Source organism: Manis pentadactyla, chromosome 12, assembly GCF_030020395.1.
Source record: "Manis pentadactyla isolate mManPen7 chromosome 12, mManPen7.hap1, whole genome shotgun sequence".
Taxonomy (NCBI): domain Eukaryota; kingdom Metazoa; phylum Chordata; class Mammalia; order Pholidota; family Manidae; genus Manis; species Manis pentadactyla.
The window spans coordinates 40338186-40626543 of NC_080030.1; the positions used below are offsets into that span (position 1 = coordinate 40338186).

The following is a 288358-nucleotide window of genomic DNA, read 5'->3' on the forward strand; positions in this document are numbered from 1 at the left end:
TACAATGGAGCATAGGTAGTCTCTTCAACAAATGGTGCTGGACGCAAAATCTACATGCAAAAAAAATGAATCTAGACATACACTTTCCACCCTTCACAAAGAGGAACTCAAAATGGAACATGGACCTAAATGTAAAACACAGAACTATCAAATTCCTAGAAGATAGCATAGGAGAAAATCTAGGTGACCTTGGGTATGGTGCTTTTTTAGATGTAACACCAAAGACATGATCATAAAAAAATAAAAAGCTGGACTTCATTAAAATTAAAAACTTCTACTACACAAAAACAATGTAAAGACATTACAAGATAAGTCAAAGACTAGAAGAAAGTATTGGCAGAACACTGTCATTCAAAATGTGGAAAGAAGTCTTAAAGCTCAACAGTAAGGAAACAAACCACCTGATTTTAAAAAAGGCCAAATACCTTAACAGACTCTCATCAAAGAAGATATATGCTCCCTTGTCATATGTCATCAGGGAAATGCAAATTAAAATAAAAATGTGGTACCGCTAAACACCTATTAGAATGGCCCAAATCCAGAACACTGGTAACGCCAAATGACTGAGGATGTGCAGCAGCAGGAACTCTCATGCTCTGCTGCTAGGAATGTGAAAAGGCACAGCTACTTTGGAAGACAGTTTAATGGTTTCTCAAAAAAAGTGAAATGTACTTTTACCATAGGGTCAGCAATCATTCTTCTTGGTATTTACCCAAAGGAGTTGAAAAGTTACGTTCACACAAAAATCTGCACACACAATTACTGAAACTTGGAAATAACCAAGAGACCTTCAGCAGGTGAATGGATAAACTGTGGTATATTCAGGTAGTGGAATATTATTAGTGCTAAAAATAAATGTGCTATAAAGTAAGGAAAAAACATGGAGGAAACTTTAATGCATATTACTAAGAGGAAGAAGGTGATCTAAGAAAGCTACTGTATGATTCCTACTATGTGACATTCTGGAAAAGGCAAAACTATGGAGATAAAAAGATCAGTGGTTGTCAAGGGTGGGGAGGAGGGTGGACAGAGATGAATAGGCAGAGCTCAGAGGATTTTTAGGACAACAAAAATACTACTTATGACATTATAATGATGGATATATGCCATTATACATTTGTCCATAAACAGAGTGTACAACACCAGGTGAAACTAGAGTAAACTATGGACTTTGTGTGATTATGACATGTACATGTAGGTTCATCCTTGGTAAAAAAAAAAAAAATACCACTCTGGTTGAGTGATGCTGATAATGGGGGAGATTATGCAAGTGTGCAGGCAGAGTATTTAAAAAACCAAAATCTTTAAAAAACAATCTGTATTTATTAACTTATGGCAATAAGTGGGATGATTAATCTGTATTTATTAACTTATGGCAATAAGTGGGATGATTATTACTAATATAAAACATTTTCTCACTAGCAAAATTCCAGGAAAACAGAAGTGTACATCTCTCAAGGTATTTAAAAGCAAAGTAAAAGTCCATTTGGAGTGTTCAAGGGGATCAGAACATTATTTCACTTTATCTTTTAGAAAGTGTTCAGTTTTGGGTGATGCAAGTTTAATGATGCTAGTTTGTTATCCAGGTCTTCTTTCCTATGAGATAGAGCTTCCTGTTTCATTTTCCAGGAGAGACACTTGGTAGTTATTATGATGAATAGGTTACTGTTTTGTTGCCTTCTCTTGGGGTTGATGTGGTAGGATTCTGACTTCTTCCTAGGCAGTTGTGTCCAGGCAGAAATCTCATGACCCCCTTTTTTGTCTTTTTTTTTTTTTGTACAGCTCAGGGGCAACAGAACTGGAACGAGGACGCTCATAGCTTTTTGGTATGTAATTGAAAGTTCTTCAAAACTTATTATTTCTTTTAGTGATCTTTAGGACCTGAAGTGTCTGTTCTCCAAATCTGTGAACCAAATTATAATAGCCTAGGTGTATTTATCTCTATGCTAGGATTAATGTTGAGGGAAGCTAATAGTAGTAGCCTGTTGTGTGACTACAGTATTTGGTTCTCTGGATTTCCTTGAAAATGGATTCTTGGAGTGATTAGTTTTCAGTGGGAGAGTTGTTTAGTAAAGGATATCATTTATGGAATTACCTTTTTTGATCCACTCCATGGACAGGAACATACCGTAACTGTCAAGGTACTACAAAACTAATTATGTGAAGAATCTATTATATAAGCAACTACATGTTTAGATGTCCAGATGTAAACTGAATGCTCTAGAAATGAGGCATTTATGATCTGAATTTACTAATGGTTAAAATGAAAAATTTATAATTAATAATAATAGAAGTAAACCAATCTTAAGATGTCCTTACTTTTAAAGTTCATCATTAATGATTGAGGCAAGACTGGAGTTGTTTGAATATGTATGTAATTCTTCTCATGATTCCTTTGATTTTTCAGTTTATAGAATGTTCTAAAATAATTATTATATGCCTTAGTTCCTGACTGGGATCTCTGTCTCTTGTTTGGTTTAAATCTTTTTCAGATGAAATACAATTCTAAACTTTCTTTAATGCAAGGATTTCATAGCAATCTATCAAGGGCACATTCTTTTGTGACTCTTATGTTTGTGACTGAAATTTTGGTAAATTTTCAGAAAATATTGGTATATTAGTTTAAGTGTTACTGTTGTCCGTGAGCCAAACCACAATGATAATACAAATAACTATCCTCCCTAATATGTATTTTCTACCACTTCCAATTATATTGCAACTGTCTGAAATATTATTCCTTATGACCCATTAGTCACCATCATCCTTTTTGTTGACCATTGCTCTGGCTGTCCAACCCACTGACAAAATAATTAGTTTTGGTGCATGTTTTAGCTGTTTGGATGTCTTCAAGTACATAATTTGCTATCGTTTCAATATGTGTATATTAAAGATATGTGGTTATTGATGAGGCAGATTATGTGACTCAATAAGACCCACACTGCCTTCTATGATAAAGAATGCTGCATTGGCCACAACATTTGATGTTTCATTGAAGAATTTTAAGTTATACTTCTCATACTCAAACTTTTCACTAATGGTTTATAAAACTGATCACCCTAAGGTACTGACAAAAATTGGTGGATTTTATCATCATCAAAAGTTGTCAGGTATTTTTTCTAGCAAAACACTTCTGATCCTCAGGTCAGAGGCCTCCCCATCATGCAAGATATCTAGGAAGAGCCTAGCTTGTTATCAGAAAAAGATGTGTTGTAAGGGAACCCTGCATTGGTTGAAATATTAGATTATGATCACTATGATCTCTTGTAATGCAAAAGTTTGATACTTCCTAAGGAAGCTGATACTCAGCTATGCCTCCAATAACCAAATTAGATGATCCGAGTCTTGTGAAGTATTACAGAATTTCTTGCTCTGAACAAAATCAGACCCAGAGCATAGTGGTGAAGAGAGCAGGCTCTGAACTCAGACACTCTAGGACTGAATCTTGTCTCTGATACTTACTAGCTATGTGACCTTGGGTGATGTTCCTTAACCTTTTTGTGCCTCAGCTTCCTCCCTTGTGGAATGGAGATGGTAACAGTACCCCGTAAAGCTGGTGCAAGGATTTAATGAGTTCATGTGAAGATAGCACTTAGAATAATATTTAGTATTTAGTTAGGAACTCAATAAATGTTAGTATGATGGTGATGAATGAATGGTACTGGCATTGGTTGAATTATATGTGCCTCTTGGAGATTTTTATAACATTTGCCACTAACCCCCAAATTTATGGCCTTTAAGAGTGGAATGAATGCATCTGGGAATGATTTCTTTGAATTCTTACCAACTTATTTCTTCAGCTATCGTGATGTGCTTACTGTCTTGGTTCCACTTGAAGCCAACATGAAAGCAGCTCAAACTCTTCACTGCTTTCTACTTATACCCACATTGTGGTGTGGTTCCTTCTCACACTGTTTCCTCCATTTTTTGGCCCCATCTCCCACCTTCTTCTCATTGTCTTGTGCAAGCATTTCTGCATACATCCAAACATTTCTGGATCTCAGATTTTAAAACAAAGGAGATTATTATGGTAGAAAAATATATTACTATGTTTTTCTAGCAAAGCTAAGTATTTACCTAGAGAAAGTCTTGAACCTGCTACCAGGACAGTAAAATGTCTCCGACCTGATGTAAGAGCACATTAAAAATTTTCATTTTTACCACTTTCATTAAGCAATAGTAAAGGACCTTTGTTCATAAAGCCACTCTGATAAATTGTAGGCATAGTCCTTCATCCAAGTGTGTGCAGTCAGAGCAAACCATTCATATTTAGTTCTCAGTCACATTTGCCTAAATTTCTGGCCCCATGATTATTTTGAGTCCTTACAGAATATTTTTTCACTTCTGAAAATTGTGATAAAGTACACATACCACCTGAGCCATTTTAAAGTATACAGTTCAGTGATACTCAATACACTCACATTGTTGTGTAACCATCACTGCCATCACATAAATCTTTTCATCTTGTGTATATGTAACACATTTTGCTTATCCATTTATCTGCTGATGGACCCAGGTTGCTTCTACTTTTTAGCTATTGTGAATACTGTTGCTGTGAGCATAGGTGCCCAGGTATCTCTTTGAAACCTGCTTTCAGTGCTTTTGGGTCTATACTCAGAGGCAGAATTGATGGATCATATGATAATTCTATTTTAATTTTTTAATTATTTTCCACAGCAGCTGTACCATTTTACATTCACCCTAAGAGTCATCACAGAATTCCTAAGTTCAGAATTCCTGTCTAATTATTTTGACATATTCCAATTGGGCAGTGAATATTGTAAAGTTTTATGTGAATACATTTTGAACACAGGTTATATTTTTCCTATTCATTTTTTCTTGCTGTGCCTATGAGAGTTATATTTTAAGATCTACCTAATGTTAATTTATGTTACCAGGTGATTCAGAGTGACAGTGGACTTTTTCCAGAACAGAAACATGTGGGCCAAGTCTCATACCTCTAATGGAAAAAGAACTTGGACTCCAAGGATTTATTGGTTTATTTTGAAATAAACTCTATGTTAAAATCCTGTGTGCTGGCAGCGAAGGAACGGATGACCACATATGTTTTCTTCTTAAAGGCTTGTAATATTTTTTTGCACAAAATATACCAAAGTGAACAGGAATAAGAACAACTGGATTACAAAGAGAGAACTGGCTAACTGAAGAAATACTTACACAGTGGTTAGTCTTTGAAATAGAATCTGCAAGCTTTTCAAATTGTGGAAAGGGCAGGATAACATTTGAGCTATTTTTTCTGGTCAATAATATTTGTGCTTACTTATATTTTGGCTCAAAGATATGGATGTAACTTTTTAAGAGACAGAATCTAATACCTAAATTGATAGGTATTAGCTGAAAATATCCAAATTTTTTGAGGTCATTTCCACAGATTAGTGGGGTACTTTCCCCAAAATATTTCTACATTTATTGCTTATGGACAGCGGGAGGACTAAGCTGACTCAGGGAGCAAAAAGTTTCTTTTTGCCAGACATTTTATTTTCCCTCCGTTTATTATACTCATTAGAAATATCAATGTCTTTCCTAATAAAATTTCCTTTCATATGAAGTATTCAAGAAAAGGACTACCTTGAGTAGTATCAGTTCACTTTACACAGGAAAAATTTGAACATAAAGACATTTAGAAAAGACTTCTGTTAATGGTTAGTGAGGCGCAAGGCCTCTGATCAGGCTGGGCAAGGCTACCTACCCTGTGCTAGCAAATTAACCCTGCAATCTTGGATTAATACAACGAACTTATTTCTTAGTCACCTTTGTAAGTCAGTGCTGGTGACACAAAAAGGGCGGGGCTCCTCTGCTCCACACAGTCCCTCGGAGGTGCAAGCTGGGGGAAGATGTGCTGCCCTGTGGCACCAACATTACAGCAGGTGGCTTCGGGGTTTGCCAGGACAGGAGGGTGGGTGTGGAGCACTCATGTTCTCCTCCAGACTGGAAGTGATGCACTTCACCTCCACTCAGCGTCCACTGGCCAGAACTAGTCACTGGCCTCTCCTAACGGCTGGGGGCTCGAGATCTTCCTGAGGGCCCAGGAAGGAAACAAAAACTAGATTTAGTGAGCACCAGTAATTCCTTCTTTGATGAAGGAATGGAAATTCTTGCATTAGGCATCCATATAAAATGACTTTCCTGTCTAAACCAGTCACATTTATGATTCCTTATGTTTTACTATGTAGATAAGTTATTTTAATCCTTTTAAATTTCACATATTTTAGTTGTTAATTTTACATAGGGATAGGTCAGACAAAGATGATTGGAAAGGAATTAGTGAAGGTATAGATATAATCAACAATGGAAAAAATGTCTGTGGAAGAACTGTCCCTCATATGTTTATGTATCTATAGACTTTATGTGTATTATTAATAGCATTTCATTATTTATTTATTTTCTACAGAACCATAACATGAAATTCAGTGTAACACCAAAGACAGTGAAGATTGATTGCAAAATCAATTAAGGGGATATCAAGTTAAGAATATGAAACTATACTTTAGAATAGTTTTAATAGATTATCTTTCATTTATTTTATATTACCTTTTTTTTGTTTTTTTTTGTTATATACCCATCTTTCCCTGAATCTTAATCTCATGTTTTTTTCCCCTTCTTATACCCTACATTTTCTCTTAAAATTCTTTTTCAGCTTATTGATGTATTTTATCAAGCAATATTTTCACATAGGGTACACGGGGAATAAACATTTCTGAAAATGTCTTTATTTTGCTCTCATGATTGTGTGTTTGGATAGAGGATTTTATATACAAATTAATTTTTATTCAGAACTTTGTAGGCATTGCTCCAATTTTCTTTCACATGTTATGTTGCATATGAGAAATCTGATGTCACTTTTATTCTTCTTTGTAGATAAAGCTGTTTCTGTGGTCTGTATGTGTTTAGAATTCTCTGCGTACCTTCTGAAATCTCACAAGACATAGGTAGGTTGGCGTCCTCTTAAACAGGTCAGTCCAGCACCTGGTGGCTCAGGCATCTTCCTTCCTCCCTCTGTCTGGGCTCTGCTGCCCGCTGTTGGGTTTCATTCTCTCTTCTCTCCACCAGGTAAGCGTGAGGGCCGCTACTGGCTCCCGGTTTACACTGCACTCCTGGTTCAGATCCCAGAAGGAAGGACGAGTCGCTTTCCCAATACTCAGGCAAAATCTCCTGAGTAGCCTGCCTTAGTCGTTTACTCTTTCCTAACCAGCCACTGTGGCAAGAGCCCATTTAGCTGGGGCCCCACTGCTACCGCCCTGGTCCAGGATGTTCTCGAATCTCTGGATTTCTGCGCTCGTCTCTCAACTGCTTTCTCAGTGTATGCGCTCCTCCCCTCAGTCTCTTCTCAGTGCTGGAGCCGGCTTGGGTGTCATGCTTGACAGTCAAATCCTACAATGCTTCTCTGCTTCATGACAAGGAAAAGTGAAGTCTTCAGTAATAGCTCCAAAGACCTCCTGCTTGATCTGGCCTCCCAAAGTCCCTGTGACCCCATCTCCTGGCACCCTCCCCCCACCACCCACCCAGCCTCGGCCGTGCTGGCCCCTCGCTGTGCACACTCTCAGCTCCAGCTCAGGTGTTTGTGTTCATCTCTCTACCAGGACAGGTATCCGCAGGGGTTTCCTCGCCTCTCCCAGGGTGTTATTCCAACATCAGCTATTTAGTGACACCATTCCTACCCACCCATTTGAACTTACAGTCCTCTATAATACTCTTCCCTATTTTGTTTGTCCCATGTATCTCCATCAAAGATACCATTTGTTTAACTGATTTACTGTGTTATTTGTTTGGCTAGAAACATTAATCCCATGAGGGCAGGAGATCCTATCTATTGTGTTCAATATTTTATCTTCAATCTCTAAATCTGGGCTTGGCTTCCTTTATAATTTTATGACCCAAGTGTATGTCACCAGACCCTAAGGTCTAGTTTTGCCTGTTATATTATTTTGTAGGTATAAAATCATATAGTCTCTATTCTTTTGTGCCTGGCTTCTTTCTCTCAATATTATGTGACTGGGTATACGTAGTTTTTCCCTTCTTATTGCTAAATAGTATTCCATTGCATGACTATACGATAATTTGTCCACTTTCCTGTTGGTGGACATTTGGGTTGTTTTCAACATTTTGATGATCCTCAAGGCAGCTGGAAACATTCTCACACATTTTCAGTGTGCATGTGCATGCATATCTGATGCTTGTATACTCAAAAGAGGAATTTTGGGGTTGTGGATTATGCATGTCATCAGCTTTAGCTGATATTGCCAGATTCCCAAGATGTTTGCCCTTATTTACACTCCCAACAGCAGTGTTTGAGAGTTTTCATTGGATCCGCAATTTTGCTGACCATTCGTATTGTCAGTCTTCTAAAATTTCACAGTTTTGGTGGGTATTTAATGGTGTTTCTTTGCAGATTTGCCTTGCATTTCCCTCATTGTTAATGAGGCTGAGTACCTTTTCAGATGTATTTTGGCTAATTGATATCCTCCTTTGTGAAATTAAGGCTATTATGTGCTATTAAGTCTTCTCTCCTTTTTCTCTTGGGTTTCCTGCCTGTTATTGACTTACAAAGAGTTCCTTATACACATTCTTCATAAACATATGATTTATAAAGAGTTCTTTATGTACATTCTGTTATGTAATCTTTTATAGGTTATATGTACTACACATATTCTTTCTCATTCATTTGCTTGCTTTTACAAACCCTAATGTTGTCTTTTGGTGAATAGAAATGATTAATTTTAGTGTGTTCCAACTTACCAAGCTTTTCCTTGATGGTTAGAGACAATGGGGAGGTGATACAAAGTATTTTCAATGAATGATATCAAGACAAGTGGTTATTAATGGAAAAAAAAAGGAAACGACATTAATTTAAACCATAATAAAAAATCAATTGCAAATAGATTGTAGATCTAATATGAAAGTCGAAACAAAATTCTAGAAGAAAAGGTAAGATAATATCCTTATGACCATAAGATAATAAAATTAACAGCAAATAAAAGCTCTAACCATTGTCATCTTTACAATCTCAAATCTTCTAATTAATGAACATGATAGATACTTCCATTTACTTAGATCTTCAACTTCTTTTGGTTGTGTTTTATAGATTTCTTCATAGAAGTATTACACATTTTTGTTAGATTCATTATGTATTTAGAATTCAATGATATTGCTATATATGTATATTCTTGAAAAATTGTATTTTCATTTGTTGGTGGTAGAAATGTTATTGATTTTCATATGTTGGCCCTTGTATCCAGCAACCCTTCTATGTCCACTTTTTAGATTTAATAATTCACGTGTATTTTTCCACATGTAAAATCATATCTGAAAATATTGACAGTCTTAATTTCTTATTTTTTACATCATTATAATTCTTATACTTCTTTTATGAGTGCTTCTGATACAATGTTGTTGAATGATAATAAGCATTTTGGTTTATTCCTAGGAATCAAAGGAAAAGGTTTCAACATTTCATGATGAAATACGTGATGGTGGAAACAAGGACCACCTTACTTATTGAGAATGGTGGAGGAAGGACCTCTTTGTTTTGCACTTGACAGGAACCTGGGGAGGGCTTGGCTTGGCAGTTTATCTCTGACCCACAGTCTCAGCTGTAGAGGTTGGGACAGGCGGATCTGCTTCCCTGATCACTTGTGCATCCGCGTATCTGGAGCCTGGGTGGCCCTGGACTTTTCTTTCTCCACATGGCTCCTCATTCTCCTGTGACTGTCCACATGGCTTGGCTTTTTATAGCATGGTCATCTCTGAGGAACCAGACTTTATAAATGTTCTCTGGCTTCCTCTCAAACAACTGTTCCTCTTTCAGATCAAAATTCTCTGAGTTTGAGTCCATGAGGTCATATAAACTGCAATCAAACATATCTATTTAATTTAAAATAATTTCTGATCTAAACATTGGACACAACCAAATTTCAGTATTTTGGAGTAAAGAAAAAATAGATGATGCCTTATTTTCTTTATGATGAGACACTTTTACTTCCGAGGTTAGGTGAAGTTATCTAGGGCTGTGGGAGGGTGTTGGCTGGTGCACATGTAAGTTGAATGTGAGGAGGTGCGTGTATAACACAGTGTACAGTTAAGGTGTGAGTGAGGAAGAGTGTACGAAATGAAGCTGGGGAGGTCATGGGAAGCTGGCTGGAAAAAAAAGTTCTTGGCTTTCCTTATTTTAAAAACAAGAATAAAACAACCCAAAGACAAATGGAAAACCTGACATGCATATAAAGGGGTGAAAACAAAACAAAACAAAAATGAGCACCTTTCAGGGAAAGGTAAACTGAAGTGGCTGGCCAATTGCAATCTACTCTGTAATTTTTGTGTTACTTCTTAGGACTTTAAGTGGTAAGATGATCTAAATAAAAAACGAAAGAGCAAATACTTGCTTTAGAAATAAACACAAAATATCCTTTTGTGAACTTTAGATTTCGTGGGTTATAATTCCTGCAGTTAAAAAAACACTCCATTGAAATCAAAAGAATGTTAAGTTACGGAGTCAGAATGATTCAGTCTTCAGTCTCAAGCTAAAACATGTACTTACATGTTTCTCCACTGGGTGTCTCTTTGAATACATGTTATGATTTCAGAGAAAGCTAAACTTTCCTGAGGAAAGAATTTACATGGATTGTGTCAACAAATGTATTAATTTTGGGGTATTTCAAAATGACTTTAACAGTTCTTCCTTACGGATATGTAGATGTGTCTTCACTACATCTCTCATTCTTGGTTTGGAAATTTGGAAGACATAACCCTAGAATTGTCAGCAGATGCAAAATTTTAGGTATTTGCAGCAGGGCTGTTGGTCAGCTGATATGGATACAACTTTGAATTCATTAGCCTTCCCAGTTAGGATTCCAACTAGGAGGTCAGCCCTGCATTATTTCTGACTTACAGCCTTGACCTGGATGTCCAATTCCAAAACAAGCTGTATTTGGCTCTCCAGTGTCTCTAGAAACAATATTCCTTGTTGATCAGATCCTTCAAATTTACTCAGTTGCAGCTGGTCCCTGATCCTACATATAGGTCTTTGGGTACAAGGTTCCAATTACTGTGAGCCACAAAAGGGCCCTCTGAACTGCCAAATTTGGTAAATAGATTACCCATTCTAACTTGTCCGAAAGTAGAGGTGCGTCAATATGAATCACCAGATATTTATGAGGTGCCTACCTGAATGCCTGGCCTTGAGGGTTTGCCAGAATTATTGGACTCATTCATTGTAGGAATGTAGTAAGATTTACTATTTGCAGAAAAATTAAGCATGCTGCTAAGGAGAGGTTGAAAAGGCAAAGATTTTTATAAGAGACATTACTGCTAATGTCTAAATTCCCTGAGCTTGGAGTTTGACAACCTGAATTCAAATTCTGAGTTTATAACTTGTTAGCTGTGTAATTAGTCTACTTGTTCTGTATCAGTTTCTTTATTTGTGAGAGTATTTGTAATATTTTACAGAGTTAATGCGAAGACTGCAGTTTGCAATATTTCTGCCAAATATCAGTATAAGAGAAGTTACCCTATTCCTTAAAAAATTTTTTTTCAGTTATTTTGAGAAATGCTTGACATACATCACTGTATAAGTTTAAGATGTACAGCGTGATGGCATTTTATTGAAGTATAGTTGATGTACTGTATTATATTAGATTCAGGTATACAAGATAGTGATTCAACATTTATATACATAATGAAAAGCCCACCAGGATGTCTAGTTACCATCTGTCACCATACATAGTTATTATAATATTATTGATTATATTCCCTAACAGGATGATTTGATTTACATATATTATGAAATGATAACCAAAATAGATTCATCTAACATCCATCTCCTCATATAGATACAATGAAAAAAAAATGAATAAAGGAAAAAAATTTTTCCTTGTTATAAGAATTGTTAGGATTTAGTCTTTTAACTTTACTATGTATCACACCGCAGTGTTAGCCATAATCATCACATTGTACATTACATGCCTGTACTTATAACTGAAAGTTTGTACTTTTGACCACTTTCCTCCAATTCCTCCCATCACCACACCCCTGCCTCTGATCAGCACAAATCTGATCTCGCTTTCTGGTTTTTTTTTTAAAGATTCCACATATAAGTGAAATTATACAGTGTTTGTCTTTCTCTGTGTGACGTATTTCACTTAGCATAATGTCTTCAAGGCCATCATCCATGTTGTCACAAATAGTGGGATTTCCTTATATTTTTACAGCTGAATAATATTCCATTGTACACAGGCATAGGCCACAACTTCTTTATCCATTCATCCATAGATGGACATTTAGGTTGTTTGCATGCCTTGGTTATTGTAAATAATACTGCAATAAACATGAGGGGGTACAGATATCTTTTCAAGTTAGTGTTTTTGTTTCCTTCAGATAAATACCCAGAAGTGGAATTCCTGGATCATATGGTAGTTCTATTTTTAAATTCTAAGGACTCCCCCATGCTGTTTTCCATAGTGGCTGTACCGATTTACAATCCCACTAACAGTGCACAAGGGTTCTCTTTTCTCCACATCCACGCAAGCATTTGCTCTCTCTTTTTGATGATGGCCATTCTAAAGGGCATGAGGTGATATTTTATTTCAGTTTTAAGCTCCATTTCCCTAAAGACTAGTGATGATGAACATCTTTTCATGTATCTGTTGGCTTTTTGTATATTCTTTGGAGAAATGTCTATTCAGGTCCTTTGACTATTTTTTAATTAGATTATTTGTTTTTTTTGCTACTGAGTTTTGTGAGTTCTTTATAGGTTTTATGTAATAACCTTTTATCATACATATGGCTTATAAGTACTTTTTCCTACTCTGTAGATTGTCTTTTCACTTTTTTGATGTTTTGTTTTGCGTATAAGCTTTTTAGTTTGATGTAGTCCCTCTTGTTTTTGATTTTGTGTCATATCCAAAAAACATTACCAGGACCCATGTCAAAGAGTTTTGTTCCCATGTTTTCTTCTAGGAGTTTCATGTTTTCAGGTCTTACATTTAAGTCTTTAATCAATTTCAAGTTAATTTTTATCAGAGTGTAAGATATGGATCTGTTTTATTCTTTTACATGTGACTATCCAATTATCCCAGCAACATTTACTGAAGACACAATTTTTTCTCCATTGAGTGTTCTTGGTTCACTTGTCAAATATTGGCTGATTTTATATGCATGGGTTTATTCTGGGCTATCAATTCTGTTCCTTTGGTCTGTCTGTTTTTATGCCAGTACCATACTGCTTTGATGAGAATAGTTTTATAGTATAGCTCAAAATCAGGAAGTTTGATACCTCCTGCTTTGTTCTTCTTTTTCACAAATTCTTTGGCTATTTGAGATCTTTTGTGGTTTCATACATCTTAGGAGTGTTTTTGATACTTTTTGGCTGTTGAAATACTGATAGTAATTACATTGGGCCCATAGATAACTTTTGGTTGTATTGACAATTTAATAATACTCTTCCAGTTCATGAACATGGGATATATTTCCATTTATTTGTGTCTTCTTCAATTTCTTTCATCAAAATTTTATAGTTTTCAGAATAGAAATCACATCCTTACTTAAATTTATATCTAATAATTTTAATCCTATTGCAAATGGAATTTATTTATTTATTTTGTGTAATTACTACAAGATTTTCCCTGTGGTTACCATGAAGCTTACATAAAATATCTTAAACTTGTAATACCCTATCTTAAATTGATAACAAGTCAACTTCAATGGGACTTATTTACTTTACACTTTTACATTCCAACCCCTCACATTTTAGGTTATCATTGTTACAAGTTACATATTTTTATATTGTATGCCTAACAACAGATTCTATTTGTGGTTATTTTTGTATGTTCATTTCTTAACGTTTAAATTAGAGTTGTGAGTCATGCACCACTATTACCATTTTGCAGAATCTAACTATGACAATTTACCATTGCCAGTGAGATTTATGCTACCTTTTTGTGTTTTTTGTAATTTTAATTAGTGCTTTTTACTTCTACTTAAAGGACTCCCTCTAACATTTCTTGTAAGGCTGGTCTGGTAATAATGAGCTCCCTTAGGTTTTATTTGTTCAAAGTATTCTTTATCCCTCCTTTGTTTCCCAAAGACAAGCTTTCTGGGTATAGAATTATTGATTGATAATTATTTTCTTTCATTATTTTGAATATGTCATCCCATTCTCTCCTGGCCTGAAAAGTTTCTGTTGAGAAATCTGCTTATAGTCTTATGGGGAGTTCCCTTGTATGTGACTTAACTTTTATCTTTCTGCTCTTAAAATTCTTTCTTTGTCTTTGACTTTTGACAATTTAATTTTTATGCACTTTGGTGTAGCCTTGTCTGGATTCAATCTATTTGGGATTCTTTTGGCCTCATGAATATGTTTGTCCATTTCTTTGCCCAGGTTTGGGAAGTTTTCAGCCATTATTATTTTAAATATACTTTTCCTTTCTCTTTCTCTTCTCTTTCTGGAATTCCCATAATACAAATGTTATTTCTTTTTACTGTTTCCAATAATTCCTATAGACTTTGATGAAAGTCTTTTTCAGTCTTTTTTCCTTTTTGCTCCTTCAACTGGTTAATTTCCAATGTCCTATTCTCCAAGTCTCTGAATCTTTGCTCTGCATGGTTGAGTTTACTTTTGAAACTCAGTATTGAATTCTTCAGTTCAGTTTTTGTATTTTTCAACTCTAGAATTGTTAGTTTATTTTTTTAATGGTTGCTATTTCTTTGTCAAACTTCTTGTTTTGTTCATGCATCATTTTCCTAATTTTGTTTAGTTGTCTGTGTTTTCTTTTAGTTCATTAAACTTCCTTAAGAGGATTACCCTGAATTTTTGCCCAACAGTTCATGGATCTCTATGTCTTTATTGTCTGTTTTTAGTGCTTTATTAGTTTCATGTGGTGGTGTCATATTTACCTGATTTTTCATGATCCTTGATTCTTTATGTTGATATCTGCCCACTTGACTAATGAGGCTCCTTCTCCAGACTTTACTGGTTTGCTTTGGAAGAGGTAATTCTTAACCAGTCAGCAAAATTTTGGCCTCTGGGTGTCTGCTAGTAGAGTCTGCATGGTTGGGGCCTAATATTCTGGTCCAATTTTGTGCAAGGCAACTGTTAGGACTCTGAGAACAGGGATGGGGGTAATGCCACTGGCTGAGAAAAGTTGGATAAGATCGTTATCTTAGTTCCTTTCCCAAGTGAGGCTACAGGATGGGCTCCACAGCTGCCTGAATTATCAGTCAGGCTTCCTAGATGGTAGGACTGGGTACTATATTCAGTTAGTTGAGGCTATGAATTAGCTTCCCTTTCTTATAAGGGCCACAGACCAGGGTCCAGGGTTTATATAGCTTGTTGTTTGGGGACCTGAATCAGGCCTGAGTGTGTACTGAATTCCCTAGTCAGGTGGGGCCACTGGTTTTGGGTTGCAGGTGGGGGAAGCCACTGGCTGTGCTCTCTGTTTAAGTGCTGTCATATGTAGGACTGTTGAAGGGGCTACGCAGCTTCCCATGTGCTCTGGTTAGGGTCCCTGGTCAGACAGGCTGAAGGCTATGCTCCTTGATGAGTGGGGCTACAAATTAGATTCCCTGCTTGGTTGCAGTGGGAGAAGCAGCTCTAAAACTAGTAAAGCTATTTGTTGTCTTAACTCAAGCTGACTTACATCCTAAGTTCTCCTGCCAAATAGGGCCACCTGTTCACTCTGCAATCTATTGGCTCTGTCTGCCCTTCTTTCAGCTTGAACACCACTGGGCCTCACAGCTTTCAAGTGTCTTTGTTGGGCCTTCTGTTCATATAGGGCTGGAAGATATTTTCCACAGTGGATGGGGCAATGTCCCAATCCCCTTGCCTGGGCAGGAGAGGTAGGGGTCATTCCAGGCTCTTCTCAATTTCCTAAACAAGCTCTCTGGTTGGTAGGTGCTGGGAGCTACCCACAGCCTTGACTATGAATGAATCCCCTTTCCTGTGGATAGCACGGGAATCCTCCAAGCCTGGTACTGGCTTGCTGTGGGAGTGATCAGATCTGCCTGTCTACCTCTTGGTTCTAGTGCTGGTGAGCCATACTGCTTCCAAGAGATGTCATCAGCCCTCTGGGCAGCCAGGGCTGGAAAGCGCACTCCACAGCAGGTGAGTCTGTGACTCAGCATCTTGCTGGGCATGGGTGAATGGGGCTCTAGAGCCCACAAAACTCCTTGTTTGAGGATCCATATCTAGCAGATCTGTACCCCATCAAGTTCCCAGGTCAGGATGTACCCCTGACTTATAAGCAGATGAGCAAAGATGCTGGCTGGGATTACTGCGTGGGTACTGCAGGTATAAGCTCTGTCTGCCAAGGCCCATGTGCTGGTTGTTATAAGCCCTCTGTTGCTTCCAGATTCCTATTGTCTGAGCCTCATGGGTTTCTCTGCAATCCCTATGATGTGAGATAAGTGTAAGGATTCCCACAAAATGACCCATAATGCTGGGGGAGGCTGTTTGTCCCCATGGCTCTCTTTTCCCATTGGAGGAACCAGAAGCCCCAGGAGATCCCTCAGCATGGTGCTGTGCTATCCCGATGGGCGGAGGGGGCAGTGCAGTCAATGCGTAGTCACCTCCCTTACCCTTCTAATGCACTGTATCTCAGACTCTGTGGTACAAGGGGTGCTTTAGCCCCACCCCTGTGCTCTAAGATTGTCTCAGTGTATCTTGTTCTTGGATAGATGTTAGTTGTTCAAGAGGGGAGTGAAGTCAGGAATGACCTGTCACCTCTGTGACATCATTTTCCCATGAAAGAGCTAACCAGACAAAAGAGCTAGTTTTGGCTCCAACTGCAGAGCAACAGGTGTAAAAAGCAGATGACTTTTATAATAGCTCTTTTTCTGGCTCCTTTCCAGCCAGCAATGGTCCCATGGCAGAGGCCACTGCCACACGGGGTGTAAATACTCACTTTGGTGAGAAGAGTGTTCAGTGGAGGCTCATTTGGCATTTGGCTACATTAACATGATTGGCTGCCTCACAGCAGTCTGCACTGGACCGGGTTTCATAGCAGGATACTCAGTAGCTTCTTCCATAGAGAGAAAATAAGATTATTATTCATGTGGAGAAGTTTGGGGATGCAAATTACAGAAAGGTAAGGGCCATCATTAGCCATTCTTGTCTGGCCCATCTTAGAGTACTGCCTGTGCTCCCACCCCTGCAGATTGGAGTAAAGTGAACTTAGGAATCACGTGTTGTTATGTAAAGGCTGCCGTTGTAGAGAGCCAGGGTGTGCTCATGGGACAGACTCTAGTGGACCTAACAACTGATACTTTCCCTGGGGGCTGCCAGTGCTTCCTGTGGCCCATAATAAGGCCGCTTCCCGACTTGATGAAACATCTTGGGGCTAGTACAAACCTATAAGGAATTTCCTTGGGTTTCAATCACAAACATCTTAGATCTAAGCACACAGGCAAATTGGAGCTTAGAACGACTGGCTCCTAGAACCTCCTTGGATCTGTCACACCCAGGAAAGGAGGCAGGCGACATGCAGGTTTAATCTTCATTGGTGCATAAGGCTACTGCTAGGGTGCATTTCTGTGTGTGTGTGTGTTTGGGGTGTGTGTGCATATGCTTTACAGCACCCCTACCCATATAAATAATTTGAATAGCCAACAGTCACTGTGCTAGTCCAATTCTGAAAGGCTAGTAGGAGCACTCACTACTGGGGCTGCCATCGTGGATTTAAGATCCAACCCCATAGAGATGAGTTCTATTGCTCTTTGTTATCCTGTTGACCTTACCTGCCACAGGGTGGGTGTGGGTGGTGCCCCCTTTGGTGACGCCAGAGAGATATCAGCAGGGCCCCACTGGCTTGCCCAAGCCCTGAGGGCATGCTGCAAGGTGGACATTCATTCGTCTTTGAAATTTTGGGTTCTGGAGGCTGCAGAAGAACCTGAGCCCCCTGCAGTTCAGAGATGCAAGGGAGCTCGATGCCTCCCCAGGCAGGGCTGGCCCATAGCCATTTCCATTTAGCACAGGTTCCTTCAGGAGGTAAAAGAGGCAGATTGTTCAAGATCTCTGGGGGTTTCCCACCTGCTTGTTGGGGTAAAAATGGTCCTTTTGGAGCAAGGATTAACATTATTGGCTGAAGAAAGGGTTTTCTCCACAGCATTAGATTTGTGGATTTTTATGTCTAAGCCTTAATTGTCAGGACTGACAGTTTCTGCGGGAATGCATGAAGGAAAAGTAAGGAGAGGCCTGCCAATCTCAGATGATGTATCACGGGATTTTAGCAGTGTTGAAAATAGTAATTTTAATAATCAGAGTTTCTGTTTAAAAAAAAGCTGCGGCTCTTGAAACCATCTGTCATTTCATCCTCAAAGTGTAGAGATGGCAGAAAAGATGTGCAGTGAAATGAGTAGAAAAGTGAACAATAAAAAAGAGAATAAAGAAAGAATGAGGATTTTTTAAAGCAGGTAGGAAACAGATTGGATTCAGAATGGCAACAGGGCTGAAGTGAAAAAGAAAACTGAAATAATTTGGATAAAGCCATATTTCTCTTTCACAGACTTTCTGGACAAAGTGAAAACCACAGGCCACCCCACTCTAAACATGGCTGTGCATGTGCCATGGGGAGGGCATCTTGCATTTTGCTTCCTTTCCTTCCGTCTCTGCCTTAAGAAGTCTCCTGCTGTTTGGCAAAACTAACAGACTATCTCATGTCCTTTGCTTTTACTAGGTAGAAAAAGATGAATTCTCTCTCCTGCTTCCCATGGCATTGTTATGATGGACTGTTATTTAAGAAAAGATGCTTGCTTACAGATTGTGCTCATTGCTAGTTAAGTGTGCACTTCATTGCTACAGTTACTACATGCTTTTTGATGACTGAGGTTTCTGCCTTTAGAATGAGCAGCGTTTTCTGTTTCCTCTTTAGCTCTAGTTTCTGGATATTTAAGAATAATGCACATTGTTTGCCTATGTTCATGGGCTTTCTGTAAGTCCACTTGTGGCTCTCAGAGTGCCTTGTCAAATGCTAGCATTGCAATTTTAGAGAATAAACATGCTATGAATTAATCTGTAGGTTTTTGAAATTTTAGAGCTCAAAGTTTAAAATGTTCACATGTTTTCACATAATGCTCTGTGAAAAAGAGAATAAACCCAGCCCACGGTTTCTTTCAATTGGAAAGTTATCTCTAAATCACAATAAGTTTTCTTCTTTTTAAAAACTTTAAAACAATAGACATGGTGCTTATTTTGCTGCATCATCCCCAAAATTGTAATGTCTATTGTGGAATAATCAAGATAGTTACTTTTGGATTCATTGAACCTATAGCCACCTTTAGTAAAATTTTCTTTTTAAAAAAGTTATTATCACCAACTGCCTTCTTTGAATCACTAGAGCATTTGTTGTGTATTGATATTCTTGGCTTATTTCTGGCTTTAAGTTGATTTAAGACCAGAGTCTATATTTCTGACTTAACTAATTTATCAAAGTTTCTAAAATAAATTTCTATAATGAATTTGAATTTTGTTTATGTCTAAAACAAAATGGAATGATTCTTCATTGGTGTCTTAGTCCATGTGGGCTGCTATTACAAAACACTGTAAACTGGGTAGCTTATCAACAATAGAAATGTGTTTCTCACAGTTCTGGAGGCTGGAAGTCCAAAATCATGGCTCCAGCATGGCTGGGTTCTGGTAAGAGCCCCCTCTTCTGGGTTGCAGACTGCTAACTTTTCTCCTGGTATCTTCACATGGTGGAAAGAGAGTGAGCAAGCTCTCTGCCTTTTCTTACCTAGGCACTAATGCCACTTATGAAGGTTCTGCCATCACGACCCAAAGGCCCCAGTTTCAACACCGTCACACTGGAGATTAGATTTCAACATGAATTTTGGGGGGGGGAACACATTCAGCCCATAAAAACCGCTTTAAAGGAAAATCTCTTCTTTGACATTAACTTTATTATTCATTTGGTAATGCAATATGTTTTCCACTTTTCAGTTACAGAGCTTGTCAGGAATGCATTTGATTTCATTTCACAAACTTAAAATATTATTAATGACCTCGTTGTTTGGCTAAGTCGTACACTGTGATATGTCAAGGAACTTTGAAGAAGATAATTGTCTCAGATATGACTGAGAAAACTATTCCCTTAAACTCTGAAGCAAAGTACCAAAGATGCCTCAAGAATAGTAAGTTAGGGAGTTTAATCAACCTTGAAGTATAAAAGCTATTTTATTTGATGAAACCTGTTATCACACTTGCTCAAGCCCTTTAGTTGCATGCTAATTCCATTAGGAAGGATAGTTTTCTATAACAAAGCTATTTCTAGGTAATTGCTTCCATTCCAGGTAATTGCTATCATTTACTGAGTGTGCACTGCGCCTTCCCTGTTTCACATATGATATTTCATTTAAATTTCACAAAAAATCCTATGAGTTTGCTATTATTTCTATTTAACAGATGAGGTGTTTGCTATTCAGGGAAATAAGTGATTTTCATAAATTTCCATATTTAACAAGTGGCAAAATGAAATCTGTTTGATCCTAACTTATGTATGTGCAGTAGTTTTAAAACACTGTTTTTTGGGTGTAACCATAAAATAATTTGGTGTACTCCCTTACACCTTAAATCATCACCTAGAATTTTTATCATATGTTTAAATAGTTGCAAAAGATGTAATTTCTGATATATTCTAAATCTTGATAGCAAAAATATTATATTTCTCTTTAAATATAATCTGTGCAATATAATACTTCAGATATTTGGTATGTCCCTTTTTTTTTTAAAGTAATTTTTGGAGTTGTAAATTTTACATTGTTCTGTTTTTTTCTCCCTGGAACTCGTATTTTCATTCCATTACTCCATACATTTTTATCCAATTTTTTTGTGCTGGAAAACTTTTTTTTGACAATTCTATCATATATTTCAGCAGAAAAACATAAATTGAAATTAATTAAAAAATTTTTGTGTGATTTAATTTTTTAAGCCATAAATATTTCATCTGGAGTGAGTTATCATTATAATTTTATTGGTATATAATTTAACAAACAGATTGAGTAGTTTATAAACTTTGACAAGTAATGATTAATACAAGAGATAGATATTTTTATTGAAAATGCATTGTTTAATGAGATAGATGAGGTTTTCCCTGTACTTATGTAACATATCCATGGATAAGTATTATTTATTGCTAGAATGAGAGGTTAATTTTATTTTAATCCTATTTTTAATAGGATTTTAATATTAATCCTATTATATTTTATGTATGTAAGCACTTAGAACTATTTTTCACATAAATAAGTAGATGGGAATGGAGCAGTTTTTGAACTCCTTCCAAATATACGCCAAATACAACATGATGACTATCACAACAATTACTTTTAATGATTCACAAACAATTAAGAAATAAAAAGGCTCTCTGCTTTGGGGAGAGTTTCAGTGACTTGTGGATATTTAAAAGTTTCTTGGTTGTCCTGAAAATAGGAGATTCAGAAAGCTGGCTGAGGGAAGGGATTCAGAATTCCACTGAAATCAAAGTTGTCTGAGGGTGTGATCTATTAATTTAAAACATTATTTTGACAACTCTTACCTAAACTCTTCACTGGCTTAGGTCCTGGGGCATGTAGAAGAGTGGGTCCACCTCGACCTTTATTCTCATTGTCCACGGCACCATGATACAACATTGTGGTCCCTGAGATGTTAATTAGGAGCAATGTCCTGTGGGAAATCTGGGGCGAGCCGGGATAGTGCTGTGGTGGTTAAGAGAGCAGACTCTGGCATATGTGTTTGAATTCAGAAATATCCATTTGCTAACTTCTTCCCCTAAATTACCTAGATTGCCTCATCTAAGACATGGGACTAATAATAGCAGATTATTCATAAGGTCGTTCTAATCATATGGCATGATACATGAAAATCATCAATTAGCTGGGCACATAGTAAACACTTAATAAATGCAATTTTTTAGCTTTTATGTTATTGTAGGGGATGTGCCAATTAGTTATCTGGAAATGTTAAACAGAGTCAGGAAAGGTTAAACAGTGATGTTTTATATTACATTTAAAGGGTATACGTAGTTGACCTTTAATAAATTCTTGCTTAAGGAGTGAATATATTTTATGACAACAAAGTATCTTTTTCAGTATTTATTGTAAGTTGGGCCCTGCTATGAGCATTAGAAAAGTATTTTCTCTTAAATTTTATCTGACTCTAAGGAGAAAATACTATTATTATCCCCATGGTACAGATGGGATTCCTCAGGCCCCAAAATATCAGTTACCCAGTCACAATTACCCTATAAATTTCCAGGCTGGGATTTAAATCCAGCCCAGACCAATCCAAAGCTTTGCTCTTAATTTCTACAAGTCCTACAAGCTTCTTTACTAAAAGAGCTACTTAATTCAAACTAGCTTTTACTTGCTACGTGTTCACTCAGTGGATATTAAAAATACTTTCTTATAAAGAGTATTTATCAGTACAATATTTAGCATTTTATCTGATCATTTTTATTTTATAAATACTGTAGACAATAAACACATATGGGTTACTCCAGCTCTCAGAGATAATTAGTATGCACATTTTGCTGTGAGTAACTTCAGATGTTTTACCCTAATGCAATAAATGATGCAGGATATGTAGGTATATAAACCTATATTTTTATGATAATGAATGGTATCACAGCATACATGCTTTTCCCCCTACTTTGTAATTAAGGCTATGTTGCAAAACTCTGCCTGTTTGGTTGTAGGACTTCAGCATAGCTGATGGCACACAGTAAAGACTTAGCAAGTGGCCATTTTGGCTGTCCTCATCGTCACCGCTGTCATCTTGACAAATTGCCCTGTAGCCGGCTGTAATAATCTGGCATTCTAACTACAGCAAATTACACTTAGCAACACACCTCCACTTAATATTTTCATGTGTGCCAATCTTGACAAAAATGAAATCATGTTGTTTTATGTTGCACTTGTTGCTAATGTGGTTAAACATTCATCATTTGTATTTGTATTTTAAAAAATTTTCATTCCCTTATTTCCATTCATTTGCTTATTATTGTTTCATTGATGTGTAAGAACTCTTTATATTTTGATTCTTATATATTAGCTATATATTGCAGATGTTTTCACCAGGGTGATTTGAATTTAGGTATTAGGGTATTTTTTTAAATAAATAAGTTAAAAAGTTAAGTAAGTAAATTATGTCTTTTATTGTGGTTTTTGTCTTTGATGTTTATAAATAAATATTTAATTCATATCTATATAATATGGTCTTTTTGATGTTAAAAAGAGGTATCCATTCTTTAAGATTTGGGAACCACTGATATACGAAATAAAGGAACATGGAGTATCAATCTCTATTTGTAGTGTCACTGGGAAGAAATTAAAAGGCTCTCTGCTTTGGGGAGAGTTTCAGTGGCTCGTGGATGTTTAACAAGTTTCTTGGTTGTCCTAAAAAAAAGATATTTTTTTCATTTTGTTTTCATTTGTTTTTCTTGAAACCTCAGAATGTCTTATTTTTCAGATAATCCAGTACAAAGTGCAGTACATCAAAAGGGGCTCATCTTCACATTAAAGTTGGAACTTCTGAGGCAGTTCATTTTTGAAATAGTTTAGTTACTACATCAGAATAATAGAAATGGATCAAATATTTCCACATCTTACATTGTATTGTTCACCATGAAGAGGAAAATATTTTCACTTTTCAAAGATACATGTTTATGTATAATATAATATTAATTACATAAATAATATTCTTGTCTTGCTGTAGACTGGGAAGTGTACTGACAAATGTGCAAAGGAAATTCTGTCTTATTTTATGACCTCAGTTTTAAACATTTGGCTTATTGTGTTCTGTATTAAAAGACCATTTAATGAATTGCTTTTATTCTCTTGTAGTTTTTGTTTCTACCGATTTGACATCATACATGGCTACTGATGGCAATGTTCTTGTAAGTACCCTTTGGAACAACCTAATCTTTAGATACTAGTCTTCAGTTTGATGAATGAATAAAAAATAGATAAGTTGATTTTAACTTTGGCTAGCCATTTATTATCCTCAATGTATTAACCACAATGGAATTAAATGATCCTTTTGCAAGATTTCAAGGGTTTCTTATGATCACCAGGCATTTGCTTAAGACTCTCCATTATTTACTTTTAAAAATTAAGACAAATTAAGAATGATTTTAATGTACTGTACATAAATTATCTCTGTGTTTAAGTTAACTGTGGTACAGTGCAACCTCAGAAAAATTCTGTTAACTATTTTGCTGAAACTGTGGTTTCAGCTGAAACATCAGGTTTCCTTTTAAAATAATTTTATAGACAGAAGTTTTCCTAAATTAGTCAGTTGAGCAAGTATATTATCTCTATTAGAGAAGGAAACTTATGCAGGGAAAATTAAGTAGTAAATTATATAATAATAAGTATACACAATTGATTGTATAATAACAGTAATAGAAGGGAATGTAGGGTAGTATGGGATTGTACTGTGTGCATTTTTTGGCAAATCTAATGACCTCATGATGGATGCATAGGGTAGTTTTTGGAGTAGAGTCAAAAGCAGAATTGATGGTGGGGTGTTGAGAGAATACAGCATAGACTTCCTACCAAATAGGAAACACGGACAATGGTTTCCTGATGCACATTGGAAAATGGGGATGTGAAGGCAGGTTGTAGAAATAGTGATGGAGACCCTGTGTGGACTAGACAGCTTGTGGAAGAGACACCTTACTAAAAAGCAGAGCAGCTGATTGATTCTCTGCTTGCTTTGCTGACAATTTCATATCCAGACATAGAGAAGGCAATGAGAGCATTTTAATTCTGGTGCTAATTCTAAATGAGAAAGAAAAGCATGCTAGTAATGAAACATGGTGGGAACTTTGGGGGGCAGGACTGCAGAAAACTAAAAATGAAGACACAAATTGTAGTTACATACCCTAGTAAATTGTCCATCTAAAACAGGCAGAAAAGGGAAGTGTGATCCCTTGGGTGGGTGTTTTCTGATATCAGAAATATGAATAATCACAGTGAAGATAAAGAAAAGGAACAACTAAGAGAATAAATGAGGCTGCAATGGGAGACTTTTGCTAGGATTAGATATTAGGGATATTATAGGATGTTAAAAGGAAAGTCTTATGGTCAAGGGCACAAGCAAATGGATATCACAGATCTGTAAGGGTAGAGTGAGGAAGACTAAAAGTTAATGCATCCAAAGTTTATGGAAACTTTTAAAAAGAAAAAATTTCATGTAATTTGTGTATGTGTTATTTGGAACAAAGAAATGAAAAAGAAGAGTTAGGATGCTTGGATCCTTGAGAAAGGTAATGCGGTGTTTAATTCTTATATTGCTTCGCCTTTTCCTCTGAAAGAATGTAGTCTTCCAATGGGGAGGAGTTTATCGTATATGTTTAAGAAGAAATGGACATTCAGATAATAAGACAGAACCTAAGCACTTGAACAGGTTCATTTATTTATTCATTGAAATATTCATTTAATGTTCACTGATTCCCTCTCTGGACTCTATCACAGAGTATCAGATAGAGTCAGGAAACTCTAGTACTTTGTACCTAGTATCATCTGCTAGGTAGGAACTGGAGACTTGATTGTAACTTGAAACAAGTTAAAATCACTACATCTTAAACAAAATGTTTCACCCTGGGTATTGAAACAAAGGTTGGTTGCAGGCGTGACTATCAAAAGACTGACTTATCAGCCACAACTCCTGTCTAGAGCCATCACCGCTCTAAGTAACCTGCCTTCCCCCAGACCTGGGCACAAGTGGGTTCTGTTCTCACTGAAGGGAACTGCGGCTATTTACAGGTATTGTTCATTTACTGAGCCACCCCCCAACACCTAGGCTCAATGGCCCAGCCCTCCTTGTGTGTCTTTCACCTGTTATTTTTATCTCACAGCCATCGGTACCTGGGCAGTACTGCTGAACATCTCTCGTATGCATTTTTCCCAGTTGCTTTTCAGCAGGTCCCCTACTTTATCTTTCCATTCAGAAAATTAGTTCAATGTTCTGCCGTCACTTGTTCTCTAAATGAAATGTCACACAGAAGACCTGTTTTTATGCCAGGTAGTTTCAGAGGGCTTGATACATCTGACCTAATCACAACCTGACTTACACTTCATTTCCATTAAACTAACATTTACTGAGTTATCTGGGCTGATCACTCTGCTTGGTGCTGGGGTACCAAGATGAGATTGCTGGGGGGGGGGGGACAGGCAATACTTTTAAGGCCCTTTTGGTGATCCTGACCTGATCGCTGTTGAAGTTGCTATGGTAAATGGTGCTAATAAAACTGCCAAAGAAACTAGATTCTAAGCATTTGAAATTTTTATTATATGTGGTAGAATAGCATTCTTCTCTTTTGCTAAGTCAAGCTGTTCTCTCATAGGTTGCTTTTCTTTCCTCTGAAGCATCCAGCAAAATTGTCAAAGGGAAAACTTCACACGGAACCAAAAGTATTGGCTCACCAAGTTCCGTTGGTTTTTACTTCCAAAAATATTTCTGCATCTACACAGACATAACCCTTATGCTTCCCTCTGCCCACTGGGCTCTCTGCCTCTGCACCTGTCCCTTCTCCAATCCACTTGCTGAACAACAGCCAGAGTGAATTTTTCTAAATGCAAATCTGCTGCCGCTGCTGCTTGCCCGTTGGCATCTGGTCAGTGGCTCCCCATTGACTTTATACTTTTAAACATAACTTACAAGGCCCTGTATGATGTGAACTGATTATGGTTTTCCGCCCACAGCCTGGGGTCAATGCCTATTGGGTTCTATCTGCTTCCCTGTATCAAACCCTCTTATGCTGAGGTCTTTATCTTCCAAGGTCTTTGTTTTTGTCAGTTCATGAGGTGCCTTCCTTCCCTGACCCCCGATTTCTGGGTAAATGCTATAATGATGGACACTGAAGCACTTTGGTACAGACCTCATTATCTTTGTTTGGTTCTCTGTCTCCTGTGTTTGGCTGGAAGCCATGTCGGAGCTTGCATGTCATTGAATCTCTGGTCCTTGGTGCTGAATAATCATATTATAGCCAATGGTTGAGTCAAGAGAGCCATCCTTTACCAAACTGTGGCCTGAACAGAAGAATTAGCATAATCACCTCCAGGATCTGGGACATAGCTTGTTGGGAAGTCCTCAACATAATGATTAGATTTGGCACAATCCTTAAACATCTCTTAGAATCCATTCACGTAGTGCTTGATATTCATAAGGCCTTCTGTACACCACACCATGGTGACTGCAAATTGTTGTACACAGAGTCAGTATTGGTTAGTTTTACTTTATGATTAGTTTCTCCCTAAAATAAACAAATAGATGTGTATAGAGATGAGGATATTTGAATCTTAAGGGCTTGCTTAAGAAAGTTCTCTGGTCTCAGATTTTAATAAGAATGTTTTAGCTAAGAAAGGAAAACAGCCTGAATTTAAAGATGACAAGCCTCGGAAGGAGTGTGACACATTGCCTCTTTTACTGTTGTACGTAATTCTTTTACCTAAAGCTTCTGAGATTTCTTATTTTCAGGAGTGGCTCCAGTGGGGAAGAAATGTTAGAATTATCTTACATCAAAATTTTGTTACAGTTCTCTCAAGAATTCTTTCATTAAATATTGCCTGAAAATAAAATGTCAAGTGAAAAACTTTCCAGAAATGAAAGTCTGTGCATAGAAATCATGGTTATTTTGCTCAGTTTTCAGGCTGATGAGAATCAGCTCACTGCATGTGGAGGACATTCCTTCATAAGAAAGCTCTGCATTCACTACTCACAGACCATGTACTGGCTGGTCGTTACACGTACTGTGTGCAGTGACCAGCCCAGACATAATTCAGGCCCCCTGGGAACCTGCCCTGCCCTTCACGCCTATGGTGTGTGTCTCAGGGATGAAGTAAGGAATATATTTTTCACATTTTTAAAAAAATTATTTTAAAAATTATTTTTATTTTTTTGAAGAACATTATGTTTACTAGGCTCTCCCCTACCCCAAGTCCCCCCCACAAACCCCATTATAGTCACTGTCCATCAGCATAGTAAAATGTTGTAGAATCACTACTTGTCTTCTCTGTGTTGCAAAGCCCTCCCCTTTCCCCCACACCCCACATTATACATGCTAATCATAATACCCCCTTTCTTCTTCCCCGCCCTTATCCCTCCCTACCCTCCCATTCTCCCCAGTCTCTTTCCTTTTGGTAACTGTTAGTCCATTCTTGGGTTCTGTGATTCTGCTGCTGTTTTGTTCCTTCAGTTTTTCTTTTGTTCTTATACTCCACAGATGAGTGAGATCATTTGGTATTTGTTTTTCTCTGCATGGATTATTTCACTGAGCATAATACCCTCTAGCTCCATCCATGTTGTTGCAAATGGTAGGATTTGTTTTCTTCTTATGGCTGAATAATATTCCATTGTGTATATGTACCACATCTTCTTTATCCATTCATCTACTGATGGACACTTAGGTTGCTTCCATTTCTTGGCTATTGTAAATAGTGCTGCAATAATCATAGGGGTGCATCTGTCTTTTTCAAACTGGAGTGCTGCATCCTTAGGGTAAATTCCTAGAAGTGGAATTCCTGGGTCAAATGGTAAGCCTATTTTTAGCATTTTGAGGAACCTCCATACTGCTTTCCACATGGTTGAACGAATTTACATTCCCATCAGCAGTGTAGGAGGGTTCCCCTTTCTCTGCAACCTTGCCATCATTTGTTGTTGTTTGTCTTTTGGATGGTGGCCATCCTTACTAGTGTGAGGTGATATCTCATTATGGTTTTAATTTGCATTTCTCTGATAACTAGCGATGTGGAGCATCTTTTCATGTGTCTGTTGGCCATCTGAATTTCTTCTTTGGAGAACTGTCTGTTCAGCTCCTCTGCCCATTTTTTAATTGAATTATTTGCTTTTTGTTTTTTGAAGAGCACGAGCTCTTTATATATTTTGGATGTCAAGCCTTTATCGGATCTGTCATTTACGAAAATATTCTCCCATACTGTAGGGCACCTTTTTGTTCTATTGATGGTGTCCTTTGCTATACAGAAGCTTTTCAGCTTGACATAGTCCCACTTGCTCATTTTTGCTTTTGTTTTCCTTGCCCAGGGAGATATGTTCATGAAGAAGCAGCTAATGTTCACATCCAAGAGATTTTTGCCTATGTTTTTTTCTAAGAGTTTTATGGTTTCATGACTTATATTCAGGTCTTTGATCCATTTTGAATTTACTTTTGTGTATGGGGTTAGACAGTGATCCAGTTTCATTCTCTTACATGTAGCTGTCCAGTTCTGCCAGCACCATCTGTTGAAGAGACTGTCATTTCCCCATTGTATGTCCATGGCTCCTTTATTGAATATTAATTGACCATATATGTTTGGGTTAATGTCTGGAGTCTCTAATCTGTTCCACTGGTCTGTGGCTCTGCTCTTGTGCCAGTACCAAATTGTCTTGATTACTATGGCTTTGTAGTAGAGCTTGAAGTTGGGGAGTGAGAGCCCCGCCACTTTATTCTTCTTTCTCAGGATTGTTTTGGCTATTCGGGGTCTTTGGTGTTTCCATATGAATTTTTGAACTATTTGTTCCAGTTCATCGAAGAATGTTGTTGGTAATTTGATAGGGATTGCATCAAATTTGTATATTGCTTTGGGCAGGATGGCCATTTTGATGATATTAATTCTTCCTAGCCAAGAGCATGGGATGAGTTTCCATTTGTTAGTGTCCTCTTTAACTTCTCTTAAGAGTGTCTTATAGTTTTCAGGGTGTAGGTCTTTCACTTCTTTGGTTAGGTTTATTCCTAGGTATTTTCTTCTTTTTGATACAATTGTGAATGGAATTGTTTTCCTGATTTCTCTTTCTATTGGCTCATTGTTAGTGTATAGGAAAGCTACAGATTTCTGTGTGTTAATTTTGTATCCTGAAATTTTGCTGATTCCATTATCAGTTCTAGTAGTTTTAGAGTGGAGTCTTTAGGGTTTTTTATGTACAGTATCATGTCATCTGCAAATAGTGACAGTTTAACTTCTCCTTTACCAATCTGGATTCCTTGCATTTCTTTGTTTTGTCTGATTGCCATGGCTAGGACCTCCATTACTATGTTAAATAACAGTGGGGAGAGTGGGCATCCCTGTCTTGTTCCCGATCTCAGAGGAAAAACTTTCAGCTTCTCGCTGTTAAGTATGATGTTGGCTGTAGGTTTATTGTATATGGCCTTTATTATGTCGAGGTACTTGCCCTCTATACCCATTTTGCTGAGAGTTTTTATCATGAATGGATGTTGAATTTTGTCCAATGCTTTTTCAGCATCTATGGAGATGATCATGTGGTTTTTGTCTTTTTTTTTGTTGATGTGGTGGATGATGTTGATGGATTTTCGAATGTTGTACCATCCTTGCATCCCTGGGATGAATCCCACTTGGTCATGGTGTATGATCCTTTTGATATATTTTTGAATTTGGTTTGCTAATATTTTATTGAGTATTTTTGCATCTACATTCATCAGGGATATTGGTCTGTAATTTTCTTTTTTGGTGGGGTCTTTGCCTGGTTTTGGTATTAGGGTGACGTTGGCTTCATAGAATGAGTTTGGGAGTATTCCCTCCTCTTCTATTTTTTGGAAAACTTTAAGGAGAATGGGTACTATGTCTTCTCTGTATGTCTGATAAAATTCCGAGGTAAATCCATCTGGCCCGGGGTTTTTTTTCTTGGGTAGTTTTTTGATTAGTGCTTCAATTTCTTTGCTGGTAATTGGTTTGTTTAGATTTTGTGTTTCTTCCTTGGTCAGTCTTGGAAGGTTGTATTTTTCTAGGAAGTTGTCCATTTCTTCTAGGTTTTCCAGCTTCTTAGCATATAGGTTTTCGTAGTAGTTTCTAATAATTCTTGGTATTTCGGTTGGGTCTGTCGTGATGTTTCCTTTCTCATTTCTGATTCTGTTGATGTGTGTTGATTCTCTTTTTCTCTTAATAAGTCTGGCTAGAGGCTTATCTACTTTGTTTATTTTCTCAAAGAACCAGCTCTTGGTTTCATTGATTTTCTATTGTTTTATTCTTCTCAATTTTGCTTATTTTTTCTCTGATCTTTATTATGTCCCTCCTTCTGCTGACTTTAGGCCTCATTTGTTCTTCTTTTTCCAATTTTGATAATTGTGATGTTAGACTATTCATTTGGGTTTGTTCTTCCTTCTTTAAATATGCCTGGATTGCTATATACTTTCCTCTTAAGACTGCTTTCACTGCGTCCCACAGAATTTGGGGCTTTGTGTTGTTGTTGTCATTTATTTCTATATATTGCTAGATCTCCATTTTCATTTGGTCATTGATCCATTGACTATTTAGAAGCGTGTTGTTAAGCCTCCATGTGTTTGTGAGCCTTTTTGCTTTCTTGGTACAATTTATTTCTAGTTTTATACCTTTGTGGATTGAAAAGTTGGTTGGAAGGATTTCAGTCTTTTGGAAATTACTGAGGCTCTTTTTGTGGCCTTGTATGTGGTCTATTCTGGAGAATGTTCCATGTGCACTTGAGAAGAATGTGTATCCTGTTGCTTTTGGGTGTAGAGTTCTATATATGTCTATTAGGTCCATCTGTTCTACTGTGTTGTTCAGTGCCTCTGTGTCCTTACTTATTTTCTGTCTCGTGGATCTGTCCTTTGGAGTGAATGGTGTGTTGAAGTCTCCTAAAATGAATGCATTACAGTCTATTTCCTCCTTTAGTTCTGTTAGTATTTGTTTCACATATGCTGGTGCTCTTGTGTTGGGTGCATATATACTTATAATGGTTATATCCTCTTGTTGGACTGAGCCCTTTATCATTATGTAATGTCCTTCTTTATCTCTTGCTACTTTCTTTATTTTGAAGTCTGCTTTGTCTGATACTAGTACTGCAACTCCTGCTTTTTTCTCCCTATTGTTTGCATGAAATATCTTTTTCCATCCTTTGACTTTTAGTCTGTGCATGTCTTTGGGTTTGAGGTGAGTCTCTTGTAAGCAGCATATAGATGGGTCTTGATTTTTCATCCATTCAGTGACTCTATGTCTTTTGATTGGTGCATTCAGCCATTTACATTTAGGGTGATTATCGATAGGTATGTACTTATTGCCATTTCAGGCTTTAGATTCGTGGTTACCAAAGGTTCCAGGTTACTTTCCTTACTATCTAAGAGTCTAACTTAACTCACTTAGTATGCTGTTACAAGCACAATCTAAAGGTTCTTTTCTATTTCTCCTCCTTTTTCTTCCTCCTTCATTCTTTATATATTAGGTATCAGATTCTATACTTTTTCTCTATCACTTGATTGATTTTGGGGATAGTCAATTTAATTTTGCATTTGACTCGCAATTAGCTGCTCCACCCTACCTGCCATGATTTTACTACCTCTGGTGACAGCTATCCAACCCTAGGAACACTTCCATCTATAGCAGTCCCTCCAAAATAGACTGCAGAGATGGTTTGTGGAAGGTAAACTCTCTCAGCTTTTGCTTATATGGAAATTGTTTAATCCCTCCTTCAAATTTAAATGATAATCTTGCTGGATAAAGTAATCTTGGTTCCAGGCCCTTCTGCTTTATGGCATTAAATACATCATGCCACTCCCTTCGAGCCTGTAAGGTTTCTGCTGAGAAGTGTGTTGTTAGTCTGATGGGCTTTCCTTTGTATGTGATCTTATTTGTGCCTCTGGCTGCTTTTAACAGTCTGTCCTTATCCTTGATCTTTCCCATTTTAATTACTATATGTCTTGGTGTTGTCTTCCTTGGGTCCCTTGTGTAGGGGGATCTGTGGATCTCCATGGCCTGAGAGACTATCTCCTTCCCCAGATTGGGGATGTTTTCAGCAACTACCTCCTCAAAGACACTTTCTATCCCTTTTTCTCTCTCTTCTTCTTCTGGTATCCCTATGATGTGAATATTGTTCCACTTGGATTGGTCGCACAGTTCTCTCAATATTCTTTCATTTTTAGAGATCCTTTTTTCTCTCTGTGCCTCAGCTTCTTTGTATTCCTCTTCTCTAGTTTCTATTTCATTTATTGTCTCCTCCACCATATCCAACCTGCTTTTAATACCCTCCATCGTGTTCTTTAACGATTGGATCTCTGACCTGAATTCATTCCTGAGTTCTTGGATGTCTTTCTGTACCTCTATTAGGATGTTGATTATTTTTATTTTGAACTCCCTTTCAGGAAGAGTCACGAGGTCCATATCATTTAAATCTTTCTCAGGAGTTGTATTAACAATTTTACTCTGGACAAGGTTCCTTTGGCGGTTCATGTTTGTATATGGCGCCCTCTAGTGTCCAGAAGCTCTGTTCTGGAGCTGCTCAGCCCCTGAAGCAATGCCGGGGTCGCAGGGGAGCGGTACTGGGGGTAGGAAAGAGCTGTTCCCTGCCTCCTGGCTGCTGTGCCTGTCTCCACTGCCTGAGCCAGTGGGCTGGGCACACAGGTATAAGTTTTTGTCCCAGAGCAGCCAGATATGGATCCCTGATTTTCCCAAGCAGCTGGAATCCCAGTCTCCCCAGGAACTCTGCCTGTATTAACTTTCCAACCCGGTTGTCATGCGAGTCTCATGAAAGCACCATGAAATGTAGGTTTGTGCTCCCAGAGCAGATCCCTGGAGCTAGGTATTCAGCAGGCCCAGGCCTTCCACTCCCTCCCTGCTCCATTTCTCTTCCTCCCGCCAGTGAGCTGGGGTGGGGGAGGGGCTTGGGTCCTGCGGAGCCACAGCTCTGGTACGTTACCCCGTTCACTGACGTCTGCTCTTTTCTCCAGGTGTGTGCAGTCTTATGCCATCCTATTTCCTGTTGTTCTCTCAGAATTAGTTGTGCCAATTAAATTTTCTAATTGTATCCAGTTTTAGGAGGAAGCCTCTGTCTCTCCTCTCATGCCATCTTTAATCCTCTCTATTTTTCACATTTTCGATCAAAGAAAAGGAGCTGAAGTTTTGACATCTTGTTTTATAGGCTGCTTCATCAATGTAGCTCTGTGTTGAACTGAGTCAAATCAAACTCAGATCAAACTCAGGAGGCTGTTTAAGATATTTACTTTCCCAAGGAGGACTTCAAGTGAAGGGCATGACAGCTGTTGGGTAACAGATTCCTGGGAGGGCTTGTTAGCTACTGCAGGAGCACTGTTCCTCCTCTCAGCCCTTCTCTGCCCCTGCCTTCCTGTTTCTGGGGTTCCAGATTCTTAGTATTTGGAGGATATGGTTAAAACAGGATGCTGGAGAAAGCAACTGTGGTTTTTGAGGAAATAGTATTTTAGATAGAGGTAGAAATTTGTTCAGAACAAGTCCATTTTACTGTCAAGGAAATATCAAATTTAATGTTGATTAATCCCAGGGGCTTTGAAATTGAAGTCATGACATGTGCAAGAACGTCAATTCTAACTTGAAATTTTGGCCAATCATTGAATCTATATAGAATTGTAGTCTCTCAACTACAGAGTTGATAAAAGAGATTTAATAACCTTTAAGAAGCAACGTGAACAGGGTAGTGATTGAGTAAATGTGTGGAATAGGGGAAAGGGCCTTTCTGAGGTTACTCACAAATTCTGGGTTGGACCACTGAGTGGATAGTATTACCACCATGTATGTCTCACACTGATATATACACAGAGGCACTGGCAACACATTGTGGGAATATAAAAGATGGAAGAAGCAGGATAACACAGAGTTAAACAATAGGTTCAGGAGTCCAGCTGTGCTGGCCGGAGTCCCAGACTTGGCTCTGCTACTCGTTATATATGATGTGGGGGGAGGCTACTTAACCACACCAAGATACAGTTTCTCATTGTGAAAAGGCAGGTAAAGATAACATCCACCATGAAGATCTTTGGGAGATAGTACAAATCAATTATTACAGTGACTACATATAAGCTGGCTGAATATGATTATTATAGGAGAAACCGAGAAGGCTTCATGGTGGAGGTGACACTTGACTTGGGTCTGAAAGGGTGAGTACTAACTAGATGATGGGAGAAGGTGATAAAGTAGACAAAAGTGTGGAGTTATAAAAGTGCCTGACATTTCTGCAGAAGAGAAAAAACTAAGGCGCCAGGACAGGAAATGGACAGATGTCTTGGAGGTATATTGATGCTATGACAGGAACGGACTAGTTTGTCATTTGTATTGTGATTTCAAGATGGAATATTATAAATGAAATGAATGGCTTCCATTCAGTAATGGTCCTGGAGTTCACACTTTGACACTTAGCTGCAAACATAGAGCAATGATAGACAAAGAGAGACATAGGAAAACCAAAAAATCAAAGGTAGGCTTTAAACCACAGTGATCATCTCTGTTGATCAGAAATGGAAAGCAACAAGCATGACTGAAACTGTGGGTCTAATGGGACCTAGTTTGTCTGCTGGCCCAGGTTAGAAAGGTAAGAAAATGTTCCATTAATTGTGAGGAGAGCACATTCACTTCTTGATGACAATGGTAAGAGGAGAATCCCCAACTTGTGAAAGGTGCTAAAGATGCAAGGAGAATCCAGTGCTGTGGAACCACTGCCTGGGGTTACACAATCAGCCACCTGATGGAGTAGGGAGGGAGGGGACAGGAACGCAGCCTCAATCAGGAGCCGAACCTAGTCCCCAGCTAGATCAGTGACTGGATATGCAAGAGTCCCCATGATTGCTTCAGGACATGACTGTAGGATTGATTCCACACCAGATGGAGTCAACCTACAAACTGGCAAAGAGGGATCCCATGGGCACAGTGGGGGAAAGGGCAGCAGAGAGAGAGAAAGGAAGAGAGAGGACATACACCCTTCCACTAAAAATTCTGCACACTTAAATTGCAAAACAGATTTTAAAACGATAAGAAATATACAGTATAGAATAAAAAATTTGAAGATAATTTTATTTCATATGAAAACAAATTTTAAAACTTAAGCACGAAGCTCAAAAAATCTTTTAAAATTTTTGAAAGGAAATCAGACACACACACAGAAGTATAAAGTATAAGTACGTTTTGAAAAAATTAGAAAAGAAAAAAATATATTCTTTTAAGAAGAAAACTCAATAAATGGCATAAACTCAACACTGGGCACTTTGAAAAGAGTAATAGTAAATTGAAAAGATTACAGGGAACACATACGGCACAGAGAGATAAACAGATTAAAAACTAAGAAAAAGGAACTAATATGTATCTAATATCCAAAGAAGAGAATGAGGAAAATTGCAGGAAGGCACTATTTGATTATATCTGCTAGTTTTCCATGCTTGAAAAAGTATACAAATTATCCAATCAAAAGTTCATTCTGATGATTGAGCAGTATAAATAAAAATAAGTCCATAAGTAGATACATTGTAATAAACCACAGAAAATTAAGAAGGATAAGTCTTAAAAAGAGTGTAAAGATCACATACAAAGAATGATAATCAGATTGGTAGCAGCAATCTCATCAATACAATAAATGCTAGAAGTGAAATGATCAAAATCTTCAAAGGACCAGGAGAAAGTAGTTTAATAGTTAAAGTATCATTTTATTTTGAGTGCAAAATAAAGACATTACAATTCACATAAAGACTAAGAAAATTTGCTACCTGTAAACCCTCATTAAAAGGACTGTTAAAGGAGGTACTCTAGTAAAAAGTGAATCCAATTGAGAGAGATACATGGTAAAGGGAAAAAGGTGATCACAGAAATTGATAAAATATGCCCCTAAATTTAATAGCCTATTGATGAATAATGATAATACCATTTTTAATGGAAACATAAAAACCTCGATTAAAATAACAAGAGAGAAGGCCTTCAAAAAAGAGTAAAAAAATGTCCTGAATTACATGCTATATTCATGAGGAACTTAGAAATACTGAACTGAGCATCAGAGGAATAATGTAAGGAAAGGGAAGAAAAGGAAAAATAAAATAAAAAATAAAAAAGATAAAAATTACAATAAATGTTAATAGATAAACTCACCTGTAAAAAGGTACATGCAGTCATATTATACTCAAAAAATAAAAATCTAGTTCTATGTTGCTTATAAAAGAAACAGCAAAAAGTATAAACAAAACCACACAAGAAAGCCACATAGATACACTGAAAAGGATAGAAATACCTACAAAGTTATAGCTCCAGCAACAAAACTTAGAGATATAAAATATTTGGAAAAGAACATTAGCAGCTTTGAAGTTTTCACAGCATGTTTATAAAATTTGTTTAGTAAGTCACAAATAAATGCTAACAAAATTCAAGAAACCCTATATAAAGATCATGTCTTCTGAAGAAGGAATGCATTTAGAACTCAAAAAAATTTGCAGAAAAGTTCTCATATGTTAGGAAAGTTACAAATACACTCTAGAATATCTCATTGGGTAGAAAGACATGATTTAGAATTGAAAAACAGGGAGGTATAGGTAGAATTTTCACCTACTGAAAAACCACATGTTAAGACCTTTCTGAAGCTGACTAGTTTGTGGGCTCTACTTCCTGTCTTCGGGTGTAAGATGTAGCTTCAACTCACCAAGGTTCTCAAGATTGTTTTCATTCTCTCATATAAACCAGTTTAGGTTTCAAATTCATATGTATCAAGTGAAACAAACTCCCTGTAATTTGTTCTCTATGATATGCAGTCTGTTTCTGGTCTGAGGAAACAGTTTGAGCAGTTATGTAGATTTTATAATAATTTGCCTTAGGAGAAGCCCTATCAGAGGAGGCTTGACTCAATGACTAAACTCCCCTCCCGGCCAGAGAAGGTCTGAGACAAGTCCTCTCTCCGTGTTGGTGTTGGGTGCTTACCCTATTTGGGGTATTGTCCTTCTGTTTAGAACTCTCGCTTTCTATCCAGCCTAGGCAAAGAATCTAGTGGCGACCAAGGATTGGTCTTGGACAAAATTGAGATGAAGCCTATAGTTTGATTTGGGGCTTTTCTTGAACCAGCCCTAAGATTGGACGGTGAAGCTGGAGAACCATCAGCCCCACTGACAGCTCATAGGGATGGGTGGACGGGATTCACTGGTTCCCTGTCAGGAGACATGGGTTGAGTTGTGCCCCTCTTCACAGATCCTACAGCTGTCCCCTTGTGACTTTCCTCTCTCTCATTCTTCTTAAAGCTGCTCTTTTTGTATGAACGAATGTGACTTCACGTAGTTCATCTGGGTCCAGAACCCTCTAGGAATGCCTCTGTCTACAACACCCTTTCCTTGCTATTCTCCTGGTTCTTAGCTTGTCTTCGGTGCTCCCTGGGGTCTCCTAGACTCTGTATTTTCTCAAATTTTCCCACTCTCTTCTTTGCCTTTAGTCCTGGATCTCAGGTGTTTTAGCTATCCAGGTAATATACATATTGGGCTAAAATATTTTGTTAATAGGTACTAATCAATTTAATGATCTCAGATAAGTGCATATAAAAAAGATACCGAAAACTACTGGAGGGGTTGGTGGGAATTTTAATCCAAGATACAGTTCATTGTGAGAGATATTTTATGAAGTAGAGTTGAACCAGGACCTTGTTGTGATAACGTGTCTAAATTTTAGTCACACATCATGATTATAGCATGTTTATTCTAACCTAAATTTAGGGAAATTATCTCCTCTGTTGTAACCTTTTATTCACAAGGATGATTAATTTCTTCAGGGGTAAAATATTCTATTCATAAAATAAAAAGTCAGTATGGGATTTCCAAGGAAACGTAATTTAAGTACTTTAACTTCATCACTGTTGATGAAATAACTAGTCCTACTAATCCTAGAAAGTTAGCATTTTTTATTAGATATGAAGTATTTGTTTATATCTGTAATCATAATATTATATAACATTATATTTGAGGTAATATTTTTTATTTTTCAGAGTACTTTCACTTACAATCTTGTTAAATATTTATGAGATAATCATAATATTATATAATGTATTATATTTAAGGTAATATTTTTTATTTTTCAGAGTTTCACTTACAATCTTGTTAAATATTTACGAGATCTAAAGGATTGGAATTATTATTTTACAAATGAGGAAGTGAGTTCCAAGTGGTAAACAGACTTTTCTCTGGGTAACACAGCTACTGATTTTAATAGCCATGAGTTGACTTCAGGTCTCTGGATTTGAAAATCCCACCCTACTTTCCCTATATCATATTCCTTTTTTGAATGTGTAGTAGAACCATATACAATAGCTATTAGATCAATGGTCAGATATATAAAATACTATCCAGATGCATGTAGATTAACATAATAGTTGTAATAAGATTGTAACCAACTTTTAGAACTGCTTTACAATTACGTAAGATTTTTTCAAATTCTCTACTAACAGAAAAGACTTGGTCATTTAACCCTGAGTAAATTCAGCTTAGACAAAGTGGAGAAAATATGAAATTTCTTAATCTAAAATGTCTCTCTCTACACACACCACGCCCACAGGGACATTTGAAAGCATTCATTTTTTGTTTTATATTTTTGGCTGTAGTCTGATTTCACATGCATTGTTCAAAATTTATTGTGAAAAATGTGTATTTTAGATATATTGTCTATGTTCTGAGTATTTGAAGAACTAGTATAAAATAGAAACTGGTCATTAATTTATCCTCCATAAAGCATGTGAAAAATATTCAGAGATATTTAAAGACAGAATAAATAATTTAAATCTGGCTGTAAACAAGAATTTCCTGGTGAGGAGGATTGATAGTAGCTTACATCTCACCAAAAGAGGTTGTAGAATTTCTTTTTCTGGGATTTTTAATTCATGTGGTTTAGGTGTTAACTCCCTGTGGTAGCAAGACCATGAATTTAATAGTCAGATGTGAACCTATCATATTGTGAGAGGACAATGACCGTCTTCCAGGTTTATTTAAATAATTGGTGTTATTTAGAACTTGCAGGATAAGCAGGGTGTATTTTTTTTTCTCTTGACAAAAATAAAAGGGGAAATACTTTATTATTTTTAAGAACTTCGGCAAACACTGTCCTGTCATAACTGAAGTCGTAGCGAGAAAGCTGCCTGTGGGTGGAAACAGGAAACATTAGTGAGAAAATGCCGTGTTACGCATTTTTTTCAGGTTCGGCTCAATGTATATTGATTCTAATTAGCACATTTTGTGCCTCAGCTAGTAGCTCCCCTTTAAGCTCTGCTTGGAGAGTTTTTTTTAGCTTCCATCCTGCTCATAAACACTGCCACCTCGTCCCTCCTTCTCTCTTTACAAATGTTACAACACAATCAGAAATTTCCTCTTTTCTTTCCTTCCTGCATTTTCAGCAGGTTCCCTTGCGTCAGAAGCCGAGAAAGAAAACTCAAGGTAATTAGATCTCTGTTGTTTCTTTATCCCCTATTTGTGTGCTGTGAGTGTGGTTTTTTTTCTCTCGGATGCCTTCTTCAGGATCACATTTTTGTCTGTTTCAATACTAACATTGGGAGGTGGATGGCAGATTAATTTTGGTTATTTTTGGATCGATTTTAAGAAATGACGGCATGCTGTTCATTTGGCTCAATCCCTCGTGGTATGTCAAGAGAGTTGAGAAAAGCTGGCGCTGAGTCAGAAGTAGCCGTGTTTTTAGGTGGACATTAACCCGTGTCCATCTATTGCATAACTAACTGCTATTATTGTTGAAAGGAGCTGCATTCCTGTGCTGATTGCCTGGCAGCCTCATGATTTTAATTTTTGCAACTTATTCTTGTTGATTATATTCTCAGACTAACACTTGCATATTAGTCTCACTGTCTCTTTGGTCACATTTTGTGCCTTCTAAGCGCCGAATGAATGTTTAAAAATAAAATAGATCAACTACTATTTTTTTTTGCACTTATTTTGCAGAAATCTTGATAAAAAATACAACTCCCAGGATGCAAACAAATCAGTTACCTTTCACCCCATCACAGAGATCAGGGGTGATCTTTCACCTACCTTTCTCTATAATTGTGCAGGCTTTTTCACGATGAGTCGGAGGAGGATATCCTGTAAGGACCTGGGACATGCTGACTGCCAAGGATGGCTCTATAAGAAGAAGGAAAAAGGAACTTTCCTAAGCAACAAATGGAAAAAGTTCTGGGTGGTGCTGAAGGGATCGTCGCTGTACTGGTACAGCAGTCAGATGGTGAGTCCGCTGTCTTCTTCCTGTTTCCAGCATCTTTGACAAAGGGTGGCTTAAAGATCATTGTGAAGCAGTTGATCTTGATGGGAAAGTTAATTTTTTATTTCTGGGCATAAAACAGAGGAAATAAACAAGATCGAGAAACCGTTTCTGGTCCAGTAGATATGCAGGGTATGCTACTGTATTTCACGGAGGAGAAACCATTCTGCTTGACTAATCTTTGGTTGGAGAGGGGCGTCCAAATTCACCCCCTTACAAAAGGAGGCTTTCAGGGTCTATTAACGTTACTATTCCATGCGGGAGTCTCATCATCATTTCAGGATTGACGTGGACAGCATTTGACCTGGGGATGTACCTTGTTAAGGTCTCTCCTGTAAAAGGGCCTCGGCTTGAAGACCTATTAGGTGTGCAAATTGATTCAGCCCATGAAAGCTGTTTCCGGTTTTCCTTCCTTATTATCTTTTCCTCTGACCTTCCTTATTAGGTGTGTTGATTTTGGAATCACTAATCTGTGTACCTGTGTCGTGTCTCCTGTTCCTCGGTATGTTCAGTGATGGCATTAAACCACTGATGCTTGGACAATGCTCAGTAAGAAAGTTGATTGATTTATCCTTTAATAGGAAGTATTTTATTTATCCTTTAATGGGAAGTACATTTTGTGGTCTGCTTCACAGGCTAGTTTTCTCTTGGGGAGTGCTGGAAATGAAGTTATTGCTAGAAGGTTTGCTGATCTTTCCTGGCTTGAAAACAGTTTGAAAACAAGGATGTTGTTGGATATTGAATGAGTAGGGATTTTTGCAATAAGAATTCTTTCCACTGACCCCTGAGTAGCCAAATGCTGATCTCAGGAGAGCTTGAGTTTCTCTTTGGGGTATAGTGAAGATCAGCAATGGGTGTCGTTTAATCAGTTAAGGGGAAATTGTTTAGGAAGTGCCCAAAAGCCAGAAAAATTCTTTTTGGGTAAAAATTTTAGGTGATAAACTTATATTCACTGGCCACTAATAAAAAATTTGTGCTACCCACATGCCCCTAGGCACCTGCCCTCTAAAGATTTGGTTAAACTGGAGCCGTGCCCAGTGCTCTGGAGTAAGCCTTCTCCCCTGTGCTCCCCCTCTTCCCAAAGCTTATTGCTTTGGTTTCACCCCATGCAGAACATGGCAAAAAATTCATTGAGTTCCCTAAAAATATATTTCCTCAAGTCTTTGGTGCATTTCATAACTTTATCACAGATTTGGAAGGTTCACAAAAATCCCCTTGCAGAGCATGCAGGCTTCACTGTCTCCTTTTTCTCTTTTCTTCTCCTCTCGTGGATACATTCATCTTCTTATTAGTATGGAAGCGTTTTGCCCAAATTAAGGCAACCTGGGCCAGGGGTCTCCCTTTCCATCCTAAGGGTTTTTTCCTAAACAAATACAACTTCCTTCTTAAGAGAAATTAAGGTAAATGTGAATTTCTCCTTCTTGTTTCATATTATTTTAGGCCCTTGTTTTGGATAGTTGTGGCAAGTGACAGTGTGCATCTTTTATAAAATGAGAGGACTTACTGATTTACCTTTTAATAGCTGCCCTGAAATTCCCAGAGGCTGCTGGCAGGATTGGGTGCTGACGGAGCACGGCACGTCTGTGGGGAGTGACAAAGCTCAGATATAAGAATGGCATGCATTTTCTCATTTAATCAGATTATTCAGCAAATATGTTCTGGGTGCTGTCTCTGTCTTCATAGGATGTAAGGGAGTACCCTCTGAACCACTTATCTACCGATTTGGCTTATTAGCTTCATCAGCTCATTTGGCTTAATTCTCTTAGAGGAGCAACAAATTACCTATTTTTGGCATTAGGAATCTCATGCTTCCACAGAGAGCAGCGGTGTTGACTGAGACTAGATTGGAAAGAGGAAAAGGAGAGCATCAGACACACTCAAGCACCCGTCTTCACTTGGTTTCATGCAAACGTATAAAGCAATATTCAGGGAGCAAATCACGTACTTGAATAGGGGTAGATCAGCAGCAGTGAATGGCAAGTAAGTTTACTGGTATCTGGCCGTGGAATTATCCTATTAAACTACTGGTGTAGAACTCAAGGACCCTTTCAACTCCCTTATTCTATGACTCTGTGTTATAGAAGAATTCTCTCTCCCTCTCTCCACACACACAGGCACACACACACACCCTGACATCTTAATTATAAGTTTGTTATGGGGAAAAGAGGCTACTGAGTGAATAGTTAATTAACAGTCATATTCCTGCTATCTGCATGAATGTCAACTGTGAAATAAGAGCCAAACACATCCCCTCAAGCTAAGAACATTTATTTGCTTTCTGCCACTCAAGGAATTCAGATTCAACAAAGTAGCTCCCAAGGCACCCAAGCCTAATGAGCAAAAAACTTCTTATTCTACCTTCCCAATTCCCTATTCTTTCTTATATGGCCTGATGCTGAAGGTAATGGAATCGGCTGCATCAGAGCAAGAGCCACCTCTTATTGGACGCCTACTATATGCCACGGACTATTCCAGGTACTTTTCCTCATGACCATATTTACTCCTCAAAACACCCCCGAGGTGGGAATTATCACTATGTTTTGAAAGTTGTGAAGGCTCTGAGAGTGTGTCCTCTGCCCCAAGTGGCATGAGTGGTAAGTAGGGGAAAACAGATCACCTAGTGACCCTTTGACTTCTCAGCCCAAGATTGTTGTCACATGCCAGCCTGACCCCATTTGGGGACCAGGATAAATTCCAAGATTAGATTGTCCTCCTTTCTGCCTTCAATAGGCTTCTGAGAGAGCAACTCTAGAAATGAAATGTAGGGTGTTTCTCATGTGAAAGTACCTGTGATCTCATGGGGTCCCCTTGCTTGCCTCTATTGCTCCCTGACATTACTTGAGAGGACCACATCACCCTCACCTCCCTCAACTGCATTTGTTACATTGCTGTTACCCAGTAATCGACGCATGGCTTAGCTTCTTTCATGACACTTTGCTGTTTCAAACAGCACTATCCAGAATTCCTTGAGAAACGTCAAGTCCAGAAACTCATCTGCCATACTTCACACCCTACATTATGTGCTCAGAATGTGATACAGCATACTTTGCCAAGTCTTACAAAACCATATTCAAGCTGAACAGCCATAAAAAGCCAGGCTATTTAAAATCCTGTATTTGAAATCTACAAAATTGTTTTCTTTGCCCCTAGGATAATGTACAAATTCATTTCCTGGCTGGAGAGAGTCTCCTGACTTGGATTTCTCTTACCTCCCCACCTTCCCACCTCCACCCAAACTTCAGCAGCAGGACTTTTTCAAATTCCTTGTTAACTTCATATATGCTGGCTTTCTTTTTAAGATTTTGCATATGCTGTTTCTCTGCTCAGAAAACTCTTTGTCTCCATGCCTAAAGCCTTTCTCCCACCCAATCACATGGACCTTAGTCCTCTTCATGAGTCAAATTTTAGTTTAGCACTTCTTCTAGGTGGTCTCACCTTATTCTCTGACCTCAATTAGGCTGCCTCTGTCTGCCTCCATAGCAGCCTGTATCTTCCTTATTATTTTTCTCCTCTTTCTCTTCTGTACATGTTTGTTAGACTTGCAGTTTCCCATAGTTGATAATAATCTCTGTAGGGTAGGACCACAGGTCTGTTATTAGCCCCTTGCACAGTGTCTGACACTTATAGCCACTCAGTTAATATTAGTTGATCTCATATGAGATTTAGGAATCATCAGCATTTATATAACCCACAGAAGTTTTGAAAAATGGGATGGTGAATAAGGATTGCTTTTGATGGAAAATAATTCTCCAGTAAAGAGATTTCCACTTCTATTTTTAAAAGTAGATACAGGAAAAGGTGCAATTTGAGATTTGCTTAAAGGGCTCCATGGTCCCAAAAAGGTCTCACACAGCTGCTCCCATATTTCTAACATCTTATTAGGAATGTATTTTATTAGATTCTTTCTAAGCATGGCCTCTGGATGAAAAATGGATCTATTGATCAAGATCACCAAGCTGGGGCAGGATGTTGAAAGGAGATGGAAGGTTTCCTGGGGAAATTCCCGCCCCTGGGGGACTTCTCCTGGATACCAGCACAGCTGGGGTCTCAGGGTTAGGTTTAGCATCTCTCTGGTGACTGAGAAGCAAAGTTCCAAGGTATTGTTTTCCTTCAGGCATGTTACAATGAAGTAGGGACAAGATAAGACCTTAAGATGTTACAATTTATTTGTTAAAACTATCTTACATTCTTTTCCCCCCTTTGGCTTTGATTTTTTTAATTTTTAAATTTTGATATCATTAATCTACAATTACATGAGGAACATTATGTTTACTAGACTCCCCCCTTCACTAAGTCCCCCCTACAATCCCCATTACAGTCACTGTCCATCAGCCTAGTAAGATGCTGTAGAATCACTACTTGCCTTCTCTGTGTTGCACAGCCCTCCCCGTGCTGCCCCCCCCCACATTATAGATGCCATTCATAAGGCCCCCTTTCTCCCCCACCCCACCCCACCATCCTTCCCTTTCCAACCATCCTCCCCAGTCCCTTTCCCTTTGGTAACTGTTAGTCCATTCTTGGGTTCTGTGATTCTGCTGCTGTTTTGTTCCTTCAGTTTTGCTTCATTGTTATACTTCACATATGAGTGAAATCATTTGGTACTTGTCTTTCTCTGCCTGGCTTATTTCACTGAGCATAATAACCTCCAGCTCCATCCATGTTGTTGCAAATGGTAGGATTTGATTTCTTCTTATGGCTGAATAATATTCCATTGTGTATATGTACCACATCTTCTTTATCCATTCATCCACTGATGGACACTTAGGTTGCTTCCAGTTCTTGGCTATTGTAAATAGTGCTGCGATAAACATAGGGGCGCATCTGTCTTTTTCAAACTGGGCTGCTGCATTCTTAGAGTAAATTCCTAGAAAAAACTATCTTATGTTTTTAATGTTTTAGATTTCCTCCTTTTTCTGGAACTTCTTCCTTTGTTTTTGAAGAATTCTTAATTAAAACTTTGCTTAATTCCTTGGGAAATAGATGGTGGATTTTATTTATGCTTAGACATCATAAAGTAAATGTATATTATATAACCCACTTAAAATTAGTGAGGTTCTGAAATGTTTCTATTCAGAGAACATTTACTCGTTTTCCTGGTGTATTTTCTTACATTGTCTAGGAGCATATGTGGACTATCAAAATACATCAAGGGAACATATACTTTATGTGGGCATACAACTTGGAGGAATTACCTAAACAATTCAGGCTTTAGTTACAAAGCACAGTCTAATATTAGTTACATTTACAGATTTTAAAAAATCTCTTTTTCATTGAGTCCAACATGAGAAATTTATCATCCATCCATCTACCCACCTACTTACCCATGTACATAGCCATTCACAAGTATTTACTGAGGACTTAAAAACATTTGGGCTAATCCTTGTAAATGCGATCATAGGATTAAAAAACCCAAGAGCTTCTGTTACGAGCTAGCTCACAGACTGGTGGAGGAGAAAAGACCTAAGTAAATGACATAATTAAAGAAAAATTGGTGAAAAAAAAAGTGGCTCTTAGATTGAGCAGTACAGGTGAATTCTGTAAATTCCAGGGGTAAGGGAAATATTTTGGGCCAAATGTGAGGGATTTGTGCCACAGTGACTTTTATCCTGGGAAGATTCTCTTTCCTTTCTACCTAGGAAGGTGTGTTTTTCCTTTTTTATCACTTTCCAAAGTTGCATGATTTCCCTGGTCAAAAAGGCCAGCCTTCTTTACTAGGTAATCATTGTTTTCACCAATAAAAAAATGTAACTCCTTTGGGTTGCAGTGAATACAGAAAGGCTTAGGGATATGATTCTCCTAAGATCAGCCTTCGGTAGGGGGTTTTTCTCAGGGATAGATGGGAGGGAGATGGGCATTTCAATCCTGGAACCGAAGTGAACAAAGGAATGCAAACACAAATGAGCCGTACCAGCCTCCTCTGTTGGCATTATATTGAGTTCTCATAATAACCTAGCAAAATAGATTTTTTTCTTCCTTTTTCTCAAGGGAGTTTACTAAGGGAATTTAAGTAATTTGCTCAATGTTGCAGGAGTAAATGGCAGAGCTGGGATTAAAAACAAGACCTACCAATCCAAAGGTTTGGTAGGTCTTCTCTTCTCTCTAGGCTGCATGATGTCTCCATTTAGAGGTGAGCCAGGGTCAGTAAAATGCCTGCATATTCTTGTACCTGAAGATGATCTAATTAAATTCACATATATTTGCATAACAATAAAATATTAACCTAACAGTTATGAATGGGGTGTATCAGAACATAAAAGAACTTCCCGTAGGTCAGTTAGGGGATGGGGACAAAATGCAGGCATTGAGACATGAACTTCTGGATGGGAGTGGCAACAGTAAAAATTGGTGACACACTACATAATCAGAAAGGCAAGGTATGTGAGTGCTTGGATATAGGACACATAACATTTGAGGCTAAAATAAGAATGATTCCAAGTTTTGGAACCTGAGAGACTGAGAAAATGATATGAAAATTGAGGGAGGAAGAATTTGTGGCTAGAAATGTGGAATTTCATTTAGATTCATTGTCATTTCTTTTTTTGGTTTATTTTAGTTTTGTAACTTCTTTGCATAAAATTACTAGAAACTTGCATTATTTCATAGTTTACTGTTACTAATGCTATTTGTGCTGGTTGCATTAAAAAGTCAAGGGAGCCGAGGGGTCCCTGCACCTTGTATAGAAAAGGGGAATCAACTAACTCCTTATTTCATAAAAATTTTTGGTAAACTGATGAGGTTTGTAGGTTAATGCCTGGTTGAATACCAAACATGCAGACTTTACAGTTCTTTTCAATCTGCCTGCCCAGATGTGACTGTTTCTCCTTTACTGTCTTTGTGGTTTCATGTGTCTGTGGACTCAAATAACCATGTCTGTGTCTTATGTCTTAGTTGCTTGTATACTTCATGTGAATTTCAGAGGATCTTAGATTAAGCAGAGATATTTCCTGGAGTCACCTTTGTGAGATTCACTAGAGCAAAGCTCTAACAGGTTTTTAGATTATGCAGAATTTACCTTTGTCCTAAATGATCCCGGAAAGCCAGAATTTCTCATTTAATGAGACACTATTCTAAAAATTTCAGTTATAGAGTACCTTTCTTTTAGCATAAGAAAACTAAGAATGAATTCCTAACCTTGGAAAGAGACATTTAAATCTTCTGTGCCTTTCATCAGTAATCACCCATTAGCATAGATTTTGGGAAAAAAATGTTTCAGTGAGCTCACCAAAGATTAATGGGAAAAAAAAATTCTGAGGAATTTAAGAATATGTCAGTCAGGGCTTATTAGAGTCTTTTTTTTTTTTTTACCTGTTGTAATGAAATCATCTGAAGGCCTATTCTTTACCTCTCTGGTTTAAATTGTGTCCCTAAGCTTAGAACGAGAATCAGAGTAGGTGCCAGTAGTTTTTGAGTGAATTATTTATTATATCACTTAATAATCATTTGGTTATATAGATCAACTAAAGCATTACTGAGCATCTGATGTTTCCAGAGTTCTACCAAAATGACATGCTTTATGAATTATGGTCTTTTCATTTATTTGAACTCCAACTGCATTGTTTTAGTGAAAAAACTTGGGTATCACAAACAAAATTCCAATATTTTAAAATGTTTCTTCAGAGAAGATAATTCAAATCAGTTGTGTGAAGTTGATGAAATCTTTGCAACATAGGTTCCTAGAAATTGTACTGGAAAGGAGGATGAGAAGGTGCAGTTATTGAGTGACCTACACAGTGCAAAATATGATGTTTCAGTAGTTGTACGTGAGCAGTTTATCTTAAGGCAACAACTGATAGGAGAAAGGAGTAAAAATAAGAGTTTAGGTACCACTTGAAAATTTGAACATAGGAATTATTGAGGACTTTTTGAATTCTATTACTTCCCTCATTATAACTTCAGGTATGTGGAAAATATCTTTAAAATGAATGTACAGTTTTATGATTTATTGTCTATGATGCAATCACCGTGTCCTAGCATTTATTTTCCTTGGTAAGTCCCAGAATGTATTTCTAAAATAATGGTTTCCCACCATAGGTTTATGATCAGGTCAGTCTGTGGTCAAGGCAGGCTGTTATTAATAACTTCTTGGTGCTAAATTCACATAATGTAGGAACAATTGCTTCTGCTGCCCGTATTGTTTTCCTTTTTCCAAACTTTTCAAAATCAACTGTGGAACACCAAGACCATATAAAATCCCTCGTTCCTTTCATCTTGTTCTCATGAGGCAGTGACATGCTTGGGCACTACTGATTTGGAAGCAGATTCCAGAGTTAATGATGTATGTTGGGCTATATCAGAGGACGGTCCGCTCAGCCAGGGCATGAAGCACCCTCCTTCTCCTCTGGTGGGCTGTGCAGAGGGCTCCTACCACTTCTCTTTATCTTTTCTGGTAGAATCCATCCTCTTGCTTCTTGGAAACTGAGATTTAATTATTTGAATGTTTTAAAATATTATGCAATAATATGTATTCATTTATAAAAAACTAGAAAATATTATTAAGCAAAATAAAAAGGCAAACAGAGGGAGGCAGACAGAAAGAAAGAAATGAATTAAGATCTTTTTTTTTTTTTTTTGAGAGGGCATCTCTCATATTTATTGATCAAATGGTTGTTAACAACAATAAAATTCTGTATAGGGGACTCAATGCACAATCATTAATCAACCCCAAGCCTAATTCTCAACAGTCTCCAATCTTCTGAAGCATAACAAACAAGTTCTTACATGGTGAACAAGTTCTTGCATAGTGAGTAAGTTCTTACATGGTGAACAGTACAAGGGCAGTCATCACAGAAACTTTCGGTTTTGCTCCTGCATTATGAACTATAAACAATCAGGTCAAATATGAATATTCGTTTGACTTTTATACTTGATTTATATGTGGATCCCACATTTCTCCCTTATTATTATTATTATTATTATTATTATTATTATTATTATTATTATTATTATTATTATTATTTTAAATAAAATGCTGAAGTGGTAGGTAGATGCAAGATAAAGGTGGAAAACGTAGTTTGGTGCTGTAAGAGGGCAAATGTAGATGATCAGGTGTGTGCCTGTAGACTAAGTATTAATCCAAGCTATACAAGGGCAACAAAACATCCACGGATGCAGAAGATTTCTCTCAAAACACGGGGGTGAGGTTCTAAGCCTCACCTCTGTTGATCCCCAATTTCTCACCTGATGGCCCCCCTGCAACTGTGCCTGTCTTAGGTTGTTCCTCCCTTGAGGAATCTTACCCGTCTCTGGCTAACCAGTCATCTTCCGGGGCCATACAGGGAAATGTAAAGTTGGCAAGTGAGAGAGAAGAAATATTGTTTGAAAAGGTTAGCTTTTTACTTCTTTGCATATTTATGCCCTGTGGCTTCTATGCCCAGCATTTGTCTTGAGGTGTCTTTACCACTTGGAGGAAAGAAATAAATGAATTAAGATCTTTTTTAATTAAATGAATCACGGTCCTACCACCTTGATGTGATCACTATAAATATTTTGGTGTATATGTTTCCAAACATTTTTTTCTGTTTTTCAAAAATAAAGTGATATTGTGCAAAATATTATAACTTGAGTTTCTCACTAAGCAATATTTTATCAACATATATCCATGTCAGTACATATATGTCCATATAATTTCTAATAACTGTATTGCAACTAGATATACTATAGTTTATTTATCAGTCCATAGAATTTAAAATCATAAATGTCTTTATTTATAATAATAAATAGCTAACCGGCTATAGAATACACAACCACACAAATGCCAACTTAAAAATGAAGTGATACAAATTTAACTTACGTGTATGTATAAATATATGTTTGTATAAATATTAATATATGTGTATAAATATGTGTATAAACACTGATATGTGTGTGTGTATATATATATACACACACATGTATGTATATAACATGTATGTGTATGTATATAACAATCATTCTTTTCAGTAGGTAGGTAGAAAAGTAGATTTTGCCAGCATTGTATAAGGAAGAAACATCACCTGAATTCTAGTCTTGTGCGTTTTTTTACAAAGTTGTATACTCCTAGGTCAGTGATGTAACTCTCTAAGCATCCATTTTCTTACAAGCACACTTTGACCAAGAACACTATCTGTATATAATTCAGACTGACTTTGAGATGATCAAATGCATCTCAAAAAAGCAAAAAAAAAAATCAAAGGAATATATACAAGGAAAGGCAATTTTACATGTGCATTTGATGAAACGTGTTTATATAATGGTGTGATTTTTAAGATGCAGAAGAATTGTACTAAGGATTTTCAGACACCAGAAATGGTTTCTGTTGGCAACCATGGCTTATCCTGTGCTGGAGATTCTAAAAATATACCTGCTGACCTTGTGTAAAGGATGATTTTAAGCCATAAAACAGGGGAGTGAACTACAAGCCCTGGGGGATTCTGTAGCACAGAGTGCCTAACCTGGAGGAAGAGTTTAGGTAATAACTTGATTTAGTGATGAGGACTGTGTACACTTTCCCAAGCAATAGAATGAGAAGTGGCCCTTGGGATGAGCCGAACTGTTGGTTAGATTTGAGGCTTTTCCTGAGAAGTCAATTTGAAGATTTATCTTCCCTCTGGAGCAAGCTCTTTTAAGGGCCAAGGGCCCAACTGCTTCTACAAACAAGCTAACTGATAAACTCATCTGTCATCATGCTGCTGTGTTTAGTCTCCCATAGAGTGTGTTTCAAGAACATTTCAAGGAGCAGCTATGCAGTGGATGCTTAAAAAAATATTCAGTGTTTTTTAAAGGAGTCAGAATTTAGCAGAACATATTTGAAACAATGTCTTCAACAAAGACACAAGGAAATGATGTGCTATAGTCTAGGTATCTCTGGGTTGAGAATCAGGAGTTAAGTTCAACCCTGATGCTGTAGTCACTTAACACCTAGGACAAACCGCCCAACCTCTCTGGGTCTTCGTCCTTATCTGTGAAACACAAACATGAAGATATGGTTCTTACCCGTGAAAGAGATGGTCTTTATTAAGAGTGCATTAACCACTATTTTCATACTTTGAATCTTGTGAAACTTACTGTGGCAAGTGATGTCCATCCTTTACTGAGAAGTAATGGTTTTCAGACAAGTATCTTTAAAAACAATTTTTTAATTTATTTTTTAACTCTTAAAAAATTGTGGAATACACACAACAGGAACATGTTAGCCATTTCTAAGGAGGCAGTTCAGAGGCACTGAGTACATTCACATTATCATGCAATGATTACCAGAACACGTCCCATCTTACAGCACTGAAACTCTGTAGTCATTAAACAATGATTTTAACTCTATTCCTCCTTTCCTATGACCATTCTATCTGTGGTTTAGAATTTTAGTATTCTAGACACCTAATACAAGTGGAATCATATTCATCCTTTTGTGACCAGCTTATTTCACGTGTATAATGTCCTCAAGGTTCATCCATGTTGTAGCTGTGTCAGAATCTCCTTTCTTTGTAAGGCTGAATAATATTCCACTGTATGTGTCTGCCACATATATTTGTCCATTCACATCTGTCGATGGACACTTAGGCTGTGTCCAACTTTTAGCTGTTGTGAATAATGAATGCTGCTATAAACATGACTATACAAATATCTTGTTGAGACTCTGCTTTCAGCTTTTTTTGGTGATGTACTCAGAAGTGGAATTGTTGGGTCATATGATAATTATCTTCTTAATTTTTTGGTGAACTGCCATACGGTTTTCTAAAGTGGCTGCCCCATTTTATATTCTCACCAACAGTACACAAGGGTTTTAATTTTTCCACATCCTCACCATCACAGGTTATTTTCCATTTTGTTTTGTTTTGTTTACTATAGCTATTCTAATGGGTGTGAAGCAGTATCTCATTGTGGATTTGATTTGCCTTTGCCTAATAATTATGGATATGGGGCATCTTTTCATGTGCGTTTTGGCCATTTGTATATCTTCTTTGCAGAAATGTCTGTTCTCATTTTTAAATTAGGCTCTTTTGTGGTGGTTGAGTAGCATTTTAATGGCCCTCATGAAACTCATGAAAACAGTTTGAAAAGATATGAAGTTCCTGAAGTATTGGAGGATTTAATATGCATTGTGTGAAGGTAAGATAAGGTGTTATACCGACTGATTTAAAAAGAACTAATCTTCTTTAAAATTTCTCTTTAATTTCTAATACTGCACCAGAGTGAATACACCAGATTTTTCATTTTCTTAAACGCTATTTACTTATTCTTCCCCACTCCTGCTCTAACCAGGGATGGTAGATGAAATGTATTGGATAGTAAGATATGTAATTTATTCTTCAATAGTCAGATTAATCACATTTCTTTCTATTCATTTAAAACTTTTCCTTCCTAGTTTGTGCTTCCCCCCCCCCCCCCCTTTATTTTATTTTATTTTTTACCATACTGCTGAAGAGACCTACCCTATGTAAGTAAGAATTATCTCTAGGGTTTTAAGGTTTCTGAAAGAACAGGAGGGAGATGAAATTGGGATCAGATCATGAACGGCCTTGGGTGCTAAGGATTTTATATTTCAAAGAACAATAATACAATATTCTTTCACATTTTGAGGTTTCCATCTTGTTTTGAAAATGGTATTTCAGAAGGTACTATCTTTGTATGTGAGACTACCAGGAAGTTTGCTGGTTACTTAATTTCATTAAAAATATTCCACAGGGAGAGAATGGAAGAATGTACGTAAAGCTAGGAGAGCTCAATATTAGGATGCTAGTCACTTCTTGGTCACCACTTAGATACATGCATACCTTGGAGATATTGCAGGTTTAATTCCAGACCACTGCAAAAAAGCAAATAATTCAATGAAGTGAGTGAAATTAATTTTTTGGTTTCCTGGTACATATAGTAATGTTTACACTATACTGTTGTCTATTATGTGTGCAATAGGATTCTTCTAAAAAACAATGTACATACCTTATTAAAAAGTAGTTTATTACTAAACAATGCTGACCATTATCTGAATTTTCAGCTAGTCATAATCTTTTTGCTGGTGGTGGGTCTTGCCTCCATGTTGATGGTCACTGACTGATCAGGGTGGTGGTTGCTGAAGGTTGGGATGGCTGTGGCAAATTCTTAAAATACGACAACCATGAAGTTTGCCACACTGATTGACTCTTCTTTTTGTGAATAATTTCTCTGCAGCATGTGATGCTGTTTAATAGCATATTACCCAGAGTAGAACTTTTTTCAAAACTGGAGGCAATCCTCTCCAACCCTGCTGCTGCTTTGTCAACTAAATGTATGTAATATTCTAAATTCTTGGTTGTCATTTCACCAGTGTTCACGGCAGGTTCACCAGGAGTAGATTCCATCTCCAGAAACCACTCTCTTTGCTCATCTGTAAGAAGCAGCTCCTCAAACATTCAAGTTTTATCATGGGGTTGTAGCAGTTCAGTCACATCTTCAGGCTCTTTTTCTAATTCTAGTCCTTTTTTGCTATTTCTACCATATCTGCAGAGACTTCCTCCAGGGAGGTCTTGAACCTTCAATTTGCAAAAAAAAAAAAAAAAAAAAATTACAATACCTGTGAAATGCAATAAAGCAAAGCCCAATAAAACAAGATCTGCCTGTGTGACTGGAGTTAGTCATATGCTTGAGTAAAATTTAGGAGGAAATAACAAAGAGAAATTATGATCCTGAGCAGTTGGGCCATTCATGAGTGGGAACCATGAGTAGGAACACTTTCTGTGTGAAGAATGGCATCTTCGTTTAGGTTTCCCAGAAGCGGACCCTGAGAAGAGGATTTGGGTGCAAGGAGGTTATTTGCGAAGTGGTACTGGAAATACTTAGAAAGGGAATAGGGAAGTGAGAACAGGTGGAAAGTTAGCTAATAAATCTCTCCTTAGCACACAAACTATGACCATAGGTAACTGAAGCTTACTTCTGCTGAGGAACTCTGAAAGCCTGTGGAAGACATGCACCTCAGAGTTTTCCTTTCAAAGGGCAGGGGAGCTGGGATATTTATACACCAAGTCCCACCAGTCATGACTTGAGGGCTCATCCTGGGAGCCTTGATTCTTGAGCACCTCTGTACAAGTAGAAAGTGGAATCTGATGCTAGAAAAGTCCTCCCACAAAGAGATGCAGTGCTATTGGTGGGAAGCCTGGCCAGGGTGCCCTGGGTGAGAAGGATGAGGGGATGTCACTGGGTCACCAGCAGCTCATGCTGCAAGGGGTCTGCTCCCTGCACAGCCGTATTCTTTCCTTCTTGCTGGAACCTCAGCATCCTCAGAACCATCAGGATTATCTCCATCAACACCTTCAGTCCATTTTTATAATTAATACCAGGAACATTTGAATCTGCAGGAAATGGGGCTTTCTGTTTACAGGTTAAAAACGTATACCAGGTTTTCTGTAGAATATCTATATCTGTGTATTTGTAAGAAGAAATTCTTGAATTAAAATCTCATTGTACCAATACCAGAATGATAGATAATCCCAAATGGAACACTATTTGATTAAAACATACCCTTGATAATGTATGGACATATAGCAAGCTTACTAGCAGTGTTCTCCAAATTTTTAAAAATATTTTTTTTACAACAATGAATTGGATGAGAAGAAATGAAGGAGGGCTGAGACAACAGAAGCAGCTATTCTGAGGGCTCAGCTGACAATGGACAGGATAAAACACTTCTTTTCTTTCACCTTTTTCTTTTGGGGTCATCCTTTCTCTTTTGCTTTCTTGTCATTCTTTTCATGGTTCTTATACCAATCCCTAGGAATTAGTGACAATACAATCTTAAATTGTTTTTAGCTTTAACAGTTTTGCAGTATTATGTACATCCACGGTATTTCTAGTTAGCCTGGAGACACTGGTTTTTGCCTGCTGTTTCACTGTGGGATGCTGACCTAGGGGGCTAAGTGCCTGGCTTAAGATCACATAGGACGTGGCTCGCATCAAGATATTCTGATTCCAAACTCAGGCTTCTTTGTTCTGTGCCATCCATGGACTGCTGTGTCCCTTTTCCTATTTTAGCTCCTGGTGGCCTGGTGGAGACTGAAGATTCTTGTCTCCTGTTTAGACTTATTTAACTAATGTCTGGATTCTTGTCTGAATCTGTCACTGTAGTAATACCTCCTAATGTCCCATTTTATAATGCCAATCTAGTTTGGGATCTGGGTCAAAAACCAGTCTGTTTTGTAAGTTCTGGCACTCAGATATGATTAGTTTTCCTCTTAAGGCTGAGACAGTAGTACCTCGATGGCCTATGCTTAGCTCTCAGCAAATGTTACCTTTTGCTAGGTTATTTCAAAATGGTTATATTTCTTAAAAGATTTCAGGCATTCTCACTGCCAGGTCTGCTTCTGATACCTAGTAGAAAAAGAAAAACAAAACAGAAAGTCTTCTTCTGGCTTCCCTTGCAGTGTTTGTCACAGCACTGTGAATAAGCTCAACTCTCCGCCTGCAAGCCCAGGTAGTACTTGCAGAATGTACTTCGCCTGGTGTCTAATCTTTATATTTTTTTGCTGAAATGAAGAAGTAGATGAGTTGCTTATTAGAACAAAGCAGTATTGTGGACTCTATCACATGGACAGAAGGAGGGAATTTTTGGATTCCTTGCAATTTTTTGTTGGAAAGAGTGGGGAAAAACTACTAAAACTATCTAAAAATAATAATAACAATATCTAAAAGTCCTTAGACTATATTCCATAACTCTGAATAGTCAAAATTCTGTGCTTTAAGACTTCTTGGGGTCATTAGTATTTGTGTGGGGATTACGACACCATTTTTATTTTCAGTTAGGTTCATTTGTTCTATTTGTTTTTAATGTTAGGAATGGCTTCATGTTTATTATGAATAATTTATTATGTTTATGTTTATTATGTTGTTGTTGTTTATTATGAATAACTTAGCTAATTCCAAAGTCAAAACTTTATAACAAGTTACAACCAGGTAAGTCTTGCTTTCATCCTGGTTACTCCACCCTCTTTCCTCCCTTCTTTTACGTTTGTTTTTATTTTTCTATTGTTTCTTTGTACAGATATGCAGGCAGTTATGCATATTGAGACATATCTCATCTTTCCTTACACAAAATTAGCATACTATATCTATTGGGCTGTACCTTCCTTTTTCTCTTACTGTGTGCTAAAGGTTGCTCGTGTATATGTCATTTTTGATAGTTATTCTTTGTATTTGGGTGGCACGGGTTATACAACAGTCCCTGATAATAGACACTTGAATTCTTTACCATCTTTTGTTACTGCAAATAATATTGCAATGCCCATGTCATTATACATACTTAGATTTAGGACAGTTCCTGGAAGAGGGATTTCTATGTCAAAGGGTAAATGTGTTTTTTTAGTTGCTGCCCAGTTTGCTTCCATTGGGTTCCATTTTGCATTATCCCCAGCAGTGCATGAGAATGACTGGTTCTCTGTAGAACTACAACTTTAACCATTTATCTTTTCTTTTCTTCCTTATTAGGTTACTTTTAGTTTGTCTTTTTGAGAAGATAATTCAGATTTCCCTAGGGATCACAAGTTTGTGTGTACCATTAGAATTTAGAAACAATTTTTCCAAGGTGACCTGAGAATGGGCACCCTGCTTAGAGCTTAGACTTTGCCTGTGCCCAGCACACTGGGGGTTTCAGGGCAGAACTGAGCAAACCGCAGATTTATTTGGAGAAATGGAGTTTTTCAGCTTCTCCTGATTCTGATATTCCGTGGGTAAACTCACTTAAAGTTACTTAAAGTAATTCCAGGAATGTTAAATCCATATTCATATATAAACACAAAAGCATATTACAAATAAACCTATATTTTGTTTTTTAAACTTTTTTTTCCTCAAATTAAAGATTCTGTTCATTTGAAAGCCTATAATTTATTTAATAATAGCTTTTTTGGGGAAATACAATGAAAATCATACAGATTCTCAGGTGCCTCTTGATTGCAGAATTATTGAAGTGTAAAAAAATTAGGTTTCTTAGAACTGAGGAAATACAGTTCCACTGAAAATAGAGAGATAATTATACTTTTTATTCTTAACCATGAATGCATAATAATTTCCTATATTATGCTTCATTTGTGTCTAGTTTGGTCTTCTTTGACCTACTTAACCTCTGGAATATATATATCACTCTATTTTTCTAGGTCTGCCCTCCTACCATTCTGACATATGCAGATACTTAAAAAGTAATTTTGTCTATTTTGTAATGAATGTGTAGTATGAAAAAGCCAGACAATGAACACTTATTTTTGCATTTAAATATTAAAATTTGATGCCCTACTTTAATTAATTTTTAAAAATATATTTGAGTGTGGCAAATTCTATATAAAATATTTTCCTCTTTAAATCCTGTAGTCCAAAATTGCAGCCACAGTTAAGCTTAAACTGTAGACAAGAAATATCAAACCAATTTTGTGTTAAAACTTTGAACAAATTCTATTGAGCCATTGATGGAATTATCATCAGTCCTCATATTTTGTCTTCCTCTATGTTTTCCTGATAGCCAAACAGAAGGAATCTCATTCATTGTTTTTTATTTCTCAAACTTCCTGCATCTCTGGTTTTAAAGCAGCCTTATTGAAATTCATCCTCTTCAAATTTATGATTCAATAATTTTTGGTATTAATTTACTGAGTGATGAAGCCATCATAATCAATTTTAAATCATTTCATATCAATATAATCCTTCACATGCATTTACAATGAATCTCCATTCTGCTTCCAGTTCCAAACAGTCTTCTACTTTCCATCTCTGTCAATTTGCCCTTTCTCTGTATTTCCTAAAAAGGACTTGTATAATAATCTGTGGTTTCTTGATCTAGCTTTCAGTTAGCGTAATGTTTTCAAGCTTCATCCCTGTGTTAGCATATGTCAATAGTTCACTAAACGGTATTTCATGGTATGAATACACCATAGTATCTATTTACCAGTTGATGGATACATAGATCATTTCTAGTTTTAGCTATTATGAATAATGCTACATAAATTTTTGCAAATCTTTGTGTGGGCATATGTTTTCATTTCTCTTGGGTAGATATCTCAGGTTGTGTAGCAATTATATGTTTATATTTTTTAAAAACTGACAAACTGCTTTAGCATGTCTTTTAGCACTTTTTTTTTATTGTCAGAGGAAAAAGACAATGTCCCTGCCATTCATTCATTCACAAAACTCATTTCTTTATTTCACGTGTATTAAGCGCCTTTATTGTCCCAATAGATACAACTATAAGCGACAAAATGATTTCCTTCAAGGTGCTCACAAGCTATTGGAAAAACAGAGAAGTAACCAGATAACTAAATATAGTAAGAGAGGTGTATAGGCGCAGCCCACCCCTGGTGCTGGGGCACAAAGAGGAGGACACCTCTTCCTGACTTGCAGTAGCAGTGGAAGGAACCGTTGTGGAGAAGGTCATCCCTAGGTTGATTCCTGGAGCTGCATCTAGAGGAGTGTGTATGGTAGGAAGGGCATGAGAAGCCTAGGAGCAGAGGGCAACCTGCCCTGCTCACAGTCAGAACCATTTACCCTGATCAACTTACTTTTTTTCATAGCTATTATTGCCTATGATGCTTTATTGTAATTTATGTGTTTATATGTTGAGCTATTGTCTCTTTCTCCTTGAATGTAGAGATATCTGTCTCGTTTGTCCACTAATATATGCCAAATATCTGAACACTGTACCTGACACAAAGGAGGTCCTGAATAAATGTTTGTTGAATAAATGATTGCATAACACTAACAGTTTTGATAAAAATGTGTATTTAATGCTGCCTAATAGTGTCACAATAGAAGAGGTTTCATGGAGATGAATAAAATCAGAGTTGCTGGGAAAAGTGGGTGGGTCAGCCTGTGGGGAGGAACACCTTTTAGGTTAGGAAACATCACACCACAAAATGAAAAAAGCATTGTCTTGCTTCAGATTTTCAGACTGGACTTGGTACGACAAGTTTGCATAATGGCCGGAGGATGGTGTGATATTTCTGGCAAGAGAAGATTTCATTACATTAGGATACAGAAGGGAACTTGCAGATACTGAAGCAGAACTTTGAAGTGGCTTTCCAGAAAGTTAAGGATTTGTGAAGAGGAAGGATACCATTTGACAAAGTTACCTTAGTTAATGTAACAAGGAACGAGGGATCTGGGGGGTAGGAGGAGAAAAAGGAGGAGGAGGAAGAGAAAACTGTCCTTCCCTTAGGATTTTCCCAATGTGATTGTCACTTCTGAGACATGTTTGCAAGTCGAATAAGCCAAGGCAATTTTTGACAGTTTTCTGTGATTTTGAATATGGCTTGAGTGTCTTCAGTACAATGAAAAAATGCATTTGCTCACAAAGGAAAGATTTACTGGGGAAAGATTAAAGTGTCTTCTAATCACATTTATTTGGGCTCTTAGTTGGAACAATTTCAGCAATTTCAGCTATACAGAAAAGAAATCCACCCAAATGAAGATTTACAGCTTATCTCATAAACATATTTATATTTTGGTTTTTGTTGAGTGACTTTTATATTGTTAGCACTTAAGATGGGCTTTTTGCAGTGAAAATAAATTGGGTAGAGACTATAATGCTATAAACTGGGTGTCAGTTCTAACTCAGCTTAATGGAAGTCATATTTTCTCTTGGTTTTAACTTTCTGCTTATATTTGGTTGAGTGAGGGGCATGGACATTGGAGGAGGTGCAATTAAGTGATTAAGCAGGGGTTGATCATGTAGGGCCCTTTGCACTCTTCTAAGGCACTTAGACTTTATTCAAGGGCAATTGGGAACCATGCAGGATTTTAAAGAAGTGATATAAAGAATGTTCATGGAGTAAACTGGGATTTGGACACTAAATTGGAGGACAGAATTAGCGAGAGGGAGAAGAGTTTAGGAGACCTCTGCATAATTCAGGGAAAAGTTAACAGTGATCTGAAGGAGTGGGAGTAGCAGGTGGATTGAAGAGGGGTGACAGAAGCAGTGATGATGCCAGCTGGTGGCACCACATGACTGCTGAGAAGGAGATTGGAGAGTCAAAGATGTCTCCCACATTTCCTTTCTTGACAACTGGAGAGAAAGCAGCAGCATTCACTGAAGTAGAGAACATGGTGGGGGGCAGAGGAGCAGGCATTTTATGGAGTAAGATGATGAGTTTGGCTTTGGATTTTTCAGTCTTGGGGAGTTTCTTCAGTTTGTGCTGTTCTAACAAAATACCTTAAACAGCAAATATTTATTCCTTACAGTTGTAGAGGTTGAGAAATCCAAGATCAAGATGCTGGCACATTCCATGTCTGGTGAGGGCCTTCCTCTGGTTAGCAGATGGCTGCTTTCTGGCTGTGTCTTTACACAAAGGAGTGGGGTAGGAGCTCTGGTGTCTTCCTTTTCTTCTAAGGGCACTAACTCCATCATGGGCTTCCCCCCCAGTGTCTTTATCTAAATCTAGCACTTTCCAAAGGCCTTACCTCCAAATACCATCACATTGGGTTTAGGACTTCACCATATGAATTTGGGGTGGGGGACACAAAAATTCAATCCATAATGGACAGGCTGTTTACTAACCATGTGAACAGGTACACGAGGTAGGTGGATCTCTGGGGCAGGAGCTCTAGGACCGATTCCGAGTTTGGACTATAAAGTTTGGGTTTGTGTGTGCACTGGTGATACATGCAGCTGTGAGAGTGTGTATGATCCCCTACAGAGAGTGCTGGACTGAGAAGAGAGTAGGTCTGTGGTCAGGAATCTGGGGAAGATTAGCATTCAAGAAACAGGCCTAAGGAGACCTCATCAAAGCAAGCAGGTAGAGGAGCAGGAACGTGTCATCAGAAAGGCAAGATGTGAGGCGGTTCCAGAGGAAGGGAGTGGGCTGTAGTACCAGGGGCCAGGAGTCAATTAAGGGAGGGTTCAGAAGGGCCAGGTGGACGTGACTGGGGCTCACGGTAATGGCAGTATCTTTGGAACAGTGAGCATAGAAGTGAATGAAGTAGAAACAAATGCTGAATATACATTATTATTGTCTTTCTAAAACAATTACAGAAACTCACATAAAAATTCCTTAGCCTAACATAGGTTTTTTTTTTAAATTGAGGTGAAATTCACATAAGATTATCCATTTTAAAGTAAGGAGTTCAGTGACATTAAATACACTCACAATGCTTGCAACGCCACCTCTGCCTAGTTCTGGAGCATTGCCACCACACAAGAAGAAAAACATACACCCATTAAGCAGGAGCTCCTTGTTCCCCACTATCCCCAAGCCCCTGACAATCATTAATCTGTGTTCTGTTTCTATGGATGTATCTATTTTGGATATTTCATATAAATGGAATCATCCACTGTTTGGAGTTTTGTCTGGCTTCTTTCACTTTATATAATGTTCTCAAGGTTCATCCATGGATGTATTCCATTGTATCAATATATCATACTTTTAAAAATCTGTTCCCCTATTGATAGGCATTTGGACTGTTTCCACCTTTTAGCTATTGTGAATATACTCTGTAAACATGTGTGTACATCTCTTCATTTAAAAACCTGTTTTTACTTCTTTTGGATATATATCTAGTTGTGGAACTACTGGAACCTAACATAGTTTTTCAAACCTATACCTTTGTTAGCATTAAAATGCTAATCAAGAATTTACAGGACACTTTGTGCATTATAGAAAAAGTTGGCCTGCACAGTCTATGTTCCTTAAGTACTTTACATTCTCTTTGAGATAAGATCGGTGAAACTGCTCTTGAGTCATTAAAGAGCCCATCAAGAAATAGATAAGTTGAATGGAAAAATATATAAATAATTTTTTAAAGAAGAAGTGCCCTTTGGAATTTAATTTTGAGTCTTATAAGAAGAAAGTATTTCACATCAAGATTGTAGATAAATTGACTCATGTACAGGAGTCAAGGTGGGACCGGCATAGGGTTAAATGTTTTGCAGTTTAATTTTTCTAAAGAAAAGAGTGGAGATGCACTCCAGTTGGTGATAAAGGAAAGAGACTGAATGATGAAGTGAACTAAGAGTGTACATAGTGCTAATTCAATAGCTTGCTGACTTTCAGAATTAAGATTTTCAAAATCAATTTTTCTCATTTCCCCAAAACCTCTGATTTATTTTTTTATTCATTCTGTTTAATCTTGTGGGTATATTTCTCCACTCAGGACACTAGTGTAGAGGGAAGAAGACACATTTTGTCTGTCACAAAGCAATCTAGCCACCTTGTGGTTCAGTTAAAGTTTATCTATAAAGTAAATATTAGCAAGCAATTAGAGAAGTGGGACAGTGATTACATTTCCTATAGGATTTTTGGTGTTTTAATCGTGGCATTCATGCTGTGTCCTCAAACAGTGCCATTTTCTTCTGTAGTCTTTCCTTTGTTGAAAGGAGAAGACTTAGGAGAGGAAACAATGTCTGTTAAGTGTTTTATTTACCTGGTGCATTGAAATCTTATAAGAACCACTAAGGGGTGAACCATAAGAACCTTGATTTGCTAACCCCAAAGTCAGGCCTCGGGCCACCAGGTATTAAAACATGAACTAGGTTCCATCTCGTGTGCTTGGGGCTTACTGGAGCAGTAGGATGCGGGTGGTGCTGAGGATGCCTAGTCACTCAGCAAGAAGCAGAGCTCTGATGGATCAGCTCTGGTGTTTCCCAGGAAGACAGGAAAGGGGCCGGGCAGGTCACATGAGTGCCTTATGCTGGCCATCCCTGAGCTGTCATGTCACTTCTAATGGAAAGATTCTGAATGACTTACCAGGAGAATATTAATTTCTCTTATAATGTGTGTATCTGGATAAATCCAATGCTGATTCAAGGAAGTATTTTTAATTCTCTTTCATTTCATTTATACTGTCTCTGTTCAGTGTGTATGATCTCAATAAACTAACTGCTAGGATTGATGCATTTATTCATATTTGTGGTATATATTTGTTTCAGGCAGAGAAAGCTGATGGGTTTGTCAATCTGCCTGATTTCACTGTGGAGAGAGCATCTGAATGCAAGAAGAAGCAGTAAGTTGTCTGTCATTTTCCACCAAACTCAGACAGGATAATATCCCTTTATAATGTTTCTTGAATTATGTGGCAGTTTGGAAGTTCACGAAGGTGACATTCAAATGTCTTAGGATCTTGAGCTTTATGGGTTATGCTCTAAATACCAACAGAAGCTTTTAACCTCTTGTGCTCTGGAATTTCATTTTGTGAAACACATGGATTTTAAAACCCCATGGAGCCTTCGCCCAGCATGTGTGTGACAGAATGAAAAACCAGCTCCATCCGGGATTGGCAGGGAGATCAGATGTCAAGATTTCATCCTCGGGAGGAGGATGACTAGTTACATAGGGCTCACCAGCGCTGCAGATCTGACAAGACCCGTTTCTTTTCCTTGGTTTTTATCAGTAGGCATTATCATGTAGGACCCTTGAGATGGAAATCTCTGAGACGTCTTAGACTTGGGGATTGCACACTGGTATAATTTAAATCCAAAAGATTTGAGAACCAACAGGAACCAAAAGAGTTACCAGCCCATGATCGTCATTTTACTGCAAAGGGAACAGCCCGGGGAGTCCGGACTTGCCTGGAACCTGCAGGAAAGCTGGGGGCGCTCTGCCCCATTTGTCCCGTGCCCAGTCAGGTGCTCTTCCCAGGATAGCATCTGGCTTCATTGTGCCTATGTGTCCTCTTTACCCTTTTCATATTTTTTCTCCTACCTTTGACATCTTTCTTGTTTATCAAAAAGGGCCTTTCCGCATTTCCCTCTTGACCTATGTTACTAGCAGCAGCAATTCACATGTTTTTCCTAAGGAAATGAACAGGGTGGGGTGGGCTTTAAGTCTTTGCCACTCTCAGTGTCACTGCTCATGTTCAATGATAGAAAAGCTTGTGTTGATGCTTGCGGTTTTGACCAAACTGGTTATTTACAAAAAAACAACCCTGGCCATACTGCAGGACTTCTGGTCTAAATGGTAAAGGGGAAACCCTTTATTGTTCATTATCTTCCATGTTTCATACTTTTACTTTAAACTAAAAATCGACTGCATATTTTTCCTGTACAAATCAAGGGTGGGTTAGAGAAGGTTTTTGATGTACTGTCACAGTTTGGAAGTTTTATATTTGATTATTTTCCTGTAAATCAAATTTTTGTATATATTTGAATTGGAATGGAAATTTTGCTTGAGGGTATTGATCTGCGTATTTGGAAGTAACCCCTATATCACTCTAAATTTTAATTTATTCTCTTTAGAGTAAAGCAGTTAGCAAATAAAAATAAAAGAATATGCCATATATTTAAAATAGAAACTATTGATCAGCTAGGACTCAGTCCTGTTCTGGGTGTCTTGACATGATAAATTAACCGTCTGTTCTCTACATGAAATAGAAATTAGACAATAGATATTTAAAGTAACTAAGTAATTTTTTCTATGTTTACAAGGAAAGCAGATGAACTTACCATACTTATATTTGACTGATTTATTCTCAAAATCATTGGCAACTACACTAATCTAATTTCTTATGTATTTCTGTTTTCCCCCCCTGAAGTGCTTTTAAGATCAGTCATCCACAGATCAAGGCCTTTTATTTTGCAGCTGAGAATATGCAGGAAATGAATGTGTAAGTAGAGAAAATTGCTAAATCCAGTCTTCATGGGAATAGATTGTTTTGGTCAGGTGTTTGATTGTTAAGCATATGTTCATTTCAATTATTTTATTCATTTCTGCTGCTTTAAAGACCTCTGTAGCTTCTTGCTTATAAGGTTTCTTGCTTTTGTCTCTAGTATTTGGAAGCATTTTGGGGAACACATATCAAATGGCTATTTTAGGAAGAAGTAGTAAGATTCTTCTGAAAGGACCATCAAATTGAGAAAGGAATAGACAGAAAGAAGTCACTGTAAGAGAATGTCAAAATGCGAATCAGTGTGACAGGGAGAGAGGCTTGAAAGTAGTCTATAATTGATCTCATAGCTTTGAGAATTCTACATGAAAAATATCTCTATGGCATTTCATATGTGCTGTGTGAATAACATGATGATTCATGTGTTTATCACCTGCCATGTTTTACCCTGAACATTTGGTAGAATGTTTTCACTCAAAGTACACCTGACATAAAATTGTATATTCCGAACTGCAGTTCCTGTTTGCTCTGTTTAAAATAAGTAGAATATATGCATGGAGAGCTACCTGCCCCACACCATCTCCTACTGGTTTAGATTGAAAAAAAATTTTTTAATTGAAGTATAGTTGATATACAATATTATATTAGTTTCAAGTATACAACATACTGATTCAACAATTATATACATTATTAAACTGTCACCCCAACTAGCATAGTTATTGTTTGTCAACATAGACAGACATAGGAAGATGTTACAGAGCTATTGGCTATGTTCTGACATGCTGTACTTTCATCCTTGTGACTAATTTATATTATGATTGAGATTTTGTGCCTCTTTATCCCCTTCACTTATTTCATCCACCCACCCCAACCCCTTCCCATGGTAACCACCAGTCATTTCTGAGTGTCTTTGAGTCTACTGCTGTTTTGTTCATTTTGCTTTGTTTTTGGATTCCATATATAAGTGAAATCATATGGTATTTGTCTCCCTACTGGTTTAAGGGTTTGATCACAATGGCCATTATTTGAAGGAGGTTGAGCTGTTTGAGATATTAAAGAGCATTCTTTTTAATTTAAGCCTCATTCTCAGAATTCTCAGTGTCTCTTATTACCTTCATGTAGCAAATTAAAAATACATCTGTGGAATAAATACAGATATAATTCCTCCACTCATAGAGTTTATGGTTTAATCTGTTTTTTCTTTATACATAATCACTTATTTATCTGTATGACTCTATATAATTTCTCTTTGCCCTCTTGTCCTAGAAACTTAAAGAGGAAGCTGCTTTTTACCAAGCATGTGTGAATCAGACTGCACACACACACACACACACACACACACACACACACACACGACCCTTCTGGATATCCTGTTGGCAGCTGGAATCACCACCCTGTGGTGATACCCCCACCAGCCCTTCAAATGAGGGTGGATGGCTCTTCACCACAGAAAGCTGGGAACCCCTGTGTTAGAATAACAAGGCAAGAAATTGACAGTTGAGTCTTCCAAACAAGTCTTTAATTTACTTGGGCAACCAGTGAAGTTGTTTCTATCCTTTTTCTGATTTTAGCTATCCTCCCATGGGTTTCTCAAGTGTCTGAGAAAAATAAGAGATTCACAAAAGGAGATTGTTAAAAATTGTACAGTCTAAGCTCTTTATTTCTCTTTTGATTTGCATTGGTAACTCTAAATCCTTTTTATTGGCCAGCCCTAGGTGTGTAAGTGGTGTGTGGAAGGCTTAATGTCTTGCCCAGAAGTCCCCAGAGCCCTGTGATAAAGAGGGTCAGTTCGGAGCTCAGCCATCAAATGGTCTTCAGCAGTCCTTTCTGGCTTTTATGGTGGTGAAACTGTGCTGCCCAACTCCCAGCCTCTACCCTAATAGCCACCTGCTGTACCTGGCTTCTCTTAAATAGTGTCTTGTATCTCCAGTTTCCTTCCTGTCTACATCCTTCCTACCCATCCCATGGCTGGTTCTTTAGAAGTAGTTCTGTTCTTGTGGGTAAGAGGAGAGTGAGACCAAGTTTACCAGAGAAATAATTTATTGCAACGTGTTTTGTTACTGAGTAGATTTCTCTACCCACAGAGATAAAGGACATTTTTAAACCAGCAAAAGTGTGAGACCCTTACAAAGTTATAAGAATCTGTTATATTTCAGACAGATTTGCTTTCCAAATAACACTTCAGAGTTATTTAGCTTCCTGCCCACTCACTTCTCCCTTTTTCATTTACATTTCCATTCCATTTATCTTCAGTTTCAATATTCTCTCTTTGCAGAGATCTAACACCAAGGAGAATTACATAAGTATTAGCTGTACACATGATATATACACTCAGTCCCAGTGGTGTTAAATCAAAGCCTTTCATAGTTAACAAAGCCAAGATCTCACTACCTATTTATAGAATTCTGTGAAGATCTGTTAATTTCACTTGAAATTACTGTAACATTTGTTTATCTTTCCAGCTTCCAAACAAGAAGTAAATTGAAATTTGAATGTAAGGTGTCCAGACCCCATGGTTTTGAATCTCTCAGTGACCTTTATGGTTGAAAATTGTCCATCTGACCACTCACAGGCAAATGGCCCATTTGGACTGGCCTGAGTCTGATATTTATAATATCGTTACTAAGTTTTATTATTCTGAGGATGATTTTTCTCATGGCCAACAATGCAGAATCTCTTTTGGACCTCTAAGTTAGCTTCTCCCTTTTCCCGTGAGATTATGCAGATGGTATTTAGAGATTTGTTCTGCAGTAGCACCTAATGAGCATCTTTTCTCACTGATGCGGCCTGTTTAAGCCAGTAGATCATGTACAGGTATTTCTTAGTGAGAGACAGAGATGCTAGGGAAGGAGAGACTGGTGTTTGGAAAGATGGGTTCTGTTTGAGAAGTTCGCCTTCTTGGGAAACTGCATTTTTGGGTGGTGACAGTTCTCTCAGGGACGATGAAGGGAAAGGTAAATAAGTTTAATAGAAATGCTGTGTTTTCTGCAGGGACCCTTAATTTGCAAGAATGGGGGTAAGTAATTAAGGGTAATAAGAGTTGGTTTCTAAACAAAGCCTGGTGGTTGCTGCTTTTCCCAGAAAGTGTTTGTGGGAAGACTGTTCTTGTTTTGTACATCAATTTCTTAACACCTGTGCTCCTCCAGCACACATCCACACCAAGTTAATATACAACAAACTCCCAGGAAACGTCTGTCATTTTCTTTTACGTAAATATGTCTTTTTGTACATCCATCTATTTAGCCACAGATAGAAATTTTTCTACTGCCTTGATTAAAAAAAAAAGTCCTAGCAAAGGAGCTACTGTAGGCCAGTGGGTTCTAGAAAGAAAACAGTCAAACAAGATTCTAAATAATCACCAGTTTGTCATAGCTGCTAGCTAATGGTGGCATTTAAAAGGACATGAATTTGGATAAGGGCTGAGAGGATTTTTTTTTATTATCAATACTCCTCCATTTTGCTATATTTTTGTATTTTCATGTCCTGGAGAGGAACTTAGAAATGCTTTTTATTGTTTTAGACATTCTCAATTCAAAAATACTTTTTGTCGTGACGTTTAAAAATTATCTATTTCACTTTTAGATGCTTTTTTGGGGGGGAGAGTCAGCTTATATAATTATGAAATCAGTTATACACTAAGAATTAGTTTATTGTAGTACTTAAAAAGCAAACCATTAAATTCATTGTGCTTTGCCTGATCAATTTTTAAAAATTAAATTTAAATGCTTCTTTTAGTAAATAATACATAAAATGTATGCTTGTAAGAAAAAAATCATACAATATTACAGTCAAAAGTAGGTAAAGCAAAGACCTTCCCATATGCCAACTTCATCTTCCAATTAAATTTCTCTCCCCTGGATTAGCTACTTGTAACAAAACGACATATATCATTCCTGATGCTTTTCTTTGCAGTTCATACATGTATAAAAATATATAGTTTTAAAGGTATATTGAATCATACTAAACACACTCCTTTGCACTTGCTTTTTCCACTAAACAGTATGTTAGGATTTCTCCAGGTCATTACAAGGAACCCCTCCACATCAGTCTTTTTTATTAGTATCATCATACAATAATATAGTACTGATGGAATCAGTACCGTATCTCATCCATTTTCCTATTAGTGGACGGTTACATTGTGTCATTGTTTTTTTTCTTTTTGCCATTGAAAGCCTTGTTGAACTAGCATTCTTCCACATTTATTTGTGTACATGAAGGTGTGTTTTTTTTTGTAGGATAGAGATTTATAATTGTGAAGATGGTAGATATTTAAATTTTAAGTAGTATCATCAAAATACCTGCTTACATTTGGCTGTATCAATTTTCAAGTTCAACTCAATGAGACTATTTCTTCTTTAAATTCTAGATATCAGTGAGGAGTTAAGTTTTTGCCAATCTAGTGGTGAAAATATTTTCTTGTGCTTGAATATGCATTTTCCAAAATGCCGTTGAGGCTGCGATCTTTTTTCCATACATTCATTAGTCATTTGTATTTTTTCTGTGATTTCCTGTTTCTTTGTTTTGTTTATTATTCTTTTGGGTGTTATGAATATTTGATTTGCTCTTATTTCATTTCTTTCTTGAAAATTAAACTTATTATCTATTTCCTGTTAAAAAAATAATAAATATAGCAAGACCATGTAAGTTGAAGGTTGAGTAAGGAATCCTAGTTTGTTGACAGTTGTAGACTTGGGGATTGTGCAACATTTATGGTGGGAGTGAGGTAAATATTTATGCAGTGTCTATGGTGGGAGTATAGCATGCTGAACAGTTCATGTGGCATTACAGGACTGAAGACATGAAAGGTGTAAGTGCATCAATGAATGCCTCCCATTATTACTGTTACTTTGTTGGCATTTGTTGACATATGCCACTATTGAATGCTCTTGTTTCTCAAAAACCAAAAGGTGAATACACATTACTGAATATATTTTTTAAAATACAGCAAACTAGAAAGAAGTGGGAACTAAATCACTTAGACTATCACTATCCCAAAATATTATTTTTCCTATAAATAGGTTATAGAGCTAGAAACACATGAAATAGAAGTATTGTGTGTCTTTTAAAAGTTTGTGTAATAAAATATATTCCTACTAAACCCAAGAAGGAGCTTGAATGGCCTGACGTCAGAAGCCAAGTTTGAGTTCTTTAAAGTTTGTCCAGTTCCATTTTTGTTATTGATGTTTAGTTGAAATTCATTGCTGAAAAATGGTACATTAATAGAAGATAGGTCAATTTTTACCTTACATAGAATTCTTCAAGGAATTAAAATTTGATCTAACACACAGAATAACTATTGAGCTATAGCCAAATCTTTTACTGATTGATATAAAAATCCTGGTTTAAAAGTGTATCATCTTTGTTTTTTTTTTGTGAAATAAAGTCACATTAAAAAAATTATAGAGAGCTTTAATAGTAAAATTACTGAATTAAATGATACAGGTTTTGATGGTTGCTGAAAATTTCAAATGCACAATTAGAAAAGACAGAGTTGTTCATATATTTGGCATATGTACTATAGTTACCCACATTAGCCAGCTGGGTAGTGGCCCAGCTCATATATTATCTGACAAAGAAGGCCCTGAGTGAGGAAAGTATTGTGAAACCAGAGATCTTAGGTTTCGATTCCACAAATTTATGCTGTTTCTAGAACTGTTTAGACTGACTATAGAATTATAACCTCATTTCTTTAGAAAGTCTGGCACAAGACCTTCCTCCAGGGTCTAGGGAGGAGGTGAATAGGTAGGGAACCAATCTCTTTGGTCAAACATTTACTTTCTTTTTGAATTTTAGGTGGTTAAACAAGCTTGGATTAGCTGTAATCCATCAAGAATCCACTACAAAGGATGAAGGTGTGTTCTATTTTAAAGATATGAAAATTTGGCAAAAACATTAGAGTAGGATGAAACACAATGTCAAGTTCTATGTATAGTCTTGTCCTAATGAAACATACTTTGGCATTTAAAATTATCTGAAAATATATAGAGGCAGACAAATTCCCACAGACTCAACCAGCATGGAATAGAGCTTCCCGTGCTAGCAAAGAATGCTTTTCACACTTCGCCCACACGTTGGCAGCTGCAGGCTTCACTGACATCTCAAACAATTGCCAATGCAAATGTTCTATCGCCCCACTTACTGAATTCTTACTCATAGATGTGATCTCATCATGATCTAGACAGATAACTTTCATCCCACTGTTTCCTCTCTGATATTTTAATATTTCCATCAGATGTGTGCTGAGACTGTCCTAAGTTTGCACTGGGAACTTGAATGTCAGGTTAGAACACAGGCCATATTTTTAGCTCAGCCTCTAGGTATCAGGGCTCAAAAGCTACAGGAACCTGATTCTTCATAATGATGCAACTACTCTTTAATATTGAGAAGAAGGAGACTTCAGTTCCCAGGGTCACAGAGCTGATACTATTTCTGAGATTCTCAGCTCACATAAAACTCAAGAACTAGAAGTAGGGAGTTACATCTTTGGATAATGAAACTCATAAAATCTTCAGTTCAGAAATGGAAAAGTGGCAACTTGACTTAAAACAAGAAGAATAATTCCATACTGTGAAATCAGTGTCCTAACTATCTCTTTGGTCCTTTTCTCCATATAATAAATACCCAATATATATTTGAAGTACATTTACAGATTGTGAGGAAAAAAGTAACTACAGGAAAACCCTCTTCTCCTGGTATGTAAGGCCTTCCATGCCATGGCTTCAGGCAAACTTTCAGCTTCATTTTCCACCAAATTCCTTCGGGGACTCCAATTACCTGGCTCAGCGTGCCTCTCGGGTTCATATTTCTCTTACTCCATGTACCTGATATTTCACTTATCCTGCCATTTTCAGCTCCTTATGATTCCTGTGATCAAAATTAGTCACTACTGATTTTGTGTTCCTTTAGTATATAGTATATATCACACCTTTTCTTAGGACACACATAATTTTCCCCTTCCTAGTCCTCTTCCTGTGTGCTGGGCACTCCTTGGGGGCAGACACCCTAACACGGCCATTGGTTTTTTTCCCTCTTATGTAATCCCCTGGTGCCAGGTGGCTCACCAGGTGAGTGCTCCCTGAACTGGATTGGAATTGCAATAGCCAAATGGGGAAAAACCTCGGCTCATGCATTACGGACAATGTGGTGACTGCAATGAAACATTACGCATTTCCATTTGTGTTACAGAGTGCTACAGTGAGAGTGACCAGGAAGATCCTGAAATAGCTGTGGAGACACCACCCCCTCCCTACCCTACAGAGACTCTGTCCCCTGTGGTATGTACTCATATAATTAGTCTGTTGGTCATTGATCAGATTGGGTAGGAAGTCCCTTGACTGATACATTTTTTAGAACAGGCTAAATTAAAGTACCTGCCACAGAACAACTGAAATTCTCAGGGTGCTGATTCTGAGCCTTCTCCATAGCAATCCATTGGTGTGACAAGCTCAGTGAATTTGTGTGTAATCCGCAGATGCATCATACTCTGAGGTTTCACAGTAATACAAAGGGCATCTAGGTGATCAATGCTTGCAAAGGCTTGTCTTATAATGTTTGTTTATATTCTACTTGTTTTCAGAAAGAATTGAAATTGCCTTGCCTTATAGGTGTATGTACTGTAACAATGTAAAAGGAATGTAAAGGGGATGAAGACAATAGCATGAAGAGAAAATTAAGAGTCAGAAAGATAGCAGGAAGGCATGGGTGGGGTTAGTGCATTAAATCTGCATATGGGATGATTCCATATATTCACTAGAGGGAAGTCCAAATGTGATCCTAAGTTTTGGAAGCATCCCTGTAAGTTTGGGTTGTTAATGATTTGGACTGTGGAGAGCTGCTTTACATTTGGATGTTCATTGGCATTATAATGATGGCCCCAAGCAAGGACCTTTGGGGAAGTTGATTTATGGTTTTTATATCTACCATACCAGGACTTATTGAGGTGCTTTAATTATATAACCATTCATTCCCTGAAATAACCCTGAAAGGTACAGGCATACCTGAGATATTGTGGGTTGGGTTCCAGACCACCACATAAAGCCGATACTGCAATAAGACAAGTCACATGAATTGTTTGGTTTCCAAGTGCACATAAAAGTTATGTTTACACTGTGCTGTTGTCTATTAAGTGTGCAATGGCATTAAGCCTAAAAAGATGATGTACACACCTCAATTATAAAGTCCTTTACTGCTAAAAAATGATAACCATCATCTGAGCTTTCAGGGAGTGACTGGTGGAGGTTCTTGCCTCGATGTTGATGGCTGTTCACGGATCAGGGTGGTGCTTGCTGAAGGTTGGGGTGACCGTAGCTTTTGCTTAAAATAAGACAACAGTGAAGTTTGCTGCTTTGAAAAACTCTCCCTTTCATGAACACTGTCTCTGCAGCATATGATGCTGTTTGACAGCATTTTACCTAAAATAGAAATTCTTTCAAAATTGGAGGCAATCCTCTCAAATCTTGCTGCTGCTTTATCAACTAAGTTTATCTCATATTCTAAATCTTTTGCTGTCATTTCAAGAGTTCTCACAGCATCTTCACCAGGGGTAAATTCATCTCCAGAAACCATTTTCTTTGCTCATCTGTAAGAAGCAACTTCTCATCTGTTCAACTTTTATGAGGTATAGCAATTCAGTCACATTTTTAGGCTCCTCTTCTAGTTTTAGTTCTCTTTCTATTTCTACCACACCTGCAATTACGTCCTCCACCAAGGTCTTGAACTCCTCAGAGTCATGCATTAGTTTTGGGTTGGAATTTATTTCTTCCAAATGCCTGTTAATGTTGATATTTTGACCTCATCCCATGAATCATAAATGTTTTTATTAGCATCTACAATGGTGAATACTTTACAGAATGTTTTCACTTTATTTGCCCAGATACATCAGAGGAATCACTATCTATGGCAGCTATAGCCTTACTAATATACTTCTTAAATAATAAGACTTGAAAGTCAAAATTTCCCCTTGGTCCATGGGCTGCAGAGTGGATACTGTGTTAGCAGGCATGAGAACAACATTCATCTTGTTCATCTCCATCAGAGCTCTTGGGTGACTAGATGTATTGTCAATGAGCAGTAAAATTTTGAAAGAAATCTTTTTTCTGAGCAGTAGGTCTCAAGACTGGGCTTCAAATATTCAGCAAAGCATGTTGTAAACAGATGTACTGTTATCCAGGCTTTGTTGTTGCATTTATAGAGCACAGGCAGAGTAGATTTAGTGTAATTCTTAAGGGTCCTAGGATTTTCAGAATGGTAAATAAGGATTGGCTTCAACTTGAAGTCCTCAGCTTCATTAGTCCCTAATAAGAGAGTCAGCCTATCCTCTGAAAAGCCAGGCATTAACTTCTCTCTAGCTATGCAGTTCCCACATGGCATCTTCTTCCAATAGAAGGCTGTTTTGTCTACATTGAAACTCTGTTGTTTAGTTTAGGCACCTTCATTAGTTATCTTATTAGCAGGATCTTCTAGACAACTTCCTATAGCTTTTACATCAGCATGTGCAGCTTCACCTTGTACGTTTATGTCATGGAGATGGCTTCTTTCCTTAAACCACATGAACCAACCTCTGCTAGCGTCACAGTTTTCATCCACAGCCGCCTCATCTCTCTCAGCCTCCATAGAATTGAAGAGAGTTAGAGCCTTGCTCTGGATTAGGCTGTGGCTTAAGGGAATGTTGTGGCTGGTTTGATTTTCTATCCAGACCATTAAAACTCTCTCCACATCTGCAGTAAGACTGTTTTGCTTTTTTAAAAAATCATCCTTGTGTAAACTGGAGTAGCACTTTGACTTTCTTTCAGGAACTTTTCCTTTACAGTCACAACTTGGCTAACTGTTTGGTGCAAAAGGCCTAGGTTTTGGCCTGTCTCAGCTCTGGACATGCCCCCCTCACTAGGCTTAATCATTTCTAGCTTTTGATTTAAAGTGACAGGTGTGACTCCTGCTTTCACTTGAACACTTAGAGGCCATTAACTGGCCTAATTTCAATATTGTTGTACCTCATGGAAGAAGGAGAGAGATGGGGGCATGGTCAGTCAGTGGAGTAGTCAGAGCAGCTACAACATTATTGATTAAGTTCACTGCCTCATGTTGGGTGCAGTTATTGGCACCCAAAACAATTGCAATACTAACATCAAAGATCATTGATCACAGGCCACCAAAATAAATATAATAATAATGAACAAGTTTGAAATATTGTGAGAATCACCAAAATGTCACAGAGAGAATGCTGCTGGAAAAATAGGGCCAATAGACTTGCTTGATGCAGGGTAAACCTTCAATTTGTAAAAAAAAAAAAAAAAAAAAGCCCCACCATATTGCAAAGTACAATAAACCGAGGTATGCCTGTAGTACTTTTAAATCTGCATTTTTCACTGATTACTAACGAGGTCAAGCATCTTTTCATGTTTATTGGTCTGCTAAGCATCTGCTGAGAGCTTTGTATGTTTTTGGCTCTCTTACAACTACTATTTCGAACTTACAAGGTTTCTTTATTTGTCATTAAGAGTGAGGCAAATCTCATCTCCGACTCCATGGCTTTTACTTTTTGAACCCTGTTAAATAGTTTCTTTTGTAGGCAGATGTTCATGATTTCAGTGTGTCAGATTCATCTGTCATTTCCATGTGGCTAGTGCCTTTGCTTCTGGTTTTAATGTTTTTTTCCTACCTAGGATAGTAATAGATATTACTATACTCATTTTATGGATAAGAAACAAAGGTTCAGCAAGGTGGAATGTCCTGGTCATACACCAGTAAGTAAATGGAGCATCTGCAATGGGGACCCCGGGTTATCTAGTTTTAGAGGATATGCTCTCGCCACTCAACCATGATACTTGTCCACCTATGGACCCAAATAACTACTGGTTCTGATAGGTTAAAGCAGCTCCTTCACTTCTGTTCTGGAAGAATTTTATACTTTGTGTGATAAAGTTTTCATACTTGTTTGCGTTTTGCTAGTTCCTGGATTTAAGGTGTTAAATTTCATTTGGATAATGAGCACTACTGTTTTTACCCACCATTAGTGGAGAATTACAGTCACTTTTCTCATTTACTTGGCCAGCAGCCAAGACCATAAATAAATATTTGTTGAATAAATATGCCTATTAAAATCTCTATTAAATAGGATTAGCCAAAATTAAGCAAGATATAAATAAAATTATACTTTGAATATGGTAAAATGTAGACCAATTTTTGAACTAGACTTACAACATATCCTGTCTTCATATATTCATAGTTTTAATGTAGTCTTTCTCCTTTTTAAAAATCAGTTTCTGAACTTAGAAAAGGCTAAATAGATGTGCCTTGTTGGTTTCATAGGAAGCACATATTTTTGTTTAGTTTCTCTCTGTGTCTGTGTTTCTCTGTCTCTCTGTCTCTCTCTCTTTGCCTCCCTATCTCTGTCTCTCCTAGTTTAATCTGTAACACAAGGATTTGATTGTTCCTTCCTCCTCTTCCTGAGCTTCTCTCTCCCTCCCACTGTCCCCCCCACCCATATACGTCTTTATTTATTTCAGTTCTATAATACTGTGATTTTCAATTTTATAATGGCAAACTACTCTCGCAGATCACTAAAATCATTGTCAGGAGTCTAGAACTCTGCTTAATGAAAGTGAATCAACCACATTGTCATCTTAGATGGAGGGTCATGGCCCAATTGCACTGTGCAGTGCATCACCTGATGCTCCATTAGAAGCTCAGGGGATGCTTGTTTCAAGACAAATCTGTGAAGGTCTACACATGAGACCTGTAAGTTAGGTCATTGCATTGTGGGGGCTTCTTTAGAATTTTCTGAGTTATCAATCAAATGCTATTTCTTAAGATTCCAAGTTGAACATTTTTGGGAGCTCAATAAAGCTAACTTTTTTCTCCTGAAGAAATATAATAGAAATAGATAAATGTTGAACAGTTAGATTTTATTTTTCTTAGCAACAGAATATGTTCCTCCTGCTCACATATTTCCCAGGCAGATTTTGTTTTTGTTTCCTCTTGTTTCTAAAAAACAGACAGGCAAGACATTTGCTTAAAATACATTTAGGCTTTTTATTTAAACAGATGAAATTCAAAAAATCATGGTAACTTTTCTCCAGAGCATGAATCAACTTACTGTTTTGGCTCAATGTGGCATAAGCTAGCTATGACTGAGCTCTGTAAGCCTAGGAGAGAAAAAAAAAATCTCCCCAAATTCTTACTTTCCAGAAAAATATCTTGGGTAGTGAACTCTTATTTTGGAATTATGACCTTAAAAGTATAAAATGCTACAATTCTGGAAAATTGTCTCAAAAATTTTTAAGTCTTGAATTAAAAATTTATTTCAGTGTCCAATAATTTTGATTGCTTTTAAACATAAGCTGCAAGATATCAGTACCAGACCAATTTGGAGTCTGCTTCTAATGGGCAGGACCACATTCTGGAAGAGAATAAAGAATACTTCAGGGTCTTTCCTGAGTGAACAAGAGGTCTCTGTTTCTTCTTCTTGAGAAGGCTCCACAGGGTGGGTAGTAGCAAGGATGTCAATTTATTCAAGAGAAATAAGAAATGGGGGTCTTTTTGACAGGCTTACTAAAAAAGCTCAAAATAGTTGGGACTCTGGATTTCACTTTGGAAGCTCTTTCATGGCAATCACTATCCAAGATTCCTTGAAACTCACAAAAAAGCGCAAAAGGAAACCATTCATATTTCAAACTCAAGAATTTTATGTTTCAAAGTGCCTTAAGAGCTTAAAGATCATTACAAATCTGTTACACACATTTTTTCCTTCAAGTTTAATTTTTAAAAAGCTTTGTCTGACACCTTGATCTATGCTTGTATGCGTATTCATTCATTTAGCAAATATTGAGAGCAACTGCTCTAAATACGTGAGACACAGAAGTAAACAAACAAGACAATGATTCATTTCTTCAGGCAGCCAAACTTCTGGTTGAGGGAGACAGATAATAAAACAATCAACATAATAAATACATCATCTGCTCTGTCAATAGAAGAAGCAGAGCAGGGCGAGTCAGGCTCCATCAGGAGGGCTGGAGGTCAGGTTGTGGTAGTGACTAGGGTAGCCAAGAGAGGCCTGAGTGAAAGCTGAGAGTTAAACAAAACTCTTGAAAGGCGGTGTGAGTTAGGCAGATTGGAGCTTTCCAATCAAAGGCAACAGCTGGCGTTAAGATTTCCTTGGTGCATGGATGGCAGCACGAGGTGACCAGTGCGGCTGGAGCAGAGAGAACCGAGAGGAGAGGAGCAGGTAATGAGGCTGGGTGGTGGTGGTGGCCATACCATGTGGGGCCTGCTTTGAGCTATTTAGGGAGCCTTTGGGAGTTTTGAGCACAGGAGGGATGTGATCAATTTCCATCTTAAAATGACCACTCAGGCTGCTGTGTGGGAGAGACCCTGGGAGGTAGAGAGTGGCATAGAAGCTAAGAAATCTTGGGAAGGGTGGGCAGTAATCTAGTGTGAAAGATGGTGGTGATGCAGACCAGGGCATAGCTGAGAAGTGGAATGGTCCGGTTGTGAGTGCAGTCGGAAGGTGGACCACCCAATAGGTGAGCCAGTTATGAGAGAAACTGTGAAGACAAATACGTGTAATCTCAACTCCAAACGGCGCATGCAGATTCTTGAAACACGATAGTCCTCATATACTGATGCTTTTCAGAAGGGCAGTTCCTTTTTACCCAAAGTATGAAAAAAAAAAAAACAGTTAAGGCAAACCAAAAAGATCAATAAGTAAAATACGCTGTAAACTGTATGTGACCCATTGGCCTGCAGCAGAGGAGGAAGTCAACCACGAAACACAGAAAAGGGTAAAATTGATTTTAGAAATGCAAATTTAATCTTAGGAGAATGAATCTTGGGTAGTTGTTTACTAAAGGTCATTTGATCTTTTCACATGTGGCTATATAAAATAATAGAAATCTGGCAAGTGAGATAGTTGGATGAAAAATTATCAGTTACTACAGACACCAGGAAAAAGTAGAAAGAAAAATCCACCTCATCAGATGCAAAAATTATCATAAACTCTATGGGTGAACATTGATTTTAAGACTTTTCTAAAATTAGCTTTTTACATCTTTGCCTCTAGTTTCTGTAGTTTAGCTTCTCAGCCTATGCCTCTGGTGGTCAATCACAGGGTATGGTGACATCCCACAGGGGATGGCTTACCTTTCATCCCCATTGCCTCTGCCTTCGCTGGGGCCTGCGTTAGCTCCTGCCCAGGTTACTGAAATTGCAGGCTACTTTTCTTCCTGCTTCCAATCTCTCTCTTTACTCTTAAAAACCACTTCCAATTTAGTCTCCCAAAAGTGCAGTCCTGATATTACTGTTTCACCTGTTCAGGACCTTTCAGTGAATCCTCATTGCTTATTAAATGGATTCTTGACTCCTTGGCTTGGTATTAAAGGCCCTTGGGTTTTCTTCAGGCTGTCATTATAGGCCGGTTGCGGATTCCTCCTCAGTCATCAGCCCAGTAAATGGCCTGGTATTTCCCAAAAGCTTTCCAGACTTCTCTGCTCTTGCTCATGTATTTATAAAGTTTCTCCACCTGCAGGAACCCTTGCTCCCACCCCAATTTTACCTTTGTAATATCTTTCAAGCCTGGTTCAAATGTGACTTCCTTCATTAAAACTTTCCTAGTCCTCTGAATCAGGATAGACCTGTCCTCTTCTGAACTTTCCATATTCCTATAGTACATTTGAGGGGGGCACCTTGGTCATGTTGTCATCTGCCTTGCATTGTAGATTTTGGTTTATCTGGCTTATTTCTCTAATTATTAAATTCTTAAAGTCAAATGCAGTGTCCAATATCTTTTTCTTTATCCACAACATTTATGACTGTGCCTAACACATATTTGAAACGAATAAATATTTGTTTAATGGACTTAACAATGAGCAAGTGGGTGAAGTTGGTGACTTCACATATTTGTTTGCCCATGTGAATTAGAGAGTTACTACTTGACAGTTTTCTAGTGCCTTCTCTTGGCTTTGAGAAGATAGATTTCATTTGATTCTCATAAAAATCCTGTATTTTATGAGGACTTGCTTTACTCTAGAGAAGTACATATAACTATCAGAAGTAACCTTTGTAAGCTTAGGTTTACCTTTTATTAGGAATATTCTTTTATGTGATCTCATTTGCTCCTCTTGATAAATTTGGGTCAGTTGGGCAAGCAGCTAATAATATTTTTGAGTATCAACTGTATGCTGGGTCCTATTGCAAATAAGGGGACTCTGAATTGAAATAGGTGGCATCTCTTCCCTGGAGCAGCTCAAGTTCTAAATTGACAAAGAGGCACAATAAATTTGCTATGCAAACCAATAGTCTCAAGTAGCGATAAATGCCATAAAGAAAAAATGGGGCTTGGGTAGGGAGTGGCTAGGGCTGAGGGCTGGGAGGATATTGCTTTGCTGACTGTCTGGGAAAAGCCTGTAGAGGGAGATAATTGAATTGAGACTGAAATGATGGAAAAGAGGCAGCCAGTGAAAAATCCACAGAGAGAGCCTTTCAGGCAGAAGGAACTAGGAATGTGTTCAAGGGATGGCAAGAAGCCAGTGTGGCTGGAAAAGAGAAGGGCACGTGGAAGGAGATGTAGGGTCCATGTAGGTCTTCTCAGCTACACTGAAGACTGTGGCTATTTTTCTACCTGTGATGGGCAGTTACTAGAAGTTTTTAAGCAGGAGAATATTGTGATCTGTTTTAAAAATACTCTACTGTTTGGAGGATGGACTAGGGTGGGGAAGGGGTGGGCAAGGATGGGAGCAAGAAGTCTGGGACTTGGAGGCAAAGTGGCTTCCTCAAGGTCACTTGCATTGGAGTGAGGAGTAGGTCCTCTGCCAGCAGTTTGCTCAAGGTCATGCAAAAGGTCACTGACAGACAGGAGAGTTTGCCGTACAAGGTCTTTGGGGTTTTAGAGTAACGCTTCCATCAGCATATGGTAGAAATACAAACACAACACCTCCTTGGGCTTAACAGCAATTGACTGGTTTGTTTTTTTATTAAGATGGCCAGTAAAAGGAAAGAAAAGCTGTGTACTCTTCTTTTTTCTCATTTGGTTCTATCATGTTTAGTCTTAAGTTATTCCTGTATTTTCTTTTTCTTTTTTTCATATACTTTGACTAATGTTGCTTAAGATTTATATGCTGACTCACTTCTTCCTAATTACAGGCTTTTGGTGGCCATTTTAAACTATTTTTCCCCATGTCAAACTTGTGTTTTGAAAGAAGCAAAAAGATTTGAGAGCTATCAGCATTCGAATTAAACTTTTCAATGAATAAAAACCTTACAGAGAAAATAGGAAAAAGCGATATTGATTTTTAATTTAATTATACACAGTCTCTTCATTAAAACTAAGATGTTTAAAATGTCCTGAATTTTATCAGTATAAAACAAAATATTTAAAGTCTAAATATTCTAAGATGAATGAAACATGTTTTTATTAATGTCTAATAAATAAAATAATAATTTTGTCTGAGATTATAACATTTTGTGGGATATTTGCATTACAAATAGTAACAGTCACTCCTACATCATGGAAATAGTATAAATCATCCATAGCAACTTTACAGAGAATTTCAGAATGAACCTCAATAAGGTACTAACTACTCTGTTATTTTTCCTTCACATGGCTGGTTCTCTGGGCCACTCTTTTTCAGCATTAACTTATCACCAACTATGTGTCAGGCATAGATGTTCTCAAGGAAGTCACAAAAAGTGAACAAGTCCATCAGCCCTACAGTATTAATTCACCAATAAAATATCTCACTTGGTATGATAGAAGTAAACTAGGTAAAGCTACCTCATCCTGAGGACCCTGGGAAGGCTTCCTGGAGGAGCTGGCCCTTGAACTGATGCTCAAAGGGCGGGTTTGTGTTAGCCAAGCAGGAGTGGGGTGGAGAGGAGATTCCTTCATTTGATTTGCAATGGGAAGTTGTAGCGAGTCTATTACGTGGATGGTTCATAGAACGAATTGAGTTAAATATTCCAGTTGACTTGTAGCTATTGGTAGCTACAGAATGGTGGAAATAATGAACCATGATTTGGTACCACAGTATCTATAAAACATGTTACCATATTGAGTTATCTGTAATGACACTCCAGGTTCACTTAATTTGTATTTTGTCAGTCTCTCTTTTAATGAAAACTCCCTCTGGCCTGATACACATCACCTTTTTCTCATCTTATTTTTCTTTTTTCTTTTTTTTTGTGCACTCTTTTTTCACCTTTTAAATATCAAATTTACACATGTTATATGGCGCTAGAATAGAGAAAATAGATTGAAGGTATTTGCACAGTGCTTGAATTGAACAGGAATACACTTTATGGGAATTTCTGCTGCTCATTTAACATCTTTCTTTAATCCCTTAAGCAGCGTTTTGAGGTTCAGAAAGTCTTGTGGAAAGTACAATAGCAACTGTGTGCATAGTCTTTCACCCAAACAGCCCTTTTGCTATAATTAAATTATAGTAGTTTCAGCAGGAGCAACAGGAAAAGTTTGTGCTTGGTCTCTTTTCAGGAAAGGAAGCTGAACCACTAAGGCCAGATTTCCCTAAAATAGCTCACAATAGGGGAACATGCCAGAACTGAGCCTGAATGGGTATTTTTGTTAATATTTATTTTTATATCCTGTTAATGAGTCCAATTTTACCTTTGAAATATCTTTCAAGCCTGGTTCAAATGTGACTTCCTTCACATTTGCACTCTTTTTTCTCCTTTTAGAAAAAGCCTTAGCATTTATTTGGAGTTTGGGTATGTGCATTACCTCCTCCAGATAGCTAGGATTTTATTTAATGAATTACCTCTTTGACCTCTTAGTCATTAAATGGTCTGAATGGTTTAAGGCATCTGGTTCCCCAGGTCACTGACACATTTCTAAATGGGAAGTTTTCATATCTGTGCAAATATTATTAAGAAGATGTATGTGGCGAGTTAGTATCTTAATTAGATATTTTAATGTCATGGTATGAAATAGCATATTTATTGATGACTTTGACAACCCATGTCTAGTCTGGAGCAAACAGAGCATGCTTTGGGTAAATACTGAATTTTTCCATCAGAATTTAGAGCTTTGAACCTGCAAAATTCTTGGGAACATGGTTTGGAACAAACTCAACTATTCTGAGTAAGTTGCAATGATTCTGAGATTTATGGAAAAGGATCCTAGTTGCTCTTTGTCTTCTCTCTCACTGTCCTCCCTACCACTTGGGAGTTTTGAGTGCTTAGAACTGACAAGGAGAATCCCATAGGATAACACAGAGAAACTGAACCATGAAATGCCTTCTCTGGCTTATCTGCCATTAAGATATAGAGTGACCCATAGAGCACTGATTTCTAGATTTTTGGATTTTTATTGACTAAAAATAAAAAAAATAGAAGGACAACATATAGTTGCCAAATCTTTATTTGCTATGTAGGACATTAAAAAAAAAACTCCCAAAAGACAAAAGCTAATACCTACCATCACCATTTTTCAAAGGAAAACATATATTTTACCATCAAAATGTAACAATGGTAATATTTCAGAATAAATGAAGTTCTTCCAAGAGAGGACAATTGTATTGATGTTTTCTCTATGGACTGGTGAAAACTTTGCCAAGGATTCTCGTCCACCCTTGGATGGTAGGTGAGGAGATGCTTTCAGATCTTACATCATGAACCTATTGCTCATAGTCTGTGGCACAGTTTTGGTTTCTTTTTAATGAATTAGGAGCCTGCAAGTGAATGCTTATCTTCCTTGGTGAAAATGCATTGACGTTTTAAAATTATCAAAGAGCAAATGAGTTGACTATTTCACTGAACTATGTAGTTATGAGCTGATGTGGGTCATGTGCTAAGGAATATGTGAAAGATATTTGAGCGTTTAAATGTATGTACTTTGCCTACTTTACTGGTCTCCACACAGTTAATATTGTTTCCTGTCTGGCTCTAGCTTTTGCTTTCTTTCTCTTAATCACTTTGTTCAAGAGTTTTTGCTCAATCAATGAGAATTCAGTGATAGTTGCAATATACTTTTTGCTCAGTGTATCCGTCAGTATTTCAAAGAATTCTCCAAAGGGGCTTTTAAGTTTCTGGAGAGCATTGAAGAGCAGCGTAATTCACTATATGGAGAATTTTCAGATCCTTAGAATAGTGAATTCAAAGTTATGTAATTGGTTTTGGAAAATGGCATATGGATATAAATGTATCACATATCTTTCTTTAGACTCTTACTATTGGCCACTTTTTGAAACACCGGTATCTTCATTGTAAATGGAAAGTGGAAAATGCTGGCTTAATCACAATTTATTTTATTCCTGTTTGGTTTTATTTGTGAAAAATAGGTTGCACAGCAGGCATCGTCATCTTTACCCAAAGCGAGAGAAACATCGTATTCTTTCTCTTCCCTGGAAAATACAATAAAGATACCCAGCGGTTTGTCTTCCTCATCTAAAGACAGACAGTCCTGGATTGACATAGTTAGCGGTTCATCTGCTGCAGCTGAAGACCAGGGACAGTCTATAACATTCGCCGTGCAGGTTCATTCACCTGCATCCTTGGAGGCAAACAGTTGCAAGGCCCTGGAAAACAGCGTGGCTGCCTCAGAAAGTGGATTCTTGAACTCTTATTCTAGCGACGACACTTGTTCATCGAGTAGCAAGCTAGACCATCTTACTGTCCCACACAAGTCTGCTGGGTCGAAGATGATGGACAGAGGTAAACCAAGGAACTGATTACTCTTCTTTGGGGGGATGAATATTTGTGCGTGGATGTGAAATGCTAGGGTTAATTTGTAAAAATAACATTTAAAGTCGTGAGTGGTGATTCAGTAGTCAAACACTCCAGTGGGGGAAGGCCCCGGAAGTGCTTTTGTAGAGGGGTTTGCATGTGGAATACTCCAGTTTCAAGGCCATTCATTATTTGGTCTAAGTGTCACTGATGAAATGGTTATGTCTATGAGACATGTGATCATAAATTATCCACCAGTTTGAGGAAAAGCTTGGCTCTTTTTTTGGTCCCATGTCTTATGCTCTGGAGTTTATGGTCATTAGATAAGGATTTCATAGACTGATGTTTATAACACCATCTCCATTGTTCCAAATAATTGTAGAGCAACTGCCTTCCCTGAGCTATGACCACAAATGACGTCTGGGTCTTAGCTGGTTGGTTCCTTAAGGTCCCTGTGTGGTTAAGAGGAAGACAATTTACATACACTTTGGAGGGCAGCACTAGACCTTTTAAACACAAAGGAAAGCACAGCTTAAGCTTTTGGAAAAAACAATTTAGGTCTTACCAAAGGAAAGAGCTAATGGAGTATAGAAATCAATAATGTGATCTTTCTGAATACTCCATGATAATTGGAGTTTTATTCATACTAATTTTCTTTTTATTACTAGTTTTCAATCATGTGTGTCTTTTCTGGTGGTCTGTGTCTTATTTATTCTGGTGTGAAATAAGCTCACCTGATGTAAGACACTGAACAATGAGAAAATGATGAGCAGGGTTTGTATGTTTTCAGTGGGCTGATGAGAGACAGTTGACTGGCTACATTGCCAAGATACCAGCCAGACAGCATGGTGGCATAAATGATTGTGCCCCTCTCCCCTACCCTAATCAGGAATTTTCATTAAGTTTTCTTATGTTTAGATGCACCCTGTTAATTCAGTATTTGGTATCAGAGAAATTTAGGCCAAGGATTACAACTGAAGATCTAGGGTATGTGAGTGTGTCCAGGATTTTAAAATATGCTGATTTGAATGCTCAGGCTGGGAGCTCATTCTCCAAGTCACACTCTTGTACCACTCCCTGTGGCCTTGACTGAAGATGGCTCACACAGTTGAGTTACCTGCCTGGCCCTCTGGTGGCATTTTCATTTGATACTTCTAATTTAGGCCAATGATCTATTTTACGTAAAAAAAAGTGGAGTGAGTAATTCATTGGCAAAATAACCTACTCCTAGAGGTGAATGAGGTGTGCTGGGCGGAGAAGGGAAAAACACCATTGAGGAATGTAGGGGCCCAGGTTGGAAGCTGGCCTCAGATTTGTCAGGTGCTGTCATGTAGGAGAAGTGTTGGGTTTAATGTGTATCTCCTTGTAAGTACAGAATTGGCACAAATTTTGAGGTGCAAGTAATAAGGAGGTAGTATTAAGTTCAGCAGAAGACTCTTTTAACATTGAGAATTGCTCAGTATTGAATGGGCTCCTTGGAAAGTGATGTGTTCCTTGAAACAGAGGTGGTTACTTATTCTGAGACAGCCATTTTCACTGGGTATTAATTGTACATTGCATGTTGATCACAAGTTTTGTTTTTACGAAGATATATTGAAGAAAGAATTTAAGTATCTTGACCTAAATATCTTTTTCACTCAATACTTAAAAGATCCTTCAAGATATAGGACTGGTAGAACTAAAGAAAATAATGAAAAGTGTCACATCTATTCTTTTCCCATTACAAACTCTTATTTTAATCATTGGGTTATAATAGAACTAAAAGGTTTCATTCATGCAAAGCCATGTACACCTACACACAGACACACACACACATAGAACTCCAAGGTGAGGATGATTTCAAAGGGAAAGTAGAGAATAAATTTCCATTTGCATTCTTTCCCAAGAGATAACCCTGAAGACTGAGTTTTCTCCAGCACAAATAACCTAAGAGTCAAGGAAAGGTGCCTGTAGTTCTTGCCCATGTCTAAATGTCACTCTGGAAACGAATGTGCTGTAGAGCTTGGCTGGGTACCAACAGCTCTTTTAATCTAACAAGGAAGAACATGGTATTTTTAAATTTTGAGTTATGTGCACAGGGACCAACAAACTCTGTATGCTTATTCAAACAGTGTGACATGAAGGTAGTCCTCTTCATAGAAAGGAAGAGAAAATAAAAGGATTTTGCTCTCACTGATTTGTTGGCAGTTGCCATATGTTACACAATTTTTGCTGATGATTTTCTCCTGCTGCTGGGGATTTGGTGAAATTCCCAGAAGAGTTAAACCACAGAAAGTCATTGCTATGGAAACAGCAACCCAGTCTTTGCTTGCGTTTGTGATGAGTGTTGAATAATCAGATTGCGTATTATGCTTTTTTTTTTTTACATATGTGTGATTGTATGTCGGAGAAGAAGGTAGCTATTCATTTTTGTGACTTTTAAAAGTTGTTTTTTAGCTGCCAATCAAAAAAAAAAAAAAAGGCCCTGAAATTCTTGTGTCTGAAATATTGTTCAGGGTGCTTTTATGACAGGGATTGAAGTTTCAACTTGTCTAAGATAGATGTTGGGATTTTAGCTTAAATCCCATTCTCAAAATGTGCTTGCTGGAGAAAGAGGCTTTTATCTTACAAAAGATCTTAAAGGTTAACAACTGAGTCCTGAAACAAGCAGACAGCATATATTATAGGCTTCTTTTTATTTAGACAATGAGAGAAATATTTTGCAGTTGGTGTGCAATTAAAATCATGGTTGCTAGAATTCTATACTGAATTTAACTACCCTTGTAGAAAATTTTCCCCTGGAGGGTAAGCTGTTTAAAAAAATGCAGGGTGTTCATTGCATCCTATTGGCTTTCTATATTGGGTGTTCCAGAGCTCCAGATTCTTCACTGAGTCTTTCCATGACACATAGCAGGAAGAGAGGTGATAGGGTTAATGGACTGCTCATGTCGGCTCAGTTTTACATTATACTGTTCTTTGTTTTGAGAGAGGTTATGTGGCCCACGCCTTATGCCTGTGTGATGATGACTTGTGTTTGTATGTTTGGGTTATATTTGTTTGTTATATTTGGGTTATGCTGACAATGTAGAGTTGATGTTACTTACGCTTACCCCGTGAATGGAGTGACTATACCCTGGATGCTGAAAAGCTGGATAACCACTAATACAATTAACACCCAATTTGTATAAGTAAATTGTCAAGTACAAGTACACCCAGAACTGATCTGGGAATCATAATCATGTTGACTAAAAAGCATTTTTAATGAAGAGACAAGCATATTAGAGTATGCAGGACATTTCAGAAAAGGATATAAATGAGCCAGATTGTACGATTTAACAAATATTCCTAAAATTTTTATACTATCTAAATGGAAATAGTACAGATTTACATTATTTTAGCTAGCTACTTCTAATATTGCTGCAGGAATTACATGGAATGTCTTTGTAGGAATCAAGAAAATAATACAAAGTTGAATACTTAACTCCATTCTATTTAGCATTATTTAAATTATTGTTTTTTCAGTACCTAATGTGTACTCTGCAACAGGAATATGATGATAAACAAGATATAATTTCTGGTCTAAAAAATGTTAACATCTAATGAGAGAATGTAATTAGGCAAAGGGGGATTTTTGTACTGTGAAGTAAATTTACAGGTGAAGGTTTTACAAAACAGTTTAAAGAGCTGGGGAAAGGAGTATTACGAATGGTCTGCTCTGTCAAATATGCTAGGTATACCTCTGCTCATGGACACAAAATTTCTGCTCAGAACACCAAATTCCTTCTGGACTGAAATTGAATCTGTCATCACAAGTCTTTGAAGTCAGTCATGTTTGACATCCCTTTTTTATTTTTTATTTTTTTAAATTTTGGTATCATTAATGTATAATTACTTGAACAACATTATGGTTACTAGACTCCCCCATCATCAAATCCCCCCCAACATACCCCATTACAGTCACTGTCTTATCAGCGTAGTAAGATGCTGTAGAATCATTACTTGTCTTCTCTGTATATACCGCCTTTCCCGTGTCCCCCCCACTCCCCTGCTACATTATGTGTGCTAATTGTAACACCCCTTTTTCCTCTTATTCCTCCCATCCCACCCCACCCCCATAGTCCCTTTCCCTTTGGTAACTGTTAGTCCATTCTTGGGTTCTGTGATTCTGGTCTGCTGCTGTTTTGTTCATTCAGTATTTTCTTTGTTCTTATACTCCACAGATGAGTGAAATAATTTGGTACTTGTCTTTCTCCACCTGGCTTATTTCATTGAGCATAATACCCTCTAGCTCCATCCATGTTGTTGCAAATGGCAGGGTTTGTTTTCCTCTTATAGCTGAATAATATTCCATTGTGCATATGTACCACATCTTCTTTATCCATTTATCTACTGATGGACACTTAGGTTGCTTCCATTTCTTGGCTATTGTAAATAGTGCTGCGATAAACATAGGGGTGCTTATGTCTTTTTGAGACTGGGCTCCTGTGTTCTTATGATAAATTCCTAGGAGTGGAATTCTTGGGTCAAATGGGATTTCTATTTTGAGTTTTTTGAGGAACCTCCATACTGCTTTCCACAATGGTTGAACTAATTTACATTCCCACCAACAGTGTAGGCGGTTTCCCCTTTCTCCACACCCTCGCCAACATTTGTAGTTGTTTGTCTTGGATGTTGGCCATCCTAATGGTGTGAGGTGATATCTCATTGTGGTTTTAATTTGCATTTTTCTGATGATTAGCAACTTTTCATGTGCTTGTTGGCCATCTGAATTTCTTCTTTGGAGAAGTGTCTGTTCAGCTCCTCTGCCCATTTTTTAATTGACTTATTTGCTTTTTGTTTGTTGAGGTGCGTGAGCTCTTTATATATGGATGTCAACCCCTTATTGGATATGTCATTTATGAATATGTTCTCCCATACTGTAGGATGTCTTTTTGTTGACGTCCCTTTTTAATGGCCTGAATGGTGGCTATATGGGTTTAGCCAAACTGTTTTTCAAAGTGTCAAACTGTCTTGCAGAGGGCTGCCCCATTTTGTGTTCTCATCTGCAGTGTATCAGAGTTCCTCTTGCTTCACATCTTTGCCAGCACTTGTCAGTGTTTTGGATTTTTGCTGTGCTAGTAGGTGCACAGTGGGGTCTCTCTGTTTTCATTTGGAATTCCCTAATGATATATAATGTTGAGCATCTTTTTGTATGCTTATTTATCTGTTTGTCCTATTTGATGAGGTGTCTGTTGAGATCTTCTGCCCATTTTTATTTGGACTTTGATTCTCATTGTTCTTTATGTATCTTGGATACAAGTCCTTTATCACATACTTGTTGCATATGTTTTCTCTCAGTCTGTGGTTTGTCTTTTCATTCTTTTAGTGGAGATTCTTATGCAAGTATCGTGGTCAGCATATACCTGCATTTCTCTAGGGGCGTCTATCTAGAGATGAAACTGCTGGCCATGATTTATGCCTAATTTTTCTGGATGATGACAATGTTTCCTAAACTGATTGCTCCACATCATGATTCTCTGGCCTGGGTGGTGCATCTCAAACCCCCACATCTTCACAAGATGGACTTTTATGTTTTTACAAACATGGCAGTCTTGATTGATCTTGATTATCAATTAGCATATTTTATACATTTATTTTCACTCTTTTATTCATTCTTCTTCGATGGTTTTTTGTATTTTTGATGGATTTGTTTGTATTTTCCAATGGATATGTTCTGGATACTCTTTCATTGTCCATTATATGTATTGCCAATATCTTCCCCACTTTTTGACTTCTCTTTTCATTCTTAAATGGTATATTTTAATGAATAAAAGTCAATTTTAATGTGATTAAATTTGTCAATCTTTCCTTTCCTTTTTTGTCTTCATTCAGCAATTCTTTCCAACATTGATATCATGAAGACAACTGCCATATTCTGTAAACTTTAATTCATTTGGAATGATTTTTAGTTGTGCCATGAATAAGCTACATCATCTATCTTATTCCACATGCATGTGTAATTTTCCTAGTATGGTTTATGTAAGATCCATCCTTCCACATGTCACATGAGTCCTCAGGCCATCTTGGTTGTAAATTCAGTACTGCTGCTGCTTAGATTTCTGTCCAGTGCTGGTCTGTTTCTCTGTTCCAGCTCATACCATTCTTTTAAAAAATGAATCTTAATATCTGATAGGACAAGTTTTCATACCTTGTTCTTTTTAAAGAGTATTTGGGACATTCTTGGCCGTTTTCACTTCCATATACATTTTAGAATCACCTAATTAAGTAATACACATGCACACACACACACACACACACACATACACACATGCAATCTTGTGTGGTTTTGGCATGAATTGCATTACATCTTTAGATTTAATCCAGGGAAAATAGAAATTGTTGCATTTTAAAATCTTCCAGTTTATGAAAATGATCTCTTTACCTTTCACTAATTTGTCTTTTTTACATTTCATTATAAAGCTTTATAATATATTATCTCCTTTATAGAAGTCTTGAAAATACTTTGTTAGACTTAGTTCTCCATATTATCTATTTTTAAACGTTTTCAAAAAGTATATTTTTCTTTTTTTCATTTTATAACTACCTATTGCTGGTGTAAGTAAATGCAAATGATTTTTTAAAATGCTTTTTTAAAATCTGACAAAATCACTAAGTTCTCATTTTATTTTAATAGCTTGTCTTCAAAATTTTTCTTATGTGCACAATTTGTCTCTGTGATTGATGATACTTTTGCTTTATCTTTTCCAATCATTGTGTCTCTAATTTTCTTGCCTCGGCTCAGTCCTGCAGTACAATGCTGATAGAAATGGTGGTTATGGACATGTTTGTGGTGTGCCTGATCTCAAAGGGCAAACCTTCAGTGTGTGTCCACTCACATGAACTGAGAAGCAGATACTTTATTATCACCTCTGTTTTATTAATTGAGAAACTGGGGCTTAATGTGGGTAAGTAAATTGCTTTAAGTATGAAAGTTTCACTTGGAATGCAGTTCTATTTGATTCTAGAGCCTGAATCTTAACAACTTGATTAAGAATAATTAAGAGTAAATAATCAGCAAGACCCAGGGTTGTGTGAAATGTAACCTGAGCCAAACCACATATAATCAGAAGAATTTTCCTTAGGTAATCATTATCTAATGCTTTTCTATAACTACTGGTGTAGCTGTAGAGGTCACCTAATGCTAGAAATAGAAGCATCTAAATATTATGATGACATCTCCGGGTGTGGGAGCATTATTTGTTCAACAGTATTTATCAAGTGCCTCTTATCTGACAAGCACTGTGCCATGTGCTAGGAAAACAAGCAAACAGAAGCAAAAATAAACACCCTATTAAAGCTTACTCCAAGAGGACAGAGACTGGTGGAAAAACAATGGAGATAACTCACGATTACATTATATACTCAGAGGTATGGGTGCCATAGTGTTTTTACAAGAGGCAGAGTAAGGGGTTAGAAGGGTTAGGCTGGGCTGAGGGAGGTATGGGGTTTGGATGTGTTATTTTTGTCATTCTCTCTGATTTGTTGACATTTGAGCAAAAAATGATGGAGGGGAGAGACTGAGCCAAACTAATATCTGAGGGGTTCTGCAGGGGGGCAGGCTGGATGCCCTGAAGCCCGAGCAGCAAGGCGGAGGGAGATGGAGGGCATGAGGCCAAGCAGTGAGGCGAGAGGCGGCCGGAGCCCAAGCAAGCAGAGAACCCAGTAAGTCCTCCGAGCTCCACTGTAAGGAGAGGGCAAACAGCTGGAAGGTTTGGCCTGAGGAGCGACGCTGTCTGACTTGTGTTTTAAAAGGCTTGCTGTGACTCCTTTATGGAGGACAGACCCTGGGGAGCGCTGACGAAAGCAGGTCGGCTGGCAAGTGGCTCTTGCCACAAGGGGTTCGGGTGAGAACGGAGACTGTGCCTCTTCCTCAGATGCTGGGGGATGACGCTCAGATGCTGTGAAGTAAGCAGTGGTTGTGAATCTGGAGTTCAGGGCAGGGCTTGGAGGTGTATAATGGGTTATCTTTGGCATACAGACTGTATTTGAAGGATGGGGCTTATTGACATAACCTAGAAGAGAGGGTACAGGGAAGGAAGAGGTCAGAGAGCAGAGCACAGGGGTACCCCAATATTTATAGGCTGCAAAGGAGACTTAGAATAAGAGGACTGTTAAGAAGGAAAACCAAAGGCGTGCTCTCTTGGGGTCTTGGAGAGGAAAGGAATCAAGTGTGTGAAAAAATCAAGTGCCCTGAAAAAGCCACGTAGGATAAGATTTAAATGTAGCCCATTGAATAATTAAGGTAACCATAATATGGAACTTGGCACAGTATGTCTATAATAAGTTTCTGGCATAGTTTGTGTTAAAATGAAAACCAAATCTATATCAACTTTATGACCATATTTACTGAGACATTATGTGTTATACCAGCCATGCAAATTAGGACTTAAACCACGTTAAGCAGCAATGAACAGATTTTCAAAGTCTGCAGTCAAGGGGACTGATGCTCTGACTAGCTGCAGTTTAAACCCTAACTTTTCAGCATGAAAATACCATGTGCCTATTGAAAAATTCTCTATGTATTTGAAGCTGGATTGTGAATGTCTTTTCATTTGTCACTAAACACAATTTGAAATTAGGTGCCTTGGAATCTTGAACACCTGTGCAGTAATCCAGCCCAGGGCCACACCTATTGCACTGGAAATACAAAAGACCCTCTTTGGCAGGACAGTTCAGCGTAAGAGCTCCCTTTCAGCTCTGCTTTCTCAAAATGCTCTCAGAGTCCTTTCACTATATTATGATAAGAGGCTTAGGATTGCTGATATTTAGTATTTTCCTTTATCACCCATGAATATACTTTTTTAACCCAAACTAAGTAACCATGCCATATAGCAGCACTGGAAATCTCCAATATTTAGTAGGTTTTCTTGTTTTTTGGGGGAAAAAAAGCTATATGCAGATAGGCTGACATAGCACCTTGAAAATAATTTTGTTTTATTATCAATAACTCTGTTTCTCATGACACATTATGACATTACCTGGTTCCTTTTAAAGAGATCTTTATCTGTTTTAAAATTTTATTTATGTTTTAATTGCAAAAGTAATGTAATATACCTGATGACATCTCAAACAATCTAGAAAGACATCAAGAAATAAAGGATTTACTTTACCACCATGTTTTCAATTTTACCATTTCCCTTTCACTGAAATTAATATTCATTTACTCCAGAAATATTTGTTCTCTTATTGTTTCACTGCCACTCTCCTAGGCACTGGGGGTACAGTGGCAAAAGAAAACAAACTTTTGGTCTTGGAGCATTCTGGATATTTACAGTTCGGAGTGTATTTTTTCTAAGTAGTGAAATGGATATATGCACAAGAATGCACATACACATACCATCAAAGTCTTTTTTTCAAACATAAATAGGATTATCCTACACATAGTTTTCTGAAAGCTTGTTTTCTTTTTTTACATAAATGTAGAGATGTGTCTATTTTTGATAACTATGTATTTTTCTATGCTATGAATATAATACTCCCTGTACAGCATTATTAATGATAATTATTGCAGCTGTGGGACATTTAGGTGATTTCCAATTTTTCATTATTATAAAGAGTGCTACGATAAGTGTTCCTGTATATATCATTTTATGTACATGCAACTTTTTTTTTGAGGTAGCTATGGTAAAGTAGAATTGCTAAGTCCAAGGGCAAGTACATTACAATGTTAAAATACACTGAAAACTTAAAAATAAAAATGTTGTATTGACATAGCCTCTCATCATGATTGTATTAGAGCGCTCCTATTTGCACTCAGTGCCAGACTAGAATTGTCTGTCCTTTTTATCGACCCAATAAACAAAAACAACATGCACCTGTGTGTGCATGTATATCATGTGTTCACATATATGCATACACACACATGCATATATACACACAATAAGACACATATAAACACTCATACACCTACATATTACATGTCTCTGTCTCTATTTTATTTTGTAGTACCTTATTACCAGTAAGACTGAACATCCTTCCCAATGTTTTGTCATTTGTTTATATCTCCTATACATTTCCTGTTCATTTGTGCATTAAAATTTTTTTGTTGGCTTTTAGAAGTTATTTATTTATTACGAATAGTCACACTTTATTAAGGATGTTATGAATGTTTACTCTGTGTATTACTTGTTCTAAAGAGCTGTTTACAATGCCTTTATATGGAAATTTAAATTTTTGTGTTGTCAAACCTGTCATCATTTTCTTTCTGGCTTTTGGGTTTTGTCTCCATCTCAGGAAGGCCATTCTTATCTCAGTCTATAATAATCCTCTACTATATTTTCTATTAGCACATTTATTGGATCAAAAACATAGCTCCTTCACTTATAAGTGTCTAACTTATTTATAAGTGAGCATTCATTGCTTGGTACCACTGAAGAGATTCTTTTCTCACTAACGTATGTTACCACCTTTATAGAATCAAAATTCCTATGTATACGTGGGCTTGTTTCTGCAATCTCTATATTCTTGCACTGATGTTTTGTTTACTTTGTCACTATAGTAGCTAGATTCTACCTTTATAACATGCCTTGTTATTCAGTAGAGGACTATTCTCCTTAGCATTATCTTCCAGGTAATCCTTTGAATTTGATTTTCAAATATAACTTAAAATACCACATTTCCTTTTGATGAAAATTTCCTTAGAAGTTTTAGATTAATTTGGTGAGAATTGCGGTCTTTAAAGCATTGTGTCATTCCTTCAAAGAGCCTGGTGTATTATCCATTCAGGCCTTTTTATGATTTTAAGAAAAATAGGCTTATTATGAGCCTAGCACATATCTGATTAAGTTTGATTAAGGCCATTTGTAGTTCTTACTTATGTGAACAGAATCCTTTTATTGCCTGACAGGAAGGATAGAAGCCTTTTTTCACATTTGTCTTATACTAGTCACCCTACTTTGTAGTTGGAAATTGTTTTAATTTTTTGTCTTGGATTTTCTAGATAAATAATCCTATTTTTAAGTAATAGCCATTTTAGTTTGTTCTAGTATTTGTGCATCTTTTCTTTTTCTTGTGTGATCAGAATTTGCCTGAAGTTTATTTGCTTTATTAATTACTCTTAAAAAAAAAGCAGTTAGCTTTATTGATTTCATTTTATTTTTTGTTATTCAGTTATTAAAATTCTGCTTTATCTTTACAAATTCTTTCATTTTATTTAGACTTATATTGTTTGACCTTTTTTTTTACCCCCTTTAGTTAATTGCCTTATTGATTTACTTTTCGTATCTTTTTTTCCTAGTAAACATGTGCAGGTTCTGAGTACCTCTTTGACTAGAATTTGCTGTTTGTGTAATGTAGTACTTTTTGTTAGTCATTATAAAGAGTAAATTTTAAGAGTAACTTAATTTTTAATTTCTTCTTTAACCAAATATATTTTTAGCAGAGTATTTTAACTTTCAATGTGAATAGATATTCAGCTATCTGAGTGGGGGTCAGGTCACAAGAAGTCAATAACATGACTTAAGGAATCATGGTCTTTTTAGAAAAAGAATGTATGTTTCTTAATGATAATGGCTATGACGGTCTCTTTTAGGGATATGGTTATGCAAAGCTGGAGAAACCTCTGTGTGCTCCAGGTCTGAAGGTGACTTTCTTGACCTACAAATCTTGAGAACATGCACTAATTCCTCTGGGGAGAATCTTGTATAGTCCTTTGAGATGCTCCCAACCTTATGGTCTCAGATCCTCTTGGTTCTCTCTTGAACTATATCTTCCTGTCCCTTTCTAACTATTCTGGAAACTCCTGAATACATGTCTCCCTAATCATCAAGAGTGAAGAACTAGGATGATACCAGCACATGTCTGAAATTGCAACTAGAAAGAGAAAATCTAAGGTCCGTTTTCCAGGCAGACCCTTCACAACAGGATCAGATCTTAAGTCTTGGAGACCTATTCCTGTACTGTCCTCTTCTTAATTTCTAATTTATCTCCCTACAATGTTATACCTTCCTAATTAAGGCCAAAACAAATAAGATTCTATTTGCCTCAAACTACATGAACTATAGTAAATGAAAGACTGAAAAATAATTTTTTAAAATTTTGGTATCATTAATGTACAATTACATGAGCAGCATTATGGTTACTAGACTCCTCCCACCATCAATTCCCCACCGCAGTCACCATCCATCAGTGCAGCAAAATGCTACAGAATCACCACTTTTCTTCTCTGTGCTGTACTGCCCTTCCTGGGTCCCCCTCGCCCCTACATTATGTGTGCTAATTGTAATACCCCTCTTTCCCCCTCCCCCTTATCCCTCCCTTCTCACCCATCCTCCCCAGTCCCTTTCCCTTTGGTAACTGTTAGTCCATTCTTGGGTTCTGTGAGTCTGCTGCTGTTTTGTTCATTCAGTTTTTCTTTGTTCTTATATTCCACAGATGAGTGAAATCATTTAATACTTGTCTTTCTCTGCCTGGCTTATTTCACTGAGCATAATACCCTCTAGCTCCATCCATGTTGTTGCAAATGGCAGGGTTTGTTTTCCTCTAATGGCTGAATAGTATTCCATTGTGTATATGCACCACATCTTCTTTATCCATTTATCTACTGATGGACACTTAGGTTGCTTCCATTTCTTGGCTATTGTAAATAGTGCTACGATCAACATAAGGGTGCATCTCTCTTTTGGTGACTGGGCTCCTGTGTTCTTATGGTAAATTCCTAGGAGTGGAATTCCTGGGTAAAATGGTATTTCTATTTTGAGTTTTTTGAGGAACCTCCATACTGCTTTCCACAATGGTTGAACTAATTTACATTCCCACCAGCAGTGTAGGAGGGTTCCCTTTTCTCCACACCCTCGCCAACATTTGTTGTTGTTTGTCTTTTGGATGTTGGTCATCCTAACTAGTATGAGGTGATATCTCATTGTGGTTTTAACTTACATTTCTCTGATGATTAGCAACTTTTCATGTGCCTGTTGGCCATCTGAATTTCTTCTTTGGAGAAGTGTCTGTTCAGTTCCTCTGCCCATTTTTTAGTTGGCTTATTTGCTTTTTGTTTGCTGAGGTGCATGAGCTCTTTATATATTTTGGTGAAAAATAATTTTTTTAATAGACAATTTTTAGAGCAGTTTCAGGTTCAAAGCAAAATTGAGCAGAAGGTGCATATATTTCCCATGTATTCCTACCCTACACAGGCATAGTGTCCCCTGTTATCAACATTCCCCCACCAGAATAGTATATTACAACTGCTGAACTTCACTGACACATCATTATCACCAAAAGTTCATAATTTGCATTAGGGCTCGCTCTTGATGTTGTTCATTCTATGGGTTTGGACAAATGTATAATGACATGTATTCATCATTATTGTGCCATACAGAGTATTTTCACTGCCCCCAAATCCTCTGTGTACTCCACCTATCCATCCCTCCTTCCTCGGCAACTCATTGGGAACCACTGATCTTTTTATCCTCTCCAGTTTTACCTTTTCCAGAATATTACACAATGTAATTTGCAAATAAAGACACTTATTTCTGCCTTCCCAATCTGTATACCTTTTACTTCATTTTCTTGTCTTATTGCATTAGTGAGGGCCTCACTTTTAGTACAGTGTTGAAAAGGAAAGGTGAGAGAAGGAATATCCTTGCCTTGTTACTGATCTTAGTGGAAAGCTTCAAGTTTCTCACCATTTATTAAGCTAGTTGTAGGTTTTCTGTAGATCTTTTGTACCATGTTGAGAACATTCCCCTCTGTTCCTATTTACTGAGAGCTTTTGTCATGACTGGGTATTGGATTTTGTCAAATGATTTCTCTGTATATATTGATCAGATTATGTGATTTTTTTTTCTTCTCTAGCCTATGTTAATGTGATGGATTACATTAATTGATTTTTGGATGTTGTACCAGCCTTGCATAACTGGGATAAATCCCTCTTGGTGATGGTGTATAATTCTTTTTATACATTATTGGATTCAACCTACTGATATTTTTTGAGGATTTTTACATCTATGTTCATGAGAAATATTGGTCTGTAGTTTTCTTTCCTTGTAATGTATTTGGTTGGTTTTGGTGTTGGTAATGATGACCTTCTAGAATGGCTCAGGAAATATTCCCTCTGCTTCTGTCTTCTGAAAGAGATTACAGCAACTTGATATTATTTCTTCTTTCATTGTTTGCTAGAATTCACCAGTGAACCCATCTGGGACCAGTATTTTCTATCTTAGAAGGTTATTAATTATTATTTCAGTATCTTTAACAGATATATACCTGTTTACATCATCAGTTTCTTCTCATGTGAGTTTTGACATTGTTTTCAGGAGATGGGTACATTTTATTTAGGGTGTCAAATTTGTGGGAATAGGGTTGTTTGTAGTGTTCCTTTATTAACCTTTCAGGGTCCCACAGGATCTGTGGTGCTATTCCCCCACCCCTTTTTTATTTCTGACATTAGAAATTAAATCCTCTGTCTTTATTTTCTCAGCCAGCTCAAAAGCATATTTTTTAACCTTTGACCTATCTAGACACTTGAAATTTAATAAGTATAGCTTACTTAATTGAGTTTTTAAGAATCCAATCCAAAAATTAGCTCACTATGCTTATTTGATGTGTGTATGGATGAAAGGGGAGAGAATGAGATCAAGAAGGGAACTTTTGACCAAATATTTAATGTTTAACAAATGTTTATTGAGGAACTTTTATGTTCTTGGCAACACGTGGGCATTTGGAGATACTTCTGTGAACACTATCAGAGGTAACAGCCCTCCTGCAAAGAACTTGTAATCTGGTGTACATGTTTATTTTGGCAGGTTAGGGAGATAATAAGCAGGTGAATATGAAAGATCATTTCTGGTAGTGAATAAGTTCAATACAGGAAATAAGGTAGGGGTATGGAATAATGGGGTGGGAGGAAGGAGCTTGATTTAGATGATGTCATGGAGGAACTTCCTGAGAAGGTAACATTCAATCTGAGAACTGAATGGCACAAAGGAACCAACACATATGAACAACAGCCATTAAAGGACCCTGGACAGGGAGAAAACAAAGTGCAAGTGTTCTAGCACTGGCACAAATTTTGTGTTTCAAGAAAAGAAAGAAATCCAGTGTGGCTGGAACCAAGTAGCAGGGAAAGTGTAGGATGAGATTAGCGAAATCTTAGCAACTGGCTTATGTGGCAACTTGTGGGTCCTGTAAGGCATTTGGATTTTGTTCTAAGTGTGCTGGGATGTTTTGGAGGAATTGCAACTGGGGAGTGTGGGTTACATTTTGAAGAGATCACTGCGCTGTAAGGATTCTTGTCTGTTTTAGTCTAGTCTAGTCTCTAAAATATGCTGCCCTAGCACACAGTGGGCAAAGAATATTTGATGGACAAATTGAGTAAATGAATGGATCAAATGCAGATGGGACAGAGAGGGGTCAAGGATGAGTCATGTTTTCCAGCACATTCAGTCCCCTGAATATATAATTAAGTATAATTGTAACTCTTTTGGATTATCATTTCCTGGGTAAAGTTTTGCTAGTAAGGCTTTAACAGCCATATTTAAATGTATAACTCTAAACATGTACACTGAGGATGTCCTATAAGGCATAAATAAGGATGGCTTACAAGTATTTATAGATCACACTAGAGTATGAGAGACCTCCATCTTTGAAGGGAAGGGTTTCTACCTGCTCAAACCTCCATTTTCTTCTTGGTGAAATTGAGAGACGGTAACTTCTCTCTTCTTCTTGCCTTACCCTTGTCTTGGAGGGAGCCTCCTCCCACCACACACATCCTTTCTCTCCTTCTGAGTCTTCCATTTTTATATTTTGTGCTTATTCCATTGTGGATCCACATGTCTGATGGTCCCAGCAGTTTACGGAGACAAGGATGACACATTTGTCTACACTGCCCTGGGTCTGTATCATTGGTTTCAGGTAGTCTTCCAAACTTCTCCCCCATTCATTTCCCATCCAGACCCCTCCTCACAAATATATTTTAAAAAGAAAAAACCACAAGCCTTTTTCTGTGTGCATGCAATGTTTTTTTTTTTTAAGTTTCTTAGGGTGTGGGCAGATACAGAAATTTTATATCTACATTAAATATTTCACCTGGTGTTCATATGATTGGAGAAGCATATTTTTTTGCTTGAGTTTTTTTCATTAAAGTATCATTGCTATACAGTCTTATGCTCATTTCTGGAAGAGCATATTTTAAAAACAAATATTGTTTTAAGCATGTACAGCTACTTATCAGATGCTTGGGCAATGGACTCAATCTAAGTATTCCAAAAATCACTTTCAGAAGACACAGTAATAACAAACCAAAGAACAATATTAAACACTGCCCAACAGACTAGATTTCTTCTTACCAATAAAATCAATAACACACTAGAAGAGTACTGAGGTGCTCTACTTAATAGAAGCATCAAATATCGAAGAGTAAAGAGTTAGATGACTGACTCTGGCAGAGAAGGCAAAGCTAACATAGAAATATGAGGGAAACCCAGATGAACAACTCCAAGCAGAGATTTTGTTTATCTAGCCTGTATCCTGGGTTGCTGACTGGCTTATGAATTTCCTTTCCTAAGACCAGGTGCCCTGGGGTCCTGTGAGAAGAGAGTGTGAGATACAGAACGTGGGCATCTTAGAAGAGAGGCTCTGGTGGGGGTTTTCCCCTTGGAAGACAGAGTAATGGGGGAAGTGATCTGAGCCTTGCCTGTCCAGTCCTGCCAGCTACCATCTTGGTGATTGTATATCGTCTGATTTGAAATATTCTTTGAGCTTTATTCAAAAGAAAATGCATCAGATATATTTATGGTATAGCATAGTGTTTAAGACTATGAGCTTTGGGTCATAACCTAGATTTGTCCCTTTGTGACTTTAGTCAAGGTTTTAAAACTTTCTATGTCTTGACAGTCTCTCCTTTATATCAGGGTTAATAATTCTTTCCTGGTAGGGTCACTACAAAGACAAGGAGACAATAGCAGTTAGCACAGTGCCTGCCATGTAGGAAAAAACCAAAACATCATAGTTGTCCCCAGCCCCAACTATGGTGGCAGAAATGGGTGATCTCGCTCTCAAAATTATACTGTGCTAATGGTCTTGATCAGGAGTAGTCTTACTGCTAAAATGAGTTATCCAGATTTATCTTAGTTATATTATTTAAATGTCTCTGTTACTATGACTCTAAGTCTTTTGCAATGTTGTAGATTTGTCAGAATCATTAATTAGCGGAAGCTTGTAAAATGCTTCTGATTTATTGGCATCAGGTGCTACATTAAATAACATTTATAAAGTCTTAAAAGCTACACGTAATGTTCAAATGGCTATGTAGTTATTTCTTCTTTTTGTAACAAGTGCCTTCCATCTACTTTTCTTTCAGCACTTGCAACATTGCACATGAAACAGGTAATACTGTTTTCTAACTAAACCTTGACAGGTGTTTGAGAACTAACATTATCTTCCTTGGGACATCATTTAGACTTTTCCCATCTCAAAAAGGTTACCTTTCAAATTCTGATAAGAAAGGTGGCATATGAATTCTCCATCCTCTCTCCTGAACTTTTCATTTATGGACTAAATAGAAAATAAAAACCTCATTCTAGTAAGTACAAGGAAACACCAAAAATAAGACAGTGGAGGAGGTAAAGTTGAAAATACAGCATTTAAAGAGAGAATCTGCAAACAGTGTTCTAGACAGCCAAATTCTGGGCTTCCTGGAGCTTGTCTGTCCTGTCAGAAGCAGACAAAAGGCTGGGATATGTAGGAGGATGAGCAGGGAATAGCACATTCATTTGGCATAATCTTGGAAAGGAATGAACTTCTAACCATTAGTTAAAATGTTGTTTTGTCTCATTTACTAATGTCACCAAGGAAGATCTAGAATACCATTCCTCTCTTGAGTCTACATCATTAGATCACTGAACCTAAGTTTGGAGAAAGTTTCCTAGTCTGACCCTTTGAGGCATTCTGCACCAGCCTAACAGATGCAGAGGGTCACCCCTGTTTACCTGAGATTCCTACTGACTCAGCATGTGAGATCCTAGTGCCGCAGAGCAGGAGCCTGGACATACTCCTTTGAACAAAGTCTGGTATGTTTTTAAATTAGGACATGGGACAGAGAAAATAAGGGCTGCTCTCTGGACAAGTCCCAACCTTCTAGTTGTGATAGGAGTCCTTTTGTCTTCTTGTGAGCTGAAGCTGGTACTGCCTGACAAATCGGTGATAGGCAGTCTAGCCTTGCTATGCCAAGGATGGTCCATGGGCCAGCTGTCCAGGCATCATCTAAGAGCCCGTTAACAATTTAGAATCAGTGCCATCACAGGCTGGCTGAATCAGAACCTGCATTTGAACAAGATCCTAGGTGATTGCCTGCCTATTGAAGTTTGAGAAGAAGGGTCTAGACACACATGGGCCGGTACAGTGTGGAATTGAGGTTTAATTCTTAATTCCATCACTGATTGACATTTTGGAAAGATCATTTACTGTTCTTCAAAATTCTCCGTTTCTTTTCTCATCCATAAATAAAAATAGCTTTCATTTTCCTTGGCAAAAGATTTGTGAGTCTAGATGAGATAGACTATCAAGTGCCTTATGTGGTGAGGGAATTACAGTCCTGTTATTTTACATAAGAAGACTAAAATATACCCTCGAGAGGAAGGGTAACAATGGTATCAGAAACACTTGACTGTCAGACAAAATTCATTTATTTTGCTTCAGAAGACAAAGGAGGTGGAAATAATTAACTTGGCTTCTGTTTTCAAAGGGAGAGAGACCAATGGTCTTTTCTGCCAATCTGTGTACTTGCTCCTTTTATAATCTGGTAAAATAATAGAAATAATCTAGTGCTTTCTAGTATGAAAATATGATTTATAAAAATATTTACTGAAGAAGATGAAAGGGAGGTTTTAAAAACATTACTTTGTGGAGAAGCCTCTAAAGGTGCAGGGATAGCTCTGTAGGAGTAAAACATACCAGCACTTGTTTTTGTAAAGCCATTGGGAAGGACTCGCCTCTGCTTAGATGTCAAGTGCAAGCTGTGATTTGCTGTGTGTTTGTACCCTTCAGGTCCTTTGTTGTTCATTATTATTGGATGCCCATTTTATGGCCCCAGGAAAACCTGAGCACCAGCCATTAGCAGCAGTGAAAACAGCAAGTCCCTGGCTAGGCTGTGGATCACCAGGCAGGTTGGATCACAGGGGTGTCCCTTGAGTATTTAGCAATAGGTTGTACATCCCTCAGATTATGACACAAAAAAGCCTATAGGGATATTTTCTTGATGTCTAACATCATTATTTTACTGTGCTTACATTTGCAGGAGATTCTGCAATCAGGTTATTAGAGGTCAGACATATAGTCCTTCAGTTTTAGGTTTCCTCTGAGGAGAGACGATGGCTGGTAGACAAGAACATAGTGGTAACTTGCCTTTTATTTTGTCTCCCCTTTCCCCAACAGCTTTAGCTTTACCTGAGTATACTTGCTCCTTACTACTATCTCCAATTTCTAAAAGTCCAAGTAGACAGTGTTTTTCACACATTATTTAGCCATATTTTAGGTGAATTCTGTACTGATTTTCAGTAATCCCAACCAACAGGCACACTTTACCTGTGTGGTAGTTTTAAAGTTGCACTATTTCATGGTGTATTGGAGGATTGCTTGTGTGCACACACACATGCTATATATACTGTACTATAAACACACACACACACACACACACATTCTTATAATTAATGCCCCAAAGTTTAAGTCAGGGAAAGGAATACATGTGTGAGAAGGAGATAATCTTTGAAATTTTTAACAGAAAGTTAACACATATCTGTATAAATATATTAAATAATATTTTCTAAACAGGCAGTCCTATTTTTCATTTACTGAGTGTACTTTGTGCCACAATATTCCAAGATTCTTAAGTTATTTTCATCTTTACCAATTTAATATCTATCAGATTAGATACATGGTCTTAATAGAACAATTTTTCCCAGACAAAGTTACAAACTAATGTATTAGTCAAAAGTAATTATATTTCCTATCATGATCATTAGTAGCACAATTGAGCTGCTTGGTGAACATGGGGAAAATTAAAGAAACCTTCCAATTTATCTTCTTTGTTATGGAAGCTTATTAAATATATATTACTTCAAAAATACTATGGTGTTGAAAGCTATGTATTTAGATTTTATTTGAAGTAGAGTCCCGCATGCTGAGCTGCAAAGAAAAGAACATGTAAAGTTATTGTGTCCTTGTGTGTCTGAAAACTCCCAGAGTCCTCAGTCCTAACTCTTGGAGGGGGTCTAAGAGTCAAATGTCTTTTCATTTAATTTCCGTAGGACTTTCTAATGCCTCCAGTTTATCTCCGGGACTGTTACCGTGCTTAGTATTTCTGCTGTGAAAGTATCATCAGTTATTAGGTAATCTCATAAAAGCCTATTTTTATAGCTTTATTGAGAGAGAGTTCATATACTATAAAATTCATACATAAAAATGTACAGTTCAGTGATTTTTTAGTATATTCATAGAGTTGTGCAACTGTCTCAAGATAGTTCTGCAACAATCTATTTTGAGATCATTTTCCAATTTTAGCATATGTGCTGTCAAAGCGAGCATGAGAGATCATTTTCAACACCACAGAGAAACCCCTATACTCATTATCTGTGTTCCCTGTTCTAACTTGTCCCCTTCCCAGCCAACTACCACATCTACTTCTGTCTCTTTGGATTTGCCTTCTCTGGACATTTTGTATAAATGGACTCATGCAATATGTGGTCTTCTGTAACTGCTTTCTTTTACTTAGCAGAATGTTTTTAAGGTTTGCCCGTGTTGTAGTATGTATCAGTACTTCATTTATTTTAGTTACTGAATAGTATTCCATTGTATGCATATGCCACATTTTGTTTATCCAGTCATCAGTTGATGAACATTTAGGCTGTTCCCACCTCTGTCAACTATGAATTGTGCTGCTATGAACATTCGTGTATAAATTTCATATTAATGTATGTTTATAAATCTCTTGAGTTTACATCTAGGAGTAGAATTGCTGAATTATATGATAACTATGCTTAGCATTTTGAAGAATTGCCAAACTATTTTCTAAAGTAGGTGCCCCATTGTACATTTTCACTAGCAATATATAAGGGTCTCAATTTCTCTACATCCTTGATAACACTTATCATTGTGTGTCTTTTTTATTTTAGCCATCCTGGTGGATGTGAAGTAGTATCTCATTCAGATTTCAATTTGCGTTTCTCTAATGACTAATGATGTTGAGCATCTTTTCATGTGCTTTTGACAAAAATCCCATTTTTGATGTGTGCACACAATCTAAGCCAGAAAGTCCAATTATGTGTAAATGTAGCTTTGAATATTTCCCCCTGTTTTTGAGACTGTTTTGGTAGAGAACAGAGAGGTTTACTGACCAACATTTTAAGTCAGTTGCAAAGTTAGTCCAATATCTTTTCTCTCCATTTTATGGAAGAGTATTGGTAACATCTGTGGGAACTTTCTAGCAGTTGATGGAAGAAATTTAATTATTACTTAAAGATTTCTAATCTTCAAGAGTAAACTGTAAGTGAAGTTTGCTGGATATTGACACACTTGATATTTTTTTCTTTACCCTTTAGAGAGTCCTCTTTTTTCAGTTCATCCTAATGCCATGCTATTTATATGGACCTCTATCAAGCTTGTTATCAGGACAGGATGTGAAACTCATAGACACTAAGGAGGACATGGTGGAAAAATAAATCTCGGTGTAATTTTTCCAAGGTTATTTTCAGAGAATGAAGGAATGAGGAACTGAAGTTCTTAGGGAAAAATTAAGGTGACATCAGAGATGAAGATTTTATTTGGCTAACTTTCTGTGTCATTTGCATATGACTGAAAACTGCATCCAGAGTAGTTTAACAAAGGCAAACTATTGGCTCCCGTATGCTGGGAGGGCTCCAGTGGTATCACCAAGATCTATGTCTCAGCTATTCCTATAGGCTGGCTCCATTTTCATCATTCTTGGGATGATTCCTGGAAGCTTCCAGCTCACATTATCACACCACTCTGTTGAGGAAAAAAGAGAAATTGTTTCCCCGGTGCCCCAACTCAAGGCTCAGAACTGAGTCTCTCTGGCCCCATTCGATGTGACCTAGGACAAATGCTCATTTCTGAATCACTGAATGGGGCCAGCATGATGGACCTGCCCTCAGCTCAGCTTAGCACATGTGATCCCCCTGGATCCTGATGGAGTCACTGCACTGGAAGCATCTGGGCTGAGGCTAGCAAGGCAGGGGAGAGGAATGCCTGGCAGCATAAGGAATGATCATTATCTGCTCAAAACCCTAGACCACAGATGGGTTCCTTCTTTCAGAGGGCAATACTAGGAAGGATGTTAAAAAGTCATCTTGAGCAATGGTTCTCAAGCTTTAGGGTTTGTGTTTGTTAGGGCTTTCCTGTCCCACCACTGTATTTGAGAAGTGGGTAACTTGTTTGGCTGCACAGGTTCACAGATGGAGAGGCATTTTGCCACAGGATGAATCATTCCCTGGGTCTCACCAAAACCAGATTTAGATGGTATTTGGATTAGGTTTTGGACTTAAGAGTTGATACTGGATAAGTTAAGACTTATGGAGATGTTGGGATGGTGTGAATGTATTAAGCATGTGAGAAGGTCAAGAATATTGGGAGGGTAGGCAGCAGACATTACAGGATCAGTTGTGTCCCTCCAAATTCCTACACTGAAGTCTTAACCTCAATACTAGAATGGGACCCCATATGTTGTTGCAGATGTAATTAGTTAAGATGCAGTCAGTAGGATGAGGCTCTAATCCGACATGATCTGTGTCCTTATAAAATGGCGAAATTTGGACAAGGAGATGTGCACACAGGGAAAACACATGTGAAGATTGGACAGTGCTGCCAAGAGCTGAGGAACTTCCAGAAGCTGGGGGAGAGGCCTGGAGCAGGTATTTCCCTAGCACCTTCAATGGGAACGTGGCCTGTCATGACAAACTGCTGTTAGCTGAGTGGCTTAGACAACAAACATTTATTGTCTCATGTATTGTCTCATAGTGTCTAGTCTGGAGAGTAGAACTTTGAACTCAAGGTGTCAGCAGCACCTTGTTTTAGGACCCCGGTGTCTAATGTTCTCTCCTTGATTTTAACTGGGTTTATTGTTATTGCTTTTTTTATTTTAATAGGAGAAACAAAAGTGTCCGAAGATGATGAAATGGAGAAGCTCTACAAATCATTAGAGCAAGCTAGTCTCTCTCCTCTTGGGGACCGACGCCCTTCAACCAAAAAGGAGCTGAGAAAGTCCTTTGTTAAGCGGTGCAAAAATCCATCCATCAATGAGAAACTCCACAAAATCCGCACCTTGAATAGTACATTAAAGGTAGAAAATGTCAGATTGTGAACAAACTCTGGATGTGGGGTGAGGAATGGCTGGTTCTTTAGGGAGATTCATGTTAACCCTGGTGTGTTTGTGTGGGTAGCGGGGAGGGCAGCGAAAACAAATATACTCTATATAGGGTGAGATGACCTTCCCTAAAGCACTACAATATTCACTCCATAGCACCCAATGCAGTTTCCTTTCATAGGCCTTGATTTTTATATTCACTCTGGTATAAAATTTCAAATGTTAAACTCCTAGAAGGTAAGGAACATATGCAATTTTTTTTTCTTATAACTAGCACAGTAAATGTTAATGAGAGCTTAAGATAGGTAACACATGAGAATAAATAGTAATATTAATAAGATCTTTGGATCTTACATGATTCTTTAAAGGATGCCATTCTTCTGTACTATATCCAGAAGAAAATTTCTAGATTTCAGATGCAGCGAAGATTTAGTGATTCTCAGCTGAAGGCTCTAGAGAATGAAACACCATGAAAGCCAGACAGTGGGAAATCCATACCTCAGGGTAATAGGCCAGGTGTGTTCACAATGGGAGTAAGGGACTGTATGGGATGTACTGAAGCTCTTCTCAGGGCCTCCTGTAACTAAAATGGGTCTTCATAAAAAAAGCATCCTGCTTTTACATTAAGATTCTAGTATGAATGGAAGGAGGCCAGGATACTTTGTCAAATAGTCCCAAATTAGCAGATTAATAGATTCTGAAAAGCCTTGATATATCCTACAGTTTAATTCTGGTTGGTATATGTACTTCTGCATCCAGAGTTTGATTATCTTCCCAGGAAGAAATATCAGCAGTCAAAAGACACAGCCACAAAGAGGTGGCTGAGTGACTCTTAGTCAGATGTCCTGGTTAGTCAACAGAAGACCCCTTAAGAGGCTGCAAAAGTACGGCTGAAAAATTAAAGGCAAAGGGGTGTTTTAAGTGTACAAAGAAAATCCAAATTCTGTAACATTTAATGATGAAAAACATCACTAAACTCATTTCAAAGGCAAATCTATTGTAATCCATAGTACAGAGTGGATAAATTTGTTTGGTCACTCACTGTAATATGTCATCATATTTTCAGATTTTGGTCTTATTTGTAATAACTGATATGAATTTTTTATTGAACAAATATTTCCTGAATCTTACTATGTACCAGAGACTATTCTAAAACACCAGGGCCATTGAATGGACTCCACTGGACAATGGAAGCAGAGAGGAAAATAATTAGAATGCAACGTGATATGTACTGTATTGATTCAAACTTGGGCTTAGCTCAGAGGAGGGAAGTGTCTGCGTATCTGAGGCCATTGGAACAGTATCATGGAGGTGCTGATAACTGGCCCATGGTTAAGGGATGAAGAAAATCAGGATGAGAAGGAAGGTATTCAAGGAGGAGGAACTGGCCTAGACAAATGTATATCAGTGGATGACCTGTTGCAGTCCATGTTGGGAGCAATAGGAAACAGGCTAAGGAGGTGAAGGACCACTCAGGCCTCTCCCAGGAGAAAGACTGTGGTCTCAGCTTTCCATTGAACAGAATCCTCCGGATTCTGTACTATCACAGGACTGTATGCCCCGACCTGACACTGGGACATCAGGACTGTACCAAGAACTCAAAGGTTTACTGGCCCATATGGTCTGCCGTGTCCTCTTGCTCTCCTTGTACTATGGCCAGGGAATCGATGAATTCAACAGCTCTTTCTTCTCTTCTCCTGCATTAGTTATCTACTGCTAGGTAACAAACTACCATAATATTGACAACTGCAAACAGTAAACACAGTTTCTGCAGGTCGTCAGGAATTTGGGCATGGCTTGGCTGGGTGCGTCTGCCTGCAGGTCTCTCAAGGGGCTGTGATCCTGGAGCCAGGAGGGGCTGCCTTCGTGCCTCTCCTGGGGGAGGATTTGGTCCTGTTGTTGGCACAATTCAGTTCCTCAGGGTTGTGGGACTGAGGGTCTCAGTTCCTGGCCCTGTGAGCCTCCTCATCAGCAGCTCCCTGAATGGAAGCTCAGAGCAAGTAAGCCAGCAAGAGGGATCACACCCTGGTCTCGAGAGTGACCCTGTGTTACGTTTACAATATTCCAGTCATCAGATGCGAGTCACCAGGTCAGCCTCCATTCAAGGAGAAGCGTTCAGTGAGGGTGTGAAGATCAGGGAGCAGGGAACCCTGGGAGCCGTCTTAGAACTGCCGGCCACATCCAGCAGAAGGGCTCTTCTCTCTGCATATTCCTGGAGAGAGGCCCTTTCCACATACCCTCAGGCCTCACAGAGAGCAATGCTGGGGCAGATGACGGGTGGTCCATGATCTGTGGTCTTACGAGCCTTGTCAGAGGCAGGAAGATATGATAATGTAGAAATTGGCCTTGTTGGGGAAAAAAGGGCATCCGTCTATTCACTGGAGAAAGATAGTGTAGAACATGTATGTCTGTTCATGTTGAAAGGCTGTAAGAATTATTTTAACTATCTTTAATTTAATTTGAACTGTCTTTAAAATTCAAAGCATTTGGAGTGAGAGATTGCCTTTGAAGAGAAGGGAACAGGACTAAGGGGCTTCTGATGGGCTGGATAAGGGTCCTTTTTTGATTTCAGTGTTGGTTACACAGATGTGTCCATTTTGTGATCATTAATCAAACACCCACTTTATTATATGTGTGCTTTTCTCTATGTATGTTCCATTACAATATAAATGTTTACTTTAAAAACTACTTCAAAGCTGGAGTGTGGGCAAGCAAAGACAACAGAACTCCATGCAGGAACAAGGGAACTGTTTTAACATTAATGTTTATATTAGCAATAGGCACATTCCAAAATCAAAGAAAAATCCCCATACTGGGATTGTATTGGAACAGAGGCTCTTGATGGAAATTCTTCCAGGGAGCTGAACAGACTCTCATGTCATACACTACATACAGATCTTTAAGGATTTTGGAGAGCTCAACATTCATTGACTTTTGGCTAAGCCTGACTTAATTTAAAATGAATGATTAATGGATTGATTAATGGGTGGACTGAAACTTTCTCTCAGGGTTACTCTGGCCTGTGTCAAAGGAGGGAACCAATGTTCCTTTCCCCCAAGTGTTCTGGCCGAACACACTTCCATTGCTTAAGCCTTGAGTCAAACCACGTATTAAATATTTGGAGTGAAAAATAAAAGTACAGCATTTGCTCTCTCATGGTGTTCTTTTGGAAGTCCTGCCAAACCCTGCCTGCCTCCCAGAAAGCAAGGAGGATGTTGTAAAAGTAGTTCAAAGCCTCCCGCATGCACCACAGGGGAGAGGCAGGGCCATTCGTGAGCAAGGCTGATGACCCTGGGGAGCGGGTCTAGGAAGCATCACAGAGGGCTTTGTTTCATCAACTTCCTTCCTCTCTATTCTTGTCTACAGTTTTTTTTCTTTATCCATAAAAGAATTTCACATAGACTAGAGTCTAATGGTAAGAATTTGAGTTGTTAGCACTAAAAACCGTATGAGAAGTGTGAGCCCAAAGTTGAAGATAACTTTCCCAAAGACCTTTGGTCAGATTCAGGGGCGCAGTTAATTCATTTTTGCCTTTAATAATCAGGTGTCTAAATTTTATTAATCTGAAAAGATCTTATTTCGTTTTGTCAATAAAATATTAGGATCTCTTGCTGAAATAGTTGTCAAAATGTCTTAAGAAGAAAGTAGAGCTTAAACAACTTCATATGAATAGAGCAGTGGTGATGTCAGTGCATGAAAGCTTATGTTTTTGGGAAAAGATTGTTTTTTGAAATGCAGATGCTGAGAATTCAGGAGACAGCAAATCCATAGGCGATGGGGGATGGGACCGCAGCAGTGGGTCAGAGGGCAGTGGGGCATCATGCCACAGAGTGTCTTATTGCCATTGCAGATACCGTCACTTTTCTTCAGAGGGAGATAGGAAGCCTCTGGAAGATTCTGAACAGAGGTGTGCCATAATTTGGCATATTTTGAGGATTCCAGCAGATCTGGAGTGGGAGAAGGAGTCAAGGATGACTTCAGTGTTCTGAGCAACTGGAAAGGTGGAGTCGACATGAGGTGCTTTGCAAAAGACTGTGGAAGGAGCAGGTTTCAGTGTGTACTGGGAGTAGGGGGGAAGTGTGGAGAATAACAGGAACTTATTTTTGGATGTGTTGCATTTGAGATGCCTATAAGGTGTCCAGGTGGAGTTGCTGAAGAGGAGTTTAGACAAGTATGAAGTTCAAGGAGGGGTAAGGAGGCAAGATACATTTGCAACTCTCAGTGTTAAGGAGAGTGGGAGAGATTACATGAGATCACCAAGCACGTGAATGCAGATAGAACAGAGAGGAGCTAAAGGCTGGAGTGCTGGAGGTACAGTGATGTCAAGAGAGTGGGCCAGAAGGAAGGCCAGCAGAGGAGACAGACTAAATGGCCATTGTGGGGTGAGGAAAATCAGGAGCATGTGTCGCAGAAGAGACGTGATGTGTTCAAGGAGTAATCAACAATTTTGGATGCTGTTGATAAGTAAGTTGAAGATGAGTAAGTGGTTACTGGATTCAGCAACACGAAGATCATTGATGGCCTTAACAAGAACAGTTTTGGTAGAACTGGGGTGGCAGAAGCTTGGTGGGAGTGCGTCTGTGGAAGAATAGGCACAGGTACATTGGAGACAAGGAGAAAAGTGGAGCATTGGCTGGAACAGAGACGTAGGGTCAAGAGGACTTGTAAGATGAAAGTTAAAATAGCCTGCATGTATGCCAATGAGAACAATCAAGTGGAGATGGGCAATTGGTGTCACAGGAAAGGGAGAATTGCTGGAGCAAATTTCCTGAGTATGAGAGAGGGCCATAGTACACAGTGGAGAGACTGGCCTTTCCTAAGAGAGCAGGTGTTTCATGCAAATGAACAGGAAGGAAGGCAGCAGTATATTTGTGCTGATATAAGTAGTGGGCAATAGGAACTTGGGAAAAGCGTTCTCCTGATTGTTTGCATTTCCTCAAAAAAGGAACAAGGTTATCAGCTGTAAGGGAGTGGTGGGAGAGGTTTGAGTAGAGGGTCAGAGAGGCAGTGGGGCATCATGCCACACAATGACTTATTGCCATTGTAGGGGCCGGCCTACGGCCGAGGCTGAGTCCCACTATGGCTGAACACCGCCCTTCCACTCTAGTTGACCAATGTCCTAAGATGGCGCACGCTTCCTGGGCGCCACCCTGCCTGGTTTGGTGGCATTAGCATAAGGAAGTTGCTCCTATAGGCTTGCATGATCTTGATCACCATAGGCCAGCTTCCTTTATATAAGGCATAAGCAGGAAAGAGAAGCACTCACTCACTCTCTCACTCTCTCACTCTCTCTCTCTCTCACTCACTCTCCCACTCTCTCAATCTCTGTCTCCCTCTCTCCCCTCATTCTTCTTCTCATTCGCTCCCCCCCGCTGTTGCTTCTTCTCACTCACCTTCTCCCGGCCTTCCGAGCAACAATAAACAACTGAAGTGAACCAGGTCTGTGTACGTATCGCTGTCGTCACCGCCACAAGGGGCGAACGCGGTAGCCATTGCAAGAGAAGTCTTGAAAAAGTCATTTGGAGGAGTGAGAGAGAAAAAAGATGAAAAACTATGATTATTGGATAGTAGTTAAAGTCCACTTAATGGCAGTGGTCATGAATTTGAACTATAACCAGTGAGCGTGGTTGTGAACTTATAGCTACATGCCATCCTGGGGTAGGCAGAGAGATTGGCTCAATAATATGTGTTGGATACCTACCTAGAACTTGGCATTGGAGAAGGTGCAAGAAATAGAGGGATGAATAAAATGGTTTTGTCACCTTTGTAAAGCGTCTTAGGAAGCTTTAGGTGGCATGACAGATCCACAAACATCTAAGTATAACGTGGTAAGTTCAAGAGGGTTCTAAGTGTAGTGGAAAGCATGAGAACGTAAAAAAATGAGAATCCAATTTGGGGGTTCAGAGAAGGTTTTCTGGAGAACATGATGCCTGATGTGAGCATAGGTTTATGAATTAGTAAAATCAGGGGAAGAAAGATTGAAAAGCATTCCACGTGAAAGCAGCTGTAGGAATGAGAGTTCATGAGGTGCAGAACGTGGAAGAAGTTTCTCTGTGCAGCACAACATCATGGAGATGTGATCTAGCATCACGTGGGAGGGGAAACTGACATCTGCCGCATTAGAGCAGGAAGTTAGGAAGCGGAAGATCGACACGTGGAGCTCCAGTCCACGGAACCTTGGACATGACGGGAAACATTGAGGACTCAGCATTTTACGTGGATCCCTTGCACTGCCTTGCAGAGGGTGGAGTGAGAGGGGATTGGAGGCAGGAACTCACTTAAGGTCAAGTGTGATATGTTGGACTTCATATCCAAAATTAGGATTATGGTCACAGGGATGGAGGAGACAAAAATGGATTTGAGTCACAATTGTCAGGACTGAATAATCTCTCTGAATTGGAGGCTGTTGCATCTTATTTTTGCTTCATTCTTGACTGCAGAAAACTCCCCTAACCTGAGCCAGACATTTCAGAATGTGTGTCATTGGTTACATAGGTAGCTAGCAAGGTGAAATAATGTGACTAGATTGTTTACTCTGTTAGCATCCCTGGAATACATACTGGTTAGATGGAAGGTTTATAGTCTTTTCTTTGAATAAAAAGATAACCAATGTGTTTATTTTATATATGTTAATTAAATTAATGTGTGTGATTTATTAAAAATCAAGATGCTTTAATAAAACATAAGAAAGATATTTTGTATTATCTTATGACTTAGGGTAAACACCGGGTCACACTTTTGCTTAGTTGGAGTTTGGATGGTCAAAGAAATGATTATACCACTGTAAGTTTCAGGAGGAATAATGCTTATCCCCAGATAGAAATATTTACTATGATGTGTAGTAACAGATTGGTTAGGAAGAAGCAACACTGGAGACCATGGCTGTATGTCTGCTACTTCCAGTGATTCTTGGGTAGGATACTCGACTTCTCTGTGGCAAGGATATCCTGCCATATCTCTTAGGATTGGTGTAGGGATTCGAATATTGATGTGTAAAAACACTTTGATAATTTTATGACAAATGTATATGTGTATATATTTGTAGAAGGGCTGGAGATGGTTCACTGAAATTCAGTTATTCACTACATCCCACCTCCCTTTTTTATCCTACTGGAACAGTGCAAAGAACATGACCTGGCCATGATTAACCAGCTACTGGATGATCCGAAGCTGACAGCCAGAAAATACAGGGAATGGAAAGTGATGAACACCCTGCTGATCCAGGATATCTACCAGCAGCAGCGGGCCCCTGCGTCTGCCCACGAGGGTACCCCCCAGGGGCGCGAGAAACCATCTGCCTCTGCCTGCGTTGAAAATTGTATTTGAGAACAAGCGAGGATTCTTATCTTACACCTTTCCCCAGGCAACTCTTCAAGATGTTGCAAGAGCTTTCCTTGAAAGGAAAACTGAAACCAGCTCGTCAAAGAGCAGCGCCCTCTTAGAAGATGCAACTTAGGTGAGGACCAGCTTCGACAGCAGCAGGACCCCGGCTTCCAGCCGTAGAGCTTCCTTCAAGACTGGGCTGACTGAGTCCGGTTGAAGAAACATTGTGTTCCTATAGAGCTCCCGGCTGTGCTAGACTTCTGGTGGCGCGTGAGAAATGTATCTTTTGTTCCTTGCTCTCGAGAGCATTACAACATTCCATGGACAAAAGATACATTTTACCAGGGATAGTCAAAGAAGTGTTCTATTTTCCAAAAGATGAATGGACTTATTCCATCAGGTTGGGTAGTTGAGGTCTACAAATGAGTTTTTGAGTGGAGGGATCTTTTCTATACCAGCAACTGGAGCAGGACAGATTGGGTATTGTGGAACCAAATTCCATTGCCTTTGGTCCAGAATGGGTTGAGAAACACTTGATGATGAGTGGGGTGTGGGAGAGCCCAAGGAGGAGGAGGCGGTTTATGTTCCTCTCTCTCAAAGGACTGCTTGATATTTTCCCTCTTTACCCAGGTGGTGGGGATCTGATTACCTTTTCCTTTCCATAGCATAGCACCTCTAAAGAAATCTATCTCATTACACTTGGAGACCTCTCCTTCTTCCCAGCTTTTCTAAACCACTGTAGGAGATAGTAATAAGCCCAGCAAAGAGTATTTGCTGTTTCCGTCCTTGGGTGTGGTGCCTATGCACACATAGATTTATATCCAGTTTTCCCAGGATGAATATTGACAACATGATTCTGGTGTCTCAGTTGTCTTAATGTCTTTATTCCAAACAAAACAAACAACACAAACAAGAGTTAAAACATGATGGTTTTATTTTTGTATGTTTATGTGTCACTTTGTGTCCTATGTGAATAGCTATCTATAATATATTATTTAAGTATATTTATAGAAGGTCAAATTACTAGAGTTTTAAAAGATGATATACTATTATTTGTTTTGCTCAATATATATCTCAGAGTATATCCTTTGTGCTTGAGAAAAATAGGCATACTACTAATCTATTGGAGTTGTTTTGTTGCGCTATCAGTTTGTATGAGAAATGCTCAGGATACCTTGTGGGATAAGTGTGGGGGCATGCATTAATCAACTTCCATTTTCTGGCCACTCTCTCTGTCTGTCTGTCTCTCTCTCTCTCTGTCTCTCTGTCTCTCTCTCTCTGTCTCTCCTTTTCAACCCAGAGTGCTCAGAGTTCTCTATCTGTTGTACATCATTCTTTTAACCAGAAAAGGGCTTTCCTCTTCTGGATAACCCCAGAAAAGGGTTATCCCTTCCAGTAAATAAACTTGAAGCTTCATGCCATTTATGCCCACAAATCTTAAACCAAATGAAACACAACTAATGCAGTCTTTTATCTAAAGAATGACAGCAGTTTGGGGGTCTGTTGTTAAAGAGAACTCACTTTATTAGAGAAGCAATATGAAAGTCTTCACTTACAAATGATGATGAGTATTTCTCACCACATGAATAACCCACAACCCACCAAAAACCCATTTTGGCCTTACCTTAGCAAATTATCAACATAACATGGCTTTATAGTGTCAAAGTGTGGCTTGACATTTGAATGGAAATAACGCCCTGAATTTTATCTGCAAACTAAATGGAAATAGTTGTTGAATATTTCCCCAGCCTTTACTAAGAAATTTTAATATTTTGTAAAGAAAAGATAACCCTAGCATGACGAAAAACAAAAAACCAGGGAGCAAGCTGTAGTACTTGAAGTTTCTGTAAGATCAGAGATCATGTTAATCAAGTTACCTAGTGGAAAATGCTGGGCATAGGCCATAGACATGCAGCACAGTGCGGACTGCACAGAAATAACCATTCAGGTCTTCAGATTGGACCTGCAACTTCTGGTCTGAGAGGCGTGGCTTTAATTTCTTTACTCGGGAAATTATCATGGATTCTTTGTGTAACCAGCAGCTATCAGAAGGTCAGTTTAGGCTTCTCAATGTAAACAAAGTTTTGAGAGGAAAGAAAAATGGAGGAAATAATAATTTGGCCACATATTCTCCCATCTTTTTTATTTTTTGGTTTGTAACACCAGCCTATAAATTTCAAGATAGTCTTTCCTAAATTGAAATACTTCGAAAGCTTTTGATGAAGGCTTGCAAACAGACTTCAGTGCTTTGCTGTGTATTTCTGTGAATATGTTTAACTGACCATTTAGTGTAAATTTCTTGAGTACTACTCACAATTGGGCAAAAGAGTCCATGAGATTCTGTGATCAAACCCTTTGGTTATTTTCCAAAGTCAAGCTGGTTTGGAAGCTCTTCCTTTGGGAGTTAAAGCAGGTACTGTGCGGAACCTCCCAAATGAAATCACATTGCCGACTCTGCGCCCTGCTCTTCCAGACTGAGCTCACCTGCTCCTGAGTATTGCTCTGCAAAAGCTCTTGTTCTGTATTATGTTGTGCTGGGAAGTAGGGGCTGCCTCTGGGAGTCCCCCAGCTTCAGCTGTGGTCACTGCGAAGAGGCTGAGGGACAGTGGGAAGCGAGGAAAAGCGGGTGACGCTGTCCGTGGCACTCAACCTGGGAACCACCTTGCCATTTTCCTGATCCAACGGATACTGGGAAAACTGGATCACTTCGTTCATTCCTGGGGATGGGGTCATTTCTGAAGTGGATCTTGGTTAGCTTCATGGGGCCCTAGGGGAGACTCTACCCAGTCCTGTAGGCATAGGGTCTGAGGGCTGTGGACTGACCCAGGTCCAAACCTTTGGGGGATCTGGACTGGCCTCCTCTTTTGGGGTTGTGGGGAGGATGGCTTCTCTCTACTGTTAGCCTGCAGACCCACACAGTGCCTGATATGGTGCCCTCCCTGGTTGGTACATCGCCGCACACGCTGAATTGATGGTCTTGAGCTTGAAGGGCATTTGCTGCCTTTAATAATTCTTAGTTCTGCTGCAATCTCAGCCTAGCATCAAAGGCCTAGGAAGACTCTTCAGGCGCACTAGCACAAAGACTCCAGGAAGCCTAAGAAAGATTGTTTGGAAACCAATGCCTTACATTTATGCAGCACTTTGCAGTTTGCAGTTGGTATGTTTCAGCCCCACCCTTTCCCCTCCCCAGGGATCCTTTGCGATAATTATGGGTCATCATCACTCTTTGACCTGGGGGGAAACAAGTTCCCCCTGCGGTCCATCTCCCTTCACCTTGCGCAGGGACCATGGGGACCCAGCAGTCTGACTTGGAGTGTGCCTGCCACTGCACGGAAATGGGCCACAGCTTCTGTGGTCTCCTGTTGGAAACTGAGGGCCTCTTCCTTGAGCACTGTCTCTTCCTCACAGCCCCAAAGGCCACTGTTCCCTGGCAGCAGCCTGCTGCTGGGCTGAAGGTGAATTGGGTTGGACCTAACCACTTGTGCTCCTTTCCTTTCACTATGTTATGCTGCTCATTAGGTGCTAGAGATCCCTGGCTGAAAGAGGTATTTAAAGAAATGGAGTTTGTCTTGTTTTCTTTTAAAATGTGTCAGAAGTCAGAGACTGAGCTCAGTGACTCAGGGTTAGGCCCTTAACCTTCCTCTCCCAATTTCTTATCCTGTAATTGTGATTTCCTCAGCCTTTAAGTCACAAATGAGATCATAGAGATGAAACAGATAAAAAGAAGATATATTTTTAAGTCTTTGAGCAGAGGTGCTATACAGATTCCAGCCATACCTAAATTCATGGACACATGCCTCTTTTAAGATGCTCTCATGGTAAGGTAATGTTTTGAAGTAGCCACATATTTAAGGAGTAATTTAGGTACAGAGTATGCTCTTCCGAAAGTCAGTATGTATCGAGAAGCTGTTACGTCCAACGGAGTTTTAGGGTGCATCTCTTCTTCAGCCTAACAGAATATAATATTTAATTGAGATTTTTCTAATTTCCCTCCCAGTGTTTTGATATATATTTATTGCATGAAAGACATCAGCTCCTAGAGATGCAAGGTGACTGCCTGCCTCTGTACAGTTTTTGATCATACGTAATTAAAAAGGAAAGCCCCAGAAACTAGATTTTAACAACCCATATGAAATGGCCTGGGGAGGAGGAACAATTCTACCCCTCATGGAAAGCCATCCATCTCAGTGAACAAGATGTTGAACAGCTACATGCTTCTCTGTGTGTGAGACAGGAAGCCATGTCTTCACCCCCTCTGTACATCTATACTGTCCCTATACCATAAAGACCACAGAAATCATTAAAAATGGATTCTACATGAAAAAAAAAAAAAAGCTTTCATCTCCCTTGCTGTGAGATTTAACTGCTCTGTGTTGCTATTTCTCTACCGGGAGTCCAAAGGGGAAGCATGCCCCCTGGACACATTTAGCATCCCAAAATAAATACCAGGATTTAAAATCACTATAGATTTTAATGTCCTTGCATGGTGGGGACGGGACTTTGTGCACTGCATGGTGTTGGGGGACAAGATATTAATGTGGAAATGCTACCTACAATTTCATTGTAATTTCAATCTTGGTCACCGTATTCTCTTCAACAGAATTGAAAAAAAGAGGCATGGTTCATTTCTCCTGCTTTGTTTTTTGAAGTTGATTTGTAAGATAAAAATAAAAACAAGAGACAAGAAGTCTCATAAAATGACACGGAAAAAGCTTGGAATACACTACTGGTGTTCATTTTCTGCCCCGCGGTATTGCTTCCTCAAAGAAACTCCCTGGGAAGTGTTTGGTGGCTGGGCTTTTATCTTCTACAAAGGTTATGGTGCTCTCTGCTGGCTATCACAAGAATAATTGCTTCTAGACGGTGTTTTCATTTTTAAAGATTTAATTATGTTGGGAAATCTATTTCAACAATAACTGATGTGATCTTGTCCAGTATTCCTCAGTTTACAGGTTTGTTAGTATACGACGATATTTTATATTTTTCAAAATTGTTTCTCCACAAAATATGACTTGCACATTAGTTACCTTTTAGCATTACTAGGCACCCACATTTTGCAAAGAGAATCGTTTTCAACTTGCAGATAACACACAACCTGTGGCACATAAGTTGCTTAAAGCACAAAGATATTTCTGTGAAAAGTGAATGAAGAAAATAGTGAAATAGCATAAGTATCTTTATTTTGGATCAATTGGTCAGAGGAAGTTAGCCTCCATTTCTGCTTGATTCACACCTCCTGGATTGCTGTCTACCCAAAGTGTTGTCATTTTTTTCCTCTCTCCCAATTATCACCTTACATGCTGAGTCCCACCCTCTTTTTTCTCCATCCGGCCACCATGAGACATGTCTAGGCTCCCAGATGAGAGCAGGAAAAATTATTCTAGACCAAAGAGATTAGCAAAAGGCCATAGATGCAGTGTGTTCCAGATTTCTAGAACAACCTTGTGTTAGTTTTCTATTGCTTCTGTAACAAATGACCACAGATTTAGTGGCTTAAAAATGTGTTTTCTTACAGTTCTGAAGGTCAGAAAGCTGACATTGGTCTCTTCGGGTTAAGATCGAGCTGACTGTGTTCCTTTTGGAGGCTGCAGAGAAGTCCCCTCCCTCTCCAGGTCCTCTGCATTCTTTGCCTCTTAGCTCCCTCTTCCACCTGCAGAGTCAGCAATATTTCGTGTTTCTACACCTTTCCTCTCTAGTCATATCTTCCTCAGACTAGCTCTTCTGAGGACACCAGGCCCACGTGGATAGACTGTTTGAAGGTCAGTTGATTAGCAACTTGAACTCAATCTGCAACTCTCATTCCCCGTAGCCCTTACTTCCCCTTTGCGACACGTACTCAGGTTCCAGAGATGAAGATATGGTCCTTGTTCTGCCTGCTGCAAACCTCCATTTCAAATGTTCTGCTTGGTCCCCCCAAACCATCAACTTATCCCAGATATTCCAGGATTTCCAAGTTTTAACTGCAAGCATGGAAATTCTTTGTCATACCATGTGACTTGAACTTGAATTCATCAAAATATGTTCACCATAGAAAGGTAATTTCATCTTTATGATGAGAAAAGAGAAAATTCTTAGTTTTCAGAATCACATGCACAGAGGTCTAACAGGTACAGTATTTTAGCAATCAGGTAAGGTTTTAACAAGACCTGTATTTAAAGACAAAGTTAGAAATTCACTTCCAAGAATCAAGCATCATAAAGCACAGGATATTTTAGGCCTTGAAATCTTAGGTTAATGAGCCACTCTGTGCCATGAGAGACTGACCACAGGGCTTGGCCAAGTCACATCTTCCTCTCTTGTGGAAGAGGAGAGAAACTCGTGTGAGTGTGTGATGATGTTTAAATGTACAGCTAAGCATAGAGTTTCCATGGGTCCTGTGACCTGTAAATCACAATCTGAGCGTTGTGTTTATCTTTTCTCTTTAAAAACAAACAAACCTAGTTACAGGTAATTCCTTGATGCTATTAGTTTTTCCCAGTCACATATTTTAGGAAATCATGAATGTTCTATCAACACTGAAGTCTTCTGAGCATTTCTTGGCAGTTCTCTGCAGGGCCAACGGTGAAAGGTAAGGGACGAAAGCCTCAGGCAAACAGGATGGCTAGATATTTAGCTGGTTATCATCCTAGTGCCAAAGGCTATCAGTTTGGATGCTATGGGTACCTTCCCAGATGCCACAGTTGCTCTGAGGTTCTGCAACTAACAGCATCCCCCCATTCCAGAAAACTATCCTCAGCTAAATGAGAGCCACTTAGGCCAGGTTATGTTCCCCATCCCCAGAGAGGGTGGCTGTGTCCAATGACTGGCTGGGCCAGACGGCAGCACCTAGAAGTCATTAGCAAGGTAGTCAGACTTACTGTAGTGGGCAGCAAGGTGGGAATGACAGCCTGGATTTGGCACTGAGCATATGGATCTTTGGAGATTGCTGAAAGGAAATGGTTTCCCTAGAGACACACTATATGGAAGCTAACAATATACATGTATTTTTCAAGGGAAATTGAAAACAGGATCCAAATTGTTGCTGATCCCCAGGAGCCCCCAAGTATTATGGCCACTGTGTTAGGGTAGGGTAGGGGCACATACAGGTCAAGTGAAAAATGGCCCATGTCCCTAGTTTCTAAATATATACTTGGAATGGCCATACTTAGCAGCTGGAAGAACTCATGTCTGTTCTCTGACCAGTAATAGCCATTGTCATAAGAGGGGCCAGATAGAAGTCCCTGAAGCTGCCTTTTGCAGGAAAGAGAGTAAGTAAACAATACTGCATCCAAGAGGAATGGCATAAATTAGTGCCACCTTTAAAGACTTTAAGGATACAAGGGTAGTGAGCCCCACTCCTACCTATTCAATTTAGCAATTTGGCTCCTCAAAAACCAAGATGGATCATGGCAAATTATAATGGGTTCTTGCAAACTGAAACCAAGTTAGAACCCCAATTGTAGCTTCCCTGTTGGAAATGGCATCTTTACTGGAGCAGATTACAGCCTCAGGTACAGAGACTTTGGCTAGGTAAATGAATTATTTTAATGGATGCATAATACCCATCATAAAGGAGGACCAGAGGCATTCACATTTATATGAGATGGATGACAATACACATTTATGACCTTGCTCCAGATATCTTTAATGCTTCTGCTATGTGTCACTATGTAGTCATAAGGTATCTGGACCACTTGAACATTCACAGAACTTCACATTGGTGCACTGTATTGATAATATCATGTAATAAACAATAACTTGAACAAGAAGTGACAAGTGCTCTGGAGGCTATGATTAGACACAGGAACTCCAGAGTGAGAGTTAAACCCTACAAAGATCCAGGGGCCTGCCAAACAAGTGAAATATTCCAGGGCCTGTTGACCTAGGGCAAGCCAGGATATCTCATTCAAAGGATAAGTTATTGTACTTTGTACTTCTGCCAGTAAGACAGAAGCATTGTGTTTGGAGGGCTTATTCAAGTTTTCAAGGCAACATATTCTGTTCTTGGGAATATTGTTCTGACTTCATTCATTGAGCCACATAGGAAGCTCCTAGTTTTCATTGGGGCCCAGAACAAGAATGGCTCTGCAGCAGAAATAGGCTGTGTTTCTTGGACCATGTGACTCAGAAGAGTCCGTGGTTAATAGAGATAAATAATACAGAAAGAACAGTATGGAGTCTGTGATAATCGCCAACATGAGAGTCACAGCACGGATCCCTAGGATTCTGGACCAAGGCCATGCCATCTACAGCAGGGCAAGAGTCACCATTAAAAAATAGTTCCTGACATGGTATTTAGCCCTGGTAGACACTAACTGGTAGAGTGTCTAACCGGGGTTATCAGCCAGAACTAACCGTCAAGAAGTGCGTACTTTTAGACAGAAGTTTAAGGTGGAACTCATTGTGACATGGAAGTGGAAATTCCAAGACTGGGCTTAAGTAGCTCTAAAGAGCACAAGAAAATTGCATGATCAGATGACTTAGACACCCATGTCCCTGAGCACTAATGCAGTTACCCCTTTCTCAGTTCATACATTTGACCTTGTGGGGGAGTTCTCATTGTCAGACAGAAGAGGAAAATGACTGAACTTAGTTCATTAATAGGTCCATTTGATATGTGAAGTCAAGCCAAAAATGGATTGTTCAACTGCTTCTCTTTTAGGTGACAGTAAATAACAGTAGTGAAAACCTCTCAGAAGTCAGAGCTTCGGGCAAGGGTTTGCTCATCCACTTTACGTGGGGAGAGAAGTAGCCCAAGAACATTGAGGAAAAGGTGGTCTGGGGAAATAGGTTTGAGGATCTACCTGTATGAGTAGCACAGTATGCGAGGATCTGCTCTTTGAATTGCATGTTAATGCACACCAGAGAGAGTCTGTTTCAGAAGAAACACTAAGCCAACACATGGACAGGATGAGTTGGCCAACTGATGCGCACCAGCCTCTGTCACTGACCACCACAAGGCTTGCGCAATAAGGTCATGGGCAGAGCAGCCATGGTGGGAGAGATGGAGGCTTAACCACAGGCCCCAAAATGTGTTCCCTCCCCAAGGCTGAAAGCTTCTGCTGCCCCTGAATATCTTGCCCACCAGTAGCAACACCTCCTGAGTCCCAGGAAGGTGTCAAGGAAATCCAGCAGCCGTACTGGCAATTGATGTGTTGGACCCCTTCCATGTGGGAAAAGGCAATTTTACACCTGAGTAGGATGGAGAAGGACCCACATATGGATTTGCCTTTCCTTTCTATAGCACCTGAGCTGACACTATCATTAAGAGCTCACAGAATGTCTGATCCCAGGGATCCCACATAACATCAATATTATGGACTGAATGTTTATTTGCCCTCTAAATTCATATGCTGAAGTCAGATTCTCAAGGTGATGGTATCTGGGGTGGGGCCTTTTGGTGGAGCCCTTCTGGATGCGACTAGGGACCTTGCAGGAAACTCAGTTTCTTCCCACGATGTGACGATACGATGGGAAATCAGAAGTCTGCAACCCAGAAGAGGGCCCTCACCCTGGTTGGCACCCTGATCTCAGACTTTCAGCCTCCAGAACTGTGAGAACTAAATTTCTGTTGTTCATAAGCTACCCACGTTATAGTGTTTGGTTCCAGCAGCCTGAGTTGACGAAGATAATCACCCTGGACAAGCAGCCCATTGTTATGACCAAGGAAGCGAGGCAGTGGGCATGTGCCATGGAATCCAGTGATTTTATCATATTCTGTACATTCAGAAGTTGCTGTAATAAAGAGCTTGGAAAGTCCCTTGAGGATGCCATTGAAGTACCCAGTGGTGGAAGACACCTCGTGAGGATAGAGTGCTAGCCTTCAGAATACAGTATACTCTTTAAAAACCAGTGGCCATTCTATGGTACTGTCCTCAATAGGCTAAATTCATAGGTCAGGGAGCCAAGAAGCAAAAATAGAATGGGGCAGCTCACTAGATGGGGAATTTGTGATTCTCATCCCTTCACTCAGTCTCTGTGGTTCTAAATGTCCTATTTCTACCAGGGGTGCCTGTAAGAATCCCAGTAACCTTAAACTATGGTGGCCACCTAACTCCTTTGTGTTTCTCATGATAGGACACCACCAGGCACTGAAAGGACCTACCCACTGGCAAGGATTATTGACCTTGATGCTTGTAAAGAGATAGGACTGCTGCTACTTAATTAAAGAGGGAAAATTATGTCTTGTGCTCAGACAACCCACTGGGGTGTCTCTTGGTACTTTCACACACAGTTGCCACTTGCCTAGTAAAAGGTCAAGGACAGTAACTAGTCTGATAAGTGAATGGTACTCAGGAGCTCAGAGAGTTCAGGCATGGAGGTCTGGGATATCAGCACAAGTGTGAGACAAGGAGAACCTAGAATGTGTAGTGGAGAAGAAAATAATGTGTCATCTAAGGCCTGAGGACCAATTGCACAGTGGGGCTATAGATCATCACCCTAACTTGGCTCTTGGAAGTCTGCTCAGAAATGTGACTCTGTTTATATATAATAAACTTAATATGAAAATCAAGAGTTCTGAATAGTACAGGAGGTGGACTGGCTTGAATTTTGATGGTGCGCTGTTCATATCATTATCCAGATAGACAGGTCCAACCCCTAATGAGTGTTGGCTGCTAACAGCTCACACCTGCTTCCTTCTCCAGAGACTGCCCTTTGGCCGAAGAGAAGCTGCCTCTACTGAGAAGTTTCCTCCTACCCCCTTTCTCTACTCCATGCCCAGCAGCTAATGACCAACAACTGATTTTCACAGGGTACAAAAGTCCATTTCCCTTGTCTGAAGATGGACCCCTCTGTGGTAGAATGTGTACTCCAGAGCACCTCTTGAGATCAGATCGAAGTTAGTTTCTATGTAGACCACTTTAATTAGGTTTCTTTATCCTATCCTGCTTGCCCATGCCCCTTGTCCCCCCACACTCAGTACATTATGTCAACAAAAATCCCTGTCTCTGGCAATGCTTCCATGGAACCTGACCTAAGGCAATTATCCCCCTCTCTACCTGTCTCTTGCATGTGGGGAGCTCTTTCTCTTCTGTGCTGCATAAGGGTGTCCTGGGAGGCATAACATATTGAGGGTGAGAGCATATTTCTCCTTTCTCAATAGTTTGTCAGTCCTGAGAATGAGCCCAGAATGCAAATGTTCTTTTCTTTGAACTCCTAATCCATCATCTTAATGTAAGTATCATTCAATCTATCAGTGAATGTCAGAATTATTCATTACCAATCATACAACACCTCTTGATTTTATACATTATGCACAAAACGCTTCTATTCACATCTCTACAACTTTGGTTGGAATTTAAGTGTTTACTCTTGTAATCACCCACCATTACAAATTATTAATCACAGTAGATTGGGTGAGATTTTCCCTTCTCCTTTCACTTTTTACCTAAATATCCAAATTAAGGAAATACTTCTCTTAAAATACACTGCCTTGCAAAGCTGACTCATCCTGATACTGCCTTATCAGTAGGACATTTTATCAAGGACAGCATGATACTTTTTGTATAAGTTGTGAGGCTTATAAACCTTATGAATTGATGTTCATTTTTTTGCTATGGATGTCCTGTTGTTTCAGAACCATTTGTTGAAAATACTCTTTCCTCCATCGAATTAGATTTGCCACCTTTGTCAAAAACCAGTACCGCATTTGTATGGGTCTATTTGTGAGTTCTCTATTCTATTCATTCAATCTGTGTGCTTATCCCTATGGCAATGCCACACAGTCTTGATTACTGTAGCTATATAAATAAGTATAGAAATCAGGCAGACTGATTCCTCCCACTTTTCTTTTTTAAAATTGTATTAGCTCTTCTAGTTCCTTGTCCTTCCATGTAAATTTTAAAATAATCTTGTCTACATCTACAAAAAAACTTGCTGGGATTTTTTTCCCCTTTTCCCCCCAGTTTTATTGAGGTATAATTAACAAATAAAAATTATACACATTTAATGGTATACAATGTGATGGTTTGATATATGCATACATTATGAAATAATCTCTGCAAATTTCAAGTATACAGTACAGTATTTTTAACTATGGTCATTATGCTGTACATTAGATCCCCAGAAATACCTATCCTGCTTAACTGAAACTTTGTGCCTTTTGACAAGTGTGCCCTATTCCCCATCCCCTGGCAACATTCATTCTAATCTGTCTCTGTGAATTTTACATTTATAGATTCCAAAATAAGTGAGGTCATGCAGGACTTGTTTTTCTGTGTCTGGCTTATTTCACTTAGCATAATTTTCAAGTTCATCCATATTGTCACCATGACAGAATTTTCTTCTTTAGGATTTTCTGTCTGTAAAACTATATCATCTGAAGACAATTTTACTTTTTTCTTTCCCATTTGGATGCCTTTTATTTCTTTTTCTTGCCTAATTGCTCTGTCTAGGAATTCCAGTACTATGTTGAGTATATGTGATAAGACCAGGCATCCTTATCTTATTTCTGAACTTAGAGGAAAAAGTGAAAAAAGAGAAATGCTGTCAGCATTTCACCATTGAGTATGATGTTAGCTATGGGTTTGTCATATATTGTCTTTATTATGTTGAGGTACATTCCTTCTATATCTATTTTGTTGAGGGTTTTGTTTTTACCATGAAAAGATGTTTATAAATTTGCTTTTTCTGCATCTATTGAGATGTTCATATGATTTTTATTATTTATTATTACTGTGACATAGCACATTTATTGAGCCATCCTTGTATCATGGGGACAAATCACACTTGATCACTGTGTATGATCCCTTTAATGTGCTGTTGAATTTGATTTGCTAGTATTTTGTTAAGGATATTTGCATCTACATTAATCAGAGATATTGGCCTAAGATCTGTAACATCTTTGTTTGGCTTTGGTATTAAGGTAATGCTGGCCATGTAAAATGAGCTTGGATGTGTCCCCTCCTCTTCTTGTTTTGGGAGAGTTTGGGAAGAATTGGCATTAATTCTTCTGTAGAAGTCTGGTAGAATTTACCAGTGAAAACATCATACTGGACCTTTTTTGGAGGGGGAGAGTTTTGATTACTGACTCAGTTTCTTTACTCTTTATTGGTCTCTTCAGATTTTCTATTTCTTTTTGATTCAGTTTTGGTAGGTTGTATGTTTCTAAGATTTATCTGTTTCTTCTAGGTTATCGATCTTGTTGCCATATACTTTTTCCTAGTAGCCTATTTGATCCTTTGTATTTCTGTGGTATGAGTTGTAATGCCTCCTCTTTCATTTATAATTTTATTTGAGTCTTTTCTCTTTTTATATAGATAGTCTGGCTGAGGTTTGCCAATTTATCTTTTCAAAAACCTACCTCTTCATTTCATCAATCCTCCTATTGTTTTTCTAGTCTCTACTTCATTTGTTTCTTCTTTGATTGTTGTCATTTTCTTCCTTTGCTCACTTTGGGCTTAGTTTGTTCTTTTTCCTGTTCCTTAAGGTATAAGTTAGGTTGTTTCTTTAAGATATTTTTTTAATCTAGGCATTTTTTGCCATAAATGTCCATCTTAGAACTGCTTTTGCTGCATCCCATTGCTATTCCACCATCTTGCTGATGTCACTCCCCTTGCTGAGATTTTGATAACAATTTCATGATTTTCATAATTCTCATAATTTTTTGAGTGATTGTAGGTGTTATTGTATTTTTAATTTTGGTGTCCATGTGGCTATTGCAAGTATATATATATATATTTATATTATATTAAATAGATTATGTATATTAAATATATATATATTAAATAGATTGTGTGTGTGTGTGTGTGTATGTGTGTGTGTGTGTATGTTTATCTTAAATCCTGTGATTTTACTGAACTCCCTTATTATTTCTAGGTTTTTTTTTAAGGTTCCTTGGGATTTTCAATACAGACAATCATGTCATCTGCAAACGGGAAATTAAAAAAATTTTTTTCTTTCTGATCTGTATGCCTTTTATTTCTTTCTCTTGTATTATTGTACTGGCCAGAATCTACAGCATTATGTTGAATAAGAGTTTATGAGAGTGGACACCTTTGCCTTGCTCTCAGTCTTAGGGGGAAGGCATCCAGCCTTATACCATTAAGTATAACATTAGCTATCACGCTTTGGTAGACATTCCTTATCAAGTTGAGTAAGTTCCCATCTATTCTTATTTTCCAAGAGTTTATCATGAACAGGTATTGGATTTTATAAAATGTATTTTCTGTATCAATTGATATAATGATGTAATTTTTCTTCTTTAGTTTGTTGATACAGTAGATTTTTGATAATTGAATTTTAAATATTGAATCAGCCTTGCATCCCTGTAATAAACTCTACTTGGTCATGATGCATACTTTTTACATATTGATGAATTTATTTGCTAATATTGTAAGAATTTTCACATCTATATTTATGAGAAACATCAGTCTATTTCTTTTTCTGTCTTTATCTGCTTTTTGTATCAGTGTAATAGTAGCTTCAGAAAACAAATGGGGGAATGTTCTCTCCTCTTCTATTTTCTGGAGGAGACTGTGTAAAATTGGTGTTAGTTCTTTCTAAGTTTGGTAGAATTGTCCATTGAAACTGTCAGGGATTTAAGATATCTTTTTTGGTAATTTTTAAATAACAAATTCTATTTCCTTAATACTTACATGGTATACAAATTGTGTTTCACACTGGGTGAGTTGTACTAGTTTGTGATTTTTGAGTAACTGGCCCATTTCATGTAAGTTGCAAAATTTATTCTTGTTGTGTTGTTTATGTATCTCATTATCTTTTGGATGTCTGCAGAGTCTGTATTGATAACCCCTGTTTCATTGCTGATATTGGTAATTTTTATGTCTCCTCTCATTTTGTCAGTCTTGCTAGAGGCTCGCTAATTTTATTGATCTTTTCAGAGAAGTACTCTTTTATTTTACCAAGTTTCTTTATTTTTCTGTTTTCAGTTTTTAGCTGTATTTTGTGGGAGGAATACATCTTTTCCATCTTCCTGGAAGTGGAGACAGCTGATGCGTGCTTACTAGCAGGTAATCAGACCTTCTCTGACTCAAATGCAGTTCATTTATCTTTTCAAAAAATGCTCCCAGGAGTTTATTCAAACTTCTCTTTCCAGTGATTTATATACAAGACAATTTATATTCTCAGACATCACTCTGTGTTCTTGTTAATCTTCACCCCCTGTCCTGGAGAAGAATGAATTCATTGTCAAATGTGTATCATGGACAATAATTATAATAAATGTAGATGAAGAAGAGAAACCTTTATGTTAGAGTGGTCAAGGAAGGGTTCATTGAGGAGGTGAGGTCTGAGATGGATTTTTGACTTACTGATGTAGATGGAGCAAGTGAGAGAGGGACTCGATATGCCAGTCTGAACTACAAGAGGGCAGCATGAAGTCAGGAAAAAAGATGTATCATGAAAAATAATCAGGTTGACTTCCTGTAGAAAAGTAACCAAAATAATATGAACTCCTTTTATTGAACAAGTGTTATACTTGTGCATTTATGTGCATATGTGTGTGTGTATCAGTGACTAGGTGTTTTGATACAGTACAGATGAGATTCTGTTACTCTGGCTCCATGTCCTCCAATCTGGACAAAGAATGTTTGGGGAATTCAGAACTACACCCCGACTGGTACAGAAACTAGGACACTTATGATGAGAGAACTGGTCCACAATTGGGTTTGAGATGAGATACATATATTTGATGGATCAGGAGACCTCAGATGAGTCTGAACTGAGAGCAAGAGAAATAACAGGGCCTGTGGGACTATAAGAGTAGAGGTTTGGCAGAGAGGGCTAAGGTTAGAGGGGACAGAATCCAGCTTCAGAGTGAATGAGGGTTGGGCTGTTTGCATCTTCTCTGCTATTCAAGTGTCTGAGCATCCTGGGAAGGAGGAATCTATGGTGCTACAGGTGCCACAGGTCTACATCTGAACCTGTTGTGTAAAACTTGGTCATGAGAGACACAAGACACAGCAGCAACAGAGGCCTGTAGACTGAAAGCTTTGCGGTACTGCAGCTCTGTTGGATGGAACTTCAGACATCAGGGCTAGAATTCCTGGCAGCCCTGGTATCTGAAGTTCATGTGTTAGGACTGTGAGCAATTCCACCATCTCCATCTCCATCCAGGCTTCTAAGAGGGAATAACCAGAGAGGGCTTTAATGGAAAGGACTAGAATTTCTGACATGATGGACCTGTGGGATATAACAGTGAGACTTGGGGTTGGGACTGATCATAGAATATTTATACTTGGCAGCTGGTAAAGATTGGTACAAACTGGTGAGTTCTGACATTAATACATTTCCCCCACATATTGCATGTAAGGCAACATGCTTTATACATACTATTTCTTTTATGGGAAGTATGTCTTATCCTTTCAAAAAATGGGGAAATTAAACTAAAGCTCAGGTAAAATGTTTGGCCCCAGATTGTTCATCCAGTAAGAGCTGGAGGTGAATTTGATTTGGTTCCAGTTTGGCTTTGACTCCATCGCTGAAGCTTTGACCAAACTGTAGGTCTAGCGCTCAAGACCTGGGAGCACACGTGGGTCATTTGTTCATTCTTGTTTCTTCTAATATTGGCCTACAATTGGAATGTGACAAATTATGATTGATTAGACCACATCAAAACAGCAGCTGAGTGGTTAGGGTGTGGCAAAGCGGAAGCAGTCTGTGGGAAGTTTGCAGAAAGGGTACCCTTTCCCAGAAAGTAGTCAAGAGCGTGGGGAGTGTAGAGGTGGCAGCCCCTGGGGTTGACCTATTAAATCTATGTTCAGTAGTCTCTCAGAGCTTTCTGTGCTGCATGTGATCCATTCCTGGGAAGGCCATCTGTAAGCAGCTTCTCATAAATAAATGGTTGAACTTTATATTACTTCTAAGGTTGATGATGAAATAAATCATTGGTCTAGGAAGATGGTGAGCTTGAAAGTTGGAGTTCTTAAAATCTTACTTCCCCTGGGGAGAATAAAAGCTGTGGCTCTTTTGTTGTGATAATGATGGACTGTCAGTGTCTGTCTGCCTGAGCCCTGCTCACTAAATAAATCCTGGTAATTGTTAATTGCTTTGAGAAGAAAACTGACTCATAGCCCGAGAGTGACTTGCATATCAATGTTTCAGGCCCTCTGTGCTGGTTTTCTGTTGAGAGCCAGAAATGTGTTACTGGAGTCTGTACACTGGCTTCCACATTTTCCTGCAGGTTAGGCTGATTTAAGTGTGACTTTTGCCAAGAGATATCATCACTGGGAAATTTAAAATGTGGGCAGTGGGGTCATTGTTTCTAGTTTCTGGCTATTTTGGTCTATAGATCATGTTTTTCATTTCATATACAGTGGAGAAAATGAAATGTGTTTGATTAAATTTCTAGTAAGCTAGGCATTAGGGGCTGATATAAGTGGCTACTCACATTTGCCAAGGTCCTTCAGCGTCTTTCATTCTGATTGTTTCTCTGAAAATATATTAGCCTACTACAGATTTATGGCTGTGTCAGACCTAGCTGCAGGCATAGCAATGCCCTTCCTTTCCTTAAGGACAATTCTAAACTAAAACGGGCATCCCCAGTGCCCCCCAAATAAGGGGTTCTTTCTGACATGCCGGTGACCCAGTCACAGTGAGTGAACATGGTCAGAGGGGACACAGACATGAGTGCACTCAAGGGCCACAGCTATTGACTACTGTCCTTTCTCAGTACTGTTCAACTATGTGTATTTTCTGGTTTGTAGTTCGCTTCAGGTTGAAGAAAATTTAAAGGCAAGAGATTCTAAAGGGAGATCTCAATGAGTTTAAGGTACCATAAAAGGGAAACATTTTTAAACCCCTAAAGGGAGAACTATAACCCTGCTCCTGACCTCTCCAATATCTGGCATGAACAGGATCCTCTTCCCATCCTTTCTGCTGGATTCTGATACCTGCCACACACGGTGGCAATCACCAGTTCCAGGATGCCCACCTCGGCTCCCTCCCTTCCCTCCGAGCACAGGCAGAGCGCCTTGTCTTTTCTGGTATTTAGCCCAGAAGGTGAAACTCACAGGACCATGGAAAGAGTCCTGATGCTGGGGCCACACCTCCACACACTTAACCAATGCGATTCATTTGGAGCAGGGCCCAGGCTTTGGCATTTTTTAATTTTAAAATAATCAAATGATTTAAATGACTAACTGGAAGGACAATTACTTCTATAATGAAGGAATTCTAAAATACTAACATTTTCAGGAACCACATAACTGTTGTTTTTTTTTAATGGAAAGCTTTCTGAATATTGTCTAATTTAATTCTCTTATGAGTTATCAGTGACTTTGCAGTGGCAGAAACAGGCTCAGAGAGGTTAAGAAGTGCTGGTAAGCAGAGATATGAGGGGTTGTACTTGGTCAGTGTGGCTCTGAAGTTTAGAATTTCCATTACTAAGCTATTATCGGTGTTGTTCTAATTTTTTGTTTTACACTGGGCTCTGAGCAACTTGAAAGAGTAGACTAAGTCTTTTCTTCTTTCTAGTGTTTAGCATTATGCCTGATGATAGTTGGAAGAGTAAGAATACTAAATGTTGTTCATGCATTCTAGGGTGCTTCAGCAGAGATGGATCTTGGCACTGACCTCTGGGTCTTTGTAGTGCTACAAATAAAAGTCAGCTGAGGAGATCTTCCAGATCTTAGTGGCTTTACTCAGTGATTCATGAATCAGGCAGCAACCAGTCTAGCAGACGGAAAGGAACTCTGAAGAGCTATGCAGACAGGAGATTTCATCTGCAGAAAGGAGCAGGAAGGCAGTTGTCTAAAGTGGAGGAGTGGGCTGGTCATCACAAGGTCACTCTTCTTACAGGGGAGAGCAGATTTATCAGGCAGATTACCTAGTAATGCTGATCTGGCAATTCCTGACTGGTTTAAGTTCCATTTCTGGGAAGGCTGAAACTGTAATTAAGTTAAGTCTCCATTTGGTGACATGAGCTTAGCACAAGAGATTCCATTTTGGGCCTGTTGCCTTGTTTTTAACCAGTCGTTTCTTTTCTCATGTCTGGCTCCTGTGAATCCCACTGTCTCCGCTGTCCTTCAATACTCTACCCGCCGATCTCCATCCCATACTCGCTTCCTTTATCTTACCCACTTTCCCTTGCTTACTTTTCCAGGCTAACATGGCTGAAGTAGTTTTTATTTCTTTGAATTCTCATAGAACTTAAAACATGTATTATTTGACTTATGACTTTCTCTCTACCATTATCTGTCTTATGTATAAAGACCATATGCTTCCATTTGGATCTGTAAGGTGACTGGAGTAAGATTGTAAACAGACGAGAATCTTCCATTTGGAATTCCCAATAACCCTCAATAATCCATCTATAGAGCACTTTCTAATTAACTTCAGCTTATCTCATTTTGTCCTAATTGTAGAAAAAATATTTCTAACATTAGAAAATAAAATTATTGGCATAAAGAACTGAGTATATAAATGTTTATCTGTTTATTTAGCCATAAGGAATTTGTTAATCTTATACAAGTCATGCCACAGAAAATAAACATATTGAGAGATAACAGATACATTTTTAAATCATAAATATATTCCTATCTTATCCTTTCTTTTTATCAGTGTACATAGCTGTGATCTTCTCTTTGCCATTAATTAACCTCTACCTTTATTCTTCCAATAATGGACTTGCATTTATATTTCATTTGCATCACCTCTATTCTTAGGGAATAATTTTTGAGAGAAGTAGTGTAAGGTGGAAGTTAAGAGCATAGTTTTGAAATAAACTTACTACCTGGGTTACAGTGGGGAATGTAATCTCTCAGTCTTTAATTTCTTTATCTGTAAAGCAGGATAGTAGTAGTACCTGTGAAGATTAAATGAGATCATTATAAATAAAGCACTTATTCGAAGAACTGAATAGTTTGCACTTGATGAATGTCACGATACCCTTATTAACATCTTTATTATCATTAAAAGGGCTATAAATAAAGGGTTTTTCAAAGACACTTTGTATTCCCCCACTAGTAGTGGGCACTTTTTCTGGCAGGTGGATGTGGGCAGCCACTTACTACTCTGCTCGCCTAGTTGTTTTTCCTTTGCATGGCAGTGAACGGGTCGGAATCCCTTCAAGGTCCATATAATATGGGTGGATCATGGAAAGTGGCTGCTGGTTTCCATTGCACTCCCCATGCATTTCAACTTAAGGAGCCATAAATTTTTGCTGTGCCTGCATTTCAGCATGTGTCCTGGCTACTGTCTCCTGGGAGGCTGGAAGAGGGCTCAGGAAGAGGGCTGAGGGGCTGAAGATTTAGGCAGGACATGAGGTCCTCTAGCCATTCTAGAGAGAGAGAATATGGTGAGCATGGGAGGTTTAGATGAGCTCAGCCTGCAGAAATCAGTTGACTATGTGTAACATCAGTTTCTGCTTTATTTGGCTGAAACCTGGTACCATGGTTTTTCTCAAAGAGTCAAGGGTAACCAAATACCATAAATTGCCCTAGAAGCTTCCTCCTGTTTTACTTTTCTCCTTCTACCTTAGGCAGAGTGTTCTTCATATGAAATATTTAACCTCTGGTACAGTTAATAATGGGAGGGGCAGAGGAACAGCACCAGAGCGATGGAGAGGCAGCAGCCAGAAAAACAGCACTGTGGCAGGTTGTGACACAGGTAGGATTGTGCATGTGACCCCTTTGACATGGCTTCTTTGACAGCCAGGACCCAGCAAATTCATTTGGCCAGGCGTTTCCTAGAAATGATGAGTCAGGCTCCCTGGACAGGCAGAGCTGAATTACCTCTTTGTAAGTCCTAAACCCTCAAAAAATATTGGTTCCCCTACTCTACATATGCAAATGAAATAGTGAAAATAGTCAAAGGGAAAGAAGGAAAGGCCAGAGAAGTTTTGAATTTTCTTGTTATGATTGCATTGGTGCTTCTTTAGGGGATATTAATATCAAGGTCAGTCTCCTGTCCGTCTTTGTTTTTAGTACGTCTGCTTTGATTTTCCTCCAAGGAAGTGCATGTCTCATTTTGGTGGGAAAGCCGAGCTGAGTGCAGTATCAGACACTAGGGAAATTTTGAATGGAGCTGCCTTACTGCCTTCATTTCTCTGGAGCCTCCATGTCCCCCTGCCGAGGCTGAGAGGTTCTGGGGGCCTGGATAGGAGGCCCGGGTGGCTCAGAGAGGTTGGCGTTGTGGCTGGCTCAAGCCTTTCATATGCTGGCCAAGGAGCCTGTCACTAGGCAGAAGATAAAATTAAAAAAAACAACAACAAAAAAACCCCAAAAGATTCACCTGGATCCAGACAGAGATGAAGTCTATCAGTATTACTTAGGATGGGCACACAGACTTGATAGTTAAGGTATCTGTTTTCATAGACCTAATTCAAGCTGGTCTATCTTGCTTTTACAAAAGACATCTCCAATTAAGCTCATGATACAGACAGTGAACAAAGCTTTGTCAGGATGTGGACTATAGGTTTGACCTACCGAAATAGTCCAAGGCTCAGTTGGCCACCAGGTTGCCCTAGAAATCCCATGAACTCTTAGGAGATGGGTGGGAAGTACAAAAGGACTCTGATATCTTCTCTTCTTGACATGAAATTTAATTTAAAGAGATAGGTCCTATCATCTATTTTTGATGTGTGCTATTACTAAGACCATTTCCTCTTTTCCAATAGCGTTTTTCTTCTGTTCTTGTCCTAAAAATGCATATGAATTTTTAAACAAGCTCCTGGAAGAGAACTGTCTGAGCTTTTGCAGGACTGCCTGATTGCTCCTGCTATCTGGGTCAGAGGTTGGAAAGGAACAAGTCAGAGTCACAGATGAATATCTTTGAACAAGTTGCTGTTTTGTGTGTGCTTTATCCTACGTAGTGTAGTTTCTGGATGTACAATGTCTCCAGCACTTTTAGTGCTGAGTAAGTCCCCAGTCTCAGCCTGGGGTTTAGAGGGAGGGGGAAGGATGACATGGGGTAGGAGTTGCATAGTTTGAGCACAGCTCCAGTACCAGAGCCATTTTATCTGTTCTCATCATCTCGACTTCCCAGATAAATATGTGTCTTTCCTGCAGACATAAACTGGTTTGGAGCAGGTAGTAGTCTCCTGCCTCTCAGACTTAAGGCTTGGGCTAAATGTTGGGGCATGAGAAAGGAGCACACTACTGGCTGTGTTTACCCCAGGGGGAGGACTCTCCCCTCTCCAACCCTGGGCATGAAACAACTTCTCCTTTGCTTTAAGACTCCAGGAGGAATAACTCATTTCCAAGCCTTGGGTATAAACGTAACTCTACTTTTAAGGTAGGGATCTGGGAATTAAGCTGGATGGAGATGGACGTGGACACTGCTTCCTGGTGATCTTTCAAAAAATACAAATCTTATCATTGGACTTCCCTGTTTAAAGGTCTCTGCTGTTTCCCCACTGTCCATTGAATCAGGTATACATTCCTTAAATGAAATCCAAGGTCCTTTAGGATTTGGCTTCAGCCAGACTTGAAGCTCCTTCCAATGTTCAGTTCTCAAACGTTATGCCCCAGTCACCGCCAATTCCCATTCCCAGAAGGCAATACTTGATATTAATCAACATCTCCATGGGCTTTTCTGTAGAAATCAACAAGCTGATTCTAAAATTTATATGAAAATGTACAGGGCCAAGAATAGCCAAGTCAATTTGAGGGCAAAAAACAAAGTTAAGAGGCCTTAAGCCAATAGATCATCAAGACCCATTGCCTAGTTATGGTATCTAAAATGGTGTCAATAAACCGATGGAACATATTAAACAGAAAAGACCCACACATACAAGATTACCTGAATTATAGAATGGGTATACTTCAGTGCAGAGGGGAAAGAGTCTCTGCAGTAAATGGTGGTGGGTCAATTGTATGTCCATATGGAGATGCTTCTTCATATCATACACATAAATAATATTCAGGTGAATTTCATACTTTGAAAGGTAAAAGCTCTGGAAGAAAACATAGGCAAATGTCTTCTTCTCTTGCTAATAGGCAAAGATATCTTAAACAGGATGTAAAAGCCACTATCATTGATAAATTAGAACATATTAAAATCTAGAATTTTCACTCATCCAAATATGAATATAAAAAAAAGTATATTTAACATAAAAAACAAAAATAAAACATGTCAAGTCACAGAGTGGGAAAAGACACTTTCAATACATATATCTAATAAAGGACTTATATCTATGAAGTATAAAGATCTATAAGTCAACAGAAAATGACTTTCACCCCAATAAAGAACAGGCAAAAATCCTATATAGGTAGGTGTTTCCCAAAAGAGAATTTGCAAATGCCAATAAAGATGATGAGATGGCCAACATAACTACAAATCAAATCAAAGAAATGCAAACTAAATTCAGAATAAGATACCACTACTACCAAGATGGCTAAAAGTGTTAAAAACTGACAATATGAAATGTTGGCAAGGATGTGTAGCACTGGAACTCTCTCATACACTGCTGGAGGGAAGAGAAAATTGGCAAAGTCAATTTAGAGAACCATTTGACATTACTTACCAAGCAATTCCATCTCTTGGATGTACCCAAGAGAAATTCATATAAATGTGACCCAGAAGACATGTATATGCTAGCACTGTTTTTGACAGTTGAAGACTGGAGACAGCCCAGCTGTCCATTAATAGCAGAATGGATGAATAAATGTGTTATATTCATACAAAGTGTGGAGGCTTTTGGATACCATGTGAAGGGCCTGGGCTTTAATTGTTAGATAATGAAACACCACTCAGAGATTTTGAGCAGAGCAAGTCTGAGCTTCACGAAGTTGTATCTGCTAATTCTAGGCAGAGAAGATATTTGCATGTGTTGGCACTTAGACGTAGGTTTTCCTTTTCAAAAGGTTCATGTTTATATCTCTTTGTAATATGTAATCTGGAGTTACCCAGTATTATTTTGAAATAGTTTTTATGGTAAGAGCCTTATGGAAGGCTCTTACCATAAAAAGCTTTCTTGTCAAGACTCCATCCACATTCAAAAAAGTCATATCTAACAACTTAAAGTACGCTCTAAATTTCACCATACTAAACTTCTGGTTTCTTGCAAAGAATGTCACTGCTTAAGATATCCAATTCATTCTTAAAAAATAGACTGAAAGTGAATGTTGCTACATTCATTTTCAACTACGGACTTTATAGCAGAGGATTACTTTTCTCTGTAGAGTTTGGCAATTCTATCTGAAGGAGTAATGGGTCACAAGGTACAGGGACACTTTAATTCTAAAAATACAAACTATCCCTAAAGAGCAAAGCCCACTTCTCTCATTCATTTTGAAGTACTTATTCAGTGTAAAGTCATTGGTCAGTCAATTCTTAGGCTCCTAACATACATTGTAACATTTACCTGGAGAATATTCTTTTTAAGAAGGTCAGTTATTATCTGCAAATGAGAAAGACAAGAGGAAAGTCTAGATTTGTATCACTATCAGGTTTTCTTTATTAGTCATATATATTAATATATTTCATGCAAGAAAAAAATCACAGTACAGCTCAGAATGTTTATGTATTCTGGCACAACAAGAGTTAATACAACGCACAAGTTTACATTTTTACATACAAGTATCTTAAACAGTTAAATAGGATTAATGAAAAAACAAGTTAGTGATATGCTCACTGCTGGATGTACAAGTCAACATTATGGTCTGCACGTGAGGCCGTCGTGATTGGCAGCTCATTCTTTTGAAAGCTAAAGCTGATCATCTTGTCCCACCTGAAGTGTGTATTGCTACCTGGAAATGTGCATAAAGTATGAAGTGATAGTTTTTACTGTAAGTGAAAATATTCATTTTTCAATGATATCAAGAGACATTATGATGGGGCCCACACTCTAATTGAAATTAATTAACCAAAAGCTAAAGAAAACTTACCAGGCCATCAAAATGAAAAGAATGTTGAATATTTTTAAATATTCCTTTTTGCCCTGTTACCACAACCAGTGCTACATTCACTTGTCTCTACTTTCCTGGCAAGAACACATAGGTGAAATAAAGATAACTAGGTAAATATTTTTGATTTATTGGGGTAACCGCATATATGGAGAAGGTCTTAAAAATAAACACAGGAAGCATGTTATGCTCATTGTGAAATCTACAAAATTCGTACTGTTTCAAAAGATGTGATTATGTTTTCATTTACTTAGATACAAAATCTGTAAACCATGAACTCTTCTAGACTGTCTTTTTGTGCTACCTGGTGGCATTTCTATATACTTTTTGGATACTTTACTGCTGCTTAGAAGCTGAATCTGCTTATAAGGCAGGGTGTAGAGAAGGAGATATGTCTCCTTTTACTTCCAACACTTTCAAGGAAAGTGATCAATTCCACTGTTCTTTCAGACCCCTCAGTGAGAGCCACTAGAAGGAGATCAATGTGTAGAGAGTTGATGGCTAGTGTTAGGTTTGCCCTCAAGCTATAGGAAAAGGTTTTTAACAATTCTGCTGCCATTTCTATTGCTGGGGGAAAAAGTAGTTTGTAGGCAAGAATCTTTAAAAATATTTGAACTCGGTTAGCCACAGTGAATCTCATTTAAAGAAAAATTTTCTTTGTAGTATTTGGCTTTTCCCATGGAAACATTATGGGTATCTTTGTCAACTAAGTGCTTTTAGTTACCTAAATTTCAAAAGTAACTGAAAACATTCATAGCAGCTTCTTTCTAATGGAAATTATCTTTGGAAACCAAAAATGTGTTACTAATGCTACAAAAAAATTAATGACAAGTGACAGAGCACCTAATGTTTAGAGTCACACATGCAAAAAACCTTGTCAATTTGCTACATTTGATGGAGGAGATTTTTCAATTTCTATTTTTTAAAGCTCTGCTTACAAAGTTTTTTTTTTTCCATTTAACAGAAAACATGAAAACAAGATCACTTGTCATTTTGTTTCCAGAATTATTATTTTAAGTATAGATGAAAAGTTTAGAAAATGTATTGCCAAGGGAAGGATGAGTTAGTGGTAACTGGCATTTCTTCTTTACTTCCCATTAAATTTATAGGAGTTTATATCTGATGTATAAGTAAGCTTATATCAATCTCTCTCTCTCTCTCTATATATATATATGTATGTATATATTCCCTTTATATATATATATATATAGAGAGAGAGAGAGAGAGCGAGAGAGGGAGAGAGAGAGAGAGAGCAAAGTTTCTAATTTAATTCTCACTAAATTCATGGGAATTTATATTCTGATATTCACAGAGCAGAAATTTTTATGGTGGGAGTTTTAAATTATAAATTGTAGAACTGAATTTTATGGATTCAGGTTTTATGACCACTTTGCAGTGAAATTGATGGTTTGAGTAGAAGCAATAGCATCATTTGAAGTTCAAACTAAGATTTAAATAGTGTATAGTTGAAAGCATTTAGTAATTTTCATTTTAAATTTCTTTCCAGAGTATAAATGCTTTTGCAAGCAGTTTATTTATTTTGGATTCACAAATAAGGAGCTAAATTCTTGACAAATTTTATTTTATTGCTTGCTTTCTATCTTCACTACAATTACTATATTAGGCTCTTTTTTGCTATGGTGTGTGTGTGTGTGTGTGTGTGTGTGTGAGCTCTTTTAAAGTAGACAATGCAAAGTAGCTGACTGATAACGGAAGCTTCAGCCAAACCAGCCATTTAAAAAATCACAGTGTCCTCTGGTCCTTAAGAGACTGCAGAGATATTTCAACAGTTTGGTAGGCCATAGGTTTATTAGGCCACAAACTAAATGAAAATGTCTGAGAATATGTATAGAACTTTTAAATGAATGTAGATGTTCTTATGAGAAATAAAATACACATCTGAAAGTGTTATTGACATTTTAGTTTTTCCATCATGGATTTTCTCAGACAGTGGGCACTCAAACTCAAATTATATTTATAGTATATAGGAGTCTCCAATATTATATAAGGTTGACATGAGCTTCTTAGACTTCAGAATATTATAAAGTACAGATACAGGTCAGAACTCTTTTAACATAATAGAGTCAGATTGACTTTATAGATCCAATCTAACATTAATTTCCTATTATTTACAAAGATATTTGTGCACTATGTAGGCACAGGGCCAGAGAAAACACTTCCAGTTTTTAAATTTGTGCCAGAAAAAGCATGGCTGTTACCAGGCAATTATGATTTATCAAATTCCTCTCTCTTCTCCCCCAGCTCTGCCTGAAAGATAAAGTAGCCTTTTTCTTTACTGTGTCTTTAATTGCTCAGTTTTCAGCTGTCTCTAGGTAAGAAACAGGCCAGTCAGAGAACAGCCAGCATGATCAATTCAATGGTCTTCAGGATCAAGAAAACTGACCAGATTGATTCTCAGTTTCCTGCTGGAAGCTTCAGACTTGCTAGGAGCGACTGATACTTTAAAAGAGATAGTTATATTTTTATGTTCATATCCATGCTTATGAGTCAAGCTACATCCTGGTTTAAGTAACTTCAATGCGCTGTCTCTGTTCTTAGATTTCACTGGAATTTTATTGTAGTGAACATTACTTAAAATAAATGGATCACCAACTGTTATTGTGAATCGTACAACTTGGTTTATGAATTTGGTTATAAGATTTAGAGAAGGAAGGATTTCACAATAAAAGTGAAAAAAGAATCCAGGACTAACTCTCCCCAGCCCCTGCCACACACGTAAATGGATGGAGTTTGTTAAAATAAGCAAACAAAAATCATGGTGCAGTTGTTCATATGGTGGTTGTTTTTCCCCAAGCCATGTAGAAGTTATGTGATTGCTTCACAGGCAGCAAGGGGATTCTGAGAACACTTGCCAGGTTCCACTATTTGCAATACTGAGTTATAAATCCTGAAAATAACTTGCTATTATTTGACCCTAATTTATCAAGGAATCAGCTGGGTGGAAGCCTTTTGGTTTTCTCTCTTTCCTTGAGAAATAAGGGCACTGAATTTCCATAAAGAAAATGGGTTTTGAGTTAGTGCAACAGTGATGGGGAGCAGCTTTCTACTGAGTCTGTGCTGGGTGGGCCTGGGGGCAGATGAGAGCAAATTGTCTCACAGCCAAAGAGAGTAACAGGAAGGCCATGGTATTTTTCTGTTTTCTGAATGGATCCCCGCGGAGGCAGGAGCAGGCAATGGGAATCAGGTTCACCGCCTTCAGGGTTGCTGGAGAGCAAGCATCGGCTTATGGGTTTCTTGTGTTGTTAGTATATTAGAGATTGAATTCTGTCTGGTTCTAAAGCCAAAATGATGTAGAGAAAAGGGACATTTGGTGAAATGGGGAATGTCAGTGGCCCAACATGATGACAAGCCATGAGCAAAGATATGCCTCAATTTCCTGCTTTATTCTGGTGATGATGTCCTTCTACACTTGTCATTACAAAGGGAAACCCATTCAGCAGAGAAAATAGAGGAGCAAGCATCTGTGTGATGACCAATGTCCTTGGGAGAAGTAAAAAATCTTGAACAGCAACACAAATAAGCCAACAAAACTCCCCAACCAACCAACCAACCAACAAACCAACCAACCAACCAACCAACCAACAAGAAAGCTCAGAGTCAGTGGACAAGGAACTGGCTCTCTCAAATACCTGACTGACCAGTTTACCCAAATTCCTTTTATAAATGGGAACTATTCTCTTTTGGAAGTGTCTGTTAGTTAGACTCCTTAGAAAATAATGCCCACTGATTTCAGAGCATGTCTTGACTATGGCAAGAGAACAGTCATATGTCCCACTCTGCCAGGGAAACTATAGAAATTAATAATGCATCTCAATGTTATGAGTATTGTGGAAACTTCATGCAAGTTGCATTTTCTTATTTGGAGAAAGTAAGAACTCTAATACATCCCTCAAAAAAAGAGCGGGGTCCACAGATTTATCTCTGATTAGCAGTCCTTTGAGGGCTGAATTTATATACGTATCACATGCGTGTAACGAGGCCTTCCCAACTCAGAACTGGGATATCTGCAAGCCAGATCTAGCTAGGCACTTGCAGACTGGAAGCAGTGCCAACTAACCTTTAGGCTTGGTTATTTTGATGTCAAAGCAGTGTGGGGTGGTGAGATCATGGCCATAACCAGATATGGAATGTAAAATGTATCTCTGCACCCAGAACGCCGTCTCTGAGGTAACCAGAGAAAGGAGAGCCTGAAAGTCATATGGATTTTGCAAATATCGTACAGTGTTGAGGTACTTCTGCCCTCCTCAAAATGGCGAAAAATAATTGCTTGTCTTCTGAGTGATTTTTTCCGCTTCATCCTCTCCCTTAGATGGTGAAATCACAATGGTTAGGTCATGTAAATGTAATCTCCTCTCCTTTTTCTCTGATATTCATTAATTAAAGGTTTTATTATTCTTAAGTTAACGAAGCTCGCTCATGTTGTTCAGTGAGTGTGACTACCCTCGATTTTATTCAGACTCTCAGGAAAATTGCTGTCTCCTCAATTCCCTCCTTTTCTCTTCTTCTCTCCCTTGGTTTGAACCACATTTCCTCTTATTTCTGTTTGATATTTTGTAACCTGTCAAATTCTTTGAAATTTTTCTAACATCAGTGGGTAATGCTAATTAAATAGAACTTTTATATATTTAAAGCAAAACAACAGGAACTTCTTTTAAGAGACTTGAAAGTGAATGTGACAACCCGTTCTCAAGATTTAGGCTATTTCAAAAACCAAATTGCAAGTGTAAGAAGAAGGAAGCTGTAGGCAGTATTTACATCCAACTTTTCCTGGAAAATTTTTTTTGCTTAACATTCCTATCACAGACGTGACAATACTGAATGAATTTTCCTCACTGTCTTCAAAGGGGCCTCTGTGTTGCTCTCTGAAGCCATAAAACAAATATACATTTTTTTTCCTTATAGGCAAAGCATACATTGCTATGAATGTGACACTATTAGTTGAAACTTAAGCAGTAAACCTTTTTTGTTGTTTCAGTTGCTCGAGTTTAGATTTCATGCACACAACTGTGGGGTGAGAAGCAAGCTTCTTTGGTTCATGAGATAGCTCTGAATGACAACAAACCAGTGAAATGTGCAATCACTGAGATACAAAGGCAAAATCAGTTGCTGCAAAAATTGTGAGTCCCCTCTGCACCATGAGCTATATTTGATATAGCTTTCTCTCAAAGCTAATACTAAAGACACACCATTCAAAAAATATAAACATATCTATGCTTGCATTGAAAGATTGGGAGCTGTTGATTAATCAGGCAAGTTTTACACTAACATAGGACTGTTATGCATTGTTTCTACAAGGATGGAAGATTTCCTGAGACGTGGAACTATAAAACTATCCAGGGTTTTACACTCAAATGTGGATTTGGTAGGCCCTGTTTCTTATCTGATAGAATATAAAGAACCTTTACAACTTTAAATATATTGCTACTTTACAAAAACATCCAAGTGCTTTTTAAAGTTGATCTCTTTGTGTAAAGGGTGGTAATGCCAACTGTTTTCTCTGAGTGGCAGGGAAGCATGATGCCAAATATTAATTCTAATGGTAGAATGATAAAAATGAGTCATGTCACTCTCTCCTTCCTTTCTTTTTCTCCTCCTTCTCTTCCTTTCCTCCTATTGGTTGTACCTATTCTAAACTAATTTTTTTTCATATAAATACCTTTTGCATTGTCTCAGACTGAGTAGTATATTCTAGAAACATCTTATTCTATCACCATGGTTTTATTTTGTCCTAAGGCACATGGGGAACTCCTGTGGATGTGGACGAATCAGAGAATTAACTAAGTTTCTGGAGTTTGGGAGAGAAGGAAGGAGCTCATCAGCTCATCACTTGTGCCCCATAAAATCATGGGGATCTTTTTTTCTAGGTATGGAATCAGAGACATGATAACATTAGAGCTCTAAGCATTAATTTTCAGGTGGGTTGGCTGTTAAATGCAAACCTGAACTTCTCTCAAAGTGCAGAGGAAGCAGTAATTCTCCCAATGTCTTCTGTAACTTTGTAAAGTTTAAGTTCAATTCCAAGTGCAGATTTTAGTGTAATTCTCAGTTAATACAAGTTTACAGGAAATACAAAGGAGTTGCAAAAGTATATTACTAAATATGCATTAAATTTGTAATGGGAAGAACCCCAGAAAACAGACCTTTTTCTGAATATGTTCCCGGGGTCTAGAATGGTCTTTTAATATGTTTGAGTCAAGAGATACTCTCAAAGACAGATACATTCAATTTTAATGATTCCTAAGCTTTTAAAATTCCTTTAAAATGCATATGCAGGTATTCATGTTATTTGAAGAACCTGGATGTTACAGGATGCACCTTCAACCCACTTTCCATCTCAGTGTCAATAGTCCTTATGTTTGTAGCCTGAGTGCCTAGTACACAATAGAGTTGGTTTAATTAAATTGAACTTGACTCATCTGCTTTCTCCCTTAAGAAATGCTAGGGCATTACAAGACAAGAGTGTGAATATTTGTCATATACTATAGTACACTAAGCTTCTGGAATTTGGTTTTGCTTAATTTTGAACAGTTAAGAATGTACATATTCCCTTGCAGTTTTAGTATTTTGACCTCAGGGGAAAACAATGACAGGAGGTTGAAATTATTTCTAATTAAATTCAACTATCTCCTGGCTAGATGTCACCAAGTTAGACCCTTTAATTGACTTTGGGCCCTAAGATCCTAATGAGAATGGTCTTAAATATAATCTGGATGCCATATTCTGTGACTATGAATCCTGAAGCATCTCACTCAAGGAAAAATACAGTGGTTAGGCCAAGACACTAATGAAACCTCATGTTTATCCCCATCCCTTACCCTAGCCCAAACAAAGTGGCCCATGGGAAGAGTTTTATTGAGAATCTAGGCAAGAATCATGATGCTTCTACAATGGCAGTAAGGATTCCTAGTAAAGACACCATTTCCTGTTGGTGGATATTTCTATGAAGAGGACAGTGTTTCTGGCCATTTGGGCACAGCCATACTAGGGACATATGTGTGACCAGTAGAGAAGCTGAGATGCTGAGGCTGCCATGTCCTGCTCTTAGTTCACACCTACAGCCTGCATTTCTGGGTGCAAACCAGGAAGACACCCCAGAAGAGCAGGAAGGAGAAATGAGGATGAAATGAGAAGGAAAGAAAAAGCATTACATTTTTTTAATCTTCAGATTTCATAGGAAACTTTAGCCCATCTGACTGAGCCAGAGCTGTTACTTGTCTATTTGCCATGGGATTGCAGGGTGGTTTTAGCCAATTTTTGATTTAAAATGGTGTTGAATGAAAAATATTGAAAACACATTTCTTTATTATTTACTTCAGAATGTCTTAACTAAGAGTTAGTCATTAAGAAGAAATAATAATTGTTGAGAAACAGCCTTATGAGCAGAAAGCAAAACGGCATAATCTCTTGATAGAACTCATGTTATTATGGCCCATTAAAAACAAGTTTCCTCCCCAGTGACTTATATACACATATTTCATTTTCTCTTACTGTGTTTCAGTGGAATTATCCCTTTTACTTGTGGAAGCTCTAACAGTATATATATGTATATATATGAAATATATACACAAATGCATTTAATTAACATTCTAAACCTGTCTAAGGCCCTGGTTTTAATTACTTTGATTAGAATAAAATAAAAATATTGCATATCCATTCTGGGATATAATACTTGAGAAATGGAGATTACCAGAGGCAAATATAAGACTTCATCAAAGGAAACATTAAAACAATCTTAGCTTTTGTTTTTTCTCATCCAATGGATACATGTGTTGGGTACACATAACCATAGCCAATTGGATCTGAAACAGTAAACTCTGACCCATGACAGCTGTCTTCCTGAAACACTGCCTTTCCATGTCTGATGCATATCTGTGCCTTGTTAGATTGAAGAATGGATACAAATTTTTAAAGTTTGGTCTACTGGCCATTTGTAGACTGAGGAACATTCATGAGGGAAACTAGCACCCTGTTTTCTCCTTGAGGCTTCATAGATAACAACAATGGACTTCCTTCATTTAATGAATGCAGACAAAAGTTCAAAGTGGAAAACTTTTTGGCATGGTGCATCTGACTTGACTGTCTCCATAGATTAAATAAAATGGGTGATTGCCAAATCTCTACTGTCTTTCATACCAAGGAAAACCAGTCAAAGGGGAGAATTCTCTTAGAGAAACTACCTAGAAGACTGACATTTTACAAAGGAAACCTTGACATTTAGCAAAGATCAAAAAGGACCAACATATTGGTGATGACATTATATAAATACAATCTTCAGGAAAACACTCTTGGGTCATTGTTAATATTTCATGTCTAGATGACTACACAGGATTGAAAAGTAGATCACCCATTTTCATCTATGGTCATATGAATCTTTCTGTTTTGAGATTAAGCTTATTGGATCCATATTTTTAAAAGAGTTTAAACTGTACTGAAAATCAACAAAACATCTGTCATTTTATCACACTGATTCAAAAGGCATAAGTATTCTGAGCAGAGTTTACAAAAATGAACATAATATGCAAAGGGAGTGTGCAGAATGGAACAACTACTGGGAAGCGGAGAGTACATTTAATGCTTGACTTCCTGCATGGATTAAGGGATGAGCTCATTGACCTACTATTATCTTTTGTGAGTACTTACATGGGAGCAAGGTAATTGCACAGTTAAAACAGAGGAGAATGCACTGAAAGCCTAAGAATGGAAAATCTCCCATTATGACTCTCAGGAAGTACCTGCAAAGCATGAGAATCAGTCTTTCTGCAGCTGACATATCATTGTGCTTCATATTACTTTTCATGATAACCTCTTCTCTTGCAATTAGGGAACTAGGTAAGAGACATTCATTTAAAAAGTTCAAAACCAGGAAATAAAGATGGAGATGATGTCTTAATTAGAAGATACTTTAACATTAAAGGTAAAATATAGAGCAAAGTATTCCCTTACAGAGGACTCGAAAGTCTTGGGCTTTCCACGCAAAGTGCTTTGTTCAGAGGTAGCATTTACTTTACGTGTTACTATGGTGAATTTAATGACTGATGGTTTTTCTTTGATGCTGTCATAAATATTTGCTTGAAAACAAAATACTACATACAGTACAGTCATCTTCCACGATGACCTCAATTCACATACCACGTGTATTTGTCCCGTGGGGCATCTTCCTCGTGGTTACGTACATGAGCTGATTCATGAGTGTTCAAGTCCTTTCCTTCCCAGCACTTCCTTTAGTTTTGATGTTCCTCTGATATGCAGAGTGGAGTGGCCAGAGAGGAAAGCATTTTGATGACTTGGAAGCAGGTACTTTCCTAGGAAGCTAGAGCCTCCGTCACATCCTTGCGGTGACCTGCTTCCACATAAATGGTGGTTTCCCAACTCAGTGAGGGTCTGAATGGCATGAGACCCACTTAGGGCAATGGAGCAGTTTCTGCTTCCAGATTTTCTAGCTGAAAGAAGAGAAAGAGCAAAGACAGTGAGCCTTGCAGATGGGAGTGCTGCTCACATTTATTGCGGGCATCTTCTGTGTGTCAGGCTATATTGAGAGGCCTTCGTGTATGCTTTCCCTCAGAGTTTTTCCTAAATGTCAAGACATTAATTAATCTCTTGCATCATTGTTAATATGCTATTGCATTTGTATGCACTAATAAATAAGAACCATGCACTAGTCATCAAAGAGATATCATTGATGGCTTCCTTGAAAAAAATACATTTTAATCCAAATCCCTGATTCCCTCTGTCCTTGACTGTCTTCCTCCTTCTTTATCCTCAAATTATTCAGGACTTGATCAAAATTTCAAAAGAAAATCAATGCTTCTCTTTGCAGTACCTTTTATGTTATTTATTTTCAGATAAATAAGTCTTTATATTTTACCCAATTCTCAAAATGAATGGATGTTTTCCTGAAACAACTGACTGGAAGTACAGGGATTTTTCCACCCCCACCTTCATTGTAAAGCTAGCTAATATGTTAAGCAATAACATGACATTTGTTCATACACTTGTTTATAAAAATGTGGCTTGATACTTCCAAATAAGGGAGGAGAGTTGTGGAAATGAAACAAGTTTTGTAATTAACAAATAATCATAGCTGCCATGGTTATTATCATTTTTGGTAAGAAGAAAAGGGTGTTTGTGTAGTAAGTATGAAGGGATGAGAGATTTTTTCCTGTTAACTTTATGTTGGTAAATTGTAGACTTCAGGAAAAGTACAAGAATAAGAATGGTACAAAAAACACTATGTACCCTTCACCCAAAATTCACCCAGTATTAACATTTTTCCCATTTGTTTTACTATTTTATTAGTCTTTTCTTCCTCTCCTAAACACACACAGAAACACACGTACACATATACACGTTATCCGATTGAACCATTCGATACTAAATTGACCTTTAGTCCCTAAATATTTCAGTATGTATTTCTAAGAATAAGGAATAGAAAGGTCGTAGTCACCACTGGAAAAGGTAGTCCGCCATGGGCCCTGGGTGTTCCTGTGCATTTCTAACTGTGCCAGACTGTGAGGCTTGACTGTCCTCTGACTATAACAGCTGCTGCAGATACTCCCACAGGCAGTTAAGTAGGTCAGGGTAACCTCAGCATCGATCAGAGTGTGACTGCTTGTTTGGGGAGGTTTGTGTATTGTTTGCCCCAAAAAAGGCTGACACTTTAACTCTGGGGTCCTTAACTGTGACACAGCCCATTGTGTGTGTCACCACCATCTGGCCCTACTGCACTGCCCTGTGGGATTGCGGGGCAGGAGAGGCTCAGCCACGCGGCAGCTTTTCCTTTTTGCTGTGCGGTGATTACTGAGCTGTCTGAGTTTTCTATTTACTTTTGGCACCTACAGTGTTGTGGAAAGACAATCTGCTGCTTGCTCAGCCATCTCCCTTGGAGTCATGTTAATTCTTGCAATCTCCTGAGAGGGTGAAGTTCCCCTAAACTGAACAATGAGCAGGGTGTCAAGACAGACAAGACTTTTTGGAAGAGAAATGGCAAGGGCTCATGGACAAGCTTCCAGGATATGATAAAGTCCTTGGGAGCTGAGAGCAAATGTTCTAGCCCAAGTGGTACAGAGAGCCAGGGAGTGAGTGGCCCTCCCCATCCTACCTGTGGGTGAGCATGATTTGAGTCAATGTATGGAGGCTGCGTGGTGAGGGATAAAATCTAACCAGCTGCCCAAATGGTGCCTTGGTTGTTTGCTGCTTGCCTTCTTGGGGACTAGGGGCCTAGGAGAGCAATCTGGGCTCCACCAGAGAGAAAAGCACAATTAGAAACATCTAGAAGGCAATGGACCCTGTGCTGGCAGCTGTGCTGATCTAGGGCCATGAAATGCCTGGGATAAAGATAGCACTTCCAAAACCAGCCAGTTTCTGCAATACAAGTCAAAGGCTGGAGGGAAAATCCAACCCCTTCTAAACCATAAGGTAATGTGGATATATGGATTGAAACAGGCGATTGTAAAGCAAAGACTGATGGGATGATCACCAAAGCAATACAGTCCAGATATGAGGCCATGATGTACCCCAAGGAAGCAGTTGGTTGTTCATAGACATAAAACCTGTGCACCTATGCAGAACCGGCTTCCTTCGTGGAGACCAATATCCCTCTAATGGAAAAACTAGAAAGTCAGGTGGCTGCCTTTGAGCAAACTGCTCCTTCAGAGCCTCTGCTGTATGACCCATGTCTCCCCTAACCTGATTTGAAAGCCCTTAAGGATAAGGGGCACTGGGCTGAGGGAGCTATCTTCACTCCCAGGAGGAATCAGAAGCCTTAGCCCTAAGGAAGACACCAAGTGGGGATGGGAGAAAGGTGACCGTGGAAGTGAACTTAAACTTTCATGTCTCATTTTGCTCAAATGACTAATACGCTAGGTTCTCTTGAGAGGTGAGACCCACACATTCCATTAGTCAGATTTGAAACAGAGTAAAATGGAAAAGGAAGTGATGGTAACCCCAGGGTGGGGCTGTTTGGACCCTTGTTATGCAGCACTTCTGCTGCTCCTAAGGCTGAATGTGTAATTAATATCAGTAATTTGCATGCTTGTTCCCCGAATACTCATCATGTCGGAGGGAGTTGGTCCCAATCTAGAAGAGCCACTTGTGGGAAGTGACAGTGGCTTGTCTGCACAGATCACAACCCGGCTTCAGGTTCCCTTCCAGGTTTTATAAAAGAAACAGTTTAGGATGCCAAGAAAAGAAAAGGAAACCACAGCCATGATTAAGGATTTAAATGCAGCAGGACTTATAAAACATGCAGTATCTTAATACAGAAACTCTGTGTGGTCAGTGCAAAAAGCTACTAGGGTGTGCAGGCTTACGGAGGAGAATCATTAACAGAATTCAGCTGTTGCTCCCGCAGTCCTGGCTGTTCCAGACAGTATGGCTGCAATGAAGTCAGTTGTCCACGGTGGCATCTGGCATGCTCTCCTGGAAGATCAAGATCCTTCACCTGACTGAGCCTCAATTGCTGTGTGGCTGCAGCAATACTTGAATTTTTCTGCTACTTGCCACGAGTGGGTGGGTCAAAAACAGAACAAGTCTTACTCTTTTTTGCAAGTGACTTGGGCCTACTGCCTTGATGATACATTGATAACCCTGATAAAGTTAGTAGATGCTAACTCACATGAAGGCCCAGGAAGGCTTGTTAATTCTGATAAGATATAGGGACCAGCCACCCAAGTCAAAGTTTTGGGGGACTACACCTCCAAAGCAGATCTTAGAGACACTAAAGACTATGTTCTTTGTGCTATGGCTTCCTACTTCCAGAAAGGTAGTCTGACACTAAATTGTACTGCTCAGTTTTGGAGACAATATGCACCTTATCTCTGTAGGCACTGTGTTGAGTCTGCAAATGAATCATAAAATCTGCCAAATTTGGTGGGAGATCTAAGCAGCAGGTGGCACTGGAGACAGTGCAACCATCTGTCCCAGCCCCCTAGCCCTGGGGCACTTTGGAGCTACAGATTTCTGTAAGAGGAGGCAGTCTCCAAATACTGGCCCTGAAGTCTGGCAGAACCATCACAGGTCCACTGAGATAAGAAGCAACCATGACTGTCCAGCTGACCTCTGCTGAGTTTATCACCACAGTCTATGTGCTGTGGGATCAGAAAACTTGTGGGCTTGGTTGGCCCTGAGTTATTCTCACGGGGCCTGATGTTAGCAAAGGCAGCTCCTAAATGTGAAGCCCGTTGTACCTGAAGAAGCACATGGTGCAGTCTTGTCTCAAGCTCATCCTAATTCCTGACTCCTGAGTGATCTTGGGTTATGCCATGTACGGCTATCAAGGTAACAACTCCTTGGTGACTCTGCCCTTATGGGTTATCCAAATCAACATCTTGGTGATCCAGGTCAAGTTTATCAACAAATCCTGGCCTAGGGTAGCCTGTCCCCTTCAGTTATATGTTTGTATGTGGCAGATGTGCCACTGGATATCTCTTCACTGGGCATGGGGAGGAGCTGCTCTTTGGCTCATCTTTGTTCCCCAGCAATTATTGGCAATGACACCTTTGCTTAGATCCCCTTTCCTTAGTTAGTTCATAGGTAAAGAGGGCTGTCCAGCCTGCGGGATGCATGGGTTCCTGTTTTCATGCAGCAGCATGAGTATTGCCCCCTAACTTCAGAGTCCTCATTCTAGAGGCATGGCATGAACCTGTCCTTCCTTTAACTACCACAGCCAATGAGATGGAACAAGCCATAGGAGAGCAACAGGTCAGGCTAAATTCCCTGATTGTAAATAGATCATCAATTGACTTTGGACTACATTCTGATTGGTATAGTTGAATTAATTTGTTGTGTTTTAATTAATGCCAGCATTATGGTGGTACAATCCATGCAGATGATAGGAATGGAAGCTAAATAGTTATCTGAACTAAGACCTATTATCCCCTCTGGATTTATTCCTTGAATCTGAGATCGTGGGGATCAATACTACAGACTGATCTCAGCCTGTGGATGGGGTTCTGTGGATAATGTCCTAATTAAGTATTGACTGAAATAAATAGAACAGATTTGTTCCTAGCCCTTGTCAGTATGCCTATTCCAAAGCACTAATGGGATGGCATAATCATATGAAGATTTAGTTCAGCCAACAATGCATTGAGCTGATATGTGAAGCATTCCTAAACAGTCTTGCTGATGGAGTTAAACTGAAGGCCTAATTATCTTCCAGCTCAGTCATTTTTATAGTCACACAGTCAGTTAAGAACCTTTGCTGCTCGACTGCATGAAGACCTCGGCACGACTGCTTTATAAGTGCTTGTTCCTAGGACAGGCAGACTGGGTTGCTTACTGCTTACTACAAAAGGTGCTGAGCCCCTAGCTCTGGGCTTCTCAGCTGTGGTGTGATCCACTGTAGCACAGCAGCAGTCTGGGAACATGTTAAACCAGGGAACATAGGGGCAAGGTCCAATGAGTCCCAGTGTCTGTTTTTTGGCATGCAGAGTTGCGACAAACTGATCTGCTCTCTTGCTGAGTTACTTCCTTTGGAAACTTGTAACTAACTCCCCGCCATTCTCTTAAGACTGGGCTTCTTTCCTGACAGCAACCACAGTACTGCTATAAATTTCAGAAAATTTGTTGTTTGACAAAGATGCAATGTTTTAATCTACCATCAGTTTCCCAATTTTGTCAACAGCCTTTTAAGCTGTTATTTTTTTTCCAGGAAGTCAACTAGCAAATCCCCTTGGGCTATTTTTTAGCCTATTTTGAAAAGTAGAGTTTTGAGAAGCTTTTAAGTTCAAATTGAAGCTTATTTAAAGCATTTGTAATCTCTGTTCATCCAATGATTAGAGTGTGCTTGCTACCCCAGGAGGGAATTTAAGAGATTGTCTTTCCCAATTTCATCAATCTCTGGAAGGAAACAGACTTGAGAGGTGAAATGACATGCCCAAGAGTATTGGTTGAAGAAAGCTGGTTTAATGCTTTTGTTTTTGCTCTTTGCAGCCACTCTTTCCCAATTCCACTTTCTCTTCTCTTTTTGTGATGCTATCCAAGATTGCAGTTGAAGCCAACAAGAGACCTGGGTACTTTTGAAGCTGATCAGAGTTTTAGCCAGTAACAGGCTTCAAACTCATTCATTACAGAAGCCATAAAAACAGAGCCACATGAAAACTTTGAGAATTGATGGCTCATGGACAAAGCTCTCCATTTACCTAAATCCCTTCTTCCAGCTCTATTGCCAGAGTCAGACATATTAGGATCTGGAGTATAACAAGGGGTCAAACTTCAGTAAAGGAGAATTCAAGGAGAGGTGAACTAATCAGGTAATTCAGAGGTCCAGACCCCAATCTGCCATATGCTTCCTTCCTGCTTTTTTTTTTAAATTAATTAATGTATTTATTTTGTTGTCATTAATCTACAATTACATGAAGAATATTATGTTTACTAGGGTCCCCCCTTCACCAAATCTCCCCCACAAACCCCATTACAGTCACTGTCCATCAGTGTAGTAAGATGCTGTAGAACCACTACTTGTCTTCTCTGTGTTGCACAGCCCTCCCCGTGCCCCCCACATTATACATGCTAATCGTAATGCCCCCTTTCTTTTTCCCCATCCTTATCCCTCCCTTCCCTCCCTTTCTCCCCAGTCCCTCTCCCTTTGGTAACTGTTAGTTCATTCTTAGGTTCTATGATTCTGCTGCTGTTTTGTTCCTTCAGTCTTTCTTTGTTCTTATAGTCTTTGGGTTTGAGGTGAGTCTCTTGTAAGCAGCATAGAGATGGGTCTTGCTTTTTTATCCATTCTGTTATTCTGTGTCTTTTGATTGGTGCATTCAGCCCATTTACATTTAGGGTGATTATTGAAAGATATGTACTTGCCATTGCAGGCTTTAGATTTGTGGTTGCCAAAGGTTCAAGGTTAACTTCTTTAGTATCTTACTGTCTAACTTAACTCACTTATTGAGCTATTTTAAACACTGTCTGGTCATTCTTTATTTTTCTCCCTTCTTATTCCTCCTCCTCCATTCTTTATATGTTGGTTGTTTTATTCTGTGCTCTTTTGTGCTTCCTTTAACTGCTTTTGTGGGTAGTTGATTTTATTTTTTGCCTTAACTTAGTATTTGGTTGGTCTGCTTTCTTTGCTGTGATTTTATTTTCTCTGGTGACATCTATTTAGTTTTAGAAGTGCTCCCATCTAGAGCAGTCTCTCTAAAATACCCTGTAGAGGTGGTTTGTGGGAGGCAAATTCCCTCAACTTTTGCTTGTCTGGAAATTGTTTAATCCCTCCTTCATATTTAAGTGATAATCATGCTGGATACAGTATTCTTGGTTCAAGGCCCTTCTCTTTCATTGCATTAAGTATATCATGCCATTCTCTTCTGGCCTGTAAGGTTTCTGTTGAGAAGTCTGATGATAGCCTGATGGGTTTTCCTTTTTAGGTGACCTTTTTCCTCTCTCTAGCTGCCTTTAAAACTCTGTCCTTGTTCTTGATCTTTGCCATTTTAATTATTATGTGTCTTGGTGTTGTCCTCCTTGGATCCTTTCTGTTGGGAGTTCTGTACACTTCCATGGTCTGATTGATTATTTCCTCCCCCAGTTTGGGGAAGTTCTCAGCAATTATTTCTTCAAATACTCTTTCTATTCCCTTTTCTCTCTCTTCTTCTTCTGGTACCCCTATAATGCGGATATTGTTCCTTTTGGATTGGTCACACAGTTCTCTTAGTATTGTTTCATTCCTGGAGATCTCTCTCTCTGCATCAACTTCTATGTGTTCTTGTTCTCTGGTTTCTATTCCATCAATGGCCTCTTGCATCTTATCCATTCTGCTTATAAATCCTTCCAGAGTTTGTTTCACTTCCGTAATCTCCTTCCTGGCATCTGTAATCTTCCTCCGGACGTCTGTAATCTCCCTCCGGACTTCATCCCTTAGCTCTTGCATATTTATCTGTATCTCCATCAGCATGGTTATGAGCTTTGTTTTTAATTCTTTTTCAGGAAGACTGGTTAGGTCTATCTCCTTCTCATGGTTTGCCTCTGTGATCTTGGTCTGTATCAATTTCTTCTGCCTTTTTATGGTGATAGATATATTTGTGGGGAGCTGGCACATGTGTTGGGTAAGAGAAAGTCCCTTCTTGCCAGTTTATGGCCTTCCTCTCCTGGGAGAACAGCAGCCTTTAGTGGCTTGTGCTGGGCAGCTGCGTGCAGACGGGGCTTCTGATCTTGCCCGGCCGCTATGGAATTTATTTAGCTCCACAGTTGCTGTGGGCATGGCCGGCCTCAGGCTGCTGCCCCAATATGGCAGAGCTGCATCGGAGGGGGAACAGGCGGGAGGCTGTTTATCATGGTGAGGGGCCTCCAAGCTGCACTGTGGGGTTTCAGGCACCCAGAGCTCCCTGAGGTTTGCAGCTGCTGGGCTAAGTGTCCCAGGGCGCTTCCGTCCAGCTGTGGGGTCCCTGTTCCTTTAAGACTTTCAAAAAGCTTTTCTTTGTCCCGGGTGCGCTGGCTGCAGGGACCCTCTCACAGGTCTTACTGTCCTGTTTCCCTAGTGTCCAGCACACCATGTACGCACTGTGTGTCTGTGCTCTGGTGCGGATGGCTGGGGATGGGTGTTTAGCAGTCCTGGGCTCCCTCTCCCTCCCTGCTCTGACTCCTCTCCTCCTGCCGGGAGCTGGGGTGTGGGGCACTTGGGTCACGCCAGGCCGGGGCTTGTATCTTACCCCCTTCGCATGAGGTGCTGGGTTCTCTCAGGTGTAGATGTGGTCTGGCTGTTGTCCTGTGTCTTCTGGTCTCTCTTTTAGGATTAATTGTATTTGTTGTATTTTCAAAAATATAATTGGTTTTGGGAGGAGATTTCCACTGCTCTACTCATGCCACCATCTTGGTTCTCTTCCTTCCTGCTTTTAATATGGATTTATTTTGCACAATATAATAAATCTTTCTGAAATGAAAAGAGGTCTTTGGTGGTTACTTTTGCTGTTCCTTAGGAGAAGTGAGCCCCTGGAATCTGAATGAGGTTACCAGTCAAACCCAGAAACAAGCTCCAATTCATTGGCAGTCAAAAGAGGCTGAGGAAGTCCTACTTGTGAAGACACTCTAAGCAGCTGCTGGCATGGGCTGCCACGCTCACACAGCTGGTTATCAGCAGCCTCACACCACAACCCAGGTTCCCTGGCTTCCAATCTTGAGTTCTTCCACAAGAAAGATTGTAATTATTCAACCTTTGGTATGCTTCTCACAGTTGGGTGTAGATGGTTTCTGAAAGAAGCCTATTTTTCTCAAAGGTGTTTTATTCAAAACAAAAGAACATGTCAATTATAAGGTTTAGTCTTAGCAATGTGTAATTTAAATCAGTGAACATATCCCAAAGCTACATAGACATGTTTCTCCCTGTAGGATTGTAACCAGAAAGTGGCAAGCTTCAAAACAAAAGCAAAAGCCCAAACAAAACACAGCCTGCTCTTTTCTCAGAGATAAGAAGTTTTAGTATTGTGTTTGTATTTAGACCTCGTACTGTAAATGAGTGAGTATAAGAGATCAATGATCAATTTTAGAACCCTGGTAATACCTGGAAGTATGGGATGTTGCCATTTATTCTAGTAAAACACTGAATTTTGAATAGATTTGTGCTTAACTAGGGCATACAGTCTACAGTGGGCTTTTTGAAACTACTTGGTGAAACCATTCTGTGAAACATTACAAAGCACCCGTTCATAAACCAGGCCTGTGATAAGTTTCAGAACTTCAGCTTAAAAACAACCTGCAAAAATATATATAAAACTAAATGCAGCACACACACACACACACACACACACACACACACACACACACACACACACACACAGTAGGGCTTTTCAAAGCCTTTAAAATGCTAATACGTAGTATCAGTTCCATGACCAAAATAAGATACGCAATATTTCTGAGCATTTGTCTGAAAAGCTATTTTTTTCACGGACAACATATTAACATTTCTCTGTAGTAGTGTGCTGTAAGAACCTGTAAAACTTGCAAAAACAAAACACCTTGTTGAAGAGTCATTTGTTCTGATTACCTAAACATCAAATCTTAGCACCTGGAGTTATGCACCTTTCTCTTTCATGTAGCGAAATGCTGATTCTTGAACATTTGAGGCTTCCTGTGACAAGGAAATCCTTGTATCTCAAAGCCTCGAAAATTCTTGTTTAGTTGTATTGAAATCCATTTCCCCGTAGCTTCCACCCATTGGCTGTACTTAGTGGAGCTGTATTAGATAAGTCCAATTAACTATTCAAATTCCTTTAAGTAAATGAGAACTATCTCATCCTGTCTGATCTATTTCCTGGGTAATAATGCACAGTTCCTTGAACCATTTGTCATATTGAAGAGTTTTAACCCCTTTCACCTTCTTGGTTGCTCATCTCTGAACACAATCTAATTTGCTTTTTCTGTTTCTGAAGTGGGTGGTCTTGAAGAGACTAACATTTGTTTGGTTCTAGACACTAGACTTCTGTTTGATGTGATTATCTATAACTGCAGCAGTTGAGATGGCTTGTATCATGCTGTTGATCCATGAAATAAAATCTCTGTTTTTCATTTCTTTTTTGTGTGTGTGTGATGTTTTTTCATTTCTGCTGTCATTCACATTCTATGTTTCTAGAGCTGGATTTTTATACTAAAGTTTTTAACTACTACTTTAAAGTAGCAAATTTAAGGTTTAAAACTAATGACTGTAGTTTTAGTTTTTGTCTACTTTTCTTGTATGTTTGTTTCCCTTATCCTGTCATCTAGGTAATTCAGCACTCCTGCACTGATAGGAACACTTAAGAAGGGAGACAGTCGAAGTTCATAAATTTATTTCATTGTCCCATTATGTGCAGATCATAACTCAACATAGCATAATTTTACAGAATTAACAAAACCTTGTCAAATCTCTTGTTAAAAATACTATTGATTTTATAGTTATCTGATTTCTCTGTCCTCTGAGGAAATAGAATTTATTTTGCCATAATTAATTCTTAGAGAACTTACTTCCTAGAGGTTACTGCTTCCTTTTTTAAGTGTTCCCAAATGTATCTTAACAAACTGGTCTAGGTGCTAAAAGCAACCAGTGAAGAGCTAAATATTCTGGGTGGTTTTCAGTTGCTTCAAAGTTGTGATTGAAAGTGGATCTCTATCTCTTTCTCCTTGTTTTCTAGGACTCCTCCCCTGCTTGGCTTCTGAGGTTATGATTTGTGTTCCATTAATTGTGTTTCATTCACAAATTCTTTTAGTGTTTCCAGATCTACAGGAAATTTGACTTCATTCAGAGCCTCTCAGTGTTCTTTAACAATATCTTCACCTTTACTGGCCTTTAATTCTTTTTGAATGATGTTTCAGGCTAAGATCTTTTCGCTGAAAGAGAAGCTTAAAGTAAAATAAGGGCTGAAGAGTTGAACTTTCCTCTTGTCTTCCATTCATATTGAATCTTATTCTTTGCAACTGGTTAGCAGTGCAGAAGAAAGCTTTCTTTGGAGAAATCAGTGTGATGTTTCAGAGATTTAGACTGAAATCAGGACACCTGGGGTCTAGTTCTAACTCTCAGGCACTCCTTTAAGGCCATCACGACAAATTTAGACATTGACATTTTTTCATTAATTAAACAGTTGGTCAGGTTAGATTGGTGGTTTTCAATGGATTTTTTTGCCTCCAGGGGACATTTTGATTGTCACAACTGTAGGGTTGCAGTGGATGCCACTGACATCTATGGGATAGAGTAGAGGCCAGGGTGCTGCTAAATGCACAGTGGTGCACATCCCCCACAACTACCAATAATCTGACCCCAAATGTCACCACATCCAAGGTATAGAAGCCTTGGCTTAGACCAACCTTATAGTCCCTTTTGGCATCATTATCTCATTCCTTTTAAACTTTCTTTACAAGACCTGTAATTCAGTTTCTTGGGGAGAGGAGAAGGGAGGAGATGAGAAGAGTAAAGCCTCACTGGGTGGCTTAGAATGGCAATGCTGGCCAGTCACCTGGCAAAGTACATGTGCTATCATATATCAGGGCAGGAAAGAGGGAGGGAGAGAGAGAGAGGAAGGTGTGAGAACCACCTCACCAGTCTGTTTCCCATGAGACTCACATCTTAACCATTCCTAGATTTAGAATGTCCTCCTGAAGGAGCGTGTTGTCAGCCCTGCAGAGGCTGGATCTGCATGCACACCCCACTGCGTTCTTGAGAAAGCTTCTGCGAACAGGGCGAGAGTAGCCAGGGTGAGGCCGACAACGCCATTTACTCCCATCCCATTTCACCGCAGTTTTTACAAATAGGTGTTAAGTAACTTCGGGGGCAGTTTACCATGGTGCACTGGAGCATGTCCCTAAAGCTCCTGGGCAAGCCACCCCAAAGGGACGGCTGGGAGGGTCCGAGACACAATCCACCGCAGACCTTCTGGCCTTCCCCCAAGCCTTCCTTTAACTTTCTCACAAAGTCTTAGAGCAACAAGTGACATAGGGGGACATTCTGACTCCCAAAAGAGGGGTCCCTGATGTCCATGCTCCCCATTAATGGCTGAGGCAGGAAGAGTTGCTTATTTCTTAGCTGTTTGCTAAGCTTGTGCTCTTTCTGCCACATTCCTTTCTGCAAGCAGGTGGTGGTGGAAAGGAGAAGGGCAAGGAGGAGAGGCTGGTAAGGAAGAGACGGGGAGTGAAGCGGGTGGAGCCCATGAGAGGCGGTTAGGTTTCCCTTGGAAATCCCTAAGCAGAGAAGCTGCTGCAGCAATAGTTTGGCTTCAGGTTAATTGTTGGGTCAAAGTGGTGTATCTGCTTGTCAAAGCTTCCAGATCATTGCTTCGTTGCTTTGCCCTCCCTCCCTTCTTCCCTCCCTTCCTCCCTTCCTACCTACCTCGTTCCCTTCTTTCCCTCCCTTCCTCCCTTCCTAATAAATACCATGTTTTATAGACAAATGACTTGAATTACTTTTCACACATTCATTCTTGGACTGAGAGGGCCATTGTTTTACATTGTGATTAAACATTGATATTTATTAGATATTTGATAATTATATGGAGCTAATTTATCAGACTATTTATTTGCATGAGTTCCTAATAAATTCAGGTGTTGTAGAAAGAACACATGATTTATTTCCTTTGATTCACAAGTAATAAAGCAATAAACACTAAATTAAATTCATACTTATTTCTCCCCCAGGTATGGTCAGTGGGTTAATTTCTATGGGTAGTCATTCCTATAGCATCCATCACTGGCAATGTGGATAATCAAACATGTGGGCTCTTGAGAGTTGCAAGGATAATCTTTTGGATATGTATTATGAAAACCATTCATGTTTTGAGAAAGTACTATTAAAATTATTTCACACTCAAGATGAATCCTGTTTCTACCCTCCCCTTTCCTATACCATAGGTGATCTTATTGCAGTAAAGAGTAGAAGTCATAGACAACATGGTTCTGTTATTTCTTTTTATCATGAAAAGTTTCTATTCACTTTCCAAGGCCAGGAACTCTACTATTTCAGAAGAAAATTTCTGAGTGTGAAGGCAGAAGGCTAACAAAACTCATGATTCTAGGCTCTTGATTTCCATGGAAATAATTAGGAAACATTAAGATATACGTTACTTTAAAAACTTATAGTTCTCACAATGTCATTCCCAAAATAATTTTGCAATTCATAAAAGTGTAGCAATTTGCAAATATTTATTACAACCTACTGAAAGATAACACGAAGGTTCAATCTGAGAAGTTTTTAATGATAAATGTTTATGAAACAGCAATCACACTGTAATATTAGCCAAATAAATGACATCTCATTTTGTTAGATTTTTAAAGAAAAAAATATGTTACTATGTTTTATCAGTTAGTTAATTTAATTGAAGCAACAAGCACAGGAAAATGCTGCAGTAATTATATTAGTTAGTCCAATCTTTAAGATCCAATGTCTCTGAAAGATCAGTTAGGAAGAACTCTAGCAAATTCATGTATCAATACTCACTGTGTTTTTCTGTTACGCAGAATAATCTGGTTCAACCCACTTCTGTGCAGGTTGAGAAAACTAAGTTCTTGTAAAATAAGGGATTTTGCTCCATCACATGTTGGTCAGGCACAGCAGGACAACAGAAACATTCCCATGACACCCTGTCTGGGTGCCTTCAGGCACCACCCCCTCATCAAGCTGGCTTCTCTAGGATAAATGTAAGTGCACTAATGATCATAAAGGTCAACTTATGAAAGCTCTATGACATGAATGAAAATTTCTAACTTGCAGAAAAGCAACTCCTGCTGCTCCGAAAAAATCAATATCACCTTAATGATGGCAAAGAATTTAGTTCAAATAATTTGAACTTATATAAGGCTAACCCAAATCCTCATAATTTAACTTTTACTTCCCCATGCTAGCCTCTAATCAATTTGAATGTTTACCTTCACTCACACATACACAAATACACTATGAGTACATATAAACAAGCCGACATAAAGACCTATAGCTTTCATACTGTCAGTGTATAAATGCTAAAATTTAGAGCCACCACTGAGAAGAGTGAAAACCAGATTGGGGGTGCACTGGGGCACATTTGATTAAGATCCTGAGTTATACAATCAAATTCAACTAGATTCATTCCTCAGCCACTACTTTTTAACTATGAACTTGGCCAGGCTAATTCATTAAACACTGGTCTCCTTAACTGTAGAGTAGTGATAATAATCCACATGTTATATGATTTAATAAGGTGTCCTGAACACAAACTGGTTGATAAATGTTATTGTTAACACACTTAAGGCCTAATATTTTCTCAGATTAAACATACTTCCAGTAAAATAATATTTCTCCTACCAGATTATAGCCAAGTTATATAAACATGTGAAATTATTCTGCTATTTATGAAAGATATTATTTATTTTTAAACCTCGATACACTCTAGTGGCAACCATCCATAAAGAGAAACACTAATATCATGCGTGAACACACACACACACACACACACACACACACACACACACACACACACACATACACACACCCTTCACTGGAACCATTTTCTTTTTAAACCATAGAATTGAAAGAATTGCCATTTTGGTTAATTTCTCAAAATAAGCATTAAGGTGGTCAAGCTCTGTAATTTTTTTTAGCTATTCTCATTTGGGGCTTTTGTCATGGAATTGAAATGCTTTTCCTTTCACATTATCGCTGCACAGATGTCTTGTGAAGAAATCAAGATTCAGCTTTGGAGAGTCATGTGGTTCATTCTGAAAATTAGGCTTCTGCTTTTAGTTTTGCTGGAAATAACAGTTTTATAGTTATTACAAATACAAAATATCTCCTAATTTCTTAACATTTTACTTTGATAAAATGTCAAGAAAATACTTTAAGAATGATCACCAGAGGGTTTGGGAGTAAACTTGTATATGTTAATGAGGAGTTAGCAGGAGACACATAATGTTAGCTTTATCCCTGTTATATGTCCTGTAAAACATAACAGAAGTAGGTGTCAGATACAGATAGCTAGGTTAGAAAGTTAAGACTGGCCAACTATAACTACGTTATCTTGCTAAACACAACATTCATTTAGTGAAAAAATTATTCAACCAGCTTGCCTGACATGGTTACACAGTTAGACAAACCAGTCACTTTGGTAGTGTTCAGAAGTTACAGTTTAAATCAGAGTTTTCATTGGAATGTTTCACTCAAAATGCAGATCCTTAGACCCTATCTTGCCCCAGTGAACCAGAATTTCTTATTTCTCAGAGAAATTCCTCAGAACTTACACTTTTTGGAGCTCATAGTAAAGCTTGAGAACCTCTGGCTGAAACCATACAATAATATTTGAGTGCAAAGTGGTGTCATGTGGGAAAGCAGAGAAAAGCTTTGGATTAATATTAGAAGCCTAGATATTTGTTTGGGTTCTGTCTCTTACTGGTGGTTTGATCACTTAACCTCCCTGAGCATTTATTTTTTCATGTTTACTCAACAGGGTTGTTACAGGAAGCTGGTACATAGGAAAGTGCTTTCTAATCTGGATGCTGGGATACAAAGGTAAGATAGTATGATTATATGGTCATAGTTAATACAAGCTCTTTAAATAATATCCCAACTGATCTAATATAGTTGTTTCTTTTCCTAAATCATATTAAACATTTAAAAAATTACCTAGGAGTCAAAACATAAAATGCATTATAGAATGCAATTGGGGTGGAAACCAAGCCGTCCAGTCAGGCTGGAGAGGCCAACATCTCAGGTAGGAGTCGGACCTAAACTGATCTGAGAAAATGAGGGGCAGGAGGGTGGTGGTGATGTTCTGAAGTAAAGCAGAGTCCAGTAACAACAACAATAGAGAGGTATGTGTACAGAGAAATTAAATCGCATTGAGAGCAGATGAAAAATGAATGCCTGTGCCTGAGTCTACCTAATAAAGATCTGGCAACCATGAAGGCAACAAGCTGCACATAAATTGACATGGAGCACCACAGCTGGGGCAGCAGGCTGAGCCTGGAATGCACAAAAGAACATGAGATCATCTCCCCCCACCCCACCATTCTAGCCATCAGTAGCACTTGGCCTCCTCATCAGTAGCACTTATTAAAAATAGAATTAGAAAACAAGCACAAATGTAACTTCATTTTAAAGAAGTTTAACTTTTCATCAGAGGACTAAGCTGGAGAAAAAAATAAAGAACCTTCCTCTGAATATTTTCTAGTTATGGAAGGGTGAGCCTGAAATAATGTCAGAGCGTTACATAGTCATGTGGGTCCTCAATCAGTTGCATAAGAAAAGAGTCATTCCCACCACCGTTCATGACTCTTGAAATATCAAGAGCCCTTGGATCATTCATTCATTCAACAGATGTTTTTGGAGTACAGTTTAATGTACCAGACACTTGCTAGGTAAAACTGGAGGACCAGGAAGAAGCAAGGCAGATGTGGTTCCTGTCCTCCGGAAGCTACAGGGTGCCTATCTGAGGGTGCATATGGCTACTGTAGATGTGTAGGAAAAGTGGCCCTCCCACATCCGCACTCCTTTGCAATGTGACTGCAGATCCTTACATCAAGAGGTGGAGTCTGTTTTGCCAATCCTTGAATCTAGAACCTGTGACCACCAAGGGAGCAAGCCTGGGCTAAAATGTTGGAAGGTGAGGATCCGTCCAGGTAGACTAGCCATTCTTGCTGGGGTCATCCTAGATCAGCTATATCCCCTGAGAGCCCAGCTAAGACCAGAAGAACTGTCCAGCCCAACCCAGTCCAGATGACCGATCTATAGAACCACAAACTAAGTAAATGGTTGCTGTAAGCCACTGCATTTGGGATAACTTCTTATGCAGCAAAAGCTGACTGAATAGCCCTTAACTATGTAAGTATGATTCAAAGTTTATTTTGGGCATGGAATTTTCTCATATGCCTTATCACATTACCTTGATAACTGCCAACTCTTCACTTCACTTGGCGTCTTATGGACATGGTCTCAGTGTACAGTTGTCAGAATACAGACACCCTGGGAAGGTTTGATATTGGATTTCTGATCTGTAGAATATATAGTTGACTAATGTGCTTGAGATGTCACACACACACACACACACACACACACACACAAAATGTATTTCTTGGAGAAAATACAAAGACATGACACTAACATCTATAATGGTACAAACTTCAAATAAGCAGTTAAAAAGTTAATGCAAATCCAATGAACTTTGTTGCTTAACATGATGGCTTGTGATGTAAAAAAAAAAAAAAAGCCTGTTTTTCAGATTCTGAATCAGTACAACTAATCATCTATATTCTAAAGACACAGCCATAAAGTCTCTGATTTTTCCTTGAAATAATTTTATTATTTTGATATATTACTGAAACAATCACCAAGGCTTATGCATTGTTCAAATGTCTGTGAGACTACCTCGATTCTGACGATGACACATCACTGATTAGTGAAAGGCATGTTTGATTCATCTTAATTTTCAAACATGTCAGAGTGTCTTTTCCTCTTTTCCTGTCAGCTGCTCTTCTCTGTCCAGCCCTTCCAGCTGGGCATTTTGGGAAAGCAGCCAATTCCAGGGCTAATGTGTTTCTGCTGTTACCTGACACTGAGGCTGCTTCATAGAGGCAGCAATGAAGATAAGCCTTAATTGTATGTATTTTTAAAGCAAACCTTTTAGTTACTTAGAGTTTTCCCAATTAACTTCCTTTCGCCTCTCTCTGGTTTTGCAAGAACCGCACTAAGGTGAAAACGCTGGATTTGGATGGGAGTCGAGGGCAGGGTCTGGACAACTGAAGGACAATCATAGGAACTCAGAAGTACTCCACCAGACGGGATAGGAGCTGCATTTACAGCCAGGGCAGGATCCTGAGATCAGCCGCGATAAGAGGCCCTGGCAGCGGGCCAGGGCACACTTCCAGCAGCCACACCCGGACAGGAGACGGGAGGGAGGGCAGACGGGGAGGCCCTGAAGGACAACCAGCGCTAAATAACGGCTCTCACGGTGCTCCCTTGGAAGGGTTTTGCTCCAAGGCAAAATATTTTGACCTTAGTTTAGGACTGAGAGTTTTAAATTGTGTGCTTTAAGGTATCATCCCCAGTGAAGGACATCTATTTAAATCCCTACCCTCTTTAAGTTACTCCACAAGCCTTGGATGGCCACTGAGATGGGGAGCTGCTCAGTGCAAGGAACAGGGTTAGCCATCTTGATGTGGAAACAAAGTAGAGAAAAGAGGCAGAGTAGAAAAAAAAACACATTTGTCTCTGGCTTTTATTTCTGAAATGAAATTAGAAGTGAGACATAATCAGTTAATAATTTCCTTGTGGTGGGAAGTGAGTCTGCCAACATTACCTCATACTCCGTAGAGGGTGTGACTTCCTGGGATCATTTTAGCATCATTTAGTATCAGGGGAATGAGGATTAATGCCCCCCATGGCTGATTCATCGGGGCCACAGTATGTTAGTGCTGCGGGAAGTTAGAAGGGGTGAGTCTGGGCTGGGTGGTGGTAGTGGGGGAGGTGGCGACAGCGAGGTGGGGTGAGGGGAGGAGAAAGCAGACGAAGCTGCGGCACTCTGCCAGGGCCAGCCTCTCCCTCCTGCTCCTTGGCTACCTAGTCGTTTCCGCTGGAGGCATCTGGCCCCAGCGCCCTGCTGCCTGCCCTTGGGAACTATATTTAAGGCTCCAACTCAAGGATTTACTTCCCAGGAAGTTAGAGTTCTGTGTTGTAGAGACGGTGATGTATGGATGCTGGCACCGTTATTTGAAAATTTACTTGTCTAAATTAATCCTGATAATTAAGTGGTATGTTTGATTTCCTTCATAAATCAGATTCCAAATCTTGCAAACCACGGGATTAGCAAGGTAATATAAACAGAATTTTCTCTTCCCTCTGTTTTAATTTGTCACGTGATGATAATGCTGCTTGTAAATCTGGAATCTTCCCTGCAGGCCCCCATCCGTACTCTTCTCCACACAGGAATACATCTTCCAACATATACTCACTCCTCATGATATTAACCCTGGCTGGTTTGATGACTTATAAAACTAATTTAGTTCTAATAATTAAGTACTTTACTTGATGCTTGCTCCAGAATTCAGGTATAAAAACTTACAAGCCAATGGTTTAACAAGTTAGGGCCGTCCATTTTTCCCTCTTTTCTCCTTGCTGTAACATTCATTTGCTGGGAACATCTTGCACTCATCACCTTTTGCAAAGGGCTGCAATTTCTTCCTAACTGTAGAACCAAAGCAGGACTAACTTTTGAGAACTGACAGGGGTGTTTGAGTGATACGCATGAAACATGTAGAATTGGGAAAACTGGGAAGCATTCTAGATTGGGATTACTTCTACAATGCGCTGAAGTCACAGAAAGGCTGGAAGATAGTGATTCTTAGTCACTTTATGGATTTCTACTTGGTGTATCTCTATATCTAAATAAATACATACAAATGCATAGAGCTCAGTTTATAAAATGAAGTACCACTGTGTCCCTGTGATCACAATTTGCTGCCCTCCTCCCTCCGTCCTCATGGTGAACCTCAATCCCCTGGTCACTGATCCACTTCTAATGGAAAATCTTGGATTGCTACAACTTCTATCATTTTTATGTCACCCCCAGTAGGTATCCCCAGTTCTAGAAGCTGCATACCTGATGGTTAGTCCGATCCACTGTATTGGCCGTGGAGGGGTGGTCTCTAGCGTTCTGACGAATTCGAGTGGAGTTTTGCTGCTCAATGGTGGAGGAAGTTGGGATACAGAACTCTCTGAAGCACCGCTTGAAGTTTTCATCCAAAAATGCATACAGGACTGGGTTCAGGCAGCTGTTTGTGTAACCTAGAGCAATGCAGAAGTGCCAGGAAACAGTTTGGAAAGTAGTTTCTGGGATTGTAATCAAGGCTTTAATGATGACGTAAATGTGAATGGGAGTCCAGCAGACAATGAACACAGCCACAACCACGAGCACCATCCTGGTGATTCTTCGCAGGTTCCTGTCCTTTTCTTTGGAGCCAGAGAGCATTCGGACACTCTTGAGGCGTAAGATCATCAGGCCGTAGCACACCGTAATGATGAGGATAGGCATGATGAAGGCAAAGATGAAAACACAGATTTTCAGCAGGTTTTCCCAGTACCAGGCTGGGTGAGAGAATGTTAGTGTACAATCTATGGAACCTATAAGAAAAGTATTATAAGGAAAAATTAGCAGCAACATTTAAGTATGCCACTGGGTATTAATATTCCCACCTTGCTTAATGTATAACCTTGACCAGAGTGAATTTATAAGCATTACCACACGAGCCAGTAAGGGAAAATTTAAAGAAATTGTAGGAGAAACTCAGATCCCTGTTGATTTTTGAGGGCTATTATTTTTAGTTTTTTTTTGTTTCTGAATATCTCATTTTGTTGTCTACTTTGATCACATTAAGCTTTCATTCAGCTCCCAAATCATGGACCTCTCACCATAAGCTAGATCATCTATGAGGGTCTCTATTGGTATAAAAAATAAAATCACTGTCCAAAATATATAGGAGGTTCCAGTTAATGGGTGTTTTCACTTTTTGATGTGTAGTTCATCATTCTTATATGAGGTCTAGAAAGATAAATTTGTCATGTAGGCAGCCACTTGAAATTTTAAGACAAATATCCACTTGATGGTTTTTGGGTTTAAACTTTATTTAATCTTGGAAGAACTATATTAAGATTTCCCATTATTTTGATGAAGAAAAGGCAGAGAAATCAGGAACCAGTAGGTTATATTCTGTTTAAAATGTTTAGTGGGCTTTACATTTAGGGAAAAATTCCTATTTCAAAATATTCAAAGTCATTTTGCTAGAAAGAATCATTAAAATTACAGTTGGACTAAGATATTGGGCCACTCTCTAAATTCTACTTGGCTCATATCTTCACCAAAATAACGACCTATAAACTCCCCATCGTTCGGGCCTGCAGAGTCACTCACCATGCCTGTATTTTGTGGTTGCCATGAACATTACAGGCAGACCAATGGCTGAAGAGAGGATCCAGTTGCAGACATTGATAATTTTGGCATTGCGTGGAGTACGGAAATCCAGGGCCTTGACGGGATGGCAGACTGCGATGTAGCGATCAACACTCATTGTACACAGGGTGAATATGCTGGTGAACATATTATAGTAATCTATGGAGATCACGATCTTGCAGAGGATGGTTCCAAACGGCCATGTTCCCATTAGGTAGTTGACACTCTGGAAGGGCAGGGTGCTGGTGGCTAAGGCATCTGCCAGAGCAAGGTTGAAAATATAGATGTTGGTGGCGGTCTTCATTTTGGTGTATCTAGGAAATGAAGAAAGAGAGTGACAGTCACAAAAGGACACCAATGTGAAATACAGATGAGCATCTAGAAATACTGCAACTGTTGGCGGAAAGCATTTGAGATGAGATATTGGAAGAACTCTTTTCTAGAACCAGACTGGCTATTTATAACCAAGGGCCTATGGCTTAAATGCATAATTTCTATGCCTGTCAGTTTTCTTATCTCTAAAACGGTTAAAATAATAGCTGCCATGTTAATTTGTTAGTTGTTTTGTTTGTTTATTTGACATGCCAGTCACTGTGATAGATGTAATAGACACAGGGAGCTCTCAGTCAAGTATCCAGGCATGAGATAATAATCAATTTAAATTCTAAATACAAAGGAGAAAGAATTCAGATATATAAATTTAAAATTATGGAACAATGTAATAGTGCAAGAATGTGTATACATGTATATATATATGTATATCAGTGTAATAGTTTAAGACTATACATGCTTATGTGCATACACACACACACACACACACACACACACCACACACAGTTTATTATGGCAGCACAGAGATGAGGCAAAGGGAATAGATGGGGTAAGATATGGGAATAAAGAAGTCATCCTGGAATTGTAAATGTACAAGTTTAATTTCATAGTTGGTAAGAGTAGGTCATTCCAGGTAGAGAGAGAACCCAAAGAACAGTATAAAATAGAAATGGCATGTGTATGTTTTGGCACTGCTAAAACATAAAATCCTGCCAGGGAATGGCAATGAATCTGATAGGGAAGGAATATAAAGGCTAGTTCATGGAGGGACTTTCGTGCTACTGGGCATTATCCAATCCATGAAGCTAAGCTTGGTTGTTTATTTTAATTTGTTAATAGCTTTGTTGAGGTATAACTGACAAACAATAAATGGCATATAATTAAAATAAACAGTTGATAAGTTTTTTTATGTAGCATCACCATAATCAAGATCAGGAACTGACAAACCTTAGCCTGTGTACTCAACTGGGCTGCTCCCTGTTTTCCTGGTTTTATTAGAACACCCTCACATTCACTTAGTTACTTCTTACCTATAGTTGTTTTGATGATGCAATGGCAGAGTTGAGTAGGTTTGATATATACTGTGTAGCCTGCAAAGCCTAAAATATTTACTATCTTGTCCTTTTAGCAAAAATTGACAACTCCTGATCAAGATAATGTACATATCAATCACCCCTCAAAATTTCCATGTATAGCTCCTTACCCCTTCCTGCTCAATCTCCACCCACTCTCTTCTCTAGGCAATCACTGATCTTGATCTGCTTTCTGCCATTACAGATTAATGTTCATTTCCTAGAATTTTATGTAAATGGAATCATTCAGTAGGCAGTATGCACTCTTTTTCATCTAACTTCTTTAACTCAGCATAATTATTTTAAAATCCATCCACTTTTTGTTGCATATATCAGTAGTTCATTCTTTTTTATTGCCAAGTAGTATTCCATTGTATGGATATGCCATACTTGTTTATCCATTCATTTATTAATGGAAATAGAATTGCATGAAGTTTTTGGATATTGCTGATTAGCTGTTATGAACATTAAGTCTTCGCATGGACATATGTTTTTCTTCCTTTTGCATAAATATCTATGAATGCTATGTCTTGTCTTCAAAGCTGCAGAAGTTTGGACTACCAAGTAGAAGACACAAGCAGGTATACTGACAACACTGATAAATCATATCTGATGGTAGAAGAATATCTTCAAATTTATTGTCAAACTGTCAAATTGACATTCCACATCTATTTACCTTAATGTTAGTATCAGTACATCAGTTTCATTCTGGGGGAATCACTCATTTCTCTCAGTCCATGTGCTCTGCATGGGCTCTATTACTAGGTCAGTGCATAAGTTTGTAAAATAACTGGGGTCATGGTCAGTGTTTGGGGATGGGCTCATGTTTCAAGGACAGCCAGTGAGATTTTTCAGGGCACTACTGAGGAAGAGTATAGTTTTTTAAAATAATTCAATCTGAGAGAATGTAAGGTCTTTGGTTGGAAGAACCTGTCTGAAAATGGATCTAATCCAGAGAATGTAGATTTGAGAGAGCAAGAAAGAAGCCCATACATAACCTGAAGCACTATCTAACTTGGACTTCCTGTTTACGTGGTGCAGTTAATTCTCTAAACTTCAGCTTCTGTTTATTGTTTTTCAGTCACATGAAATTAAGAGTCTAACTCATTCAGCCCAAGATAGCTGTGGGTTGGAGAGAGTATTATAGACTCTATTACTTAGGGCCTGCATTCAGTATTCCAGCTTATTATCTGGTTTCAATAAGCACAAGGAAGCTTCAGTTACAAAGGAGGATTTTGTGAACTATTCCAAGTCCACTCAGATTGCTTCTTGAGCTCTAAAGTTCTGATGTCCCATCTAGTCTACTGTAATTGCAGAAGTTGTATTACTGCCAAAAAGGTTCCCCATTTTCAGATCTGGCATCTTTTGACTTGCTCTGGAAGTTTCACTTCCTTAAAAGATTTTAAAGAGAAAAGGTAATGACAATCATTTAAGTTGAGAAGAAAAAATCAGTTGGATTTTAGTGAGGACTCTAACTGTGGCAAACACAAAACGATCATCTACACAAGATCCTCCAGAGTACAAACACAAATAAAAACAAAATCAAGACAGTGATTTTTTAAGATTTTAGAATAACTGAGCTGCAGGCTCAAGAAATTAAAAAATTTTTCATGTTGTTTATAAGAAGAAATTTCTCCCCCAAAGCAGAAAAAAAAAAACCAACTTGCTAGCTACACCCCTGATTATAGACCTGCGTGGCCTAAAGGCATGCTGGACTGCATTAGTCACTTTCCCACCTAGCAGGCCTTATATTTCACATCTGTTCTTTAAGAGTGTTTTATGTTAAATAATTAGGTTCTTTACTGTCAGTTTTATGACTCATCACACTTCTAACCTGTTCTTCAGGCTCCTCTCAGCACTAGGTGCTTACAGATGTTTATTTCAGTTCAAAGAAATTCATTTCTTCCCCCAAAATGTTTGTGAAACAAAATTAGGTTAGGGTCCAACACCCCAAACGGGAAGTGAATCTTTATCTATAAAAGCTACTTCAATTGGCATTTTGCAGGAACAATGCTCTTTGATTTTTCTCAATTTATCCAAAGAGCCTCCCTCTAAAGATAGCCAGTATTCTTAGCCCAGTTACTCACACTTTGAATCACAGCAACATATAAAAGTGGGTTCAGAAATTTCTGAGATATGTGAAAGAGAATTACACAAGACTAAAGGTTTGGAAATTCCAAGTGCCTTCAGCATATCTCCAAAGGCTTTAACCTGAAGGGATAGTCTGATCAGAAAAGGGGTTTTGCAGACCAGTGCACACAAGCTTTTCGTTCTGTTCTGTTTCAAATTGGTAGCACGAATGTTGCCCCAAAGAAGTTACACAACGATCGGAGTCACACTACGAGTTATCGGAGTTATACACCAGAGTCAGCAATCATGTCAAGGAGGTGAGCTGGAGGAAGAGCCGTCTCTGCTGTTCAGTTTACCTGAGTGGGTCTGAGTGTTATCTCTTAATATTCATGATTAGTTGGATAAATCCTGTGAAATGTAGGGCTTTTGACCCACATTTCAGATTATTATTTAGATGAAGAAAGCAGTCATATGAGTACCTGCCTGATTTATCCTTTTTATCTATTCTGTTATGATATCCCAGGCAAGTGCGTGCCTGTGTGTGTGCTGTTTGTGTGTGTGTGTGTGTGTGTGTGTGTGTGAGAGAGAGAGAGAGAGAGAGAATTCTAAAACAACAGAAAACAAAGCCAGTGGTGATGCAATCATTAGGTATTAATAGAGACCATACATTAGTTTGTTATTTTCTGTTATCTTCTCTACCAGCTTAGTAAAGGAGGGAACAGGGGATTTCTCACTCTGCTATAAAATATTCTGAAACATTTCACTCGCGTTTATTTCAAAGTGGTTTATGTGGCATCTGACCAAACTCTCAATGAACTAATGCTACCAGAAAGAGGAAGCAGGAGAGTAACCTCAGACCTCAGAGTCCTGCAGGCAGGAGAGGGACTGCGGCTTGCTAGTCTGCCTCAAAAGAGAAGACAGAGAGAGGCTCCCAGGAAATTAAGCCAAGAAGCACCTCCTTCCAGAGATCAATTGACTCTTTGTTTCCATGTCATCACTCTCATGATCACCAGTCTTTCTGGTTGAGTGGTTTTCTCTGTTTATCCATACCCACTTCATTTTTTTTCTCTGCATTCTTACGGCATCCTCCTCCATGTCCCATTAATGACAATGCATGAGAAAATTATCTTTCAGAGCAAGTGAAAAATCTGCTTTCTCGAAGCAATAGATGAAATTTACAAATGGAAAATGTGAAGTGAATAACTGATCATAATTTCATCTTGCAGTTGGGGCTAGGAAAACTCAAAGTAAAAATTGTGTTTCCTCTTAATTGTGTAGAATTCTAATAACATTAGGAGCTAACACATTCCTAGTTCACTAACTTTTCCTGCTAACTTCATCATTTCATTCTCTTTTGGTTTTTTATTTGCCCATTTTCTTCTTCATTTCTCTTATTTTAGTGCATGCATTTTTGTAAGGCTCTTCAAATCCTCTTTGGAATTAGAAACTGAGGTGGAAGATGGAGAAGATGGCCACATGTCAATGCACCACTCCGTAGGGCAGAGGAAAAGAAATGAGAGGATAGACTTTTTCATTGTGGCCAAGAGACTTTGCCTAACTGTTTTGGATTATGTTTTTTGGGCCTGTTTATTCCCTGCTTTATTTGATTTCTGAAATGTTTATTTCAGAACATGAATAGCATTTATCACATCAGAAGTTCATATGAAAAAAATCACACATTACTTTCTTGCATCCTATATTCTGTGATAAATAATGTTTATGTATTATAGAAAAATATGGCCATCCTAAATCCTCTCATGTATTTAACCATTATAATTGGATAGAATAGTCTTATCTGTGACTTCAGATTTTTGTTGGCAGGAAATTCATCTCTTTAGGCCAAATGACTTCAAAAACAGCATGAGACCATCTACCTCAGTCAGCCAGAGATTTTGGGTTCATAGGTAACAATGTTTTGCTTTCATTCTAAAAGACCTGGTATTTAGAACTTAAAAATATCTCAGCTCTTAAATATCAGAGTTCTAAGAAAAAAGGCAATTTCTTCTATTGTAGTATTTTGTACATAAAAATCATGAAATGTACATTATGACTAACTTAAAATAATGATATATTCCTAGGTATTTATTAATACTGAAAGAACCAAAAATAAGACAACTTCAAAGTATGATAAAAAATTTCTACCAACATCAATATTAAAAGGAAATGTTTTTTGAAGAAGCTCAAGCATATGGTATAGATTGTAAATTTTTAAAGGGCATAGTTTGTCAGTAAAATGATTATCCATTGCATATACTACAACAAATATAAGAATTCATTTATGCTTTTGGTGGTGGCTTTTGTGCATATGTGCATATAATCAATTAATATAAGTGAAATATGAAAGATAACATGAATGGAAAAGTGAAAAGAAATAGAAATAGAAGAAAATTATCCATTCAACACAGAACTCAGCACAAGATGGCACTGGTGAGTGCTTGTTGAATGGAATTGATTATAAGAAGAAGGGTTTGGATTATTTAATTTTATTAAGGTAAGATAAACCAAACATTGTTTTAGGGAACCAGCAGCTTTGGAAGTAAAAGTGAAGAAGGGCTATTCCTTTTTTTCTTACCTATTTATTGTCAAATTAAAAAGAATGTTGGTCCTAGAAGATCATGGGATGAGAAGTAGGATATGAAAGGGGCTTTCAAAACTGTATTGTCCGGTCGCCTTATTTTGTGGTAAAAGAACCTGGGGCAAAAGGAGATGTACAAATGTTTGAGATTCTCCCCCCGCCCCCCACCACTTTTCTCTTGGTTTCATCTAAAGCTAAACTGCGCCTTCTATACTGTATTGTGGGCCATATCTATTTCTGGGAGTGTGTCATTGATACTAACATTGTAAAGCCATTTGTCCTGGCAATACTAGTTTCACTGTCTAGCTAAAACAAGGAAGTCATGCAAAGCTTTTTAATTTATTTTTTCAAAGATGGACATGCTGGGAGCATCTTGGAAATTTTGAGACATTTAATTATTATACTGAATGGGCTAACAGATTCATATTTTTTAAAGTGGAGTTCGTATGCTTTGCTTTACTTTCATAATCTGTTGTTCAAACCTATCTGTTCTATGTAGTTGACTCCCAACCAACTTCTCAAGCTCTGACCACCTTTTCCAACTCTCCGTTGGACATCTGCACTTGTTATTCCTTTTCAGTGTGCTACTTCTCCAAATGTCTTTACTGTTTCTCACCCCTTTACCACCACCTGCATCCCCACTATCACCACAATCAGTAATAATAAAACCACCATTTATGACTACATAACAAATGCTGAGCTGAGATATAGGCAGAAGGATCACCAAGACTTAATTAACTTTTAGAAACAGAAAGTAAAGGAGGAAAGGTATAATATTGGTCCCAAATTTGCCCATGGAAGGATGGGCAGATGGTAATATCATTATCTATCAGAGACAGAAGAAGGAAAAAAAGGTTTGGCATTGACAGAGAGTTCAGTTTTGAGTGTATTATGTTGTGGGACAAAGGAGAAATGTCCAGTAAGCAGTGGAATATATGTTAGCATTTCAGCTGGAGCAATTCATTTACATGTTCTCAGCCTCTGGATGGTAATTCTAATGATGCCAGAGGATGAGATTGTCTTGGGGTATGATGTAGACTGTGAAGAATGTTGAAGGCAGAGAAGGACAGCGTTTCAGAAAAGGACAGGGAAAAAAGGGAGGGAGAAAAGAGAGGAGAGAGAGGGGACATGAATATGTCACACAGGATATATCAGAATGTGCGTGGGAGGGAAATGAGGTTTGAAATGTCAGAGCCAGAAGCCAGTCTGCAGAAAAGTATTCTAATTACCAGACATACATTTTTGTAAGTGTGGGATTTTTTTATCAATATCCCATCAAGATAGTTTTTTTTTCTATCATGACTATATTTGATTAAACAGTATAAAATGCAATTATTTGTGGACTGTAATTCTTTTGATGGCAGTTGAAATAGAATTTGTCAGAATTCTTGCTTTGAAAGAAAAAGGTTATAGCAGTACTGTAGCCATTAGTATATTTTTATGTGGAGTCACATATTTTATAGATCCTAACATTGGATCACATCTTACTTAAATGATACATATTTTCCTGATAAATCTTACAGCTCATATAAGAATTTGATAGGTGGTTCCCCAAATTTGACAAACTTAAAATTTTACATAAGATTTCAGTATCAATTTATAAAACAGAGAAATTTTACTAAAGTATCAATTAAAACAAATTTTGGCTTAATATTTTAGAGGAAAAATTACACTTACTTTCTCACAGAAAATGATAATGCAAAATTGCTATCAAATGATGCAGTATTAAAAAAGCATATAGTCTAAAATTTAGGAAATATTACAGAGGTGAGGCAGAGAGTTAACTAAAAAAATACTATTTTTCTCAGTTTTGTGATGTTAGTGGTATTTATCAGTTTTTAAAAAATTGTGTTTTTAATGATTTTTCTAATCTAATTACTTGCTTTAATTTCTAACTTTTACTTGTAATTTTATGTCATTTTATTAAAGAAAACTCTGAAGTGTATGAGCTTTGAGCTTCACCCCAGGTATTCTGAACCCATGCCTGCCTTCATCTCAGCTCCCATTCCAGAGCTCTTCCAGAGGTTCAACCCCGAGGTGTCTCTGGTTTCTGCCTTGGGCTTTCTGCTACACAGTTCACGAAGAGCTCACTTAGGGCCTCAGAATATCATAGTTATTCTCAACTCCTATAATTTCCTACACCCCAATTTTGGGTCTCCTCGTATTGTGAGACCAAGTCAGTTCCTTTCTGTTTGCTCTGTGTTGCTGCCATTTCTACTCCACTGTAACGATCCATCCAGTGGTACCATGGGATTCCCTGTAAGATGTCTCATTCTAGAATTCCAGCCAGGCATGAGGTCAAATCTCTTATTGTTTTGGATTCACAATAAAATTTGTGACTTATACCCCCATAAAAAGTTTGCCCCTGGAGTGGATGAGTTAGATCGGCAGATGGTAAGGGGAGGGTTCCATATGAAGAGTTGGACTATTGAGTCTCTTTTTCCTGTTCTTCTGAAGGGCCTTCCTTCTGCCAGAAAGTTCTCTCTATGCTCTGCATGGCAAGAAAATCACTATTTCATTAGTTATTCTTTTTCAACCTATGGTTTACAATAAAAGCTATCTCTTAACCTTTGAGGCTGGGCTTTTTAGAATTCACTCAAAATATTTTCCTTTTTAATCTACCTAGTCTTGCATCTTATAGCTAAAACTTTCAAAACCTTATAATGGAACTTATAATCAAGAACTTAATTTTTTTTTTAATCCTCTGTGGGTTATTTCATAGCCTCCTCTTCCTTGGGACAATAAAGCTTAGTCCTACAGTCTTGTTTTAAAGATGAAAGTGCTGTAGGATAAAAAGGATTCATTGAAAAGGGATACATGCATTGGATAATATTTTAATTTATTGTTTTGCTAAATGCCCATTTGGTATCTGATAAAGAAATTAACTAGGCAGCTGGAGTATGGAGTCCAAAAGACAGGGCTGGAGGTATGAATTTGAGAATAGTTAATATGTGGGTAGTGTATAAAGCATGGGCAGGAAAGAACACTTAAGGAGAAAGTCTGTGTTGGGAAGAGAAAAGGGCCTGGGTTGAAGTCCTGATAAAGGTGGAGGGGTAAGGAACAGCCAGAGCATTGGAGAAACACAGGGCTGGGGATAAGGATACCAAGAAAAGAGAGACTATCATGAAGTCAGTAGTGGCAAAATTCAGTGAATGTTGCAGAGAGATTGAGTGAAACGAGGACAGAGATATGATTATCGGCTTTTGCAAAATACATGTGTCTTCATTATATATTATATTAATGGTTCTGACATATGCCATCAAGTAGGGGAGAGGGTGGGAGGATAAGTAGATAAAAGTTAAAAGGTAAATAGGACACAGTGTTTCATTTTCAGATTGAAAACAAGCATAACAGTGCAGGGAGGAGGGAGGAGACGATGTAGAAAACACTTTGAAGATACTGCATTATGGAAGGAACAGAGAGAATCTGAGTTCAAGAAAGAATTTTTTAAAAACTTGATCTGATGTACAGATATTACCCCCAAGTATTGGATGTTCATGTTATGTTACTTTGCTTTTACAAAAGATCTACATTAGAACCTGTTTTTGCTAACCAAAAGAGATCTGAAGAGGACTTCTGCTTTTTTTGAAAAATGGTGGAAGGCGAAAATAGTATTGAGTCTGGTTTTGCAGTGAGCCCTCACAGAGGCAGTGCCCACCCTGGGCTGCAGAGTGGTCCCACCAAGCTCCTTTCCTGGAACTACACTCGGGTTCCCACCCCCAAGCTGCCTTGGCTTTGACCTGTGTGTGCGAGCATCTGTGTTTTATCACGATTTATTGTGTACATCACTAGCAACATGTGTCCTAAGGTAACAGAAAAGCCTAAGAGAGGTTAACTTTTAGGTCTAGGAATCCTCAAAAAATTTAGTATAGCCATTCATTGATTTGTTACTTTATCTTGTCCTTTAAAGAATAATTTGCAGTAGGTGTTGGAGAGTTTGAGGGCTGGGAGTGCACTGTTACACTTGTTTTCAATCTGAAAATGAAACTGTCCTATTTACTTTAAAAAAGTTTTTAGTTTAAGTATTTAATAAAGGTAAATCTTGTGCTATTAATGAACTTGAGAATAAATTTCAACCTTTTGCATGCTTGAACATGAAATCTAAGTGCTGTGTAACATATGTGATAATTGTATTAGTATTATTGGTTTTGCCTTTTAGTATGAAAGTTTCTGGAGTATAGTTACCATGCTCAATCCGTACTTTACTGCCTGCTTGCTTGAGAACATGATGGACTGTTTGGACCCTAATGCCCACATCTGCAGATCTCTTTGATCCTTTAAATATGACATTCATGTTCATCCTGAGATGATGGGACTTCTTATGGGATTCTCCGCACCTCCCAACAGGAATAAACCATACCTTCCCATCCCAGGCCACTTTACCACTCTCACATTGGTCCCTATTTTTGAATGGCATGTAGCGGTGAGGCTGAGTCATAGTGAGGAAGAAAAAAGCCCCTGACAGCTTTCAGGGAGCCAGCCTAGTTGCTTCCTGCCAGGCTGTGGTATTCCTTTGTGGAATGTAATGCTATAGACTGGCAACATCATATGAGAACTCTCCGTGACTGTTGATGCAACAAGACAAAAACAGGTTGACTCCATCAGTCTGGACAGAGATGAGACCCAAGTCCCCTGAAAGCCCCAGAATGCCAAACATCTCCCTCACCTGGTTAACATTAAGTGGCCGCTTCTTCTTATGCAACGACATCTCTCGCCATCCTCTGTTTATGCTGTCTCCTAGATAAAAAGTCACTCACTCCCAGGCATCCAATTACTCTTGTTTTGAGACAGCACCCTATTTAAATGTCTGCTTTCTTGAATCCTCTCCTGGTCACTAAACAGAAACTAAAATCCCCATGGTTTTCTGTCTCTTTTGCTGTAGCCAGCTTAATAAATCTAATTTTGTTTGGCTTCAGGTGTATTCCTGGAGGCTTTTGGCTTGTGGGCATTGATAGTTAAGTGTACTTGGCTAAGGAAGTTGTACTGCACCAGCAGGCCAATGGCAATCAACAATTGGATGGAAGCCCTAGAAATTTTCCATCGATGTCCACAGATGGGTACAGATCAGTCAGAGGACATGTAGCTACAACAGCTGCCGGCACCCCTGGAATCTTGGCAAATGCATTCACTCTGTGTCCATTTGTAGCAGGCAGAACCCATTCCAGGTGCATCTGGGGGGCCATGAAGGCTCAGAATGGATACCATCTCACCTTTTTTAGGGCTGTTCCTCTCTTTCAGATCCCATGACCATGCATTGCTGTGCTGGTTAGCTGGATCCTCCTTGTACCCTAGATTAACCCTCTTCACCTATTATGCATTCAAGTCCTTTAAGTACTAGTTGTATGTTGTCTTTAGGTTTAGAAGTCATCAGAGCAAAAAAGACCTCCTTGCTCAGTTCTAGTTTTGTTTTTACTGATTTTCAAGATCCTCTAGAGATACTTTGTGTTTGAAAATGATCTGACATTCCTTTAATTAAAATTGTTCATGAGACTAAGGAACAAAAATCCTACCTTTTAAGGTAGGAACATTCCTTGCAATTCTCAAGTTATACATACCAACTGTTTACTTAATCTTAAGATCAAGGCTGGTCCCATTAGAGCGCTATGAACCCACAGAGTGGTGAGTCGCTAAAACTATCTTGATTTTGTTCATTTTTCCCAATTTGGCTTCTTAAACTAGAAGTAAAACACTCCCACATTGTCTAGTAAGATACATATTGAGTTTGAATTTAGGATACATAGGTCTGAGTGTGTATCTTGTAATACTGGCTAAGTGGCTGAGCTTCAATTTTCACAACTTTAAAGGGATGATTATATTACCACTAAAAATCACCATTAGAACAAATTTAATGATGCTGGTGATAGGTGCTAGTTTTTGAGTGTTATATCCAAGGCCAACATTTATTGAATGCTTTCTTTATGCCAGGCACTGCTATATAGTAGTTACCCCCATCCAAGGGGAATATGTTGCAGGACATCTAGCAGATGCCTGAAATCATAGGTAGTAACAAACCCTATATACATATGTATTATACATACACACCTATGATAAAGTTTAATTTATTAATTAGTACAGTAAGAGACTAACAATAATAGCTAATAATAAAATAGAATAATTATACCAATACACTGTAATAAAGTTATGTGAATGTGTTCTCTCTTTCACCCTATCAAAATCTTATTGTACTACACTCACTTTTCATGATGATGTAAGATGATAAAATGCCTAGGTGATGAGATGAAGTGAGGTGAATGATGTAGGTGTGGTGACATAGCATTAGGTACTAATAATCGACCTTCTGACAATACATCAGAAGAAAGATCTCCAGCTTTTGGCCCAGTAGCTGAAACTGCAGGAAGAGAAACCTCAGGTAAGGAAGGACTGTTGTGAGCAGTTTACTTGGGTGTTCTGGCTTACTCTTCATAACAGACGTAGGAGTTGCATGTTATCACTTCTTATGTAGACAAATAAACTAACGTTCATGGGGGTTAAATAACTTGCTCAAGAATATCTGTTTGCTGTAGTTTATGCTCCTCACTATTATAACACACTCCTACAATACATGCTATGTAATATAAGCTATCAACATGGTAAATAATAAATTTAATTAAGTGCAGTATAAACTGATATTCATAAAAATCCTATTAGTAGCTGAAACAACTGTGGTTATTGTCCCTATTTTAAAGTGAACTGAGCTTTAGAAAAAGTTGCCAAGGACAAACATGTTTGACATTGTACAGTTGGAATACTTAGGTATTTGTTGCTATCCAAGGAAAATACCTGGATAATTTAGATATATTTTTGGTGTGGTCTTGTGGTGTGTGTGTGTGTGTGTGTGTGTGTGTGTGTGTGTGTCTCATAGATATAACCAGTAGCATTGTTTAATAAAAGCACAGCACGTTGGATAGAATTACATATCAGGATACTGTGTAGGGAGTGAAATAATGTTCTCATTGCTCCCGAGTTTTGCAACAGAGAGATTTAATTATGATCTACGAAGACTTAATTTCAAATTCCATTTGTCAAAACAGTTGATGAGCATTCCCTGTGTGTCCCTTTCAATGTGTCATAGCACCTGCTGATATTTAAATATTTTGCTGCTCTATTAATTCCTGCAACAGTGGCAATCCAACAATTTTAGGACCAATTGAAGAAAATAAAGGTAATGCAGTTGGTTCCTGTAGATTTTGGTTTATATAAATTGATATATTTATAATGATTATTTTCCATCCAAGAATTATATAATCTTTTATAACTTAATTATCATATTGACCTGGGATTTTTCTAGGAAACAGAAAACAGTTTATTAAGATTTTCCTTTCTTAAGTATTTTCAAGCAGAGAGATTTTTTTGGAAGGTATTTTCCTTCCCCTGTGGAGAATTCAATAGCACTTGTTAGTAGAAAATATGATTCATGAATAAAGCAGTAATTTGGCAAAGCAAATAAGTCCCATTAGTTTTTAAAATGTGAAATTTTAGTCTTATGGTGCAATAAGGGTTATTAAATCAATATAAGATTGTCTTCAAACTTGGAATAGATTCATTTGGCATGAACAATATTTTCAGTCACAAATTAATGTAGGTAACTGTGTATTTAACAGGAAAACTCCAAACATGATCTTGCTATATATTTTAGTGAAAAAAATCCTTTAATGCAGTATTTTATTGCCTTTAAGGATCATCTGTCACTTTTGAATTTTTTTCCCCTTTCATATTTTTAACTGTACTTTTTTTCAGTGTACCATTACACATCCATTTAAAAACATCTGAAGAATATAAAAAGTAAAATTCGGATCATTATAAGCTTAACTTGTAGAGACAAACTCTGATAACATTTCGTTATGTTTAATACTCTGTGTAATCAAATTTATGCATTTCACATTTCTCTCAGCTTAAGATAAAAATTATATTTGACTGCATATATGAAATAGAGTAGAGTAATAATTTTATGCATGTTTTTATTTTTCATAGAATACATTTATATTTTCATATTACTTTTTTTCACCATAAAATCCTCTGTCACTGCTGAGTCAAGCATATGTTCATTTAACTCCTTTCTATTTTTAGTTTTGCCAAATACTGCAGCAGATGATGATTCTCCACTGAGACATGACCCTCCTGCTTTGGAGAGACCCTTAGTCTGGTAAGAGATCAGAACCAAGTGAGTTCAAAATATTATGTAATATATTATGGTAAGGTGGGGCTTGATACGGCAACATTGAGAGGTGTACCTAACCTGCATTTAGGTGGCAGGAAATTTGCAATTATTCAAACTTTGTTTTACCACATAGAAAAGAACCCACGAAAATACCAAATTTGCTTTTTAGGGTCATATGCCTGGAACATGCTGCTGATTTTGTCTCTGAAGGTGGAAGGAAGGGATTAAGTGGGAGAAGGAAAAAGCAGAGACTCTATGGATTCAGGTTCTCTTATCAACTTGAATGTGGAAAATAACCCTGGAAAATATCTTTGTTCTCAGATTAAATAATAGCTTCCACTTTCATAAGAATTCTACTTTGGGAATGCCAACTTTTTTCAACCATTAACTCTCAGAGGAACAATGATCTAGAAGCTATTATTTTTACAAACCAGAAATGGGACACTTTTTTCCAAAAATGAAGAAAGAGATCATTGATGTAGATGGAAATATGAAAATAGCATGGTGGGGGGTGCTGAATAAGAGATCCAGAAAGCATAGTTTGATCTATAGCTCTCAGTTCTGAGTCTGGCACACTGACAGTCTCCTGACCAATGTGTTGATATGAATTTTTAGCAGCCACTGGTTGCAGCACAAAATTATGCTGTTGGGGATAGAGTATGAGAGCAACTTGAGATGACAACTGAGATTTTGTAATAGGAAGTTTCACAAAATTAATGTGTTCTATTTTTCCAGTCTGAAAGGTAGAACCAGTTAGAGACCTAGAAGATCTAGGTCCAGAGACAAGTCCAGTTCAAAATGTCACCATCTAATATTGAGGAAAGACTGCAGGTTTAGACCTGTAAAGAGACAAATTTCTTATTTCTTTCATGTCCATTTCAATGGGAGGTCAGTCTATTAAGAACAGAAAAGCCATGAATGAGTTGTCAGTTAGGGAACATTCCAGGAAATGTGAATTAGAAGCTAAGGTAATAGACCAATCAGTCATTCTGATGAAGCCTCAGTAACTGTCTTGAAAAATCTAGACTTGATGCAATTAAATATAACAGTTTTGAAGGACCTTAAATTTTAGGATCACATAGATCCTGATTCAAATCTAGTCATATGATTTATTAGCTGGACAAACTTAAAGACTGATTACTTAAATTTTCTGAGTTGTATTTTCCTCTCCTAGAAAGCTTAAAAAATATTAGTATCTCCCTTAGGTTGATATAAGGATGGAAAGTTTTAAAACACTATACTTAAAGATTATCAGTATGGAGTCTAACATGTAGTAACTTTCAATAAATGTTAGCTGAACTGATGATGATGGCTATGCTTCTCATAGATTTCAAATTTAATGAGTCAGACACTCTTCTTAGATGAGGCACAGGGAAAATGTTTATATTTATAAAATTTTTCTTTTGTTTTGCCTACACTAATATTATTTCTAGCCTGTTTCTCATATGTAGGTAAAGATGATTGCTACATCCTGACCTATGATTGTTCTGAAAACACAACTATTTTCTTTGACCAATTATCTCTTCCCAAAATGTTTGGTTTGATAGTTCCACATCTTCATCTACTTTAATTAGAATGCTGACCAATATAATATGTTTGGAATACTAACTAACCTCAAACAACTGTGTGAACAAAACATCTGAGCTACACCAAAACATGGTCTCTATCACTGTACTAGAGTTAGAGTAAAATTTTTGATAGAGTGTTTCTTCTACTTCTCTCTCTGAATTATAAAGGTAATTAAAGCAAGGGTGAACAGACCGTAGGTTAATTCAGTTGTTCATATGGTTTCTTTTGTATTTCCAAATTGTTGAGAAAATAATACTCTTGTGGTTTATCATTGGCATGGTTTATGTGTTTTAATATATGCCTTGTGGCACTGACTCATGTAGCATACATTTGTGGAAATGTGGCATACATTTGTTCATGTGCAGGAAATACCTCCTTTGTTCTGAGCAATAATCCTTTTATAAAAGATGGCATCAATATCTCCTTTGACACTTATATCCTCAATTCCATGAAAAAGATAGCAATTTTAAAGAACAGAAGTTTCAGTTCTGACTTCCAGCTTATGCTTTCTGTTGCCTTTGTTCATGTGATAGGATATTCAGAAAGAGAATGGAGAACGTTACAGTACAGTGACACTCTAATGAATCTCCTAAATGCAATGATTCTTGAGATTGTTTTCTTCCTCTCTATCCTATTCATTAAGGTCTCTACCGTTCCACTGCAATATCCTTATTATTTGTAAAATGTTTACAATGTCTGCTTTGAGAAATACTTGTATATAATGGTTGATAGGATTTTCTTTCATTGTTTTATGAAAATTAATCCAGACCCTGTGCATTCACCTTTCTCTGTCTTGTCTCTGAGACATAAATAATATCTTTAACAAAATTTGGACAATTGAATAAAGACTTAAATAAGAAGTTATCCCATTTCTGGGCTTGGTAATGGAGAGTGATGAACTACAGTAAATGATTATAATAAACCTTGGAAATAGTGTTTGTCTCACAATGTGGCTGAAGAACACAGGTTAGTTGTTCTGGTCTCATCCTTGGCATTTATCATCTGGTGAAAGGCATTTTTTTTTCCTTAACCAGAGTGTTCTTTTCTGGTGAGGTAGGACCAGGTATTTTGCTCACTGGTATATCTGGAACTCCTAGGAGGGTGCTTTGTACAGTTTGTGTTCAACTATTTATAGCAGTTAAATAAATGAGCTTTAGTTTCATCTTCTTTAATAGTAGTTTGATTAATAACTTTTTCCTGTCTATATTTACAAAAGTTTTATGAGTTGTGAATCGCTCAATGTAATGGAAAAATAAAATCCCAAAAAAATTTTAAGGCACTATATTTATTTTTTCCGTATGTGTTTTGTTTATTTTACAAAGAGGTTGGATATTCTTCCTTTTTCCATCAGAAACAGCCTTTTGTTTGAAGGATCTTAACGCTCTCTGATTTTAATAGTACCACTTATTTTATTGGTCTTGGATCACCATCATTGTAAAAAGCATGCTTATATTTAATTTCATTCAACCCATGCCATTCCCTTTTCAGAGCTGACGGGGGCTGAGTAGGTATGAAATTAGAATGTCAATAATAATTTCCCCTGTTCTCCTTGGCAGGCACAATCAGGTCCTGATGTTCAGGTTACACAGGCAGCCGCATTTTTCCATTACCATTTAATACTCTCCCACAAAATACTAAACCTCTCACTGGCATTGAACCCTGTGTTTCAGTGAAAAAATGCTCAGAAGGAAAGAAGGTCTTCCCTTTCACTGATCTTATTGTACACAGCTTCTGCACTGTATTGTCAGTTCTCAGGGACACTCTAAGCCTGATGGATGTTATTTTCTACCCTGTGCTTGTTTTATTTATAGAGTTGGCTACCCTGATTAGAGAAATTGACAGACATTGCTTTACGAGTTTTGGAAAAATCCGTTAGGAAGGTGCTAGTAATGGACATGCACAAAGATTCATTGTATCAGCATTAATGCATCCTCCATGAAGAATTCCATCCTTTTGACCAATTTTCCTATGATTAGTGAGTCAGACTCACAAAAGAAGCCAGGACTTTCTATTCAGAGATGGAAATTTAGATGCCTAAATTTTCAAAGCTAGTGTTCGGAGCACATCATTGCAATAAGTTGTTTCTTTTAATTCAAATAAACAACTCTGCTGGATGAAAAGGAGTTTCATCACATACAGTTAGCATTTAGACTTAGATTCTGCTTTAGACATTTTGGCCATAACACCAACTTAAATAGGAAACACTACATTTAAGTAAGAAAAATAGCTATCCCCCCCCCCCCAATAATTGGTGTGCATCTTTTCTACATACTGAATTTATTGGGCAATATAAAAAGACTCATCATTAAGGAGCCAAGTAAGTTATAGTATCTGTCCTTAGAATTTTCTTCATGTCCTCAGAGTTGCCAATGAGGTGACTTTGGAGTGATCCAGGGCCTCGGGAAGTAGTTGACTGGAATGAAGGGAATAATAGCAGTGATACCCAGGTGATGCCTCGCTTCGCCTTTGCAGAAATTGTGATTCCAGAAGGACAGACTGCAATACATCCAAAATATTATGGCAGGTAATACATTTGATCTCTGGGAAGGCAGAGGCCCTTGGTGGGTACTGAGACCCCACAGAAATTGTGATTCCAGAAGGACAGACTGTATTCCAAAATATTATTGTGGGTAATACATTTGATCTCTGGGAAGGCAGAGGCCCTGGGTGAGTACTGAGACCCCACATGCTGTTGGTGTGAGCCCAGTGGGAGGGAAGATAAAGTCTCAGTGGGAGGAAGCAAATACCCAAACTTACTTTCTATGACACTTTTAGCGTTTACCACACATTTCCACACTTTTAATCTAATTTGGACCTAAAAGCCATCCGGAATATGGAGATGGAATATGGTTATTATTCCTTTGGTAAAGACTAACCAGTGAGATTCAAGGAGGTTGTGTGACTATGATAACTAGCAAGGGGCTAGTTATTGTTTTGGATTCACAATAAAATCTGTGACTTATATCCCCATAAGTACTCTTATCTGCTCCACTATGACTACTGTGAAGACAGACGATTGGTCAATTTTTTTGAAAAGTTTAAAAATATCCTGAACCTTAGCTTGGTCTGGGAGGTAATTTAACTAACTACTTATTCTATTAACAGTTTCTTAAAGTTCAAGGAAGTAATACATGTGGACAAGCTTCTTGAATCTCCTTGACAAGTAAGACTCAGTTTTCTCATCTATAAAATGGATAGGTTGGACCAGATCTATTCTTCTCAATTTTGACTGCACATTAGAATCACCTGGGAGGATTTTAGCTCTATCTATGCCCAAGAGCTACTTCCAGAAATTTTGATTAAATTTGCCTTAGATGGAAGTGGGTTTCCATTTTCAAAAAATGTGATTGTAATGGGCAACCAAGGTTGGGAACCGCTGGAATGGAAGATCTGGGAGAACTTCTTCCATGTGTTTAAGCATGTTGCATGGATTTATGTGATAGCTCTGGTGTTGCGTGAGTTAATTGGAAGGAAACCAATTTTATTATTCATATTCCTTGTCTGAGTTCCTTGCTAGAATTTAGTTCCAGTTCTCACTTAAGTGATTATGAGAATTGTAGAATTATTCAGCTGGACTTTATATCATACAGTTAAAATTCTCAACTTTGCTCTCTTTGTAAATTTATACCCAGCGGCCATCTGGCTAATCTTAGAGAATTCTTTTAAATGCCAGAAAGTTTTCTCTATGAGAACAACTGATCAAAGAAGCAGTCATTTGGAAACAGATGGAAACTAAATTAAAGATGGAGTCAGGCTGGAAGGATATTTCTGTGAATCTTTAGAAAAATTATTGAGCAAAACCATGGACAAGAAGCCAAGGCATTACAAGCACCATAGACCATTCTGGCTGACTGTGGTGCTTCTTTTCATACAGCTAGCCAATCTGAGTTCTAAAACACACAGGAATAACATTTAAAGCAACCTTTGAGAACTGCAGAAGACAAATGTTTTAAAAATGAGCAAGTTACATAAGTCAGAAAGAAGAGAAAAAAATTCAAGCGATGAGCTTTTGTGCTTGAAAGAGATAATGAGAGGTTGAGGGAAACAAAGCTGCCAGTCACCACCTGGGTGCCTGGGGGTGGGTGCAGAGTGGCTGGTATGCAGGCACAGGTGTCTTTGAGGACAGATTTTATATTTGTTAGGAAGTTAATATGAATTTTCAGGTGACAGTTTCAATTTTTCCTGAAAGCTTCAAATGATTGAAGATGAAAATACTGAGAGAAGCCTAGAAAATTGCACTGATTTAAGATAACCACAAAGCATATCCAATTGAGGGAAATTTTTCAGAAGTGTTATTTTCTAAGCACTTACTCCCTAATCACTGGCTAACAGTAGTAATGAATATTGTGGATTGTCTGGGTCAGATGAAAGTTGTGGGGAGGAGGGTTCAAAATGGTATAGAAGGGTCCTGAACTCACCTTCTCCCACAAGTACAAGAAATCTATAGCTACATATGGAGCAGTTCCCTCTGGAAAGGACCTGGAAGCTAGGGGAACAGTCCCCCACAATAGAGAGTAAAAGGGCCACATTTAGATTGGTAGCAGAGGCAGACACACAGTCTTGCAAGAAACCCCACCCCAGGTGCAGTGATCCACAGCTGGGAGAGATCTCATAATATGGAGCTTGTCCCTGAGGAGCAAGGGGTTTATACCCCACATCAGGTACCCCAACCCTTATAAACGACTCCAGAGAGATGAGCCTCCAAAGCTCTAGCCTTGCAAACTACCGGGGCTTACTTCCAGGAGAACTACCGGGCCATAGGGCATGGAAAACCCACTCTTAAAGGGATTACCAGACCCACTTGCCCTGGGAGGCACATAAAGTTTATGAGAAGTAGGTTCATTCATTAATCTTAAAGCATCTACAGAAAGTCAGGAACCTGTTGGGACTGTCTCAAAGGACATAAGTGTTAGAAGGTGCAATTTTTGTGTTCTCCTTCTGCCCTCTTGGTACTGGCCCTGGTGGGCACCATGTTTGCACTCCCCTCTAACCTGCTAGGTCCAGTGGGAGCTCCCTGATTTCATGTTATCCATTCTTGGTGCACCCCACCACATGTAAATTGTCCAACGGCCCTGCCCCATGGGTGCACAGCCCACCCTGCTATAGCAAAGTTCTAGTGGCCAGGGGTTCCTGCATTTCTGGCCTGTTGGGCCTGAAACAAATGAAGAGACAAATAATTATATGCCAACAAATTGGACAACCTAGAAGAAACATGTGAGCAAAAGGCTCACAGATTAAAGGATACACACAGACTGCAGGTGAGGGGATGGGAAAAGACGTTCCATTGCAATGGAAATGAAAAGACAGCTGGTACAGCTATACTTATATCAGACAAAATAGACTTTAAAACAAAGACTGTAACAAGAGACACACAAGGGCATTACATAATGATACAAACAGCACAAACTTCAGAGCACAGCACAAATAGCAGAGTGAAACACACTTCCAGTCTTTATGTGAAAATGGCCTCTTATCCTGGAGCTTTAGCCTGAAGGGCAGGCTTCAGAATGCCACACATCCAGAGATTACAGAGGCTCCCCCCCAGGGAATGTGGGCAGGAGACACCATATTAATGCCTTCCCTTGGCCTCACCACAGCTCGCTGATACCTCCCAGAAAGGAGTTTATTCACCCATCTAAAGCCACGTTCTTTTTTAACTTTCATCCAGATCTGGTATGAAAGCCAACAGGATTTATGACTGTGGATCCAGGAGACAGTATATATTTTTTGTATCTTAAAAGCTGCTGTCTGAGGATCTGGCTTGCCATTAGCCAGAAATTAGTTATTGTCTGAGATTCCTCCATTGGAATACTGAGAGGTCTTGGCCTGCTCTCAGCAACCTGGACCTATCAAGAACAAGTCAGTCTACTAGATAATCACAAACGTCTGAGGAAAAAAACAGTATCTAGGTTTGAGCAATAAGGTTTATCTTTTACACTTGGCCACTCCTTCAAGACACAGAGATACCTTTTTCACCTAATACACAGAAACAAACACAGAGAGTAAGACAAGATGAGGAAACAGGAGAATATGTTCCAAATGAAAGAAGAAGACAAAACTTCAGAAAAAGACCTTGATACAGAGACAAGGAATCTATCTGATAAATAATTCAAAATAAGGGCCATAAAGATGCTCACCAAACTCAGGAAAAGGATGGATGAATAAATTGAGAATTTCAAAACTTGTTTGAAGAAATAATGGCTGAAAACTTCCCTAAATTGGGGAAGAGAACAGACATCCAGCCCCAGGAAGCACAGAGAGTTTCAGTAAGATGAACCCAAAGAGATCTGCAACGAAATACAGTATACTAAAATGTCAGATGTTAAAGAGAGAATGACCAATAAGTCAATGAAGAGATGAAAGGAGAAATTAAAAAAATACCTTGAGACAAATGAAAATGGAAATATAATAGTTAAAAACCTATGGGATGAAAGAAGATTTCAGAAGGAAGTTCATAGTGATACAGGCCCACCTCAAGAAACAAGAATAATCTCAAACAATCTAACTCTATACCTAAGGAACTAGAAAAAGAACATATGAAGCCCAAATTTAGTAGAAGGAAATAATAAAGATTAGAGTGTAAGTAAATGTAGTAGAGATTAAAAAGGTCAGTGAAACTAAGAACTGGTTCTTTGAAAAGATAAACACAATTAACAGACTTTTAGCTAGATTCATCAAGAAAAAACACAGGAGAACTCAAACAAAGAAAATCAGAAATGAAAGAAATGTTGCAACTGACACCACAGAGATACAAAGGATCTGAGACTACTACAAATAATTATATGCCAACAAACTGGACAACCTAGAAGAAACATGTTTCCTGCAAAAGGCTCACAGATTAAAGGATACACACAGACTGCAGGTGAGGGAATGGAAAAAGGCGTTCCATGCAATGGAAATGAAAAGACAGCTGGTGCAGCTATACTTATATCAGACGAAATAGACTTTTAAACAAAGACTGTAATAAGAGACATGCAAGGGCATTACATAATGATAAAGAGGTCAATCCAACAAAAAGATATAACATTTGTAAATATTTTTGTATCCAACAACTGAGCCTCTATGTAAAAGGAAATATTAACAGACCTAAATCACACTGATTTGTGTCCTTGTCTGATTATGGTATCAGAGTAATTCTTGACTTGTAAAATGAGTTTGGAAGCATTCTCTGATCTTCAATTTTTTGGAAGAGTTTGAGAAGGATAGGTATTAAATTTTTGACTATTTGGTAGAATTTACCAGTGAAAGCTCCTGGTCCCGGCCGTGTTTGTTTGTTGGGAGGTTTTGATTACTGATTCACTCTATACTTACTAGTAATTGGTCTATTCAGATTTTCTATTTCTTCATGATTCAGTCTGGGAAGATTGTATGTTCATAGAAGAATTTGCTTTATATAATCCATAAACCAAATGGAAATTGAAAGTTATTTACTAAATGAAAAACCATTTCATTCTTGTAGAATAAGTTAACAAAAGAAACTATGGCATGATTATTTTTTGACAATTAAATGCATGATTTTCATAAAAATCAACCAAAAGATGAGACAATATTAGAATACTAGTTAGATTATTTGATTATGATAATTAATGAGAAATATTTCAGGAGCTGAGTTTTTACATGTCTGTCTTTTACATCTTCACAGAGATCTTAGTAGAATAAAAACAAAGCAAAAATAAGTTCCTGGATGATTTTACATTTTTAAATAGTTGAAAAAACAAAAGAAAAATAATATTTTGAGTCATTTGAAAATTATATGGAAAGTCAGTTGTGTTGTTGGACTATGTACCTGAAGAACATTATATATGCAGTGAAACCTCAATGTTTATGGATTCTGTATTTGCAAATAAGCTTATTTACTAAAATTTATTTTAAACCCTAAAATCTAACTTGCAGACTTTTATGGTCATTTGTAAACCTCTTCAGAGCAACAAAATTTGAGTTGCTCTGATAGGCAAATTCCCAGTTGAGGTCAAGCAAAATAATACTACCTTCCCATTTCAACTCTCTGAAAATGTCTCTTTTTTGGAGGTCTTGGGGGCAGCGAAAGGGAACGGCAGTTGAGTGGTGCTCTTGATTAATCCTGAAGAGCTCTTCTTTGATCTGTTTTATATGTTGGCTCCCAAGTTCTTGAAGTGTCTACTTCTAAAAACAAGTTTGGAGACTTATCATAAATTATTATTTCAGTTATGTATTAAACTTTGTGAGGGTAAAAGGAAATTCTTATATATTAAAATTTCACACAACATTTAGTCTTGGTATTTATCATTAATATATTTTAAAATGTCAAATTGTTTTAAATTATTAAAATGAGTTTATCTTCTCCTGCTGTCCAAAACACTTTGATTTCAGTTAATACCTAAAGTGGAATACTAGAAGAAATAACATTTTGAACTTTATATGTTAAGGGGTCCTCCTTAACACATAAATATGATCAAAATCGCAAAGCATATATTGTCAGCATTTATCACTTGAATGACATTTTGAAGTAGTTAGAAGTTAATTATTTTTATTTCCTTCTTAGACAGAGAAATTATGCCTGGATTACAGTCATGAACAGATTTGTCTCTTGCAACAATTGCTGAATTTTTTTCTTGAATATTGCAGATAAGCATTAATGAAAGTATTAGTTTTGGAAACCATTTGCAAAGAAATATTTTCTATGATTTTTAACAGATTCAGAGATAAGCTTCAAGTATTCAGGAGAATTAATGGCTTTAAGTTTTGTTTTATGTTGTTTGGTTTGACATCTTGTTTCTATTATTGATCTGCTGGAACTAGAACTCTGGACAAATAGTTAAATTATATGTGTTAACATTAATGTAAAATATAAGTATTTAGTATATAAAGTTTGAACAACATGTTTTAAAGATTATATTCGGTTTGTGGAAACACTTGGGAAATAAAAGTTTAAAAATATGCATATGAATAATCAGTACCAAATTTACAATACTGATAGTCTCTGGGGAGGGACTATAATGGGAGGTGAGAGAAGGCTTCTTGTATATACATGTATTATATATATATATATATACATATATATATATATTATGTTATTATGTATATATAATAGTGTATTATGTTACATTCTGCACTAAGTATATTTATATTATACAATTATATTATATATGTAAATAATATATATAATTACATATAATATACATACTAGAAATATATATATAATAATTACACATATAATTTTTAAAGGTGAAAAATCTTTTTTTTTAAGAATCATGTTATTTGCTATATATGTCTTTATATTGGAAATATTTCATAAACTATAAGATGGCTCATTCTTTCAAGAAAGAAAGGAGAGAAGGAAAAGAAAGTCAGTGATAACTATATGCAAGTGACTGAGACTTAGAGGAAACAGAAAGCAACTTAGTGTTTTCAGGACACACTGAGGAAGAGGTATTCCTGATTGAATTAGTGTAATAGATGGTACTAGAAGTTCTCCATTGCAGTAAAAAGCTACAGTTTTTATGTTTTGGTATAAACCATTATGTTAAGGACAGATTTTATTTAGTAATTTTTTTCCCTTTAAATCCATCCTATAATTAGGATATTTTGTAGTTTTGAAAAAGAAATTAAGCTTTATTAGTATCTGAGCTTTCTCAAAAAAAATTTTTTTTATTCTACAAACATTACTAGTGACCATATTCAGCAACATATGTATTCAACTTAATTCACATGCATGTATGTATTTATACATTTATTTGTATATATATATTATATACATATATGTACAATCATATCCTTAAATTACATAAAATATTATCATTCCTTATTTTTTCAACTGTTATATCTGAATTAAGTAAAAATGCTTGTACTTCTGTTCTAATTAAGCAGAAATGATCATTTTGTAATTTAAACCTGAATCAAAGATTTGGTATATACAGCAAATATAAGATCATAAGACTTCTGCACTCAAACATTTACTTAAGTCCTTTCATTTGTACCATTCTTTCAAATAAAGGCATTTGGTACCTCCCCCCCACAAAAAACCCAGAATCATAGGGCTTGTTTTAAAATCAGAAATTATTTTCAGTCATATTAAAAATTTAACTAGTGAAATTAAGAAATAATCTTAAAAATAAAGGCAATATCATTTGGCACTCTTCCTGGACACTTTACTGGGAAGGATGGTCTATATAACCCACAGAGATATGACAGTTTCTAACACTACTTTTTTCAACACTGTCTGCTTAGAACATGCTCGTGACTACAAGGACAAATCTTTCTGGAAAAAATATATCACAAAAATAAATACATTTGGGACTATCTCAGTGTTTACAGTTCTGGTTAATTCTTTACTTTGGTGGAATATTTTCAATAAGTGAAACATTCCTGGTGACTCTACCTTTGTGTATTATTTAGATTTTTTCTTTAAAACATCCTTGACAACAATATACTGTCATCCAAATTAAATGACTGCTATATTTGGTAATATTCCTTATCACCATATTTTGCAAAATCTTTGTGGTAATTTGCACAATTTTATTATACTTCAAACTTTTTTTCTTTGAAACCAAAAATGCTTTCAGGTAATCATTTAAACCTTTAGATCATATGACATAACTCTTACTTTCTTATGCTCCTTAGGACAGCACTGTGTAAGAGTCTTACTCAAGTTATACTATTTATAACATTGTTGATGAAAGTATGATGATGATGGAGTTGAGACACAGAACAGAAAAGCATTAATCATGGCAATGTGAACTACCAGGTATTTTTGTTTTTGTGTTTTTATAGTCCTCTGAATCTTATGAGTCACTCAATGTATTAAGACATTCTAATAAATATTACCTTAATCTGGTTAGAAAACTGTAACTACTTGACCATTCAAAAGCATTTGTTGAATTTTAAATAATAGCAGGAAGTGAGCATTTCACCTCAATTCTACAGTAAATGCAGTAGTATACTCATCTTTTTAACAGTGGCATAATATCCCTGAACTGGTCATCTTGTAGTGAAAACACTATAGCCTGGAGACAATCCAGTTAAATACTCTCAGCTAAATAGACATACTTTCTTTGATCCTCAGATGTTTTCTTCATCACTTCATCAATCACTAAGCTATTTTTTATGTTTTGCAGTCATATTCCCAGAGGGTCACCTACCCTTGGCATTAAACGCCCATCTTGCCACAGGTGGGTGTTTGGGGTGACCTTTCAAATCGTATGCATTTTGTTAGAACTTTCAGGACAGAGAAGTAAATCATAATATCATGTTCTCAGGAGGATGCAAAATCACTGTCCTCCTCCAAGTCACCAAAAAGTCAGAGATAATGCCTTTAAAACAAACAACCAACTCACAATCTTCTAAACACTGGAGTAGGACCAATCTGCTTATTTCACAACCAGTTGCTGCTCTATGTTCTCTTTATAAAAAAGCATAAACTAGATGGGAGAAAAATGAGAAAGGAAAATACCAAGAGGAACAGAAAAGGGAATAAAAGATTGTTTCAGATGGTACAATTTCTAGACATTTTGGTGGTTTCTCTTCATCCTTTATTCTCCACGAGTCCAGACATAAACTTGAGGTGATTTATTATTTCTCTTATTACTGCTCACTAAACCTACTCTGTCAGTCTTTTAGTTGAATTAACTCAAATCATTATTTGACATACTCATAAACAGAAAATTACATTGGCAATAGAGAGTTAGTGGTATTGAATTAATGAACTACCTATCCTTGGAGAAATTTATATTTTATGTACTTCAGGTTACTCAGAACAGAACATCTCTATGCTAGATTCTCTATCCCTTCTAGCCCTTTTGATTTTATATATTTTCTTAGGAAAAACAAGAAACATGTTTTTCCTTTACAAGGCAGGTCTTTAATTCTGACTTTTATTATCATAACTACAGAATGAGACTTGTTTTTATCTTTGATAGGAATCTTTGATAGGATTATATAAAGTAAATGTTTTTAAAAATAAATTATTCCTTTGACTCCCTTCCTGCATTTTCCTTTCTGTTAGACTTCTTTTCAATAGATGGTGCTCTTTTCTCAGAGACATGACTTAACCTTATTCCTCATCAAAACATTGGGGAAATTAGCTTTACTCTTTAAGTCTTTGATTAAAGAAATCAGACATATAAGTAGAAAGAATCAATTATGAGCAATTTACAGTACCTTGGTCATGAAAATGATTGTTAAATGATTAAGGAGCTCCATTGAAATCTGATATACTTGCTAAATAAATGAAGCAAATATAACTAAATATGAAAATGCTATGTTCACTACATACATACAATCCCTAGGAGGAGGAAAACTCCAAATCAGGAGCCATTTTAAAGTGTTAAAATATTTATCTATTTTAACAAAAGCAACTTTTATTCCTATATTAATATGTAAGATTTGAATAGACATCGACACTAACTAATCTACATCAATCTTAGTTAATACTGAAAGCTTGCACACTCTTTGCCAAATAAACCTTGAGCATCTGAGTAAACAGAAAGAGGGCCACAGATTCTTCTGAAGTAATTTCACTTGGTAAAGGCACTTTTTTTAAGAGCAACCATAACAACTTCCTACATAATAATTTATAATCCAGAATTATGCTGCTCTTGGTACTTCTAACTGGTTCCCACTTTTGGAGGCATTGAAAACAGCCGTATCTTTCAGTTCTGACCCATCCTACCCGTTCCTGATTCAGTTTGTGATTTCCCTATATCTGCAGCTGCCCACTGCAAACTGATCTAAGCAACACAGCTGCAATGTTTGTTACAAGAAAAGCAACACTGCACTGTGCAGACACACCAGGGAAACTTCCCCACTGAATGTGGTCTCAGAATGGAAGGAAGAGTTGGGTAAAGGAGAGAGGAGGGGTGGGGTAGCAGGGCAGCAAAAGACACTAAAATCATCAACAATAGTAAGTTGCCAAGATTCATCTCTGAAAAGAACTGAGAAGGAGACAGAGTCCTCCAGTTAGGGAAACTAACTAGAATTCCTCTTCCATTATTCACAGATTACTGTTTCCACAGCTCCTGCTGAAGGGACTGTGGGACTCTGTCTAAGAGCCCTCTCAGCTCAGTATGTAAGCAAGCTTGAAGATAGAGCACTTTTTCTTTTTCTTTCTTTTATTTTTTTGCCAGAGCTTCATAGCTTTTACCAAAGCAACTTCTCTGTTCTTGAGATTTGGGATTCTTTATCAACGGAGGGAAAAATATAAAAATAGGTTTTTGTACTCAAACAGCAACCACTGCATCCACCGTCGCCCCCACTTTCTCCCCTCTTCGCCTCCTTTCTCTCATCCCTGTCCGTGGGCTCCGGTGTCCCATTGTGCCCCTATTAGTCGCTGAAATCTCCGCTTGGAGCCCAGGCGCGCTCCTTACCTGACAATCACATACATGACCAGGAAGTTTCCGAAGAGACCCACCACGCACACGATGGAGTAGAGGGCCATGATGGTGATGGCCGTGATCATGGAAGGACTGCCGGTCGAAGGACATAGGCTGTCGCCGCCGCCCAGCTCGGTGCGGTTCGGACCGCATGGGTCGGACAGGTTGCCATCGAAGCGGGAGAAGTTGACCCAGGACCCGGGGCTAGGGGCTTGGGAGCAGCCGGAAGAGTGTGTGAAGGCATCGGTGCAGTTGCTGGCGTTCGTGGGGACGGCGCCGCTGTCCATGGTGCTGACGGACGGCCGAGACGCCGTGGTGAGGTGACCGCGAGCCCCCAGACTTTTCAGGTTCCAAGCGCCTCCGCCGCTTCCTCCCCCTGCGGCCACAGCTCCTGCTCTTTCTTACAGAGAACAGCCCTGGTCAAGCTAAAGAGAGCGTCAGGCAGAAGGGGAGAACTGCCCATCTGACATTACCCTCTGCTTGTAGCCCCCTCCCAGCGTGCTCGAACCGAGACAGTCCCCATCCCCACTCCGCTGGGGGCAGGGCAGGGAGGGCTGTGCGGGATCCGGACGCCGGAGGGAGGGAGGGAGGGAGCACAGAGGACGCGTGGATTTTGCGCAAAGCGAGCCAGCGAGTTAGTCTTCCCGCTTGGCACTCGTCTGTGCAAACACCTCTAAGGAGAGGCAGAATGGGGAAGGGAGTAAAAGGGAAAGAGTGGGGAGAAGGACAGAGTTTTTGGCAACAGTGAAGTATAAGGAAGGGGACGGTCGTCACTCTTTACAGCGCAGTTTTCTCTCTACAATATGCCAGGAAAGACACTGGCCTGGTGCCACCCTCCCGCCTATCGCAGTCTTTTAGGGAAGGGGACACAAACTCTTCTTCAGCCCTCCTTGACTCTGTCCCTCCTACCCGCAGAAAGGTAGCCGTGTTTTTATATCGCTAAATGAGAACTCCCAACCCTGCAAACGTGCCTGAAACAAAAGTAGTCCTTTCTTCGAAAAAGAAATGAGAAACAAACTTGTGGAAGAAACCTATTCCCTTGACTCCGTGTCCCCCCGATTTCTCATAGAATAGAAGTTCTGATTGCCTCTGATTTCTGTGCCAGTGGGGAAGAGCTACAAGAACTGGTTACTGAAACCAGGGGTGTGGCGTGCAGGAGAGTCAGTGAAAGATAATGGTGATCTCTGTATCTTAAATCTCACAGATGCATGTGGAATTATTAATTATCCATTTTATCTCCAGACTTCTACACGGACATGTGCTTCTCAGTAGAAGGTTGTCAAAGCCAAATACTTGTATTATTCCTGTTTTCCAGTGTAGAGATTCCAGGAGGAACTAACAGAGACAGCTGGAACTGAAGTGGTTAAGGAATATGGATATGTTTAAAAATTTGATACCCTACTTCTTCCATAAATGCTTCTATTTTAGAAACAAATTTGTACATTGGCTAGGGGTAAGTGGTTTTTTTGGGGGGGATTAACACTAATTCTGAAGTAATCCTTATTTTAGTACATGTATATATCTTTTAACAATAACATTAAATTTCCCCAGTTGGTTGTAAAAGTGACACTCTTGGGGAGCAGGGAGAGAGATGGGTTAGGGAGCTTGGAAGGAACATTTAATTCCAGTATTTTTATCATTTTCTTTAGAACAGGTAACTAATAGGTTAAACTCTTCAATCATAGGTTATTTTACCAATGTTCAGTATTATTTTTATCCTTTTACATTAAAGAGTATAATTTCAGCCATCAAAAGTCACAGAGATTTCCTAGAGACTAATAAAAATCTCACCAGATATTTCCCTATTAACTAATATATTGATTCACTCCCATTGAGCTGAAGTCTGTCTGTAATTATTCAGTCTCTTGAGGACACACAGAAGCAGTTTAAGACTACTTCATGTGAAAGACTATTAGACACAGTGTAATAAGCCCTGGTCTTGGAGCCAAGTCATTTTGTGAATCTTACATTTGTAACTTATTAGCTATATGAGTTTGGATATGTTACTTTACCTCACTGAGGAACAGTTTTCTTGTCAGCAAAAAAAGATATTAATAATACCTCATATGTCTGTTAGCAGGATTAAATGAGATACATGATGCAATGTTAGTGGCTTAATAAATGATAATATTATTATACTTCATATATTTGAAAATAACTGAGTATCTCTTGTACTTAGTTAATTCATTAAATATTCATTTTCTTCAGCTGTTCCTTTAAAAATTTTTTAATTGAAATATTGTTGATATACAATCTTACATTGGTTTCAAGTATACAACACAGTGATGCAACAGTTAACCTTATTATTAAGTCCTCACCCCTGCTTGTGCAGTTACTATCTGTCAGAATAGGAAGATTTTACAAACCATTGGCTATGTTCTCTGGTGCTGTACTACCATCCCTGTGATGAACTTATATTATGATTGAGAATTTTTGTGCCCCTTTTCCCCTTCATATTTCCCACTCACCCACTCCAACCCATCCCCCATGGTAAGCACTAGTCACTTCTCAGTGTCTATGAATCTACTGCTGTTTTGTTCATTTTGGGTTTTTTTTGTTTTTATATTCCACAAATACATGAAATCATATGGTATTTGTCTTTCTCCACATGGCTTAATTCACTCATAATACCTTCTTGTACCATCCATGTTGTTGCAAACGGAAGGATTTCTTTGTTCATTGGAGAAATGTCTGTTCAGGTCCTCTGCCCATTTTTAATCAGGTTACTCAGGGTTTTTTTGGTGTTGACGTGTATGAGTTCTTTATATATTTTGGATGTTAACCTCTTATTGGGTAAGTCATTTACAGAAATATTCTCTCATACTATACGTTGTCTTTTTGTTCTGCTAATGGTGTCCTTTGCTGTACAGAAGCTTTTTAGTTTGATGTAGTCCCACTTGTTCATTTTTTTATTTTTTATTTTGTTTCCCTTGCCTGAGGAGATGTGTCCAGGAAAAACTGGTCATACTTATGTTAAAGAGATTTTTACCTGTTTTCTTCTAATAGTTTTATTGTTTCATGTCTTACATTTAGGTCTTTGATCCATTTGAGTTTACTTTTATGTATGTAGTTAGACAGTAATCCAGTTTCATTCTCTTGCATGTAGATGTCCAGTTTTCTCAAAATCAGTTATTGAAGAGGCTGTCTTTTCCCAGTTGTATATTTATGGCTCCTTTATTATATATGAATTGACTATATATGCATGGGTTTATATCTGGGCTCTCTATTCTGTTCCATTGATCTGTGGGTCTGTTCTTGTGCCAGTGTCAAATTGTTTTGATTACTGTGGCTTTGTAAGTAGAGCTGGAAGTCAGGGAGCATAACCCCCCAGCTTTGTTCTTTCTCAGGATTGCTATTTCTATTTGGAGTCTTCTGTGGTTCCATATGAATTGTAAAACTATTCTAGTTAATTGAAGAATTATATTGGTGTTTTGAAAAGAATTGCATTGAATCTGCAAATTGCTTTGTGCAGGATGGCCATTTTGACAATATTAATTCTTCCTATCCATGAGCATGGGATGTATTCCAATTATTGGTGACTTCTTTAATTTCTCTCATGAGTGTCTTACAGTTTTCAGAATACAGGTCTTCCACCTCCTTGGTGAAGTTTATTCCTAGGTATTTTATTATTTTTGATGCAATTGTAAATGTAATTGTTTTCCTGATTTCTCTTTCTGCTAATTCATTGTCAGTAAATAGGAAACCAACAGATTTCTGTGTATTAATTTTGTATCCTGCAGGTTTGCTGAATCCAGTTATTAGTTGTAATAGATTTTTTTAGTGGAGTCTTTAAGGTTTTTTACATACAATATCATGTCATGGGCAAATAGTGACAGTTTAACTTCTTCCTTACCAATTTGGATGCCTTTTATCTCTTCATCTTGTCTGATTGCCATGGCTAGGACTTCCAGTACTATGTTGAATAAAAGTGGTGAGAATGGACATCCTTGTCTTGTTCCTGATCTTAGAGGAAAAACTTTCAGCTTTTTGCCATTGAGTATGATGTTAGCTGTGGATTTTCATAAATGGTCTTAGTATTTTGAGGCATGTACCCTCTGTACCATTTTATTGAGAGTTTTTATCATGAATGGATGTTGTATTTTGTCAAATGCCTTTACAGCATCTATAGAGAGGACCATGTGGCTTTTATTCTTCTTTTTGTTAATGTAGTGTATGACATTTATTGATATATGAATATTGTACTGTATTTGCTTCCCTGGATTAGATACCACTTGGTCAAAATGGATGATCCTTTTGATGTATTTTTGAATTTGATTTGCTAATGTTTGGTTGGGGATTTTTGTATCTATGTTCATCAGGAATATTGGTCTAAAATTGTGTTTATTTTTGTAATGTCTCTGTCTAGTTTGGGTATTAAAGTAATACTGGCCTCATAGAATGAGTTTGGAAGTATTCCCTCCTCTTCTACCTTTTGGAATACTGTAAGAAGGATGGGTATTAGCTCTTTAAATGTTTGGTAGAATTCATCTGTGAAGCCATCAGGTTTGGATTCTCATTTGTTGAGAATTTTCAGATTACCAATTCAGTTTCACTGCTGGGAATTGGTCTGTTCAGATTTTCTGTTTTCTTCCTGGGTTAATATTGGTAGGTTGTATTTTTCTAGGAATTTGTCCATTTCTTCTAGGTTGTCCAGTTGATTGGCATATAATTTTTCATGGAATTCTCTAATAATTCTTTGTATTTTTCAGGTATCCATTGTGACTATTCCTTTTTTGATTTTATTTGTGTGTTCTCACTTTTTTTTTCTTGATAAGCCTGGGTAGGGATATGTCGATTTTGTTTATTTTCTCAAAAAAACAGCTCTTGGTTTCATTGACTTCTTCTATTGTTTTAAGCTCTGTTTCTGCTCTGATCTTTATTATGTCTTCCTTCTATTAACTTTGAGTTTCATTTGCTTTTCTTTTTCCAATTACTTAATTGTGGGTTTAGACAGTTTGGGACTGTTCTTGTTTTTTGAGGCAGGCCTGTGTTGCTATGTACTTTCCTCTTAGAATGGCCTTTACAGCATCCCACATATATTGGACGGTTGTATTTTTGTTTTCATTTTTCTCCATGTATTGCTTTACTTCTGTTTTAATTGGGTCATTAATCTATTGATTATTTAGAAGCATGTTGTTTGGCCTCCATGTGTTTGTAGGCTTTTTTGTTTTCTTTGGGTAGTTTATTTCTAGTGGTCTGAGAAGTTACTTGATACAATTTCAATCTTTTTAATTTATTGAGACTCTGTTTGTGACCTAGTTTGCGATCTACTCTGGAGAACGTTCCATGTACAGTTGAAAAAATTGTGTGTCCTGCTGTTTTTGGGTGGAATGTTCTGTAGACATCTGCTAAGTCTGTATGATCTAATGTATTGCTCAGTGCCTCTGTTTCTTTGTTTTCTGTCCAGTTGATCTGTCTATTGATGTGAGGGGTGTGTTAAAGTCTCCTAAAATGAAGGTGTTATAATCTAGTTCCCCCTTTAATTCTGTTAGTATTTGTTTTACATACTTAGGTGCTCCTATGTTGGGTGCATAAATATTTATAATGGTTATACGCTCTTGTTGGACTGATCCCTATATCATTATGTAATGTCCTTCTTTGTTTCTTGTTATTTTGTTTTGAAGTCTATTTTGTCTGATATAAATACTGCTAATCCTGCTTTTTTATCCCTATTATTTGCATGAAATATCTTTTTCTATCCCTTCACTTTATCAGTCTATATATGTCTTTGGATCTGAAATGAGTCTCTTCTAGGCAGCACATATATGGGTCTTGTTTCTTTATCCATTCTGCCAGTGTCGTGTCTTTTTATTGGTGCAGTCAGTCCACTTACATTTAAGGTAATTATTGATAGGTATGTATTTATTGCCATTTTATTAATTATTTTCTGGTTGTTTTTATTTCTCTGTTTGTTCTTCCTCTCTTATACTCTTCTCCTGTTATTTAATGGGGCTTTTTTGGTGTTGTGATTAGATTTCTCTTTTTTAATATTTTTGTATTTATTTTAGGCTTTAGGTTTGTGATTACCATAAATTTCAAGGATATATTCCTAACTATATAACAATATATTAAGTTGATGATTGCTCTATTTCAAACACAATCTAAAATTACTTCCTTTTCCTTTTTCTCCTCCTCCGCACTTTCTATATTAGATATCATAATCTGCATTTTTTTGTGTATTCTTTGACTGGTTTTGTATATAGTTGGTTTTACTACTTTTGCTTATTTTGTTTTAGTTTTGTACTTTTTTTGGTAAATAATTTCTATACTACCTTATCTGTGGGTTTATTTTCACTTGTGAAAATATCTAGGGTTAAGATCATTTCTACCTATAGAAGTCCCTTTAACATAACCTGTAATGACAGTTTAGTGGTTATAAATTCCTTCAGTCTTCATTTATTTGTGAAATGTTTAATCATTCCTTCAAATCTGATAATCTTGCAGAGTAGAGGATTCGTGGTTGAAGGTCCTCTTTCAATACATTAAATATTTCATGCCACTCCCTTCTGGCCTGTAAATTTTCTGCTCAGAAGTCTGCTGATAGCCTGATGGGGTTTCCCTTATAGGTAATCTTTTTACTCTCTCTGGCTGTTATCAGTACACTCTCCTTATCTTTAATCTTTTTCATTTTAATTATTGTATGTCTAGGTGTTGTCTTCTTTGGGTTCTTTTTGATAGGGACTCTTGGGTTTCCATGACCTGAGTGTCTTTTTCCTTTCCCAGATTGGGGAAGTTTTCAGCAATTATTTCCTCAAAGATATTTTCTATTCTGTTGTCCCTCTCTTCTCCTCTTGATACCTCTATTATGTGAATATTGTTTCTTTTGGGTTGGTCACACAGCTCTCTTATCATTCTTTCATTCCTAGAGGCTTTTTTTCTCTCTGTTTCTCACCTTTGTTGTTTTCCTGTTCTCTAATTTCCATCTCATTGATTGTCCCCTCTACTTAGAGCAATCTATTATTCATTTCCTCTATTGTGTATTTCATTTCAGGTACTGTATTCTTCAGCTCTGAATGGCTCTTTTTCAGCTCTTCTGTCTCTTTGTTGAAGTCCTTCCTGAGATCTTCAGTGCTTTTCCACAGTTCAGTGAGCATATTTATGACTATTACTTTGAAATCTTAATCAAGAAGATTAGTGATCTGTTTCATTTAGCCTTCTTTCTGGTGTCTTATCCTGTAGTTTTGTTTGGAATGTAATCCTCAGCCTCCTCATTTTGTCAGGGTTTCTGTGTTTCTTCCTTTGTATTAAATGGATCTGTATGCTTCCTGGTCTAGGGAGTAATGATTTTATGAAGAAGGCATCCTGTGGTGTCCAGAAGCTCAAGACTATTATTCTCTAGTGCCTGATTCTCCTTTGCAGTGGAGACCCAGTTGCTGTTGGTGGGCTGTGGGTGGGGCCGCCTTTCTGTCTGTCTGCCAACAGTGGTCTATCTCAATCCCCCACAGCTGGCAGTTTGCCTCAGCCTGCCCTTTGTGATCAGAGCTGCAGTGCTCTTGATGGGATTGTAGGTGTGGCTGCCCTCTACCTGCCCTGCAGCAGTGGCAGAACATGGCGGGCTGTTGCATGAGGCTTCAGGATGGGCATACTGCAGTGATAGCCAGGTGCATGGCACTGGGCTGGGCTGCCGAAGAGAAGAAAGGAGTGCTCAGAGCTGGCTCCTGTAGGCACCTCCCCAGTTGGGCTGAGGCAGGGCTGAGAGAGCTGCAGAAGCCTCCCTCTGCCTGCAAGGCATCAAAGTCTGATGCTGCTGGGCCCAGTGAAAAGGCATCAGGGATGCACAGGGAAGTGACTTGGTGTTCAGCCACCAGTGAGGTGGATGGAACATTTGGGGCTCCCAAGAGTGTGCCCAACATGTTGGGCCAAGGGAGAACTGGGGATGGTCATCCAACTGCCATTTTTTCTGCAGAGAGAGCTCTGTCCAACCCTCATCCCTCTCATATCACACCTGATTCTGGCAAATCCTTCAAACTGCTGCCTCTGTGTTGGGTCTCAGTGGGACTGGTGAAGCATGGCTGTCCTCCGTAAGCACTGGACTATCAGCTTCCCAAAGTGCTCCAATTCTTCCTGGTGTCCAGCCCTGCCAATCACCAGGACCCAGTGCAATGTGGATTCATGCTCCCAGAGCAGATCTCCATGGCCAGGTGTGCAGAGTTCCCAAGCACCTATCCCCTCATGCTCTCTTTCTCTTTCTCCTGCCTGGTAGGCTGGGATGGGAGATGGGCCGGGGTCTCACTTGGTTATGGCTCTGCCCCTTTGCCCTTCTCTGTGTGGTCTCTCCTTCCCCAGGTGCAGGTGTCTGTTCTGCTGTCTTCAGGTAATTTTCAGGTTTAGTTGTATTTACTGTAGTTGCTTCCTTGGTGTGTGTGTGTGTGTGTGTGTGTGTGGGAGGAGGTTTCTGCCTTGTGTTCGTTGCCATCTTCTTCATCTCTCCAGCTGTTTCTAATAAAATATAGTTTTGAGTTCTTTCAGTAGCTTTGCCTCATTTCTCTTCACATTACAGTTTATCTGTCTGCTTAAGGTACAGCTCTGGAGCTCAAAACTCTGCCCTGAGTGTGGCATGACCAATAGAAACCAAGAAAGACTATAATCTTCCTCTTTCTACCAATACAAGCATTGGCAAGTCCCATTCAATTTTTTTGTTTTTTAAGTCTCATTGCTCTCTTGACTCTCCTTAGGTTTATTGTTGACAAAATTCCATAAACATGATCCAAGTCAGTTCAACAAATATTTATTAAAGATCTACTCTAGACCAGGTGTTGGAGTAAAACAAGACAGATACAATTGTTTTAGAATGCAGGAACATGCTTTTTATACTGATAGGTCATGTTTTACCTTATCTATAAATTTACAGTTGTTTTAGAGGAATCTGAGTACACCATAAATTTTTTAATTTTTAAATTACATCTTGTTATATCCAACTTATTTTAAATCTCATAAGCTCTTTTGAAATGGTGATTCAGTCACTTTTTTGTTTACATGATTCCTATCTTATATATTTTATTTACCCTCCAGATTTATGTACTCTGTAATAAAGTTCTGAGGGCAGGCCTGCCACTGCATAGTATTTAATACATAGTGGACACCCCCTTTCCCACTGTATGTATCAAATATGTGTATATATAATATATATTAATATTAATTAAATTTAATTTTAATATTAAATTTAATTAATATTAATAAATATATTTTTTAATTTAATTGAAAAGTAATTAGCACATGTTTCATAATTGCTATAGGATTGAATGTTTGTGTTCCCCTCAAATTCGTGTGTACAAATCCTAACCCCCATATAGGAAATGGGGTCTTTGGGGGATAATTAGGTCATGAAGAAACAGCCTTCATGAATTGGATTGTTGCCCTTATAAAAGAAACCCCAAACTCTCTAGCTCTGTGTCTGTCATGTGAGAGTACAATGAGAAGACAGTAGTCTACAACCTGGAAAAGGACCATTACCAGATCCTGACCATGCTGGCATCCTAATCTTGGACTTCCAGCCTCCAGCTCTGAAACATAAATTTCTATTGCTTATAAGCCACCCAGTTTGTATAGCAACCCCAACTGACAAAGACAGTACCATCATCTAAAATAATCTAGGTGATTTTTAAATGACACACTTAAGAACAAAAAACTTTTATGAATACTTTACTGAAAACATTTTGTCCTTTTTTACTTAATATATTCTATTAATCAGCCAGGACTTAAATGTATAGATATAGGGACTGGCCATGTGACTTTTCTTCTAGAATTAGTCAAAGAGTAATCCAATTCCTAATGTATTTCCTCAGAAACATTCGTTATCATCCTGCTTTGAAAAATATGACCATTCTGTGAAGTAGGAATTTGAACTTTGTGATTCAACTATATATTTTTAACTGAAACTTTATGTTTTCTTTTTCTAGCACTTTTTCTCAAGTTTCATTAAGGATAATTATCATCTCTATTTTGAATGCAAGATTTTCTGGCCATCATTGCAAGTCTTCCTTTAAATTGTGTTAGCATATGTATCTCAGTGTCTTCCACCTATTCAATATACTATTTGGAAAAAGGCAGAACAAATTTAATCTCTCTCACATATCTTATGACAGCTTTGAGAAATCCAAAGAAGAGCTGTTAGAGAAATAATAATACCACTTGATATATAGTATAAAAGGACCTGAAATTCCAGCTTTCATTGTATCTTTGTTACCCTATGGGGTTGTTCTCCCTATTCTCCATAATTGTACATTTCCTTTCAGAGTAGTCTTAAATCAGCTATGAAATCTCAGATCTCTTATGAAATAAAGTGGATAGTAAATACATTAGTCAACTTATTAAAAGACTAATTATTTTATATAATGTGGATTCTAAATTTTAATTTCCTTGGACCTTAGTATGTTATCTTTATAATAGAAATATTGCTTTTTGTTGATATTTCTTTCTTAGCCTAGATTTTGTGTTTGAAGAAAGACCATATTTATCAGTCAGATTTAACATTGATATCAAACCCATTTTTGGGTTGATATCTACAGCAGTTTTTTCATAAAAATTTTTGTTTCAAAGTGATTTATTTAATAATAGCTAGGATGGATCTTAGGCAAATACTTAAGTTCACTCCTTTTCCTTAAATTTCAAAATATTTTTTGTTTAGTTATTCATATAATTGCCATCATCCCACACTTAGTTTAATAGTTTAGTCCCAATATTTTTGAAATGAGGCATTAATGTAATACATGATTATTAGCTATTAATGGAAGATATAGGCATGAATACTATGTATGAAACTATGATAGTGGTTTTAAGCTCAGAAAAAAGGGGACACCTAAGGTTTCTTTAGAACATTTTATGTATTTGTTTATATATATTTTCTGTTATGGAACATCTAAATACATATAACTAATGAGAGTATAAGTGGATTATGATATAATATCTCTGATCACTGTATTGTTGCATAAACATCCAGTGAAATGGAAATTTTACACTTATTTACATGGTAAAAATAAACAGAAAAAAATATTTCACAACTACCTCAACCTGGTAAACCTTAGAGAGAGACATCTAGGATAGAGTGGGCCAAAGACCTGAACTTCATTTCTTAAAATTTCTTATATATTTGTTTTATTGAATTATAATTGATATTCAATATTGTATTCGTTTTAGGTGTACCACATAGTGATTTGACAAATGATTATGTCAAATCATTATTATATATTACAAAATGATCAGCACAATAGGTCTACTTAACATCTGTCACCATACAAAGCTATTGCAATAATTATTGACTATATTCCCTGTGCTGTACATTACATCCCCGTGAGTTATTTATTTTATAACCTGAAATTTATATTTCTTAATCTCTTTCAGCTATTTTGCTGGCACGCCATGCCTGCCCACTTTCCTCCCCAACAGCAGATACCAGTTTATTTTCTGTATTTATGTCTGTTTCTATTTTGTTTTGTTTTTTAGATTCCATATATAAATGAAATTATATTTGTCTTTTTCTGTCTGTCTGACTTATTTCACTTTGTACAATGCCCTCTAGGCCCACCCATGTTGCCACAGATGTGTACACACACACACACACACACACACACACACACACACACACCCCACATCTCCTTTATCCATTCATCTATTGATGGACATTTAGGTTACTTCCCAGTTGTGGAAAGCCCTGGACTTTAAATTCAAAAGCAGCTCAAAATTAAGTCTCCTCTTGTTACTTCCTTGTGACTCAGCAAAATTACTCATGTGTCCTGAAACTTGGTTTCCTCTTCTGTAAAATAACATACAAGAAGCTGCTTCAAAGGAGTTTTGTATGACTGCTTGTATACAAAAAAATTTATTGTTTGCCATTTGCTTTTTATATATCGTATGTGGCTAGAGATTTGTATGTCTTGTTGTATGTGGTTGTATGTGGCTTGAGATTCCAAGAATTATTGGAAATATTATACTATATTTAGTAGTACAGATTGGTCGCAAAGGCCCTGATTCCTTTAAGGTCCTAAAGGAGTATCTATGAGTCCAGCTCAATCAAGTATGTTGACTTTTAATGCTAGTATGTTCTATGTTTTACAATCTTCTTTTGAGTCTTTTAGAACTTATTCTCATTTATGGTGTAAAGAATGGATCTAATTTTTATCTTCTTTTTCCATATGGCTATCCAGTTATCATAATTCCACTTACTAAAAAGGATATTTTTTCCCCTCAGACTTGATTTGCGACCCTTATTTTATTCTATACATGTAACTGAGTTTATTTCTGAATATTTCATTTTGTTCCATTAGTCTTTCTTTTTTATACAACAGATTCCACACTATTATGAGATATTTTAATAACTGATAGAACTAGCCACTCCCCCCACTTATTTTTCGGTATTTTTACTTGTTTGTTTTTTCAAATGAACTTTATAGTTAATTTCTTTAGTTCTAGAAAAAAAGCAAGATGATTTTTCAGTGATATTGTATAAATTTCTAAATTACCTTAGGTAAAATGAATCTATTTATGATTGTTGGTTCTATCTAAGTACATGGTATATTTTTTCATTTGTTTACATTTACTATTGCATTAAGAGTGTTTTTACAGATTTCTTTACAGAGATATAGATATTTCTTGTTAAATTTTGCCTACGTATTTTTTATTATTGCTATTATGATGTTTTGCTGTTACCAATCCTTTTTCTGTTATATCTTCTATTTGGTTATATTTTTATATATGTAGGATATTGCTTTTTTATTAACATTTTATACCTACTACTTTATTAAATTCTCTTATTGTTTATGGCCACTTTTTTATTTTAAGAAATTTCAATTCATTTTTGCATAGGGTTGCATATTTTAAATTATAGCAACTGATAAATTACTTCACCTTAAAATGAAAAACCTCAGAAAACTTTATGGAAATGCGTATACTACATAAAGTAAAAGACATCTGTTCTCAATGAGCCTGGCAGTAATGCAGCCAAGTCTGTATCTTGTAATGAAGTCTCTGCTTAGTGGGCTATTTTCTAAATTCAGTAAAACAAGTTGTAAACCATCTTACCTTGAAGAGCCATTGAATTTCCTTTAAGATATTATATACAGTGATCCTTATCTGTGGTTTCACTTTCCACAGGTTCTGTTACCCCAGGTCAACTGCAGTCTAGAAGCAGGTGATCCCCCCTTCTTACATAGTATTGGACAGTCAATAATAACCTACTGCTATGTCTCAATGCCTACGTCATTACGTCACTTCATCGCACCAGAAGGCGTCTCACATCATCATCACAAGAAGGGTGAGTACAGTACAATATTTTGACAAAGAGAGAGAGAGAGAGAGACCACACTCATATCACTTTTATTACAGTTTATTGTTATAATTATTCTTTCTTAGTATTGGTTAATGTTGTTAATCTCTTACTGTGCCTAATTTATAAGTTAAGCTTTGTCATAGGCACGTATGTATAGGAAAAATCATAGTATTTATTAGCGTTCAGGACATCTGCAGTTTCAGGCATTCACTGGGGGTCTTGGAACAAATCCCTCATGGATAAGGGGGAGCTGTTGTGTGTAGTTTTGTATATATGACTCCACATGTAGAATTCACCAATTCCTCTTATTGTCTGTAAGTGAATATTTCTCTATCTCGATTAATCTTTCATTTTTCATGACAATCATTAGCTTGCCAAGCATTTTGTCAGTTGTAGAAGACCCCTTAAATATCAAGTTATATTTTGTCTTTTCTCATATTCTTTGAGTGGCTTCTCATCTTAAAGTAACATCAAAATTCTTTCAAAGGTCTATAGGGCTCTGTAAGATCTGCACACCAATTCATCTCCCTCCACCACTATGTCATTTTCAACCTCTTTGTCCTCATTTCCTCCATACCACCTCCTGGGCATTGCATCTGAAATATTCCTGTCAGAGCTCCCAGTGGCTCACCCCTTCATCTCCTTAAGGGGTCTGATCAGCTGGATCCAAGAGATCAATAACTCCTTTCCTGACCTTTTCAGGAGCCTCTGCACTGTGGCATATGCATTCCTGGCCCCATTTTTTTATACCCTTCCCTGTGTCTATACCTTTTACAAAGAACTCCAGTCTCCCAGTGGGTGAGGTAACCTAGGTTCAGTAACATGACTTTCCTGGGCCAGTAGAATGAATTACAAGTGGCAGTGTGCCACTTCCAAGTCTAGATCTCAATCAAGAAGCCTTGGCTGTTTCTATTTGTGCTCCTACACCTTTCCAAGGCCTTCAGAACCTGCTCAGACTGGCCTTCTAGAGGTTGAGGAGCACATGGATTAGAGCTGAGTTGCCCTAATCACCTCAGCCCTGATTAACCTTGATCACCCCATGGCTGGCCAACCCCAGCAGAGATCAGCATAGCTGACACAATTGCAGTAAACTCTTATTCCTGAGTGTCATGTTTTTTTGGTCATAGTTAACTAATAGACACACCATTGCCACTTACTTTTACTCCATATCACTAGCCAAGCCGTCACATATTTTACTTATATATGTTTTTTGTTCTCCATTATTCAATATTAATTCCATAAAGGCAGGGAATTTTTCTGTCATGAAGTAGGTTTTCAGTAAACATTTGTTAAATGAATCAATTCACAAATTACTTCCATAAACATGATTCATTATTTCAGACACCTGAATGGCCTTGCTAATAGAATTTCTCAAACTGTTTCATTCTTTTCTCATACACACTTGTATTGGTGATTTAAATTAAATGCACATAGCTGTCTCCCATCTCTCCTTAGTACTCCATATATTATTTTCTGGAAGTGCCCTGGCTGCAACTGGTTCAGACTCTGTACATAACTTTTTTCATTGTTATTTTCTCTGGATTATTGGCTGACTTGAAAAGGCAGGAGTCAAAATAATTGTAGCTTAGGGGTAACACCCACTTAAACACTCTTCTCTCTTTTGCAGACTTAAATGATTAAGGCTATAAAGAAGTAATATTACTAAACAAATTCACTTTTATTTCATTTGTTTATAGAAAATTGCAGAGGGACTAATTTTATTTTTGAACATTGTTTAGGGTGAATAAGTTTAAAGACAGTTCAACTGATTGAAATGTAATTGAAACTAGACCAATTTTAAGCAAACTTCTGTCTTTGAATGGGAGACCCCAGGCTAGGTTCACAGGTGCTGGAACATGGTGTTATTTGCCGCTTTAACCCTGTAGAGGTAATGCTACCTGAGAAAGGCTCTGGACGTCAGATGTCACAAGCGTCACTGTTCTGGCAACCATCAATTTATTCAGTTAACTATGAGCTATTTTTTTAAAAGAGATTTCACATATAAGTGAGATCATAATACTGTTTGTCTTTCTCTGACTTATTTTGCTTGACATAATGCGCTCAAGGTCCATCATGTTGTCACACATAACAACATTTCCTTTTTTAAAAATTTCAACTATCATTGATATATGATCTTATATTAGTTTCAAGTATACAACACAGTGTTTAACAGATACCCGTGTTATTAAATCCTCTCCCCCACTAGTGCAGCTACTATCTGTCAACATAAGAAGATGTTACAGAATCATTGGCTATGTTCTCCATGCTGTACTACCATCCCTGTGACCAACCTACATTATGATTGAGAATTTTTGTGCCTCCTTATACCCCTCAACTTCCTCCACCCACCCCAGCCCTTCCCCCTTGCTAACCACTATTCATTTCTCAATGTCTATGAATCTACTGTTTTTACATTTTATTCATTCTCTTTTGTTTTGTGTTTATATTCTGCAAGTAAGTGAAATCATATGGCATTTTTCTTTCTCCATCTGGCTTGTTTCACTTAGCATAATACTCTGTAGATTCATCCATGTTGCAAATGGCAGAAGAAAAAAAGAGGAAAAATTATTTTTTAACAGCTGAATATTCTATTATGTGTATATACACTGCATTTTTCTTTTCAGTGGGTGTGCAAGGGTGAAAGGGGTCAAAACTTAGAAACTTCCAGCTGTCAAGTGTCATGGGGATATCATATATAGCATGGTGACTATAGTTGATGATACTTATTGCATATTTGAATGTTGCTAATAGGATAAATCTTAACAGCTTTCATCACAAGAAAATAATTTGTAACTATGTATAGTGCCAGATGTGAACTAGACTTACTGGGTGGTGATCATTTTGCAATACATACAAATACCAAATCATTATGTTGTATACTTAAAACTAAAATAATGTTATATATCAATTTTACCTCAATAAAAAAATAACTTTGCCTTTCTCATAAAAAATAGTGTCACTGTTCTGCCAATAGTGGGAGCTTGGCAAATTTGTAATTTCAAATTTGTACCCAGTAGCTCTTAGGAGAAGGAAAGAGATACATCCAGTGATGATCTAGACCAAAGTTTGATGTCCACCTATGGCTCCTGTCTGAGCAGTAAAATTCAACAATTTGTAAGTTATGGAAAGTCTTCATTGTGACAGCAAATTAGAAGACAAATGTTTATTTCTGTTGAGTTTTACTTGCTTGAGATTTGTCAAATCTTCAAACTTTGTCAAATATTCAAACCTACCTTAAAGAAACAACTTGTTATATTTGTATTAATCAGCCCATAGGAAACCATTTGTTGAAGCAATGATGGTCAATACTCAGACCCATTGGTTTTATTGAGTTGTTCCCATTAGATAAGTGCTAAAGATGCTAATATTTCTGTCCTTCACCTTCTTCATCTTTGAGGTGGGGACTCCATGGCATGAGGACAAGACCTTGAGGGGTGGGTATTTAAGCTTTTACACTTGAAAGAGGAAGTCCAACAACTTAAATTATTTCGTTCACAGTAGAAGCAATGCTAATGGTATTTGAAAACGTGCCTCATCTTGACTCTCAAAGTATCCGTCTTTGCAGTTCTGAATGAACAATTTTTTTTTCGTATTTGAACTTAAATCTCACTTCTCTGCAAATACATTGCTGTGACATAGTTTTTCATAGCACTATTTTATAAGTAGTCCATCTGTGAAATAAATAAATAAATGGGGCTATTTTGTTCTCCACTCTGATAGCTGCCAGAGACTTTTTTTTGAAAAGCAAAAAAAATACTCTAAATGCTCTAAAACAGTCTCCACATGATTGAAAAGGAAAATAAAGATAGCTATAAAATCATTGTGGCCAGAATATTTTTAATTTTTTCTTGTAGTATGTAGGGAATAGAGGTATATGTATTATTTCAATTCAAACTGCTTGACCTTAAATTCTTTGTGTATGTGACCATGTGTGCATGCACGCACAAATGTACACATGTTAGCATACAGTCATGAGGTAGTTTATATTTCTATTGAAAGTAGCACTTTTGTGATATTTTTCATATCTTGAAACTTTTTCTATCTTCTCTTCTGCTTTTAGCTGATTTTCTAAATGTTTAATTTCTATAGGCAGGAGCCCTAGATTTACTTATGTTTTCCAACCTTCTAAATGTATAATAGAATTAAGAACTAACCACAGGAATTAAAAAATGATTCCTATAAAGCCATCTTTTGGCATAAATATCACTTATTCCACAGCCACTCTGGGAGAGCACAGACATGCACACATACATGCCTTATCACTTAATTCTTAAAATTGTTAATTACTCTTTTTGTGTTTGCTGTCCCTCATTTGCTCTTCCATCATGGGGACAACATAGAATGCATAGGAGTCCAAAGATGAGCGTTAAGTACTCCTTACTTGGCTTTTCCAGCAAATTCAGTGGAAAATTTTTCTATAACAAAACAAATCAGCCCGATCTCCCCTGGATCATGTTATTTCGGTAATGTGCCTCGCACTGCTCCTTCCTGACACAAAATTAGAGGATATCAAACTTCTATGCTCCAGGTTTCCGGGAAAGCTGGGAACTTTTTTTGATGGGCTTCCAAAGGTTAGTCCTTCTCATAGAATGACATTTATTGCCTGTAACATCCACAAGAACAAGGGGCCACAATTGTATGAAAGGCAGGAGTTCGTTCCTACCCTCTGAGAGCAACCCGATTCTGGGACATCTACTTGACTGAATTCTCTTGTTTGCAGGAGAAAGGGGCAATTAGTGCAGCCAAAGTCATTACTGCATGCTGAATGGAGAGCTTGCCGGACCCATCTGCTCCTTGTTTGCTTTTGCTTTTCCCAGTGAGTTTTTAGAACGCAGAACTAGTGCAAGCTTACAATATTGTGACAGATCACACTTCCACTAAGCTCTGTGGAATATTCTCCAAATGAACCTGGAAGCCTTCCCAGTTTTGCTGATGATAGATTTAGTCTCTATCCTCTTTACAGGAAGACAAACAAAGGCTTACTGGTGGGGAACAGGGAGTGTGGGGAGGGAGGCTTAGACAACAAATACCTAAGCAGTGATGGGCCAAAGACAATTATGTCAGGATTTGAAATTGACATGCTAGCTGTCTATATTCAGATATAAGATCAGAAGTGGTTCGGGGTGTTTTGAGTGTGAAATATTATGTTCATTAAAGTCACTGGAACACTATTAAGAGGGTAATCTTAACAAATAGAGAAGAATTGTTCTTAAGAGAAGGCAATACACTAATGGTTGTCATTTACTGAGGTCTATGGTCACAGTACTGTTTCAACTCATTTAATTCTCATAACAATCCTGTGAAGTAATTATCATATCCCCATTTTATAGATGAGAAAATTGAAACAGTGGAAGAAATACCTTGCCCAAGTTCACAGAGTTAATATGGAATGGGCAGTCTGGATTCTAGCCTACATTCCTACCCAGTTCCCTCTACTGCTGATCATTTTTTCTGTCTTTGGGAGCACTGGCTTTGGAGTTAGACAAGCTAGATTTAGACCCTAGCTCTGTAAACTAGCACTTTATCCTTGGGTAAGACGCTTAACTTCCATAAACCCTGGTTTCCTCATCTGTAAAATTAAAATAACAAGGTCAACCTGGTTGTGTTCAATTAGAAGGATAGAATATGCTTGACATACTTAACATACTCAGCATAGTCCTTAAACTTTGTATGTTTCCATGTTAAATAATGAGACTTGTTTCTTGACTACTACTTGCAACCAGATGTTCTGCTCATTCCTGCACCGTTGCTTATTTCCTTATTATTGGTCTATCCATATCTCACCCATATGTAGAAGAAGAACTAAAATATCTCATATTTGCAGAAAATAGCCTGTGAGGTTAGCTCTTTTTGTCAGTAAAATTGCAAGGACAGCAAATCTTGAAGTTAAATCTGAGGCTAAGCCCTGTCTTTGGTCTGATAGTTCTTATTTTTGCAGTCATAGAAAGAAAGCTTTCATAGCAACACAAGTCACATGAATTACTGCAATTTTACAAGAATCTGCATCAAAAACATTTCTTCATGTTAATTAGAAGGGTTATTTTGGCTATATTATTTCAAAAAATTCTGTTGATACTAACGAGTTTTTGCAATAGGTTGTTTTGCACAAATACTGATAGAATGGCTTTCCACCTATCTTTCAGGACTCTGAACTTTCATGAAGAATTCTCTTCTTGATGATGGCAGGCCACTTTGAAGTATTTTCCTAACTTATTTATATGCTTCTAACCAAGACCATGGCAGATATTCAGGGTCTATTTAACTGAGGAAAGATATGTATTTAGACATGATAAAGAATCACCAATCTTTACATATCCCTTCCCTGTTCCCATGTCAGCTGCCCCACTTCACTGATTTCCTTCAGAATTATTTTTTTCCAAGTTATTTGCCCCACATGTGGTCTCTACTTCCTCACTTCCTATCTCCTTTTAACCCATCCAATCTGGCTGTCACTTCCAAAGCTTCACAAAACCATTCTTCACAAGACCGCTATTGACTTTTAGAACTAATTGACACATGCATTTTCTTAACCTGCTCACATTATCTTTCTTAAAATACTTTCTTGAATTTTGTGACATCACACTGTCCTCTGCCCCCTCCCCTTGCCTCTCTGTCACTCCTCTTCCTCGGCCTGAACTCTTTTTTTTTTTTCTTAGTTTGATCATCTTTTTTATTTTGGGTTCTGATTTAGCACAGAAAATTGTTAAAACCTGAAAAATAGTATTATTTTTCCATGTGATTTTTATTTGGTTTCTTTTGCTTTTTATGCCTTTTCCCCTCTCTCTCTTAACCTTTCTGTAAAGTCAAGCTTACCTACAGACTATACATACATCAGTTGGCAGCACATTTTTCATACCTTGCTTGGATACAGCTGTTTGGAAGTATAGGCGCACAATTTTTTTCGTTTTGGTATCATTAATGTACAATTACATGAGCAACATTATGGTTACTAGACTCCCCCCACCATCAAATCCCCACCACATACCCCGTTACAGTCACTGTCCATCAGCATAGTAAGATGCTATAGAGTCACTACTCTATATAGTCTTCTCTGTATATACTGCCTTTCCGGCGCTGCCCCCCTACCCCATTATGTGTGCTAATCGTAATGCCCCCTTTCTTTCCCCCCCTCCCCTTATCCCTCCCTTCCCACCCCTCCTCCCTAATCCCTTTCCCTGTGGTAACTGTTAGTCCATTCTTGGGTTCTGTGAGTCTGCTGCTGTTTTGTTCCTTCAGTTTTTTCTTTGTACTTATACTTCACAGATGAGTGAAATCATTTGGTACTTGTCTTTCTCCGCCTGGCTTATTTCACTGAGCATAATACCCTCTAGCTCCATCCATGTTATTGCAAATGGGAGGATTTGTTTTCTTTTTATGGCTGAATAATGTTCCATTGTGTATATATATGTACCACATCTTTTTTATCCATTCATCTACGGATGGACACTTAGGTTGCTTTCATTTATTGGCTATTGTAAATAGCACTGCAATAAACATAGGGATGCATATGTCTTTTTCAAACTGGGCTCCTGCATTCTTAGGGTAAATTCCTAGGAGTGGAATTCCTGGGTCAAATGGTATTTCTATTTTGAGTTTTTTGAGGAACCTCCATACTGCTTTCCACAATGGTCGAACTAATTTACATTCCCGCCAGCAGTGTCGGAGAGTTCCCCTTTCTCCACATCCTCACCAACATTTGTTGTTGCTTGTCTTTTAGATGTTGGCCATCCTAACTGGTGTGAGGTGATATATCATTGTGGTTTTAATTTGCATTTCTCTGATGATTAGGGATGTGGAGCACCTTTTCATGTACCTGTTGGCCATGTGAATTTCTTCTCTGGAGAAGTATCTGTTCAGATTCTGTGCCTGTTTTTTAATTGGATTATTTGCTTTTTGTTTGTTGAGGTGTGTGAGCTCTTTATGTATTTTGGATGTCAACCCTTATTGGATATGTCATTTATGAATATATTCTCCCATACTGTAGGATGTCTTTTTGTTTTACTGATATAGTCCCACTTGTTCATTTTTGCTTTTGTTTAACTTGCCCAGGGAGACATGTTTATGAAGAAGTTGCTCATGTTTATGTCTAGGAGATTTTTGCCTATGTTTTTTCCTAAGAGTTTTATAGTTTCATGACATACATTCAGGTCTTTGATCCATTTTGAGCTTACTTTTGTGTATGGGGTTAGACAATAATCTAGTTTCATTCTCTTATATGTAGCTGTCCAGTTTTGCCAACTGTTGAAGAGGCTGTCATTTCCCCATTGTATATCCATGGCTACTTTATCGTATACTAATTGACCATATATGCTTGAGTTTATATCTGGACTCTCTATTCTGTCCCAGTGGTCTATGGGTCTATTCTAGTGCCAGTACCAAATTGTCTTGATTACTGTGGCTTTGTAGTAGAGCTTGAAGTCAGGGAGCATAAATCCTCCTGCTTTATTTATTCTTCCTTCTCAGGATTGCTTTGGCTATTCAGGGTATTTTGTGGTTCCATATGAATTTTAGAATGATTTTCTCTAGTTCATTGAAGAATGGTATTTTAATAGGGATTGCATTGAATCTGTAGATTAGTTTACCACTGCCTGAACTTTTGATGTTGGAATTCTTTGGTATATACCTTAGGATTCTCCAAAGAAATAGATACTATTCTCTATCTATCTATCTATCTATCTATCTATCTATCTATCTATCTATCTATCTATCTATCTATCTATCTATCTATCTATCTATCTATCTATCTATCTATCTATCTATCTATCTATCTATCTATCTATCTATCTATCTATCTATCTATCTATCTATCTATCTATCTATCTATCTATCTATCTAATCTATCTAATCATCTATTTAAAAGGAATTGTTTCCAGTGGTATGGATACTGAGAAGCCCTACGGTCTGCCATCTGCAAACTGGAGACCTGGGAGGACCAGTGGTATAGTTCGAAGGCCTGCGAGCCAGAAAGCCAGTGGTGTAGATTCCAGACTGAGTCCTAAGGCCTGAGAGCCAGAAGTGCTGCAGGCAGCAGATCAGTGCTCCAAGCCAACAGCCAAGCTGAGAGAGGGAGGGGGGGCAATACTCTCTTCCCCCTCCTTTCTGTGCTACTCTCAGGTCCTCAGTGGGTTGTGTAATGCCCTCCGACATTGAGGAGAGCCACGTGCTTTACTCGGTCTACCAAGTGAAATGCTAATCTCTCCTGGAAACACACTCAAAGACATGCCAGAAATAATGTTTAGCCAGATATCTAGGCATCCCATGATCCAGTCAATTTCACACAAAAATAACTACCGTGCTTAAGGATAAGTCTTAGGTCCCCCTGATTATGTTTTCTTTAAATATACCTAAAATTTTAACAACTATCAAAATTACATTTCTGTTTTAAAATGCCTCCCCTGAGTTATTATTCAGCAGGCTACTTAACATGTCTATTGTGTTAACTCTTGGGCATTCCAGACTTACTTGGTCCAAAACCAAACTCCTGGTTTCCCCTCCAAACCATTTTCGTACACTCTTTTCCCATCTCAGTAAGTGATATCATTGTTAACATAGTTGTTTGAACTAGAAATTTGAGGCTTAAGGTTGGTTCCTCCTCCTCTCTTATCCACACTAATCCATTTATAATCAAATTCTCTACCCAAACATGTGATCATTTACTTTCTGCATCTCCACCACTAACCATTTCAGTGTATTTCACTATCATTCCCAGGTAGGCTCTTGTATCAGTCTCCTAGCTGATATCTTTGCTTCAACCCTTGTCTTCTTCCAATCTGCTATACATATGGAAGTTAGAGTGATCTTTTAAGAACATAAAGATTATTCTGCTTTTTTCCCATGTTTTAAATTCTTTAATGACTGTTGCACTTAGAACCCTGTGTGGTATGGCATCTGCTTATCTTCTAGTCTCATCTGGTTCTACTCCTTCTCTGCTATATATTAACCACAGTGGCATTGTTTATATCCTTGAACACACTAAGTGTGTCTCTTCTTTCTCAATATCTCATCAAAAATGTATCTCTCTGCCAACTTTATTTTGTGCTATGCTTGTGACTGGTTCTTTTTGTTCAGTAGTTACTCTATATGTTACCTCTTACATAGGACTTCCTTATATTATCAAAATTGATTGTTTCATCATTGTCTAGCATAGCCTCTTATTAATTTCCTTCAATTTTATTTAAATTTAATTTAAATATAATTGTATTTAAATTCTTATTTGTCCACTTGTGTTATTCATTTCCTTACTAAATTATATACTTCATTAGTACAGAGACAATTTTTTGTTTCATGAATTATGAACTTAGTGTCTCACATGATGCCTTGACATACTAGGTAAACAATAAATATTTCCTAAATGAATGCATAAGTTAAATGGAGTGGAAATTGCTTTGAGATATGGGTATGTGTCAGCATTCCTTAGAGCAGAGCAAAATAAGGAACAATTACAATTGTGGAATTTGGGACATGGCTTATGAGCTCCCTGGGTTTACATTTATTAAAACCTTTATGAACTTCAACCCAAGTACAATAGGAAATCCATAAAACAGCAGTAAAAGGGAAGCACAACTGAGCACTGTTCATAGTCTCTCCTTCCCCAAATGATTCCCAGAATGATTCTCTATATTATTCTCAATGCAACAAAAGATGCCCATAACAAATAAGATCTGTGCAATCACTCCATTTAGTGAAATGTTCTTCTTTTGACACAACTGGTGAGAGAATTAGTAGACCATAGCAGTTGAGAAAATAAAAGTAGGGACAAAATCGGAAGTCTTTAATGGGAGAAATCATTCTTCTTCCTTTATTGTGTATGAAGTAAAAAAAATATTAAGGAAATATCAATCTTTACCTGCTTAGAAATCACCCGTCATTCAATAATTGCATACTTGGGCAGAATCAGGGTATACTGTATCAAACTTGGATTCTTTTCCTATTTGGGATTAGTATTTTGCAAATTCCAATCCTCAATTCTGAGACTTCTGCTTTCATTGGAGATGTATAAAAGGAACTAGATCAGTCTCTGAAATAACTGAAAATATGTGTAAATAGTTTTCAAGATATTGGGCATCAGACAACAAAGGTCATTGATGCCTGGGAGATGGGAAACAAACAAGGTGAACTTGAACGTTGTCCCAACATCCTGCCTGGATAATGTTCTAGGCTGCAATACAGGAAGAGAAAACCCAGACAGAAACTGGTGACTTCCTTCAACTGAGAAGAGAGGCCTGGGAGTCCATGGAGGCTGACATGGCTTGAGTTGACAGGGCAGTGTACCAGAGAAGAAAGTTTTGCATATCAAGAAAGCTGCAGAGCTCCCCATTAAGTCCTTAGGTGAATCCTGGTAAGTACATGTTTGTGAGGGAATTATCTGAGACCAAAAAAGATGTACTTGAAAGAATTTGAGAGAATAGTACTTGAACTAGCAATGATAATAGTTCCTGTTCCCACCAGCCAGAATGAAAACCTTTTAATTCATGGGACCATCTAGAAAAGTGTTCAAAAAGTAGTGTGGGAAAAGTCACCATAGCCCAAACACTGCTCTGGCCTTGCATGGTAAAATTTTAAAGCAATACCTGAAAGAAATATATTGTGCCCATGTAACTTATCTCTGTCCCAGAATAAAGGCAAATAATATTTATAGAAATACAAAATATCCAACATACAACAAGGTAAAATTTGTAATGTTGGCATACAATAGAAAATTGCCAGCCATGCCAAAGCAGGAAAATATGATCCATAATGAGGAGTTAAACTAAAAATCAACTAAAGCAACCCCAAAATGACTCACATGATAGAATTAGTAGATAAAGATGTTAGATCAGTTACTGTAATTGTAATCCTTGTGTTCAAGAAGCTAGGGAAAGATGGAGCATATTAAGTAGATACATGGAAGAAATATATATATCCACACATCAAACTTCTCAAGAGGAAAACTACACTGTTTTACATGATGACAGCAATGTTTACAATGTAAAATAACGTGACAGATACAATGGATGAAATTAACAATAGACTAGACATTGTAGAAGAAAGAAATCAGGGAACTTGCAGATACAGCAATAGAAAATATTCAAAATGAAAGAGTAAGGAAAAGAATTAGCAAAACAAAGATAACATCAGAGAGCTGTGGAAAAACTTCATGGAGCTTAATATATGTATAATGGAGCCCCCAAAGGAAAAGGCAATAAAACTAGGAAAAATGTTTTAAAAATGATGGAAATAGATTAAAAGTAAAATGACAGGATGAAATACCATGATAATCATAATCAAAAGAAATCTGAAGTTGCTCTGTGAATTTCAAACAAAGTAGATTTCAGGATGATGATAAAGGGGTACTTTCATTAAGAGAATTTAACAATCCCAATTATTTATGTATTTAATATTAGAGCCTCAACATACATTAAGCAAAAACTGAAAGACTGCAAAGGAAAATAGACAAAATCCAATTACAGTTGAATATTTCAACATGTACTCTCAGTATTACTAGAACAAGTGGATAGAAAGAATGTAGAGAACTTTAATAATGCTCTCAGCCAATTTGAACTAATTGACAATTATTGCAGTCCCTTGAATGAGACTAAATTGTACTATCTTCTAAAATGCTCATGGAACATTTAACAAGATAGACCAAATCCTGGAACATGAAATAAGTCTCAATAAATTTTCAAAGATTCAAGTCATAGAAAGTATGTTCTTTGGGCACAATGGAATTAAGCCAGAAGGCAACAGTAAAAGGAAATATCCCTTGGTCACAATGGAATTAAGCCAGAAGGCAGCAGTAAAAGGAAATATCTCTGAAATCTTAGAGATCTTTTAAATATGGAACAAAGAATTCAAAAATGAAATTAGAAAGTATTTTGAAGTGAATGAAAATGAAAACAGTATATTAAAATTTGTGTGATGCAGCTAAGGCAGTACTTAGAGGGAAATTTATAAAACTAAAGTCCTATATTAGAAAAAAAAAGTCTCAAGTCAATGACCTCCTTAATTTACTAAAAAAAGAAGAGTAAGTTAATTCCCAATCAAGAGAAAGGAAATAATACATATAGGTCAGAGAAGAAATCTGTGAATAGGAAATAGAAAAACAATAGAGAAAATTAATGAAAACAAAGGCTGATTTTTGAGAAGGTATATAAAATTATAGGAACATTATTTCCTTTCCAACCCGATGTATCTCTGTGGGAATGTTACATTATAAGACCTTCTGAATACTCTGCCCAATTCCCAATAAAATCTGATGCTTTCCCATTTGGCTGGCAGGAAGGGGCATATTTTTCAACCCTGTATGTGTCAAGATTATCCTCTAATCCTTTTGGGTGGGTCTTTCCCTAGCCTCTGATACTTTTCTCACACACATGCTGTTCAGTATTATGTCGAATACACAGAGCAATCTTCTCATTTCAGGGTCCTGTCTCTGTGCAGCCCTCTCCTCTCCAGAAGTCTGTTGGTGAACTCTAGCTGCCCTGCTTTACCTGGATTCTTAGCAGGTAAACTCAGGTTCTCTGCCTAGGTTCCCCCTTCCTGTGCAGGTGGCCTGAAAAATTTTCAAGGCAGGAAATGGGGGCAATTGTAGGGCTCACCTCTTTGGCATTCCTCAGGATCACTGTCTTTTGTGTCATAATCCAATGTCTTGAAGATTGTTGTATCATGTATTTCACACAGTGTTTGATGGTTTCAATGGGAACATTAATTAAGTCTCTATTACTCCATTTTGACTAGTAGGAGACCCTTAAATTTGTTTTCTTTTTTCATATATTTGGATGTATGTTTGTTGTATTATTTTCTGTTTGCTTTTTGTACTTCTTTCCTTGCCCCGATTTGTTTGACCTTTTCTTCCTTTCTTGTTTCTTTCTTAAGATCGTTTCAGTTTTTAATTGTGTCATTCCATTATTATCTCCCATATTGAATTGGAATTTATAAATTCTACATGTTTCTCTTTTGGTGGCTGCATTACAAGCAGCAGTTAAAAAGTATTTAATTGCTACAGAATACTCACAGGACCTAGAATTACAATGCTTACAAACCTATAGTTTTCTTCAGGAAAAAGGAACAATATACCTTCTTGGGATTAATTTGAAGCTCCCAGACAGCAATCTGCTGGTGGTTTTGATATTCAGTATTGCTTTGTAATCATAAAATACCAAAATAAACATTGAAATCAGTCAATGTGATATCACTAATATGTTTAGAATATAAAACTTTTATTGGTCTTTTTAAATTTCACATTTTATGTTGCTGTTGTTTAAATATTGCCTATTGCCTTGACTTGACCCAGAAATCATTTAAGTCAGCTGATGATACATATAATAAATAGGAATTGCCCACGCTATCTAGCTAGACCATCATAAATATACTGGTAGTTGAACAATTTGGGTTTATTGCTTGTTTCAACAAGGGAAATGCATACCATCAAGAACTGTGAGTCATCGCAGTCACAGAGCTTTAGAAATAACTTTTAAAAATAAGATTTGGACTTGGTTTTATTGATTTTTGAAGAGAGCTGAGAAAACAGGTTTTGTTCTGGATTGGATGCTATCAGAGGGTGGGGGTGATTCTATCTTAACGTGTCTTATTTAGAAAGAGAGAAGACTAATCTGAGGCTAAAACTGTAGCCGTTCCTAGTAGCCAGGATGAGGGGATGCTTAGACATTTCTATGGTTTGTACAATGTTAATATTTTGCCTGTATTTAGAGATGATTGTAGTCTTGTCTTTGTCATGATGTATCAGAGTCATGGATTGGCCTTGTCTGATGTTGATGTTTTCTGAAATTATGTTCCATAGAAGAACACCAAGGCCTAGCTGTGAGTGCCAGACTGGCTGTCAGAGACTGCTTTTCTTTTCCCCAAGATATACTAAAATGAAGCTAAGTAAGAACAATCAATCAAAGAGACATTAATAATAGGAAAGTCTATTAAAGTCAAAGAATGCACAGTATGCAAAATATACACCATTATATTAGTCAAAGTTCTCCAGAGGAACAGAACAAATAAGATTTGATCTAATATATGTGTGTGTATATATATATATATATATGTTTATTTATTTTAAGGATTGGTTCATAGTACAAAATCTGTAGGGTTGGCGGAAAGTCTAGAGACCCAGGAAAGCCAAGGCTGCTGCAGTCCGGAGGTCAAGGACCCAGAAGAGCTAGTCTGCAGGCCCTTTGCTGGCAGAATTCTCTGTTGCTCAGGGAGGTCCATCTTTTGTACTATTCAGGTCCTTCAGCTGATTGAATGAGGCCCACCCACATTTTAGGAGACAATCTGCTTTACTCAAAGTCCTCTGATTTAAATGTTAGTTTTATCCACAAACATCCTCACAGACTATCCAGAATAATGTCTGACTACATAGCTGGGCACCATAGCTCATCCCGGTTGACACAAAATTAACTATCACAACCATGAAATGCTACGCATTTGCTATGGATGTCATTACTGACTGAGAACAAAATTAGTTTCAGCGGAGTGGTGAAAGAAGAGTACGAGACGGTGAGTTCCAAAGAGTGGATGATGACAAAATGGAGGCAGTGAGGATAAAAATGGTTTTATTTCTTTTTGCTAGTAGTGGGAGCAGAGATGTGTTTGAAATTGGAGGTATGTGGGGTTGCAAGAGGTTTTCTAAAAGGAAGGTGTTCTATGTTTGCTATGTCGTGAGACTAATCCAGTGAACAGAGACAACTTGCTAGCAGAGGAGATAAGCAGGGAGTTTCAGGGGTAAGGAAGGTCCAGAACACAGGTGGAGGGATTCATGTAATGTAGGAGAAAGGCTGTCTGCCTCTAGTTTAGGAAGGAAGCAGTGTACATCAGAACAAATGTTTCATCTTGGTGGATTTGGTAGAATAGGATAAGGGAGTTATCTTCTGAGTAATTCCATTTTTTCAGATCCAATTATATCTTAGGGAGAAGATGTTGGAGTTTTCAGGAGATACAGACTATTCTGAAATAGTCGTGTGAATAGAGTGAATGGACTAAGCATCTGGAAGCATACTTGGAAGTTTAGAGTTTCTGCTTCCCCACAGAAGAATGATCTGGTTCTGACCTCTGTCCCGTTGCTACATAGTCTGCTGTTTTACCTGAAAGTTGTGGTTGAAATGGTTCTGAATTAGTGTTACATAGAGCTTATATATGTAGTTGGAATGAATCACCCCAAATTACATATCTTTTGGGAGCAGATTCAGGATGGGTACCTGACTGTATGAAATATCTGTCAGGATGCCTTATTAGACTCTAGATGGTCAGTCTGTGGAAGTATTTTTGCTTATCATTGTGAAAGTTTTAGCAACACCATATGGCGGAGTAATTTCAAAGGATATGGCATTCTGGAGGTAGAAAAGTATTTGCTCTGCATCTATCTTCTGGGTTGTGGAAGCCATTCAGCTGTCCCCAGCATGGTTCCCTGTTCTTTGGATAACCACAAGTCATTATCAGTGTGTTATCGTTCTGTCTTGTTGTTCTAGCTTTCTTGCCAACACATTTTCATCCATCAACAATGTGTTTTTTTTTTTTATTGGCTTATTCCTTATTTATTAACAAAGAACTACAGGAATATCTTAAACTCCTGCATACCATGGGGTGATATAAAAGCCCGTATATATGTATGTACATATATCTCACTGATTATAAAAGCTAATCATTTAATTATTCACCAGGTGGTAAGTTAAAACACTGCTAGCAGAAAAGCCTAAGTTTTAAAAATAAATTAATTACTGTAATTAAAAAAAAATAAATAGAACTATCCAACATGGTAGAGGAAATAAGTAGGGATGTCCTAGTGATGGAATCCATGGAGAAATAAGAGGAAAATGTGATTTGTTTTCCCCTATACCAAAAAAGAAAACTCTGACAGTCTACCTTTGAGCCCTATCTTTAGGTAAAACCACAGCTGTGTGAAAACAAAGTCTTACTGGTCAGAACAATAAGTATTGATATGTCACAAAGCACATACTGATACAGAGAATATATTTATAAAAGATAAATTTTTGATGCTAGTTCAGAAATGCTCTATATGCTCTGATGTTAAATAAAACCCTTTGGCCAATTTCAGGATGTCATTTTCTGTACTGCAGTTTATTTGTAATTTTAGACCAAATGTAGGACTTTTCTCTTGGGAATAAAAACATCTGGCTTTGAGTCACTGAGTTGTCTAATGGAAAAAGCAGTAGAAGTATTCAGAAGTGATAATGGGCAGATGATTTAAACATGCTCTTTAGCTTCCTTAGCCCCCTGAGGGGATAACTATTCTTTCTGTGGGATGAGAATTAGCTTTTGAAGTAGCAGTGATAGCACCCAGAATTCTCTGAGCCCTATGTCTCTAGAGACATACCTAGCCCAAGTAAGTAATTTACCTTTGGAAATGGGACCTGTAAAAATGTTCATAGGCTGGGGCTAAACTCATACCAAAGCATGGCGTGTAGTTATTTGGGCATGCACTAATTTGTGGTAGAGGGCATGGCTGCACACCAATTACTGTGCACACTCTGGGGTAAGATAGCTGAGAGAGTGTGTGTTTCCTATGTACTAGGTGGGAGAACCTAGAGGTGCCTGAGGATTCCTGTCTTTGTACAAGTGGAATAGAGTAGGAGAGGGATATTCTGGGCCTTCAGTGTAAGTACTGGGAACTAGAATTATAACTAGAGCTGAATTAAGCAATGTTAAAGATTCTTAGTTTTCATCTCCTTATCTGTGAAACTAAGCCATGTGACATTAACTTTCATTTCAGTTGTCTTAGAATGTCTCAACTTTTCCCCAGCTAATGTACTTTTGGGTATTTTTGTGATCTGTCGATGTTGGATATGAATGAGGAACTCAGACACTAAGTAACAGTAATAGTAAAGCTCTCATTGTGCAGCAAAAGCTCTTCCAGGATGTTTAGAGCTCAGAAGGAGATATAGGAGGAAGATGCTCAGAATGAACAGCTAATAGTCTAAGAGACAAGACAACATTTGTAACAAGGGAAAATTATTTTTTCTTTTGTTATATGTATGTTGTATTCAGAAGACACAGGGAGTCTGGTTCTAATTTCATTCTATCTGCCACAGGAAATAACAAAATCACTTGTGTTAAAAAACTAAAATGATTTAATTTATATAAAACCATAAAAGCCAAAAATACTAAATGGTGGTCCTGGCAATAACCTGTAATAATCCTCATTTGAGGTGCTTGGAGAGGCACTTAGCTATAAGACAGAGGCACTAAAATAATTCTAAGGCTGAAGGTCATGGGAAATTTTTAATAGAGAAAACAAAACAACAGCAATCACATCAAACCTGCCTCTAGAAAACAATTCATTTTAGATGGTTGAATAAACCCAACTCGCAAAATATTCCTCTCTCTCTCTCAGAAGTAGCTAAATGAGGGATAAGTAGTGGAAAACAAAGCAAAAATACAGCAGTGAGGGTCCTATAGGAAATTAAGGACAAATTAAGTCTTGGGGGGTCTCTTGAGGTCCATGCAGAGAGAGAACTATAATGAGCTTTTGATGTTTTGCCTGGAGTAGAATGAGCTGTGGAAAGTAGCAGACTGGGCAGAACTTGCTAGAAGAGAACTTGGTTTCCAGATCTCTCAGGGTGTGAGAAGAAGCTGAGGAGAACTAAGTCAGCCTGTCCTTGAGGTGGGTAGAGTCAAAGATTTTGAGGAGAAGAGAGACTCTTTCTAGGTACAATGGCAGGATGTGTGCATAGTTCTTTATTATAGGCACTTGCTTTTCACCATCTGTGGTGACTGGGTAACGAAGTAATGCATCTCATCTAAGGGGAATCCAACAGCTGGAAAAATGATCATCAACTAAAACAAATAGGATGTTTGGAACAACAGAATTGACTTTACAAGCAGAGAAAAAATTGGGGTGGGGGAGAACTCCAGATTTTAAGGAAATATAAGTGCAACACACAGAAGGGTTTTCTGGATTTAGAAAACACACTTACCCAAATAAATCCATTCAGTGGTGAACTGAGGGAACATTGTCCCATGTCAAGACCTGAATTAAAAGACTGAGGTCAAAGAGCATATATTATCTTAAAACGCAAAGTAAAGAAAAGGAGATAAATTATGAGGAAAAAAGATGAAAGATTTGGTTTATGGGTCTAGGAACCTAACAGATGACTGATTCAAAAAGGAAAGAAAATAACAGATAAAGGGTATGAATTGCTTAAAGAAGTAAAACATCCCTGAGCTCAAGCTTGAGCCAAGATGGCGGCATGAGTAGAACAGTGGAAATCTCCTCCAAAAACCTTATATATTTTTGAAAATACAACAAATACAACTCTTCCTAAAAGAGAGACCAGAAGACAGGACAACAGCCAGACTACATCCACACCCACGAGAACCCAGCACCTCGCGAAGGGGGAAAGATACAAGCTGCGGCCCGGCGTGACCCGAGCACCCCACACCCCAGATCCAGGCAGGAGGAAGGAGTCGGAGCAGGGAGGGAGAGGGAGCCCATGACTGCTAATCACCAGCCCCAGCCATCCACACCAGAGCACAGACACACAGTGCATGGGGTGCTGGAAACTAGGGAAACAGGACAGTAAAACCTGTGAGCGGGTCCCCACAGCCAGAGCACCCGGGACAAAGAAAAGCTAGTGCTTTTTGAAAGTCTTAAAGGGACAGGGACCTCGCAGCTGGATGGAAGCACCGCGGGACACTTAGCCTAGCAGCAGGGAATACTGGGGAACACCGAGTGCCCTAAACCCCTGGGCAGCAGTGCAGCTCGAGGGACCTCACGGAGATAAACAGCCTCCTGCCTGTTTCCCCTCCAATGCAAATCCGCCATATCGGAGCAGCAGCCTGAGGCAGGCCACGCCCACAGCAACTGCAGAGCTGAACTCCATAGCTGCCGGGCAAGAATCAGAAGCCCTGTCTGTGTGCAGCTGCCCAGCACAAGCCGCTAGAGGTCACTGTTCTCCCAGGAGAGGAAGGCCACAAACCAGCAAGAAGGGATGTTCTCCCAGCTGACACATGGTGCCAGCTCCACACAACTATCTTTATCACCATGAAAGGCAGAAGAATTTGATACAGACCAAAATCACAGAGTCAACCCCTGAGAAGAAGATAGACCTAACCAATCGTCCTGAAAAAGAATTCAAAATAAAGTTCATAACCATGTTGATGGAGCTGCAGAGAAATATGAGTGAAAGGATGACATCAAGAGGGAGATTACAGAAATGAAACAATCTCTGGAAGGATTTATAAGCAGAATAGATAAGATGCAAGAGGCCATCAATATCCCTGATGAACATAAATGCAAAAATACTCAACAAAATATTAGCAAACCGAATTCAAAAATATATCAAAAGGATCATACACCACAACCAAGTGGGATTCATCCCAGGGATGCAAGGATGGTACAACATTCAAAAATCCATCAACATCATCCACCACATCAACAAAAAGAAGGACATAAACCACATGATCATCTCGAAGGGGGTAAGACACAAGCCGCGGCCTGGCATGACCCGAGCACCCCACACCCCAGATCCGGGCAGGAGGAGAGGAGTCGGAGCAGGGAGGGAGAGGGAGCCCAGGACTGCTAATCATCAGCCCCAGCCATCCACACCGGAGCGCAGACACACAGTGCGTGGGGTGCTGGAAACTAGGGAAACAGGACAGTAAAACCTGTGAGCGGGTCCCCACAGCCAGAGCACCCGGGACAAAGAAAAGCTAGTGCTTTTTGAAAGTCTTAAAGGGACAGGGACCTCGCAGCTGGAAAAGCATTCGACAAAATTCAACATCCATTCATGATAAAAACTCTCAGCAAAATGGGTATAGAGGGCAAGTACCTGAACATAATAAAGGCCATATATGATAAACCCACAGCCAACATCATACTGAACGGCGAGAAGCTGAAAGCATTTCCTCTGAGATCGGGAACTAGACAGGGATGCCCACTCTCTCCACTGTTATTTAACATAGTACTGGAGGTCCTAGCCATGGCAATCAGACAAAACAAAGAAATACAAGGAATCCAGATTGGTAAAGAAGAAGTTAAACTGTCACTATTTGCAGATTACATAATATTGTACATAAAAAACCATAAGACTCCACTCCAAAACTACTAGAACTGATATCGGAATACAGCAAAGTTGCAGGATACAAAATTAACACACAGAAATCTATGGCTTTCTTATACACTAACAATGAACCAATAGAAAGAGAAATCAGGAAAGCAATTCCATTCACAATTGCATCAAAAAAATAAAATACCTAGGAATAAACCTAACCAAGGAAGTGAAAAACCTATACCCTGAAAACTATAAGACACTCTTAAGAGAAATTAAAGGGGACACTAACAGATGGAAACTCATCTCATGTTCTTGGCGTGGAAGAATTAACATTGTCAAAATGGCCATCCTGCTCAAAGAATATAGGGATTTGATGGAGTCCCTATCAAATTACCAACAACATTTTTCAACGAACTGGAACAAATAGTTCAAAAATTCATATGGAAACACCAAAGACCCCGAATAGCCAAAGCAATTCTGAGAAAGAAGAATTAAGTGGGGGGGATCTCACTCCCTAACTTCAAGCTCTACTACAAAGCCTTAGTAATCAAGACAATTTGGTACTGGCACAAGAACAGAGCCACAGACCAGTGGAACAGATTAGAGACTCCAGACATTAACCCAAACATATATGGTCAATTGATATATGATAAAGTAGCCATGAACAATCAATGGAGAAATGACAGTCTCTTCAACAGATGGTGCTGGCAAAACTGGACAGCTACATGTAAGAGAATGAAACTGGATCACTGTCTAACCCCATACACAAAAGTAAATTCAAAATGGATCAAAGACCTGAATGTAAGTCATGAAACCATAAAACTCTTAGAAAAAAACATAGGCAAAAATCTCTTGGACATTAACATGAGTGACTTCTTCATGAACGTATCTCCCTGGGCAAGGAAAACAAAGGCAAAAGTGAACAAGTGGGACTACATCTAGCTGAAAAGCTTCTGTACAGTAAAGAACACCATCAATAGAACACAAAGGTCCCCTACAGTATGGGAGAATATATTCGTAAATGACAGATCTGATAAAGGCTTGATATCCAAAATATATAAAGAGCTCATGCACCTCAACAAGCAAAAAGCAAATAATCCAATTAAAAAATGGGCAGAGTTGCTGAACAGACAGTTCTCCAAAGAAGAAATTCAGATGGCCAACAGACACATGAAAAAATGCTCCACATCGCTAGTTATCAGAGAAATGCAAATTAAAACCACAATGAGATATCACCTCACACCAGTAAGGATGGCTACCATCCAAAAGACAAACAACAACAAATGTTGGCAAGGTTGTGGAGAAAGGGGAACCCTCCTACACTGCTGGTGTGAATGTAAATTAGTCCAACTATTGTGGAAAGCAGTATGGAGGTTCCTCAAAATGCTCAAAATAGACATACCATTTGACCCAGGAATTCCACCTCTAGGAATTTACCCTAAGAATGCAGCAGCCCAGTTTGAAAAAGACAGATGCGCCCCTATGTTTATCGCAGCACTATTTATAATAGCCAAGAAATGGAAGCAACCTAAATGTCCATGAGTAGATGAATGGATAAAGAAGAAGTGGTACATATACACAATGGAATATTACTCAGCCATAAGAAAAAAACAAATCCTACCATTTGTAACAACATGGATGGAGCTAGAGGGTATTATGCTCAGTGAAATAAGCCAGGCAGAGAAAGACAAATACCAAATGATTTCACTCATATGAGGAGTATAAGAACAAAGAAAAACTGAAGGAACAAAACAGCAGCAGAATCACAGAACTCAAGAATGGACTAACAGTTATCAAAGGGAAAGGGACTGGGGAGAATGGGAGGGTAGGGAGGGATAAGGACGGGGAAGAAGAAAGGGGGTATTATGATTAGCATGTATAAATATGGAGGGTGGGAGAAAGGGGAGGGCTGTGCAACACAGAGAAGACAGGTAGTGATTGTACAACATCTTACTATGCTGATGGACAGTGACTATAATGGGGTTTGTCGGGGGGACTTGGTGAAGGAGAGAGCCTAGTAAACATAATATTCTTCATGTAATTGTAGATTAATGATAACAAACAACAACAACAAAAAAAACATCCCTGAGCTGGAGATAATGTTGAATGTATAGACTGAAAAGGTTTATCAAATTCCTGGTAGGAATGATGAAATATATTAACTTGTCCAAACATTCTAGTAACATTTAGTAAGTCTAAGGATACAGAAAAATCTCTCAGAGGTCAATAGAGAGAAAATAAGTTATTTCCAAAGGAATAAAAGTCTCTGGCAATTGACTATTCATTTGCAACACAGGATGGTGTAAGTCAGTTTTAAACCATCATTTGACCACTGAGAGAGAGAAAAAAAATTGACTACTGAAATTATTGTACTGCCAGGGTTGAAGAATTCAGATAGGCTTTCTTAGAGTAAGTACCCTTAAAATAGAAATGACAACATAGCTCTGGATGGAATATTTAAAGAAAGAAACAATAACATAAAAATATACACACAAAATACACTAGAAAAAAAATAAACAATGAACAGGCAGATCTGAAAAAGGACCAAATATCTTTTAGAAATAAAAAATACTGAAATAACTCAAAGGATGCAGATTAGACATAGCACAGAATAAATGTGCCCAAAGATATTACTGCAGTAATTAAACAGAATGTGTCCCAGACAGACAGGGAGATGGAAAATAGAGTAAGGTTAAGATACAGGGAGAAGAGAATGAGACTTTTTAACCCATTTAAGTGGATTTCTAGAAAAAGAGGACAGAAAAAAAAATGGAGAAAATAACTACTTGAAGAGATAATGCCTGGGAATTTTAGATTAAAGAAGCAAATCCATAGATTTTTGAGGAAGTGAAACATCCACCAATTGGGATGAAGGCAAATAAATTTATGGTTGCTTGAATTATGCTGAAACTGTACAAAATGAAAGGTAAATAGAAAAATCTTAAGATTTTTTAGAGACAAAGCAAGTCACCCACAAGGGATTAAATTTGCAGAGTTAACATATTTCTCAACAGGAAAATAGTTGAAACCAGAAATCAATAGCATAATATATATGAAGTTCAGAGAAAAGATATTTGACAACTTAGAATTATGTACCCAACAAAACTACTTTTAAATAACAAGGAAGAAATGAAGATTTTTCAAATAAACAAAAAGTTGGTTCACCACAAAATATTATATTAGAGTAGCTCTAGGTTAGTATCCAGTATAAATTCACCTTAAATCTCAGCAGTTGAAATATTAAAAATTTATTTCTTAATTACACAGATTTTGCTATGATTTTGGTGATTCTCCAGGGTAGTCCTTTCCAAATGTTTTACTTAGGAATTTATATCCTTCCATGTCTGACTCCAGATTGACACAGAATTTTCATGAATTGTGGAGAAAGAACTTTTCACTTCTCTAGCAATTAAGTAGTCAATGGGCCTTACCTAGCTTAATAGGACCACATGCTGTCAGGTAAGGGAAGGGCATTGCTGAACACTAGTAATATGTACCAGAAATAGGGACTAAGTTCTAAAGGGTGAATCTTAGGAAGTAAGGAAATTATTTCAGAAGGAATTACTGGTAAGAGAAGAATGATGTGCAAATAAATTCATAAAAAAAAGTAATAGCAATGATATCTAATTTATCAGGGCCAATATGACAGCACTAGAATGTGGGACAAAAATAACACTAAAGGTGTGTCCTGTGGGTGGTTGATCTATATTTAAGCATTTCAAGTTCCATATTGTTCCAGAGGGCTAAGAAAGTATATAGATGTTGTTCATTTTAATAGATATGATAATAGGTGGGTACATTCCAATTAGATAAGAGGGAATAAAATCAAATATGAAAACAAAATAGGAAAATGTGAAAAAAAATAGAAAAAAACAAAAATAGTCAACAGTATTATGCTAGTAGTAAGTTAAAATGTATTAGTAATCATATTAGCAAAATATGAATTAAACTTATTAATTTAAAAAATGTGAATTAGAATAAAAGCAGCAAAGTAACTAAAACACTTAACTACTTGTGACTTATAAGAGATTCATCTGATACCTTAGGACATAGATGGGGTTTAAAATAAAGAAGGAGAAAATATGTACAAGCATATATCCAAAAACCAAGCTAAGGAGGCTATATGGCTATCAGAAAAAACTAGAAGAAAACATTTTTTATTTTGTAATTTGTAATTAAGGAGAAACATTTTTAAGATAAAGAAGCTGCTAGTACATAGTGATAAAAAGTTCAGTTCACCAGAATAGCATAATAATTCTAATACAGTATGTGTCAAATAAATTAGCCTCAAAATATTTAGAGCAAAAATTGGGGGACCTGTTGGGAGGTACTGACAAATTTACTATCATATTGGATTTTAGCACAATTTTGTCAATTATTGAGAAGTTAAGCAAATAAAAATCTTTGAAAACATATAAGATTTTGAGAAGCACAATTATAAAACCAGACCCAAGAATTGGAAAATGTGCAATTTTCTCAAATATACATGAGATTGTTACAGAAACTGACACATTTCAAGGCCTTAATATATTCAGATGACTTGAGCAAATACTGTGTTCTTTGACTCCAGTGCAATTGTACTAGAATACAATAAGAACAATAACAAGAAAAATATACAAATTCATACACATATGTGTGCATGTATGTGTGTGCATTATGTATATACACTTTATAATCAAAGGTCAAAAAGAAAATAAACCAGAAAATTAAGAAGAATTTAAATGCTACATAGCAAAAGAGTGAAATGTAAGAAAAGCGCTATCTCAAGGGAAAATGATAGCTTTAAAACCTTGTATTAGAAGAAAAGTAAGGTTAAAAATCGATGCACTAAGAAGCAAACCTAAGAAATTAGAAAAAGGACAGAACAACGTTCAGCTGTAAGATGAATAAGGTCTGAGGATCTAATGTAGAATGTGGTGCTATAGTTGCTAACACTATATTGTACAATTGATAAATTGATATTGCTAAGAGAATAGAACTTAAAAATATATATATGAACAAAAGTTTTAAAGTGGCAGAAGAATAAAAAAATGTTACAGTAGAAAATAGAATTGAAACCAATGATGACACAGAATTTCAACAATATCTAAAACTGGTTCTTTAGAAAAATCTGTAAAATTTTAGCAAATATTAGGCAAAATAATGTAAGATTAAGAAGATAAAAGGCACAAATTAATAAATCACATTTTATTTTTAAAAATAAAAAGTTTGAATGCTTCTTTAATCATTAACGAAGTGGATTCTACAGTTAAAATTTTTCTCCTAAGGTGAACACTTGACCAAGTTAGCTTTACAGGCTGATCCTAATAAATTCTTAAAGAATAGAGTATTGCAGTCTTCTACAAATTATTTTAAAGAATGGAGAAAGAGAAAACATCTCCCAACTCATTCTTTGAGTTAAATAGAAACTTGATGTCTACATCAGACAAAATTACAGGTCATCTCACTAAAAAAAATGAGAATTCCTAAGTAAAATGTTAGTGAATAAAGTCTATGAATGGAAAAAAAACACATGAACAAGTTGAATTTATCCCAGGAAAACATAAACATCTATAAATATCTCCTACCACATTAACATATTGAAAGGAAAAGATATATGGTCATACTAACATATATAAGAAAAACCTTTGATGAAATTCAACACCCATTCATGATAAACTTTTTATCAGAATAGAAAATGGTGCTTCCTTTACCTGACAAAGATATATAACATAAACCAAAAGCAAACATTTTGAATAAAAGAATATTTTTAAAAATTGTTTTATTTCAGGAATAAGACAAGATTACTGTTATCACTATAAGACAATAAAGTAACAGATATGAAGATTAAAAAAGAAGAAACAAAAACGTAATTATTTTCAGATATTCTTTTGTTTACCTAAAACAAAACTACTTACCTTACATAATGGTCATGTCCATAAATCATTAGAAGAAATTTTTTAAAGAATTTTTAAAAATCACTAGAAAAAAAGTAGAAAAAAACTTAAATACCTGAACGTAATGTAAATATATACATTCATTGCATTTCTACACACCAGAAATAAAGTTGGAAAATTAGTTAAAATGTCATTTCAAACTAATATACCTAGATTTAACACTACCTAGGTTTAAGTCTAACAAAGATTATGCAATGGTTATGAAAAAATTGTAAACATATATTGAAACAGTCAAGAAAACAAATGGAGAAATATATTGTTATTCAATTATGAAGATGTTGATTCTGCCCAGATAAATCCATTAGTGAAACATAATTAAAATAAAAATTCTAGTAGGGTTTAAATTTGTAGAGTTTAGCAAAGTATTTCTAAAGATATTGGGTAGCAAATTGTCCTATCATCAAAGCTTTATAAAGATATGGTAGTCAGGTCCATGTTGTATTGGACTTAGGAGACAAATTGAAAAATTGATATGGACACAAAAGATATGAGAAGTGAAGCTGTAGAAGAGGAGAAATTTAATAATTAATATTGTGAAAATATTTTGCAAATAGGGAAAATTGCAATTGGATCTCACATTACACACAAAAATTGATTTCAGGTTAGACTAAAGCATTAAATGCAAAAAACAAACTGAAAACTTCAGAAAAAAATGTAGGCTGAACCTTTATGACTTCATAAAAATTTTTAAAGAATAATACAAAATGATAATAAACAAAGCATTTGAGTAATTTTCCTAAATTAAAGAACATTTTTCATTAAAGGGCACCACTGGAAACACTAAAAACAAATTACAATAGGAGATGACATTTGACCATTTTCTGATTAAAACTCAATAAAAATTAATTTTTCCATAAGAATTGGAGAATAAGATAATATTTAAAGAACATTGGAACAACAGAAAAACAAAATCAATAGATAAAAACAGTTCATAAAGAATTACTTGGTAAAAGAGGGAAACTCAAAATTGCAAAATATCTGGAAGAGAAAAATAATGAGAAGACTATGTACATATCTGAACTTTTGATATAGAAATATAAGAAGACATAGGGATTGTTGTCAAAATGTTACTTCCTGAATAAAGCATCAGGCTAGATACATGCCAAGAGAATTCTATCTTGCGTTGAATGAGACTGTCAATGTTATTTGACCATTTCCAAGGAAAGAGAAACAGAAAAAAATTCCAATTTATTTTATGAAACAAACGTAACCTTGATATTGATTTCCCCACAATACAGCACATAAGAGTAAGTCAACAAACTGACTCACATACAGATGCTGATAGAAATATTCTGAGTAAGGAGGATTCTAAGCAAGCAGAATTGGGCAACACATTAACAACATAACAAACTATTTTATTCCAGTAATATAACAAAGGTTCAGCCCTAGGAAATCTAGTAATTAACCCATAAACTAATACATTAAAATATAATAACTGTACATACACAAAAATGTTTGAAGTTGATAAATATTATTATCTGTGATTAGAAATTTTTTTTGTTAAGTAATATCTTGAAACAGGAAATTGCTTTGTCCACACAGATGGTCTATATGCAATAACTGTAGTGGTACTCCAGGCAGTGTTCTCCTCTAAACAACTGATAAAGAAACCATAGAAATTAAGTTAACTATTAAGAGGAAAAAAATAATAAACAAAATGTGATTCCACCACACACTCATGAGAATGGCTATAATTAAACAGACCAACAATGCAAAATCTTGGCAAAGCTCTAGTGCAATTAGAGCTCTCGTATATTGCTCTTTGGAGTATAAATTGGGACTGGTTTTGCAATATCTGCTGATACTGGTACTAGAGATATACACAACTCGACCCTGAAGTTATATATATACTTACATATGCATATATATATATATATATATATAATAAATACGTATTGAGAAATCCACTCAAAGACATGTGTACAAAATATGTTTGTAAAATTCTTTGTATAATATGCAACAGCTTACTCATAATAGCCACAAATGGGAAAAAACCCAAGTGCTCAAAAATAGTAAAGTGGGTAGACACATTATAGTATATTTTTTTCAATGGAGAACCCACACAGCTACTTACAATAACATGGATGAACCCATCATCATAATGATAGGTGAATAGAACTGACAAAAGGTACATAATGTTTGATTCCATTTATATGCAGTTTAAGTTAAATATAAGAGGAAAAAATCCTAAGAACCATATCAAACAAAACTAATGTTCGTAGAAGATTGTAGAGTGTAGGGGATGTGTGTGGGGAGTAATTCTTGAGTGGGGAAAAAACACAAAGGAACTTTCTGAAATGATAGACATTTCTGTATCTTGATCAGATTGGTCATTATAAAAGTTTATACACATAAACATTCATAAATATCAAATTGTACACTCAAAATTTGTACCTTTGTGCATGTCTCACCTCAAAAAAAATGTGCAAAAAGTAATAAAATAAAGGCAAAATTTTGGGATTTTTTAATATAACACATGTAAAGATTTCTGTTATACCATCATAGATAAAATTAATAGGTCAAAGGCTTGCAGATGATTTGGCACGACATGCAACTAAAAAGGACTAAAATCTTAAGTATGTAAGAAATTCCTTCAATTCAGAAAAAATAAGACAAGGAATCACTAATTCATCAAGAAAAGATATAATAGATCAATTATGTTCACAGGAAGAAACTTGAATACCTAAAAAATTATAAAGATTGTTCAATTTTAATAATGAGAAAACATTTCAAGTTAAAAAAAAAGCAATGAAATGCCAATTTTTGCCACCAAAATTAAGGTCAGATATCAATGTGGAAAATTGATCTTTTTGTTTCTGAATTATAAATGTTTATTCTGCAGGGCACTTTTGTAGTGAATATGTGTATACACATATATGTGACTCATCAACTATTTTCTTGAGATATACTCTAGAAAAACCATTCTACATGTACATGAAGAAATTGTCCAACATTGCTAGTAAAATCAAAAAATGGGAAAAAATCTAAATGACCAACAATAGGAATCAGATAAGTAAAAGGCGGTATTGCAAATGATGGAATACTATGTCATAGTGAAAAAGGAATCTATTCTAGCCACAGAAGACAAGATAGATACTCATATACTCACAAGAGTATTTTGGATGAAAGTTGTGTAACATAGAGGAATAGCCCCAAGCCATTTTGTAAATTGTATTCAGATAATTTATGGTGACATTATGGCTTGAGATGAAGATAAGTTGATATTAGGGATGATAAAAAGGATAAAAGGGAAGAAAATAAAAGCAGATGAAAATAAACATAAAAAGAACTCCAGGAATAAGGATTATAGTGTGCCATAAACTGTGGTTGATTGTCCCAATCCTATGGACTTGAAGTCTGAAAGAACAACATAACTTCCCAGAAAGCACAATAAAATAAACTATTTCCTATTTCCTTTAAATTGCAATTTATGCAGCTAAAGCTGTCAAAAGTGAATAAATTGTACAAGGCAAGAACCATATCAGAATATTATTTATAATTTAATAATAATAATATATTCATATTTTGTTGCTGGATCTCACCAAAAGTCAATCTATGTTTAGCTTATGTACTGTTTTCTTTGGTTGAAGGGGTATTTGATTGCAATTAAAATGTCATTAAATACTCTTCAGTTTGAAAAATAATGCCATATGGATTTTCTGATTTCTAAAATCCAGGCATCAGAAAAGTTAACCAGCTTTATTTTTAATAATCTTAGTCTGCTAGTATAGCTCCTATAATATAAGTATATACTTTATGGAAATCTATAGTAATACTCCTTTACTTATGAAATTTAAGTAATCATATTAACTGGTCAAATTTTGCATAAGACAATAAATTGAGACTATATCTGAGTAATAATCCTCAGAATGGCATTACTTTAAGTGATTTGTGATTTCTTTAGTATAGATGTGATTTTTTTCTTAAAAGACAATAGGGAAATTGATACTACAATGATGTATGTACCTCCTCACACTGTAATTTAAAGAATGACCAATTCTGGCAACTAAAATTCTACTTGTTTCACCCTGAAAGAAACTATCCAACACAGTATTATTGACATAATTAACACAATGTTAACACACTGAAAAAGTTTATAGTATTGTACGAACTACACCTACAATCATCACGATTTTTATCACAATATTCTAACATATTAACTCATATGCAAGCTAGTACTCAGCTGATTTTGTTAAGAAAAAACAGTCCTGAGGAGTTGCAAAAGGTCATGATTTTCTTTTAGTGCAAATCTGTACGTGTTTGTGATCTGTACATCAACAGCTTACACTCCAGAGATAGTTAATATCAACATGACGTAACTATTCTTTTCAAATGTGTCATTTTTGTTTCACCTTGAGAAAACCAATAAATGTCTGTAGAATGTGGAGTTCCAACTATGGAGCCAAATACCCTGATTTCAAATCCTAACTTCCCACTTAGCAATCCGTGTCACTATGCGCAACACATTTGAGCTTTCTGTGCCCCAGTTTCCTCGTGTGTTAAATTGGGCAAATGTCATTATGACCTCCTATTTGGGTCTAGTTAATTGACGCCAAGAATACTGTGAAAACAGTCGGAGAGTACAACAACATGGAGCTTAGCCAATCTTACCACCAGTGGCCTCTGCCTTAACACAAAGCTCACCCAAGAGCTCCTAGGAGCAGAGCTGTGATACACTCAAATTTTCTGGAGGTGATGAACAATATCTCGCACTAATGAGTTCTCTGCCACTCACTGATCAGCATAAATGACCAAGACAACATTTTTAGTAGCTAGTTGCAGAATATGTTGCTATCCATCAGGATCAAGTGGTCCATGTACTGCTAGGAGGGGTGGTGTTTTAGGTGCCCAAGGGTTAATGTGTGCAGTCCTAGGTATGATGTAATGAGGTAGGCAGGGGCTATTGGTGGCTGCACCTGCCCCAATCTCTGAATTTCTGTTTTCACATATGTCAGAATACTTCTTTCCCTTTTTGCCTTATGTATATCTTTTATGATACTTATGCTAGCTATAGAATATTTCTCTAACAATGCAAGCATGTTCTGCAAATTAAGCCTTCATCAGTAATTTGAAATAGTTGAGTTGAAAATATTAGTCTGGATTTCAAATTCATTCCGACTTTCATAAGCAATTTCAACATTAATTTACCAATGAAAAAATGAAGATTTGTTGCAATCTTCAAATATAATTTCTACCATGATAATTTTATTTTTTTTACAAACTTATTGTGAACAAAGTTTTATTAATGACCACATCAAGAACTTGAAAATATCAATTTAAAAGATGTGACCAGAGACATTATCTTACCATTTCAAGCTCAAGACGTGACATTAAGAAGACATGCTTACAAAAACAGTTCAAATTTCTCATTTAAATTTTTGAAAAGCTATCATTTGAATGTTTTCTAGAAATTAATCATGCAGTATATGACTGACTACATTGTTTTTTCTAATAAGTAATATAAGGAAAATATAATGGAAGGATTTGATGGATTTCTTTCATCAAACACCATTTAGATATCTCTAGCATGACCAAGTCTCCTAGTGTTTATCCCATTTTGCCAGAGAAATATTATTTTTCTTGTGCGTCATGGTCTGAATAATTTTGGAAAGTGCTTAACTAAACTATGATATGAGCCAAAAGTGGAATGTATTGCAAACATTAGAAATAGACGTGGTAGACATTACTAGTTCTCATCAGTATTTCATTCTCTCCTCCCTGAGCTTTTGGGAGACTGCATTTCTCATCTCTCTTAAGGTTACATATGAGCAAGTGAGTACTAGATAAAGCATGTGAGCAAAATGACCTGTATCACTCCTGTTGTGAGCTTTTCCAGTTTTCTTTCTTTTCTCTGCCATTGCAACTAGCAACATTCCAAATGGTGAACCATTGGCCACTCTGGGCTCTTGAGGAACTGTGTAGACCAAAGTAGTTGCCCCCAAATCCAAGGACCTGAAGCAAATCTTAACATTTATATGTGAATCTACTGATCGTTGGAGGTTATTTGTTCCCTCAACATAAACCAGCTTATCCTTAAAAACTTACCAAAATATTAGAAAAGGTTTAAAAAAGTAGAATGGGGCTTATATCCAGATTATTTTATATATATATATATATACACACACACACACACACACATATATATATAGTAATAGTAATATATAATATATATAATTTATTAAGAACTATTAAAATAAAGGATAGATGATCCAGTAAAACTATAGGCAAGTATCTTGAACATAAAAAAGGATACAAAATGTTCAGTAAATATATAAAAAGAGAGAAATGTAGATTAAAATATAATGACATACCACACATATATCAATCAGAATGGCTAAATTCAACCAACTGACAATACCAAGTGTCAGCAAAGATATGAAGCAATGGAACCTCTGGCAGGAATGTAAATTGGAACAACACATTGCAAAACTATGGTATTATTTACTGAATTTAAATGTATGTAGTCCCAATGACTGACTCAATTATTCCACTGCTAAGTATCAAACAGAAATTAATGTAAAAGAGCAAAAAACTGAAAACAATAGTAGAGGAGATAATTAAATAGTGGTATAGTACTCATCAATAATGCTAAACAAATTACAGCGAGACATATTTAGTTGGATAAATATGCAAACACAATATTGACCAAAAAAGTCATACCTAGAAGAAGACACACTGTATTTTTCTTCTTCATAAATTTCAAAGACTTGCAAAATGGCCATCATGTTAGAAATCAGGATCATGTTATATGTGGGAAGAAGATGGGCAGTGATTGTGAGGTGATTCTAGGGGCCTTTGGGGCTTAGAGTATTACTATCTTTTCTTGAGTGGTGGTTACCCAGGGGTTCATTTTATGATAATTCACTGAGATGAATATTTGCTCTATATACTTTTTCTGGGTGTTTGCTATACTTAAATGAAAAGAGTTACAGGGAATATTATTAAGGCAAAATCATTGGTAAATATGTGTGTAGGCAAACAAAACAGACTGGGAGTATATATTTCAAACAAACTATACTGTAGAGAAAAATTGCAGATGATTTTATACTTTTCATAAGTGCTTTTTATTCTACATACTTTCTTATATAATTTTTTTTTATGTTTTGGAAGAAAATGAAACTACTAAAAATAAAAACAAATACCTCAATCTTATGGCAGGGTACAAAATTTCCTTCATAAATTTCTTGAACTGTTTGTTATACCTACTTTCACTTCTTTTTCAGAAGCTATAAATTTAAAACACTATTTAAAAAATGTATCTCTGCATTTCTGTTGTATTTAACTACTACGTGCTTGACAATTTAAAAAGAAAATTTATTCCTCTTTGGTTATTTTATTTCAACTTCATTAAAAAAATTAGGAGGCTTGGCTGGGAGTGTAGCCACCATTTTTATTATGTTCTTATAGAAAGGACATTCTATGTTAATAACAGTAGCACAAACATTAAGAATATGAAATCCCTTTGGTAATTCGAAGGCTTTGCTTTTAAGAAAGTATTTACATAGATGTCTCCCACAGTTTTTATCATAGGAGGGCAATTCTGCTAAATGCTTATAAGTGCACATAAATACATATTTAAAATTTTGTTTCTCTCCATTACTTAGTTTGTGTGTGCCTGGTGATTATTGTTCTCTTAGGACAAGTGTTGTCATAGAAAGTTATAACAAATGCAGTCATTTTTCAAAATATATTTCATGGGGATTAATCTCAAGAGATTTACACACACACATGTGCACACACCCACCCACATACACACACACACACACACACACACACACACACACTTTGGAGAGCTATATAATCGTAAGAGACTATTTAGGATTTTAAACAGTCCTGCAGAAATGCGACATCCTCATTAACATTAGCCCATTCTTCCTTAAATTTATTTGATTATTTGAGCTTCACCATTTTCCTTCTTTCCTATAGGTCTCAACATTCTCACTTCATGAATCAGGTTTACCTCTAGGTCACGCTTTACAGCCCTGCCTTTTCATCCACACACATGCCCTGCTTTGTTCTCTGACTGGAAGGCATCTGAGTAATTCCTTGTCATAAATTTGAATAAAAATGGAAATGCTTCTTGTCTTTCTCCTTTTCTTCCTTCAAATGCCCTTTCTTATTATTTAATTTTAATCATAGTGGTGAAGCCAGGATGCAGTCTGGGCAAACTATTAAATAAGTGTCTTATTTTGGCAGCCACAGCCCAGCACCCACACCACCTCCTTTGCCCTGTGTCTCACCTTCTGTCTCCTCCTGCTCAGCACCCACGCTCACAGCCGTCACCTTTCTCAGTGATGATCAATTATCTAAAAGGGGGCTTTCATCCTCTCTTCTACCCTATTACAACGTCCATTTTCTGGGTATAGATATTAGGAGAAAGTCATTTTCACAATTCCACACAGTGAGAGATAGCATAGCCTAAAATGCATTTCCTTCCCTTAGAATTTTAGCAGGGCTTTTTTTTTTTTTTTGGTAAACAATGAGACTTCTAAGTATAGAATTGGCATTGGCAAAGTAACATTTCATCAGAAAAGAACATGGTGAGGGGGGATATTTTTCAGAATCCATATATCATATCATGTAGGAGGGACAACCTGCAATCTTGCAAGTTTTGTAGCGAGCTCACCTGGGCCCCAAAGGCATTGGCTTGGACAACAGGACCCAATTCCAGTAGGCATATTTCCACGTAGGCTTGCATGCGCCAGTGCAAGGGTGTGAAACTATGGTCTAAACTATGGTGGGAAACTGCCTGTTTGGGGTAAGTCTGCAAGCTAAGGATGACTTTTACGTTTTTCAATAGCAGAAAAATAGCAAAAGAAGAATAATGTTTTGTGGCACATGGAAGTCACATGACTTTAGACTCAACGTCCATAAATAGTGTAGTAGAACATAGTCATTGTTTACTTGTGGTTTGTGGTTGCTTTCACACAGCAGAGTTGAGTTGTGACACAGTCCATAGGGAATGCCAAGCCTCAGATATTTACAATCTGGCCCTTTACAGTTTGCCTACCTTAACCTACAAAACAGTAGAACACCCAGCTGGTACTGCATAACCAAACCCCACTTCCTGATCTAGAAAAGCACTACATGTCTATTTTCATAGTGATACCTAGGTCCTTCCTGGAAGAGCTTTTTTTTGGTTTTTGAGGTCTTAGGATTTTATATTTTAAATTGCCAAAGTACTTCTTCCTTTTTATAACAATGAAAAGTTAAGATGTTATTAAAAAATCAAAGAGTTAAGAGATGCTTTTAGAAAAAAGTTAAGATCTTGTTGCCAAACCTGTAAAATCCCTCAACCAGAAATAAACAATGTTAACAGTTTGATGTATGTATTTCACAACTTGTTCAATGATTAATCAAATGGAAACAAGCATGTATAGAATATGGGTATTGTGTTTGTGTGTGTTTAACAACCATACATTATATATAAATCTGCAACCTAGAGGGCAGCCTCTGATAGATTTTTTGAATTCATTGTTTTTAGTAGTTCACAGTAGCTTGTAGTAGGGTTTACCATATTTCACAAAGCTATTCACTTTTTTTTAAACTTTTTTAAAAATTCATTTTATTATCATTAATCTACAATTACATGAAGAACATTATGGTTACTAGATACCCCGTTCACCAAGTCCCTCCCCGCAAACCCCATTACAGTCACTGTCCATCAGTGTAGTAAGATGCTGTAGACTCACTACTTGTCTTCTCTGTGTTGCACATCCCTTCCTGTGCCTGCCCCACATTACACATGCTAATTGTAATGCCCCCTTTCTTTTTCCCACCCTTATCGCTCCCTTCCCACCCATCCTCCCCAGTCCCTTTCCCTTTGGTAACTGTTAGTCCATTCTTGGGTTCTGTGATTTTGCTGCTGTTCTGTTCCTTCAGTGTTTCTTTTTTCTTATACTCCACATATGAATGAAATCATTTGGTACTTGTCTTTCTCCGCCTGGCTTATTTCACTGAGCATAATACCCTCTAGCTCCATCCATGTTGTTACAAATGGTAGGATTTGTTTTTTTCTTATGGCTGAGTAATATTCCATTGCGTATATGTACCACTTCTTCTTTATCCATTCATCTACTCATGGACATTTAGGTTGCTTCCATTTCTTGGCTATTGTAAATAGTGCTGCGATAAACATAGGGGTGCATCTGTCTTTTTCAAACTGGAGTGCTGCATTCTTAGGGTAAATTCCTAGAAGTGGAATTCCTGGGTCAAATGGTATTTCTATTTTGAGCTTTTTGAGGAACCTCCATACTGCTTTCCACAATGGTTGAACTAATTTGCATTCCCTCCAGCAGTGTAGGAGGGTTCCCCTTTCTCTGCAACCTCGCCAACATTTGTGGTTGTTTGTCTTTTGGATGGTGGCAATCCTTACTGGTGTGAGGTGATATCTCATTGTGGTTTTAATTTGCATTTCTCTGATGAAAAGCGATGTGGTGCATCTTTTCATGTGTCTGTTGGCCATCTGAATTTCTTCTTTGGAGAACTGTCTGTTCAGCTCCTCTGCCCATTTTTTAATTGTATTATTTGCTTTCTGTTTGTTGAGGTACGTGAGCTCTTTATATATTTTGGATGTCAACCCTTTATCGGATCTGTCATTTATGAATATGTTCTCCCATACTGTAGGGTACCTTTTTGTTCTATTGATGGTGCCCTTTGCTGTACAGAAACTTTTTAGTTTGATATAGTCCCACTTGTTCCTACTTTGCTTTTGTTTCCCTTGCCTGAGGAGATATGTTCAAGAAGAGGTCACTCATGTTTATGACCAAGAGATTTTTGCTTATGTTTTTTTCTAAGAGTTTTATAGTTTCATGACTTACATTCAGGTCTTTGATCCATTTCGAATTCACTTTTGTGTATGGGGTTAGACAGTGATCCAGTTTCATTCTCTTATATGTAGCTGTCCAGTTTTGCCAGCACCATCTGTTGAAGACACTGTCATTTCCCCATTGTATGTCCATGGCTCCTTTATCATATATTAATTGACCATAAATGTTTGGGTTAATATCTGGGGTCTCTATTCTGTTCCACTGGTCTGTGGTTCTGTTCATATGCCAGTGCCAACTGTCTTGATTACTGTGGCTTTGTAGTAGAGCTTGAAGTTGGGGAGTGAGATCTCCCCCACTTTATTCTTCCTTCTCAGGATTGCTTTGGCTATTCGGGGTCTTTGGTGTTTCCATATGAATTTTTGATAATTTGATAGGGATTGCATCAAATCTGCATATTGCTTTGGGCAGGATGGCCATTTTGATGGTATTAATTCTTCCTAGCCAAGAGCATGGGATGAGTTTCCTTTTGTTAGTGACCTCTTGAGGTTTTCAGGGTATAGGTCTTTCACTTCCTTGTTTTCCTGATTTCTCTTTCTATTAGTTCATTGTTAGTGTATAGGAAAGCCACAGATTTCTGTGTGTTAATTTTGTTTCCTGCAACTTTACTGTAGTTTTGGAGTGGATTTATCATATACAGCCTTTATTATGTTGAGGTAAATTCAGTAGTCTTTAGGGTTTTTTATGTACAATATCATGTCATCTGCAAATAGTGACAGTTTGACTTCTTCTTTACCAATCTGGATTCCTTGTATTTCTTTCTTTTGTCTAATTGCTATGGCTAGGACCTCCAGTACTATGTTGGCATCCCTGTCTTTTCCCCGATCTCAGAGGAAATGCTTTCAGCTTCTCGCTGTCAAGTATAATGTTGGCTGTGGTTTTATCATATATGGCCTTTATTATGTTGAGGTACCTGCCCTCTATACCCATTTTGCTGAGAGTTTTTATCATGAATGGATGTTGAATTTTGTCGAATGCTTTTTCAGCATCTATGGAGATGCTCATGTGGTTTATGTCCTTCTGTTTGTTCTGTGGTGGATGATGTTGATGGATTTTCAAATGTTGTACGATCCTTGCATTCCTGGGATGAATCCCACTTGGTCATGGTATATGATCCTTTAGATGTATTTTTGAAGTCAGTTTGCTAATATTTTGTTGAGTATTTTTGCATCTATGTTCATCAGGGATATTGGTCTGTAATTTTCTTTTATGGTGGGGTCTTTGCCTGGTTCTGGTATTATGGTGATGTTGGCTTCATAGAATGAGTTTGGGAGTATTCCCTCCTCTTCTATTTTTTGGAAAACTTTAAGGAGAATGGGTATTATGTCTTCTCTGTATGTCTGATAAAATTCCAAGGTAAATCCATCTGGTCCGGGGATTTTATTCTTGTGTAGTTTTTTGATTATCGCTTCAATTTCTTTGCTGGTAATTGGTTTGTTTAGATTTTGTGTTTCTTCCTTGGTCAGTCTTGGAAGGTTGTATTTTTCTAGGAAGTTGTCCATTTCTCCTAGGTTTCCCAGCTTGTTAGCATATAGGTTTTCATAGTAGTCTCTAATAATTCTTTGTATTTCTGTTGGGTCCATCGTGATGTTTCCTTTCTTGTTTCTGATTCTGTTGATGTGTGTTGATTCTCTTTTTCTCTTAATAAGTCTGGCTAGAGGCTTATCTGTTTTGTTTATTTTCTCAAAGAACCAGCTCTTGGTTTCATTGATTTTTGCTATTGTTTTATTCTTCTCAATTTTGTTTATTTCTTCTCTGATCTTTATTATGTCCCTCCTTCTGCTGACTTTAGGCCTTATTTGTTCTTCTTTTTCCAATTTTGATAATTGTGATGTTAGACTGTTCATTTGGGTTTGTTATTCCTTCTTTAAATATGCCTGAATTGCTATATACTTTCCTCTTAAGACTGCTTTTGCTGTGTCCCACAGAAGTTGGGGCTTAGTGTTGTTGTTGTCGTTTGTTTCCATATATCGTTGAATCTCCATTTTGATTTGTTCATTGATCCATTGATTATTTAGGAGCATGTTGTTAAGCCTCCATGTGTTTGTGAGCCTTTTCGCTTTCCTTGTACAGTTTATTTCTAGTTTTATACCTTTGTGGTCTGAAAAGTTGGTTGGTAGGATTTCAATCTTTTGGAATTTTCTGAGGCTCTTTTTGTGGCCTAGTATGTGGTCTATTCTGGAGAATGTTCCATGTGCACTTGAGAAGAATGTGTATCCTGTTGCTTTTGGATGTAGAGTTCTATAGATGTCTATTAGGTCCATCTGTTCTATTGTGTTGTTCAGTGCCTCTGTGTCCTTATTTATTTTCTGTCTGGTGGATCTGTCCTTTGGAGTGAATGGTGTGTTGAAGTCTCCTAAAATGAATGCATTGCATTCTTTTTCCTCCTTTAGTTCTGTTAGTATTTGCTTCACATATGCTGGTGCTCCTGTGTTGCGTACATATATATTTAGAATGGTTATATCCTCTGTTGGACTGAGCCCTTTATCATTATGTAATGTCCTTCTTTATCTCTTGTTAATTTCTTTGTTTTGAAGTCTATTTTGTCTGATACTAGTACTGCAACATCTGCTTTTTTCTCCCTATTGTTTGCATGAAATATTTTTTTCCATCCCTTGACTTCTAGTCTGTGCATGTCTTTGGGTTTGAGGTGAGTTTCTTGTAAGCAGCATATAGATGGGTCTTGTTTTTTTATCCATTCAGTGACTCTATGTCTTTTGATTGGTGCATTCAGTCCATTTACATTTAGGGTGATTATCGATAGGTATGTACTTATTGCCATTTCAGGCTTTAGATTCATGGTTACCAAAGGTTCCAGGTTACTTTCCTTACTATCTAAGAGTCTAACTTAACTCACTTAGTATGCTGTTACAAACACAATCTAAAGGTTCTTTTCTATTTCTCCTCCTTTTTCTTTCTCCTTCATTCTTAATTTATTAGGTATCAAATCCTGTACTTTTTGTCTATCCCTTGATTGACTTTGAGGATAGTTAATTTAATTTTGCATTTGCTTCATAATTAGCTGTTCTACTTTCTTTACCGTGGTTTTATTATCTCTGGTGAGAGCTATCCAACCCTAGGAACACTTCCATCTATAGCAGTCCCTCCAAAATAGACTGCAGAGATGGTTTGTGGGAGGTAAACTCTCTCAGCTTTTGCTTATCTGGAAATTGTTTAATCCCTCCTTCAAATTTAAATGATAATCTTGCCAGATAAAGTAATCTTGGTTCCAGGGCCTTCTGCTTCATGGCATTTATTACATCATGCCACTCCCTTCTGGCCTGTAAGGTTTCTGCTGAGAAGTCTGTTGTTAGTCTTATGGGCTATCCTTTGTATGTGATCTTATTTCTGCCTCTGGCTGCTTTTAACAGTCTGTCCTTATCCTTGATCTTTCCCATTTTAATTACTATGTGTCTTGCTGCTGTCTTCCTTGGGTGCCTTGTGTTGGGAGATCTGTGGATCTCCATGGCCTGAGAGATTATGTCCTTCCCCAGATTGGGGAAGTTTTCAGGAACTTCCTCCTCAAAGACACTTTCTATCCCTTTCTCTCTCTTCTTCTTCTGGTATCCCTATAATGTGAATATTGTTCTGCTTGGATTGGTCACACAGTTCTCTCAATATTCTTTCATTCTTAGAGATCCTTTTTCCTCTCTGTGCCTCAGCTTCTTTGTATTCCTCTTCTCTAGTTTCTATTCATTTATTGTCTCCTCCACTGTATCCAACCTGCTTTTAATCCTCCATTGTGTTCTTTAACGATTGGATCTCTGACCTGAATTCATTCCTGAGTTCTTGGATGTCTTTCCGTACCTTCATTAGAATGTTGATGATTTTTATTTTGAACTCCCTTTCAGGAAGAGTCATGAGGTCCATATCATTTAAATCTTTCTCGGGAGTTGTATTAACAATTTTACTCTGGACAAGGTTCCTTTGGTATTTCATGTTTGTATATGGCGCCCTCTAGTGTCCAGAAGCTCTATTCTGGAGCTGCTGAGCCCCTGAAGCAATGCCGGGGTATTGTACTGTACCGGGGCAGGGGAGCGGTACTGGTGCCTGGGGGTAGGAAAGAGCTGTTCCCCGCCTCCTGACTCCTGTGCCTGTCTTCACTGCCTGACTCAGTGGGCGGAGCACACAGGTATAAATTTTTGTCCCAGAGCAGCCAGATATGGATCCCTGCTTTCCACAAGCAGCCAGAATCCCAGTCTCCCCAGGAACTCTGCCTGTATTAACTTTCCAACCTGGTAGTCATGTGAGTCTCATGAAAGCACCATGAAATGTAGGTTTGTGCTCCTAGATCAGATCTCTGGAGCCAGGTATTCAGCACTCCCAGGCCTTCCACTCCCTCCCTGCTCCGTTTATCTTCCTCCCGCCAGTGAGCTGGGGTGGGGGAGGGGCTCGGGTCCCGCGGAGCCACAGCTCCGGTACGTTACCCCGTTCGCTGAGGTCTGCTCTTTTCTCCAGGTGTGTGCAGTCTGATGCCATCTTCTTTCCTGTTGCTCTCTCAGGATTAGTTGCACCAACTATATTTTCTAATTGTATCCAGTTTTAGGAGGAAGCCTCTGTCTCTCCTCTCACGTCGCCATCTTTAATCTCCTCAGCTATTCACTTTTGACACACCTGCATTTTATTTTCTTCCAACTGAGAAATTTTTTATTGTGGTAATCAATCTAACATCCAAATTCTTACATAATGGAGATTTTATTTCCAAGACACACTCCAAGATGTAGATTGCCATATCAAAAAAAAAAAAACCCTCCAAAATCTAGTTTTCTTTTTATTAATAAAAAGAAGATAAATGTTCTTTTAAGAATACTAAAAGACATTTAAATACATCTAATAAAGTCTTGTTTTGTTTTGTTTTGTTTTGACGAAGACTCAATATTGTAGAGATGCCAAATATCCCCATCTCCATTAAGTTATAATTTTTGTGGCCCTCTGGGATTTAGTTAACACTGTCTGCTCTGAATTCAACTTTACTTGCTGTTTTTATTTCAATTTCAATATTCTTTTATTACTTGCTTGATTTAATATTTTCATCCTTTACTTGCAAACTATCTGATATGCTTAGTTTCAGTTGTGTCACTTGTGTAAAAAAGATAACTTCTTTACTCTACAAGAAGATATGTCAAAGAAATAATCAATCTTCCCAGGTTTTCTTCCGCCTGCTACTTCTATAGCTTTTCTTCTTCCTTTCTAATTACAACCCTTAAATAGAATTCGTGCCTCATATCGAATTTACCGTGTATCATAATTCTTCCAAGTGGTAAAGGCACCTCAAGACAAATGCTGGGCATAGAAGCCACAGGGCATAAATATGCAAAGAAGTAAAAAGCTAACCTTTTCAAACAATAAGGCTTCTCTCTCACTTACCAACTTTACATTTCCCTGTATGGCCCCGGAAGATGACTGGTTAGCCAGAGACGGGTAAGATTCCTCAAGGGAGGAACAACCTAAGACAGGCACAGTCGCAGGGGGGCCATCAGGTGAGAAAATGGGATCAACAGAGGTGAGGCTTAGAACCTCACCCCTCCGTTCTGAGAGAAATCTTCTGCATCCGTGGATGTTTTATTGCCCTGGTCTAGCTTGGATTAACACTTAGTCTACAGGCACACACCTGATCATCTACATTTGCCCTCTTACAGCACTAAAATACGTTTTCTACCTTTATCTTGCATCTACCTACCACTTCAGCATTTTATTAAAAATAATAATAATATAGAGAGAAATGTGGTATCCACATATAAATCAAGTATAAAAATCAAATGAGTATTCATATTTGAACTGTTTATAGTTCATAATGCATGAGCAAAACCGAAAGTTTCTGTGATGATTGCCCTTGTAATGTTCACCATGTAACTTATTCACTATGTAAGAATTTGTTCTCCATGTAAGAACTTGTTCGTTATGCTTCAGAAGATTGGAGACTGACGAAAATTAGGCTTGGGGTGGATTAATGATTGTGCATTGAGCATTGACCCCCCTATATAGAATTTTATTGTTGTTAACAACCATTTGATCAATAAATATGATATGCCCTCACAAAAAATATATATATATGTATATATACACACTTCCAATTGTAAAATGAATAAGTAACCGAAATGTAATGTATAGCATAAGGAATATAGTCAAAATATTGTAACAACTTGGTATGGTGATAGCTGGTACCTAGAATTATCATGTATATAAATGTTGAATCACTGTGTTGTACACCTGAAACTAATGTAATACTGTGTGTCAACTACCCTTCAATAAAAAATAATTATCTAAAAAAAATAAAATAAAATAAAATAAAAATAAAAAAGATAACTTCTTTTAGTTTATTCAATCAGGTATGTTCAATAGGTAAATTTACCCTCCACTTAACATTCCTGATAAAACTGATATAACTAGTATTAACCATTTAATCTTGTTTTCTCTTTAGAATGTTTCCTGTGCTTTATTTGCTGGTTGGATTTCCTTTCTTCTGTTCTGTTTTATGTGTAATAGAGTGAATGTGTGTGTTTCTGTGTGACTGTTTTGATGGTTCATAGTCTATTTCTATTTTTACTTCTCCTGGCTGATATCTTTATATCTATAACACTTAACCCTTTACCTTTTTGTATAACCACTGTAGGTGAATATGTTAATGTTCTATTTTGAAAGATGGAAAAATCAGCATAACTCTACTACTTCTGCCCTCTTCCTTTAATAGATATTAATTCTTCTGTTACAATAAATGTATCCAATTGGTTTATACCATTTATCCTTGGTGTGTCCATTACAAGAAGTGACTGTTGAATTTCCTTTAAGAAATGTGAGAAAACTACATGTATTCTTTTATCTATTTTCTGTAACTATGGCAGTTTTTACCCATTAAAGTGTTATTTTAGCTTTTCCCAATTTACAGCTTTTATCTTCTGTGGCTATATATCCCATGGTTTAGATTTATTCCTGATTATTGGAATACAGTCAATAATCATGAGCCACCAGACTTTTGACGATATGTCCTCCTATTGCTTGTTCATCTGGATTCCACTGTTAGGTTCTGTTTGTAGGAATGGTTCAAGTCATTCAGGAATGATTCCCTAGGGTTCTTTTATTTTTTGAATTTTATGCCACCCTTGGCACAGTACTTCTAGATCACACTTTCTCTATGTAGCGGATTATTCTAGCTCAGTAGTTCTGAACTAAGGTGCAGTTTGAACCCCAGTCTCCACCAAGGGAATTGTCTTAGTCTCTTTGGGCTGCTATAACAAAATGCTACAAACTGGGTGACTTCAAAACAAAAACATATTTTTCGGTACCAAAGACTAGAGTCTGAGTCGGATGAAGGTCTGTTTTCTGTTTCATAGACAGCACCCTTTTGCTGTGTCTTTACATGTGGAAGGGGACAAGGGAGATTTCTCAGGCTTCTTTGTAAGGACATTATTCATTTCAATCAAGAGGGTTCCACCCTCATGACCTAATTACTTCCCAGAGGTCCCACCTCCTAATGCCCTTTACAAGTGTAGGATTTCAACATATGAATTTTGGGAGGACAAGCATTAACATCAATGCAGAGTCATAGGTATCTGGTCCTTTTTGCAGGAAGGACAGTCTGCTACTGGTATCTCATAAGTAGAGGCACAGGACTGCTCCTCACAACAAATAACTATCTGATTCAGATATCATTAGTGCTGAGGCTGAGAAATCTCTGCTTCATTGTCTCCAGAATTGAATGCATCTCTGCAGAAATATGAAGCCAGCCTGATTTTTATAATCTCTTTGTAACAGTTACTTCTCTTTCCACACAGTAACCCAAATAATTCATTTTTCAGCCTTGAGATTCATTACCTTACATAGTTACTATATTAGTATTAAATGGTCTGTATCAATTATTATCCAAGGTAGTATTTTTCTCTTCAGCCCTACTTGCAAGGAAAGGTGTTTTTTGAAGTCTCAGCTGAAGGCAAGGTGTCCAGGGCTTTCTCTTCTCTTTGGATGGTCAGCCAGGAGTACAGTCTGTGTCAGTGCTGTGTGACTTCCTGAGTCTCATTCAGCCTACACCTCTGTTCTTTGCCTGCTTTGTAGTTTTGCCTTTGGTGTGAGCCACTTAATATTTGGGCAAAACTACTCGTAAGGATACTTCTTAACCAACACTTCTGAGAAGCATCTACCTTGCTACTTCCAGTCAGTCCAGAAGCTGATTTCTGATCCTTGCATGCAGTGAGCTGATCCTTCCCTTTTGGATTCCACTATGGCCATGGTCTGACAACTGCCCCCAAGTAAGGAGTCAAGATAACACTGAAATCATTTTAAGTGCTTCCTCCCCTCTATTATCACAGCCGTTCAATATCTGCTGTTCAATGACTGAAAATGGGTGCTTTATGCATTTTGTCTTTTATGGGCCATGGGTAAGTTTGATATCAGTTCCTCCACTATGGTTGGAATTGAAGTAGGGTTTACACTTAAAACTTTGTTTTTCAGTGACAGAAATGTGTTCTCTTATATTTTATTAAAATTATTTCAGTTTTGCATTTGATGTTTTTCTTTAACCTTTATGGGTTGTATTTTCAATGTGGAGTTACACTGATCTAATTTTAATTTCATTTTTTCCATGTATTCAACTAATGTTTTCAACACCATTAAGTAAATCATCTATTTCCTTTCCACTTGTTTGTGGGAATTGCAGAACGACCAAATGGTCTAGACTATCTGGTTTCATGTTCTGGCTCTACTGTTTCTGAGTTCTCTGGCCTTGGGCAAATTATAGCATTTCTCTCTCTTTGTTTTCTAATGTGTAAAATGCAGATGAAAATACTATGTATGTCATGGATAGCTGTGACTTAACTTATGTAAAGAACTCACAATCATATCTGGTATAGTGTGAGCACTTACTATATTATATGTCAGGTCTTATATTTGTGGCATTTGTGATGCCATATCTTTTATATACCCAGTTTCCATAAAGATAAGTAGCAGTGTTCCTGGACTTTCTGTTTTGTGCCAATGTTACTATTTACCTGTTCTTACCTAGTTTCATATTATTCCTTTCAGTTGCTATAGTTTCTCTTGTTATATTTCAGATGAAGAAAACAATTCAGCTTTGTGTGGAAAGATGGTGTATTTTTTCAAGTAACATGTAAAGAATAAAGTATAGAATATTAAAACATAATAAAACAAAGTAAACAAAATAGCAGTAGACTCATAGACCCTGCGAAGTGACTGGTGTTTACCATGGGGGAAGGTTAGGGTAGAGTGGGAAGGGTGAGAGGGATCAAGTTGCACAAAAATTCTCAATCATAATGTAAGGCACAGTGATGGCAGTACAGCAGTGAGAATATAGTCAATGATTCTGTAACACCTTCTTATGTTGACAGATAGTTACTACAGTGGGGTGAGGATTTAATAATATGGGTAACTGTTGAACCACTGTGTTGTATACTTGAAACCAATGTAAGATAGTTTACCAAGGATACTTCAATTAAAACAATTAGGTATTTCAATACCATTCATACAATGAGATGTATAACCTTTTCATGACTTTAAATGTTATCTATTCATAATAAAAGTGAAATTATACTCCAGTTTCTCCACTGTACAAAAAAAAAAGAAAAAAGAATAGCCTGATGTACTATGGGTCAAGTGTTCTGTGCTGTGGGTCAAGTCTAAAGGAAGTCAATGTGATAGCCTTGTAATATGTCTTAATATCTGTTAATCTGCAAAATTCATTGTTTCTACTTTTATTAAATTTTCATGATTATTGTGCCTTTATTATACAATATATTTTCAGAATCATTTTATCAATTTCTCCCCAAACACTGCTGAGATTCAATGTGTAATTAATTCCTCATTCATTCTATAATATTTTGGCATGAAGTATTCATAACAAAAAAGACAGTCTTTGACCTTTTGGAGCATAAGTTCCAATCACAGAAGAAACACATAAATCTCAAAAAGATCTGGACAATTTTTAAATGGTTCACAAAACTGATCTAAAAGATAAGGAGAAAATCTGCAGCCAAAAAAGATCATGTAAATTCATCTTTATCACACACAGAACAAGAAAATCAATCAAGTATTAGGTCTCAAAGGAAGCCTTAGTTTATTCTAAAGAACTCATACTATACACACAGGTTTCTATCACAGTGCAGTAAATGTAGGAATCAATAACATCAACTTATCATAAAAAATCCGTATTATCTAAAACCTGATGAGATTACTTATAAATAACATCTTTCTGTCTGTGATTGTTGCTTTAAAAATGAAAATATTACCTCCTGGGGTTATTATTTAAAGGTTATCTTTTAAATTAAATTCATCCTTTGCATTGGTAAAACAACATCTTTTTCATTAGGTAGATACATTTTCAGTTCCATAAAAATTATTTGTTATAATATTATAATAATATAAACTTTGACAAGTTTCCAGATGTCTCTACATTAGCTGTGAAATATAAGAAAGCAAATTTTCGTCTGTCCTTACAGTTAAGCTGCAGAGCACATGCCAGTCTGGGGAATGTTTGTGATAGGCAACATACACCAATGCATATTTTCTAGATTGTAATTGTTTGGCATCTTTTAAAAAAATAATTAAAAATAAACGGCATATATTGCTTTTTAGAAAATTTGGAATTGATTATTCCAGTAATTATTTATTAAAATCCCTGGTTATTTTAATGTAGTTCTATGTGCTATAGTAACAAGGTAATTATTTCTTGAATTATATTTGCTACAAAATAATTGTCATTCAGTGTGTGTTGAGCTTGATCTTTGCTATGATGATGGAGATTTGGCAATTTATTTTCTCAACATGTAGTTTTCCTAATGCATCATTGTGGTACCTCACGATGTCTTTCAACACCGAGATATTTAAATTTGTTTGTGAATATATTTACATATCTTAATAGTCAAATCTCTATTTCCTGAGTTTGGTTAATGAGACTCTCATAGTCACCTCAGCTATGAAGGGGTATGTTGAAATCCAAACCAGTCTGGGTGGTGGATTTCAGAGAATGAGTAAGGAAATAGTGAATAGTAAAGCATTCGTCAATCAATTGTCCAAAATTATTTAGTTTCAAAGTTTTGGACAGCAAGATTTCCAGTTGCCAGAAATAACTGTGACTGTTTTACACAATGCTAAGCAAGATCAGAGATTTCAGTATAGTTGACAAAAGTTGACAAACAGAGAATTACATTTCAGGGAAATGTCAGTGATTTATTTTATGAACCAATTTCTACAGTAGGAAAACTCACCATTTCAGGATTTACATGGAAATTAAGTTGACATAGCATTTAAGGAAAGCCAAGTGAAGGAGGCACAGGTTGTGAGAATACATGAAATTCTAATTCACAACTCCTTTTAGTGTTACCAACTTCAAAATGAATACAAATCTCTGAATGAGGAAACGTCTCTACCAGTTTTCAATCACTGCACTTAACCCATTTTTATGGATTAAATTAGAGCCTTTCAATAGCTTCCTCTCCTTATCTCCCTATCATCTATCTGTCATCTACCTATCTATCTATCCTCTATCTACCAATTTAATCTATCAGTGAATGAGAGTTTGGAGTTTTAGATGTTGAGATCTACATTCCTGTTAGAAGCTGAAGGACAGCACAAACACTTTGCTGGTCATTCTTCACTTGTGAATTATTTTTAAGGCCCTCTGGGGTTCTTCAATTTGTGAAACTCTGGCATAAGATAATTTTGACCCATTTACTAACCTTTATTTGAGGAGGAGTAATTCACCACTTGTTTAGGAAAAATGGCAGTCAATAAACCCTTTACATCAGCAAAATTTCAGATAAGACAGTTTTGAAATTATCTGATATAAATGTAAAGCATCTCTTTACTTACAGAAATAAATTGTAGTAAAAGTTCATTGAAGGTAAGTAAAATCTGGGAATTACAGAACTCTAAATTAGGTAATTATAAAAAGAAACAATTTTTTTCTAACTACTTACATGTAGTATCAGAACTAGTACCTAATTTGTTTCTGATACTTAGCAGAATGATGAGTGATGACCTCTCAGATATGCAGTTAATAGATTGAAAAAAATGATTAAAAAGTTAGAATTAATATAGAAAAAATATATAATATTCAATATTTGTATCTTCAGGGACTTTGCTAATACAAGTTTAAGTGCTTGGAAAGAGTTTAACTTTAGTTGGTTTGTATTCTTCCTTTCATCTATAATATAGTTTACTCTATATTTGACATTGTTCGTTGTTTTCATGACATAATACAAAGTGCATAATAATAGATTCTAAAGGACTATAGTTAAAATTAAGACTGCTTTAGGCTTTACTGTATATATAAAGTAGCTTTGAGCAAATCCAGAACATATCATGAATGGATGGTACTGCTGTATTTTCCAGTGTATCCGAGAGAAGCAATTATATTATTATGAATATCATATCATATTGAACCAAATATTATATTGTATGAATGTTCTTTAGACTTCCCAGTAATGTGTTCAGAAAAAATGCTGTGTAAAACAATGTGGTACATAACTAGGGCCAACAGATAAAATACAGGATGCCAAATATTACACAGGATGCATGTGTATAGAAAAACTGTTGTTCATCTGAAATCCAAGTTTGTCTAGGCATCCTGTGGTTTTATTTGCTACATCTGGCAACCCTATACATACCACCAACCTAGGAAGTAGCTTTTTCAGAGCACACAAACTGCCTAACTGGGTTCCAGACACATAGTAGATGTTCAACACATGTGATCAAGTATTAAAAATAAAAACAAAAATTAAAATGATAAATTGTATTATGTCGACCCAATATGAAAAAAAACTCTCTAAAGCATGCCACATGTATGAAGTAGAGAATGGCTTAAAAAATACCCTAAACATTATTAAGAATAAAATTGACTTTCAAGGACAAATTTCAAGCTATGGATGTATACTCTATTCCTCTGACATCCTATATTTGATCTGTTGGCCCTAATTATGTACCACATTGTTTTACACAGCATTTTACAAGACTGGGTTGTTCAAGAATCAATGGAAGGCAGTGATTTCTGTAAACAGACGAAAATGGGAATAGCTATGGGACCTGGCCCAGCTAGTATGTACAGTCAGCTAATCAAGGTGCTTAAACTGTGTTATTTCTTCAATAACATTAGGAGAATGTCTGAGAGTGTTTTAAAAATTTAAGGACTTATTGAAGACAATTTTTGCTCAAATACATCTTGTAATTTTTAAAGTAATATTTAAATATTGCAAACTTGAGCTTGCTGTTGTGTTTCCTATTTGCTTTATTAGAGTGGAGGTGCATAAACTTAAAAGGCTAAAGTACAAATAGTCCTCTATCAGACCATTTTCCCCCACATAGGATGAAACCAGCTCTCATAAAAATTATAACCTTAGCAATGTCATACATCTATTTAACAGAATTGCTGGGACTCAGACCCAGGTTACCTGATCCCAAACATTGTGCTTTTTCTATAATAGAGTGATGAGAAAGACAGAAGAGATTGTAATTTCAGAAATAACTCAGTGCTCAAGAGTTTATTAAAAGTATTATTTGATGTTTCAGATCTTCTATGTTATCACTACCTACTTCTGCACATCTGAAAAGTTCAACCAAAAGTTGTATTAAGGAATTAGCTTCAGGGAAGTTGGTGCCAATAAGTTGCTCTAAGGTTTTTATTTTTGAGAGATGGGTGGAAAACAATATTTATTAGATGTCCCAAGTCCAGGAAGAATAGGATTTTTAAATCATTTACTAGTAGCTAGGGGAACACTACTTAGAAATTAAGTTTCACTCAGATTTTCATCTTTCCTTGCACATTTATTTGATGAATAACAAGTCAATTTTTAATTGTCCCTCGTTTTCAGTACACTGGATTAAAATAATAACAAAAATTAAAATGATAAATTGTATTATTTACATTTATCATTGTTCCACATTATTGAATGATCATATGTATTGGTGTCCTATCTTGTTATTTTTTCATTCTTTATAACATAACTAATTCTTAAGTCTGTTTCTGGCAGCCTAACTCTTCTGTCTGAGGCTTTCCATCAACTAAAAATTATTGGATGGTTTTCCATTTGTTGCCACATTGCAGCACAAAGAAACATTTCAAAGAAAATCTTACAATGTTTCTAAGTACTAACTAATTCTTCCGAGTGGTCAACATAGCTTGAAGGAGAAAGATTCCTAATCTTGGAAAGATTTAATATGGGGAGAGTTGAGTCTTACAACTTCTTAGCAAATTATGCCGCAAGACCTTTAGATTAGAATTTCAGCTTTGCAAGGAAAGCCACTTTCAGATTATCTATTTAGATTACTCCTATGATGCTCATTCCTGCAGCGTACACCACGTGGTCCTTCATCAGGGATGTGTGCATCTTCGGTAACAGGAAACCCGAATCTCTCTAGATGAGATTAGTCAACCACCTGTCAGCTCTGATCGATTACATTCCTGCTTTAACTAGGGCTACACCTCTCTTTCTGTGATTTTCATCCTTTCATGATAAATCATAACAGTAGCTTTCATAATAATTCTTTGAATAATTGAGGACAGTGAGCCATCATGTTCTCTTGACTCTCCTCTCTAGGTTCGATACTCCAGTCTCACCCAAGAACTCTCTGTGACGTGGTTTCCAGGTCCGTCACCCATCTGCTTGCTCACCAGGCTTCTGTACCTCTTTTAAGTGTAGTCCAAGAATGGAATATAATTATTCAGTGTCTTCTCATTGGTACATATATATCATCTTCCTTTCTAGAAATTATACCTTTATTATAGGATGACATCCAATTTTTGCTTACTCATAGTATTTTTGGTATATGTTCATTTTACCAGGAAAAAGTCAACTAAGTTGGTTTCATGAAAGTTACTGCTAAGTCAAAATCATTCAGAACTAGAACTTACATAGTGGATATGAATGTAGTCCTTTAAAATGATACCAATTAAATTCTAGCATGTTAGATTTCTGCCAATTATTGTTGCCTAAAAAACTTCCTTTATGATATGGATTCTGTTATACAAATTATTCACACTCCCATCAAGTTCCTCTTCACCCACATATCTGATAAATATTTTATTTCTACTTCTAAATCACTTGTAACAATGTAAATTACATAAGATTTTTGGACAAAACTCCAGAAACATATTAGTTACGTAAAAAATTTTTATTTTCCACTCTGATTGCCATTGTGTTATTTACTTTATTTAGAACTTCCTGTTTTTTCCTCAGAGAGAAATTTTTTTAAATGAATTAAGGATTAAAACAATAATCACACATAGTCTTTCCACTCATAGGAGGAGAACCTATCTAAGAACTAAATAGAAGTTCAGGCAATGTGTTTCAAGTAATTTATGAAAAAGACCAACACAATGCTATAGATGTTTGGAGATGGGCAAAAATACTTTTGCCTGAAGTGAAAGCCATATGGAATTATTATTTCAGCTACTCGTTCATTCATCAAATATTTATTTTGCCGTTACTCTGTACCAAGCTTGTTTCATACACTGGGGAATGACAGAAGTGAACAAAATGGTCTTAAGCTTCTAAGAACAGAGAGCTAATCTCAAGGCAAAATTTGGAGAAGGATTATGTCTGGCAAAACAAATAGCAAGAACAAGGGCCTGGAAGCAAGACACCCTGCTCTATATTTTGGGAGTGGAGATGTATGTCATTCCCCAATGAACTAATGAGAGTGTTTTGTAACAAGACTTCTCGTGGACTGCTTTTCAAGACAAATCACCAATAGAAATGTAATTCTGATATTTAACTGTATTGTCATTCATAAAGATTCATTCCAGTTAACTAAGACATGAATGTGACTTTGCAAATATATGCACACACACAACCCCACCTAGCTGCCAATCATGCAAGGTTTATTTTTAAACATATGTTGTTGAGTAGTTGCCATGTTCTCATTGAGGTCAGAGTTAGAGTTTGTGTTGTGGTTTTAATCGAACGTTCACACTAATGTCCCTATTTTAATTTACTTGGGATTCAGACATGGTTTTATGGTTTTGAAAGCATGAAAAGTTTTTGTTATCTTGCACATCAGGTTGAGATGCAAGTCTTTGGAAACTTACCAGTAGAAGCACAGTAATGTTCAGACGGTGTTTGTTACTCTAAGAATACCTGGTCCTGGGGTAAAGCACCAAGTCTTGTTAAGTCAAGGCCACCCAAGTCTTCTGTGGAGGAACTTCTTTCCTATCCCTTTCTTTTCCTTTCCTTTGCTTTGCTTTCCTTCTCTTTCTTTCCCTTTCTCTTTACCAGATTTATCTTGTAATTTTCTACCTTTGGTCTTCCTAGTATTTATATACTTTATCCTTTATTCCAATTTTTCAGCTCCAATAAAAGCAACTTTTAAAAGTAACTTGAAAATTTTATATGTGTTCATTATAAAAAATTAGAAAACAAGCAAAATGAAGAAAAAAATCACCTGTCATTCCACCACCAGATATAATTATTGTTATCATTTTGATGTACTGTAAGAAGTAGATTATGATATAATCATTTTAGCCACATATATTTTGTAAGTATATTTATAAATTGTTAAACATACTTGTACATACGGCATTAAGGCTGAATTACATTCATTGTACTTATTTCATCATTATTTTAACCAATCCCTGTTGTACTTACATTTTGCATGAAATTCTTATGATTTAGTTAGAACAATCTCCAATAAATAAGAAGGCACATTTTAAGAATTTGAGAAACCAATTCGAAATCATCTGTATAATAATAACTTTCATATTTTTTCCTTTTAATTATGCACATAACATTTATCTTACAATTAAATGTTTGAAAAGCTTATCTCATTACTGTCATTAGTTATTGTTTCATATATGTAACATACTAACAATTACTATTGCAAAAACACTAAATAAACTTCCTTGAAGCAGAGACTGTATATTATTCATCTCTAGACCTAAGTTCTCAGCCAAAGTCTGGAGTATGGTGGGTCTACACTTTCATTTAATGAATGGTTGAGCATGTATGAATGACACCTTAAATTTGGGAAAATAATTTGAATTCAGGATTTCTAAATCCTGTTTTCTCTTTCTGTATTTAATGTAAGAATTAATACAGAGAAAAATTATCAGGAACAATTATTGGAAAGGAGAGTTACTTGAGATAGGTCCATTTTTTCCTAACTGAATTCATAGAGAGGAATATAATCAGTATTTAAAATTATCTTCTGCTGTTTTCTCCTAATGAGGACAAAGCAGAAATGCGCATGACATGAGACATCATCACAATGCCAAATGCTGGCAAAAACAAGAGGTTTTTAAGTAGCTGCAGCTCACCATTAATCTGAGGAGACATAAAGTCACTTCCTGAGCTCTTCTCTATTAACAATCTTAAAAAGTCAAATCCACAGTTGGAAGAGGATGCTCTTTATAGTATGTACAGATAAGAAAAAAAGATTACAAATATTTCCTAACATATTGGTTCACATTTCCAACTTCTTTCCTAAAACACTTTCATAAATGGGATAAAAAAGTTGTATCTCTAAACGGATTCTATAAAAGGTAAGTTAGGTTAAGAAGGTAATTTTCAAAGTTTCTTCTTGCTTTAGATAATAGTGATGTCAGAGGCATAATACAAAAAAACACATCGTAGCTTCATTGGGGAACAGAATAAAAGAAATAATTGTTCATGAATTTAACATATTATCAATATATGCTCTTTTTTCATAAATAATTGGAGCACAAGCATACATTGTTTGGTTAAGAATATTGCATTTCTTTCTCCCTATCCCCTGGGAAGATGGACAGGCAGAGAGGCAGGAATGCTTCTTGCACAGAAATAGAGCCTGTATCTGAAGAACAAGAAGAAACAGAAAGTGATATTTTTTGCCCTCAGAAAGCATGAAGTTATATTTTAAAAATCAGTCTCATGACTATGTTCTTCAAACGAGATTTGTTCCGAAGAGGCCACTGAAGTTATTACTTGTAGAGATTTCTATCTCCACTTTTCTGTTTCTTTCAGATAAGCGCAAAGCTTGCAGCCTGTTTAGCATTTGGCAGGGATTATGGGCTTAATGAAAGGCATTTAAGGAAGGCATCGTTCCACCACTCCCGGTTTCTTCAAGAACTTCTATCAGTTAGTTGGCTGAAGTTATTGAACCTGCTGAGTTTTTGAGCTCCTGAACAAGAGCATCAGAAGGTAAGATCTGGAGTGACAGTTTTAGATCCAGCAAGAGTTATGACATGCCGGTCTGTACAGCCAGAGAGGTTAGCATGACACTTCACACCAAGAATTTGAGGACTTTGGAAAGCCCAGAAACATTTCTGAAGGGTCAACTTCAACTGCTGTGTGAAATTTGAGATCGAATACAAGATGGAATGGCTCAAATCCAGGGGGAGGATAATGCCCATTATTTTTGTAACACATTCTTGGTTCCGTATTGAATTTTTAAAAAGAAGGAAAGGAAAGAGTCTATTTGCACTTAATTATTTTCTCTTATTAATTGCTGTTTCTGAAAAATGTGTTGGAAGAAAATGCTTCTGATCTTTATCTATTTAGCACAGTGTTAATCCCAGGTCATAGGAATTTCTGCAGTCCAAATTAGCTTGGGAAAATCATGAAAAATTTAAAAGGAAAAAGTGAATTAATACTGTGTTCAACTTTACATAAATGAATGTTCAATGCAGGATATTGTCACTTCAAATAATTCTGTTACAGTTAGAGATTTGGACACTAATTTACATATGGACCAGGGAAACAAGGGTAGCAAAGAAGAGGAGAAATTCTAGATGCGTTTGAAGAGCTCATCTATTGCTATGGAAACAGACATCCTAGCAACAGCTGCTTGGTACACTGAGGACATGCAGAGCTTAAGACCTTAAACAAGAGGTAAATGAGCCACAAGGAATCTTTACTATACGTAACATTTATATTTTTTAAGGTTTTTAGATGGATCATAAAAAACCCATAGATAAATATGCCACAAGAATGGGAAGTTACAGAAATCAAACTTTATTTTATTTCCATTAGGGACCCCAGAATATTACTTGGTATCTTGTCATAGCTACTATATTATTCTGATTGCAAGACAAATGCCACTTATCAGATGACCGATAACTACTTGAACATCATTTGCTGAGCCTAGAAGACATTCTTTAATATACATTCTTTTTCTCTGTTCTCAGCAATTCTTAGAGTCTTATCAGCAGAAAATGTTTCAAACACTCCTCTGTAAAAGGAGAAAATTCAGACAATGACTTAGGGTTTTTAATTAAAGCTTGAAAAATATTGTATCTTTTTTAATTTTAGTGAATAGAAAGTTTTCTTTAAATTTTCTGGGTAAGTGCTTTGACCATTTTGCTTGTTTAAATAAACATTTACTAATGTAATATTAAAACAACTAAATATTTGTCATAATTTCACATCACTTTGCATGTAGTGTGTGTGTGTGTGTGTGTGTGTGTGTATGTGTGTGTGTCCACAGCAAATAGTTTTCAGGGAGCCGAGAATATTTTTCTTTAACTTCGGATCAATTTAAGGTCCTTTTAAAGTGTACTGTCAATTTGCTGGATCACAGAAAGTTACATCTGGAGTGGATCAAATCTTCATTCTAAAGGAAATTAAATTTCAAGAGGGGAGAGGTGAACACTTCAGGGCAGAGCTAATTTTTTTTGCTTGTCTTTTCCTTTTCCAGGGAAAACATATTTACTACCTGCCTAGACATGGGACTGTACATGTGAGATTTCTTATGCCAAAATCTCTTCAGATGTAATTATAAAGCAAAAGCATCCCATTAGGATTACTTACTTGTTAAAGTCAACAAATAAAAAAAAGTGGCAGGAAGATATTCTATATGTAATAAGCTATAAGAAAAAGGAAGATTTTTGAGGACTTTCCATTAAGATAGATTTCTGGCTTTTAAAACATCCTAATTAAGGGTGAAATAACTTGAAACATGAATCATTTTAGGTATTGGTCATGAATCCTGGAGGCAAATGTCTGATTTGTTTTGTGTTGTTTAAGCAAAGCATATTTTCTACTCTTTGTGTTGTCTAGAACAGGGAACCAGAGAATGTGTCAAATGTTATTTTTTTTGCAGTGTGAAAAATTCTCCATGTCATAGACACCAACCTAGAGTAAATGGAGCTTATTGTAGTATTTATGTTACACATGCCTCTCAGTAAAACTGGTTATTAACTGTTCATTTAACTAACTTTAAAGATCTGGATTAACCCAGAACTGTGAATGATCAAGACCTCCAAGAAGAGGATGCAGTTTACTCCCTGGCAGGTAGGTCACACATCTCATAGGCTTGCTGTCACCTGGACTGTGGTGTGTCTGAGCCATGACACATTGGTTGTGACTGTTTAGTGAGAGGGCCAGCTCCCTGGACTCTGAGATTCAAGGCAAATGGCCTTTTTCAATTTGAAGACTTACCCTGGTGACCAATGGCAGAGAGAGATGTTGGCTTGGGCTTTAATTTCCCTCAATTTCCATCACCTCCTAAAACCACCACAAATAAACACCTGTTCAAATATAAACATAATACTTTACATCTGAATGTAGCTGCAGGGTACATCCTATGGACTTGCCCATCTCCTATTTTTGGAGTTCGTGACCCAGCAGTGGAAGCAATCACGTTGCTGGATACCCTTTGGGGAACTCATGCTGCTTTACTGTTTTACCTGTCTCTTTTAACTTCCAGAATCAGCATTTTAATATTTAAAATATACTTTCAGACTAAACTCAAAGGAATGGGCCAAAAGACAGCCATTGAAAACATGACTTTGTACAGAGAGCAACTCAGAAATTTATAGTTTTTGGCTAAAATTTACCTTGTATTTAAATGCCAAAGACTATTGAGTGTCTATTAGTTTGAAATGTCACCTTTTTTAACCCAGAAGAGTTTAATATTTTTTGTATGCCTTTAATAAATGATTGGGAAGCAAATATTCCTGTCTTCACTGTCCAGATTGCAAGACTGTGGCTCAAACCATTTAAATGTCTATTTGCCATCACACTGAGAATCATTTGCATGATTTGAAGAACCATGTTCTGTGACTGGATTTTCACATTAAGTGGATATTGATGTCAGAATTACCTCTTAGCTGTGATTTATAGTTTTTGTTTTGTAATACCTGGGAATCTCATTAGCTCAAGATACACTGAGAGTCTCCAAAACCCTGAAAAGTTAATTCTATTTTATTTTAATTCAATTACATCCCCATGCATATTGGTAGCAAAACCAAATATCTGGGAGTTATCCCATACTTTTTCTTTATTTCTGATTTTTTATATCTAATCCCTAAGTCCTGTCAGTTTTATCTCCATTAAATTTTTTTCTCCGTGAATTACCTGCTCCGCTGCTAGACAGACTGTCCTCATTTCAATCAGTTCTCCTCACAGTTGCTATCTGAGCTTTCGAGATCAATTCCAGTGACATTCTCTTCTGCTTAAAATTTTAAATGGCTCTCCATTCCCCTTAAAGTACGGCTTTTTTCATAAGATACAAAATCCTCCAAGATCTGACTTTGGCCCGGCATTCTGACCTAATATTCCCTCTGCTCTTCAAACTGTCAGCAACAATCATACAAATGAATTGTTTCCTGAACTGTGCTTGCTTACACCTCTGCACCTTTATTCCTTGCTGGAAACTTTTCCTTAACCTCTAATTTAAGTTTTGTTTTTCCTTCAAGATTACCAAGCATATTCTTCTAACTTTTTTAAAATGGACAATTGCATATGTATATAAAAGTAGACTGAAGAGTATAATGAAATCCCATGTAACCATTACTCAGCTTCAACTATTAATCCATGGTCAATATTTTTCATAGACCTCATCCTGTCTATATTATTTTGAAGCCATTCCATTAGTCATATCACTTCTGTAAATGCTGTAAAACACACCTCTTAAAGGTAACTCTTTTTAAGCAAGACACAATAACACTATCTAAAATAATTACCAGTGATTCTTTAGTGCTACACAGCATCCAGTCAGTGCTTGATTTTTAGCTGTTTCACATGTGTTATAACTTTCAGAAACTTTCTAATTTTTTGAATGGTTTATGATTTGCTATTTGAATCTGGCCTGAAATAAAGTACAAACAGTGCAAACTGCATGCATATCTGTCTATTATCTATAGATTTTCTCTGACACTTTTCCCACTTGCAACTATTTGTGGAAGAAATTGGGCTATTTATCCAGAAGAGTTTCAATTGTCAGGAACTTGCACATTGCTTCAATGTTATCCAATTCCTCTGCCCTCTCTTTTGTCTGTACTGATAGTTTGATCTAGAGACTTAATCATATTCAGTTCATATTTTGGATAAGACTACTTTAGAGGTAGTATTGTTGTTCTTCCATCAGGAGCACATATTGCCTACCTCTGGTTTTATGGTGCAAGGAGCAGTTTACACTCTTGAGTCATTAATTCCTTAGGGGTTGCCAAATAGTACTGCAACTTTGTTATGCCTTCATCATTTAATAGTTAACTTACTTTGACACATAGAAATACCTCTTTATCTACTATTTGGCTATCACCGACAGAGCTTATTTCCCAGTTTTTATTTACTTAACAGTTTTCAAAACAGTAATTGACCAACAATTTATAAAATTTTGCATGGAATGTTTATGAACTAATGACCGACACACATTCTATGCTTTTCAATCCATTTTAGTTCCCTTCCTTACTGATGTTCAAATTGTCCCATTTTAGGTCAATAGGGGGCTCCTTAAGTTGGCTCTTGAGTTCTTTTGATGGCTCTGCAAGTCTTTTCTCCTCTTTATACCTGGTGTAACAACATATTTCCAGCTCATATTTGTTTATTTTCTGCCCAGACCTGAAATCAGCCATTTCTCCAATGACCTATTTTATTTCTTTGAATAAAAGATAAGGAATATCGTGTGTTATATTTATGCTTCCAAATCGAATTCATGACCATGGAGATTTTACTTAGTTTCTTCCACTTTTCCACCTTGTATCTCCTGTACTGAGAATCCTGGTTCTAAAGGACAGTGGCTATTAATTTACCTCATAATATAAATACAATGGTTTCAGAAACACAATATAAACACTATCACCAGCAATATGATTTCCAAAAATAACTATTTATTTTTCCAGTTTTTTTTGTCTTTTTGTCCTTAAAGTATATGCATTGATGATAAATTTCTAACAGGTTTTAAAGGCAGTTATTACAGTTCCTGTCTGTGTGGATATATCATCACCAACTACATATAGAGTTAGGTTCATTTGCTTCATTTTCTTAAGGTTTTTAAAGATATTTTGAGAATTTAAAAAATTAAATGATTTTTTAAAATATTTTCACAATTTAAAGATCAAAACGGGATTTATTTATGGAAGTCTAGCATCCACCTCTAATTCCTTGCTCCTAATTCCTTCTCTACTTACAAAGGTCTATTTTTTAAATGTTTATTTTCTTTTATTTCTTGATATTAAACACACATACATATAATTACATTAGGTTTCTTTTTCAAGATAAATTGTAGTATACTATGTCAACTCTTTTTCACTGAAAATAATTTCCCTGAGATTGATCCCTAGTAGTGTTAAGAGGTATTCCTCACTCTTTTTAAAATTACATGGTAATCCATTGTGTGGATGTATCATGTAATTCAACCAGCTTTTTAGTGGTGTGCAAATAAATTGCTCTAATATTCTTGCAATTCATAGTCTTATGCAGAAATCACTTTTTTATCTTTCCTTTCTTTCCTTTTTTTTCTTTTTTCTTTTGGCCAGTTTATCTGTGAGATAGATTCAAGCAAGTGAAATTACTGGGTCAAAAGTCAGATGCTATGATATTTCAAGTTATTTTCCATAGTGGTTGCTTCCTGTTCCATTTCCTCTACTGACATGTAAAAGTGCCTCTTTGTCCACAGTTTTGCTAATGGAGTATGTTTTCTGATTCTGTACCAAATCAATATGTGGAAAAAGCTATTTCGGCATAGTTTTTATTTGCATGTTCTCTTATTGTGAATGACGTTGAATTCACATTCACATGTTTAAAGCCGTCTGCACTTATTTCTACGTATTGGTTATTAGTTTCTATAGTCTGTCTTTATAGATCCATCAGCCATGTTCTATTTTAGGAACACTTAATATATAAAAAAACAGTAATTATTTATCTATGATCTAAGCTGCAAAGCAGTTTACCTTATAATTTTGCTTATAATGTTTTTAATCATTCAAAGTTATTTTTTAATATGATCAATTTTTTGTATTTCTTTTTGCCTCTGGATTTGGACTCTTAGAAGGGTAAATTATTCCCTTTTCAGGTTATATAGTAATTCATCCAAATGTCTTCTATTACTTGTATGATTTCACTTTTTGTTTACATCTCTGATCCATCCTAAGCTTATCCTGTTGTATGGTGTGAGTAATGGATCCAATTTTACTCTTTATCCACATAGCTATCCGATTATCCCCTTTTCACTAAGTAAACAAACAAACAAACAAACACAAATTTAAGACGGTCCTTTTACCATATGTTATTTGGGTATGTATTTTGGAGTATTTATGTTTTTCCATGGTTCTGTCTGAACCATGCAGAAATCCCACATTGTTTTAATATAGAGGCTTTATAGACTAGATTATTTTAGTAGCTGATGGGGCAAAAGCCTTCCTTCTCCCTCTTTTGAACCTTTTTTAGTATTTTCTTTGTCTCTCATTTGTGAGTATTGTTAACCTAAGCAACTAGACAGGTGGTGTCAGTCATTTACCTTTTGCCAAACTCTAAGAGTGGAGCAATGACGATGCAGATATATCTTGAAGCTCTGAGCTTTTTAAAAAAAAAGAAAAATTACCAGAAGATTAATGTGTAAATTATGTCTTCTGTTAATTTCTGATTTCATCCATTGACCACTGAAGTAGGGGGCATGCTCTTGTAAATGCCCTATTTCCTGGAAACTTAACCTTGAACTGTTGAACTAAAATCTGTAGTTACATCACAGAAGTATAACAGACCATGACAGACCACATTCCAGATAGATACTCTGGATCACCAGTCTTCTTTTGATAAGCAGTATTTCTGGAAAACACTGAAAATGAGGAAAACACAACAAATTAAATTTCTCAAATTTTCAATAGTGTCAATGGAAACATGTCTATCTTGATTGCTTGTATTATTTTAATTTAGAAATTACTTAATTCCTCAATAACTATTTGGAATATCTGTATATCAATTCATCTTACGTTAGCATAAATCTGACTTTGTATTTTATAGCTATAGAAATATTAAATCCCATAGATATCGCTAACTGACATTTCTTTTGCAGTCAGAAATAATATTATAAAAATATAACATCCTTTGTAGCATGGGTTGAGGGACTCCACAATCTGCCCCAGTCCCAAAATATCTCCGTGTACTACCTGAAATGCAGTTAAAAACTTCCAGAAGACATTTCTTTACATGAGGTCCTAAAGAACTTAGTTAAAATTCAGTTTTTTAAAAAGTGGCAAAATATAGATATTTTTGTTATACTGAATAACATCTTAGCTTGGAAATCAAGCTACTCTCCTCAGCAGGATCTTGAAGATACAGATCCCGATGTAAGCAAGTTGTAAATTAACCTGTAGAAAAAAGAGCTATAACATCTTACATCTTATTGACTAACTCTGTGACATAAATCTTACTGTGCTTAACAGATATGAGGCAGAATGAGATTATTAGAAACTTGGGAAACAAGGCACTTAACTGGGAAGGATAAATACAGATAAAAAACTAGACGGCGTTGGTCTATGGCATAGCCAGGCGGTGTAGTGGGTTCTCTGAATGGTATGACTACAAAATTTACATGATATTTTCATTTACATGATGTACAGTTCTGTTGTACAGTAATTTATGAATATATATGTTTCATTCATGTATATGTGTTACATGTATGTACATGTTTTGCACAGATGTGTATGCACATGTTACATGTGTGTGTGTATATAATGTATGTATGTAGAGTAATTTATATTTATGTATGAGTTTCCATATAAACCCTTCATATGGTTGGGCCCTGTGTTATCTGCCACTGTTACCCTGTGTACAGCATAGTGTCTGGAGCAAAATCAAAGTGCATAAATAAAGACCGAACTCTCTCATTGTGCCTAGGTCAGACTTTTACGCAAGAGTCACCTGTGCTTGGAAATAGACTACAAACAGATCCTACATTTCAGAATGTAAAGAATTCCCACGTGGCAGGATTTTTCATTGTAGAACTAATTCAATATTCTAGGAGAAAAAGTATTATTGCTCTCTTGACTTTTGTATTTCCCAAATAGTAAATTGACTCTTCCACGGAAAGTTTTGCAATGTTGGAAAAACTACTGCAACCAGACTTCAGAGTGGAAACTTAAAGTATTGAACCTAAATGAACAGACCCCTACAGCTAATTTGCAGGTCAGCTTCAAGAGTGAATCTTGAGAGGGGCGGAAGATGGCGGCGTGAGTAGAGCAGCGGAAATCTCCTCCCAAAACAACATATATCTATGAAAATATAACAAAGACAACCCTTCCTAGAATAAAGATCAGAGGACACAGGACAATATCCAGACCACATCCACACCTGAGAGAACCCAGCGCCTCGCAAAGGGGGTAAGATACAAGCCCCGGCCCCGCGGGAGCCGAGCGCCCCTCCCCCCAGCTCCCGGCGGGAGAAGAGCAGGCAGAGCGGGAGGGAGACGGAGCCCAGGGCTGCCGAACACCCAGCCCCAGCCATCCGGGCCAGAGTGCAGGGCCCTCGATACTGGGAAAACAGGGCAGCAAGAACAGTGAGCAGGCACTGGAGGCTGGGCGACAGAGGACATAAGAAAAGCGCGCGACCATTTTTTTTTTTTTTTTTTTGCTTTTTTGCTGCTTTGATTTGGCGAGTGCTTTTTGGAAGTCTTAAAGGGACAGGGACCCCAATACTAGGGAAACAGGGCAGAAAGACCGGTGAGCAGAGGCCTGAGGCTGGCACCGGAGAATAAAGAAAATCGAACGACCACCTTTTTTTTTTTAATTAAAAAAATTTTTTTTCTTGTTTTTTTTTGTGGTCGTTGTTTTGTTTTGGCGGGTGCTTTTTGGAAGTCTTAAAGGGGCAGGGCGGGTCACTTAATCCAGAGGTAGGGATATCTGGGCACCCTAACCCCTGGGCTGCAGGGAGCAGGGAGGCCCCTTACAGAGATAAATAGCCTCCCAGCAGCTCCTGCTCCAACGCGACTCCACCATTTTGGAGTAGCTGCCCGAGCCAGGCCACGCCCACAGCAACAGCGGAGATTAACTCCATAGCAGCCGGGCAGGAAGCAGAAACCCTGTCTGCGCGCAGCTGCGCAGCACAAGCCACTAGAGGCCGCTGTTCTCCCAGGAGAGGAGGGCCACAAACCAACAAGAAGGGAAGTCCTTCCAGCCGTCACTCGTCCCAGTTCTGCAGACTATTCCTATCACCATGAAAAGGCAAAGCTACAGGCAGACAAAGATCACAGAGACAACACCAGAGAAGGAGACAGACCTAACCAGTCTTCCTGACAAAGAATTCAAAATAAGAATCATAAACATGCTGACAGAGATGCAGAGAAATACGCAAGAAAAATGGGATGAAGTCCGGAAAGAGATCACAGATGCCAGAAAGGAGATCGCAGAAATGAAACAAACTCTGGAAGGGTTTATAAGCAGAATGGATAGAATGCAAGAGGCCATTGATGGAATTGAAATCAGAGAACAGGAACGCATAGAAGCTGACATAGAGAGAGACAAAAGGATCTCCAGGAATGAAACAATATTAAGAGAACTGTGTGACCAATCTAAAAGGAACAATATCCGTATTATAGGGGTCCCAGAAGAAGAAGAGAGAGGCAAAGAGATGGAAAGTATCTTAGAAGAAATAATTGCTGAAAACTTCCCCACACTGGGGGAGGAAGTAATCAAACAGACCACGGAAATACACAGAACCCCCAACAGAAAGGATCCAAGAAGGGCAACACCAAGACACATAATAATTAAAATGGCAAAGATCAAGGACAAGGAAAGAGTGTTAAAGGCAGCTAGAGAGAAAAAGGTCACCTATAAAGGGAAACCCATCAGGCTAACGTCAGATTTCTCAACAGAAACCCTACAGGCCAGAAGAGAATGGCATGATATATTTAATACAATGAAACAGAAGGGCCTTGAACCAAGGATACTGTATCCAGCACGACTATCATTCAAATATGACGGTGGGATTAAACAATTCCCAGACAAACAAAAGCTGAGGGAATTTGCTTTCCACAAACCACCTCTACAGAACATCTTACAGGGACTGCTCTAGATGGGAGCACTCCTAGAAGGAGCACAGCACAAAACACCCAACATATGAAGAATCGAGGAGGAGGAACAAGAAGGGAGAGAAGAAAAGAATCTCCAGACAGTGTATATAACAGCTCAATAAGCGAGCTAAGTTAGGCAGTAAGATACTAAAGAGGCTAACCTTGAACCTTTGGTAACCACGAATTTAAAGCCTGCAATGGCAATAAGTACATATCTTTCAATAGTCACCCTAAATGTAAATGGAATTAATGCACCAATCAAAAGACACAGAGTAACAGAATGGATAAAAAAGCAAGACCCATCTATATGCTGCTTACAAGAAACTCACCTCAAACCCAAAGACATGTACAGACTAAAAGTCAAGGGATGGAAAAACATATTTCAAGCAAACAACAGTGAGAAGAAAGCAGGGGTTGCAGTACTAATATCAGACAAAATAGACTTCAAAACAAAGAAAGTAACAAGAGATAAAGAAGGACACTACATAATGATAAAGGGCTCAGTCAAACAAGAGGATATAACCATTCTAAATATATATGCACCCAACACAGGAGGACCAGCATATGTGAAACAAATACTAACAGAGCTAAAGGGGGATATAGACTGCAATGCATTCATTCTAGGAGACTTCAACACACCACTCACCCCAAAGGATAGATCCACTGGGCAGAAAATAAGTAAGGACACGGAAGCACTGAACAACACAGTAGAGCAGATGGACCTAATAGACATCTATAGAACTCTACATCCAAAAGCAGCGGGATATACATTCTTCTCAAGTGCACATGGAACATTCTCCAGAATAGACCACATACTAGGCCACAAAAAGAGCCTCAGAAAATTCCAAAAGATTGAAATCCTACCAACCAACTTTTCAGACCACAAAGGCATAAAACTAGAAATAAACTGTACAAAGAAAGCAAAGAGGCTCACAAACACATGGAGGCTTAACAACACGCTCCTAAATAATCAATGGATCAATGACCAAATCAAAATGGAGATCCAGCAATATATGGAAACAAATGACAACAACAACACTAAGCCCCAACTTCTGTGGGACACAGCAAAAGCAGTCTTAAGAGGAAAGCATATAGCAATCCAAGCATATTTAAAAAAGGAAGAGCAATCCCAAATGAATGGTCTAATGTCACAAGTATCGAAATTGGAAAAAGAAGAACAGATGAGGCCTAAGGTCAGCAGAAGGAGGGACATAATAAAGATCAGAGAAGAAATAAATAAAATTGAGAAGAATAAAACAATAGCAAAAATCAATGAAACCAAGAGCTGGTTCTTCGAGAAAATAAACAAAATAGATAAGCCTCTAGCCAGACTTATTAATAAGAAAAGAGAGTCAACACAAATCAACAGTATCAGAAACGAGAAAGGAAAAATCACGACGCACCCCACAGAAATGCAAAGAATTATTGGAGAATACTATGAAAACCTATATGCTAACAAGCTGGGAAACCTAGGAGAAATGGACAACTTCCTAGAAAAATATAACCTTCCAAGATTGACCCAGGAAGAAACAGAAAATCTAAACAGACCAATTACCAGCAACGAAATTGAAGCGGTAATCAAAAAACTACCAAAGAACAAAACCCCCGGGCCAGATGGATTTACCTCGGAATTTTATCAGACATACAGGGAAGACATAATACCCATTCTCCTTAAAGTTTTCCAAAAAATAGAGGAGGAGGGGATACTCCCAAACTCATTCTATGAAGCTAACATCACCCTAATACCAAAACCAGGCAAAGACCCCACCAAAAAGGAAAACTACAGACCAATATCCCTGATGAACGTAGATGCAAAAATACTCAACAAAATATTAGCAAACTGAATTCAAAAATACATCAAAAGGATCATACACCATGACCAAGTGGGATTCATCCCAGGGATGCAAGGATGGTACAACATTCGAAAGTCCATCAACATCATCCACCACATCAACAAAAAGAAAGACAAAAACCAGATGATCATCTCCATAGATGCTGAAAAAGCATTTGACAAAGTTCAACATCCATTCATGATAAAAACTCTCAGCAAAATGGGAATAGAGGGCAAGTACCTCAACATAATAAAGGCCATCTATGATAAACCCACAGCCAACATTATATTGAACAACGAGAAGGTGAAAGCATTTCCTCTGAGATCGGGAACTAGACAGGGATGCCCACTCTCTCCACTATTATTTGACATAGTACTGGAGGTCCTAGCCACGGCAATCAGACAAAACAAAGAAATACAAGGAATCCAGGTTGGTAAAGAAGAAGTTAAACTGTCACTATTTGCAGATGACATGATACTGTACATAAAAAACCCTAAAGACTCCACCCCAAAACTACTACAACTGATATTGGAATACAGCAAAGTTGCAGGATACAAAATCAACACACAGAAATCTGTGGCTTTCCTATATACTAACAATGAACCAACAGAAAGAGAAATCAGGAAAACAACTCCATTCACAATTGCATCAAAAAAATAAAATACCTAGGAATAAACCTAACCAAAGAAGTGAAAGACTTATACTCTGAAAACTACAAGTCACTCTTAAAAGAAATTAAAGGGGACACTAACAGATGGAAACTCATCCCATGCTCGTGGCTAGGAAGAATTAATATCGTTAAAATGGCCATCCTGCCCAAAGCAATATACAGATTTGATGCAATCCCTATGAAACTACCAGCAACATTCTTCAATGAACTGGAACAAATAATTCAAAAATTCATATGGAAACACCAAAGACCCCGAATAGCCAAAGCAATCCTGAGAAAGAAGAATAAAGTAGGGGGGATCTCACTCCCCAACTTCAAGCTCTACTATAAAGCCATAGTAATCAAGACAATTTGGTACTGGCACAAGAACAGAGCCACAGACCAATGGAACAGACTAGAGAATCCAGACATTAACCCAGACATATATGGTCAATTAATATTTGATAAAGGAGCCATGGACATACAATGGCAAAATGACAGTCTCTTCAACAGGTGGTGCTGGCAAAACTGGACAGCTACATGTAGGAGAATGAAACTGGACCATTGTCTAACCCCATATACAAAAGTAAACTCAAAATGGATCAAAGACCTGAATGTAAGCCATGAAACTATTAAACTCTTGGAAGAAAACATAGGCACAAACCTCTTAGACATAAACATGAGTGACCTCTTCTTGAACATATCTCCCTGGGCAAGGAAAACAACAGCAAAAATGAGTAAGTGGGACTATATTAAGCTGAAAAGCTTCTGTACAGCAAAAGACACCATCAATAGAACAAGAAGGATCCCTACAGTATGGGAGAATATATTTGAAAATGACACATCCGATAAAGGCTTGACGTCCAGAATATATAAGGAGCTCTCACGCCTCAACAAACAAAAAACAAATAACCCAATTAAAAAATGGGCAGAGGAACTGAACAGACAGTTCTCCAAAAAAGAAATACAGATGGCCAACAGACACATGAAAAGATGCTCCACATCGCTAATTATCAGAGAAATGCAAATTAAAACTACAATGAGGTATCACCTCACACCAGTAAGGATGGCTGCCATCCAAAAGACAAACAACAACAAATGTTGGCGAGGCTGTGGAGAAAGGGGAACCCTCCTACACTGCTGGTGGGAATGTAAGTTAGTTCAACCATTGTGGAAAGCAGTATGGAGGTACATCAAAATGCTCAAAATAGACTTACCATTTGACCCAGGAATTCCACTCCTAGGAATTTACCCTAAGAACGCAGCAATCAAGTTTGAGAAAGACAGATGCACCCCTATGTTTATTGCAGCACTATTTACAATAGCCAAGAATTGGAAGCAACCTAAATGTCCATCAATAGATGAATGGATAAAGAAGATGGGGTACATATACACAATGGAATACTACTCAGCCATAAGAAAAGGGCAAATCCAACCATTTTCAGCAACATGGATGGAGCTGGAGGGTATTATGCTCAGTGAAACAAGCCAAGCGGAGAAAGAGAAATACCAAATGATTTCACTTATCTGTGGAATATAAGAACAAAGGAAAAACTGAAGGAACAAAACAGCAGCAGAATCACAGAACTCAAGAATGGACTAACAGGTACCAAAGGGAAAGGGACTGGGGAGGATGGGTGGGTAGGGAGGGATAAGGGGGGGAGAAGTAGGGGGGTATTAAGATTAACATGCATGGGGGGGTAGGAGAAAAGGGAGGGCTGTACAACACAGAGAAGGCAAGTAGTGATTCTACAACATTTTGCTACGCTGATGGACAGTGACTGTAAAGGGGTTTATAGGGGAGAGCCTAGTAAACATAATATTCGTCATGTAAGTGTAGATTAGTGATAGAAAAAAAAAAAAGGGCAGTTTCTGTGTGGTAACCTCCAACGAGTTCTACACAAGGGTATAAAGGGCATATAAAAGTGTAGGCAAAGGGTCTGTTTGTGTTTATACAGAGGATCAAAGCCTAATTGGGCTACCCCGAAAATGAACTAAGATACGATATGAAAAAGAACTTCCAACATCTGCACTCTCTGGAAGACTCATGCCAGAAGATGATCATCAAAAAACCGCAACAAAGATCCACGCACTGCTACAGCTGTAAATGCACTCATCCCACCAGTTCCTGGACCTGCCATGGGAATGAGGAAGGAGATATCTAAGCTGGCCTGTGCATACAGTAAAACAACAAATTTGACTGGATCTATACTGTTGGAACTCAACCAAGAATTTGGAGAAGTGCAAATTGTAGCGCTCCAAAGTCTTACAACTACAAACTATTTACTGTTAAAAGAACATATGGCATGTGAACAGTCCTCAGGAATGGGTTGTTTTAATTTGTCTGATTTCTCTCAGACTGTTCAAGTTCAGTTGGACAATATCCACCATATCATAGATAAGTTTTCACAAATGCCTAAGGTGCCTAACTGGTTTTCTTGGTTTCACTGCAGATGGCTGGTAATTACAGATATGCTTTGGTTATGTAACTATACTCCTATTATGTTAATGTGTGTGTGCAATCTAAGTAGTAGCTTAAAACCTGTACATGCTGAAGTTACTCTACAAGAAGATATATCAAAGAAATAATCAATCTTCCCATGTTTTCTTCCGCCTGCTACTTCTATAGCTTTTCTTCTTCCTTCCTAATTACAACCCTTAAATAGAATTCGTGCCTCATATCAAATTTACCGAGTATCATAATTCTTCCAAGTGGTAAAGATACCTCAAGACAAATGCTGGGCATAGAAGCCACAGGGCATAAATATGCAAAGAAGTAAAAAGCTATCTTTTTCAAACAATAAGGCTTCTCTCTCACTTACCAACTTCACATTTCCCTGTATGGCCCCGGAAGATGACTGGTTAGCCAGAGACGGGTAAGATTCCTCAAGGGAGGAACAACCTAAGACAGGCACAGTCGCAGGGGGGCCATCAGGTGAGAAATTGGGGATCAACAGAGGTGAGGCTTAGAACCTCACCCCCCCTGTTCTGAGAGAAATGTTCTGCATACGTGGATGTTTTATTGCCCTTGTCTAGCTTGGATTAACACATAGTCTACAGGCACACAACTGATCATCTACATGTGCTCTCTTACAACACTAAACTATGTTTTATACCTTTATCTTGTATCTACCTACCACTTCAGCATTTTATTAAAAATAATAATAATAAAGAGAGAAATGTGGTATCCACATATAAATCAAGTATAAAAACCAAATGAGTATTCATATTTGAACTGACTGTTTATAGTTCATAATGCATGAGCAAAACCGAAAGTTTCTGTGATGACTGCCCTTGTACTGTTCACTATGTAACTTATTCATTATGTAAGAATTTTTTCTACATGTAAAAACTTGTTTGTTATGCCTCAGAAGATTGGAGACTGATAAAAATTAGGCTTGGGGTGGATTAATGATTGTGCATTGAGCATTGACTCCCCTATACAGAATTTTATTGTCGTTAACAACCATTTGATCAATAAATATGAGAGATGCCCTCACAAAAAAAAAAAAAAAAAAAAAAAGACAGACTTCCAATCGTAAAATAAATTAGTAACCGGGATGTAATGTATAGCATAAGGAATATAGTCAAGATATTGTAACAGCCTGGTAGGGTGATAGCTGGAACCTAGAATTATGTATATAAATGTTCTACCACTGTGTTGTACACTTGAAACTCATGTAATGTAATACTGTGTGTCAACTACCCTTCAATAAAAAATAATTATTTAAAAAAAAAAAATAGTGAATCTTGAATAACGATGTATGTGCTCTCTGCTGGAAAGACAAAATATGAAGATGGCTTTTGTCTTTGAGTGTCATGCACTAAAACGGAGGTGTCAGATCAGAGTCATAAAAGGTAAATCAGATTCAGAGTCAACAAAACTTTTAAAGAAATATTTAAGTTTTCATGTTTCCACTATAATGCACAGAATTTAAGGGCATTCTTTTTAGGCAACTACATAGCAGATGTCACTTAGTAGTTTAACATCGTTAATCATTCTTACATTTCCAAATTCTCTCACGCTCACTTGTACTTTATTTAAACACAAAGTCATTTTTCAGTGTTGAGAATTTGCGCTTCTTTATTTTGGCAGGCATTTTGCAGTAACTTCCAATTTGAGCAAGAGGATCAGTCTAAAACTTTGTTTCTTTATGATTATAGTCTTCAATCTTTCTTCTAGAGTGTTTGGAACCATGAGGGAAATATTCTTACAAAAAGAACAAGTGAAATTGTTTATTACTTAAACACAAAATAGCTTAGCAAAAATATTCTGCTGAAATTGAAAGGACAACATTTTGTTCAAATATTAACTATTACTTACAAATAGTACAATATGACTAATATTTGACCTAAGTGTAGTTAACATTAGTGCTTACTTTTTAAAATGTTTAGTCATGGTTGACCTAGACAAGTTTTGGTCCAAAAGGAGGCAAAATAAATAAATTAAAAGACAGTGGAGACAGACAAAGAAAAAGAAAGATCAGGGGAAAGTGGAGAATAGACTGAACATAGTGTTAGACAAAATTAAAATAAGTAAATATAAAAAGTGCCTGAAATGCACAAAATTAAAGAAAAATTTGAGGCAATTATTTACATAAATACCTGCTGAAGCTGTGAGGAATGAGGATAATTGAGGATATTAAATCTCAATAACTGGGGATATTAAAAACAAACATATTTCAAGCCTTCACTTTGCAATGTATGCAGCCTCTCCTCAAACACATTACATTAATTGGTTCTCAATTAACACTTTACACTTTTTTTGAGGAGGGAGGTTGGTAGGAAAGTTGTAAACGCATTAGTTTGGCCCTGGCTACTCTAAGATTAGACAGTGTGGTAGAAAGCCATTGCCAGATTCTTTAGCCTATTCAGAGATAAAAATACAGCCTAGACCACATTACAGAGAGCTCTGCTAGGTTTAAGAACCACACAGGAATTTTTCTGTCTTGCAGTTCCAGGGCATGACCAGAGATGGCGCTAAGGGCACAGGGAACCTAGGGCGAACCCGACTCAGAAATTGGGAAGAAAGAGGACTAAAGTCTATGAGCATGAATGTTCATTTAACCTCAACAGCACATCTAAGGTAGTGAATCTGAAGCGAAAGAAAAGCATAAAGAACAAATAAAAAATAGATTTGCATTTGGGGAATTATATTAGGAAGGAGATAGGAATGAAAATCCTGACAGGTTAATAGAGGGAGAAAGAAAAGCACAAACCCCATGAGGCATCAGTAATACAGATCAAAATGCTCCAAGAGCTGGGGCATCGATGTATTTTCTGAGCATAAATAACCAACTTATTAATATTTAATAAGCAGTTATTTGGCAGAAGGACCATGGGAATTTTTGTGCATTTATGCTGTATTTTAAAGGCATGTGGACTGGCTGCGCTTTTCTCTTTATCAAATAAGAATCCAAAAGCAATTTGATGTAATCATACAGTACTACCCTCAAAGTCAAACTTAATGCATTTTAAATTTCCTTTAGGTTAACAAATATTTGGTAAACAAAGCCATCCTGAGAGAGAAAGACATGAAATGCTTTGCACACAGCAGCTGGTGAACTGACATACATAGCTCTTCACCTGTATTTGAAAAGACAGAATTGGAGACTCCTTGTAAAGAGAAAAAGAAAAATTACTCAAAGTTCCTCCAGTAAATACAGCATACTTTCAAATTATTTTTATTTTCTTGTGTTGACTAACCTTCTGATTTTTTAAAAAATTAGTAAAAGTAAAAACAAAAATTTTCCAATTCATGCGAAAGGATTTTAAACAGAAAACAAAAGTGTTCTTCCCTGCTTGCATGTATACCTCCTTCTCCAGTCAAAAAGGCACTAAGTACTTTATCCTTGCTATTCAAAGTGAGGTCTGTGAATTAGCAGTGCTCATGTCACCTGGGAGCTGGTTGGAAATGCAGAATCTCAGCTTCAGCCCAGATTTAATGGATCAGGTTCTGTATTTTAACAACATCCCAAAGCGTTATATATGCACAGGCACAGTGTGGTTTCAGAAGCTCTGCTCTAGTTCCCAAAGACAGAAACATTGTGGGCATACCATTTTCTTCCAGCCCAGCAAAAGGCAGCCAAAATGTTCTATTTCAATATCCCCACCTTGGGTTGTAGAGGGAAAGGCCTAGGTAGGGGGTTATTATTAGAGACATTGAGAAGACATACTCACAGGGAGAGATTTTCTCCTAACCAAGGAGCGAGATTCTAAGGGAATCAGTAATAGGTGCTGACAATAAAGAGATAAAGAGACACTTGAATCTCAATCCAAGGCTGGATATTTGTTGATTTCCAGAATCTACACAGCCACTCTCATACTTCCGTGGGAGTATAAGGAGTATGTAAGTTCTCGGATGAGCTTGTGGTGTTTCCTCAGTGTTTAGGAACATGTGTAAACATAGGGGCTGTGCCATTTATGACCTTGTGATTTTTTAATATGGCCAACTTCTTGGAGTGTCCTGTGACCACAGTGTGAGAAGGCGTGGTGGTGCACTATGGCAAGAAGATGCGGGCAACCAGTTCTCCAAACATCTTAG

General features: G+C 37.5%; 2 protein-coding genes across 4 annotated transcripts; one reads left to right on the top strand and one right to left on the bottom strand.

The window, feature by feature from the left end:
• The first annotated feature begins 1794 nt into the window (after positions 1-1794).
• IPCEF1 (interaction protein for cytohesin exchange factors 1) lies at positions 1795-118929 on the top strand. Of its 3 annotated transcripts, none has more exons than XM_036886772.2 (11): positions 1795-1826; positions 23839-23891; positions 40109-40148; positions 40775-40944; positions 63827-63900; positions 65428-65499; positions 71293-71351; positions 72685-72773; positions 84786-85158; positions 108282-108475; positions 115619-118929. In XM_036886772.2, exons 2-11 carry the CDS (start codon positions 23868-23870, stop codon positions 115823-115825), a joined length of 1302 nt encoding a protein of 433 aa, XP_036742667.1. In that variant the 5' UTR covers positions 1795-1826; positions 23839-23867; the 3' UTR covers positions 115826-118929. The 3 variants fall into 3 exon arrangements, with proteins under 3 accessions (XP_036742667.1, XP_036742668.1, XP_057345064.1); XM_036886773.2 differs by having other exon boundaries at positions 1802-1826; positions 40112-40148; XM_057489081.1 differs by lacking the exons at positions 1795-1826; positions 23839-23891 and having other exon boundaries at positions 39872-40148.
• Positions 118930-143396: 24467 nt separating this feature from the next.
• On the bottom strand, positions 143397-200591 carry OPRM1 (opioid receptor mu 1). Its single transcript, XM_036886771.2, has 4 exons — positions 200103-200591; positions 170949-171301; positions 169641-170161; positions 143397-150068 (listed from the first exon to the last, which is right to left on the bottom strand). The coding sequence occupies exons 1-4, from the start codon at positions 200393-200395 to the stop codon at positions 150030-150032; spliced, it is 1206 nt and encodes a 401-aa protein (XP_036742666.2). The 5' UTR covers positions 200396-200591; the 3' UTR covers positions 143397-150029.
• Between the last annotated feature and the right edge of the window lie 87767 nt (positions 200592-288358).

Excerpts from the sequence above, each read along its gene's own strand:
- IPCEF1 (XM_057489081.1), top strand. The coding sequence starts at position 39,887 with ATGCCGTGTTACGCATTTTTTTCAGGTTCGGCTCAATGTATATTGATT. Across the intron at positions 40,945-63,826 it reads ACTGGTACAGCAGTCAGATG|GCAGAGAAAGCTGATGGGTT; the intron begins GTGAGTCCGCTG and ends TATTTGTTTCAG. Across the intron at positions 63,901-65,427 it reads TCTGAATGCAAGAAGAAGCA|TGCTTTTAAGATCAGTCATC; the intron begins GTAAGTTGTCTG and ends CCCCCCCTGAAG.
- OPRM1 (XM_036886771.2), bottom strand. The coding sequence starts at position 200,395 with ATGGACAGCGGCGCCGTCCCCACGAACGCCAGCAACTGCACCGATGCC. Across the intron at positions 170,162-170,948 it reads AACCACAAAATACAGGCATG|GTTCCATAGATTGTACACTA; the intron begins GTGAGTGACTCT and ends CTTTTCTTATAG. Across the intron at positions 150,069-169,640 it reads TGGATCGGACTAACCATCAG|CTAGAAAATCTGGAAGCAGA; the intron begins GTATGCAGCTTC and ends CTCTTCTTTCAG.